Source organism: Mytilus trossulus, chromosome 8, assembly GCF_036588685.1.
Source record: "Mytilus trossulus isolate FHL-02 chromosome 8, PNRI_Mtr1.1.1.hap1, whole genome shotgun sequence".
Lineage (NCBI taxonomy): Eukaryota > Metazoa > Mollusca > Bivalvia > Mytilida > Mytilidae > Mytilus > Mytilus trossulus.
The window spans coordinates 55,895,398-56,183,755 of NC_086380.1; the positions used below are offsets into that span (position 1 = coordinate 55,895,398).

General features: G+C 31.9%; 4 protein-coding genes and 3 long non-coding RNA genes across 23 annotated transcripts; 2 read left to right on the plus strand and 5 right to left on the minus strand.

Annotated features, from left to right (window-relative positions):
• Window positions 1-23,115: 23,115 nt before the first annotated feature.
• LOC134681989 (uncharacterized) lies at window positions 23,116-25,237 on the minus strand. The gene is made up of 3 exons (XR_010100745.1): window positions 25,099-25,237; window positions 23,505-23,585; window positions 23,116-23,253 (listed from the first exon to the last, which is right to left on the minus strand). It is a non-coding gene; the product is annotated as an uncharacterized LOC134681989 (long non-coding RNA).
• Window positions 25,238-26,183: 946 nt separating this feature from the next.
• On the plus strand, window positions 26,184-160,629 carry LOC134681164 (RIMS-binding protein 2-like). Of its 17 annotated transcripts, none has more exons than XM_063540631.1 (35): window positions 26,184-26,334; window positions 29,980-30,061; window positions 32,510-33,606; window positions 60,424-60,543; window positions 66,898-67,029; window positions 69,621-69,812; window positions 70,489-70,590; window positions 87,623-87,730; window positions 92,061-92,144; window positions 93,181-93,270; window positions 120,319-120,441; window positions 123,131-123,235; window positions 123,743-123,793; window positions 125,215-125,377; window positions 126,262-126,351; window positions 127,234-127,452; window positions 129,487-129,530; window positions 130,044-130,223; window positions 130,891-130,966; window positions 131,300-131,440; window positions 131,717-131,794; window positions 132,269-132,462; window positions 132,984-133,062; window positions 134,630-134,791; window positions 136,589-136,876; window positions 137,394-137,581; window positions 138,665-138,754; window positions 140,853-141,023; window positions 142,977-143,139; window positions 145,267-145,916; window positions 147,030-147,201; window positions 150,406-150,572; window positions 150,894-151,115; window positions 153,212-153,249; window positions 157,639-160,629. In XM_063540631.1, the coding sequence occupies exons 3-34, from the start codon at window positions 32,542-32,544 to the stop codon at window positions 153,230-153,232; spliced, it is 5,730 nt and encodes a 1,909-aa protein (XP_063396701.1). In that variant the 5' UTR covers window positions 26,184-26,334; window positions 29,980-30,061; window positions 32,510-32,541; the 3' UTR covers window positions 153,233-153,249; window positions 157,639-160,629. The 17 variants fall into 17 exon arrangements, with proteins under 17 accessions (XP_063396701.1, XP_063396702.1, XP_063396708.1 ...); XM_063540632.1 differs by having other exon boundaries at window positions 157,642-160,629; XM_063540638.1 differs by having other exon boundaries at window positions 150,894-151,072.
• Window positions 160,630-163,063: 2,434 nt separating this feature from the next.
• On the minus strand, window positions 163,064-166,339 carry LOC134681990 (uncharacterized). Its single transcript, XR_010100746.1, has 3 exons — window positions 165,977-166,339; window positions 163,492-163,572; window positions 163,064-163,218 (listed from the first exon to the last, which is right to left on the minus strand). It is a non-coding gene; the product is annotated as an uncharacterized LOC134681990 (long non-coding RNA).
• A 5,687-nt stretch (window positions 166,340-172,026) lies between these two features.
• LOC134681991 (uncharacterized) lies at window positions 172,027-173,863 on the minus strand. Its single transcript, XM_063541606.1, has 3 exons — window positions 173,491-173,863; window positions 172,605-172,661; window positions 172,027-172,141 (listed from the first exon to the last, which is right to left on the minus strand). The coding sequence occupies exons 1-2, from the start codon at window positions 173,783-173,785 to the stop codon at window positions 172,618-172,620; spliced, it is 339 nt and encodes a 112-aa protein (XP_063397676.1). The 5' UTR covers window positions 173,786-173,863; the 3' UTR covers window positions 172,027-172,141; window positions 172,605-172,617.
• A 13,556-nt stretch (window positions 173,864-187,419) lies between these two features.
• On the plus strand, window positions 187,420-191,848 carry LOC134681992 (uncharacterized). The gene is made up of 4 exons (XR_010100747.1): window positions 187,420-187,530; window positions 188,116-188,301; window positions 190,047-190,492; window positions 191,581-191,848. It is a non-coding gene; the product is annotated as an uncharacterized LOC134681992 (long non-coding RNA).
• Window positions 191,849-194,992: 3,144 nt separating this feature from the next.
• Window positions 194,993-204,998, minus strand: LOC134681166 (oocyte zinc finger protein XlCOF6-like). Its single transcript, XM_063540645.1, has 2 exons — window positions 204,904-204,998; window positions 194,993-199,293 (listed from the first exon to the last, which is right to left on the minus strand). The coding sequence occupies exon 2, from the start codon at window positions 199,082-199,084 to the stop codon at window positions 196,442-196,444; it is 2,643 nt and encodes an 880-aa protein (XP_063396715.1). The 5' UTR covers window positions 199,085-199,293; window positions 204,904-204,998; the 3' UTR covers window positions 194,993-196,441.
• A 7,309-nt stretch (window positions 204,999-212,307) lies between these two features.
• LOC134681167 (complement component 1 Q subcomponent-binding protein, mitochondrial-like) lies at window positions 212,308-224,409 on the minus strand. Its single transcript, XM_063540646.1, has 6 exons — window positions 224,099-224,409; window positions 222,244-222,388; window positions 220,930-221,029; window positions 218,843-218,954; window positions 213,318-213,412; window positions 212,308-212,649 (listed from the first exon to the last, which is right to left on the minus strand). The coding sequence occupies exons 1-6, from the start codon at window positions 224,352-224,354 to the stop codon at window positions 212,500-212,502; spliced, it is 858 nt and encodes a 285-aa protein (XP_063396716.1). The 5' UTR covers window positions 224,355-224,409; the 3' UTR covers window positions 212,308-212,499.
• Between the last annotated feature and the right edge of the window lie 63,949 nt (window positions 224,410-288,358).

Sequence of the window (288,358 nt, forward strand, 5' to 3'; positions counted from 1 at the left end):
AACACAGTTATCAAATAAAAAACGTTACAATTATAGAATAATGAAAATATCCAGATACTTTCACACAATGTCTGATAAAACTTTAATTTTCTTGCTGCATTGAAGAACCATTGGTGACCTTTTGATGTTTTTTCTACCCTTGATCGGGTTGTTGTCTCTTTGACACATTCTCCATTTCCGTTCACAATATCAGGTTAGAAAAATTAACATATAAACTACATAAAAATTAGCAAATAAATGTATTCTCTATTGATAAGTCTAAATTATCATCAAACTAAGACGCAAAATCAATCAGATCAAATTAGATATGGTTATTCTTTTTTTTCAAAACTTGAGAAGGACAGGATTGCTGATGAGACAAATATCCACCAGAGTTCCAATGGCGTAGATATAAACAATAAAAGGTATCATACGGTATTGAACAAATAACAAATCATAACCGTATAGTTATATAGCTTTCAAACGGACCATTATGACAAAAGGTTACACTGCTGATTAACAGGTTCATGAATTGGATGAAAACGCTCATCTCCCTGCAAGTTTAAGACGTTCCTAGCACTGGTTCAAGCTGAATTCTATGCGAAAATAATTCAGATAAACTTTGTCAGATGTAACACTACCAAATATTGCTAAGATAGAAAGGGTATACACAAGACCATTATGGTGGAATTTATGATAGAAAGGGTAAACACAAGACCATTATGGTGGAATTTATGATTGAAAGGGTATACACAAAAGCATTATAGTGGAATTTATGAGAGAAAGGGTATACACAAGACCATTATGTGGGAATTTATGATAGAAAGGATATACACAAGACCAGTATGGTGGAATTTATGATAGAAAGGGTATACACCAGTATGGTGGAATTTATGATAGAAAGGGTATACACCATTATGGTGGAATTTATGATAGAAAGGGTATACACCATTATGGTGGAATTCATGATAGAAAGGGTATACACCATTATGGTGGAATTCATGATAGAAAGGGTATACACCATTATGGTGGAATTCATGATAGAAAGGGTATACACCATTATGGTGGAATGTATGAGAGAAAGGGTATACACCATTATGGTGGAATTCATGATAGAAAGGGTATACACCATTATGATGGAATGTATGAGAGAAAGGGTTTACACCATTATGGTGGAATTCATGATAGAAAGGGTATACACCATTATGGTGGCCTTTATGATAGAAAGGGTATACACCATTATGGTGGAATTCATGATAGAAAGGGTATACACCATTATGGTGGAATTCATGATAGAAAGGGTATACACCATTATGGTGGAATGTATGAGAGAAAGGGTATACACCATTATGGTGGAATTCATGATAGAAAGGGTATACACCATTATGGTGTAATTTATGAAAGAGAGGGTAAACACAAGACCATTATGGTGGAATTTATAATAGAAAGGGTATACACCATTATAGTGGAATTTATGATAGAAAGGCTATACGACATTATGGTGGAATTTATGATAGAAAGGGTGTACCCCATTGTGGTGGAATATAATATGCTTGGATTAAAATCATTGTTTTTATAAACAAAATTAAAAGAAAAATGTATTTATATCATTAATTTAGCAAAATTGTTTATACGATGTGAAACATTACAAATATTTTTGTATAAGGAAATTGATAAAACACAATATAATGTAACGAAAACTGAGCGTTCAGGCCTTAGTGTTACCCTTCAAATGTGTATCCCTTAGTGCGTTGTTATAAGAATGTGTTTTGTTAGAATGTATAAGTATATATGAAATAAAAGTTACAACAAGTTACCCTTCTTCGATATACTAATTACCATGAATGTTGGATAAAAAAAAACCGTAACGTGTCTTAAAGCAATGCGAATTCACAGTGACTGCCATAATTTGGAATAAGTTATGTTCGGTAATTAAACTTTAACATATTAATCTGTTGCAATAAAAAAAATCATAATATCTAATAAAATTTGTAGATTTAGCTAACTAAGTCCTTATATTTGAATAAAGTAATATTCGTTTTATTTATGGTGGAAAATTGTTGTAACGCTCAAAATGCTACAATTAAAAATTGCTCGCCGGTTCCTCTCTGCGATTACCATTAGATAACGCTGGTTCATTTCCCAATCAATCTATCACCAAGAGAAGATTAATTAATCGATTTTCTTTCACAGTCTTTTCAGAAATGATGAACGGTTCTTTATATAGGTATGTAATCATTTTAAACGTTTCAAATTTATGAAATTATATTCGTATATCAATGTTTTTAATATACCAATAACAAGTACTGAAATATATTGAATTGATACATTTTGTAATTATTCAAAATTATATCAGAAACGTAAACTTTATTATAAAATAATGAACCTGATAAGGGGAGAGAATACTCGCATAACTTTTTCGAATTGGCACATAATACAACGGAATGTCACTCTTGCATACAAATGGCACATCAATAGAATTAATTAACTATACAATCGTGCTCCACCTTCAATGATGATTCTAAATTATAATATATAACCAAAAGTTGTTAATCTATAAAGATTGAAGACTAATGAAAGCTTACCCACTGTAAAAATATTTCTTTGCAATTTTTTAAAACTTACTCAGAAAAATGCTCGAGCCACTTGACTTTCAAAGCTCAAAATTAACGTTTTTACACAATATTTGAATAAAGTAGTTAAAGATTATTCGCCTTTCAAAGTGTAAGACGCAATAAAAATCGTATGCTTGCACCATCCTACCGAAATACCGATTTAATTAAGTCCTGAACATTTCGACATTTCTTCGTATATTTACAAAACCGGTTTACAAAATCACAAGTACGTGTTAAGATCCGACTAAATACCTATTTCACGATATGGTCAGGTAAAGTTGATAATTAAAGGGAAATTCCGTGATTTTTTACTTATCATCTAACTATGTTCATCTTAACATAAAAAACACATTTGCAAAGTTCAAAATTTATATTCCTTCTAATAACGGAGAAAATCAAGTATTTGTAACTTTTTTGGTTGAATTCTCGAGTGGGTCGTGACGTTTTAGCCCGATTTATTGAATTCTGGGGAAAATATAAAATCTGTTTAACTCTGATAGCTTATCGACAATATATGTAATTAAAAGCGCACAGCTGACGAATGGTCGTAGTTATTAACCACAATATAAGAATGAACGAAAATGAATATGCATATACCGTTTTGTGTTGATTGAATTAAACTCCTATAAAATTATCTCTAGTAAATGTTTTCGAATAAATTTCATTAATTATTGTTGAGGTTTTTTTCATTAAATATTTATTGAACATTTTTACTGATATTGAACTGAAAATATTTCAGTTCTATTTACCGTTATTGTTTTAATAATCATTTCAATGCAACTAATGTGTGAACAGAGTGTGTATATTATTTTGTAAAGGTCACTGTATATTTCTCGGCTTGAGGTCAATTCGTTTACCTTGTAGCTATTTAGCCGCAGGTGTGAGTTCAAGCATACACAGGTATAAATGTTGTTATTTGGAAAGGATAAACAGAAAGGATCAGAAAGAGTATGCTGTCACGATGTTATTACACTAAGATTTAATACACGATGAGAATAAAGATACAATAATTAAATTGTGTAAATTTATTGAAAATAAAATTCAGATTCGTAATTTCGAAAGTGTATAAAAATAAAAGGAAACAATGTTTGCCATACGTTTATATTGGTTTGTAAGGTGAATACTCAAAATCGTTATTTGAAAATCCTGTTTGTGAGATGTAGATTCATTTCAATACAGAATTTATGTCTATATATTTCACAAGTGTATTATAACACGGAGAAGCTCTGAAGGTCCATTACTCCCATTTTGTTTGGGTGTGAACCATCGATGTTTACAGCAATATCAAAGAATAAGATGATGATGGTAGAAAGAACTATGGGCGCCATGTGGCAAATATATCATGCATATCGGACCATGAGTTGTCAATCTGTATGAAAAGATTTCCAATACAACCATATTATTGAGAAGGAATGTTTACATGCTATACTCTCGTACTGGTATTACAGGGTTTTTATGGCGTTCACCTTAGACACACATCTTTTTAACGATGTTTAAAAAAAAAGACAGAACCAATTTAATTTCATATTTCCCTATTTTTTAAATATAAGTAAAAGTCTTTTATCTGACAAGAATACCCCTATTTTGCGGACAAGTAATTTATTCTTATTTCTGTTTTTGAATACCAAGAAAGAAAATAATTCCGAAATTAATTTGAAACTATATATGCACATCCCTTGAGGATAATTAGTGTTCGTCCAGTGGCATATATAACAATTGTGATGACGAATTCCTTCCTTTGTTCGAGAACAATCTTATTGCATTATAAATCTGTGATTTTACTATGTCCACAACTTCAACTTCAATGAACCAAAGCAAAAGTTATACATCGACCTGTATTTAAATCAAATTGGTTCTCTTCTTCTGGTATACAATAGTCTATCGACATTCGATGATTACATACTGTTGGCATACGTGGACTAGTCTATTTACAAAAATCTTACCCCAATTTATTCAAAATATATGTTTTTTCATTATATTCAATGTATACATGTATATATTTTAAATTGCGCTATAGTTCCGTAACTTTCCCAGTCGTATTTATAAACGAATCGTCGGCAAGTGTGTACATTTTTTAAATCAATATTTCTGGTATGTTCCAATCTGTCCTTCACTGATAATTGACAATGAGTATACATTACATTTTCCCAAATTCACCCTTGACAAAAATATTTAAATAGATTTTAGTTTCATCAAATCTTCTTTTTTGGGTATTATTTATATTTATATGAATTATATTCTTAACACCAGAAATGTGATTTATAAACAAGCGTATGAGTTTAGTAATGACAAATAAGACAGAGTTGTATATTATACATCTGATAGTTCAAAATGGAAAGTTATAAGTTATCAGCCGTGTACACTGATCAATACCTGCAGAAGTGAAACGATGCATTAACTTGCAAGCCCGACAGGAAATCGCTTGAATACCTGGACGTGTCACCTCACACCCCTCACAATACCTTTGGAAGTAGTACCTTTAGCCATGCTGGTGATCAGATGAGGAAAGATCAAAATTTATTTGAAAAAAAGTTTATTACTTTAAAGAATTATGAAAAAAAATAGATTTTCGAAAACAATTTTCATGGAACACTTATTTATGATTTGAACTTTGACTTTTTACCTAATTCCAATATCAACAGTTTAAAAACAACAGACCATGGTAATTTAAATTTTTATACAGAATGAACATAATATCAATTTTTGATTTTTTTGCGAAGTTTCCCTTTAAAAGACCAGACGACGAAAATGGTAAATCACAATATAAGACGTGCTTAAGATGTCCTTAGTTAGTTAAGACATATATACTCATCGTGTATATGAAGCATGCAACCAATTCATCAGGATGTCAATGAAGTTTACTGAGTGTCATATTTAATCTTTCCTCCTCTTATCTTTGTTTTTATATATGAAGTCCGTATAGTGTGAACTTAAACGAGCACAACGTATCCACTGAGATATGTATACACTACACGATGGGCAGAGGGTATGTTACTGCTAAGAAATGGGAAATTTATAATTGGGAAGTTGAACTCGTCCCGTTTGTCATATATTTTAGTGTGGAATCCTCCATCTGTGTCAATATTAATATTAAGGAAGAGATCAAGGTTTTAACCGGTCTTTCTAGTATCAGTAGTATCCTTAATTTCAAGTTACCTAGGATATATGAGATGTTCATTTGTTGTTAGTACTGTCTGAAATGTAGGTTATTCAGTGATATTATAACATTAAATATCTGAAAGTAAAATTAAAGAATTTTACAGGGTGTTTTTTCTTTTTGTCTTTTAGAAGGGTTTGAATGAAAGCTGCTTCATACGAGTACAAAAACAAATCGAACAGTAGGTGTGCACAATAAGTATTTATTAGTATCCATTGGAATACCGACCTACTTTGTATCTACGATTCCCATGTTTATAGAAAAAGCTAATGCTCTGGTGAAGTCGAACATTCAATTGAGCACGAGTAATAGTAGTCTAAAGCGTAGAAAAATTAGAAGTCATAATGTTACTGCACAATTGGAGATGATTGAAGTTTTAGCAGTAGATCTTAAGAGTTTTGCAGAATCCACATCCGTAGAAATAATAGACGTCATTACTTTAGAAAGATGTTTAGTCGAACATCTTCACTATCATCCAGCTATGTAAAAAGTAACGTTCTTTTTACACTACGATTTTCATTTTGAAATTATCAATCCCCCCACCCCACCTTCATAGCAATGTACCACCAACTACACCTTATCTTATTTGTTATGCAAGAGCTTGCAGCTGCTACTCAGATTTTATAAAACGTCATAAGCGTCTGAGCAGAAAGTTGATGAACCATGGTTTTGTCAAAGAACATCTTATCCTGTTTCTTAAAAAATTAGTCATTGGGAGATACCAAGATCTTGTTGATAAATATTCTGTATGGACATCATGCACAAATAATACATGATGGTCTTGAATAAAATTGAGAATGGAAATGGGGAATGTGTCAAAGGGCAAAAACTAGTCGACGGCCACCAACGGGTCTTCAACACATTGAGAAAAATATATACTGATGTTGTTTATCATCTTAGACATGTTAGATACGTCTTAAATTTACCCATTTTTGTCCTTCTATGTATTTAACATTTACTGTTAATTATTTTTTTATATTATATACGTATGACTTAAATCGGTACATCCTGCTATTGTGCTATGGTAAATTTTAAGTTTCTGTCTTTCATTTTTGCAAATTATCTTTGTCTAAATACCATTTTGTGTTTATTTGTTGAAACAGTTATTTGTTTTATAGTTAATTAAATTATATAACAATGTTAATGTCATTACTGCTGTACCCCAATTTTAACGTTTTTACCTATTATATGTAAAATTGAGAATGGAAATGGGGAATGTGTCAAAGAGACAACAACCCGACCATAGAAAAAACAACAACAGAAGGTCACCAACAGGTCCTCAATGTAGCGAGAAAATCTCGCACCCGGAGGCGTCCTTCAGCTGGCCTTTAACAAATATATACTAGTTCAGTGATAATGAACGCCATACTAATTTCCAAATTGTACACAAGAAACTGAAATTTAAAATAATACAAGATTAACAAAGGCCAGAGGCTCCTGACTTGGGACAAGCGCAAAAATGCGTTTATTTTTCAATATAATGGATTTGTTTCGACTGTCATACTAGTGAGATGTTTAGCTAGCTGTAGAACCAGGTTTTATCCACCATTTTCTTAATAGGAAAATGCCTGTATTAAGTAAGGAATATGACGGTTGTTTTCCATTCGTTAAATGTGTTTGAGCTTTTGATTTATTCATTTTATAAATTGATGAATTTCCCTTGGAGTTCGTTAATTTTGTTATTTTACCTTTTGTTAACAGCCAAAATTAAACAAAAGAAATTGAACTCTTTGTTATGATTAGATAAGGTTAAAAAAAGGTGAAGTTTGTAAATTTGAATTGTTTAAATCAGTTATATATGGACATTAAACGTTTAATGAATGTGGCTTATTTTGGGATTTAATGCGTCTTATGTATGTGTTTTTACCTAAATAATTGAATTAAGCCTCGAGATATTTGTTTACTTTTGAAATATAGGCCAATTGTCGGGAAAACAGTCGACTGAGGTAACTGCAAATTCTCGTGGAACAATTTTTGTAAATAGACATCAAAGAAATATATTGTTACAACTTTTAAATAATACAGCCGTCTTAATTTAGTTCGAGTAAATTGTAAATATCTAAACATGTAAAATATTTAAACACACATTTCAAGGGAGACAACTCTGATGACTCTATGCAATAATTACAAGGAAATGCTATAATTATTTTAGATTCTGATCAATGTGTTACATGTATTTAGACACAGGGATATGTGGTACATGTATATATACACAGGGATATGTGGTACATGTATATTGACACAAGGATACGTGGTACACTTACCATTAAGAGTATATAGGAGTGGATGTTAGCAATAACATGCAACCGTAAGGCCTTCCGCAATGAGAAAACTCGATCGGATATGAAAGGCCGCGATATGAAAATCATTAAACAATTCAATTGAGAAAACTAACGTCCTAATTTAAAACAAAAAAAAGTTTCTGAAAAACAAACACTACATACACAAACCAACGACAACCATTTATTCATAGATAAGTTCATTAGTTTTCTCGTTTGAATTATTTAGGCAGTGTCTGCGCGTACCCGCATGCGCCGGGTACGTATAGTCAAATTGACGTTCTAGGCTGCGCGTATCCACATCCGGTTTCTAATAAAATGCCATCGGATCGGTTATAATAAAACGTGAAATATCTACGGAAAGTATCTATAATATGGGGATATCGTGTAGAGAATGAAAAATAATATTTTCAAATTGTATTTATTAAATAATGATACATAATAAGCATTGCAAAATTAAATGCACAATGATGGAAAATGAAAATGTACAGTCCCTGTAAAAGAAAAACATGATATATAGAAATTAATACTATAGTATTCAGTATAAAATTTTAATGCAAATTTAAAGAATAAAATTTTTATAAATCAAAAATATACCCATACGATATTTTAAAATAATCTTTTAGTAAAATGTAAAACAGAAACTAAAATTTAAAAATATATAAAACTACTAAAATTAAAGCTTGAGTTTATAAAAATTAAAATTTAAAGAAGCAAGTAATAATGAATAATGAAATGTGAACGTAGGCTGGCAACATTTGAGATGTGCAGCCGGGTTGAAATCTGTGCCAAAACAATCATATCTGATTCAATACAATACAACAATAATAATTTATTAACGTCTCACCATCAATAATACAGTATACACATTTCATATTATAAAAATAAACCTTTTTAAAATTATTAATGCCATTCATGTAAAATTTGTTCCAAATCTTAATAAGTAACATGAATCATTTTTTTATAATTGATTTAAATTGATATTGTTACTTGCTTCTTTAATTTTTGTAAACTTAAGCTTTAATTTTAGTAGTTTTATTTTACTTTTTTCTTTTCAAAGACTGTACAGTTTCATTTTTCATCATTGCATATTTAATTTTCACGGCAATGTTTATTATGTATCATTATTTAATAAATACAATTTGAAAATATTATTTTTTCATATTCTTCACTCTTTCTACACGAAATCCCCATATCATCGATAATTTTCGTATATATTTCACGTTTCATACCCGATTCGATGACATTTTATTACAAAACCGGATGTGGGTACGCGCAGCCTAGAACGACAATTTGACTATTCGTACCCGCGTGCGGGTACGCGCAGACACTGCCAATTTTTTAACATTCAAATTCAGAGTAATTTATAGCTGACTATGCGGTATTGGCTTTGCTCATTGATGGCCGAAGGCCGTATTGTGACCTATATTTGTTAATGTTTGTGCCGTTTGGTCTCTTGTTGGGGGCGGTCTCATTGGCAAGCATAACCAAATGTTCTTAATTTTATATTCACTATAGAAGAATATTAAAATAGTATCCTAGAAATGGGTTTAAGAATAACTTGAACATTTAGTCGAGCACGTAATATTTGTATATATATATTAATACATACCCCCCTCAGTACGCTGGAATAATGAAGTTATACTAATCTCGATTCCCAGATTTGCTGTGAATTCCAATTTTATAGTTTATTGTTTATTAGTCAATATTGTATGACATTTACAAATAATATTATTTTGGTGGTGTAGCTGTTGAAACAACCTCGCAAATACAAATACCAATGAAAGTTTTATTTTGATGCGGTTCACATATAACAATACAAACATATAACTACGCTCTTGAGAGCTTTTTACTGAATATAAAATAACATACACAATATTAAAACACACAACATGCATTGCAAACAATATATATATAATCATCAAATTTTTAAATGCATAGAAACAACAAAGGCATAGTGTAATACATGCAAAGCTTTACTAAAATACATATATATATCTAAACATGCCAAAACTAAAATCAATGCAAATTTAAGCACAACTAAAATTAAGAACAAGTAAAGATATAGCACATGTGCAAATTTTAAGACATAATCACATTTAGAGCAATAACCAAATATGAAAAACCTTATCGACATGCTGAACAACAGCATTTGGAACCAATCCATGACTGTTCAACAGAGTAGCAGCTGCAAATTTAAAACTTTTCCAAACAAACTGTGTAGTTTTTACATGTGGTATATCCTGTATATTACTATATCTGAAAGAATATTTACAATCCTTTACATTTAATAGATCATGTAAACAGACAGGCTCTAAATTATTAACAATAATAAAAGTTTCCATTGTCATTGATCTTTGCCTTTTAATATACTGTGAAGGCATCATAGCCTTTCCGAGCAACTGTTGATATGAGTCGCGTGAGACAACAACCAAACTAAAGAGCAGACAACAGCCGAAAGCCGCTTCGACTCGCCGAGAATGTCCCGCAGCAAGAGGCGGGTTGTAGCTAGCCGCGAAATAAAAATGTTTACTAGTTCAATGAAAATGGACGTCACACTAAACTCCAAAACATATAAATCAACTCAATTTAAAAAACATACAAAATTAGTTGTTAGTGGTTTTGAACTAGCTGTCAGATAACTGCGAGAACTCTCAAATCTGTTTATTGTGTTTTGTTGTGTCGGAATGTATAAATACCCGGCCACGTCCACTTATATTTTTGTTCATCTGATGAGTTAAGCCTTTTTCGACTGATTTTTATAGTTCGTTCTTATGTTGTACTGTTATACCACTGTCCTAGGTTAGGGGGAGGATTGCCATGGGATCCCGATAACATGTGTAACCCCGCCACATTATTTATGTATGTGCCTGTCCCAAGTCAGGAGCCTGTAATTCAGTGGTTGACGTTTGTTTATGTGTTACATATTTGTTTTTCGTTCATTTTTTTGCATAAATAAGGCCGTTAGTTTTCTCGTTTGAATTGTTTTACATTGTCTCATCGGGGCCTTTTATAGCTGACTATGCGGTATGGGCTTTGCTTATTGTTGAAGGCCGAACGGTGACTTATAGTTGTTAATGTTTGTGTCATTTTGGTCTTTTGTGGATAGTTGTCTCATTGGCAATCATACCACATCTTCTTTTTTATCAGATTTACAAAGGCCAGATGCTTCTGACTTCGGACAAGCGTAATAATGAGAATAATGCAGCGGGTTTGAACATGTTTTGTGAGATACCAACCTTCCATATATCTCAATAGTTAAGGTAGAATAAACAAACACACAGCAATACGCATAGTAAAACTCAGTTTACAAGAAGTCCGACTCCGATCTCAGAAAAGGTAACAAAAGAAAAAAAAGCAAAATGACGATAATACATAAAGAAACAACAGACTACGACTAGCAGTTACTGACATGCCATGCAGCTCTAGACATCGACTAAACTGATTGAAAGAGTGTCTTCATCGTATAAAAATCAAGCACAATCCCTCCAACTAGGGGTTATAAAGTACCTTATCATAATAAATATATATATATAAGAAGAACATAATCTGTACCAGGCCAACAACTGGTTTTAGAATAGGCGTCTATTTTCGATGCGAAGATCCTATGATTGAATCAATATGAGACCCATAATATGCCATCTTTAATGGCCTGACAACATTAACGTATCCCTTCTGAATAAGTCTAGATCTGTGTAAAGGATTGGTAACTTTTGAGGTGAATGTCAATATTTTGTGCTTTGTATAGAATATTAAAAGTACCATAAAATATTGGATGTGAAATACCTGAACGTATAAGATGTATGTATGTTGATTAAAATATTTACGAAAGAATTGCATGCTTCTTTTTGTAAATTCATTCGGGTGTAAAACCGTTGACCGAAGTACATTTTGTATGAAGCGCGGAAGCGCTTCATTCTAAAAATGTGCGCACGGTCAACGCTTTTACAACCCTATGAAGTTACAAAAAGAAGCATTCAATACTTATAATTACATTTTTTAGCGATGATCATGAAAACACGAATTTTACAAGTTTTTTTTTTTTTATTTAATTCACCCAGAGACATATAATACAATAATAATATAATGTATTATATGTCTCTGATTCTCCTGTGCACTTTTTAATACAATAATAATATAATGTATTATATGTCTCTGATTCTCCTGTGCACTTTATTGTGGGACCACGTGCACGTGTCATCATGAATAAAAAGTTTTATTGAGTGATGCAATTGCTGAAGGAATAACACGTGATGTGCAGTTAACCAATCAGAATAAAGTATTATAATGAAACATACATCTAAAGTAATTATTTATGTCCATGTACCGATGATAAAATTAAGTAAGTTTTTTTTTACTAATTTGTGATAACGAAAACTGGGTTATATTTTTTCAGTAATACAGAGATTTCTTTCGTTAAATCAATACGTTGTTGAGATATATAAACACTATAAGTAGTACGGTGACCAAGTAAGGAAAAGTCGCTTATTTAAGGAGTTTAATTGTCATTCGGACTATACGGCTATAAATCACAGTATTAGTAGTTCAAATGTCAAACTTAACATTTCGACTTGTCGTCAAAAAATCGGACGGTGCAATTTTCGTAAAATGGGCTTTGAAGTACGTTAGTTTACTTGAACGAAAAATCGACTATGAAAAATTTTGAGGTCAACATTGTAAAATAACATCCGTGATATGAATTCTGTTATCATATGCATTGTTGTTACACCTTAATATTCATGTTATTTTAACGAATTCAAATAAAGTTTAGCAAAAAAAATTCGTTGTTAAAGAGTTTTTGTAAAAGTTTAACACTACGAATACTTTGCATTTAATAGAGTACGTTCCAATTTAATTTCATAACTTGTTTTAACGAAAAATGTAAAATAATTAATATTTATATGATATTTCATACATTTGCACCTTTATTCATCAATAATATCAAATTCATTTGTCTCAGAAGCACTATTTCAGCCAGACAAAATTCATAACGGTCATATAACGGAGCTATTCGAAGCTCATATACAGCCTCTTATAGATACATATACGCAATTGGGATGTGATTACTTAAATTTACAAACTGGGATATGTTCCTTGAAGCAGTAGACATTTAGCTGTCAAATGTTAGAGCAGAACGAGAGGGTTATTGGCCTCTTCCTTGAGATTGTCATCTCAAATGTAGAATTATATTTTTGTAACCAACCGTACCGCACGAAGGTGGATACTCGATATGCTTCTATTTTCTGAGAAAATTCGATCACCTTTTATAGATGGCTACTTTGCTTTTTAGACAGATTCCTGGACATTTTAACTGTACTATGACATGGCAACAGAAAAGACCGTTATAAAAGCCTCAAGGGGATTAGGTGGCACTGTAGGCATAACAAATCAAAAGTTTGCGCTTGTTAGAAGGACCCTTACTATAGACATTTCATAGAATCCATAGTCGTGTAATGCAGAAAAGTGATGGAATTGCTGCAAATTATGCAAATTCACAAGAAAAAAACAAAACCAACAGCAATGAAAAGAGATGAAGAGCATGTTATTTCCATTGTGAACCATCTAAATGATCCATGACTGATCCCTTTGGTGTGGAATCCCACCCTCAATGTCTTATCAATATCTCTTCTTAAATGCATGCTTCAAGACATATTCGAGGTACGTCCTTTATTCACAGTTGTCGAGAAAGGCTTGAACATGTCTAGATATTTTATCAATAGTGCTCTTTCATAAAATCACAAGGAGCTTTTAGTAGTCCAATATCAAAGTTAAACACAAACCTTAAATGAAAATCGGGGGAAATACTTTCAGGTCGCATAAATCCATAACTTGTAATTAGACGTGCACTGATTGAACATGTGTTGTCGCACCCATTCCATTATCCTCTTTTCAAAATGAATTCCTATCTTAAGTCTCTTGTGCACTTATCCTACCTCCCTTTATACCATCACTCACAACTTACATAAGAGATGGTATGGCATTGGTTCAATTTATTAATGCTGCAAAAGGTAAAACATACGGCGACATTGCAGCTTTCTATCAAAAAAGTATGTCCCAATGAATTTCTTTGGCGCACATAGCACATGTTTTTGACAGCTACGACACAAACAACTCTATAAATTCTGCCGAAAGGGAACGCCGCACAGACTCAACATGCAGCTTCCATTAGTGTATTAGACTATAGAGCGGAGAAGTATTCCTGACTGGAAAACTTTGACAAATCCTAAAAGATTCCACCTGATGTGAGCTTTATATAGTCAGAACGTTTGTTAATTCCGAAATTGTCAAAGTTATGTATATCAACACTGGTCATGTCTGTCGTAGCTTGTTCAGCACTGAAGAGAAGGCCTATTCCAAATGCCTTAAACTTTGACACGGAGTTTAGGGAAATGTGAAAGAGTGGAAGAACAATCATACGGACCTCTTTTACAATTGTAATTGTTCTGTGTGTTTACTACTATAAAAAAAAATAGGGCACATACAAGCGAGTTGTAGTTGCAGATGTGTAACATTAGCAGTGTAAATGATGTGCGGAGATTTTCACCCATTCAAAGTTATGTGTCTGTCTTCCCCCAACAATTTGTATACTATGACCTGCTGCACATGTTCTTACCGGGTGCAACGCAATTTCATCTCTGTTTGGAGTAGGTATACACACGGTCTACAAGACTTCAAAGGACACGCACGACAATTTCAGTTGTTTTTAGAGTTTCGGTAATATTGACAATGATGAAGCCCTTGTTTTGGCATGCAAGATAATTTCAAAGGTTTATGATCAGACCTATATCTTTAAAACCACTCCATCATAATAATTATTCACGTTTGCCACTAAAAAAAGATGTAAATTTAGTCAGGTTAACTTATTGTGAGACGGCATTGAAACAGTATGCTTTACGTAATTCGTTTCAAACTAAAAATTTGGACCCAATTACACATTGCTAAATCCCTATCCGGTCACCTTTAGAATGCGGTTGCCGAGAGTAAAATGATGCATTACATCCCGTGTATTTTAACGGGCATATTTTAGCAGAGTTCTTGCAGGATCTTGAAAGGAAAATCTGCATGTGAATGAGTCATGTGGTTGTTCACTACAAAACCTTCATGTCCGGGCTTTGATCCTGTAAAGGGTCAGAATTATGTAGACAATTGCAAATCATGTTCTTTGACAATTAACCAGAAAATATAATTCTGTTGTGTGGATAACTTTGATTGAAATGTTGAATTGTAAATATTTTCGAAGTATTGAGTGCTTATTAGTTTTAATGAATTTCATGGATGATTTTATGCAAAATATGCCGTCATGACAGTAGGATGCAGGTTAAAATAATATTTATCATTTATTGATGAGGTTGAATGTCAGCCGGCAAGGTAACTATTGTAATTTTAACAGAATATGTGTTGATCTTATGCAATAGAACAAGTATTTGAAAAACGCCAATTTCTAGAAAAAATCGATTTCTTATTTATTTTTCAAAACATTTTCGAGATAATTCATTGATAATTGATATAAGAAAATGTCTGTATCTATAATTTAACCTAAATTGTTATATATTTCTTCAAATTTTATAAGTATGGAAGAAAAAAAAGAAAAACAGAATTTGATCTTTGACCTCATTTTATGCAAAACTGTCACCACATTTCTTTTTGACGACATCGATATTTCAATAGTACTCATTTTTCCGAATCCAATGGTATATAATATAGCCATATAGTATGTTTGACGATTAAATCTAAAAAATATTTGGTGTGGTCACCGTACTAAAGATGGTGACAATTGATGGAACTAACTATAAATAAATAAATAATTAACGATATGAAATGAAAAATTAATCATCTCTTTTATCATAAATTTGGTACTAAGCTTAATACTCCCGTTAAAAATATAGATATCAAGATCGAGGAAAGGGCAGTGTACATTTTTTGTATGAGCATTATATTTAATGTCAACTCATTACATCTTCTGACATCGGACTTTTCTTGATCTGAATTTTAATTTGCGTATTGTTATGCGTTAAAATTCCTGCATTGGCTAGAGGTATAGGGGGAGGGTTGAGATCTCACAAACATGTTTAACCCCGCCTCTTTTTTGCGCCTGTCCCAAGTCAGGAGCCTCTGGGGTTTGTTAGTCTTGTATTATTTTAACTTTTAGTTTCTTGTGTACAATTTGGAGTTTAGTATGGCGTTCATTGTCACTGAACTATTATATATTTGTTTGGGGGCCAGCTGAATGACGCCTCCGGGTGCGGGAATTTCTCGTTATATTGAAGATCTGTTGGTGAACTTCTGCTGTTTTCTGCTCTTTTGTCAGGTTGTTGCCTCTTTGGCACATTCCCCATTTCCATTCTCAATTTTATCATGTAATGAATGAATGACATAAGTCACATACTAGTAACAGAATGGGTCCATTCAGATAAAACTTCCATCAATATCTGTATAAGTTTCTTTTCAATGTAGATAATTTTAAGACCGTGAATTGAATATGAATGATGCACAAAAGCAACCGAGAGGGTGTGATTTTATATCCTTAAGTTACCGATACATGTTTCCAGTAAAGCGTACGTAAAATAACACAAACAACGTAAAGTGGCGGACCTAATCGAAAGCACGTCTGCCGTGTTTTTAATTAACGATCATATAGCATATAGTCTAAAGGTACATGCAGATTGTATTGTCTTTTGCTACTCATACTTTAGAAATTGTCACGCAGTGTCAGCAGAGAGTTAATGAACCAGGTTTATGTCAAACATCGTTTCGTTCGTTTTTATATATTCTTTTAGTGTGGTTAGGTATCTATAACCAGAAGAAAAGGGACGTCAGGAACTTTTAGTATAATTCGCAAAGTGGTTTAGCCTGAACTCTCATTTAAGATTGCCTGAACCTCATTTAAGATTGAATATTTCTCGTTTTAGTTTTAAATTGAATAATTCTTGTTTTAAATGTTTCTTTATTCTTAAATATAATGTTTCTTTATTTCAAATATCTAAACCTGATTTCAGTAATTAATACAACCTAATACGATGGCAGTTATTGTTTTCACTAAATGTCTTGAAATTTCTTTTATCTCCACTGTTATACAAGAAACGTTGTGCGTTAAATGTTTAGGTTAATTTGCGCTTTGTAATAACACTCTCCGTCTGACTAGAAGATCGTCGATCAGAAAAAAGGAAAACATTTGAAATGTGTTAATCTGACACTGTACGCACATGAATTGACGCAATAAATTACAAACTTTCATTTAAACACTTCAATGCAACTGCATGCATTTTCTATAAGAAATAAAAAAAAATAATCATAGGTGTACTGAAAATTCGACATTTTTTTCAAAAGACTTATTTATAGTACTGTCTGGTCAAAGTCTTGCATTCAGACAACTGGCAATATATATATGTTGTGTCATACGTCTTTGGTATACAGATTAACAGTCAGGATTTATATACTGATAATCGGTCTCTGGTAAAATCTAGTTGAAGATCCCAGATTTGAAAAAAAGGTGCTCCTCTGACAATCTGACGATTTGTTAGCAGTAATCTATGTAAGAAGTATATGCATTTGTCATATATGAAGCTCCCGATGATCAGTGACAGATCCAGATTTTTTATATAAAAGGGGATCGGGTATACAGTGACTGCTTTAGACTGGTCCTACTCCAGTCATGCCTCAATGATTCTCTATTCAATCAACCAACTTTTCCCACAAAACGGGGCGGGGGAGGGGGGTCAGTGCCTTGGTCCCCGTCTAAATCCACCTTTGTCTATAACCGGGACCGGATACCTATTCGTCTCCGGAAAGGTGATATTTATTCAACATGTTCCAAAAAAGCTGTTGTGAATAGAGATGTTCCAATACCTTGTTTCAACAGTTCGAGGTCCACTTTCACCGTGTAGAACGCCACAGGCGGGGTGTCGGCTATGTTTGACACGGGGTGGCAATTTCGAAGCGAAGAAAAACTATCAAAGTAAGTTCAAGTCTCAAAATTTCTTTGTTTAGAATTCTTAGTACCATATAATGTACTGCACGGAAGGAACTGAAACACAATACCGTATAGCGGGTTATTTTCGCGGGGTGCAAATTTTCGCTTATTTTCGCGGACAGAACTAAATCGCCAAAATAAATTCCGCCAAATTAAAGGTGTACACACAAAGGTTTTAATAAAAAAATTTAATCCGCCAAAATATTTCTTATACCTTGTTCAATGAAAATCGCGAAATTTTACACCCGCGAAAATAACCCGCTATACGGTATATTTTCTGTAAGCAAACTCAGTCGTTTCCAGTGCTCTGTCTCCTCAAACACCTCTCCCTAATTTCCCGTGGTGCAGATTTTGAGGCTTTTTATGCAAATTTCGGAATAAAAACTACTTTAGACGACTTCCCTCTGCAATATTTATATAGAATTGAATTCCTATTATGGAATTTAACCAAATACCAGCTTCATACTTAATATTGATTGGTTATAAAACAAGTTTTTCATCAAAATATAAAGTATCGCTCGGGGTGTCAGATTTTACATCTCAAGGGGTAGAGGCTTCCAATAAAAAAACGAATAGATTTGCATATGAATCATGTAAATCGGTCTTTATCTGATACTTTTTTTAATTCAAACACATCTACTATATAACGATAACAAATACAAAATTGAAAGTACTTCATTTTGCTAGTTTTTAAAGTCATATAAGACATGTGCTTTAGATTTCATCAATAATAAAAAATGACTCAAAATATTGTGTTTGAAGCTGGAAAATAATTTCTTTTCCTTTCCAGTCGCTATCATGGTCAGATTAAAAGATACTAATGTGGCTCAATGCACCGAAACATGGAGAACAATCATAGAGCATATCTCCATATAAGATTTTGCCGAAGCCATCAAAAGTCAAACTTTATCTTTTGCATTAAAGTTCTTCATCAGGTTCTTCACAAAAGCGCTTGTGAATGCTGCAAAAAAAAACACTCACTCCGAAACGAAATCGATAACTCTCTCAAATGAAACACTCACCATCATCTTTATCATCAAATGACAGCTTCAAGGAGACCTGAGGACGATGACACTATTATTCTCAACAATTTCAAAAAGCGATTCAAAATCATAAAAAACCTTTCTATGGCTGTTGATTTTCTATCTTTTATCCGAATAGTAAATGCAAATAAATATCCGTTCGACAATATTTCTCTTAGTCTTTTCTATGGGAGGGTCAGATTTATGACAAAAAGAATAACATCGGAAATATGGTATCGGTAAACAACTAAGAGGTTTTTGAAAACTTGCTACAAACTTTTTTACGTCCTACTAGAAGACCAAATAAATACAAAGCAAACAATTATTGGGTATAGACAAGTTTTTGAAACTTTTCTTTGTAAAAGAGCACATGAGGCGCTTAAACATTTAGGTCTTCGAATGAAATGCCGTAAAGAGCTTACCATTCGCCAAAATTTTGGTCTTTAAAAGTTTGAAGGAATGGCGGGTGACAATTGGCATCTATCGATATTTGTGTGTATGATCGGTAGATTACGGGCGTCATTGTTTCATATAACGGAACTTTGGGGAAATTGCCTTTCTTGTATCAACTCGGTTCTTTCTAGTGCCAGTTCCATATTTGGAACACAATCACATTATATTAATGAAAGCGCAGTAGACATCGTGTATTAAAGAAACCATGTCAGCCTCATGGAACATGATGAAATGTTTCAATGTTAGAACCAATATATCTTAAACAGAGGTCAGACTTTGGGATACTAAGTATCAAGGTCCTTGGCGATTAAGTGTAATAGTATCTTTTGACTAGGAACTGCAAAACTTATTTCTGCGTCTTGGGGGTCGGCCATTCTGCGCTCACATAAGCTTTCTGTAATATGCTCAATACTTTTTGGTCCACCTATTAAATTTATCATTGGGATAAAAGTTAGGAATTTAAAAACCAAATTATTTTTTTCAAGATTTTGAATCGCTGTTTTGAAATAGTTAAGAATATTATTGTATATGTATTGTCATTTGATGCGAAAGATTCCGATGAGTGATTCATTGACGAGAGTAACCGAATTTGTTTTGAGTGAGTACTGTTTGCGGTTTGCATGCACGAGCGATTTCGGGAGGAGCCTCATGATGAACTTTGATGGAGTGTGACTGTTAGTGGCTTCGGCAAATTCTTGTATAGAGGTCTGCTCTGTGATTTCCCTCCATGTTTCGGTGCATTGAACCACAGTCGTGAATTTTTTTCTGACCATGATAGTAACTTTAAAGGAAATGAAATCATTTTCCAGCGGTAAAAAATATATTTTGAGTTATTTTTTACTATTTATGAAATCAAAAGCACATGTCTTATATGACTAAAAAAAACTGACCAAATGAAGTACTTTCAATTTTGTATTTGTTATCGTTATATAGTAGATGTGTTTGAAAAGTATCAGATAAAGACCGATTTACATGATTCATATGCAAATCTATTCGTTTTTTTATTGGAAGCCTCTACCCCTTGAGATGTAAAATCTGACACCCAGAGCGATACTTTATATTTTGATGAAAAACTTGTTTTATAACCAATCAATATTAAGTATGAAGCTGGTATTTGGTTAAATTCCATAAAAGGAATTCAATTCTATATAAATATTGCAGAGGGAAGTCGTCTAAAGTAGTTTTTATTCCGAAATTTGCATATAAAGCCTCAAAATCTGCACCACGGGAAATTAGGGAGAGGTGTTTGAGGAGACAGAGCACTGGAAACGACTGAGTTTGCTTACAGAAAATATATTTTGTTTTAGTTCCTTCCGTGCAGTACATTATATGGTACTAAGAATTCTAAACAAAGAAATTTTGAGACTTGAACTTACTTTGATAGTTTTTCTTCGCTTCGAAATTGCCACCCCGTGTCAAACATAGCCGACACCCCGCCTGTGGCGTTCTACACGGTGACTTTCATATCAATGAAAACATTGCAGTATTTAAACCAACACACATTTATCCATTAGATATAACGAATACATGTTTTAACTGTTGTGCATATTTTTATGCCCCTGCAACTTAAAGTTTGAGGGCATATTGTTTTACTTCTGTCCGTCCGTCCAATTATGGGTATATATAAGTTTGTTTAGCTTTACTGCTTCTACAGTTTGAATTCTAGGGAATTTTCACTTTGCTGGCTGTTTGGATAAATATTGGAGGTATACACGTAGTCAGTGTTTTGGCAGATAGTTGAATTTTGTGATTTTTTTGGAGTATTAACTTGCATGAGATGCTCGTTTCCAGATAACTGCTCCTACCATAGGCAGATCCAGGGGTGCCTGGGGGACGCCCTCTCCTTTTGTCGAAAAATTTGATGATTACATGTATATAGGGAATCACTAAAAGCATGACTGGAACACCCCCCCCCCCTTTTAGGTCAGTCAGTGTCCCCTCCCCCTTAGGGAAAAGTTCTGGATCCGCCACTGCCTACAATTTGCCCGAATGCTAGCTGAAAGATTTCACTTTGCTGGCTGTTTTTACATATATTGAAGGTGTGCATTGTGTCAGGGTTTTGATTTTTCCATTAATGAGGGGGGTAAGAGGGTATCAGATTCCGAAATCCCGGTCTTAAAAACACGAAATCCCGAATTTAAATATATATAAATACCGACATCACTAAATTCGAAAAAAGAATTCCCGGGTCCCGAAAGGATCAATCCGTAAACCCCGAGCTTAAAAACACCCAATCCCGGATTCCCGATAAAGGTCCTATCCCCTCATTTATATTAATTTGCTTTTTTGGGAGACAGCTGAACTTTGTGACTTTTTGGAGTAAATACTTGCACAAGAGGAGCGTTTCCAGATAATTCCTCCCACAGTTTGAATGCTAGGAAGTTTTCAGTTTGCTGACTATTTGGAAATATATTGAAGGTGTGCATGAGGTCAGGATTTTATCTTTATTAATAATTGCTCTTTTGGGAGATGATTTAAAATAATATATATGGCATTTGTCTGTTTGTGGGTTATAAGCGGTTAAATTTAATTTTTAGTATAGTTATTATGAAATATCACTTTGCATCTGCAAGGAGTCTTTGATATATTATTGTCTAGCAAAAAAAGTCCTACATCAATTAAGTCCCCAGCTAACAATGTTACGTCATATTTACGTCGTGACAACGTCATGTTTTCGTCGCATTGACGTCAGGTTATTACGTTGTATTTACGTAAAAGTGTATGGTTTTCTTGACGTTGTCACAACGTCGTACATCAACGTTGTGGTGACGTAAAATTACGTTACTACAACGTTATTCCTGACATTACAACAACGTTTATATCACGTTATGTCGATGTTGTCACAACGTCATACATCAACGTTGTGGTGACGTAAAAGTACGTTTTTACAACGTTATTCCTGACATTACAACAACGTTAATATCTCATTATGTCGAAGTAATTTATATTCTATATAATTGGCCCAAAAATGATCATATACTAGTATATACATACATAGTATCAGCTGTGTTTGGGACCATGAAGTGACCTCTAGATGATACATGTGCAATTCTCTGAAGGAATTCGTATATTCTGCATCATCTTTTTTTTGTAGCTTAAATCGAGTTACTGTTTCAGTAATTGTGATATAACAGAAATAAATCCTGGGGCCATCCATAGCTGAGTCGCTGCCTATTCGTATGCAGTTCTTGATAGTTAGTGCTTGTAAAAATAATATGCATTTATCATATATGTTACTCTATAAGGGGGGTGTTCCCCCTGTCTCTTCTAGCCCATCTTTAATTGCTGCCTATACGATATGTAATTCGCCCATTGTTGAAGGCCGTATATTGACCTCTATAGTTAATTTCTGTGAATGGTCTCTTGTGGAGAGTCTCATTGACAATCATACCACATCTTCTTTTTTATACTAGTATTTAATTTATTTCATCGTAGTATACATTTCTCATTTAGTATGTTCACGAAAGTGTCATTAGCCTAATGTGTCATTAAGTCTTCATGAACGTAATGCATCATAAGGGTTTAACGAAGACTTAATGACACATTAGGCTAATGAAACATTTGTACAACTGGCTGCTGGATATAATATCTGGGTAACTACATACCAACCCAGGCCATGAAAGTTTTATAAAAAAAAGTTTATGAAAAGTAAATAATGCCTGTATATCAAAAAGTGAAGATTTGATTATCGTTAACTTTGTTTATTTTAAATGTTCTCCTGTGTCCCTGGTAGAGGTATTTCCGGATCTGCTGGAATTACCCTCTTAGCAATTGGTTCCTGCAATGACAATACAAAAACTTATTAGTACACATAATTATATATTCAGTTAAATTTAATGTTACACTTTAGTGTCGCAAATTAAGAGTATCTTGATCTTCACAATGCTAGTTTCAAATAAATAACTATAATAACAATTTCGTACTGAATTAAAAAAAAAAACCAACATAGACGAATACAAACAATAATATTTTTTGGAAATAATCCAAGATAGGTTGTATACTATACTGGGGAAATAAGGATATTCTTACCTTAATCATGCTTATAGCGTGTTCCGCCTGGTTTGGGGTGCATGTTTTAGGGTTTCCCCAACCAATTCTTCATGTAAGACTCTACAAAAATTGACATTAATAAAATTTGCATCGTGTCATATTTAATATAATTTAAAAATAAACCTTAGACTGTCAGGGAGCATCAATTTAACTTCAAGGAGGGTCATGGTGTTTGCTTGAATCAGATTTTTTTCGTGCAAACAATTTTTTTTCATTTTTCAACGATATCACTCAAATTATTTTGTTCAAATCTAACACTATGATTAAGGTATTGAAGGAATCGGGATTCAGAATATTTTTTGTCCTGTACTCGAACAGAATATTTTGTTTTGGAAATCATAAGTAAAAAAATAAAGAAAAATAGCAATCCCCCCCTTTTATTAAAGTTAAATGGTGGTTCCCTGTTTTCAAAGGCAAATTCGGAATTTTCATTAGATATTTATGATTTTGAAGCTAGTCATTGGACAAAAGTCAGTTCCCAGTATGAGTAAAAAAAGTCCTCATTTCAACTAAAACCGATATTTTTCAAAAAAATATTTCAAAGTAACTGTGTGAGCGATTTTCATAATATAGATACCAAAAGATGCGGAAATGTCTGAAGTTTAATTGTTTATTTGGTTATAATATTATTCATGCTCATTTTAATTTTCTGACGAGATGGAAAAAAATATCTTGAAAAGTTTGCTATTATTCTAACCAATTCAAAATCGTAAAAAATGGCATTTGTGTTTAACTCATCAAATGATGAAAACGAAACTCAAGAAAATTATGTCTAAATAAACAATAAAACTTCAGACATTTTTACATCTTTTGGTATCTATTTTTAAAAAATAGCTCATACGGTGACTTGGTAATATTTTTTTGAAAAATACCGATTTTAGTTGAAATGATAGGACATTTTTTGAGGGGGAACTCACTTTTGTCTCATATGATCACCATAAATGTAGTATAATTGATTTAGATGACATAACGATTTATTATTTATCAAATTTAAAAATACACAGCTCCTTATTTTTTATTATTAATTTCTACATTCTGACATAATCCAATCGGCCCAATCCAATGACTGATATATGTTTTTAAACTTCACAAAAGAAAACGGTAAAATAACAAATTTTCAGTATTGCCAGCGCCGAAATAATTATTTAAACGAAGCTGACTTTTAATCGAGATATATTTTGGACAAGGTCCGACCATACGCGTGCGGTTGGACCGTATGAGTAAACGCGTATGGTCCAGTACGACCTGACCATACATGTTATTGGATCATAGACCATCATATGGTTTACATTTCGACCACCATTATCACAATCTTTATTTTTAGTATTACAAAGTGTTATTATTACAAGTAGATGGACGTAATTTTCATGCTCTAAACACCAAATCCTGTATTTTGACATTTACCGGCCGCTTGCAACAACTTTTGACAATCACTTTTCCATTGTGGCGTCAGATATTTTGTGTTATGACGTCAAAATTTTACAGGAACATCAACTGTTCCTATTAATAGAAACTCTATAAAAAGTAAAAAGAAAAAACAACAGTTATAAAGAATACAGATAAATGTACTTACATTGAATCTAAGTGGTGGCTTGATGAATGGCGTTGACTTTGAATATGACGTCATCACTTTAAAAATAGCGTCACAACTAAAAGCCCTAACAACGAACCAAAATCGGAAACGTTACTGTATTTCCGTATCTTTTTTTTTGAATGTTTGAATCAAAAGACTTCGGTTCCCTTTCACAGGTAATGCCTGTCTCATATCAAATATCGTTCATTAGTTCTATCAATAGAATTAAGACAAATGAAAATTAAATTTAGTGCATAATACAAAAAAGAAATCTTGCTATTGTAAATTTTAGGGACGTCGATAAATTACGTTGCAACAACGTTTTAATTACGTGATTTATTTGATCGATGTACAGTACATATTGCAATTATTTATTTTTTTATTTTTTTATTATCACGATGTATTATTGATGACAAAAACATATAGTTCCTCTTTTTAATATCTTAAAAATCAACTTAATACTTTATTGACCAAAAATACGACGACGTTGCTGTAACGTCACAGATACGTGACAGATGCGTCGCATTATGACATTACAATAACGTAATATAAACGTTATTAAAAACAATAATAACGTTGTCCTGACGTCGGTTCTACGTCGTATCTGACGTGACGTAAAATAACTTTCTCACAACGTTGCAACAACGTCGTACTTACGTAACGTCAGTCACGACCTTCCAGCGACCAATACATAACGTCGCAAGGACGTCATGTGTTTCCTGGGTCCCTATCAAGGATTTGTATAGTTAGATACCGTTGAAATCCTTGCCTACATCGACTTCGTTGTAGAACAGTTACTTCAGATTCTCAGATTATAGGGGCATCACTTTGTCTAGTTTATCTTTATTTATAATTATATATATTAATAATTAAATATGACTTCCAATATTAATTTACTGATCCTCTCAAACTAATAACCCGTACATAACTCCACAATAACAAGGGCCCTCTATTTTGTATATATATTCAATACAAATCCTTTTAAACTTTATTGTATATTGTATATATACGTGTCAAGGCTTGTTCTTTCATTGATCAATTGAATTTTTACTTAAAGTTCAATACATAAACAAGATAGCCACGTGATATAATTGGCGGAGACATGAAAAGACTAACGTTTTCAGTGCTGGGGGAAAGTGTTATATTCGGTGATTAGTTAGATAATCTCCCTTATTATCCAAATGGCAATAATATTTTAAACATTGTGATTGGATTGTGACAAAAGAATATCTGAAGGTGTGTATATTTTTAGGTTATTTCTGTAAATATTGTATCGGATATTGATATTTGTTTGAGTAAGGTTTGACAGTGACTCATCGTGCTTCAACAGTTTAATTACTTTATTGTTTTTCATCAGCAGTTCAATGAAAGAAACAAATTCTTCATACAAAAAACATCTACGAGTTAAAAATGCAAAACGTAGAGGAATTTTCACGGGCTGCCATAACTCGACTCGCCGTTTGACAGTTCCGGTTGTTAGGTACGCCAGATTGGAGGTTGACGAAAAGACAGAAGAGTTCCTTTAATATCAGCACTTGGCACTTGGTGGGGATGAAAAGGGGCTGTGATAATACAACAATTATTCTTCTTGGAAACTGACAGCATGTAAAATTGTTTGAAATGTACTACTCAATTCTCTGTATGATGCCAGACGATCCTGTTATACCTGTTATTGTTAAAATCGCACAAAAAAGGGGGAGGGGTCTTTTGATCACAGGACCAAACTCCACATTCCGAATCTTCACGCTCAACCCAAGGGTGGATCGAGCCATTTCATAAAGGGGGTTCCCAACCCAGGATAAAGGGGGCGGGGGGTTCCAACCACATGTCCCCAATCAAATGAATTGATAGTCCAAAAAAAAGGGGGGGTTCCTACCTCCAGAACACCCCCTGTGGATCCGCCACTGCAACCACATGTCTGGCAGTTAAGGCTTTTAAAGTTCATCTCTTGAGGCCAACAGAATCTATCTTAAATTTTCCTAAAATTTACCTACATAGATTCAAAATTTCAAAAGTTTATCATTAACATTACATTCACTGTGCAGTGATCGGGAAGGACGTGCGCCCTGCACCTATAGCGCATATCAACCAAAAATGGTGCATAGAGTGACAAATGTAAGCACCCACGTGGGGCAAGATAATTTTCACTTTGTTTTGAAACGTTCAGATATTGTCAAATGAATTTCCGATATTGTTCCATGCCTCCATGTGTATGTACACAACTGTGTAATGTTCCTCCAATGCTAGGAGCACCTATATATTTTTGGACGTCTGGGGTGTTTTCCTATGGTAATAATAGAACCATGCCATAATCTGATCACCCAAAATGTGATCATCATTCATGATCAATCGTAACTACTCGGCTATTCTCGCTACGCAGTACAATACAAATGTAGTTATTTCTTCGTGCAACCAGAAAGGCTGAGTTGTTCTGATTGCATTCATGATATAATTTTTTTATTAACAACATTAAATTTGTGAAATTTGGCTAGTTCAGACAAGATTTATCTCTTATTGTGATCATTAAATTGGTTTAGCTTGCTATTATTTCGATTAAAATACCCCAAAGCCTTTTTATGAATATATTTTTTGTCACCATGAAAGGCGCTTAACTGTTCTTATCATTTTCTGGTCTTGGGCTCGTTTAGACATTTTGTAAACATGCCTTCATCTAAATGTTGTTCTGTTCTATCAATTAATGATACTCTCTACTGTTATTCTTGTCATCGTGATGAAGTAATAATAATACAAGAAGTGCAGAGAAAATGCCAGAAACGTCCTCTAATAGGAAACGTCTGGAATAAGTATGGTATCGACGAAGACCCAAATTTAATGTAAAAAAAACATGAACATGATGAATATGAACAAGGCAACAGTACCAGTTTAAACATTGTAAATAAAGGTTATCTAAACATTGTCCGGTTTGGAAGAGGTTATTGTATATTCATTGAAATTGAAATTACAGGAACAATATCCATGATATTATTTAAAATCATAAAGGTAAGTACCACCACCTCTTTGCCGAAATATATATATACTTTAAGTTTTTGATTTATTTTTTTACTATAATCAATTCAAATGGCCCACTCATTTGATAACATGGCCCATTATTTTTTAAAATGGCCCATTCAATTTATTTTTGGGGGGCCCTGGGCCCATAGAGAAATAATCCTTCCAGATCACTGACTGTGAGGTTAAAGTTTTAAATGTTAAGCATACCTGCCAAATGTTAATATTTGCGGAGGATTTCCCCCACGAAAGCTCCCAAATGGAAATTTTGAAGGAGCAAATTTGTCCAAAATTTTAAACAAAACAGTTAATATTACGGCTTTAAAAAGTATGAAGTACCCAAAAAACAGCATTAACATGATTATGATACATTTGCAGGCCCACTTGAAGGTTTTTTAGGACTGCAACATTAAACCCCCATGGGCATATTTATTAAAAAGTTGGCAGGTATAGTTAAGGGCCAGCTGAAGGCCCATTCCAAGTGTGGGATCTTTTCACTGCACATGGAAGACCAATGGGTGGCCTTTGCCTGTGTCTTTTGCTCTTTGAGTAAGGTTGTTGTCTTTTTGATGCATTCTTAGTTTCCATTCTCAATTTTAATATGGGCTATATACTGACCTTCTAGAGGCTATAAACTGCATGCAGATATTGAACAAGAGAAACTGTTGAAATTCTAATGGAAAGTACAGTTAAAAAACAGGTCTGAAGTAGTTTATTTAGCGTGACCTTAAAAGAAATCCAGATAAGCTACCTAACTGTTATATTATTGAATTAGCTGTATTCACAAAGAATTTTAATATTTCATACCTAAGTTGTTCAAATTGACTATAGTATGATAGTATTGCCAAGTAATTATTAGACTTAAAGTTTATTGACGTTAGCCAGAATTTTACAGATTAAAGTTAGAAAGTCATGCTCAACATTGTATTGTCTTTTTTAAAGGCTTTGAAAAATCAAAATCAGGTTGATTTTATGCTGAATGTATACTGAAGCTGAACAAATTATGAGTTCAATTGGAGTATTTCAAAGAGTGCTCTTCAAATATATATAATTTAATGTGATTTTGGATACATAGAATAAAAAGGGCATGATGATTATATCGGCAGAAAAAAGGCAAGGGGGTCAATAAAAAAGGGTGTAATGTTCAAACTTTGTAGCAAACACTGTAGATGTAAATTTGTAACCCCAACCCCCCTTACCCCATCCTAAAAAAGATAAACTATCTGTAGTAAAGCCAGAGTTAAACAGGTAATAAAATTGATTTAATGCTTGAAACAATCAAATCAGAGGCTGATTTAGGGGTCAGGGGATGGGAGAGGGGGATGACAGGGTGCCATGCCATACCTTATGGAGCTTTAGTTTGGGCAAATCCACTCTGCAGTTGTTCCATTATAAATATGCTTGGCATATTTGCCACTGGACATTTAAGCAGCCATCAACAATTGTACTGTTTAATTAGTTAAAAGCATGATTTTATGACTGAAAGTCATACATGTTTTTAATTCTTTCTGCAATAACGTCTTGTGCAAATGAATTGAGCGTCAACACATGGATGTGAGGTTGTTATTGAAACTGGTTTTCATAAATTATTTCAGTTATAACAAATTTTATCAGACATTTTTATCTGGTATTTATGGCTTCAATTCATGTACCTGATATAATAAATTTAGATGGCTATTTAATTTCTGAATACTTAAAAACAGAATTGATAAATTTTCAAATAAATACACAAAGTTATTATTAAGCATGCTTCAAAACACAAATCTTGTTGGCAACCCAAACTAATGGCCATGAAATAGATCTCCTTTATACTAAGTACTGAAAATATTTATGTTATTGACCGACTGCTAATATTTTGAATTGTAATTTTAGGTTTGTCATGGTTCATTGGACACAGGTATTTTAAGATGAACATCATCTAAAGATTTGGAATTGATAATCCTGTAGTCTGAATGTAAGTTTCATCGACCATAATTAGTCATAATATTGTTGTTTCTTCATAAATTTGTAAATTAAACAATGTCATTTTGTCTTATGATTGCATAGATTGTTTACCAGATAATGTCCTTTGATCATGTTGATTGTGTATGTACATTTAATTTAATGTATCTATCCTTAAAAGTTCAAACCATTCAAGTATTTTAAATTTTGTAATTCTATATACATTGTATAGGAAAATGTAGGATGTGTATTTAGGTTTTAGAAGTATAGAAAAATATTCTCAGAATACCTTTTCCCTGTTGGTCTTTGAAGAAAATCTTCTGGCTCACTATTATTTCTATAAGATTATTTCTTACAAACTTTAGGTGGTCAGGATCTTTCGACTACCACTAATTTCCAGGACCCTAATGTACATTAGGGACGACATTAAAAGTTCAATGTAGGATAGAAAACTTAATTCACATAGTTTTTTTCACTGAGCCCCCCCCCCCCTACTCTTATCTTAATTTTGGAAAAATTGATTTACCTAAATGGATATATGTAATTTGATTTTGGATTAACAAAACTTGCAGCAATGTTGACCCCCCCCCTCCCAAAAAAAAACACTATTTGATGTAAGTTTTTTTTTATCCTACATCAAACATCAATCTTTTGATGTCTCTTAGGCAAACAAAAATATATTTTTGTGTGTCCTGTTCTTACATCGACCTTCTAAGCCAAGAGTGCTTCTAATTAATTAACCTGCAATATATCAATCAATTAATAGTTTTGGTATCTGGCAAATAAGTAATGTCCTTTTTCTGATTGAATTGGATGATGGGCCTTTTGGAGTAAATGCTGTGTCAAAGGTCAATGTCACTTTCTCTTTATGTTTTTTTATTAAAAAAATTGTGTCAAATGAATAGTCGTTTCTGTTGCCGTTATTAAAATAAACTTGACTTTAATTGAAAAATCTTAAGCTATTATCAATTATGTCACAAATACATGGTCTTAAATAGTTTTAAAACAAATTCCCCAAAATGAATTTCTTAAGTAATCAGTTTTGGTTGTGAGCGGTTTACAGATATATATAAACCTGTTCAGTGTGTTATGTAAATTATGGTTGTTTACTTTTTACAGTTTAAAAATAAATAATATTCTCTTTCATTGGTTTCTATGTTTAATAACATTGTACAATATTTGATATATAAGAAAGATTAGAATTAATGTTATCATAGGTAAATATCACCTTCAATATAAGTTATAACTTTCTGTATGTAATTCTACTATGGTCTAAATCAAAATAGATTTCTTATGTACATGTATTAGTGACTGGATGTACACTATTAGAAAAGTCTTCATTTACTTTTTTCACCCCTCCCCTGGAGGAGGAGTAAACTCATGGTAAGTAATTAGAAGTTTGTACACCCTGCCCACCAAATGCTGTTTCTTTTTATTTATACAGGCACAATTCATTGAGGTCAACATTTGTCAAAAAATGTTTGTTTTCGATAGATTTTGTTTTTTCAAAATAAGAGATAAAAACTTGAATGAATGTATAAGACTTTTGAATAACACAGCATGCAAATAAGCTACAGTTTAGTGGAAGTCATATGCATGGACTCGTGTAAATATTGAAATGTGAAACTTTTCCTCTTTTAGTACAAAATTAAGAGATACATTTGGAATACATGTTTTATTTAATAAAAAAAGGAAGGGTGGTTACAAGTACTTATTCTACTTTTGTTGAATGCTTCAAATATTTGCCTTCTAAGGACTCCATGGTTTTTTCCTTCAATACAGCCAGGGTTAAATATTTTGCCCCATTTTACTTTTCACATGCAACTTCATTAGCAGGATTAGGTCATAAAAGGTCAGAATGTAGATTTCTTTTCTTTTAATTTGAGACATAAATAATTCAAAGACAAATCTAAGTAAAAAGTCTGCATACGCCTTTTCCCCTATTTTGAAAAAAATAGAATATCTCAAAAAGCAGCTTCATAACCTATCAATATTTTTAGCTTATTTGTTCCTTGATGAATGCTCTTCCGACATGTAGTATCAATTTTGAAGTCTTGATTTTTTTCAATTTTACCAAAATACATCCTTATGTCGGGTATTTATTGAGGGTAAATAAAGATATGATGGACAACATTTCATGTTTATAACTATAATAGTGACACCAATTTTTTAAATGGTTCACTGCTTTCAATCAAAATTGTTAAGCCACCTCATAATTACTTTTGAAACATACATTACTATGTACATTTTATATGAATGAAGAGTTATGTTTACTCATCTGTAAAGTTATGGGTAGGTGAGTTTTGTGTATTGTAATGTAACAGATTTGACCCTGCTGTTCACCCATTGTTGTGCTATGAAAGAAAAGTATACTTATTATGTTTGCGTGCTGTGAAAAAGAAAATTTCATTATGTGACGAGGGGTAATTACGATTTAGAAAGTTTTAATTATGTTTTGCAGAATTTTGGAATTTGACGAATTTTCACTAAAAAATGACGGAGATGGAGCTGGGCAGAAGGTACTCTAGTGGAAGGTTTACGTTGAAAGAGGATGATTTTGAGTTTGATTTCAATGACATCAGTAGAGCTTCTACGCCTATGAGTATAAAGAGTGCAAAATCTGAAGGTCGACGTCGAGAACGCTCTAGTCATTCGATAGAGGATTACAAAAGGAAAATAGCCCGACTCAAAAGTGAATTAGAAATGGAGAAGGCACGTAACAAACAGGTTCATAAAGAAAAAACCTCGGAAATTAAAACTATACAGAGCAAATTAGAAAAGGAAAAAGAAGATCAGATTCATCATTTAGAGGATAAGTTAATTCAAGAAAAAAGGAGAGAGGTGGAAATTTTACAAGATTCTATAATAAAATCAAAAGACCGTGAGTTAAAACAGGTGTTAAGGTATAAGGAAGATGAAGTGTCTTCGTTAAAAGCTAAAGTGGAGAAAGATATTCAAACTGCTGTCAAAATGTCAAAAGAAGAAGAAAAAAGCAGATACGAAGAAACTTTGAGGGAAATGGCAGACGAGAACCAGAGGTTGAAAGACGAAAGGAAAAAATTGGAAGAAAAACTTCGTAAAAAAGCAGCGGAAGAAAACAAAAAGGATAAAGAGTTTACTGAGATAAAAGATGGATATGATGCTGAATTAAGAAAAATTTTGGATGAATCTAGAAAATTAGCAATTGTGAATTTACAAAAATTGAAAAAGGCAGAAAAAGCGTTAAGTGAAGGTGGTTTTGCTGAAGACGATAGTCTCTGCTCGACGCCTTTTTCTGATATATTAAGTCATCATTCACGTAGGGCCCCCAGCAGAACTTTAGCACAGAAATTAGAGGAAATTAGAGTGGATGAATTAGAATTAGAAAAATATTTGGCATCAGCAGATCCATCTCCAGCATTTTCATTGTCTAATCCATCGCCAGCATTATCGTTACGTAATCCCTCCCCAGGATTTTCATTAAACAAGACATACTCCATGGACTCTGCATTTAGTCTTCCAAGTAAATCTCCCGCCATGTTTAGTTCTTCAGGAGGGGACGAAGAAAGTCAGAAAGAGGTAGGTTAAAAACAGATTAATAATAAAAGGGTTGTGGTTAGGTTCATGAATGATAACAACAATAACAGAATATACATGTATGATATATAAAATGAAGGTGTTATGGGGTGCATTGATTGAAAGTAAGTCACAATAAGTGCTAGGGCTTCTATACATGTACTTCTAAAGGAAGAGTCTGATTTCATTGAGCCACAACTCCTCTGAAAACTTACAAAGTCGAAAATATGTTTAGTGTGACATGTATGAAGTACAAATGTACATATGTACTAAGTGTTTTGTACTTACTAAATTTGTCTTTCATAAATGAAATTTGTCTATTCCAAATCAGGAATTTACCTGTTCTGTCTATATAAACTCAAAACAAAGTACAAAATGTTTTATAATTATTGGAATTTTACGCATCTATTCATGTATATTAATCTATAAGATGCTTTGTCATATACTTGGTATATTAATAGATTATCGTTGATTATCTCAACGAGATTGATTTTCTCGCTTGAGCTGGTACAGCGAAAGTGAGAAAAGCAATCGAGTTGAGATGACCAATGATAATCTGTTTATCGCTATAGCTATTTTACCTATGACGACGTTGTCAATTTCAATGTCAATTTCGTTAGCAACGCCACGTGGTCTCCTTAGTTTCTAGCGATAATTTTTCCATCTCAAGCGAGAAGCATGATATGAAAATTATCACAAAAAAAAGAACAAAGGAAAAATGCACAAAAAAGCGATAAATATATATATCATTATCATGTATACATTTGTATATGTTTTGTATGCACACGTATAAAATTGCTGTTTTTCTCTAAGGCAATCATAAGTTCCAACGCAATCATAGTTTTGAACATTGTTTTCAAATATGACTTGTTTTTAGCTCACCTGGCCCAAAGGGCCAAGTGAGCTTTTCTCATCACTTTGCGTCCGTCGTCCGTCGTCGTCGTCCGGCGTTAACTTTTACAAAAATCTTCTCCTCTGAAACTACTGGGCCAAATTAAACCAAACTTGGCCACAATCATCATTAATGTATCTAGTTTAAAATTTGTGTTTTTTTACCCGGCCAACCAACCAAGATGGCCGCCATGGCTATAAATAGAACATAGGGGTAAAATGCAGTTTTTGGCTTATAACTCAAAAACCAAAGCATTTAGAGCAAATCTGACATGGGGTAAAATTGTTTATCAAGTGAAGATCTATCTGCCATGAAATTTTCAGATGAATCAGACAACCCGTTGTTGGGTTGCTGCCCCTGAATTGGTAATTTTAAGGAAATTTTACTGTTTTTGGTCATTATCTTGAATATTATTATAGATGGAGATAAACTGTAAACAGCAATAATGTTCAGCAAAGTGAGATTTACAAATAAGTCAACATGACCAAATTGGTCAGTTGACCCCTTTAGGAGTTATTGCCCTTTATAGTCAATTTTTAACCTTTTTTCGTAAATTTCCATATCTTTTACAAAAATCTTCTCCTCTGAAACTACTGGGCCAAATTAAACCAAGATTAGCAACAATCAACATTGATGTATCTAGTTTAAAATTTGTGTTTTTTTACCCGGCCAACTAACCAAGATGGCCGCCATGGCTAAAAATAGAACATAGGGGTAAAATGCAGTTTTAGGCTTATATCTCAAAAACCAAAGCATTTAGAGCAAATCTGACAAGGGGCAAAATTGTTTATCTGGTCAAAATCTATCTGCCCTGAAATTTTAAGATGAATGGGTCAACTGGTTGTAAGGTTGCTGCCCCTAAATTGGTAATTTTAAGGAAATTTTGCTGTTTTGGGTTATTATCTTGAATATTATTATAGAATCTAACATAGGGAATGTGTAATGTAACTACAAGTATTGGGACAAAATGGCTTGATCCAAATATAAGAAGTGAATTTAGTTTAAAGACTAATTGTGCTATCTTTTCTTTTTCAAAGATATTAAAGTATACAAACTGTTTTATTGATTTACTTTTTCTACCAATAATGTTCTGACCCAAAGTCCATACAACACAGTACCACAGTAAACAAAACAAAGGCAAAAAGGTAATGACAAAAACCAACAAGAAAAAAATAAGCGACGCAACGCGACACAAAATATTGTAAAATTCATTTTGTCACGCGTTACCCTGGTGCTATCCAAAAATCCTGGGGAGAACACTGTAGATAGAGATAAACTGTAAACAGCAATAATATACAGCAATTTAAGACTAAAAAATAGGTCAAAATGACCAAAATGGTCAATTGACCCCCTATGAAATTATCGTTTTTATAATCAATTTTTGACAATTTTCATAAAATTTGTGAATTTTTACTAACATTTTCCACTGAAACTACACGGACAAGTTCATTATAGATAGAGATGATTGTAAGCAGCAAGAATGTTTAGTAAAGTAAGATGTACAAACACATCAAACTCACCTAAACACAATTTTGTCATGAACTGTCTGCTTCCTTTGTTTAATTCACATATACCAAGGTGAGCGACACAGGCTCTTTAGAGCCTCTAGTTATATATATATATATATATGACAATTAAAGCATGCTATAAATGTTTTATCTTGTTTAGAAAACTCATCAATGAACTGGTTATCCCAGTGTAAGAGTAACAGCTTGGAAATATCTGACTCATGTATAACTATTGTACTATTGTCATTGTTGACTTATTTATGTTTGTTGTAAACATACTACCATGGAATAACTCCACTAATTGAAGGACATTATCAGTGTAAATAAATAATACTCTATATGATATCCATAGTTCATGTGAGTAACATCATTATAAAAGGGGAAGGGGTCACCATAATTTCAAGTTCCTTATTCAAAAGTGTCTTCCTTATATATGACAATATAGTTCATACAGTGGAGGATTATTTAATGTACATAGACACAACTTCATGAATTAGGTTTCGGTGGATTCATATTAATCTGTACCAGTTTTCTCCGAAAAAAATTGTATTTTCTGAATACTTGATTTTGGGGTTTGTATACGAGAATTCGAACAAGCCTATAGACAATTTGTGCTTCGTTGAACAATCCAATTCTGTTTTTTTATTTTAGTTTATCAACACTGATCAATGTAAATAAACAAAAATTGGTACTTCATGAAAATAACATGTATAAGTACACACAATATACAACCAACCAAAAGAGGGGAAAGGGTGGGGGGGGGGGGGGGGGGGGGCTGGACAGATTCATCTATGGTGGATTTAGTCAACATTTCTACCTAGAATTTAAGCTGCATCACCTTGAGTTTTATTCATTGTTATTACTGTACATGTATATAGTTTTGGGGGCTTTTATTATTTTTTTTGTCAGATTTCAACCATAGAATAGAAATTTTGATCAGTGGCCAGTTGCTGACCTTTTAAGAATGTGAACTTAAATTTTACCATTTTATGATCAGTCTAAGACCAATGTAGATCTTTAATAGCAATAAACCCTGCATGTTTCAAAGTTTGTTTTATGATATACATATCATGTATATAGACATGATAGACATAATAATGAATATGTTGATATATTACCCCACCAAAGAGTTGACGAGGGTATAGAGATATAGTCTGATTCCCTGACTTCTCTTATCGGATTGTTAAATCTTGCTGAAGTAGGGCCATTGTTTGACTGTGCTGATTTTTTAAACACTGTCACAGCCAATCTAATAGATCTGTATAGTAATTTCTATGGGAAAATTGGGTATTTCTTTGAATTTTCTTTTTTCTTCAAGTAAAATCATGAAAATTGAGAATGGGAAAGGGGAATATGTCAAAGAGACAACAACCTGACCAACAAGCTGATAATAGTCAAAGGTCATCAATGGGTCTCCATGATCAATGCAGTGAGAAAATCATCCTGCACCCAGAGGTTGGTCTCAGCTGGCCCCTAAATAAAAATGTGTACAAGTTCAGTGACAATGGAGGCGCCTCAGTGGCTGAGTGGTTTAAGTAATTACTACTGAAATACACTCAGGTTGTGAGTTCGAACCCCGCTTGTGCGGATGCACTCGACTCCAATCTTAATTGACTAGGATTGTCAGTTTTCCTATCGAAGGTCAGTGTTTTTTTCTAGGCAAGCTGGTTTCCTTCACCAATAAAAACTGACCGCTACAAAATAGCCTAAATGCGGTGCTTAAATGTAATAAAAAATCAAATTAGTGAAAATGGACATCATATATATTAAACTCTAGTCCAAATGATAATGACGTCTTGGAAGGCTATTTTAAATTTTTGCTTTGACGCCTTCCTGTCTTTCAAGACGTCATAATTATTTGGACTAACTTAACTCCAAAGCATATCAATCATTATGAACTTGAATTAAAAAAAATTATACAAGACTAACAGGTCAGAAGGCCAGAGGCTCTTGAGTTGGGACAGACGCAAAAATGTTAAACATCAACCCTCCCCCTATACATTTTCTTTCCCATATATACATGTACTGATATAGAAATAGACATCAGAACATGTTAATATACTGCTTTAATTCTTATACAGGTTATGTTTATTGTCTCAGTCAATATTTACCATAGCATGTGGGACATATATACTTGATACTTAAATTAAGTGTTTGTATTTATCTAGACACACAACTTTTAATAGAAATCTTTCTTTGTACTTTATTAATTGATAAACATCATCGATTATTGGACTGAATGTTTTGTTTATTAGGTCATTTATTGTTTGGATATTTGTGTAGACTTTAACCTAATACAATTTAGTATGTAAAGGGTACACAAATATACCTTTTAAATTCCTCTTGAAAAGATTTTGGCATGTGCTCAAAACACCTATTATACACCTTTATAACATAAGGACATTATAAGACACAATGTTAGAGGGACAGTTTTAACTTGTTCAAGTACTTCAAGGCTTCAATTTATCAATTCAATGAGCATTCTTTAGTTGCCCTTTTAACACATTTAAGTTAAACTTGGTTTCATTTGATTTTGTACATGTATTATAATAGCCAAATCCTATTCATTGACGCTTTGAGGTTTATTAAAATGTGCATGTGTATATATATTTACATACATTTATGTATGTACTGCAAAACATTTCTTTGGCTAATTTTAAGTACAAATGTACAAAAAGAAATGTCTGTTGACAGATTTAAATTTTTTACCAATAAGAGAATTTAATGATTATATCATGCATTTCTTTTTAAGTCCCCTTTCAAATGCATTGATCATCAACAAAAAGAGGGGGTTCCTACCTCTGGAACGCCCTCCCCCTGTAGCTACAACTCTTAGTTATGTTTGTATCTTGGATACTATATTAAAACAATAGACCCACCATTGATGTACAAATGTATGGAAAGATTGAATGGTGTGCGTGTCCAACTGGCTTGTTTCATCTAACCTTGACCTCATTTTCATGGTTCATTTTATAATAATAAATGTTTATTGAAAAAAATGGCTGATTTCTCAGTTACTATTATAATTAGCAATAAGTCAACTTTACTTGGTGAAGGGCAGGATTTATCTGGCCTTCGGCTGACAGGGGGGATTGTCAGTATCAAAATATATTTGAGCTGCAATTGCATGCTGTATAAGATAAGAATTTTATATATATTACAACCTTTGTGAAATACCTATGTTTACTGTGGATTCATCATAATTCTTTGGATACCAATTTTCATGGTTTTCTTGGGTACAGGTGAACCACAAATTCAAATGTTCAAGGAATGACAAATTTCTTAAAAGCCTTGTATGCATAGATTGACAAAACCACAAAAGTTATATAAATATCCACGAAAATACAACTTTTCCTGAATCTACAAAATTTGATACCCACGAAAATAAATGAATTCCACAGTTTAATAGACTGTTTTACTGATTTTTCCTGGACTTATGAATTCAAATGGAATTGATTGGTGTTGCATGTATAATTGCTTTGGTTTTGGTTTAATCTGGTTCTTTTTCATAATAATCTTGTTATTTTTCATTCTAATGTTTGGGAAAAAATTAGGACTTTCAGAAAAGCTGCAGATTGTTGCTTGTCCAGCAAATAAATTATATACATGTATATATAATGTTGGCACATGAAATTCAGAAGTTAATTTATGAATAAAGCAGTTGAACCAGGTATTTTATTCTATGTATACAAGATGATACACAAAGATTTATAAAGGATGTTATTGCTTCGATAATCAGATGGTTAAATAACCACACACCCCAGGGTAAATATGGCAATTACCCTGACATCACGACCATAAAAATCTCATTACCACTAATGGTAATCTGTATGGAGCTTTTATATTCTCCAATAACATGGTTCATTCAAGATCAGTGGAGGTCACACCTTAAGCTGAGACATGAAAATGATTTTAATACATACATATAGTACTGTAAATTCAGAAATTATTGGGATGTTTTTATTTTTGCAAAAGAAATGTTATAATCTCATTAATTTAAAGTCGCATTTGATTTTTTTTTATGAAATCGAATAAAACAGGATTTTTCGCATAAACGCATCGCCAGTAGAACTGCATTTGCTACCATAAAATCGCAAATTGACAGTGGCAACTCTTCAACTACAGTACAATTATTCCTTGAATTTACAGTAGTAGCTATAGTCTAGAGTAATGTAATTTTTTGTAAATTAAGCTAGAATTTAATTTGAACAAATCTTCAAAAAAGAGCCAATGACATTTATTATAGATAAGGTTATACATAATTCAATAATGTCATTCATGTGGCATTATGTGGGCGTTGTAACAGAATAACATAAGTCATAATGATTGACTCTCTTTTCCAATAAAAACAAAATAAACCAAATATCCCCAAAACAAGGGGAAAAAATTGAATATTTCTTATATTTATCATTTGTCATGTAAACATTTGAGAAAGACACATTTTTGAGGTATTCAATTCCCATCCTCTAAACAAAAATCTTAAGTCTTCCCTAGCTTATAATGTTTCATGTGTTTGCAACTATAATAAAGAGATGAAATTTGAACAACTCAATAGTTTACAGAGTTTAACAAAACACTATAGCTATATCAGTTTTATCTTCTTGACCTCATATTGCATTACATGTACCTCGTTGAAGGATTGGGCCAAACAAAAAAGTATGTGATTGTGTGTTTACTGTCACATACTGAAAAAAATAGGGTGGGAAGGTTACAAGGGAGTTTTATTTTTTTTAAACATTGAATGAACTTGAATCTATGGGTGCAACATTGTCACTTTCACAGTGCTTAATGAAAAATGGCCAAAAAAACCTTTAGGGTAGGTACGGGTACAGTGATATAAACACACATACTTTTTTATTTGGCCTGGTAATTCAGATTTATGTTTTTTTTATTTAGGATGATATCCATTCACAATACAGAGGTGTTAGATTTCTTCTTTGCTTCAATGTTCAGACACTTTTAAGTTCAAAAGTCAACAAAAATGAACCATAAAAATAATACACTTGACATAAAAATATGAATGCATTCAAAATTATTATAAATTCCTTTTGAAGTTTATGGATGACTGAAGTTTTATATGCAAAGAAAATATTAAAATCATAACCATAATAAACATATTAAATTTGGAATTGTATGATACAAACATATAAACTTTTTAATCTTCAATCTAATAATCAGGGCATGTTATAATTTAAATCAAAAAAATTAAGTTAATTTAATTTTGAAAAAAAAATATTTGTTCACTTGTCGCAAACAACTGAATATATTTTAACTCTTAAATATATCAAGTAATTTTTTTTTTTTTTAGAAAACTTGTGAAGTCTCAATATGCCAAAATTGAAAAAAAAATGAACTTGGATTTTATCTGAAGCTTCTAGAGCTCACGTCTGTCTACTAATATTCATGGTAAATTCCTATTTTTAAGAAATTTTATCATAAAAATGAATTTTGAGCTCAAACATTTTTGTAATATTTCACTTAAATATCAAGAAATTTTAACACATAAGAGTACCCAGAAGGTCAAAGGTGCATATATGCAGATTCAAAAATTAAGTGTATTACCACCAATGCTTTTCAACTTCATGTAATTCAGTCTTTGTTAAATTTGCACTTTTCAAAGAATTGTGCAGAATTTATCTTTGTTTCTTATAAAAAAAAGTTCTGTTCTTGATTTAATGACAGCCAGATTGTAACCCTTAATTTTACATGTACTTTATTTAATGAGTATATGTACCGTCCCTGTACTGCAAATGTTCATTTTATAAATAGTTCAAAATGGGCTCTTTTACCTGACATATTTTAAAATACTAAACAAATTCATTGGGTTACTTGATCATTTTAAAAGCAAGAGTAAATTTTGTTCATTTGCAGTTTGAAATTTTTATTGACATTTTAAACAGCTCTAAATCAATATTTTTGTCAGTCAAATTGTTTATTTTGTTTAGAAATTTTCAGTCCTGAAAGATTAAAAAGGATTTTTGATGTGTAAAAATAAATAAAATTTATAATGAGATTGCGTTACATTGTGTAAACCTAAGTAGACATACCTAATACCTTTGTCAGTCTATTTATTACAGCGAGCTAGGTTAGAGTCGTATTGAATTAAATGTCATAAGGATTATACCACACAATAAAATATAATACTAAAAGTTTTTTTATATTTACAAAGTATACAAGGAGCACAGGCACTTGTCTTAGATTTTGTTTTAATCTTAAAAACACATTCTTTCATAAAAGTTACTTTATCTTAGTTATCTCCCCTTATAACTGAGTTATCTACCCTTATGTTACATAGTTGGAAAAAAAATTAATAATAAAACAAATAATGTTTTTGGAAAAATACAGACGTAAATATGATAAAACACATAATTTTCTATATTAACATGAAAACGTGAAGTCTTATGAATACATGTACTAATTTGGTGGAAATTTTTACCCTTCATTAAAGAACTAGACTGATTGCAATTGTTTCTGCTATATTTCAAAACAGAAGATGGAGGAAGACTATTCAGCTACATTATACCTTAAAGGTTGCACTTTGTAAATACAGCTGTTTCTCAAATTACGCCTCTTTTGGGGAGATCTTGAATATTCATAGAAAGTTAATGTTGTTTACATACTGGTTCCCAGTTATGCTCTCTGTGTACCATCTCACAGAGACTTGGGAATGTTACCAGTACATTTACATGTGCATATATATTGTTTACATTGATATCTGTGGTAACCTTTCATTCGAGGTAGGTGTAGTTAAGAAAATTAGTGTTAGTTAAAACTCTGAGAAGTTCAGGGCATATAAACGTTGAAAATATGCTGCACAGCCCTATATTTTGACCTTTGAAAAAAAATTGTGGTGCAAATGAACTTTCAATTCTAGGATAAGATTTTTTTCAAAACTTCACAGTAAATGTGGTACAGTTTGAGCCGTAAAAGGAGTTCCTATGGGAAATTGCATTGTCAATATTTAGAAATGCAACCTAAAGTATGTAAATGATTTTTTTGGGGGGTAACCAAGTAATATTAATGCATTCATGATTCAATATTATGGACGTCTTTGAAGTATTATATTCATGATGTTGATGATGATAACATTTGAATGTTTTCATATTACACTAAAAACCTATAATCAAAAAAGAGCAAGGAAATTATCAGATTGTTAAACTTATGCTACAAAATATCTGTGCTGAGAGCTGATATATATTAAATTTGTTGATGCTTTTTTGGACTCAACTGATTCCAGAGGATGCCAGGACAAAAAAAAATCCAAAAAATCTTTGACTTCTGGAGAAGTTAAATGTAATAATTTTGTTCGTCTGTTTATCCATGGTGTTGTCAGTTTGTTTTGGATTTATGAGTTTAACTGTCCCTTTGGTATCTTTCGTCCCTCTTTTAAGCTTGTGGTCTAGCTCTTATTGCTAATATTGACTCTTTTTTTTTAACTGGCCTATTTACATACATGACATATCTACATGAATGTTTTTGTTTTTTCTTTCATTTTTAAAAAGAAATGAAACAAGAAGGATAACTCTGTTTGAAATAAGTGGTTATATAGTAATTCATTTATCCCAATTGTAACCTAGTCTTTTGATGTATATCTTTTATTTATAGATCTATTTTATTATGTACGAAAATTTAGGTCCAGCTTTTTTATTGTACACCTTGACAGTTGAATTGTGGAGCATTTAAGTGTTAAAGTTTGTCCAAATAAAAGAATCTTGATTTAGTTGTTCGATAATTATGACCGTAATTGTCATAGATAGGGGTGCTGAAAAATAATGTGAGCGACAATGTACCCTATCAAATTTAACAGGCTAAGTAACAATAGACGATTTTTGCACACTGCCAATCATCCATGATAATTTAATAGATTTTATGATGTTTTAATGCCAACATTGAATGCTTACTCATTGAATAGACCTAACCTAATTGTGTTGTAAATAGGTTTTGATTTGTTATTAAAATGAGAAATAAATTTCGTAATTGATAAGTGTATATTTGTCATATTTCGGTTTTGGTTTGTTGTCGATAGTTCTGGTTTAAAAACTTTTCGAATATTTGGAATATATCTGGGTGAATATGTATGGCTCTCACAGGATGGTAAGCTTATAAGCTTAATAAAATTGTCTTATTTCTTTCTAGATTTAATGTTTAAATGTTTGCAATGAACAGGTGTTGTATGATATCTTCCAAGAGTAACTGCTCTTTATTGCTTAGTTATGAATTCCTCAACTCAATATAACATAAAAAGTCGCGTTAGAACGACTTTCAATATTTTTGTTTACTATTTTTTTTTACTTTATAAATTGTGTACTTTGGTTTTGTCACAAATATTTTTTATTGAATAATAAAGTTTTTGAAATTTGATGGAAAATGACATCAAATAAGACAGTTGATCGTTTTGATTTGTTCCTCTCCAAATCTACAACTTATTAACTATTTATCCTGTCACTAAGAACACTGGTCAACAATGTTTTGGTAGATTCTTTCTGTATGTAAAACAAACAGTTTGAAAACAGCTGTCCATCAAGTTTGACATTTTATTTAAGAATGCCATTGGTATTTTCTGTTTCCAGTCCACATCACAATATTGACCACTGCGTTGACCACTCATGTTTATGCAACCATTTAGTTCAAGTGTCTTGATACATGTCTAGAATTGTTTTAACCTCAAACACTGTTAGATTGGTGTCATCCATAATTCTATCAAAATTCACTAAAATCATACCTGAGGTTAACCATCTGAAGTGGGACTAACATAATTCTATCTAAATTCAATAGAATCATACCTGGGGCTATCTATCTGAAGTGGGACTAAATATACCATAAATAGAAAACAAATTTTATACCAACAAGCTATAATCAATAAACAATACAGAATACACAGCAACCAGACAATGTTTGTGAACTGTCAACAGAATGATGTATTTTGTTTTACTTTTAATACTCTTAAAAATGACAAATAAAACAAATATATATTAAAATATCAGGTCTCAAGGTACACTGTAATTTTGTTTGTATTGATGGTCGTTTGTTAAACCTACATTTTTTTTTTGATTTATGGTCTTTTTATATTGACATATATAGCTGTTTTTATTGAAATCTATGTATTGGAATCTGTTAACTAGATTGTTGAGCACCACAGTGTTGCATGAGCACCAGTCTGCAAGTCTTGTCTGAGACTGGTGACTCCAGGAAAGATTTAGTCTACTTTGATGGAACTTCATGTGATTTAAACCTGTGATCTATATAAAGTGTAGAAATAAAGCAAGTCACTTTGCTAACATTGTTTATATTGGAATTTCCTTATAATTTTTTTTTTCTGTTTTCAAGTTTTAGTTTCCTTATACATGATTATATTTCACATAGTGATTGGATTTAGATTAAAAATACACAAATTGACATTTTACTCAAACATGCATTTTTAATCACATAATTTGATTTAAATGGATGTGAAGAGGAGGAGTATGCAGGAATGTGCTGAAATCCAAATACAATGTTCATGTATATATCTAAATAACAATTCTATAGAATTCAAGATCTGGAGTGATTTACTCTAAATATCAGTGAAGTGACAGCTAGGTTTGGATTATACTTTGGAGATATATGCAGGATTATTAAATAATTTAATCATATTTGAGTAAAGTATCTTTAGAAGGAGAAAAAATATTTCTATTTTTATTTTGAAAACAACTTCTTTATTATTTTTAGTGCTTGAGCACTTACACATATACACGATCTTGACAAACTTAGACAGAGAAAAAAATTTGAAGTATTGTTTTGAAAACAACTTCATTTTTCAGTGCTTAAAGCGTAACAATTATTCATCTTTACAAACTTGGCGGTCTTTTTAAAAACATGCATTGAGAAGTTAAGATTGTACGCTATATATATATCAATAGGAAGTACTCAGACTTTTCCATATAGATCTATATCTCGGATTGATAAGTCAGAAAGTGTGTTAGGAATCTATTGTATCGGAAACAATAGATATTTACCGTGTGTAGAGAACGGAAAACAAAACCCGTTAATAGGACAAAAGTAATATGATCTCTGTGAAATATCTGCCAAGGTTGTATTAGAAAATGGTGAATGGAATGTCATCTAAAATGAACGTAGGAAAGGTATTGTCAGTTTTTTATTAATTATTTATGATTGCGGTAATTGTTGTCTACTTGTTATCATTATTTATAAAGTGTCTGAAAAGATATTTTTATTTGATAGTATAATTATTGACTATTATAAATGGGATTTTAATCCTTTTTAAGCATTTGAAAGAGGAAACAACATTGGCGTCCCCAAACTCAGAGCTGAATCGCTGTACTTCATATTAAGGAATAAGTAATACATAGTTAAAAAATAACAAGTAAAAGAGGGGGAGGGTTGAGATCTCAAAAACTAGATTAATATAAAAAAGAAATGAAATATAATGTACTCGTAATTATTCATTTTTAAAGTATCGTAGGACAAATATATGCAAATATTATCACCTGTAGGTTATTGTACTTTGACAATGATTAAAACCCTTACCTTATATTATATGCTTAAAATTCCACTACAGTAATTTTTCTAGAACCTTGTACTCTTTCCCTGGAATGTGACATAATACAACAGGACTAGTATTACCAACTTTCTTCATACAATGCACAATAAGATTTATGTGCCTCTTAAGTAAGTGGTAAGATTCTGTCTTTCTTTCTTTAGCCCAAGATTATCCTTTTTCATGTGAATGATGCTGCTGAAGGAAGTCCCATTGGTGGCCTTTGGCTGTTGTCTGCTCTATGGTCTGGTTGTTGTCGCTTTGACACATTCCCCATTTCCTTTTTCAATTTTATGTCAGGATTTTACAATGTCAAAATGATAAAAAGTCCACAAATAACCTCAAGCTTTGTGCTATAATTTTAGTAAAACTTGTATAGATAGATACAGTGGCAGATCCAGACCTTTTTATAAGGGGGGCGCCAAATGACTTAAGGGGGGCCCGCTCCAGTCACACTTCAGTGATTCCCCATATAATCAACCAAATTTTTGCTATGGAAGTTGGGCCTGGGCCCCAAGCCCCCCCTCTGGATCCACCTATGAGTCAGATTGATATATTTTATTTTAAAGTACAGCTTGGTACATATATACATGAAATACAATATATTACAATTTTGAACATAAGCAGTCAATTAATTATAACATGTATATTTATACCAACCATTCCTTTAGAGGCTTATGATGCACACTGTCATTAATGTACGAAAAATTATATTAATAAATTTCAAATCCATGAATCTTTATAACATGGAAACAGATGTAAACAATTCAAATATATATACCAACTTCTCTTTTCTATATCATGCTCATAAAAAGTTCCATTTTATTGTCAATTTTAACTAGATATCAGCCTAATATCATGAATATTAAGTCTGGTTGGTTATGTGTTATAGACGGCATATATTTTATGCTTTCTGTTTAATTTGTTATACATTTTGTTCAACACCAAACAAAAGTGAAAAGGCCATGCCCTATATATTTTTATGTTCAATCTTTGTTCTTTTCATTCGTCTGTACCGCTTCTGGTTAAGGTTTTTGGTCAAGGTAGTTTTTGATGAATCTGAAGTCCAATCAACTCATGTTCGTAAGTTACATAATGATATGATCTCTCTAATTTATTACCAAATTAGAGTTTTTACCCGAATTTCACAGTACACTGAAGGGACTGAACATAGAAAATGATAATGGGTTTGGGGCATCGTATACTATGGTCACATTCTTGTTGTTTGTTTATATAAGCGGTTTTACATTTTGTTGGATGTAAAAGAATCTGTTAATTTCACCATTTATGAACAGTTTTGAAAACAAATGATTGAATTCTTGTTAAGGAAATATTTTATCAAAATTCAATCAATTGGTTTATCTCAGGAAAAAAAAATCATACTGACAAATTGTAATCTTAAACATAAATTTGACCTTCACCTTGATATATGATTGAATACCACTGATATCAAAGTGAGTTCATAATCATGTGTTTTAGTTTTATTTCTTGACCTCTAATCTAATTAATTATTTCAAATCAAAACTGATTGGAATATTTGTGACTGTACAGCAATCAAATTATTAAATGAATTATTTCCCTTGATGTAGCTTAATATATTTTTTTTATGATTTTATATAATTTTAAAAAATGTAAAAGAAATCATTGTCCCCCAATATTTTGGTTTGTTTTACAATTTAAAACCTTGAGTTATCTCCCTTGGACTATGATTTTTGTGACTAAATAGAAGCAGATTGATTTTGAATTATTAATTTCCAATGTTAATATAATATTGTTATTACAATTATCTTGTATTTTAGGGTAAAATACTTATTTAAAAGTTAAAAACACTGTGAAATGGAATATATGTTTTTGTTAAAAAAAAAAGAAAATCAATAAAAAAAATTATTCTTATTTATAGAAAAAAAAATATAAATAACAAGAAATCTTAAAGGTAAGCTATGCAAAGTCTAGGATGATGGATGGGCTTGAAATTGGGACTGCCACTGAAAAATTAGGTTTTTGTCACGTAGGTTGATAGGGTAAGAAGTTGGGCCTTACAACAGGCCATATATAAAAAGCCGCCAAGCACTCTGTTGTTTCTATATTTCCTAGAAATTTTTTGTTATTTGAAAAATGAAAGTATTGTTCTCTAATTGTAAAACAGTTTTCCTTCTGTTTATTTTTTTTTAAACTGGTCTATTAGTAGAATTATATAAGTACTTAGATTATAGGGTTTGAAGGAAATCAATCAACTTTATTTTACAGTTTTATTTTAGTCTTTGATTTATTGCCTCACTGAATTTTAAGTTCTATGTTATAAAAGTTTGACAAATAAAACAAATAATACTCTGTCAATATTGGTTTGAATAAAATTATGTTAGATAATTATATGACACATAGACATGATAGATCAGAATGGAACTCCTTCCCCTTCCCCTTTTTTGAAACTTTAAAATGTAGCAAACCTGTGTTTTGGTTTTTTTTTTGCAGCCAATTTATTAGAGTTATCATGAGTTTTTTTGTCTTTAAAAACTGTGTTTGTTATTTTTAAAACTTGATGATGAATGAAAGAAAAAAAGGTCGGTCTAACAACAAATGTTTGTGTACATTACATCAATGTCAGTGTAATCTTTACCTGTCAGGTGTTTCAATCAAGTCACCAGGTGATAAAAACCAGATCAATGGTCCTGATTTATTTACTTTATGAAATGGACATCTAGACCTAAGTCAATATCATACATGTAATTATCTGCTCCTTAGGGGACATCACATACAAGGTCCTTAATGAGCCGTTGTACAAAGAATTTCTAAGTTTTGACAACCTTAATATAATACTTCCTGCACAAGCAGAAAAAATGTTTTTGATATCACAGTGAAATTTACATGGACAAAAATAGATTTGGACAAATTTAAACTCTCAGGTGACTTAGAGTGGTTCACCTGAGAAGTTTTAGTCCTCCTTTTTATTATGGTTTGCCGGTATGATTATAATGGATTTTAGCCGGATTTAGACAAAAATTTGCATTGAATATATATTCATTACGTACAGATTTAAAGCAAGGATTATGAATTTATTAACTTTGTAACAGATTAATATGCATATAACGGGTTTTATTTAGTGAATTTATGTCACCAAGTCTTAATGGAATAAAAAAGTTGTAAAACTTTTTATTGTGGGAATGTTATAAATTCTTGTTTGTTATTTGAGATTTTGTGAGTTTCTGTAAATTGTGTTTCAATCATGGAGGTTATGTTAGAAAGAAAATCGTCCCAACGACAATCAAATCGTGAGAAAAAACACCGAGATTTACAAAGGGAAGTTAGTGGAGGCTATCAGGAGTACGGTGATATTCAGAACGATTATTTGGATGAACGTGTACCTACTTATGTCTCATCTTCCTATCAGGTATATAGTATTTGTCAGACTTTTCAGAGTGTAAAATTGAGGGGCACTTTTATAATGTTATGGAACAGGTCTGATTTCAGCAATTTTTCATCAAAAAGTGTGTGTCAATGTACATGTGTCTACATTAAAAGGCTTTAGCTCTTTTTTGCTGACCAATTAATGGTCAGTAAAATTTTTCTTCAACAAGTCATTGTGTAACATTTATATAAACATGTTGAAAGCTCATGATTTTTGATTTGTTTGAAGAAGGATATTTTGCATTTTGGGCCCCCAGATCAGCCATAATATTGATGATATGAAAGCTAATTAAACATATATATATTAAAGCTCTATGGAAATATTCCAGCTGGACTTAAAATGCCTGACCCAAAGTTTGGCCTAAGTTTTCCCCTTTTGTTTCAAATTAGTTTGAAGAAGGATATTTTGCATTTTGGGGCCCTTTAAGATCAGCCACAATATTGACGATTGACGATATGAAAGATAACCATCATATATAATAAAGCTCTTTGGAAGTATCCCAGCAGGACTTAAGATGCCTGACCCAAAGTTTGGCCTAAGTTTTCCCCTTTTGTGTCCAGTTATCTCTAAAAATATGGACTGTAAGACAGAACACACCATCAAACATCTTACACACCATCAAACATCTTACACACCATCAAACATCTTACACACCATCAAACATCTTACACACAAATGGGTTAAAAAAATGGCAATCCAACACTATTAGCTACCATTGTAGAATAAAATGTAAAGAAAACAAATTGATAAGCAAGTACTGAAAAATTCCACGCTGAATGCTATTTTTGACTCTATTCTTTCATTGATACATTTAGGAGGGGGGATAGGACCTATATAGGGACTGCGTGTTTTTGAGCTCGGGATTTAGAGAGTGACCCTTTTTGGGGATCCGGTATTTCTTTTTTTCAAAATTTCGCAATGTCAGGATTTAAATTTAATTAAATTCGGGACCTCTGGATTTCATGTTTTTAAGCCCCAGATTTCAGGATCAGGACCCCTCCTACCCCCCTGATGTAGAATACAATATAAATGTTAATTATATTTATAAGATACTATATTTTTTTAAGTGAATGAATGTCTGTTTTAGTAAATGTAAATTTTTCTTACTCATGAATGTAACACATGTTAACTTTTGTAAATATTATTTTATGAGAAGTATACCAAACATCAATATATATACCAGATGTATAAGGCAAGTTTTATTTTTTTATAGATATATGATTTAGATGTTTTTTGTCTGAGTCACAGATATAGATGTCTAAGATCTAGAGTTGGACATTTAAGGACTATTGGAATTCTCTGTGTCTCGATCAGATATAGAGTTTTGGATCTAAAGTTGGACGTTTTTAAAAGGACTGTTTTCTGAGTCACATATAGAGGTCTAAGATCTAGAGTTGGACATGTATAGGACTATTTGCTGAGAAACAGACATACTCTGAGGTCCTAAGGATCATAACTTCATAAGAGATATTAAACACTTATAGGACTATTTTCTGAGTCAGAAACATAGAGGTCCTTATATGATCTATAGAGATGGTCATTTATAGGACTATTTTGTTAGTTGGAAGCTGTTAGGTACTCCTGAGTCAGGACTGACATGTGGAGGTGATGGGATTAAATCACAGTTTCTACATTTTCGAGGTATTGATATATCTTCATTGAAGTTTCTTCTTTTAATTTGTTCGTATTGGTTTAACTGTTAATACTTTTCCTACTTTTGTAGATTCAGATTAATTGATTGTGAAGGAATTCATTTTTGTGTCCCCATTTATGGTTTAACTTAAAGTTGTAAACAAATGTTTATGAATGACTGTATTTATTTTTTTTGTCATCAATGAGCCAAAATATTTTCTAAATCCACTTTCAGAAATTATTTATCTTGTACTACTGCTGCAAGGGTCAACAGAAGAACGAGTCTAAATTGTTCGGTCACTGCAGTGAGTTCAGATGCAGGTCTTTTGAAAATTCTCCACCTTTATACACAAATCAGTGGCATATCGAGATATTTTCATAAGTGGGACCCACTGACTGCCTTTAAGAAGGGGCCTGCTCCAACCATTAAAAGTTGCCTACTAAAAGGGGGCCCAGGCCCTGTTCTCGGCTCTATAAATCCACCTCTGCAAATATGGACTTTTCTAAGGGCTTAATTTGTCTTCTATTCTGATCAGTCATAGCCTACATGTATTATATGTATTGTAAGTTATCTAATAACACACCATTTAGCATCTTAAGATGTAGATATATAGATATACTAGGAATATGACAAATTTTCTTGGCCCACAAACATGATAAAATGCTGTAGTAAGCGTTGACATGATGTGTATATGACCCCAGGGCTTGTTGACATTTATTTGAAAGATTACTAACATTATATGGGACAAAAACGTGAAGAAATAAAAGTTTAATGGTTCATTAAAACTGTCAGTTCTAAGAAATTCCAAAAGACATGATTTGTTCACAATCTATCAACAATTTGTAATTTAGGAATAACAGTGCATAATTATATTGTTTGCAATGCTTATGTTGATTGTAGTAGGAGTGGGTCTAAGGTTATCAATTAAATAGCAATGCATATAAAATTGAATAGAGATATTTTGCACATTCAATTGAAATTTATGAATGAATGGGTGATTTCAGACTTCACATTTTTAATGATGATCTTATACAAATAGGTCTCATTTTATATCTTCTATACAGGTGTTTCAGGGACATTTGTCCTTCAACATAAATGTGGACTTTTATTTGAATTGCTATCAAATTATTTAATAGTTTTTATTGTCAACTTTCATGCATATAGCCAATTTAATATGTGCAATTAAATAGTCATTATGGAATTCAATCCATTTTGATATATTTAAATGTGCATGTGTGCAGTAGCCTGTTATACGACTTTCTTCTTTACAAAAGGAAGGATTTTGTCAGTGTAATATGAAAGAATTTCTGAGATCACTTCTTGTTTATTTAAAAATTACTTCTTTTAAACATATCCCTATCTTCATAATTTTGTCTTACTATTATTTTTCTTTTGTGGATCATAATTATTTGATCATTACAAGTGTTTCTGTTTTTTGTTTTTTTTTACATATAAATCTTAATTGATAAGCCGTTTTCTAAATTCCTCATATTAAAATATCTTTAAAGTTGGGAAAAAAGCCCATTCTTACTGCAGCAACAAACATTTCAATAAAACGAACTACTACGGTGACCTATACGAATGTCTGTGTCATTTAATTTTGGTCTTTTGTGGACAGTTGTCTCATTGGCAATCATACCACATCTTCTTTATATACTGTAAATGTGATTTTTTTGTGATTTTTTTTATGTTGTCATGCAGAATCTTCTCCATTTCTGTTCTTTATTTAATTTCTACAGAATGGCTTAACCTTATATCAACATAAGACCTTTAGCTTGTTGTAGATATTATAATGATAACTTTCTCACTAACAACTTGTCATTTATGATGTAAATATGATTTATGCACATTAACAATGTCATTACACTCTTTTCTTAAGTAACTATGTCATGCAGGATTACATATGCTGTTTGGCTCCAGTGGTGTTTTTAATTTATCCTGAACATGAATGAAATATCTTCCACTGGACATTAAACATACTATCCAGTACTTTTAAGTAGATTTAGTTTTTTCCCTTTTGCTTCCTGAATTCAGATGAGATTTCACATTTTTTGCTTGTCCATTTTTAGCAGGTTTTTTCCAATAATTGGCAGACACATTTTATTTTCATTTGGGTCAAATGTTTTTAAGCATTTTTTTAGATAATATTTGACTCCATTATTTTTAAGCATTTTTGAAAATTCAAATGCCTAAGCTTAGGAATGACACTCATATATATACATGTATATAGGATGACATGTAATAATTTACATATTTTTGAATCAATTATGTAAATTTATTTTGTTATATAAGAATACACATGTTTCATGTATCAACAATCTCTGTGTTTGTCAACATTGAGTGACAATTGGGGCTTTGACACAAATACAACATGATAAAATAAAATCCAGTTAGATGTCTGTTAAGTTAGTTACCCAAGAATGGCGGGACATGTAATGAGATAATCTGAGCATTATCTATACTAGCTAGGAAACATTTTATCACTGAAAATTGTTTAATTTTATGTGTATGCAGATTAGGAACTCTGAAAAGTGTTTCCAAAAATAAATAATTGAATTAGCTGCATCGGATAGAAATGGACCTTACTATTTTTAGACCGTTGGTTTTCCTGTTTGAATTGTTTTACACTAGTAATTTTGGGACCCTTTATAGCTTGTTGTTCGGTGTGAGCCAAGGCTCTGTTTTGAAGGCCTTACATTGACCTATAATGGTTTACTTTTTTTTTAAATTGTTATTTGGATGGAGAGTTAATGTCTCATTGGCACTCACACAACATCTTCCTATATCTTCTTATGCATATCAATTTAAATACATCACAATTTAAACAGAAAGTCTGGGAACTGTTGGCAAGTTCAATGGTATGTTTTGTTTGAAAAAGAGTATTTTCCATCCTTGGCCCCCAAATCAGCCACAATATGATGAAAGATAAACAATGGACATTTCCCATTTGAAATTAGGACTCCAAATCTTAATTTGGATACTGCATGTCCCTGATTATGTTTTTCCCTGTTGTTTCCATTTTATTTGTATATATATCATCTTATGGAATGATGTTAAAGATGAAAAATGCAATGAGAATCAGATTTGAAATGGCTGAATCGGATAAATTTGGACAAAATTGACAATTATATAATATAAAGTGGTTACGGTAATTACATTAGATTGTGAAGATACAGTGTTAATTTTTACTAAATCCATGGATTGAATTATAAAACCTGATTTCCCACTTGAATTTCTGTTATAAGCATTTTGTATCAAGATATATATACATATGTAAGAACAGTGGCGGATCCAGGGAGGTTTCCAGGTTTTTTTTGGGGACGATCAATGCATTTGAATGGGGACATATAGTTTGCTTTGTCCTGAGTTGGGAACCCCCCTTTTTTAAAATGGCTGGATCTGCCCCTGAAGAAAGTAAGATGTATTAATTGTTATACAATTTCATTGACACATATTTTTGCAAAATAAATTTAACTGAAGTGCATCTCTAAAAACACCTTGAAAAAGATATTAACTTCGGAACTGTTCATGTTTTTAAGTTTGGTATCATTTCCAATCAATATTGAATTTTTTGAATAAATGAGTGTATATATTATTAGCTCACCTGACCTGAAAGGTCAAGTGAGCTTTTCTCATCACTTGGCGTCCGTCGTCCGTCGTCCTGCGTCCGTCGTCCCGCGTCCGTCGTCCGTAAACTTTTACAAAAATCTTCTTCTCTGAAACTACTGGGCCAAATTTAACCAAACTTGGCCACAATCATCCTTGGGGTATCTAGTTTAAAAAATGTGTCCGGTGACCTGGTCATCTAACCAAGATGGCCGCCATGGCTAAAAATAGAACATAGGGGTAAAATACAGTTTTTGGCTTAGAACTCAAAAACCAAAGCATTTAGAGCAATTTGTCAAGTGTAAAATTGTTGTTCAGGTCAAGATCTATCTGCCCTGAAATTTTCAGATGAATATGACAACTTGTTGTTGGGTTGCTGCCCTGAATTGGTTATTTTAAGGAAATTTTGCAATTTTTGGTTATTATCTTGAATTCTATTATAGATAGAGATAAACTTTAATCAGCAATAATGTTCAGCAAAGAAAGACCTACATATAAGTCAACATGACCGAAATTGTCAGTCAACCCCTTAAGGAGTTATTGCCCTTTATAGTCAATTTTTAACCACTTTTCGTCATTTTTTGTAACTTGTACAAAAATCTTCTCCTCTGAAACTACTGGGCCAAAATAAACCAAACTTGGTTACAATCATCCTTGTGGTATCTAGTTTAAAAAATGTGTCCGATGACTCCGCCTACCAAACAAAATGGCCGACATGGCTAAAATTAGAACATGGTGGTAAAATGCAGTTTTTTATTTATATATTTGAAACTAAGACATTTAGGGTAAATCTTACAAGATGTTAATGTCCATCAGAAAAAGATCTATTCCCTCACAAATTTTCAGATGAATCTGACAACTCGTTGTTGGGTTGCTGCCCTAAAATTGGTACTTTTAAAGAAATTTTGCAGTTTTTTGTTATTATCTGAAAACAGCAATAATGTTCAGCAAAATAAGATCTACAAATAAGTCAGCATGATCAAAATTGTTAGAGGACCCCTTAAGGAGTTATTGCCCTTTATAGTCAATATTGAACAACTTTTAATCATTTTTGTAACTAGTACAAAAATTTCTTTTCTAAGACTATGGGCCATTTTTAACCAAACTTGGCCACAATCATAACTAGGGTATCTATTAAAAAAGTGTCTAATGACCCAACCTACCAACCAAGATGACCGACATCAGTAAATACAGTAACAGGTGAGCGACACAGGCTCTTGAGAGCCTCTAGTTTATAATAGTTTGAACAAAATGTTACAATAATGGTCATGTGAATATTTATAGAGACAAATCTTAAACAAATCTCTGAAATCAATCTTAAGGACTTTAACAAATACTACTTTTATTATCCATTTCCTTGGACTGAGTGTCCCCGTATTAGGAGTAAGGTTTATATTGCAGTTTAACAATTATGCAAATAATATTGTTAAAATTCATAACAAAGAGAAATTGCCTACATACCATAAAAGTTTATATTTGATAATAGCTAATATTGACTTAATGTAAAATATCCTTGAGAAAATTGTATTCATACTTTAAGTAAACCACTCAAATATACTGTAGCTTGATACATTTAAGTAACGTATTTGTTACATGGTTATAATTTCATGAATATGGGAATACGATTCCATTTAAATCATCAGCATTATATGAATGGCTTATATCAGTTTTCATTAATTTGTGATTCAAACCTTGTGCATGCGGGGGTAAAGGCCCTTGATTGAGATATATAAATGCTTAATATTTTACAATGAGCTATATATGTGTTTAGTGCTGAAAAGATCAATACAATTTTTGTTAACTTTTAGGTTTTTTTTACCATTAAATACAGTAATTATATCAGATGATATTCTGGGCCTCAGGGTGGCAGTTATCATGTTCCAGAATATTACACAACCCAATGAACCTCATTATTCCTTAAGACTTTAACATGCCAAATGTACATTTGTTATTCAACCCTGCATATACCATCTCAACTGGCCAGTTTCAAATTTCACAGAATCTGTTTGACATTTGGTGTAAGTCCTTTAAGTATTGTGTTTGCAGTTTGACAGTCACCAGGTCTTAAGGAATAATGTATACGCTTAAGGTGGAGCTGAAACTTTTTAATTGAATGTTGGTTGCTAAATATTCAGTGACAAATATTTCATGCACATAGGACAAAACAAATACAAATAATTGATAGTTGCTTGCTTATTGTAAAAATGCACAATAAATGACAAAGAAATAATGGACAGCAGTTCCATTGGTCCTGTGTCTGAGCTGACCCTCGATTCTTGTTGTCCATGACGCTTAACTTTACAGACAATTTGATATAATACGTATAAAAAGATAAGGTTTATGATTTCCAATGAGACATTTTAATCTCCATTAGAGACAAAATGACAGAAGCTATTGAAGCAGCTATAGGTGTCAAGAGGGCCTTGAACAATGAGCAAAACCCAAACTGCATAACATAGTAATGAAATGATGCTCACTCTTTATTGTTTAATTACAGCAAAAGGCAGTTAAGTTATAAGTATCTTGATGTAGTTTTGAACATCATTCTGCAGCAATCTTACATATACTGTGGATTCATAATATTATTCTCTTTGAAATGAATTTTCATGAATTTCTTGGCTAAATTAAGGTAAACAATGACATCAAATTTTCCAAATCCTCAAAAATTTGTATCCTGATTGAATTTAATGAATTGTCAGTTGTTAATAATGATAATAATTAAATAAACAACTTGAGAGTCGGGTACTGTCTGATAGAATAAGCAAATCCTGCATTATGCCTGTATACTGCCATACCTGTATCTTGACTTGGGAGTTTATTGATGTGTTATTTATAATAACCGTTCAATAAATAACTGAAATATCTACACACCATAATATCTCTGATCTGAAATAGATTTAATTATTTCATAACTTTGTCAACATACAATATATATATATATATATATCCAATATGTTGATCTACTTTTTGAATGTTATCAGCTTAAAATAAAGGGGGAGGAAATATGATTTTATTTTAAAAGATTAGTGAATTGTTGGGGAAACATATTATAATAAATTAAGACCTGTTGGTCATAAAATGTGAACACTGTATTAGGATCTTTGTTGACCATAACATTTATGTAAAAATTTGAAATTGATTTGCGCATTAAACCTGGCACAGTATATTAAATGGAAAGATTATTTCTTTGTGAATATATTCTATTATTGTTCATTTACTATAAGTTGACCTTTTGAGCCCTCAGAAATATTAAAGGGACAAGAAATCACCGGCAGATATTTCTTTGCATGGTTCTTTACTTGGTTCATCTGACCCTTGAAAATTGTTCAGGGAGACTATCATTAAAGAATCTAAGAGAGGAACGACTTTTGTCAACATAGATTTTTATAATAATTTGTTAACTAATTACTTATATGTATATATCACCTGCCGGTTCATAACTGGCATTTATTTTCGGTGGTCAGAGAGCACTCTCCCTGTGGCTTAATTTTTCGTGGACAAACGTATATTTGTTTATTACAGCTGTCAAAATATTATATGTATATGCAGTTTGAAGGGATTATAAAGAAACTTTTAAGTATATTGTTTTACCCTATAGCCTGTTTTGAAGATTTATGTATCTGTTTTATTTACTCGTCAGTAAAAAGATCAAAAGCGTTACATCGTGCATTTTGTAGATTCAAGTGACGACAATTTGAAAATTTTGGATAACATATTCAGCTATTATACAGTTTGCATTGGATTAAAGGATTAAATTTTAACCGATTCTAACTAATGAATTGCTAACTGATAAATTTATTGAAATTGTATTATTAAGAAGAAGATTATAGTTTGTGTGTGTAATTCCTTATTAAATGGAACCTAATCTAACTTTGAATAAATTGAATGGCTTGAAGTTGTTTTAGAATGAAAAGACGGATTTTAATTATGTACGATTTTCATCAAAAGAACTGATTTAATATTTTGAATATTTATCGAATTGGATCTTTCAAAAACATTGCAAAAAATGAGCGAACTAACAATTTAAATAATAGAGATGAAGTTTTGATGGAATGAAGCATTATGAAAATCTAATTTCCAAGTGTTACAACATTTGGAACATTTAATGGCTATTTACATATGGAAAACTCCCTAATATATAAGGGACTGTAACAGGAAATAAACCATGACCGGTATCAAACGACCTATTCCTATAAGTGGGATGGATTTACTCCCCAATATGTATACGCCAGGGATGTTTACTAATAAAAAGGAAAACATTCCATTCTCAGTGGTTTTACAGCAGGTAAGAACCTGGGTTTGGTCTATACTAAATAAATATATAATGCAAAGATGAAATAATTGTCATCTTCCAGTCGGTGCTTTTTCTTGGAAAATTTGATTTTTCAAAGCAATTATCTTTATAATGTTACAATGTCTTAAAATATATGCACACATTTCCCCCACCACCCCAGTTAAACAGGGGCAGTTCATTCCTAAAATGGAATTTTGAATCTAATGTATCATATGGCTTAACATAATCATTACCAATTAGCAGGACATTTAGCAACCAACAATCATCATGCAATCATTGCCAATTCACCTCATATTGAAGTTGCATATAAAGCCATCTGAGCCTGTAATTGGTTCGAATTCAGAGCTTTTAAACTGAAGCAAATAATCTACAAAATTTGATAGTCACCTGGATCTCATGTTGAATATTTTGTCTGTGCACTGAGTCTGTACAAACATAGCATAAAAGTATATCTTGTTCTAAGTACCCTTATAGATGCCATATTATAATATTTTTTTTTACTATATCGGGTGAAACAATTATAACTTATAAATTCCTCTATTTAAGGAATGACTGTAATATTTTTTCTGTCTTTGAAGAAATAACATCAAAAAGGTGATGCACACTGAACATGCTGAATAACGTGTGTACCAGGTTATTTCAAGTGTGCACCACATTTTTATATGTTATTTCAAATAGGCAGAATTCTTATAATTTATAATTCTTTCATTTTATAAACTGAAGAAAACCATGAAAAAAACGTTGATGACATCACGATCACATGACAAAATTATGTCTATGAGCTGATAAACAAAACGATGTCAGCCAAACAGAAAACACGTTACATGGAAAATTAAATAATTTAAAAGAAGAGGTCAATTAAATGGTATTGACAGATCAATATAAGTTAAAGCATGAATGTTTACCTATAATGCTTTATAATAAATGAATAATTCTTTTCTTTTTAGAATCGTAAACTTTCGGAGGATAAAGACAGACATCTTCAAAAGAGGGTATCAGAACTACAGACACAAGTACAACGGCTAGAGAGGAAGATATCATTACTCAACAATGAAAACGAATCAATAGTAAGTTACAGGGATGAACAAAAAAGGAAATTTGGAATGTTTAAGGGCATACGATACAGTTAAAGGGGAGGTAATGACGTTGCTAATGTAAAATGTTATTTTCGCGACGTCAAACTGTGACATATCGGGAAAACATGCATTTTTAGCTCACCTGGCCCGAAGGGCCAAGTGAGCTTTTCTCATCACTTGGCGTCCGTCGTCCGTCGTCCGTCGTCGTCCGTCGTCGTCCGTCGTCCGTCGTCGTCGTCGTCCGTCGTCGTTAACTTTTACAAAAATCTTCTCCTCTGAAACTACTGGGCCAAATCAAACCAAACTTGGCCACAATCATCATTGGGGTATCTAGTTTAAAAAATGTGTGGCGTGACCCGCTCAACCAACCAAGATGGCCGCCACAGCTAAAAATAGAACATAGGGGTAAAATGCAGTTTTTGGCTTATAACTCAAAAACCAAAGCATTTAGAGCAAATCTGACATGGGGTAAAAATGTTTATCAGGTCAAGATCTATCTGCCCTGAAATTTTCAGATGAATCGGTCAATCGGTTGTTGGGTTGCTGCCCCTGAATTGGTAATTTTGAAGAAATTTTGCTGTTTTTGGTTATTATCTTGAATAATATTATAGTTAGAGATAAACTGTAAACAGCAATAATGTTCAGCAAAGTAAGATCAACAAATAAGTCAACATGACCAAAATGGTCAGTTGACCCGTTTAGGAGTTATTGCCCTTTATAGTCAATTTTTAACCATTTTTCGTTAATTAAAGTAATCTTTTATAAAAATCTTCTCCTCTGAAACTACTAGGCCAAATTAATCCAAACTTGGCCACAATCATCTTTGGGGTATCTAGTTTAAAAAATGTGTGGCGTGACCTGGTCAACCAACCAAGATGGCCGCCACGGCTAAAAATAGAACAAAGGGGTAAAATGCAGTTTTTGGCTTATAACTCAAAAATCAAAGCATTTTGAGGAAATCTGACATGGGATAAAAATGTTTGTCAGGTCAAGATCTATCTGCCCTAAAATTTTCAGATGAATCGGTCAATCGGTTGTTGGGTTGCTGCCCCTGAATTGGTAATTTTGAGGAAATTTTGCTGTTTTTGGTTATTATCTTGAATATTATTATAGATAGAGATAAACTGTAAACAGCAATAATGTTCAGCAAAGTAAGATCTACAAATAAGTTTACATGACCAAAATGGTCAGTTGACCCGTTTAGGAGTTATTGCCCTTTATAGTCAATTTTTAACCATTTTTCGTAAATTAAAGTAATCTTTTACAAAAATCTTCTCCTCTGAAACTACTTGGCCAAATTAATCCAAACTTGGCCACAATCATCTTTGGGGTATCTAGTTTAAAAAATGTGTGGCGTGACCTGGTCAACCAACCAAGATGGCCGCCACCGCTAAAAATAGAACATAGGGGTAAAATGCAGTTTTTGGCTTATAACTCAAAAACCAAAGCATTTTGAGGAAATCTGACATGGGATAAAAATGTTTATCAGGTCAAGAACTATCTGCCCTGAAATTTTCAGATGAATCGGTCAATCGGTTGTTGGGTTGCTGCCCCTGAATTGGTAATTTTGAGGAAATTTTGCTGTTTTTGGTTATTATCTTGAATATTATTATAGATAGAGATAAATTGTAAACAGCAATAATGTTCAGCAAAGTAAGATCTACAAATAAGTCAACATGACCAAAATGGTCAGTTGACCCCTTTAGGAGTTATTGCCCTTTATAGTCAATCTTTAACCATTTTTCATAAATCTAAGTAATCTTTTACAAAATCTCCACTGAAACTACTAGGCCACAATCATCTTTGGGGTATCTAGTTTGAAAAATGTGTCCGATGACCTGGCCATTCAACCAAGATGGCCGCCACGGCTAAAAATAGAACATAGGGGTAAAATGCAGTTTTTTGCTTATAACTATGAAACCAAAGCATCTAGAGCAAATCTGACAAGAAGTTAAATTGTTAATCAAGTCAATATCTATCTGCCCTGAATTTTTCAGATGAATTGGACAACTGGTTGTTGGGTTGCTGCCCTCCAATTGGTAATTTTTAAAGAAATTTTGCCGTTTTTGGTTATCTTGAATACTATTATAGATAGCGATAAACTGTAAACAGCAATAATGTTCAGCAAAGTAAGATCTAAAAATAAGTCAACATGACCTAAATGGTCAATTGACCCCTTAAGGAGTTATTGCCCTTTATAGTCAATTTTTAACAATTTTCATTAATTTGGTAAATTTATGTAAATTTTTACCAAATATAGTTCTCTGTTACTAATGGGCAAAGTTCATGATAGATATAATTGTAAGAAGCAAAATCGTTCAGTAAAGTAAGAACTTCAAACACATCACCATCACCAAAATACAATTTTGTCATGAATCCATTTGTGTCCTTTGTTTAATATGCACATAGACCAAGGTGAGCGACACAGGCTCTTTAGAGCCTCTAGTTCAACTGATTTTATCATTCAAATTGATTTAACTTGAAATCGAGTGCATAAAACAGCAATTTGCTTCATTTTGCAGGGAGATTATGTGACCCAAATTTTATAAAACTGTAAATAGAGGATTTTTTTTTATTTTGATAAACATGCAATTCATGAACATTTGATAAATATGAGTTATTTCTGAATAAAAAATGCATACTTTTGTAGGATACTTATAAAATACAGAAATTACCTATTATTTAACAAAAAACAATTTGTGTTTATCTTTTATAACAAAAAAGTTATGTCTTTCTTTCGAAAAAGAAATTACAGCCACAAATCTGAATTTTGAGCAAATATACAAAATTACGACCTCAGTTTACTCTAAAAGTAGCAATTGAAAGGTATAATTTTTATTACGTATTTGATTTAATCAGGAAAAAAATAGCTTATATGCAAATTTTCAGGAACTTGTAAATACAGGATCAAAACTGTATTGTATGCCCTTAATTTTGAAGTTACTGATTGTGTAGATCGTCCTGAACATATATATCAAAAGATGTGGTCTGAGTGCCAATGAGACAACTCTCAATCCAAGTCACAATTTGTAAAAGCAAACCATTATATGTCAATGTACTGTCTTCAACATGGAGCCTTGACAGTGACACCAAACAGCAAGCTATAGAGGGCCCCTAAAAGACTAGTGTGAAACAATTCAAACAGGAAACCAATGGTCTAATCTATATAAAAAAATGAGAAATGAAAAACACCAATGAACCACTTCAACAAATGACAACCATCAAATTTTCTTTTCTAAAAGGAATCTGTACATTCAGAGAAATAAAAATGACTATCATAAAAATAAAAATATCTGTGTGTACTAAGATTTATATTGTAAGACTAAGATTTATATTGTAATATATCTGCAGTATTTGTTCACAGTTTTGAAGTTTTATTTATTGACATAGTAGGAGATTTGAATATTTGTCAATTGATAGTGTTGAAGGTCCTGGTCCTCCCTTCACATAAATCAGGATAACGTAAATACCAAACTTTCAATCTGATTGAGATATATTTTTCTGATCAAAACAAAAATTTAAATTACGATCAATATAAAAATTTAAATTACGATCAATATAAAAATTTAAATTACGATCAATACAAAAATTTAAATTACGGTATAAATATATCGAATTTCCTCTTTTGTCAATTCAGACGAATGTTTTGGACACTGAGTAATGTTGTGGTATTTTGTCAGGTACACAGTTATATGTTGATACAGATTTACATAATTACAATTGACGAAATTCCGATATATCTCAAGGTCATTGCTAAGATTGTAACGCTATGTTGTTTAAGAATATATACTTAGGTGAATTTAAAACGACCTAGAAATTTAAAATTTAATTTTAAATTGATACTAAAAGACAGAAGAGCATTAGTTAAAGACAAAATAAGCTAAAACTATTGATAGATTAGATAGACTATTGGAACTCCTTTCAAGACATTTATCATGTTTATTGCAATTTTAATATTTTCAAAAAGTGCTGGAAAAGGCTGACTAGACAACTTTACCTTATGTTTGCATTGATATTTTTGGGATCTCAAATCAAAAGAAATGAAACTTGATTTTTTTTTAATTTTGACTTTTGAAATAATGGGTGTTATGATATATATTTTACCCTGTATGGTAAAAGTGGTGGGGGTATAGGTGTCCTAACACAAAACACAAAAAACCTGACCTTAATACACCCTTCTGAATTAATTGGTTTTAAGAAGGACTATGCTTTCGTTACCAATTTTCTTTTCATTACCTTATACTTTTTAAATGAAGAATAAACTCCAAACAAAGTTGTAATCAAATGTCTGTTGCACCACTGTCACATGTTTTTGGGAGGGTTGAGGCACCTGCTAGCATGCAACATTGTTTAAACCATGTTTTTTGGGAGGGTTAGGCACCTGCTAGCATGCAACATTGTTTAAACCATGTTTTTGGGAGGGTTAGGCACCTGCTAGCATGCAACATTGTTTAAACCATGTTTTTGGGAGGGTTAGGCACCTGCTAGCATGCAACATTGTTTAAACCATGTTTTTGGGAGGGTTAGGCACCTGCTAGCATGCTACATTGTTTAAACCATGTTTTTTGGAGGGTTAGGCACCAGTGCTAGCATGCAACATTGTTTGAACCATGTTTTTTGGAGGGTAAGGGACCAGTGCAAGCATGCAACATTGTTTAAACCATGTTTTTGAGAGGGTTAGGCACCTGTTAGCATGCAACATTGTTTAAACCAAGCATTCTGTATGCTGCTGACCCTAGTCTTCATTTGTTGTTGTATATTATATTTGTTTTTCTTTTATTGTCTTGTACAGGAATTAGACATTTTTCTAGTTAGGATTGTTTTACATTTGTCTTTCCAGGCCTTTTATGGCTTGTGTGCATTTTTGAAGGCAATGATATATATGGAGACTGGAGACCTGAATTGCTTAAATATTTTGTCATTTGGTCTCTGGTGGAGATTTGTCCAATCAACAATCATACCACATCTTTTTGATATTTTCTTATACCAAAATATTTACCAGACCTTTAGAACTGACATAAGTACTAGACCTCACATGACATACAAATACTTGAGATACTTGGTAACATAATTGTGCCCGAGTTTCTATCTTTGCCCAAATTGGTTGCTTGTAACTCTTTCAAAAGGTCAAATTCTATTTATAAATCTTAAACCTTATTTATATCGGTCATATAATAAATGACTATTTTTTCAATCTGACGATCACAGAAAATCTATGAGGATAAGATTCAAATATTTGACTTGACCGAAAAAACATATACATGCAAAAATATTAAATACCTGTTTAAACCATTATAGAGATAATCATCATCAAATATTAAATTATGAATTGTCACAAATTGATAAGTCATTGTGTATATGTCATGTTTTGTCAAATTAGTTATCACCTATATTTCTTCAAATGATATGTGTTTCGATACTTTATTTACCAAAGTCACCCAAAGTCACACGTAGTAACAAGGATTAAATTAAGAGAGGGGGGGGGGGGGCACTTAAAAAAACTAGCATACCTGCTTAAGAGCATGTCCTAACCTTAGCAACATCTTTTGTTGTTTATTTATCTTAATATATCTTAGTAATAAAAATATCAAAGGAATTATTTGAGTTTTTGAAATATTGAGAGTTTGTTAGATTCTGGTTATTTTCTCCTGTGTATCAAGTCTTAAGTCTAATTCAGACCTGAATTGACCCATTACATTTTTTAAAAGTTAAAAAATTTCCAGACAGATAAATGCCTAAAACATTTACCAGGCCTTTTGAACTGGCTAACCTCATAGACTGTCAAAAAGTTTGAGACCACAGACCAGTTCTCATTATTTCATGGTATGACTTAATTTTTTTTTACAAAGAAATCAGAAAATATCCCCCCAACCACAATATTGTACTTTATTTATTCAGTAAGATTGATAATCCTGTACATCTGACATAAAATACCTTTTGTTTTTAAGGCAGACAAACTATATAACATTCATAACATTAGTCAGAGTTTTTATACTTGTGTATCTCTGACCTTTCACTCCCACACAGGTAAACATACCTGTACTTACCTGGATATTTTTTCTAAAAAAGTTATGAATTATCTGTACTGTTATTTTAGTAGATGAGGTCCTCCACTACTATACCAAACATCAGCAAACTATATCATGGGAGACAAATCATCTTAAATTTATAAAAATATGAACACATCAAAAGGTTTCCCTCCCCCCCCCCCCCCCCCCTCCAAAAAAAAAGATAAAGAAAGAGGAAAAGGCACGTTTCTTTTAATGAATCAAAATGCTGTGCAATATTTAATAAAAGTGGATTTAATTATAATAATGAATTGATATATTTTAATTTTTATTTCAGAAAAAGCGTCAGGATGAGAAAAAGCCATTAGAAGAAAAAATAAAAACTTTAAAGAAAAGAAATGCAGAACTTGCAGCAATTGCCCGTCGCTTGGAAGAAAAGGCCAAACATTTACAGCAGGAAAATATTAAGGTATAAAATCAAATGTTGATAAAGATTTGTCTAACATAAGATATCCTTATTTACTTATACAGAAAACAGTATGCTAGATCTCATTCATATGTTTTGACTGTTCCCAAACTTTTCCAAATAGATCTGAAGTTGACCATGATGTGGGAGTATACATATCTAAGTCTTGTAGATATCTAGGTGAACCATGAATTAGGTGTGCAGCAGCAAATTTTCCATAGACTTTTAAGCGAAAAGCACAAAATCTAGGACTGCCTTTAAAGAAAATTGATACAAAGATAATGAATTCTCAGAACTTTCCCACTAAGACGTTTTTATGCCCCACCTACGATAGTAGAGGGGCATTATGTTTTCTGGTCTGTGCGTCTGTTCGTCCGTTCGTCCGTCTGTCCCGCTTCAGGTTAAGGTCAAGGTAGTTTTTAATGAAGTTGAAGTCCAATCAACTTGAAACTTAGTATCCATGTGCCCTATGATATGATCTTTCTAATTTTAATGCCAAATTAGAGTTTTGACCCCAATTTTACGGTTCACTGAACATAGAAAATGATAGTGCAAATTTCAGGTTAAAGTTTTTGGTCAAGGTAGTTTTTGATACAGTAGAAGTCCAATCAACTTGAAACTTAGTATACATGTTCCCTTTGATAAGATCATTCTAATTTTAATGCCAAATAAGAGAATTTATTCCAATTTCACGGTCCACTAAACATAGAAAATGATAGTGCGAGTGGGGCATCCGTGTACTGTGGACACATTCTTGTTTGAAATAGATACTTGGATAAGAAGTAATAATTACTGGAAATGTCCATAATAAAACCATTCATTCTGGGTTTACTGTTTTTATTGACCAACTTCATTTGTAAGGAATGCTTTGAAGTTAAAAATTTCTATCACAAAGTACTATGTATGGAAATAGAATAAAGTGTAGAAAAGTACGATTCATGCTCAACAATCTTCATTTAGAAAATGCTTAATTGCTATAGATTCCACCTAAAAAGGCTGTTATTGAATTGTTATAGCTTTCTGAATTTCCTCTACTTTTGCAAGGGTCATACAAAGAGTGTTTTGGAAATGGACGAACAGCAAATATTATAGCCATTTCAGATAAGATCTAAGTGTACACGTTTATTTAATAAAAAAAAATGCACAGTATAATGAGTAATCGGCTTGAAGCAAAAAACGTGAAATAAAAGTTGCAAACTTGTTGCACGAAAACCATCCTTTACCACCATCTTTTACCTGAAGGATATTGTTTCATCCACATATTAAGGTTTACTTGAGATTAATGCCAAAACAAAGTGATATAGTATTTAGTCCAGTCCAGTAAATACTTTCTATTAAGGTAACATCATCATTGTCTAATTGGTTTACCTCTGTCCATTCATAGATAAATATAAAATTTAATGAAAATTTAATGCATGGTGACCAGATCAAAACTTTTCTACCTTGTCATTGCCCAACAGCAGACGACAGTTGGACAAATAAACATAGCTGGGAGTCTGATCAGATAAAATATTTGTACAGTGAACTATGTGTCATTATTGTGTCATATCTGTGTAGTACATGTGGATCAAACTTTAATATTTAAGGAATATATTCTCTAATGATTCGAAAAATTTTAAGAAGTAATTAATGAATTAGTGAGGAAATTTAATTATGCTAATATGGTGTTTATTAAACGGATTAGGGAAAGACTTTGAACTTTTAATCTGAATGATCTGCTATATGATTGTGTTTAAACTTTGTAATTTTCAGTTCAAGAGGACATGAATTCAATTTTCTTCTGGTTTTCCATTCGAGCATTTCATTTTCTATTCAGAATTTTATTGACTTCGCCAAAAGTTTGACTTTCAGATTATTTGTTGAGATGGATTTTAACAGGAATAAATTTTGTGTTTTATTGTGAAGATAATGGATTAGTTGTCTTTAAAATCAACTCTATAGCAATGTGTTCTTGGATTATGTTTAGAAAACAAATATAAAACTTCCATGCATTGGTTTAAAATGTCTTTTTGTTGGGAGGAACTTTTTGACAAAGATTTTGTAATGGTAGGTTCATTGAACACAAGATTTTTTACTTACAAAAGACCTTTTTTTATCCTCAAGCTAGAGTAGTATAGTTTTTATTCTCATCATTTAAAAAGAAATAAGTGTAGTAAAGTTTCAGGCCCGAAAATATAATTTGTTGAAAGATTTTAGATACTAATAATTTAAATATTTACAACCACACTTCTTCTGAACTATGAACTGTGAATTAATTTATTTTCATTGGTACCAATTTTCATAGAATGAGAAAATCTTGCATTTTCGTGGATATTTGCTTTTATGGTTTTGCCAATGACTCCATCCAACTTTATAGAACTTTGTAATTTGTTGAACTTTTAAATTAAGGTTTTACTGTATCCATGAAATCCACATAAAATTATAAATCTACAATAAAACCAAAACTTGTTGTTGAGTTATAACAATTATTTGTTGTGCATGTTGTGCCTTTGTCAGGTATTAAAAAATATTATTTCCTGGTTATCATGTGAGATTTTCTTGTCTATTATCTCAAAATGTCAATCTAATTTTTCTCTTCTTCATATTTTATTCAGAAAGTCAAAGAAGATGGTCATGGCCATCCTGAAACTGACCATTTAAAGAAAATGTTTGCCCGCCAACGTGCCAAAGACCTTTCGGAGCATGCTAAAGCTATGCTAGCCAAAGACAGGGAGATTGAGGAACTACGCAAAAAATGTCAGGAACTGGCCGATCAACTTAGCAATGCTGAATTTCTTGGTCCTGAGGTTTGTCTGAAGACATTTAAATGTTGTATTTTTAGTGTCAAAGTGATGTTTAACAAAAATGCATACAAATCGGTTTAGCTGGATTTAAATAAAAAATAAGATATGATTGCCAAAGAGACAACTATCCACTGTATAGCGAATGGCCAGATCTAAGCAATTAAAGGCCACCTAAGGCCAATTAAAATTATTTTTTTGATTTTCATCCCCGTCTGCCCTTCTGAAATCGTACAGCCCCCATTTTTTTTATTTTAGAAAATTTACGATTTTAGGATTTTGTTCATGTCTGTTACTGGTAATCATTTATAATTTCGTTCCATTGGGTTCAAACTTCCTGTTTAAAATTTTGGTTTTGTATTTCTTCAAGTTAATTGGGGAATGTTTAATAAGAGAAAACAACCCGACCAAAGAGTAAGAAAACAACCAAAGGCCAGTCTTCACTACAGCGAGAAAATCTTGCAACTTGAGAGGGACTTCAGAGGAATGTAAAGTAAAGAAAGACAACTTGTCAAAGGGAGGATTGATTGAAAACTTATTTAATAAAAGTTTTCAACATATTGAAATGGTGAAGGGAATTGATATTAATAAAGAAACTAAAAAAAACCCAACAATTATTTCACTGACCTTTCAGGAGTTATTTAAAATCAATGGTTGATTTTAAAACTTGTTGTCTTTTTAGAATGTACAGATGTATGAAGAGAAAGAAGAACTAATTAGTATTATCAAACAGGCAGCAAAAGAGAGACTAACCATGGAGAAACAGATTGCTAAAATCAAACCAGTAAGTTGAATTATATGACAAATGAGAGGTTGTGCTAGCTTTAAACCAGGTTTAATCCAACATTTTCTTTTTTTTTAATCCAACCTTATACATTAGGATATGACAGTTGTTTTCTATTTGTTTGATATGTTTGAGCTTTTGCTTTATGACATTTAATAAGGGACTTTCCGATTTGAATTTTCTTGGAGTTTTGTATTTTTGTTATTTTACTTTTTCTTATAATCATGAAATTCTCTGATCTGACATAAAATGACAAGGTTATGAAAAGACTGTTATAAATTGATGGTATATTAACAAAAATCAAAAAGATAGAAGAAAATGAAAGGTCTGTGTCTTGATTTTTAAGATATAAGCCATTGAAAATAAGAATTGAAATTTTTTTCTTGAATTTTTCCTCCTTTAACTTTTGATCTGTTTTTTTCCCAACAACTATGAAAAGATAACAATAACTTTTTTTTAATCTAAAATGAATATTAGCAAAACAGTTCTGAATAAAAGGTTATAGAAACTTAATATCAATTAAGTGTTGGATGATTTCATTACTGGAGTAATATGTAAGGGGAGATAAATCTGTCAGCCTTGATAACTTTTCTAATCAAAACCATATATTGACTTTAGTAAGGGGAGATAACTCTGATGATCTTAGAATTAGTGAAGAAATTATAAAAATCAATTTCAGTGAAATGATATTGCAGTTGATTGATTTGACAACATCTTGGTTGAAATGATGAATTTACAAATAGAATGAGGCTTATTAACTAGTAATAAAATGAAATGATTTGTACTAGATAACAGAAACACTCATGTTGACAGAATTATTAAATGCTTCTGGCACTTGTAACTGTTTACAAGTTCAGACAATTGTGTAAACTTGTTTTCAATTCATAACACATATCATTTTTATAGAAGAATATAAAATGTTTTCCCTTTACACTTAGTTAAACCTTAATTATTACAAAAATATTTAAAATGTCACAATAAAAACAGATTCTTTGTAGCACACACAAGATTTAACAAAATGCCACTATAATAACATATTATCCTGTCAAACATGAAATTTAACAAAATATCAATATTGGAGAATTATCAAAGGTCATTCTATCTTTCAAAAATCCCATGACGCCTGAAGGCTATGCCTTGATATGATCTGATTTATCAATTTGTAAGTTTTATTACAGCTACCACCTACTACCAATTACTGATTATTTTATCTTAGACAAATTAACAATTAAAAAATTGCGATGAGAAGAAGGGGGTGGAGGGGGAAGACAGTTTCATTTATTATTAACATGAAATCGACAGAAATGAGGGACAGAATTGTCATGTTTGTTGTACATTTGAGCATCGTTTAATAAATATAAATTGATCTGATTGAAAAAGGTAGGGTTTGGAGAGCTAATTTTTTTTAATCATGAAATAAACAGGAGTTATTGATTTGTTTGGGTTGGGTATGAAGTATGGATATATATGGTATACATTTCATCAAAAATCAAATTGATTGACGGATCAATTGATATAAGTTGTTCATTGCTATTTTATTTTATTGGTCAATATGTAACGAAGCAAATGTAGTCGAGTCAGGTTACAAGAACCAAATACAAAAATAAATGATAGTCACTGGATGTTAAGCTATCCATTATCTTCATACCTTGCCCACTTGGGGCCTCAGTGGCAGAGTGGTCTAAGTTGTTACTACTGTAATCCCTAGCCAGTCAGCACTCATGTAAGGGGCACTCAAATCAAATCTTAATTGACTAGGATTGTCAGTTTACCAATCAAAAGGTCAGTGATTTTTTTCTAGGGAATCCAGTTTCCTCCACCAATAAAAAGTGACTACCATAAATAAAAAAAAAATAAAAAAGTGGTGCTTAAATTGGCTTTTAAAACAGAAAATCAAAAATCAAAAAGACCTATAATGGTTTAATTTTTAAATTGTTATTTGGATGGAGAGTTGTCTCATTGGCACTCACACCACATCTTCCTATATCTATTGCCCACTAAAATTTTTATGAAAATTTAATTTATTAAAATTATCTCTTTGAGTCACAATTTTACTCTTGGCTTTTAGTTTAAATAACAAATGTTAAAACAACCAAATTGAAATTTATCATTACTTCAGAAAGTGGTAGCATGCATGCACTGTTTGTTTAGAACACTTCTGTTGCAAAAAAAAGCAATATTGCTCTATTTCTCTAATTGTATTAGTTTGAATGTTGTAAAACGCTATAAAATGTTGGAGGATACAGGAACAAAATTTAATCAGGCTAATAGGCTACAAGGGATTTAACAAATTGTATCATCGTCGCATTGTTTTTTTTCTTTAAGTCACGCAATTGATTGCTTTCTAACTTTAGGAGACAAATAATCAAATTGTTTTTTGTAGCCACGCTAAAGTACAATTTGTCAGACATCTGCTAAAAATTTAATTGGATGTTGTTAACTATGTCTTTTTTGATTGGATGATATAAAGATAAAAGGGGTTGTTGGGTAAAATCCAATGAGACAGTGAGCCACCAGATGACACAATAACCAAAAATATACCTCAAGGTCAATGTTTTCCCAGTTTATGTTTTGTACACACACAGCTACAAAAATATTTTTGAATGTTTGAAAAGAGATTATATACACTTTCTTGCTTGCATTTAAATTTTTCAAAAAAAATTAGGTCAGAAATTTTATAGTGATATGTAAACTCCTGTTTGCTGTTAAATCACTTATTAAAATTGGGAAGTGCATCTTCTGATTTTGTGTCATGGATAGATATCCCATAATCCTTTGTTTTCTACTCTATTGTTTATTTTGTGTCATGGATAGATATCCCATAATCCTTTGTGTTCTACTCTATTGTTTATTTTGTGTTGCATGCTGCTATCCCATTAATGTTTATCCTACATCTTCTTTTATTTATATACGGTCAAATAAAAAAAAGTTGTGTGTTTCCTATTACCCTATTCTCCCTATTTTTTAAGCTATAAAAAGCCTACCCTATTGTTTTTGTGTCATTTTACAAAAACACTGATAATGTCAGAATGGTCCTCCCATAGACTCAATGAAAAAAAAGTAAAATCGAAAAACAATCCCTACCCTTATTTTTTCAAAGATGTAAAAGGAAACACAAATATTATTTGTTTCAGCCTAAGATATAAATTATATATCTTGGGAAAGACTTGACGTTTAACCATATTGCCTTGCTTTATAGCACTTTGAGGATTATTAATTGTAAAACAACAAGATCATTGTAAATAATTCCTTCTGACCATAACCAGTTTCCGCCAGTATTTGTAAATCGGTCAAATGAGTTTGTAATTGAACGTCCAGTATTACCTATAATTGGCTTGAATATATCCCTGCCTAATTAGACACTGAAAACAGTAATTTTTAACCTAGGCAGATGGTTTATTGACTTTTTTTTCTGTTATTGATTAGTACTTGTTGTCAATACTGTGTGTTAATAAGGATTTTATAATGTAATTACGTTAATTATTGCGAGTCTATCATTTGTTTCACACTGGAAAAAGGTCAGTAAATATTATAAGAAATTTGTGAATTTTTTTTTTTTTTAATTCATTATCATTGAGGTTAGATCTACTGTCAAGGTTATGAATTTTGGTTCACCTGAGGATAGTTCTGTGTATAACATTGATCAATTGGATTTGTCAGATTGACTGATAGTCATTAGCTTTTTCTTTCAGATTAGATCAAAGACAATGATGTTTTATCCAGATTTTTATCGAAAAGAACAAAAATGTTCGACTTTAAAGAGAAGACATGTTTTTACTGTAAATTCAGAAGTAATTGAGAGGTTTTTACTGTAAATTCAGAAGTTATTGAGAGGTTTTTACTGTAAATTCAGAAGTTATTGAGAGGTTTTTATTGATGAGAATAATGCAAATGGTTGAATATCACAATAATAGGAAATCTTATCCTGATATCTAATACATATCTCTGTATGTAGTATTTTAGTATTTTCTGAAATCACAATAATTGATCTTGCATTTTTTGTCCATTCTCCAAAATTCACAATATAATACATGTGTACATGCTCAAAATATATTTCTTAATTTAGCTATTCATATTTTTGAAGTTTGATTTTAGCTTTAAGATTTTTCAAATTTGGAATGTTGTTGTAAGTCACATAGTGACTCGATTTAAAAAAAAATTTAAACAGTTTTATTAAACATTTTGTTATGATCAATAGCTGTCAAGCGGCCAATATTTCATCCTTAGGTTGGATCAAAGCCAAATCAAATACAGAGCCAATTCAGAACTTTTTATAAGAAGGGGGCTCCGGTCATGCTTCAGTCATTCCCTTTATAATCAACCAAATTTCCCCCACTAAAGGGGGAGGGGGAGCTTAGTAAGTCAGTCATGATTTTCTTTCTCAAAATGTTTGCAATCACATTAATTAGCTGTCACATTTTTTACGAGTAGTCAGTGATTTGCTTAAATAAATGGACACATTAATTTCTGTATTTGAAGTACTATAATTCTCATGCCAAAAATTGTCCCTTAGCATACTTCTCCCTTCGTAATATTGATTTACACAATCTATTGATTTCTGATTGGTCGATGATTAGTTAGTTAGAAGGAGATAATTGGATAAGTAGTTAATTGAATGACAATCACATTTATTTGAGAGGTAATGATACACATTTCTAGTTCTTTAATTATCCATTTCACTGATCAGAGGCAGATTCATGATTTTATGTAACCAAGATTTAGTTAGGGGTTTCTCAATAATTTAAAACTTAAAGTCCCCCCCAATCAAATGACAAAGTCCAGAGACCACCAATCCAAAACTCTATTTATTCAATTAATTTTTTTTTTTAAAAGCATACATGTGATGGACTGTGAAACTCAGATCAGGAGATTTGGAAATTACACCAGTACAGTAGTAAGAAATGATCAAATATGGCGTCTGAAAATTTTCATTCATGAATATTTCATACACGGGAGTTTTTTCTCCTAAACGGGAGGACGGTAGGAGACCCCTGAAAACGGGAGTTTTGTACTCCCATCGGGAGGTTCACATTTTTACCTTATAGTATCAAGACATATTTTGAAGTGAAGTATAATGGGGGTGAAAATGTTCATCAGATGGTCAAGATCTATCTGCCCTGAAATTTTAAGACACATCAGATAACCTTTTGTTGGGTTGTTGCCCCTGAATTGGTAATTTTAAAGAAATTTTGCAGTTTTTTGTTATTATCTTGAATATTATAATAGATGGAGATAAACTTTTCATATTGCAAAACTGTTCAGCAAAGAAACCAGTCTACAAATAAATCAACATGATTATAATTGTCAATTGACCCCTTCCTGAGTTATTGCCCTTAAAATAAATTTTTCACAATTTTTCTTAAATGCTTGTAAATATTTTCAAAAATCCTTTTCCTCTGAAACTAAAGGACAAAGTTCATTAAAGATAGAGATATTTGTAAACAGTAAGAATGTTCAGTAAATTAAGATCTACAAACACATCACCATCATCAAAACAGAGAATTTTGTCTTGAATTCTATTCTAGTCCATAATATGTGTCCTTTGTTTTATATGCACATAGACACAGGGAGCAACACAGGCTCTTTAGAACCTCTAGTTTGTTTGTGTAGGGCAACTTTTACATTTTATGTTCTAGACTGGAGTGGGTGAATTGGTGCTCTGACACCTATAACACTCAATGTGATTTACTGCACCTCTCTTGTTTGACCCATTGTTCTCCCATATATAACTTTATTACAAATAACTCAGCTTCAGCATCGAGGAATAAATACCGGTATATATTTGGTCATGAACTTTATTATGATGAGTTATAAAAAAGAAGATGTGGTATGATTGCCAATGAGACAACTATCCACAAAAGACCAAAATGACACAAACATTAACAACTATAGGTCACCGTACGACCTTCAACAATGAGCAAAGCCATGAGTTGCATGTACCTGTACCTTGTAAGCTTATATTAGATTTATAAGGCAGCAACCTCCTGTCTTTTATTATACCTCACTGGACGTTAAGCAACCAACAATCAATCAATTTATTATACCTAGAAGAACTCTTCATCAACAACTTACAACAATATCGTGTTAAACTTAATAATAATCTATAATCTATACAAATTTCACAGCAATTACCTAATAAGGTACTGTGTATTAAATATTTTTTATGGGAAACAAATTAAGGGTATGGGCAATTTTTTTTTTTTTTTTAAATGTTCAACAAAGTCTATAAATGTGTATGCAAACTTCAGTAAATGCACAAAAATTTAATATATGAAAGCCTTTAAGTTACATATTCAAGAAAATTAGTACCCAAAAATTAAAAAAATCACCAGTTTTCTTTGCCTCTTGATCAGCATTTACCATTCATTGTATGCCTGTTGTACACTGTTTTATTCTTATATAATTGCACCTACATGTAGGGTTTTTCGGGCTTTCAAAGTTTTCATGAGACCACCAGTTCAGAACTTTGTATTTACTATTCATTTTATACCTGTTGTACACTCTCTGCTCTTTGGTCGGGTTGTTGTCTCTTTGAAATTTTCCTCATTTCCATTCTCAATTTTACTGTACCTATGATTCCCCATAAAAACAGGTAAAGATATTCTGTAATACATGCAGTGCTTACTTTTCGCGAGTCTAACAATTCCATCAATACACAAGTCCTTGAACTATTAGCAAAATAAACTTGTTCTGAATTGAATTATTGGAGTAACTTGAGTACAGTGTTCATTTGAATATAACATTTCTGTATTAAGAAACGTTACAACTTGTGTGGAGATTCTCGTAATATAATCCCCTATTAAAAGTGCTGTTGTTATGATAACGTGTTTTATAAAATTGACAACTACATTATTGACGATGCTGTGAGGGTTTCGTCTCGACTAAAGGAGTAGAAATAATAAGGCATTATTTTCAAATAATTCCATAGAATTTATTGATTCGTCTTTACAGTATATGTGTGTATTACTGTCAAATGTGTTTTTGTGTCTCTTTCCAATGCTCGGTAGAATTTGTCGACAAGTTTTTATTCCAATAGAGTTTATGTACGTTTAGTGTTTTTTCAGTCGGGGAAACAAATCATCGTCAATTAATCTTTTTGTAGTGATATTTATCAAGGAAATATTTTCTAAAACATTTTGTGTATACGAAAAATTTAAACTTATGAAATTTGGATTAGGAAAAATCATGAGGTAAGAATTACAATTAATTGATTATTGTTGACATAAATAGATGTAATTCAATAAATGCTATTAAACCGTTGAAAACATTAATATAATTAAAAACTAGATACATTTATCTGATTTTGTTCAGTAACTTTCTATTAGCAATATTGACATAAAACAGTCCAATTGAATGTGTAAAAAATCAAATATTCTCATATAATATAAAGACATGTTTGAATGTGAAAAAAATCAAATATTCTCATATAATATAAAGACATGATCGAAAGTGCTTGTTGATAGTTAAAATCTAATAAAAAAAAAACTGTCAGTTGCAGCTGTTTTGATGTTTATTAAAAATTAAGGGGTATTTAAGGCAAATATCATTGGCTCAGAAGCCAAAAAATACAGTGTAGATGAACAAACATGCCCTTTAATGGCCTGGTCAAGAGAGATAGACGTCATTACATGCCCTCTAATGGTCAGGTCAAGAGAGATAGAGGTCATTACATGCCCTTTAATGGCCTGGTCAAGAGAGATAGAGGTCATTACATGCCCTTTAATGGTCAGGTCAAGAGAGATAGAGGTCATTACATGCCCTTTAATGGCCTGGTCAAGAGAGATAGAGGTCATTACATGCCCTTTAATGGCCTGGTCAAGAGAGATAAAGGTCATTACATGCCCCTTAATGGTCAGGTCAAGAGAGATAGAGGTCATTACATGCCCTTTAATGGCCTGGTCAAGAGAGATAGAGGTCATTACATGCCCTCTAATGGTCAGGTCAAGAGAGATAGAGGTCATTACATGCCCTCTAATGGTCAGGTCAAGAGAGATAGAGGTCACTACATGCCCTCTAATGGTCAGGTCAAGAGAGATAGAGGTCATTACATGCCCTCTAATGGTCAGGTCAAGAGAGATAGAGGTCATTACATGCCCTCTAATGGTCAGGTCAAGAGAGATAGAGGTCATTACATGCCCTCTAATGGTCAGGTCAAGAGAGATAGAGGTCATTACATGCCCTCTAATGGTCAGGTCAAGAGAGATAGAGGTCATTACATGCCCTCTAATGGTCAGGTCAAGAGAGATAAAGGTCATTACATGCCCTCTAATGATCAGGTCAAGAGAAAGTACATTCAGTCTAGACTATATTGTCTGATTAAATTCAATTGAGATGTGTTAATGAACCTTAAGCATTATGAATAAGTGATTGATTGTCCAGTGTCGAATATTTCACAGATAATCAGGACATAGTAATATTATCAGTTCTGTAATAACTGAAAACAAAAACAGTTCTGTAATAACTGAAAACAAAAACCATTGAGACTTTCGTTTTTCTCTCAAAGAAACTTTTTATTTTTGCTAAGAAACTCACATAATGCCAGACAAATAGATGATAATCTGGCAGCTGCAGTGTTAAATGTTTTTTCTAAGTTTTACATTTCAGAAGGTACATGTAGAAGACCTAGATTTTTCATACATGATATGCAGATACCTTATGATATGAAGCTTCTGTCTGTCAGATGTCTATTGTCCTTGACCTCATGTTCATGGTTCAGAGACGGCTTGAAAAAGCTTCTTGTTTAGTGAAATACTCACTTATGATGAGTACATAATCAGACAGCTCTATATGGGTTCCTTGCTTGGTCTACATGTCCATCAAGTAAGGTTCACCTGAACTTTGACCTATTTCAATGGATCAGTCATCAAGATTAAAGTTACATGGTCAAGTCCATATCTCAGATTCTAAAAGTAATAGGTTAACAATATTTGGTGTATGGAATGACTGTAAGGTGTACATGTTTTACCTGACCTAGGCCTCAATTTCATGGATCATGGCTCATGATTGGACAAGTTTAGTTTTTGTGGTTTAGTCTATTTCTCAGATTGCCTGCAGTTTCAAATTTATAGCCAACAAATAACTTGAATTTTTTATGTGCCAGTAATGTAGAAAATATAGCTATAGATTTCTTCCGTTTCTAAACAATTATCAAAGGTTCAGTTTGAACATGAGTTAATGAACCTTTTCTCTTAACCTTGAGAATAACAACTTAACTTTGATGAGAAATATGAATAAGCCTAACTAATTCAAAGCATTTTGAAAAACCTACTTTTGATACACTTTTTTCAAAGATAAACTGAAATCGTGGAAAATATTTCTTTGAAATTAAATAAACCTCTAATGCACATTAGAAAAATATAATCAACCTTTAATTTACTTTAAAAATGAAAGCTTTCAAAGAAAACATAGCAGTGTTGGCTTTTAGATGTACAATTCATTTTATTTGATCTTTCCACTTTGAAATGTAAATCCACGTTATTTACGCAGAGTTAAAACATAATAGCATTAGTAGAACCAAGGAACTGACATTTAATTTAATAATCAACATTTGACATTTTCAACCTTTTTATCAAATTTATTTAATTTTCTTAAAAATGGTAAAGGTTATAAGGAAGAAATAATATAACAGAAATGGTAAGGTAATCTTATTCTGTATTTCTTTGCATGTATTTATGATGTGATATTTGTAAAAGGACAATCATTTGAGATTAATGAAAAAATCTGCATATAGACTATATGGCTTCAACAATGAGCATAACATCACAGACAGCAACCAAAGACAATAATGAACAACAGGCTCCTTTGTGAACTCGAAATGTTTTTTTTTATATATAGATTATACCATTGGTTTTCCTGTTTAAATGGTTTGACACTAGGTAGTTATTTTTGGGACCCTTTATTGCTTGCTGTTTGGTGTGAGCCATTAGGTACCATGTTGAAGAATGTACTTTGACCTATAATTGTTTACTTATATAAATTGTGACTTGGATTGAGAGTTGTTTCATTGTCACGCATACAACATCTTCTTATATCTATGTTATTCAGTTCTTGGTTGTGAAGTTTTGCTGTTAGTTGAAGCCATTTAATGTCCTATATTTCCTTCTCACTTGGACTCTGTTGGATAGTTGTCTCATTGACTGACAATCATACAACCTCTCCTTATTTTATTTTAAAATCATACAAGCAGTTGACAATTAATGTAGCTTAAGCTGAGGTTCTTTTGCTGACTATGAATGATGGCTGATCATATTATCTTGAACTATATATTTAATGAATAAATATTTGAAAACCCCTTTAACTTTTATTTTATCCAAAAAAAAATATAAGTGAACCAACACCTTGTGTGGTGATTGTGCGGTAGAGTAAATTATTTTATCAAGTAAAAATGGCTATGCAGGTGTAAATATAGGTATGAAATCATTGTTCTTTTAACAATTAAAAAAGGAAAAAAGAAGATATGCAGTTTAAACACCCAAAAAAAAAAACATTGTGTACGTCAATAAAAAAGGTCGGTAAAAAATCTCCAGTTATCGAGGCCAAACTCCAGCTTAAAATTTCCAAATGTGGCCTGACAACTCTGTCACATGTCTGCAAGCTATCTTTCAGAAATAAATGACCTTTAATTTTAAATTTCAAAAGTAAAATTTCACAGAAAAAAAAGGTAGTGTGGGTTTGTAGATGCTAATTTAATTTAATTTGATCTTTTTTTTAAAAATATAAATCCAGGTCAGTATTAACATATACAATTAGCATAAAAATATCAAGAACTTATAATAGGCATCATAGTGATTTTCACACATATTCACATGTTCAACATGCTGATATTGTTCATACTTCCACAATCTTCATATGTATAAGAATAGAAGAAAGTCATGATGTATACAGTATGGTAAGATAATTTGTTCAAATGTTTTCACCAAAATTAGAAAACTTGCAGTTACTTTATCTAAATTAGGAGATGTGGTATGATTATAACTGCCAATGACACGACTATCTACCAAATTCAAATGTTTTATAACTAAAATTGATAATGGAAATGGAAATTTGTCAAAGGGACATCAACCTTACCAAAGAGCACATAACAGTCAAAGGTCACTAATGGGTCTTCATTGCAGCGAGAAAATCCAGAACCCAGAGGTGCATGGGCCTCAGCTGGCCCCGAAATAAAAAAGTAGTTCAGTGAAAATGGACGTCATACTGAATTTATGGTTTGAAGTATAAAATCAATTATTTGGATTTTGACATTGGTTGATGTTTGTTGAGATTTTATTGACCATTAGAATTGTATTTGATTACTGTCAATTCAGAAATAGACGTATTTACACTTGTATGCAAATTTGTCCGCCATTACATATAATCACACAGGTTCCCATAAACTTTGACATCATAATTCAAATCATTTGACGTCACAACTAATAAGTGTTTGTTGCTTGTCGTCAAAAGGTTATTCGGAGGTGATATAAGGTCATTAGGAGGCAAAATACAGCTAAATACCAAAAGTGTAAATACGTTTATTAAAGCTAGTTTTTCATTAATGTGAATAATGCGACTTCGTGACTCACTCACTGTATCGCAATATATAAGAACTCACATTCTAAAATCTTGTACATATATCTGTATGTATAGATTTTCCTTACATCTCAATAATAAATTTCACATTTTTGTCTATTTTTCAAAAATCAAAATAATAAATTTCACATTTTTGTCTATTTTTCAAAAATCACAATAATAAATTTCACATTTTTGTCTATTCTTCAAAAATCACAATAATAAATGCATGCAATAATTTCTGAATTTACAGTATATCTTTAGGGACCCTATAGATTTTACAGGAACACCACTCATGAATTCTAATGATTCTGTACAATACTCAGGAGGTGTTAGTTACCACAATACAATTCATGTTATTGGTGATCTGATATTGCTTTAGAGATAACTTTAGTATAAATGTACTGTAACCAGAAAATCAATTGAATCAATTCCATGTCCAATAAAGATCATACCATCTAATCAGGTTAACTTATTGGGAAATAAACATCTTTATCTGTGCTGCTGAATAAGGTCAAGGTTGATAGAAATGTAAGGGTTTAATTTCAAGGTCATTAATGATTAAAAGAGAGGTGCATTCCCTGTCACAGCTGCTCTGTAGAGTTCGACTACTTATTTTAAGGATCAAAATAATAAATAAAATTGCGAATGAAAATGGAGAGTTATAATGTTGAAGAGACAACAATCCTATCATAGAGCAGAAAACAGCCAAAGGCCTCCAATGGGTCTGCAACAAAACAAGAAAATCCCACACCCTGTACTGTGTGATGTTTCTATTGAACTAAGGCTAGATAGTATAGACGTATTTACACTTGTAATCAAATTTGTCCGCCATTACGTAAAATCACACAGGTTCCCGTAAACTTTGACATCATAATTTAAAATATTCGACGGTACAATTTAAAAGTGATTGTTGCTTGACGTCAAAAGGTGATTTGGAGTAGACCTAAGGTCATTCGGAGGCAAGATTCAGCTAAATACCAAAAGTGTAAATACGTTTATTAACATGTCAGACATAAAAGGGCAATACAAATTACACTGCACATAATATTTCAATAAGAAAGGCTATTAGTGAACATAGCAAGTTGATTGGTTAGGTGCAATGCATTACATTTGTTCTATAGAAGTTTCTAGACAATATAACTGTGGAGGACTGATAAAAAACTCAGAAGATGAAGTAATTTGATGGCTGCTTGGCCTTCTGGGAGTTGTGACACATAAAATGAATTACATCTTGATCACAAGTATTAAAGCATATGAATGAACTCAAATTTTCTCTTAGCAAGATTTATCTTTATATCATGGTTGAGGGAGATGAGATCAAAATGGGGGAAATTAATTTTCTAAGTGATTTGGTGTCTGGAATCAATGCAGTTTCTATATTTGCAAAAGTGATAAAGGTATAGTTAAGGTAACATCTTGGACAATTGCACATCACTGTTAATTAAGTATATTATTTTTTGGTGGAAATTGTTAGTAAATCTCTAAAAACTATTTTTAATTTATCTTTTTCATTTTAGAAGTTGAGTAACCAAAATGTCTATTGGGAATTTGTGTTGTTGTTTTTCTTACCCTTATTCCCCTTCTGATATGTTTTTTCAGTCAGTACATTTGTTTTGTCCGTCTGTCCAGCTTCAGGTTACAGTTTTTGGTCAAGGTTGTTTTTATTGAAGTTGAAGGTTACCATAAAACTTTTGCATGGAAAATGTAAACTATCAGTTTTTTTTTGTGTTATAAATAAATACTAAGATTTCATCAAAATAACTAGCATAAAATGAACTTTCTGATTGATTTTCTCAGCTTTTTATAACCTCAATTTACATGACTCTGAATGAAAAATAAAATCTAAGCAGTATTCATAACATCATTTATTTTGGAAATGATTTTATTTAATTTAGTATGTTACACTCAAACTATAAATGAGCATCACAAACGACAAAGAATACAGTCTTTTGATGAGGTCTCTATTGATTGTGCTTTGAGAGCAGAACAGCAGCGATGTTCTTATCAAAATTCTAGTGATGAGAGTTTGTTCATTGAAATCATATCAATTCACGGCTATAGATTATTACAGAAATGACAAGCCGAATCATTTATAGATGTTTATGTGAAAAGAATGCTGTGTTATATTTGTATTTTTTTTTTCATTAGAAACCAAGTTTGTCGATATTTGATGTGTGAATTTGCAAGTAACATAGAAGAATTCTATATTTCAATGAGCTGCTAGATAATTTTGCATAAATCTTTCTCGAGTTATATTTGACATTGGGAGAATTTGTTTGACACTGAGGTTATGAAAGCAAGATTAAAGACAAAAAATGATTAAACTATACAGACATAACAATAAAAGTCCATTTTCAAATCTGATTTTCAAATCTGATTTGATCTGCACTTGAAACCCAATTGTAATATAAACTTAAAAGACATTGACCAAAAGGATACAAAACATATAACATTACTACGATTTAAACTATTTTGTTACAATACATGTATTATAGTGTGCGTGTTGTTATGATGATCCAAGTTGCAGACAGAGTTCTTAGGGTATCCATGTCTGCACGGAAACAGTTAGTTGTATTCTGAAGATTGATTCTGTCTGCTTCCTATCTTTGATGTTGGAATCTGATTGCTTTGGTTTAAAACAGCTATATATGATGACCTAAAAATACATAAACATCAGTGGAATAGAATAAGAAAAAGACGTTATGTTAGAGGTTGCATAATTCCTAAGAAAAACAACTGTTTTGTTAGAAGTTGCCAACATCAAAACTATGGCATAGTTTTATAGTTAAAAAACTATGATTTTTTTTATCCACTATAAATACATAGAATGGACATTCACGATACTGACTTACTGTGGATTCATTTATTTAAGTGGATTGAGGAAAAATTCTATTTTCATGTATATTTTGCCAAAGTCAGCTTAAAAGGCTACAGAGAAAATTTCTTCTTTAATAAATTTTTAAATTAGTGATTTACAGTGATAACCAAGAAATCTTTAATAATCACTACCAAAGAATAATGATTAATCGACAGTGGATGCAGGTGAAAGGGACCATTCTTTCTGAAGGGATCATTCATTTTCTGAAGGGATCATTCATTTTCTATACAGATCGATCCACATCTGAACTTAAAAAACTCGTTTTATATAAAAACCTGATCATTGAACTAAATGAGAAACATAACAGACTGCTTAAAAGTAATGATTGTTCTTTGATTTATTTTTCTATCATGATACAGATGATCTCGCCTTTGCCGAATCACATTTAAAATGGTAAGATGTAATTTCTTAGACGATTTAAGTGATATTGCACAATGTTCTATCTCTCCTGTGATTAAATTGACACGGAAAATAACCATGGAAATATACATCATCATATCGTTGAATAAGCTTGACATAAAAATTGTATTTCTACGATTTATGAACATTTAAGGTGCCATATAAGTTATAGTATTACTGTCAGTTGGAGGGATTGTGTATTGGTTTACGGATGCACTTCAAGTTTTCCTGAGATTTTCATATTTTTATACAGAATTAGTTTCTTTTACATCAATTTTCATTTAATTTACAAGAAATTGGAAAATTTAAAATATTTGAAAAAGGATACAGATATAACATCTTGCTTATTGGTTATTCAAGAATAATTGAGTACATTCCCTGTAGACAAGTACAGAAAGGTCATAGCATTTAAATAAGTGTGAACATCATTTTGTGGCAGTTTCATAAGGTTTATTATTTCTATCTGGATATTAGTGATTGTCTTTTGATCATTGTAGATATAGACAGCCCTTTTAAGTAATTGATAATTATCACAAACTCTAGCTGAATCGGAAGAAATTAAAAAATTAAACTGTAATATTATGGTAATTGTAAACCAGGGATTGATAATAATTTATATAAAGCATACTGTGTATTCATTTTATTCGTTGGATACAAATTTTCGTTGATTCGTGCATTATAATAGGTGAACCACAAATTTCAATGTTTTGATGAAGTATAAAATATCTGTATGCCTGTATGCAGACTTTATAGGCAGAGCATCAAAATGAAATATCTACAAAAATAAATAAATGGATATTTCTATTATAAAGATGATATTACCGGTATCATGCATAAAGGATTGAACAAATGGATATGTCTATATAAAGATGATATTACCGATATCATGCATAAGGGATTGAACATTGCAGCCTCCATTAGAACTGACATCATCTATGTATTTGTGCCTACTCAACATTTATATAACAGTCTATGACATAATTCTGCAATTATAATTACCTGGATTTTATGAAAAAATCATATTTCTCTTTAACAGATAATGTGTTACATTTTATAGGACTACAGGCTTTTTACTTAGGATTTATTTTAAAAAATTTACATTTGGTTACGGGGAGAGAAATATTGTATTGGAGAATATTTTAACATTATTGGGCATCATCATACTAATACCTGGAATAAATCTGTGATATAGTTTTTAATCAAAGAACAAAAAGTTATGTTTTAGTCATAACAACTTGATCCTAGCCAGACTTAAATTTGTTACATGTAGTTCTGGATTAAGTCAGTGATATCGATATATATACATTTTTTAACCGAAAAACAAGTTACATTTTTACATAGCAACTTGATTCTGGACGTATTTACATTTCTTATTCTGCATTTTAATAAGAAATTTTGTGAAGTCTTGGGGAGAAAATAGTTAAATAACTTTCCAACTTGTTGGTCAGATTGTGTTGAGCCAGCATTTGTAGAAAATTGGTCATCTTCATTTTTTGACCGATATGATGGTCACTAACCAATAGTACGTCACTAACCCAATAGCTAGTCGTCACCAACGAAAAGCTACGTCAGATTTTAACAAGTTATAATCTAAAGCTAATGTGACTCAAAGGTGATAATATATTCCCATTGATATAAGTAGATTGCAGTGCAATCTCAGTTACAGTATTAGTATATTCACACATCAATTATATGACATCAAGCCATTGATTAACGTCAGAAAGTTTATAATACTTTTTTCCAAATTTAGTAAAACTTCACAAACTCTGATGAGATATGGTTCATGACGAATTTGAATGATTTCGTGAGGAGGTATAAGGAATATAAACGTGGGAATTATAAAATTGTGAATTATGTTGTACAGATACTTGCTATGTGACCTATTTGACTATAAATCAGATCGTAACAATCATGAAATGAATTAATGAATGTCTATAAAGATATGAAATGCTGCAGAGACATCAAATAAGAATACCGTGGAAGATCTTCGATAGGAAATTTCTATTTTACATTTTATTGACATTATAACACAGAATTTGGATATATTTCGTGCAATGTCTTAATCTTTCGTTAGACATAATGACATTTCTCAAAGTTGTGCTATTTTGTTGATTTCATTAAATGGAAATAAAGGAGAAATTGATTTGTATCATTGTCTGCTTGTTTGTGTTAATCAGGGGATAAGAAATGTTTAACTTCTTTCAGAATGTACAGGCAGACACTAAACGTTTAAAAGAGCTAGAATCAGTAAATGAAGCATTACAAAACGAGGTTGTCAAATTATCAAAAGCCAAAGAGGAAACAGAAAGACTTGTAAGTATATTTATATTAGATAAATTCTGAAATTATTATGATGTGTTAATCATGGCGAAAGTTGTGATAGGTTATGTATGTCAAAGATAGAATCAACAGATTTTGATTTGTATTCACTGTTTTTGTCCTTTTTGTATTCACTGTTTTTGTCCATTGGATATTAATCATGATAAATACGTTCAAAACACAAAAATCGGTGAATTTCAAGTTCTTTTCATGCTTTCTGTAAGTTTTTGTTTTGATTTTGATATGAACAGATTTTATGCAAATCTTTTTAATATTGATTGGTGAAAAAGAGGGTAGAAAGATACCTGAGAAGGACAGTCAAACTCATAGATCAACAATAAACTGACAACGCCATGGCTGAAGAATAAAAAGATAAACAGACAAATAATAGAACAAAAGAGTGACATGACACAACATAGAAAAATAAAGGCTAAGCATATTGAACACGAACCCCACCAAAAACTGCGGGTGATCAATGTATTACAAACCCGGTAAATAGTCTAATTCAGTAGGTCACATTCACGGTGAAAGGGGAAGTGAAAGGTACACTTATAGTTATCAGCTTGTCCGTCCGTCACAAATAATTTCTGCTCTCTTTGGCCTTGGATTTTAATGATGAGTATTGGCATGGTCATTCTCTATTAACAGTTGAATTCAAAGAGAAATACAGTAAAAACCTGGATGGTCAAAAACTAAGTTTACATTAGTCATCCCTAAGCTTAATATCCAAATTGGTTCTGCTCTTTTACTTTAAACGCCTAGTTGTTGGAAATAAGAAGACTAGAAGACACCATTTGACTGCTATCGTTTAATGTTAATTAATGTTGTTTTTATGCCCCTCTCTGATGTGAAGGGAACCTTTAGTTTTCCCCTTGTCTTATCTGTATGTCCATCCGTCTGTTTGTCCTCATCGAACTATAACCCAAAACTCAGAAAAATAAATGCATTTCTTAAATATTACTGTTTGAATTGTTTCAGATGAAGGTTTGTGATGAAAGCACATTAAATTAGTGAAAAAGATTTCTAACTTGTCTTAAAAGTACAAATGAAATGGATATAAGGCATAATTATTATTTAATGGTACACCCTTCAATAAGGAAAAAAAACATTATATAAAGCTGGGTGCAAAAGGCCCTGACAAAAAAATGTGAAACAATTCTATTGAGAAAACTGATGACCTAATTAATAACAACACAATTATTTATTATCCCTTGTTAGTATTGGAAAAACTCTAAAAATTTACATTTTACGTCTTACATCACGACAACCTTACATTTAATTCACTGTTTTATGGTATTTTTTCACCTAAGACACCTGACTTTCAATTATTGATGTATACCAGAAAATGAAGTCAGAGACTCTATACTATCTACTGTTTTTTTCACCGTCAGCTTTCAGATCGAAATGCATACCATTACCACTTCTGGTCTGTTGTTAGCTAGGCAAAAATAAAACTACCTTCTCTAATTTTTAGTGCCTAATCCCTAACAACTTTTATCCCATTTGGGAAAAAACACTGTTGAAGTCTGACTGATTCTCTAGTAGAAACCAGATAAAAAATAAAGGTCAAATAAAACAATATTGCCTACCTACCTTTGTCAGCATGTAAGCAGATTGTGGATTCATTTATTTTCGTGGGTACCAATATTTGTTGAATGACCAAATCTTGCATTTTCGTGGATATTTAAATTCGTGGTTTTTGCCAAATCTGCATACATTCCTTCAGAAAATTTGTAATTCGTTGAACATTTAAATTCGCTGTTCCCCTAGCTGTACCCAGGAAATCCATGAAAATTAGTATACAACGAATATTAATGAATCCACAGTAATATTTGTTTGGGCCTTACTTTCATGTATGGTCTTATTTGATTTATGAGATCTGAACATTTGTAAACTACTTTCACCTTAATTTATTTATGAAGTGCATGGACTTCACTACCATTCGGTAACCCATGGTGCTGTTAAATGAGAATCTTAAAAAAACTTATTTTGATTCCTGAATATTCTTGCATCAACAAATGACAATGTAAAGGCTTCTCAAAACTATGACAAACCTATGATATGTACTTTTCTACATTGGCTAGAGATATAGGGGGAGGGTTGAGGTCTCATAAACATGTTTAACCCGCCGCATTTTTGCGCCTGTCTGGTCTTTGTTAGTCTTGTATAGTTTTAATTTTAGTTTCTTGTGTACAATTTGGAAATAAGTATGGCTTTCATTTTCACTGAACTAGTATATATTTGTTTAGGGGCCTGCTGAAGGACGTCTTGGGGTGCGGGAATTTCTCATTACATTGAAGACCTGTTGGTGACCTTCTGCAGTTGTTTTTTCTATGGTCGGGTTGTTGTCTCTTTGATACATTCCCCATTTCCATTCTCAATAATATGCTTAAATGATGTAACATAAAAAATATTGTCTGCTCTCATTGAGATGTAATGATAGCTGTTACATACGGTACTATTAACATAGTAAAAACTTGCTCAATCAGGCTTCCAAATTAGACGTAATTGTGAGTCTCTTGACGACATGATTTTGTTGTATGTGATGTTGAGAGTAGAAACATATGGTACCAACTCTGTATAAGTATAGAGCAAAAGCAACATTAGACAGGTTTACAAATTAGACATAATTGGCAGTCTGTCCACATGATTTTGTCTTACAAGATGTTAAGAGTAGATACATATGGTACCAACTTTATAGAGTCACAACTTCAGTCAGGCTTCCAAATGAGACGTAATTGTCAGTCTCTTTGCATGATTTGTAGAACATGATGTTTTGTTAGTCAGCTAACATTATTGACAGCTTTTGGTCTGGACATATACAAATATTAAATATTCAGGAGATGAAAGGTCTACTTCACACGTTTGTCGCAGTGCTACTGCTACTTTGGGAATTATGGTTTTAGTATAACAGTCGTCATTATATCACAAATGTTTGTTTAGGAGATATCGGCATTTTTTTCATAGGATTTTTAAGTTTTGTTTACTGTGTGTTCATTAGTGTTTGTTGGATTCCAATTTACAGAAATTTCTTGGGTAAGATAAACCATTTTGTTTATGTTTGCTAGTTTTGATTGATTGATTGTTTCCTGCTTACCGTCCAGCGGCAAATATTTATTGCATGTTCAGGACGAGAACAAGTTAACAATAAATACAATAGGTTGTTCTTGTGATATCGGCCATCAGGGATGAAGGTCAGAAAAATTTGGACTGCCACTGAAAGTGAGGGTATATTGGATATGGACAGAAGTTTTGCCTTGCAACAGTCCACCTATTGACCACTCAAAAAGTTGATTCAAGGGTTCTTAACATGCAAAGAGTATGGGGAATCCTTTACACAAGATATCGGATTTACGTAACCTCCTCATTCTGATCAAATGTGGCTGCGAACATGTATCTGAATTTACAGTATCAAGGATTTATTTGTTTTATTAGATGTAACCACAGAGTTCTTTCTGTCAGTAACTAATAGTTCAGCCATTTATTATTTTCAACCTGTGAAATATTTCTACAAAAGTTTTTAATTAAAGGGAAAATATTGTTTAATCAGTATAACTCAAAATTGTACCTTGTGTGAACTGTCTGGTTTTTGAATTGATGTGTTTATATTTGTCTGATAGAGCTTTGAAGGTATAATTTAGCTGTTCAAAGATTTATCGAGTACACAATTTCTCTTGCACGAAAAATAAATATTGGAATATGAACAACACATTCAGGCAGAAAACGTTTAATTGCTTGTTTGCTCCTAATGATTTGTTCCAATAAAACACAAAATATCTACAGAATTATTGGAAAACTGTCAGCGTTTATGTCTTTTATACGGATTCAGCTTTTATCAAATACGCATCACGTCACCAGAAGCCTAAGTTTTGTAAAGAAAGGCCATGGGGAGCTACAAGAAACATGTTGTGGAAGCAAAACAATAAAATTGAGATATAATCAAAAAAGATTAGGGGATTGATGTAAATGAATTAATGATTTTCTTTTGCTGAATGTGAAATGTGGCTACTATTCATGCTAATATTTATTGCATTAGATTTATTAATGAGAAAAAAAATCTCTTAATATATAGTGTAAAAAGATTTTTTTTTAATTTTTTTTTCAGCCTACTTTACCATGTATATTCAAAAGGTTAAATGAAACCAGAAAGTAAAATAACATCATCACATGACCATTAAATTATAAATTTTCTCTTCTTATAATTCAATGTAAATGTTATTGTATGGGAGATAACTCTACTTAAAAATAATATATAATACTAAACCTTCACAAATCAGATTGAATTGTCTCCCTTTGTATTCAATTAATATTTTCCTTATTACAGGAAATAGAATTTACACAGAAAAAGATTGAATGTGAAAGATTGAATAAAGAAATAGAAAGAGAAAGAGGACGAAGCAGACATTTGGTAAGCAACTCTCATTATATTGTTTTTAGAATCAGTTCAAGCTAACTCTCAAGTTATAGCTTTGACACATTCCCTATTTCCATTCTCAATAATTTATGGACCATTTTGTGGTTAAATAGGTTCATGTAATCATGTTAACATATAAACATATTTCCATAGTTCTTTATCCTGATATATATATATAAGTAATAAGTTACACTTATAAATTAAAAAAAAACTTACATTCCAAATATGAGTTTAAAAATGAGATCAGTTTTTGGTTTGCCATCGACAAAAATGGCTTGTAAATAAATTTACTGTTTTCAATTTTTTTTGAATTTTTGAAATACTAAGGCTTTTCTACCTCAGTCATAGATTACCTTAGCTGTATTTGGCAAAACTTTTAGGAATTTTGGACCTCAATGCTCCTCAACTTTGTACTTTATTTGGCCTTTTAACTTTTTTGGATTAGAGCGTCACTGATGAGTCTTTTGTAGACAAAAGGCGCGTCTGGTGTTTATACTAAATTTGGTCCTGGTATCTATGATGAGATTATTTAAAGTAAATCTTCAGAACTAAGACAATCATGGTAATATAAAAAAAAAGAAGTGTTATAATTGCCAATGAGACAACTCTCCATTAGAGACCAAATGACAAGAAATTAACCATTATAGGCCACTACTTCTTTCAATAATGAGCAAAGCTCATGCAGTCAGCTTTAAAAATCCCTGAAATGACAAAGTTAAACAGTTTAAACAAGAAAACTAACAGCCTAACTTATGTACAAATTTTAAATGAATGTAACACAGTAAATGACAACCACTGAATTAAAGTCTTTGGACAGGCACATACAGAATGTTGCGGGTTAAATATGTTAGCAGGTGCCAAACTCTCACCCTAACCCTCCCAGGACAGGGATGTAACTGTACAACATAAGATAAGACTATAAAAATCAGTCACACCATGAACCATGATAAATTTGTTATTTGTAAAATACAAATTTAATAATAGTAAATCTAACTGAAGTTGATATTTTTTTTTATTTTTTTTTTTATAGGAAGCAGATTTGCAAGAGAGTGCTACACAAAATACAGAATTAACCATACAAGTCTCTGATCTCACTCATAGATTAGCTGATCTAGAGAAGGTATGTAAAATGTTATAGATCTCAAATGTGATGATTAAAAATAGTTCCTTTATACAGGTTGACTAAAGAAATGAGGTAAAATATGTAGTACCTTGTTAGACAATGCATTGAATGACCAGGATGAGGAGCTGCAAACTAAAAATGTTTCAGTAATTTTGCAATCAACATTTTATAAAGATGATGCTGTAGAATCCAGAATTGATCTGATGTTTATTTTCAAAATTCATTAATTCGATCAAAATGTGATTTTTGATAGAAACTGTGGCAAGTTATTGCCCAATTATGAACAACATATACTGATATTTTTGCTTTCAATAGTTCGATTCTTGAAATTTAAACCAATATTGCAAACGATAATATTATCAAAACTTGAAATGCCACTTTTAATTTTCTGAATATGATTTTGAGTTATTTCCCTTAGAATAAATCAATTGTGTAGATTATGGAAAGACCTGACAGCATAATACAATATGATGAGGTATAGGTATAGGGAAAAGTTGATTCCTTACAGAAATAAAGTTAAAACTGTTTGGTTGTAAATTAAACAAACATTTCCTAAAAAGTCATTCTTTTCTGTAAATGATGTACAGAGCAGTAATGTCACTAATGTGTTACTACACAAGATTTTTGGTTACCCTTTTATAAACTGATGAAACCAATAATCCGATAATATTTTGTGAACATAGTCCATATAAACCTTAATTTCATGAAATCTTCTTCAGATATAATATCACCCATAAGTATTTGTGGGAAAGTAAGTAACCCCTGTTTTGGCATTTCATTATTTGTCCAATCATTTCAAACACGTCTTCCAAAAATAGTTAATTTTTGGATAATTTTTGGATGAAGGAAAGATTTTCAACAACAATATATTGTTCAGTGTGAACCTTTCAGACTTCCATCGGTGCAAAGTAAAAGTTCGTTCTTTTTGGTATTTGATTATCATTGTTTTTCACATCTACAACAGTCTGCACCGTCAGCCACTAGTCAGATGCCCCAGTAAATATTGATTCTGACTAATGAAAATTTTCAAAACTTTATATAGTCTTATAGAGACAAGTTTTGATAGTAGATAAAAAAAAAAAGGTTTTTGGCCTAGACTGCTACAAGTTTATTGACAGAATGAACAACTTGAAGAGGGTAATGCACTACTTATACATACATTCCCAACTAGTAATAACTAACCAATCAAAAACAAATCAATTATGTACTTCCGATTGTGAACAGCTTATTAACAGTGCAGCTGCTAGCTTTATAGCACTTGTTTTAGTATTTTGTAAGATTTATTACGCTGAGTTAATGACAATCAGCCAACGTTAACCAGACAATGTTCGTTATTGAGTAATTTTGTCGTATTGACGAGGCAATTATCCAATAATGTGTACAGACGAGTGAGTGATAATTGTGTAGGTTTTTAATTACTTCTATGTGTAATTCTCTGAGAGTATAATTAACTTACAAGATAATTGGAGAGAACAATACCTTGAGGGGAAGTCACAGATTGATCGGGTCACATTGAGGACATGTAATTCTACCTGAAAACGTTCTGGTTTAGGATGATACACTGAAAAATACAACTTAGTTTGACCTTGGTCTTTTTATATTTGATCATTGTTTTTCTTGTTGTTTTCCACATGTATTTATAAGCTAGCAATGTATATGATCAGGTCACTTTGAGGACAGGTAGTTCTACCTGGAAACGTTCTGTTTGAGATGATACACTGAAAAATACAATTTCAATTGACTTTTCACTCTTTATATTTAAAACCCTTTCAAGGCGAACAATGCGTTGAGGCATCCCCGTGGCCAGGCCGAACAATGTGTTGAGGCATCCCCGTAGCCAGGCCGAACAATGCTTTCAGGCATAGACAATCACGTGATAATCATATTTTTTTTGTCTTTTAACTCATTTCCCCCCGTAAAGCTATGTTTAACCAATACATATATAGGTTTTCAGGAAGCTTGTATATCACAGTTAAAGAATACCAGTTCTGACTGAATTTGATACCTTATATACTCCAATACCATGAAAGATCGGTAGCGTCAACAAACAAAATAAGCCGCCGCCATTTTGTACAAAAACATGTGATGCGAACATGTGACTTTTTTCGTCGAGAATTTGGAAGGAAAGTTAAATTTAATTTCATGAATATTTTGATTAACATTATGATACAAATTACGAAAAACGATTTTAACAATTGCACGGAGAATAAAATCAATTAATAATCCGACTTCCGTCGGCGCGGTAATTGGATTTTTCCTGAGACTACTATAACAGTTGTTATAGTAGTCTCAGATTTTTCCCACGAGTGCAAAAGGTCGCACTCCTTTTATGGAAGTTCTAAATAAAACAATCCAATCACATTCCTCTCTCACTTGCCGATGTCAAGGACGCAAAATTATAGTAAATATTAGTAAAATGTCGTTTCATGGTCTGTATCGTGTCTGTAACATTCTGAGACACAAAAATGTCCGATAGTTTTGAGAACGAGTTTGAGGGATTTTTGGTGGGAGAAGTAGATCTTCTTGGTCAAGGGTATGAAATGCATTGACCTCAAAATAACATCGGTGGTGATTTCATGATCACTCCTGAAGTGATGTTGAAAGAGAAGGGGTCTGCGAACTTTCAGATGAAAATAATGACAGCTGACAGATGTAAATAATGCCCCTGCTGTCCCCCAACAATGACTGATGGCACCAGGAATTTTTTATATTGAAATTTGAAAGAGGTCTTCCCCATTTATCCCAGAAGTAACTGGTCCACAAACATATGAGACCCAAAGAAGGATATTTTTTCCAGATGATTCTATCTGACAACCAAATAATTGATAGTTATAATTAGATAAGATAAGACATTTTATTCCAAAGATAGGATATTTTGATTCCAGAGATAAGATATTTTTATTCTAATTATTAAAAGGGCCCATGAAGAGCAAAGTAATATTGCAATGATTTGATAATTAACATAAAACCGGTAATGTTTTTATAAATCATATATAAATATGAATATAGTCATCTCAATTTTAAGATGTTAAACCGCAGCCAGATCAGAGCCACACACATATATTAAAGTAAAAAAGTCATAACAATTATGTTTTTATTTTAACAGTCAATTATTCTCATATTCAATATATATGTACATTGACGGAAAATAAAATATAATTGTATGAGCTTTAGAATTTATAGGACAAAAATGTTTTATTTTCTGACAATGTACATATATTGTTTTTATCCTGAAATTTATTAATCCCAACACTTGAAGGCTTTATCATGTTTATAGTTATTAAAAATATAAGTCATGGTCTCTAATTTTTCAAAGAAATGGACGAAATTATGCAGATAATAAGGTATCTTCACTTCACTGATACGCACCAGCGAGGTGAGCAAAGATGGGAGACCAATAATGATGTATCTTACAAACTCAGAAATTAAAGACCCCCTCAACAGACAAAAATGAGAGACCAACATGTCCCCAAACGATAGGTGACGATTCATGATACCTTACAAAGGGAGGGATGCATTCAAGCAATTCATGCCTTCTAAAACAAAGAAATGGGCCATCAAACTTTGGGTTTTGGTAGCGTCAGACACGGTGTATGTCATATTGTGAAATCTACCATGTCAAGACAGATCAAAAACATGTAGGTTAACTCTGTTTGCCAGTAGACTTTGGGAAACAAGATAAGGTGTCATATATGCTGGGCTAGGGTAGCTATTAAAGGTACAGAGGAAAAAAGGTTTGAAAATATGGTTGTTTTGAATGTAGAAAGCCCCTTTGCCTCCCCCATTGCTTCACTGTCTCCCACTCAGTCAAAAATTAAACTTCTTAAATTAACAGTTACTTTGTTACAATTTTTAAGTTGAAAGGATATTATATATACACAATTTGTTGAAAAGGTTTTCACAGATAAGTTGTTGAAAGGATGTTCATAATTTATATTTGTTGTTACAGTTGACATTTTCATTATTTTTTTTAAGAAGGAACATTAAATTATCTTCATCATTGAACAATACAAAACCAAAGACAGTGGAAATTCTAGCATCTCATGGAGTCAGGACACTTATAATAAATAATTTTAAAAATGAATCATTGACTTATCAGCTAGTAGCAGTCTACTTGAGAGAGATCCTTTTATTCCTTTGTTGAGAATATAGAAGAATAAGAGGATTTAAGAACTGGTTAGGCTGACGGCTTTTAATAAATATTAGCAATTTTACAATGAAAATAAAACAAAACAAGAAGTAACCTTCATAACCAGTAAACCCTGTACTCCCTTAAAACTTACAAGGATAAACTCTGTTGGTATTTTTTTCCGCAATGGATAGCTGAATTTATCAAAAAGGGGTATTTGACCTCTAAGTTGGCTGAATTTAACTAAAAGGGGTATTTCACCTCTAAGTAAGCAGAATTAAACAAAAAAGGGGTATTTCACCTCAAAGTTAGCCGAATTTAACAGAAAAGGGTATTTCACCTCTAAGTTAGCAGAATTTAACAAAAAGGGGTATTTGACCTCTAAGTTAGCTAACTACTGTATCACTAGCCTGTCAACTCTTAGGTTGTGAGTTTAAAATCCTGCACAAGGCAGGTACACTTTACTCCAATCTATATTGACAAGGATTGACATTTTTCCTATGAAAGGTATTTCGTTCTCTCTGAGCACTCTAGCTTGCTTCACCAATAACATAAAATTGAGAATGGAAATGGGGAATGTGTCAAAGAGACAACAGCCAGACCATAGAAAAAACAACAGCAGAAGGTCACCAACAGGTCTTCAATGTAGCGAGAAATTCCAGCACCCGGTGGCGTCCTTCAGCTATTTCAGTGATACTGATTGCCATACTAATTTCCAAATTGAACACAAGAAACTAAAATTAAAATAATGTTTGCAATATTTGTTGTCCTTTAAAGGATTTATTGTCAACAACATTAAGAGTCACTTGACCAGCAGATATTTTGGTTTTTCTATGTTATTGGGTGGCTGCCTCATTGCATAATACATCACTTCTCCCTTTTATTCTATAGCAAAACAGTTAAACTTTCTCTGGGCAATTTATTTCTTCGACAAATCACAATCAAATTTAATAGTATGGTAGAGTGCATATATCTCTCTATGTAATATGCTGCAGGATCCATTCTAATTAAATTTCATTAAACTTTGATGAGATGAATTGGCGCTGATGATATATCATTACATGGAAACAAGCCGAGTTATTTATGGTCTGGCTGATAACCCATTTTTCAATGAAATCGTAAAAATTTGTCCATTAGTATTCTAAAACTGTTTGCCTCATCAGTATTACTGGAGATTTCATGTAGGTTTATATCCAAATCATCATTTTTTCCATGGCAACCATTTAGTTTAGTTCTTCGGCATATAGAAGATGCATTTCCAAATATATGTGTTTTTTATTTATTGTAGAATTTATTAGAAAGAAAAATAATTATGTAATTTTGACTTAATGACGTTGGGTCTAATGTACTCTGTTAGCAATGACTTTAGGAACATAATTTTGTATATTAATATGACATTGTATTAATTTTGACTTTGAGTGACAGTATGCCATATGAATGCTGCTTCCAAGTCTGATATGTGTAAGCATATCTAAAATAAATAAAATGAGACAGCAAACCAACAAAGTTATCAAGAGGTCAACGAACTCAACGCTTGTTTCTTCAAGAATTGGGCTGTGTTGGGATAGAAATCAATCTAATGCAAATGAATATCAACACATCTGTTAACATATTTCACACAAAAAATCTCTTTAAAAAGTCAGTAACTGTTTGAACATTGAATTGTTATTAAGAACCCTACAATACAGACTAAAACTGATCTTTTTTTTCGTATTTGAATATTAAAAAAATCAATCAAAGTCTTAAACAAGTACATGTATACATGTGCTTGCTAAAGGACGATTTCTAATTGACGCAGCTCAATTGACAGATGTCAATCAATTTAAAAGATGCCTCCGAAGACCAAAGATTGACCAACAATCTTGATACAAGGGTTTGAAGCAACCTAAACCTCAAATTCCTAAAATTACAACATTCACTTATATAAAGGTTAGATGCGGAACTTGCTGTTCAGTGTTGAAGGCCGTACTTTGACCAATCATGGTTTACTTTTACAAATTACGACTTTGATGGAGAGAGCACTCCTACCGCATCTTTTATATATTTTTTGTTTTGATAATAACATAATTAATCAATTTCTCCTGATATGAAAAGAACTAATAAATATTTCTTTATTTTTCAATATAAAAGGTTATAGATTCAAGTGTTTGCGGTTGCTGTTTGAAATTATTTACCTTAAGATATTGTTGGGTCATTGTGTAAAAAACTTATGTGTCAGCTTGAAGAAAAATCTTAAGTGCAATCAACCTAAAGATATTGAATATGTTTTGTGTTCTTTGGCATTGGAATTTTTATTCAATTTTCTTTTATAGTAATATTTATAGAGAATAATAAAATGTTGCTATCTGCCATACTTTTGAGTGTCTGACTATCATCAGCATGACTGTGTTTCAAAATAATGTGAATTTCAAGTTGTCACAATGCTTTAATCGATCAGGGCGAAATTAAAATATATTAAGTGTTTGTTTCTATTATATTATATTGATTTTCTCATGGTTTGAGGCAGAATATGAAGAATGTCTTTAAATGATCTCAATGTGAAGAATTTCTTTATATTGTCTCAATTTTTAAGGAAATTATGTAACTTTCAAAGTGCCGATATTCTTGGTGAAAAGAACATGTTTTCCGATAATTTTCATTTACATGTGTCAGTTTTGTTGACAAGAGATTGAAGAATAGTTGGTCTCGGAAAATTTCAAATTTCAGTTGCTATATAATTTAAATTGGTGATTAACATTGTCAAAATGTTTTCATAATTGTAAGCCAGATGTAAAATATTTACAATTAAATGCTTTGGTTTCTGATTATTTTCTTTAAGTGCATATAGAACAATATTTTCAGTTTTGAGTTCAATTGTTACTAGTTAATTTATAATAATACCAGATAGTTTTGAGCTTTCTTTTTTCTCAATAATTAGAAGAAATTAAAAGCAGTCTTGATGGGCTTGATCATTGGTTTTCCTGGGGTGGGGGGGGGGGGCACTTTATACAGCTTGTTGTTCAGTTTGAGCCAAGGTTCGGTGTTGAAGGACGTACTTTGACCGATAATGGTTTACTTTTACAAATTTTTACTTGGATAGAGAGTTGTCCCATTGGCTCTCATACCACATCTTCTTTTATCTAGTGTTTGGTTTTGACCTACTTTATACTTAACATTTATGAGTAAAAGTAGTCTTGAGGGGTTTGAGGTCAAACTAGTAGTTAACAATTGTTCTGAACTAATATGGTGACTAGCGCAAAATGGACCCATATTAAAAACGTGGACTCAATCATTGTAACAGTCTAAACCAAACCAATGTTCTTTAAAGTACATTCTTATTTTTGGTATTAAAAAAGTTAAAATAGAACAGGAGAAAAAAAACTTGGTAAATAGGTTTAACCCATGAATCACGAAAGCTATTTAGAATTCAGAATGTCACATCTCAATTACATTTAATGATGTTTGATTAAAATACTTTCAGTTTCATCTGATATTGTTTTAATGTTTGTAAAAATTCCTGTCTGGAACAATGTCCTTCTCAATACAATAGTCTAATCAGACTTAATCTCCTATCTAACTCTATAAAAGAGTTGTAGTGATTTCATTGTGATTAGATATTGATCTTGGTCTCTGAAATACTTTGACTGTTGCAATCTCAATTCTTATAAATGTTGCCATTCATATTCCCTCATTAAAAGAGAGTAATGGATAAGCTAAGGTATAAATTATTTAAAATTCACATTAAGATGAATAATTTAAACAATGCAAACCTGAAAACAACCAGATTAATATGACAACAAAAATAATTTTAAAGGAATGATAGTGCATGTAAATAAAGGTAAATGTTGCAAATAATGTAAGCAGTACACAGTGGCAGATCCAAAAATGATGGGGGGGAGGGTCTGAGGTTTGGAACCCCCCTTTTTGACAATTGTGCAATGCATTTGAATGGGGAAATATAGTTGGAACCCTCCCCCTTTTATCCTGGGTTGGAACCTCCCCTTTTAAAAATGGCTGGATCCGTCCCTGGTACATGGCATTTTCAAATTATATAATCATAGTCTCTATATCATCCTTTTTTTTCTTCTTTTTTTTCCAGCTGAAATGTGTTGAATGAATGTTGTATTTTTTTCATGATAAAACAATTTGAAGCATATTCTATAACTGTCTATATATTATACAGATGGCACTGAGATAAGTCCCAACAATAATTCTAACCATTTACAGTTTTATAGGTTAACAAGAAAACATTACTCGTAATTCCAAACAAGTGCTGCTTAAGTCTCCGTCGTAATGGAAACGATATATAAGGACAAACTAATACCTTATACTAATTCTACAATCAATAATTTCTTATCAAGATTACAAGTGCATTTATATTTTCATTGGCTAATCCTCTCCCATGATTGTTTTAGAAGGTTGTATTCATTATTTGGATGTGACAAACTTGAATGGCATGCTGTCAATCTATTTCGTGTTTTATCCCTGTTCCCAGCTTAAATCCTTCGTCATTTGAATTTAAGTGAATTTTTTTTTTAGATCATTTAGATATGACGCATACTGACAGCTTTTGTATGCCCCATTTATGGGCATTATGTATTTAGGTCTGTGCATCTGTTCGTCTGTCAATCTGTCCCTCTTTAGGTTAAAGTTTTTGGTCAAGGTAGTTTTTGATGAAGTTAAAGTCCAATGTACTATGGACACAAAAGGTGTTTTTTTTCTAAAATGGTGTAAATAAGATGAGATAATAAAAACAAAAACCCTGTTAAAAGCAGAATGGAAATAGTTAACCTTTATTAAACAAACTTAAAGATAAGTTTGGTTTTTCCCCCAAACACTTTTTAACACATCTTTCAAAAAAAAATTTTTTTTTATATCTATCTGAAACTGAATAAATATATACCATATTGTATACATAGCACTTCAATTTTTGTAAAAAAAAAGTGATTAATTTTATTTGGTTTTAAATATTTAGACCTTTTCATTCTATATAAGTAATGCATTAAGCCATTTTTGTCTGTTTTGTAATTTGATTTTGTTTCTTAAAAGTGTGTATTTATCTAGATTTCCTGAAATCAAACTTAATTTAAAAGGCCATCTTTACTCAAATGTAGAAATTCTTGACTTTGTAATTGTAGATCAAAATTATTATGAGACATAACATATATTTAACTTTCGGTGATTTGATATACGATTATTTGCGTTTTGAATTTATAAATGGTTGTATGCTAAATGATCAGCTTTTGTCTTAATTCGCTCCACTTTGAATGACAAATGTTAAAACCTATATTTTTGGCTTGCAGCAATATCGATAAAAACTGTCAAGTATTTTTCAATTATTGGATATTTTGTAGCAGTAAAGTTCCGCCATGCTTTGTAAGTTTGGTGTTTGGCTGTTGCATAACAGACTATTAGTATGGTTATTAGGAGTAAAATCTTAATCCTTTTGATGTTTTACTATGCCAGATTGTAAAATTGGTATTAAAGATGTTGATGGAAGTGCTACTAAGGTTTGAAGTTGCTGAACATTTGGCATAAAATGGCCTTGTGTCATAAAGGCATATAGTTAATGCAAAAGTCAAACATAAAATCTTTTTATTTTAAACCCTGATATGAGAAATTAACTGCCTGTCTTCATAGCTCAATGTAGAACAGAATGAAACCTGAATGGAACCCAAACCACTGTCTGAATGTTTAGAAAGGATAGGTCATCTTTTTTTTAATTATGCCTGACCTAGGAGCATAATGTTTTTCAGTTTGTTTGTCCATTTGTCTGTCTATCCGTTCGTTCATCTGTCCTGCTTCAGATTGAAGATTTTTGTCATGGTAGTTTTTGATGAAGTTGAAGTCCAGTTATCTTGGAACTTAGTACACATGTCCCCTATGATTATGATTTTTCTAATTTTAGTTTTGACCCAATTTTACTTTACACTGAATATAGAAAATGACTGTGAAATGACGCCATGTACTTTGGACATATTCTTGTTAGTACTTATAACTTGTGTTATGTTTATCTTTTTAATACTGGTTAATGAAATCATTATGTACAGTGTGTACTGGCTGGTCATTATCGCGTATGATACGATTTTGACATGCCTACCGGCATAGCTAATGAATATGCATGAATATAGATAAGATCAGCACGTGTAGCCTAAACTGAGAGTTGTAGATTTGTAGTATAAATGTATAGATGTAGTTTTGAGAATAGAAAATAGTTACAAAAATACAGTTATTATTTATTAGTATCCCAGAACGGAAAACACGGATCTATTACTTGTTAACATCTATGAATGATTCTTATTGTCTTTAGAGAGACTGAGCTGTGAGGACTAGTGGATTGGTGCTATAATTTCAAACTCTAAAAAATTCAAGACAGGCTTATATTTTAAATTTTGAATTTACATATTATAAACTTGATTTTAAAGCCAACAGACTTTAAGTATGTTTTTTAGTCCTCAAGTTGTTAACATTTATTTAAGACGAGACATTCATTCCATCTTATGACTGCGAATTGTCACGTTTTCAATCAATTCAGAAATCCAGTATTTAAAATCACTTTTAATCATGCATTTGACATTATGAAAAAAGTAAAATAAAAAAAATACCAACTCCGAGGAAAATTCAAAACTGAAAGTCCCTTATCAAATTGCAAAATCAAAAGCTCAAAATCAGCAAAGAATGGATATACAACTGTCATAATCCTGACTTGAAAAGCCACCGCTAAAATTTATTTATTGTCTAGTTCAAATTTTTAATTGAAAAACTGATGCCTTCAATATATCTTTTTGTTTGGTTTTTTATTCATTACATAAGAGTTAAGAAGATTTTATGTTTTGAAAGTCTGTCTGCTTGTATCTTTTAATTGATATTTAAATAGTTATCAATCAATAACGAATGGAATTAGACTTGACTAGAAGTGAAGTTCATTACGTTGCAATCGTTTTGATGTTTTTTAGATTTAGAGAGAAAGTGCAGAGAGAGCACATTCCTGGCGCATTTTAGAATATTAGCTGAACTGAATAATATTTGTATGTATTGATAGTTTGGTACTAAATGCTATCCAATACTTACTTCGTTCAATATGCGATCAAGCAGAAAATAAAAAACGATATATCTGGAATCCTTCAAGTTATTTTGTTTTAGTTTCCGATCAATACAAAGTCTTTGAAATATAAGTCTTGAACAATTTCCTGAAGTTTATAAGTACAATGTGGATCTTGAATCATTGTTTGTCGGGTGATTATAGTTAAACATTCTGAGAGGAAATAGTCTTGTAATAGTCAAAACCATTTAAAATTTCTTAAAATAAATTTCATAGATCTATTGCCTGATTGGATGTAATTTTCTGTGTTTCGTCACGGAACTCAGGAAGGACGTGAAACAATAAACCACTTCCATAAAAGCATTCCATTTTCTTTGAACTTACTTTTATTCTGAAAGGTTAGAAATTATCTTTTGAACATGGTTCGGTGAATTTGTTTGAAAAAAAATCACTTGTGAAAGACAATTTGAAAGAATTGTATATTGAGGTATTTAGTTTGTCGTAATATGCACAGTGTTGCTATTTTTAGTTTGTGCATCTGCGTATTACATCGTTACATTAGCTATTATGTTCTATGGGATTAACTAATACCTGTATTATCAGAGAAACTAAATACAAATATTTTATGGCATGTTGAATAAATGGAAAATTGTTTATAACGGAATGTGCATTAGCAAAAGTATTGAATCTAATGGTTAATAGTATATAACAGGCTATTACTACAGCATTGGTGGTTTGACAGTCTCGGGGGAAAAGTAGTACTCGAAAATATTTCGAATTTTAAAAAATAATTCAGTGAATGGAGTTTTAAAGCAAAAAGTCTCTTCTAGAAAAAAAAAAGTATGGATGATTTTTATGCGAATAATTGTTTCGTTAATTAAACTGAATAAACAGGTTTGAGGATTAAAACTGTGTCATAATGCAGTTGATGATCAGTATATTCATGTGATGGATTAGAACGAATTATAACTACTGTATATTACGTCAGTTCATTGGAAAAAGTATCAAACTTGAACATTAAAAAAGTGTTTTTTGAAGGATTATACAGCGAAAGCTTAATAACACGACTATGATTCTGTGGATTTTATTGTTATTATTTCAAAACCTTGTCCTAAGAAATGAGGAAAATAGTAATTAAAGTGATATTGAAAAGTTTATGGAAAGAAGAATTGTAAGACTGTTGCATTATCATCAAACCTAACTATTCGGAATTCCTTCATTTTATAATTCAGCACAAGATACTGATTAAAACAAGAATTTTATTAGTATAAATATTTATGGACAATAAACAAGATTCAATAACCTGCTGTTTTCAGACTCATTACGGAAGAAATAGAAGTCAATGAAATTCCATGCATAGATATTAGCACCGAGGAATCTTTTATGAAGCAAAGATTGTTTTGATTTTTTCACCTGGATGAGAAATTTGACTTTTAAATGAATCGATTATAACACCGATTGTTTCAATTTGTTGATTAGGGTGAGAGCGAAAGTGATAAAAGTGTAATTATTATAATGGCGTGGAAATTAGACACATATTTATTTTACCCATGAGACCTTAGTGTAATCGAGAGACGAGTACAAAGCATAGATATATTGAAATGCAATTGTATATTTATGTTGAAATACAGTAATAGATTCTAGGTTGTTAATAGTAAATGTGAAATGATATATGCAATGATTGTATGAAATTAGCTTTAGGATAGATAGCCTTGTATTTGTGAATTCGTCTGGCGTACAGTTTATTAATGGAATTGATAGGACTATAGTTTTCCGTTAATTGACTAGTTCCTTTTCAAATTGACAAAGTGAAGTGAAGGATTTTACTTTTTGTTGTTAAAAAAAGGCAAAAAAGCATAAGTGATTTATCATTTTATATCGTGATAAAAAAAGATGCAAATATCGTAAATTTATCTTATCTTGTTTAATGTATCAATTTACTACCCACATGAGACAAGTTAGTCGGTTGATTATTTGAAATTTATATGCATCTTACTAATTTGCGTAATTTTTTGGAATGATAGACATTTTGAGTAAAAGTTTAAATGAACATATTTGAGTTGGATTTAGCTGTGAATTTTGTCAGTGACTGATATTAAGAGGTTTTCAACAGTTTAAAGGTTTTGAATTGAAATTGAAATATAGTGTGACATCTTCTTGTGTGAAGGTATCCAGGTTGCAGGATTTATTGTCGAATACACTTTCGATGAAATTTATTGAGTTGAAAAGTTTTGCCTACTTGCATTGCTGTAGTAGGCGACAAAATTAATCATTAAGGATTAGGCCCAGAATGAAAAAACAGATTGATTTTTGTATAGTTAAGAAACCAAATAGGAGGATATGCATATTGTCCTATTGTGGAATATACACTGAGGTGAAAAGATGAGTTCTTCTACATTGTACACACTTTTTTCGATGGATGTTGGGCGCCATCTCTTCATTCTTAATCTACATGTGGAAATGTTAAAAATCATAAACATAGTGTGGTGCCGATTTCAAGAATTCAAAATTAAGGTAAAATTTAATCAATTAATTAATTATGTAATTATAATTGGAGGACATGCATTTATTGCTTGCTGTATTATTAAATGTAATGTGCTCTTTGATTGGATGATGGGGTTACCAAAGTCACATGAGGGTAATTGGAAATATGTAAATTAGTAACCAGAATGTCATATTGATGGTTATTTTGATGGATATACATGAAATTGGTTTTCAAAAATTATGATTGAAATTTAAAATTCATTATTCAATTCCAATGGGTTACTGCTTACAAATGTAAATGTTCAACAAATCATAAATTTTCTATCATTAGATTTTATGCAGACTTTTGCAACACCTCAGAATCAAACATCAAAGAAAATGCATGTTTTCCTCGGTCCACAAAAAATTGTTTACCGCAAACCTGAATAAACCCAACATGATTGAATCCAGTCTGAGTATTTTTAAATGTAGCTTTACATGAAGTAAATTATATGCCAAAATTCTCATCACATATAAAAAAGAAGATGTGGTATAAATGCCAATGAGACCACTATCCACAAAAGACCAAAATGACACAGACATTAACAACTACAGGTCACCGTACGGCCTTCAAAAATGCACAAAGCTATAGCCCATACCGCAAAGTCAGCTATAAAAGGCCTCGATAAGACAATGTAAAACAATAAAAACGAGAAAACTTACGGCCTTATTTATGTAAAGAAATGAACAAGAAAACAAATCAGTCTCAATGATTCACAAATTACAAAATATCCATGAAAAAAGCAAGGATTCCAAAAGGCCCAATTTGGATGTTAATGTAATGTGCGTAGATAATTTCACAAAGTCTAGCCTGAAAATGATTACAATGAATTAAAATGGAATAGGACATTCCTGTAGTGAAATACATAACTCCTGACAAAATTATGATAGAATTTCAACATTGGCAAAAAACCTGGTTACATTCTGTATGAATTATGATGAAATGTCATTAGTATTATATAACTCATGATCAATATAAACAAGGTTTGGGAACCAGTTTTACAACCAATATGTCTAAATCAAATTTGCATTCAATATGATAGAAAATAAGTTTTATTCAAGGTTTATTCTAATACCATAATGAAACTGTGTTAGTAAGAAGAAACTGTACTAGTTTACTGATATTCAAAACTCATTTATTTATTTGAAATATGTAACCAATCAAGAGAAAACCCTGAGGCAATCATAGGAAGTGCTAACAGAGTGAGACAGTTTATGTCAACAGCTTGAGTAAGCATGTCTTGCTATGCATTAAAAAAAAAACATACTACACTGATGAATGCTGGGTAAAAATATGTCATGATGTGGAAATAAAACACTTCTGCTGTTAATTTTGGGCAAGCTAGCTAGGTGACATTCTGGTGTCTTTATATCAAAGAGTTTTGATATTGAACAATTTAATTATGCATTTTAAAAACTAAAGTTAAATTTTGATGGACTGATTTCTCCAGACTGTTGTTAAAAATTAGTGGCTAAATCTTGGGAAAATACCTAATTTTTGGTTTCTTGACAACTGATGTCACTTGAGTAAGCATGTCTGGGTCAAAAGTTCAGTTGACTAAAACACTGATGCTAAACCTGTCTACAATGAATTTGTTGGTGGGGGAGGGGCAGCTGTCCCCAAAGCACAGTATTCTAGTGGTTTTTTTGGTTGCTTTTTGGACTCTCCCTACATCAGCTTTGAACTTTGTTAGCACTGCTCATTTTTTCAGCATTGCTTCATATAGTTATGACTTCTTGAAAGTCTATTTTAATTTTTGTAGTGTCTCCTAACTAGTCCAAATAATTTTGACGTCAAGAAGTCATAATCCTTTAGACTAGAACTTTATTAGTCTTATTCTTCATGTTAATGGCTAATAATAGCCTTGGAATTCATATACCCATTCTTTACTATAAAGCATCCAAGTAAATCCATCTAAGTATAGCATCTGTATATAAATGAACCTGTCTTCATATATCTTAATAACAGTATTAAATAAAACATTAATAAGGACAATATAATAGATACATTTATTCCTATCATTCTCATTAGCATTTTGGAAGAGAATTGATAGGGAAAAATACTGAATGGCAAAAAATTGATAGAGAAAAATACTGTATGGCGAAGATAGATGGATACAATTCTAAAGCTTATAAAACTCATAATTGACAGAAAAATAGAACTGCAGATGGTCATTTTATCTGGACTGATAACTGACCACTGATAATTGTAAATATCGATGGTCATCTCATCTGGACTGATAACTGACCACTGATAATTGTAAATATCAAGGACAGTTGTATAATCAGCAGGTGTTAAATAAACACCTTTAGGTGATAACACAAACAAGTAGAAAACAAATTGGTGGTAGAACTATCTGACAACAAGATTGAGTACTATAGTACTTGTATTCAAAGTATTTTTCTGGAATGTTAGAATTCCATTTCCAATTGTCAATCTTCAATGAAATATCCTGCAGTGGTGATATATCATCTCACAGCCTGCAAATTACATTGGTTGTTCAATATTTTATTTAATCAGAATACATCCTTCAAATTCAGTTTACTTTTTAAAATTGTGACTTGGTAACATGGAGCAAGGAGAGATGGCTCATTGACACTCATGCCACATCTTATTATATCTATTTGGTTGTTCCAATTTTATTTTAGAATTTGAAAAGGATTTATAGATGTTGGTTCAAACTGTGTAGTATCTGATTTTAAACTTTAATTAAGTAAGGTGTGAAATTTTTCTCAAGTTGAAGGCCATGCACTTAAAGAACTAGAGATGGAGTATAGCAATGGAAGAACTATTTCTTTACATTTTGTAATGACTTATAACTCTGCAAGGGCTCACCACTCCAGCTGAGGCCCACATACAGGTGCAGGATGTTCTCACTGTGTTGACGACCCAGCTTACAGCTGTTGTCTGCTCTTTGGTTGGGTTGTTGTCTCTTTGAAATTATATTCCCCATTTCCATTCTCATTTTTGTAATGACATATAACTCTGCAAAAGCTTACCAACCACGTGAGGCCCACATACAGGTGCAGGAATCATTCTCACTGCGTTGACGACCCAGCCTTCAGCAGTTGTCTGCTCTTTGGTCGGGTTGTTGTTTCTTTGAAATTATATTCCCCATTTCCATTCTCATTTTTATTAGTTCCGTGGATAGCTTTTCAATATATATTATTGATTATATGGAAACTTGTTATTAGAGTCTGTTCTCTGAACTTCAATCAGAAAGTCTGTTTGATTGTTGTGCAGCTTTTTTATTTCATTTCATCTGCTTGGAAAAAACAACTCCAAAGTCAAAGGAAATAGCAGATGTGTCAACCTTGAAGTTTGATCAAATGATAAAAGCTGAAAGTTAATTAACGAGTCCTCGCTGTTACCTGTATGTTAATTAGCTGAGATTAACATATAAATATTTATATTGAAGTGAAATATTTCTCCATGCGGTTATTTAACTCTTAACCTTTGTAAATATTTATAAATTTCTATATTTGATAGTATTTTATTGGTTATTGTCTGGGATTGAATAATTATTGGAAAGATTTTATTGAAATTTGATAATAAGATGTAAATGAAAGTATTGTGAAAGTAATAAAGAAAATAAATTTGCAAGACATTTACATTCTAAAATATTATGGACAATCTAATATTTATAAGTATAGAATAATTCTCAGAAAATAAGGAGAAGTTAAAGTTAACGATTTCATATTTTATCAAAATAGAATCTGTGTATATATCATAGAGGGGGGATAGGAGGGGTCCTGATCCCGAAATCCCGAGCTTAAAAACACGAAATCCCGTGGTCCCGAATTTAAATAAAGTGAATCCTGACGTCCCGAAATCAGAAAAGAAGAATTCCCAGATCCTGAAAGGGTCAATCCCGAAATCCCGGGCTTTAAAAACACCCGATCCCGGAGTCCTGATAAAGGTCCTATCCCCCCTTATCATAGGCAAACATTCAGACATGCTCAGAGGGAATTCATATAATTGTTCTCTGGGTACTGATTTTACTAGATTTGATGGGTAGGGTGAAACACAAATTTAAAATAATTCATAAAATTTCTAGAGGCTTTCTTTTTTGGCAGAATGTACGTGTCATTAGCACAAAATGTCCTTGAAAATAAATTGTAAAACAGGATCGAGTGCTGCTGAATGAGGTTTGATTTAAATCAGACTGTATGATGATTAATATTTTGAAAAACATATCTTGCATGTACGTGTTGCCTTTTGAAGGACTAAACTGACTAGTTGTCTCATTGGCAATCATACCACATTTTTTTTTTATAACAGAATCAGATGTTAACCTTAAGGCTATATACATGATCGATATAATATATAAATATAAGTATTTTGCTTTATGTTTTAAACAGTAAAATCTGATTGATGTTTCAGCTAGCCAATTTGCCAGAGAAACGCTTCCTCAATGTTATGTATTTTCATCACGACCGCCAACTAAAAAATCACATTTTTAGAAAAAAAAATATGTCAATTTGAACTTTTATAGCAATACAGCAGGGACATATTCTTATGAAATTATGGCTTTACAGTAATAAAATGTATTGCTGTTTTTAGATTAATTGAATATTTTTACATGAAAAAAGATTGTCTGTCTCTGTTTCAAGGAAGGAACTTTACATTACAGAGAAATAATGTATATAGTTTGTTGATTTGACTTAAAGAAATTGGTGGATATAAAGTATTCTAAATAGGCTTCTGATACACTAGAAAAGTATTATTTTCCATGTGTGGTTATTTATATATTAGGCCCTTTTATTTATACTTATAACTGGTAAAAAGTTAAATGATGCAACTGCATTTAATATTGGACAGTACAGCAATGGCTGTATTTGCTGTCAAGGTTGTAAAAAACTTCCATCGATCGACAGAACACAAACTAAAAATTTGAAGAAACAATTTAAAACATGAAGGTTAAAAGACCACTGCAGGACCAATTTAAATAAAGAATTCAAGAAAACTAATCATTATCCCCTTTATAAAATTGGTTGATTTCTTAGTACTCAGCCTTTTGTTTTTTATGTTGTGTTTTCTGTTCTGTTGTTTGCCTCTTGGTTGATTTTCTTATATTTCTATAGCATATAATTTCACTTTGTTATCTGCCTAAAGGCTAAAACAGATTGAATGACCCTTTGGTCACAGTCTTGCTTTTCTAAAACATTTAGTCCTTTTTTGTAATAAATATATAAGCATTGGAATTGTGAAAAAATTACCTTCTAGATTGTCTTTTATGCAGAATTTGTTGTACCAGCAATTACAAATTCAAGTATCCAAAAGAAAAATTGTTCTAGAAATTCAGAAACATTGGTAGTTCAGAAAACATATCAATTAACATTTTGAAAAGTAGTAATTATGAAGGCTAAATTATGACTGAGCAGTATGGGTTTTGCTCATTGTTGAAGGCTGTATCATGTGACTTACAGTTTCTTACTGTAACATCATTTGGCCTCTGGGCTTGCTGTCTTGGGAAGACTTGTCTCATTGTCAATCATACCACATCTTATTTTACCATTTCCAGGAAGCTGTTTATATATTTGTTCTTGCTGACATCTTCTGAGCAGTATTGAATAGTTATTTGTGTGTTTGTTTCATATCCCTCGTAGCTCCTGACTTTTGAGACAAAAGCAGATTTAATTGTTATAAAGTCAGAGTATTGATCGAACATGATATGGTTTCCATTAAAACTTTAATTACCTGTGATTGTACTTATTATTAGATGTACAAATTAAAGGTTAGCTTTGAAATCAGATTACAAAAGCCAGCTGATCCGCTGTAGATTTCAGTATTGTGGCTAAATTATAGGTTTATAGCTCAGAAATGGTCTTCCTCATAGATTACAATGGTATTGCTAGATGTTAAACATGTTAAATGAGTGCAAATCAGTTATTATTTATTATTTTAGGACATGAATATTGTGGTTTTGGTACAGTTTATAGTGTGTATAAGTTTACATATAGAATAATGTCTACTGTTGGCTAAACTTTTGTTTAGAATTTCCAATAGGCCGACTACGTTCAGATATTCAATTTGATAAAGAAAGGACTGCATGTGACTTTGTAAGGCTGCTATGCTTATAATTCAGCTCTATTTTTGGAAGATTACAGGCCATGCAATTGTGGATTAGAATTATCAATGAATGCAAATTCTGATGGTTGTAACTTCATTCAGAAACCAAACAGTAGTTTGGCATTTTATAAATAATTGTAAGGAAAAAGAAGTTCATTTAGTTGTGATTAAAAAAAAATGTGTAGAGAAGACATTGAAATATAATATACCGGTACGGTAAACTGAATTAAAAAGTGATTATGTTTTTTGGAGGGCATTCTTTCCACTGGAGACAATAATATAGAATTTGAAGAATTCAAAATTAAGATAATACAGGAAGTGGATCCCTTAAAGAAAAAAAATATTTAAATTTAAAAAAAATTTCTTACTTTTTAAAAAGAAGACTGAAATTATGAAATGGAAAAACAGCTTGACTATTATGAGATTCCTGGAATAAATTTTGATTCAGACAATTCCAAGTGACTTCTAAGGAACATGTGATTTCAAAGCCTGATTTGATCAGTGCACAATTTGATCAGGAACAAAATCTATTAGTATGAGCAACATATTTTACTTGAAGATGTTTTTCACATGTCAAAGTTGATTATTTTCAACACAACTGATTCAAGTGCAATGAAGAACTGTGATTATTCAATTAGCAAAGACAGATGTGTTAAAAGTGATGGTTATATAATGTTTTAAGTAAACAATAGATCTCCATGATTTATTGGTCAGCGATTTAATAAACTCAAGGTCGTTATAGGAAGGTGTGATTTGTTTCTTCCTGGAGAGGACCTTCATGGATCAAATATACACAACAAATTTGTTTTCAATTCTGTATTAAGTACGTTTGACATTTGAAACACAACAAATTTGTTTACAAATCTGTCTAGTTTGACATTTTCAAAATCTTGCACATATTTGATATGATCAGATGCAGAACCATTATATAACTTTGGTGTTAAGTTGGGTTTTTTTCAAGGTTTAATTCATATGAATAGATTTTTTTTTAATATAATTTTTAATAAAACGAAGAAAAGTAGTAAAATTGGAAAAAAAGATTTGTGACAAAAAAAATTGTTCAAAAGCATTATAATGTTTTTAAAATAATTGCAAGTTCTCTATTTTTGTGAAAACTCATTTTCAAAACATATTATTATTTTAAATGCTGCCATCTAAATTGTACCACAATATAAAAGGAATATTTTATCAATCTATAAACGAAAGACAGCTGTTATCTGTAGATTATTGCCTGTTGCTGTCTGAGATACCCCACATTCTCAAAATTCAAATGAAAAAAAAAATATCAACTAAATTTAAAAAAAATATGAAATTTGTCAGTTAATTTTAAAATAAAAAGTTTGCGTGATGTAAAGTTGAATTATTGTTAAATAATAGTTTGAAAACAATAAAATGTTATTAATAATTACAGAAGTTATATAATACTTAATGCAGTCACTGCTCAGTCTTTTCTTAATATTAAATATTGATTAATGTGACAGGTAATGACTAGAAACTATTAATCTCAATGTTATAATTAGATAAACCACAATTACTGCTCAGTTTGCTACGACTTGCTAATTGTAGTTAGTTAAATTGCATGTTTGTCTCCATATATATTAACTGAAAAAATTGACATGGAAATTTAATGTGATGACACATGTTAAAAACTGTGGACTAACAACAATAGTGCTTTATTGCTTCTTAAATGTTTGTCACAGGTTAGATTAATGTCGGACAACTATATTGCTGGCAATGGAGATCAACTTCTAAAGAGTTGTTAATTTCATATGACAAATATATGTTGAATAAAGAGCACTGATGAAGGTGACAAAATCTGTATCCAATTAAATTCTTGATATTCAACAGTTAAATGAACAACATTTTATTTGTCTGAGATTGATGAAATCCCATAAGGCATCTGTGGAACAGGGGAAAAAAACATGATTTGACCGTCCGCATTCTATCAGCGCCAATTATTATCTCATGACTCAATAACAATTTTTGCTGACATTTACTGGAATAATTACAAATTATTTTAAGTTTTTAGTTTGAGATCGCTTAGATTACAGGAAGTTAGAGAGGAAAAAAAATCACAAAATGTCAACAACAAAATAATTCTTGTGTGTAATGAACGAAGAATAATAGTCAACCTGGAGTACCTTGACTAATGTTTTATTAAACAGTCATGCCGTTGTAATACTGTTCTTATGGTATTACGGGTACATGCTGAGCAGTGATTATTGATTTAATGAAGAAAATATTTCATGTGTAAAATGCTGCAATGCTTTAAAGGGCATGGAAATTTTGCATAATCTGGGGAAACTTGTGACTTGATATAAGGTGCATGTAGCTTCAGAAGCATGTGGAAAGTCGAAAGTGACCGGTAAAATTTCAATCTAGGAGACTTAATATATATGTGACATGGAAACTTCATTGGTGACTAAAACAACAGTGCAATTGGTCTTTTTCTGAAGTAAAAGACTTTTTTTAATCAGAAAATTTTAACTCCATGGATTGCTTTAAAATATTGATTTTAAGAAAATTGAAAATTAATTCAACAACTAGACAATCAATGAATAGCTAATGGATTATTAATAATAGTTGATATTGAGAATCACATAAAATTTATAAAATTGTGATTAGATTTTCTAAAAATTTCTCCACTAGATTCTCAAGAGTGTAAGAACTTCAAATGAAAACTTTTAATATCATTTTGTCTAGACTTTATACATACATGTAAAGAAATTGAAGCAGATAAAGCGCAGGAAGTGTCTTAGACATTAAGATTGCAACAATGCCAAACATCAAACGAACATTAATGTTCATGTGACAAAACAAAGAAGCTACTTTAAGCAAAATAAAACTTTTTGAATCTAATGGAGAATTTTCCTTGGATCAAAGCACTGAAAGCACTGTAAAGGCAATGGGGCATAACCTTTGTTCGTGTGCTGTACCTTCACAAACTTTGCAAAGTGATAAAATTCCATACATTCCATATGCTATAAAACAAGTGAGTATATACTCTTTATCTGCCCTAAAAGGAATGTAAAAAGTCAATTACTGATGCTGTATATTTTGCATTTTAATCAAAAGTTAAAAGGCAAGGTGAAATTTAAACTTTGTTGTCAAGTTGGACATAAATTTTTTTTACTAACATTACTTATTAAACATTACTTTTTATTCAATAATCATTGGGAAATTATGTCTAAATGTTAATTACATAGCATGCAATGATTAAGAAAATTAGACTGCTAAAATTACAGACTTCTGTACAGTATGGAGGTTTTCATTGTTAAGGGCCATATGGTTGCATTTTATTGCTTAAATCCACTCAATTTGAACTTTGTGGATGAAGAACTTTCTGTCGTTGGCAATCATTCCACATCGTCTTATTTTTACAAATACACTAAGACATAGATATCATGGATATGTTCTTAATGTCAATAAAAGAAAAACTATTGGTAAATTTGTTCATGTAGTAAGTAAAAAAGAGTGATTTTCTGGTTGAGTTTGTTTTTCAGACAGGCCAGACAGAGAAACTACTACAGCAGAAAATCTAATTTACACTTTTCTCAATGGTATACCATCATAATTACTTATATCATTAAATGAATTACTGCAAATTTTCCACATAATGCGATTGTCTTAGATTCATTTGTATTCTTACACAAAAAAAATGTTCTGTTTAGTTAATTGATAACATATATAATAACATTAACGGTACCAATTTTCCTGCACCAGAATGCGCATTTCGACAATATCATGCACAACTGTGATTTTTTTCTGTTTTTCAAAATAATGCATGCATATTTTTGTAAAAAGTGCATGTATTTATAAATCAATATGGCTCCTCCATTTGGAGCTACTGTCTTTAGAGACCTCTTAGCTCAGAAAACTATCACACTATCATGTCTTAACTCATCTATATATACACAGATGCATTTGAAAAGATTTGGAATCATGCAATTTTCTTTGTCTTTGTTTTATATCTTGACTTGTTTTTTCTAATGAACATACAGGATGTAAACATGGGTAAACTTCTATTTTCTCTAATTAGCTTTGGATGTGTGATACTTTTAATGTTGGAAATAGCAATATAATTGCTGTTTTTAAGGTTTCTTCAACTATATAGGCTTTCTCTTTGCTCATAGTTCAGATATTCTCCATGTCAAAAGTTAGTTAGGCACTGAAGGGGTTGAGTGTAATAATTAAATAAAGAAATTTGGAAAAACAGACAGCCACAATGTTTTAGAATATTCCATTTCATGTTATGCTGCAGTCAATTTGATCATGTTGTATCGCCAGTAAAAAATATATTTTAAGTAACTTACATTTTTTTTAATTAGCGTTTGATAAAAGTCAAATTTAATGGACCATTTGTAAATAAAAAAATTGTAGGCAGATTTACTTGCTAATGGTTCTGCTGCAGTTAAATTTTCCCAAAGCAATATTAATCAAACAATCATATAAAAATCAACAAGATAATAATACATTAGAAATATTGACATGAATATCTAATATCTCATTAAATTTTCATTATGTTAGATCTAAATTACACATTAACAAAGGAAAAAATCCATTATTAAAAAATTGATAACTTTTGAATTAACCGACTTTTTTCTAACTTGATGGCATGATTTATGATTTGATTGACTGAAATTAAATGTTTTTCTTTTACCAAGATCCTTTTTTCTAGTCTATCCTCCATTTATAATCACTATTTATAAGCCTAGCCTGGTAATAATCCTGGTCCAATCTCTACTTCACATCTACTAGCTCTATCATTATCCAAGGGTACCAGATAGTAAAATACTGAAGATGTTCACTTGTTAAATATAATTTGTTATTATTGGAAAGCACTCGAGTGTGAAATGTAGGTCAAGTACTACTTCTGTCCTATCTGATGTGGTTGTACTCCTCTTGAATTGTTATCTACGCATCTGTCACAATAATTCTTGGATTAAGTAGAACATAGACAGCCATAATCAACTCTAATTATTTCATTGACAGACGTTTAGATAAAAATAAAGTGCTTTGACATGGGTTTACAGGTCAGTGTTCTCTATCTCAATGATGACATCAAAAATAATAAATCTTATTCAAGATTTACATGTTTTTAAAAGTTGCGAAAAAAGCTGCATCTTGCCAGCATTGAGTGATGAATGAGTAAGTGCAACTGGTTTTTTTTTGTTTTTTTTCTTTCTTTTTTTTCTTTTTCAGAAAAAAAATTAGTTTCAAACAAAACAGTTTTCAAGTCTTTGTTGCAGCATTTAAACAGTAAAAACATTAAATAACAATTCTTATGTTGGGTTATAGCAATATTAGATGTAATACATAAAATGGGTATTACATCTATGGTTATAGCTACATCTTAATATTTTGTGTTAAAATGTCTACCACAAACATAGAGAACACTCCCTTAGCCGTTCATACAAACCCTCAATAAGCACTGTTAAAGTTGATGTTCTGTTTGAATTGTTTGCGTGTCCATGTAACACTCCGTTGGAAATTCTTGGCCTGGAGAAACCATTTCACTATTTGACACAGAAAAAAAAGAAAATTTGTCTAAAAGTAAAGTCTTAATTTTGGCGATTCAGGGATCTTTAAAGAAACATCAATACAGTGCAGTTAGTAAATTTCTATTTTGAGGTCAGTGCAAACTGCATGTATATTTGGGGGAAAAATTAATTTGAATGAACATAGTGCAAATATATTATTGCCATGTCCAAAGTACAAATACAGTGATTATAATAGCTAATTTCAGCTTGCAAAGGAAGTTACCATTCCATAAATGATTTGTTTCCTGTTTTGTAACATTTCTAGAAACAGGAAGATATGAAATTACCCGGTCATAGTTTGTTCAGAATAATAATATATTGGTATGGATTTACAATGTATAGAAGTTGTCAATGCTGCATTTTTAAATGCAAATTGGAATATGGATTGGGTAAATATATAAGGACTTACTAAGAAAGTTAAAAAAAAATTTAAGTGATAATTGTATTGTATTTTAAGCTTGGCCTTCGTTATAGTAGATTTTACTGTGGCAAAGTGAGTTTACCTAGCGACTACAAAACTGTTTTATCGTTTTAAACATCTAAACCATATGTAACGCCATATTATATCTTTTGTACGTTCAGAATGGTTTCAATGTTCACAAAGAGAAGAATTTTTAGGCTCAGAATGTGTTTTTCTTATTCATATTGTGAGAAATAACATACTTAAAAAAAAGGGAATTAAAAATAGTGGCTTTTTTATTGACTGGTAGAACATGGAATCTTACCCATAAAAATATTTGTCAATATTGAAACCTATCATTACAAACAAATTGCATTAGAATTGTAATCAACATGTTCAACATGAAGTGGATATTTAATAAGAGGCCTAAGCAGGCTAAAACAGTAAGGATAACATTTTTAAATTCAGTTTCTTGATCGTTTTATTAAATGTTTGAGTCCTTTGTCTTTTGCATGAATGTATGTTTAACTTTTTGTATTAAAGATCAAGTTTTGCATCTTCGCTAGCCAAGGATTACAATCACTCCTGTAGAGAAATGGTAACCCTTGGGCTGGCGAAATTGCAAGTTTTGTAGGAAGTTATTTGGTACATGCTGTCTATCATCCAGTAGTGTGAATGTCCCTCTACAGAGTTAATATTACCTTCTGAACGTTAGGTTTAACCTTGTAAAACACCATTAATACAAGACTTAATACAAGACTCTATTAGAGATCAATTCCCCAAGCATAATTCCTGTCGGAAATGAAGAAATAGTTGCATCTCTTTAACCGTGATGTATTTCTATCCCATCTTATTGAGTGTCTGTCTGGTTGACCATTGGTCAAAAGAATAAACGAAAAAAGATATTTGACCTTTAGAAAAACAAAATTCTTATTTAGAAACAGAAAAAGAGTCCCAGGCATTATTATTAGGGTTTTACCCCTATTTTAACACAAAACTAGATATGGCATACTATAACACATGTTTGAAACACAGAGAGAAATGTTAGTTTTAATATATGTATTATCTCACTAGGTCAGTGTTGATTTTAACTCCCCCTAAGTGGTATAGATTATAAAAATGTAATATTAAATGTATTTAGTTTGTAAATTGAATGGTTTGTACAGTAACCTGTCATCAACTCTCATTGGGAGTAAATATAATCTCTCACTAATTAAGATAATTGGCTTGACTGTCATAATTAGCAAACTTATCTATCATAATAAACTCAATGAAGATATTGTATGAATAAAGTAATTGATATATTATTTTCCTTTGATTGAATATTACTGCAATGTATGTATCTCTTTTTCTTTATAGGTCAGTGAAGAATGTAACCTCTTACGACTCAATCTTACTGAAGCTCAAAGGGAATGTGAACAAGCCAAAAATGAACGAAATCGTCTTCAGAAACAAGTTACAGAGTTAAAAGACACAGTCAAGGTAAATACATTAACCTATGTATGATAGTATGAGTTATATGGTTCACTACTGACCCCCAACAGATCTATAGAGGGTTAGTAAATTCCTTATTAGTTCATAGTGAACCATATAATGAATTTATTATACTAAGGACTTTGTAAAAAGGAAACACAAAAACTGCAATAGATGATGTCCTGACCAATAACTGTAGATGTGAAGTCATAAACCTCATATGCATTGTAATTTCTAACCCCAAACCGATCCATAGGGGGTTACCACATGATGGTTTTAAACCAATTACAACTCTATTATTTACCTGTGGTGTAATAAACTAGTATACTGATTTAAGCTGACACAGACAATTCAATCTGAACACAACCTGAATGTTAAAAACAAGATATGATAACGAAAGACACATTTTGCGGTCAATTCAATACTTTTAATAATTTTTGCTTGTAGTCAACACAGTGCTGTTCAGTCATACTTAAGAGATTCAGTATTTATTGTTGAAGGCTGTACAATGGCCTATAGTTGTTAATTTCTGTGTCATTTGGTCTTTAGTGGAGGTTAATACTCATTAGCAATCATACCACATCTTCTTTATATATTAAGAAATGAAAGTTGAATGCCTTTTCAGTGCTAAAATGTAAAGTCTACCAAAATACCACCAATATATACTGAACGACTTTAAAAACACAACACTCATTTTGTTGATTTTTTTTTTACCAAATCTTGTTTGATTCGCTTACAACTACTTTTCATGCTTATCATGCTTCTATCTCTTTACAAAAAATCAAAATCTGACTAACCTGAGGTTATTGAACATACCGAATTTTGAAGTCGCACAAATTTCTTCAAGCGAAATTTTGGACCCATGAAAGATTTTTTCAGGTTTTATTTGCTTTGTGAAACAGTTCTTTCAATCCTTTGCCTCACTTTAATCAGTTAAAAAATGTTGCATTTCCAAATTGCCAAGACTGAGAAATAAAAAACTAAATTAGCCCTTAAGAATACTGCAAACATGAAAACATAAATGTGCTGCAACCATAATGTATGCATTCAGAAACTCGTCTTACTGTCCTTCCGACAACGATACAAGTAGACATGATTTGTTGCTGGCCATCAATGAACAGATCAACGTGTAGTGACAATGAAACGGCAACAAAATTTGATTATGCAACATCATTTGCCAGACATGTTTACGGCCGCAACGTCAACTACTCATCGAATTGCAGAGTGCCAGTGCGTACAGATTCATGCCATAAATGTTTCCCATCAACAGAATTGCCAAAGAATAGACTGAAGGAAAACCTTTAAAGAACTCAAGTTCCAACCGCATAATTGCCAAAACCAATTAATGGGTTGAACAAATGCAAAATCAGAAGGTGTAAAACAGAACCCAAAACATGTCAGACAGAATTTGTTGACCTTTCTAACAATCATTTTGCCGTTTGTAACAGGCAGTCATTGCTTTTCACAGTGACACATTCATTCAAAAATGTGTTGCGTTTCTAAAGTCAGTCAGTATAGATCTATTTGACAATTGATAAAATAAAAAATTGAAATAACAAGATTTTTCAATAATTCTAATTGAGTCTTGTATAAATTTTACTGCTAGGTATTTTAGATTGTATAATTGCTGATACCTAAGTGCATTTTCAATGATTGTACATTTTTATCTGATAGATCAAGATTTGACTTCAGGCTAATAAACACACACAGATAAAAGATTTGAATCCCATGCTTTGGCAACTGTAAGGGGATTACCGAGAAAACAATATTCTGATTGATCATTGCCATCTAGGTGTTTATAATCTGATGTAACTCAAGTCAAAAATATTGAAATTTGGAGTAGAAAAGTTTTCATATACATGTATATGTAGACTGAATGGCAAATAAAGATTAAGATTTTTAAAAAATAAAATTGATCCCTTTTCATATCATTTTAACCTTTTTACCGTCTTATTTCTCAAATCATGCAGACATTCAAATATTTTTATTCAATATACCTAAGTACATTCATTAATTTAAAACAAATGTTTTTGTGAATCATAATTGTAGAAGGAACCTTCATTTAATGAATATCAAGAAGATATACAGTTTTTCACAATTAACTGCTGTGCCCCCCCCCCCCCAAAAAAAAATTAGTTAACTCCTAAGTCTCACTATTAATATCTAATGATCAGTTATCAACTTAGTTAAGTAATGATTATTTATTGAAATAACCTATATATTGGGATATATAAGCTATGTATATGATACAAATGAATCAATTATTTAAATATGTCATAACTCTACCAGATGGCTCAGCTACTTTTTGTTCAGTAATCAGGAGACCACAAGTGATTGATGTATATAATGTTAAAAGTGAGGAATTAGTTCAAAATGGAATATGTCATTTTAACTGCAAATAGAAGGTGTTCACAATTGGGAGTTTTGACATCAAAATGAAAGATAATTTTCAGTGCAAAAGACAGGTTTCTAAATAAAGATTTCTGAAAATTAAATATTTGTAGAAGTCATTATGAATAAAACTAGATGGAGGGTATGGCTTAATGAGACAGCAATACAATAAACAATGCAAAATAATCAAAAACATTAAACTTCAACTAAGGTGTCAGAGATAATCTTATATATGTTACTTCATGTATTTATGGAAATAATATTGAAGTAAAGAAAATTCTGTTCAAAACATATTTTTTTTCTTCAGAATCTCAAGGACACAGCAGAACAGTTCACACAGTTAGAACATGATCATCAAAAAACAGTGCAGAAATTACAGGAAAAACAGACACATTATGACCAATTACAACAGGTAGACCTTGTACATTAGTATTCGTTCGATACCAGTTTTCGTGGAATTCATTGGTATAGGAAAACCACAAAATTAAATGCTCAACGAAGAACAAATTTTCTATTTGTACAGACATTGGCAAAACCATGAAATCAATTATCCTCGAAAATGTAACTTTACCCTTATCCATGAAAATTGTTATCCACGAGTACTATGATGGCTAATTTTGAACATAATCGGCCTCTCTACCATGACAATAAATGAAGCCACAGTATTTTAAAACATTGTGGAGAAATAATGAATTCAGACTCCTGCTTAGTTCCAGATATACATATATTGAAAAAGAGATTTATTAACTTCCAGCATACTGAAAATATATGAATCAAATGCCTTTAATATTGTAGTCACAAAATGATGATTCAGCAATTATTTGTATTGTAGCAGTTTAATAAGGTTTAAAGAACATGTTATTTATAAAATTACTGTAATATTGAATTATATGCTATATTATGTTTTGTGTTCTTTCAGGCACATGATCAAACTAAAAAAGATTATGAAGATGCTCTGAGTAAATTACAGGTACTTAGATTTTTTTTTTAAATACAACTTCACTATTAAAATTATGAAATGTGTTTCCTTAAGGGGGTGTTTGTCTCATTGTACTTTTAGCAAAATATTTGGTGCTCCCTAAAAGGCAGGAAACAACCAGATAAGAATACAATCTCATTAACAGTGTTAGCAATTAAAATACCATTGATATCTATAATACTAAAATTACGAGGTCCAAATTGTCAGCCGTCATCACGTAAAAACGACGAATCAAAGAATTCAACTGTATATACAACTAATATAGAACAAAGGTGCAGATTAAAAATTACACCACTCCAGGCCCTTTTGTTTTCCACGTAATTAATATTGCCAATAATTAAGAAGTTCCGGGTCAAGTCCGATACCGATACCAATAGTATAATCACCTGTTACCTATCACCTTATCTGTACGTTCCGCATCTGACAAGGCGCACCACCAAACGGTGTATTCAGGATTAATATGCTATATACACGGGTCATAATCACAGGATTGACACTGCTAAATTGTCAAATTGTTACCTATTGTAGTATTTTAATCAGTAAGACTTTCTAAGATAACAATATGAATACTAAAAATCTGGACTAAAAATAAGACGTATAAGTACAGTTTTCAATTTGTTAGCGGGCATGACGTAATACAGCGAATCAAAGAATTCAACTTTATTTATAACTAATATTGGACAATGCTGTTGATTAAAAAATACTCCATTCCAGGACCTTTTGTTTTCCAAATAATTAAAATTTCCAATAATTAATAAGTTCCAGTTCGACGGGTTCAAACAGAAAGATTTGAAAGCAGAGAAAACTGTGTATCTTATAATCGGCATGACTTTATCAGATGTCAATACTAACACTAAAATAAGGCTTCCGCATAGTTATATACTTTAATTCAGTCACTAACCCGCGATATCACGGGTGTGTTCTAGTATATAATAACTTTGTAAAGCAACCAACAATCAATCAATCAATCAATTATAATAAGGTTGCACTTTTCATTTACCATCAATTATAATTGTTGTTATTAAATATTTTATATGCAAATATTATGCCAAGTATAATGCAATGATAAGATATATGACATCATTAGTTTCAAAATATAGAATTGAATAAAATTATTCCTAAAATTCAATTATATAACTGTTGCTTTAATGAAAGGTCAATGTTTAACAGGATTTCCTTTGGATTATTTCTAGGGTTATAAACATCTCTTTTTGGTATTATACAAGACCTGCTCATTAAAATACTGTGAAGAAAAAATTATATCAAGATTTCCTGACAAAATTTTATCTAGAAACATATTTCAATTCGTTATAACAATGCCAATTTCAAGAAAGAAGTAATTTTTTTACCTGAATTATTTAATGTGTTTTGTATAAACATTACTGTAACGTTAGTTTCTGTTCTATTTATAGGGTCGGGTCAGTAATTTACAAAATCAGTGCCAAAAACAGGAAGAAAGGCATCGAGTTCTCACAGAAGAATTAGAACAATTAAGAGCTGCAACAAAGTCAGTTAAAAATAGTCCTCGAAATAAATCTCATAATACGTCATCATCAACAACTCATAATAAATCAGGTAAAAGTACGCAGTACATCTGAAATAACGCAATTCATCTGAAATATCGTAAAAGTACGCAATACATCAGAAATAGCGTAAAATATACAAAAAAATAGCACCAATATTTGACATGAAAAGGATTAAAATTTTCTTACCCAGGAAATGTCAGTATTTTAATTGAATTATGTAAAAATAAAAGTCTTTTGTTTATTTGATTATCATGTTTACATAATGAACATTTATTTTTAATAGTTCAGCCTACAATCTCGTATATTGTCTCATAAGCTTGTTTCCTGTATATATTCTTATGTTATCTTTTATTCATGATTTGTCTATAAGCTCTAAAGCTCTAATATTGTCTTCTAAACAAACCTTACATACAGGTATTATATAATCTCTTGCCATGTACTGTTTGGTGAATAAAAGGAGTTATGGGGTAAACACTGATGAGACAGCAACCCATAAACCAGGAAGAGACTAATTGTTATCTTATAATAGAGTTATCTCTTAAGGATTACAGTCCACAATAGGTTGTATTAAATTACATGTCTGATTCTTATTAACATGTAAAACATAAGACTTGAACAAAACATACTTAAAAATTGTTAAAAAAAAGTTAAAGGTAGGGCTCAACATTAATTAGGCTTAGTAAGGAGATCAGAACCACACAAATTATGTTTTTGGCCTTAATGAGGAAATATATGCGGAAATTTGCATTGTATGTAATTCTGATAAAATAAAGTTAACTGTAGTCACCTGAACATTAGGCATGATGAAGAAACCTTAAACATACAAATTAACAAGATTGGTCATATTGATGAAATATAAGAGGGAATTTGCATTGTATGTAATCCTAATAAAAGCTGTTGCGTCCATTAATTGATTTATTTCTTTTTTTTCAGATTCATTTAGTTCATCAGCATACGATTCACAGAAACATACAGAAAACAATGATACAAATATTATAGAATCATCTAAATCGTTAGACACAGGTAAAGTCCAGTTTAGACAGGTTTTTTCATCTTATTTTTACATTCCTGTTACCTGCTTACCTGTAGTCACCTGACAGCAAAGAGGTTCTTCAAGGGATATTTTATATTTCCCCTTAGTTGGACCTCTGCTTAGCCTGCATTGATTTACATTTCAACTTTATATATTTCTTTTAATTTATCAAATCTTTTCAATATTTTTTGCCTGTTAATTGAAAATAAACAGATTTAATTTTATTGTAATGCATTAATTATTTGTATTGGTATATATAAAGTAATGGCTTATGGGATATACTCAGATAATTAACACATAGAATTTAAAACTGTTTTTAGGCTTTTCCCAAAATTATACAAGAAAGCTACTGAAAATGGAAATCTTCTAAAAAGTCTAATAATTTAAGATTTTGAAAAAAGGGGTATTGTGTTTTCTTTTCTTTGTTTATAAATATGGAACTAAAAGTGGGGGTTTGTCTCAAAATTTTGATGAATCCTTTAAAACCAAGAATTGATTTGAAATAGGCATTTGAAAGAAGCCTTGCATAGAATATTAACTCTCCAAATTTAGATTCTCTCTATATAGTGATAACAATCAGTACCTGGTTTAAATGTCCAGTTTAAAATAACCAAACTATTCTATATGATATATAAGCAGTTGTACTACATTAGTTTACTGGCTAACATTTCTGTAAACACTATATATTAAGTGTGAAATACTCTTCTCTTAACCCACATTTTTATTTAATTTTAATTTGCTTTCAATTTTTCCAAACCTTTTTTTTTAATTTTGTAATATGACCTTTTATTTTAACCTTGAGCTTTGACCTCACCTGTTAATTTTGTTGTAACATGGTGATGGTCCTTTTATGTTCTGTATTTTGACCTTAGGTTTTGCAGACGACGATGAAGTAGAATTGTCCAATGGTCTTTCTCCAGACCAGGGCAAGGTCAACCAATCAGATTTAGCCAACCAATCAGATCTGAATGAAGATCCAGAATTAAACGAAATAGCAAAGAAATTAAAAGAGTTAGAGGCTTCCTCCGATTCCGAAGACGAAGTGATTTCACAGGAAGTGATTTCAGAGGAAGTAATCATCCCTATCGAAGGTTGTACTCCTGAATATTTGTTTATTTACAGAACTGTGACCCCCCCCACCCCCACTTTTGTAACAATTTTTGTGCAAATAGAAAATCACTGAATATTTTTTTTCATTTTGTTTTGTGGATTTTTGATTTTGTGGATTTTGGAGAAGTCTGCATACAAGTCAATAGAAACATTGAAATTTGTTGAGCATTTCAATTCATAGTTAAAATGAACTCACTAAATTCATGAAAATTGGTATCAATCTATTAATAATGAATACACAATATTTGACATATTTTAAAATAATAGTTTGATAATTTGCTCCAATTTATATCATTTACACTTTAGATAATATACAAATGATCCTGTTGAGCGTGTAAAGCTGTAATGGATTGTTCTGTTGACACAGAAATTGTTACCATACTATAAATAAGTTCACAGTATAAAGATGTAGTTAGGCACTGTATCAGAAAGAAACAAGTCACTGATATATATTGTAGTCCTCAACACGACATACATCCCTAAAGTAAAAGTTTGATGCACATTTATTATAAATATTTACACATGTGCACACCTATATATCAAGTTCCGGTATGCCAATTTAAGTTTTATAAAAAAAAAAAAGGTTGCAGAAAGAAAAATATGACTCCATTCATTATAGAAATCTCATTGTAACTTGGATACCAATTTTTGGAACTTTTCAAAAAAAGAAAAATCTGTAGCTCTATGGTCTGCAAAAAGTTTTAAAAAAAAAAGTCAAAAGGACCTAAGAGCTGATAATGGTTCTGCAGCTATCAAAATATATGACCAAAATATAATGTCTGATATTATGAAGATTTTTTGTCTTTGAATTTCTTTTTTTAGCACCTGGTCTTTTATAACTATGCAATTGTCGTGTTTTCCATTCATTTGATATATTTGCACTTTCGATTTTGCCATATATGATAAGGGCTTTCCAACTTGAATTTTCGTTGAAGTTTTTTTTGTTTTGTTATTTAACCCTTGTTTTTGCATGGTTATGAACTGTTTTCTATAGCACCACAACACCTAGTTATTTTACATATATAATTTGAAATAACTTTTTTTTCTGCTATATTTATTCTACTTTTTCTTGTCCTGAACATGCATGAAATATTTGCCACTTGATGTTAGGCAACTATCAATCAATCGAATATTGTGCATATATTTATCAGGGCATGCATTTAAAACGGTATGACAATGTAGGATATGCACAGTTATATAGCATTTATTCAAAATAAATGGATAATATTTATAGACAAGATCAGTGGAAGTTATTTTATAACTAAAGCCAAATGTGTATAACCAATTTTCTTTCAACTGTAAAATCAAGGAATTTTTTTCTTATTTTGTCAGTTGAACCTGAGTAAATTGATTTCGAAAGGTTGGAAACAAAATTTTTAAGATGAAAATGCTTGCTTGCTGTACCTTTGCCTTTATTTACTTGAGTGGTTTTGGTTTTCATTACCTGATATTTTTAAAACTTTTGTAGATTAAATAAAATTGACAATTTCAAAGGATTTATATAAGGGAATGTCTGCTTCAAAAATAGTTATAGTTATAAGCCAATTTTGTGAGCCTAGCTTTATTAAAGGTTGCTGTCAGAGATTCTTTTCAATTTATTAATATCTACTTCAAAGTGAAACAATATTATCAATCTTATTATTTCAATACTCCATAATCTCTGTTGGAATTCTTTTAACGAATCACAATGTTTCATTTCTGATTGATAAGGAAGCACATCTCGTCAAAAAAAAAAAGAAGATTGAAAATAGTTTTCACTATTACATGTATTATTAAAAAAAATAAAAAAAATATATTAATTGACTTTAAAGTGTATGTTTCAGACATTGTTTTTCATTTCTGATATTGTTAAATGGACAAGGAAATGTGTCTTGTTAATGAAAATGTCATATTTAAAAAAAAGATGATTGAAAATGACTTTCACTATTATTTATTAAAAAAATTAAAAAAAAAGATTATTTGTTTATAAAGTTATTGTTTCAGACATTGTTGTAATATATTTGTGTATTTTTCAGATAAAGGTGAGGACTCAGGGATGGAGAGTAACTTTGATAGAAAGGTAGGATCATAATCAAATGCATACAGAGGAACAGTGGTTCTCTCTGCATGCTCTCCGATTTCCTCTACCTATAGATACAGATCAACACGAAATAGCACAATAAAAGATGCATTAAACACCAATTAATTAAACAAATCCATGTTGAAATTCAACTGTGTAAATTCTTAGAACATACAAAAACAAATTAAAAAAACACAAGAAAACCTTATATTGGGAAGTAGGTTACTTTAATAGTGTAAATGTGTTAAAAGTCATTTCATTGACAGCAAAATTGTAGGCAAATCTTGCATCAAACCATAAAACATTGTACAACTCAAGAAAAAAGAAAAACCATGATAATAAAAACAGCAAAATGATTCGTGTAAATATTTTATGTGTACATAATTATGCCAAGTTAAAGAAACACATTTTATTTTTAAAAACCTAATTATCAGTCGTGACTCTCTCTGACCCTGACAAGGAAATGGTACAATGTAGTATATAATTACCTGAATGTCAATATTTCTGTTGTAGTCAAAAGATGATTTTATGGCGGAGGACAGAACAGCCATGTTAGAAAAGAAAGGTCCAATTACAGTTTATATTGCTAAATATACCTACGATCCATATCAACATTCGCCAAATGATAATCCCGACGCAGAACTAGCACTTAGCTCAGGGGACTATGTTTTAGTGTATGGAGACATGGACGAGGTCAGTTAATAATATACAGTGTATGAAATTGTCCCTGTGAAACTTTTTTCTTCATAGTATCAATTCACTTTTTTAATATTACTGCTCTGGAGTATATAATTTTTTGACAGGTAAGCTGTTCTATGGTAGGACATTCTGGTACCCAGTAAATTAGGAGCAAGTAAAAATAGTAAAATCAAAACAACAACTATTGCAATTTGAGGGAAAACAAAACAACTTTAGTTTTTTCTATCCATGACCAAACATCGGAAAACAGATCTTTTTTACACAAATCAATGATATGATCAAAAGGTCTATTTATAGTATGTTTTCTGAGTTAGTCAAAAATTTCAAAACTTTACTTTCAATTTAAAGGGGAAAATAGGTCCTGGCTTATTAAAATATAAAGTGATTGTTAAGAAGTTACTACTGACACTGACCCTCAAATTTGCTATATTTATATAAAACCTCTTTTTTACTTATTCTAGCAATTATTGTTTATGGGTTAAGCTCTATAATTAAAAGGACTTTAAATAACCAACAATCAATCAATTTATAATCTCAAAAGATTTCTTACAATGGCAAAAGATCAGCTTTGTCAGGAAATAACTTTTTGCAGTAATTGACGTCTTCTAATTTGCATATTAATTTGCATAAATGAATAATATGAACATGTTTATTTTTTTAGGATGGATTTTTTGAAGCAGAGTTGATGGATGGAAGACGAGGTTTGGTGCCGTCCAACTTTATAGAAAAGTTGTCAGGTTAGTTGTTTAGATAAACTTATTTGAAAATATTTAAATGTTTAAATTGGTTAAAATGTTACCATGCTTCCTTAATATAGCCCAATCATGATTTGTCAATGGTCTCAAATAGTTATCGTTACCATGTTATGTGTTTGGAGAGAAAAAAAAATAACATGATTTGTCAGTAATTTTTTATTGTCTTACAGAAGGTGTACAACTTTTGCTTGTCCTACATCAAAAATTACTGTTGAAGTCATTTGGCAAGAATTTTTACTGTTTTTCACATTGAAGGGACCCCATTGCAACCCTCATAAAACAATAAACATATAAAAATTTATATTCTACTTTTAGATGATGATCTATCAGAATTTCATGCAATAATGTCAGGAAATAATCCACAAGAGCATGACGATGATAGCACTGCAGCAAATAGTCTCCAGCAAGAACTAGACTTCGATAGTAGTGAAGAAACTGATACTAAGTCAGCTAAAAGTAAGTCATCAATAGATTGTAATATTTATACTTGTATGCAACTTTGTCCTCCATTATGTAAAATCAAACTTGTCCTTTAAACTTTGACATCACAATTAAAATGTGATTTTTGCTTGACGTCAGAAGGTTATGCTGTGGAGATCTAAGGTCATTTGGAGACAAAATTCAACTAAATACCAAAAGCGGAAATATGTTTATATTCAAAAATAGGTGTGGGGATGAGGTGTCAGTCTTGTCAGTATTTCCATGGTTTAATTCAATCTTAATAATTTTTAGATTCCAATAGTAAGAGTCCTGCATTAGAAGATTTAAGTGTACAGAAATCAGAAATATCTAGTCATATAGATAGTACAGGTAAGGTCAGACAAAATAAATTATTGGTTTCATTGTGTTGTATTGTTGCTGTCTTATTGACATATGTACTGTGGATTCATTAATATTCGTTGGATACCAATTTTCGTGGTTTTCGTGGGTACAGGGAAAAAACGAATTAAAATGTTCCCCGAAATGCTAATTTTCTAAAAAAATGCATGTGAACTTTGTCAAAACCACGAATTTGAATAACCACGAATATGCAAGTTTTCCTCTATCCACGAAAATTGGTACCCACGAAAATAAATGAATCCACAGTATATTATTTTGTGTACAAATTGTAATGTTTTTTTTAACCACTGAAAACAAACGATAAAATTATAAAGCTTCAAAGTTAGTCTTAGCTGTAACTTATTATTTGTGAAGGAATTGATTTAATTTAACAATCTTTTAACAGATACATTTGTAACATCTATGTCACTTGAAATATCAAACAATGTATCATTTATTTTGTAGTAATTCCTTTTCCTAAAAATTTGGTGCTTGAGCGTCAGTTGGGGAGTAGTGTTGTGATAACTTGGCAGCCACCAGATGGCGTTGCTCCACAGGATGTGAGAGTATATCATGTCTGCCTAGATGGGAAGGTCATCATCACAGTCAAAGGAAACGAAAGAACGAAATCTCTTATAGAGAATGTGGATTGTAATCAGGTATGATGTACAAGTTATTTGTTTTAATTGCATCAAAGAATTTCAATGCTAATAGATATAAGAAGATGTGGTATGAGTGCCAATAAGACAACTCTCCTTCCAAGTCTCAATTTATAAAAGTAAACCATTGTAAATCAAAGTACAGTCTTCAACACGGAGCCTTGGCTCACACCTAACAACAAGCTATAAAGGGCCTCAAATATGACAAGTGTAAACCCTTTGAACAGGAAATCTGAAAGTCTAATATAAATAAAAAACGAGAAACACTTATAAACTACATCAACAAACTGCAACTACTAAACATCATAGGTATGTTCCACTGAGGGTTAAGCTATTTATAAGCACCAATCCCTTTCCCTACCCTGGGACAGTGGTGTAGCAGTTTAATGTTAGAACAAACTATAAATATAATTTGAAAAGAGCTTAACCAATCAGAACAATACAAAGCACAGTCAATAAGTGATCACAATACACCAAATGAAGCATTGATATTTGCAGCAATCTTTGTATTTCCTCTTTAGGTACATAGAATCAGTGTCCGGTGCCTTTCCAGCAAAGGATTATCACAAGATAATCAGGCTACCATTTTAATAGGAAAAGGTGAGAGCTTATTTTATAATCCAATTTAATTAATTCCTTACATTTATATTCATCTGATATATCTTTCAAGTTTGACTTTGGCTTTTCAGCATGTTCAGAATTACTTATTTTGATGCATTTTACTTCTGACTGCAATATAATCTTTGTTTTCATTATCAACACATTGTTCACTTACAATTGGCCGTTTCAGAATCTACTGCATCCTGGGTAATATTTTCAAAAGCGTAAAGTGTTTTGATTGGTTAAAAACGTTATAAACAATGGAAATTCAACCAATGACGTAACGTTATTTTCACTTTGGGGTACGAACAATGAAACTACCCATGATGCTTTAGATTCTGAAACGGCCAATTGGTAAGCTGTTCATTGATCAGAATCAAAATATGACATGGAGAATCCTCGCTTATCATTGGTTTTGCCATTGTTATGAAAACTAAAAATTTGATGCTTCAGAATGCAGTCTTGACCAATGTCTTAATACTGGATTGTTAGATGACGCTGCTAAAAATCTATGTATAGAGAATGGGGGTAAATTACACTGATTTTGAGTTTTGAAAAACAGCACACAAAATAATTAACTATGAATTTTAATTCCTCAATACTATTTATATGCAGAAAATGGGAGAGTTTATATTTCTTATAGAAACTATATTTATAACATTTTTCATTTTCAAATTGCTTTGAAATTTTTTGTTCAAATTCTTTCTGATAAAATGAAGATTTTATATTTGTGTAGATGAGTTTTTGTCTTATTGTTGAAAACCCCACATCTCTTAGGCCTTTAACTAATAGTATTTCAACACTTCTGTATATGAAAAGTAGTTTTAGTGTTTATATTAATTGATGGCTTTTCTTTGTGTATGCTGTACTCTAATATAATATTTTTATAATACTAAAGCTTACATATATATATTTACACACATGAATAGTGTATTTAATCATAGTAAATAATAAAGATTTTCACTATAGCACTCTTACAGTTGTGTGTCCGCCATTCATAACTGTTTTTCCTGCTGTTATATATTGATATGTAGTCTTTATCATAAATAGTTCACAATTTCTATGCATTTGATCACATTAAACAATTTTTCAATTTGTGTCACAACATTTAAATTTTTAGTTTTGAGTTTCGATTTTCAAAAAGATTTGTGAATATATGGAATTTTGATTTTTTTTAAATAGATTTAAAATCAGAATACTAAATATGTTTATTTAATTCAAACTTTTATTTCCAGGCAGTTAATAATTTCAAAACTGAATAAAATTCATTTTATCCAGCCTGAGTTTACTATTACAATGAACTAGCAATTTGTCTTTAATTCTTTTTCAAATATAAAAAAATTGAATGGTAAAAATTTGTGGTTGCATGTTGAAGTAAAACTGTTTTTCATTAGCAATTTAAACTTTAATATTTATATTATGACTCTTTCTAAAATATGAGCCAAGATGTTTTCATCAGTTCAGTTGCACAGAAAAAGTTTTCTGAAATTGTGAATTATACATATGCATATTCATTAGCCTCAGTTTCAAATAACCAATCATATATAAACTGTTTCCATGATAACAGATGCTGTTCCTGCACCTAGTCAGCTGATCGCTAGCAACATCACTCCTAACTCTGCTACTTTGACCTGGTTGCCTGGCAACAGTAACTTTCAGCACTGCATATCATTGAATGGAAATGAAGTGAGGGTGGTAAAAGGGTCAATCTGCAGTTACAATTTAACAGGTAGGGGTCATGGAAGCGCAATCTGTGATTACAATTTAACAGGTACAGACTAAACGATTCTACAATTAGAAACACAGTCTGATTTTACTTTAAAAATGCAGACTTAAATCGCTATGGATTTTGCACCTTGAATGTAGTTAATCTTACAACATAGACAAAAAAAATGAAATATTCACAGCAAAACAAATCAGACATTTAAAATTTTATTTCTTTAATCAATCAGACATTCGAAATTTTCTTTTTATGTTTTTTTTACTCCAAATTCACTTTAGATTCATGTTTTTCTTTGCTTCTACGTTTTTTTAACATTCTAGTGTGAAGAAATTCTTAACAAAATATGTATACACACTGACTTATAGCATAATGCTAATTACCTGTAGAAATTATATAAGTAGTTTGTAAATTACCTTATAACAAATACCGTATTTATTCTATTTAAAGCCCCCCTACCGAAAATAGTGTGTTCAGAACTTTTGACTTCTAATAAACGCCCCCATTTTGTAGTTAAAAAAATAAATTTCCAATGACAAAGACGAGTTTGACGGCAAAGTTATCATTTGGATTACCTTCCTCTTGTTTACATCTTAGTTTGTAGCTGATTGCATAACTCCAGATACTTTTGTATACATGATAACCCCTAATTGAGCTGTTGAAGTTATGTTCCATCGATGTTGACGCTTGTTCTTTTGAAAATTTTAACAAATTATTAGATGAGGTCATTACCGATAAACGCTATTTATAGATTATGGAGACAATAAAAAACACGTGTGTGTAACTATAGTCTATTTCAACAAAATTCAGGTAAAGGTCAATGAAGTAAGGTACGAAATTTGTTTCTCTAATTGACGCCCCCTTTTCAGAAATTGTCTACGCCCCGGGGCGTTTATAAGAATAAATACGGTAATTGGAAAGTCAGCTGATATACAATTTTTTTACTAGATAAATTAAATGCATAGCAGTTAATTTTAAAGATTTTTTTGGTTTCAGATAGTATACACAAAAGACAATTTTTAAACTCATGCATAAATTTGACACATGCTTTATTCAAATTTGTGATGGCTTGGTTTTATATGCTTTGCTGTGTCAAGAAAATAATCATATGCATTGCTTAGTGACTATTAAAGCTCAAATATAGAATTATGAAATTAGTTATCATGATAAACTATTTCAGAATTCTTTCATAAAATTAAAAGAAACGGATGCAGGCAACAGCTTGTCTTGTTGAGAAAATAAATATATCGAGAAATAAATATAGATTCCTACACTGCAACAAGTATATCACGATATCTCTCCACTCGAGACAGTTAAATTTTATTATTTAAAGCGCGAGGCTATATATATTTATTTCTTGATATGTTTAACGTCATTAGGCATAGTCTCCTTTTTTCATGATGTCACAATAGGAAAATTCAAAAGAATAAAAAACATTTAGACGTCAAAATCAAGTTTCGACTAATCATTTGCCAAGAACAGATTTTTCACTAGTGAGGTGAAATATTTTTCTCACACTGGTCAGGAAATGTGAAAATAGCACAAAATTTAGAAAATCAATTATCTCCCCATATAAATCTAATGATAATGCATTTTTTTTTTTGTATCTAATAAATGCTTTTATTACTAGAGGAATGGTTTATAACCATTTAATTAGCTAAGACCTGCTGTAGAAGTCATAGTATTTCTACATCTTTTTCTTCAACTAAAAAATTCATATTTATTCATTCCATTTATCCCTATCCATTTTCAATGATATTTCTCAGAAATATTGATGACATCTTACACATATATCTTCTAATTTAGGTTTGGAAGCTGGTACTGAACACACAGTTACTATAACAGCTAGAAACCCATTGGGAGAAAAGACAAAAGGTCACCAGTCTGCATTTGTAGAATTTAGAACTCTTAAAGGAGGAATGCCTGAACCTCCTATTAATGTTCAAGTTGAGGCTGGTCCTCGGGAAGGGTCATTGCTCTTGACCTGGCTCCCAGTTACGTTAGAACCCTCAGGATTTTCAAATGGTGCTCTGGTCAAAGGTTATGTCGTGTATGCTGATGGTCAACGTACCAAAGAAGCCAAAGGAGCAACAAGTAAGTTTTACTGTAAATTCAGAAATTATTGCATGCATTTATTGCGTTTACAACTCAGTTGCATTTTTCACAACAATAAAAACCTCGCATAAATTTTTGAATTTACAGTAGTTAGAGATAGAAATAAGAAGTCACAGTAGGTTGTGTTCCTTTACTTACTATGAATTTAAAAGCAAAACCTACAAAAATTAACAGTCCAGTATCTAAATTCAGTGTTGGTATCAGAAGAACAAGGATAAAAACCTGTTATAAAAAGATAAGGAGATTTTAAAGAATGATTGACAATGAGACAACTTTCAACCAGAGTTAAAATGACATTACATGAAGAAGGATAAGTCAAATTTGACAGGTCTTATAAAGTTAAATGTAAAGTGTCTTCAACAATAAAATATTATGTCGGACTTATATATAGCAGGTATTTGACATCTGCAAGAACATATTTTCATGTATTTTAGCATAGCAATATAAGAAATAAAGCATTGTATAAATTGTTAAATGATTTATCCTCTTTTTTCAGATGATCATATGATACTGAATGCTAGTGATTTTCGAGGATTTATTCCACGTAATTTAGTGGTGCGAACTGTTAACACAGATAATCAGGAATCCACTGACTCGGAGGTCGTCAAACTTCCACATTCCCTGATCAGTGAAATAACAGATAGTGCTGCTAAAGAACTCGTGTCAAAAGACAAGTCGAAAAAAGTAAGTAATGAGTCAACTGGGTCTGTGATAGGATGTAATTACATGTATAAATATAGATTCCACCACTGCATCGAGTGTAATATGATATTTAACTGTCGAGAGTGGATAAAAATCAATTTACACGAGATTTGGTGGTGGAATCTGTTTCTCTAATGATTTTCAAACAATGTGCAGGCAAATTTATCTCTTCTTTGAGACTGATCTGCAAAAAGATATGTTCTTTATATGTGACATCATCAGGCAATGGTCACCTTTTTTCATGTCGTCACAATAGGAAATTCAGAGGAACACAAGAAAATTCGACGTCATTATTGGAATTTAACTAATGAAGTACTGAGATCAAACGAACCACACATTGATTACATTTTTTTATACAATGGGTGCAGAAAGGGATAAATTGACGAAGAATTAGAGAAGCTTGTTTATCTTATTATCAATTTTGACCTCTTTTTAGCTAGATAATGTAAGATTTCAGACTTGCTTGATGAAAACAATATCTGTACAATATTTAAATTGTATTATGTACAATGTCATAGATTAAATTGTATTTTATACTTGCCACTCAGTAGACAGAAAACATAGCAAGCCTCATATTATAAATAAATAACACTTTCAATTTTTCACTGCTTTCTGGATTTATCTTCACAAAGAAAATTCAAATCACTTCAATTAAGAGGTGTTTTAACAGCCTATATTAGTGGCGGATCCAGAAATTGACTGGCTGCCCAAGAGGGGGCCCGTTTTGTCACACTTCGGTGATTCCCTATATCAGCAACCAATTTTTTTTCTCAAAAGGGCCCCCACCCCCTAAATCTGCCTCTGTTGATTACACATTAGGGTCTTGTACAGTCTGTTTTATTTATTTCTTATTTGAGTTTATAAAGACCTTGACTATCTATAAAGCCCTCACACGGTCGGCTGGCGGTTTAATGTCATCATTTGAAAGACCAAGGATGTATAAGTACTTGAATTTGTGAGGATCTTTAGACCAAAAGGGACCTAAAAAATAGCTACAGTCAAAATATTTTTTACAGTTCAAAATTCTGTGAAGATATTATATATGAATATTATATATACTTTCAGACGCCTTCTGCCTCCAAGGAAAGACAACCCAGTATAGACCAGGAAATTCAAAAAGCAGTAGAGGTAGTTACAGAAAGTGAAGTTGCTATGGTAACAAAACATTAATAATAACTAGTACAAGCTTCAGTAGTACAAGTATTGTAGCACCATAGCAGCTTATTTATATTATATATTATAACACAGGGAAAGTTGGAAAGTGCACATCTGGGTTATGGAATTGTTGGGGGGAAAGTTTAAATTATTGAAATTTTAAATTATTGAACAAGTCATGATGAAAACAAATCTTGACCCATAAAAGTTTTCCAATTTTCCATTGAAAATTTAAATGTATCTTCGTATCTTTAAGAATGAAATTTATTCTGTCAACTCTGCAAAATGGTTTAAAATGAAAAATTTGTTAGAACTAGAATTTTGTGTAAGTAAGCAAAGTTGACTGAATTTATTATTTTTCAAGATGAGGAATGTGCATGCTATATATGTATCTATGGTAACCGTTCATGCTTATATATTTAATGGTGTAAAATTAAGCAGCTGAATAAAAGAAAGGAATAATGAAAAAATGATATGGATATTTTTAAGGAGTATTATAAGAATTTAAACCCAAAAATTGGGGGGAAAATGTAATTCTAGCTGCTTAATAACTGGGCAATTTGCTTGTTACTATTTTATACCTATGCCTTGCTTTTACAATTGTTAGTCATCTAAGCACTTGGTTACTATGGTTATCTGATCTTTGTCACAGAGGAGCTTGTATTCTTCTAAGGTCTTGTCTTTTTCAATGTGGCATGTTGGTTCCTTGTATAAAATAAAACACATGTTTTGTTTATTTAACAAATTCACCAGTGTAAATTGGAATTTTAAACATAGCACATTTATTTTACAAACTCAATCATAATATGTACATTTTTAACAGAAATTTGAAAGCAGTTATGAAAATAAAATACTAATTTGTTTACACACTTAATAATTTTAATTGAGCATGTGTGCATGATATCTATATGAATATCTCTGCATTTTCCTGTAGAAAAAGTATATACTGGATTAAAAGGGTAACAGCGTATAGAAAGTTAGTAGATATAAGCTTGTTACCAGGAAATTCCATACCTATTTACTTGACAGCAAATGGAAGTTTTTAACGACCATGACTGGCTATACAGCCCTTGCACGGTTGGCCAAAACATGACATTGGTAACTACTAGATAATTTTGGGTTGCTCATTGTTTTAGGTCATACAGTTGCCTATAATATCTTTCTCCATTTGGAGAGTTGTCTCGTTGTCAATCATACCACATCTCCTTATTTTTACAGTATGACTGAAACCTAATTATTATATTTCTTTCTTAAAAAAAAACAACTTCCATATGAGGTCTAAATCAAGCTTTTAGAGAATTCTATATCAAAAAACAACTTCATGAAGGCTGTAGAAAATTGTTTGCTTTATCAGTAAAGAGTGGAAGAACACACACTTATAAAAGTTCTTTAAATAGTTTGAAAGTCAGAATATTTATGAAAAAAAAACCTTTTAATTAGATATAGTATGAAATTTAATCACCCCAGAGTTTCCCCAGGGTATAGAAGTTGGACTTAGTAAGCTTCAAGGGACAAGATGAAAGGGTATATAAAATTCTGAAAATAAAATGGTATTTAGATACAAGGTTGTAAATAACTTATATTTTGATGAAACAGTTTCCTTGTAATTGTCTAACAGTTGACACATTTAACATACCTAGGATGGTCCAAGGGATCAATAACAAAAATAAATTAGTCATTGAAATTTGATGTGGATTATTTTCTGGTAACAGCATTATATCTCTGACTGCATGCCATACATAAACTTTTTACAGGGTAGCTTGTGTATAATGCCTTTAACAAAATTTTAAAGTTCATTATCGATATAAAAATTTCTAGATGTAATGTAAAACATTGATATAAATGATGTACAGTATATATTCTATAAGTGAAAAAATATCCTTTAGATAAAAACTAAAATTGTTTTCATTCTTTTTTTGTAATTTTCAATTACATTTTTATTCTGATAAAACTGTAACGATGAAAACATGTGCTTTTATATAAATCATAATGGAAATAAATTATCAGGTAACCATAGCAACTGCTTCAGTTTTCCCATCATGCATTGTTGTCATTGTTTCATTGTTGTCATCCTGTCACATGACCATCTATTTGACAGAGTCCTTCCAATGTTTATGAAGCTGACTTTATAGAATCATCCAGCAACTCAGAGCTTTCTGACATTCCTGAAGTGGAGGAGGATTCAAACGAGGAATTAGCCAATGGGAGCTCAATACAGGATGAACAGAGCTCCTCATTGGTCTTTCCAAATCATGACACACCAGTGCAGGTCAGGCAACTAACTTCATTTCAATTTCATCACCATTATAATGCTGTTCTTGGTACTGGTTAAGGGTTGTTATGGTTCTCAATTAATATTTCTCTTCTCTGGATTTTTTAACTCAGTCTTTACAATTTTATACAAAGTTTGTAAAATGTAAAACTGTATAATTAGTTATGATTAAACTGTATAGTTAGTTATGATTAAACTGTATAGTTAGTTATGATTAAACTGTATAGTTAGTTATGATTAAACTGTATAGTTAGTTGTGATTAAACTGTATAGTTAGTTATGATTAAACTGTATAGTTATTTATAATTAAACTATAGTTAGTTGTGATTAAACTGTATAGTTAGTTAAGATTTAACTGTATAGTTAGTTGTAATTAAACTATAGTTAGTTGTGATTAAACTGTATAGTTAGTTAAGATTTAACTGTATAGTTAGTTGTGATTAAACTGTATATTTGTATGGTATCAATGATATTAATACTTTCTCACCACACGTTTGTTTGTGAATTCACTTTAAATTTCAAAAAAGGCTATCTCCACCGTTTTAGGTAGATGTTAAGTGCACAGCACAATTTTTTGCAATAAAAAAAAATGATTGCTATATTCACATTAAACATGTTAAATACACTATTAAATCAAAACTCATACAAAATCAGAGATTATAAAAACACATGCACACACAAAGAGGCTGAATGTAACTCCCAAATGATTATTTGAAGTATGATTTGCCTACCTGTGATTAGGTGGCATATTTTCTAAAACGTATGAACATTTTTCATATCACCTGGGAAAAAGACAAAATAACATTTGAAAAAAAAACCTTTATCATTAAATCTGCACATTCATATGACATAGAAGTGAAAAGAGAGACAATATAGACTTATATACATGTCTTGATATAGATATATTTGGATTTTATCAGTAGACCATGGAAAACTGCATACTTTGTTTTTGCCATATAAAAGAATACCTTATACCGGTATATATATCTGGACTTTGTTATTAGGAAACTATGTATACTATTGAATAAACAGCTATAATAAATATACCCAGTAATTTATGTTGTGAATGTATACATTGTATATGTATTTAAAGTGTAGTATAAATATCAACTTGTAAAAAATTTGGGTTGTAGATGGTTTCTAGAGGCTTAGTCCATAAAAGTATAATTTAATATATATGTTTTATAGTTAATTGGAGTTTTTTTTTTATTATTATCCCTTTCTTTTTCTGTAAGAAAACAGAGATTTTAAGCAGACATTAGTACCATTTACAGTGAAACAAAAATACATTCAATATTCAAAAATTAAAAGAAATGAATTTAACAATATTTGGAAGGTTGTGATATTTGATTTGACACCTATTGAATGTTTAGATTTTATAGGAATATTTGTTTTAGCAAACTCAATGTAAAAAGGTGATATCAAAAATAATACAAGACATGTACAGTAATTTCGGGAGAAGTATACATATTGAGATATATTTTATCTATTGTGCCATTTCCTGCTTTGCTGTCCAGCTTTAGCAAGCTTTGTAAAAGGGAAGTTTAAAGAAACCTTTACACTTTCATTTAACATACAGTAACCTAAAGGTTTTTTTCAATGCAGTTGGTTAAGAATGCTTTAAATTCAGAAATTATTGAGGGTATTTATTATTGGGATATGCAAACGTACCAAATTGCAAGATTAATTATTGCATTTTCAGGTAATGCTGCATTGTAATAATGCTTTCCAAATTTTAAATGGAAGTCAAAATTTTGTCAAAATTTTTCCTTGTGGAAATTTTTGCAATAATAATATCACCTCAACAATTTCAGTAGTATAGCTTTATTATTTAAAAGGTTTCACTTGTGAAAGTGGAACAAGAGAAAACAATCTGCTCATGTTAGGTATTTAGTTTATTGAATTAGTAAAATATAATTATTCATGAAATGATGGTTTCTTTGTTCACAGGATCTTAATGAGGATGATAGCTCCACACCAAGATCCACATCCACACCGAGGGCTATCCATAAGCCTCAACAGCCTTCATCAACAACTCCACCTACAATTAAAGTAGATCTAGCCACCAAAGATAGGTCTCGGGCCTCACCAAAAATGAAAATCCCAGCTATAGGTAATAACAAATAAGATTTGAATGGGGTTTATGCTTTTATCATTGTACAATAAAAAAAACAATTATCAATTAAATAGTTTTCTTATAAAAACAAGTGGATGTGGTCATCAACTAGGCAACTTAAAACCAGAGACCAAATATCATAGAAGCTTGTCCAATTCCGTCAGCTGTTTAATTCAAAATTGTTCATGTGTGACATCAAGATACATTGAACTTAATTTACCTTAAATTTGCCTCAGTTCTGCACTGACAACAGTGCTATTTCAATAATTCAGTTCTGTAAAATAAAGGCTCATTTTACAATGATATATTATTGATCAATTGTATAAAAATCTTTCAATAGATAAAATTGAGAAAGGAAATGGTGAATATGTCAAAGCAACAACCACCCGACCATAGAGCAGACAACAGCCGAAGGCAACCAATGGGTCTTCAATGAAGCGAGAATTCCCGCACCCGTAGGTGTCCTTCAGCTGGCCCCTAAAAATATGCATAATAGTACAGTGATAATGGACGTCATACTAAACTCTGAAATATACACAAGAAACTAAAATTTAAAATCATACAAGACTAACAAAGGCCAAAGGCTCCTGACTTGGGACAGGGCGCAAAATTGCAAAAAAGATGAATGGCTTCTGGCAGATTTTACAGTATTGTGTTCTGTCTCCTACTTTCATGTTGCTAATGTGACGGAGACAAAAATGAGTAACATTAGCGACATTTGGACATGTCACATGAGCAACAACTTCTTTAAAAGTTAAAATGTATGCACACAGTGATGTTTAATATATGCCTGGAGTAATAAAATTGTACAATCTGGTTTAGAATTTCTAAATATACAGAATGTCATTTGCAGGTGTACTTTATATCAAATGAATACACAAGAAACCAAAAAATTAGTAACGTTAGCGACATTTGGACATGTCACATGAGCAACAACATCTCTAAAAGTTAAAATGTATGCACACAGTGATGTTTAATATATGCCTGGAGTAATAAAATTGTACAGTCTGGTTTAGAATTTCTAAATATACAGAATGTCATTTGCAGGTGTACTTTATATCAAAGGAATACACAAGAAACCAATTTGTAATAGTAACATTAGCAACATCTACTATCATGACATTACGTTTTGTTGCTAACGTCTTTTTGATGGACGGAATACATTTAAGGTCCTCTTGTAACAATATTACATACAACTTACCTTCTTTGCTTCCCCATCATGTGAAGGAACTGACTCCGAATCTATTTCTGCAAAGGGCGATATCGTAACTCCTATACAGGAGAGTTACAGATCTAAATATATGTTGCTCATGTGACACTGATTTGGACGGAAACCTCGAGCAGTAACGTTCGCAAAAATTAAAACAGCCAATGATATTGATTCCTCAAGTCCTTTGACCCCCTTACGTCATCCAAATTTAATATGATTGCTATTTTCAATTATTTAAAAAACCCGGGGTAAAAATAACTACAATGGGCTGTCTGAGAACCAAAAAGAAAATTGCGATCGTGACATATCACAATGGACGGAAAAGACGTGACGTTAGCAACAATATTATTAAATTACCTTTTTTAGCCTTTACCAATAAAAATCTGCCTTAAAGTAATGATTAAAACACAAAAGAAGACTTTTTCTTAAAATATAAGTCCATGTTATTAGGCTCCACTTATAAATAATGCTTCAAAATTCCACTCCAAATAAGCTGGATGTCAGTAAAGTAGGTCATGATGTCTATTCCATGTCCAATATTTTGAAATTGAAAACCCTCTAATTCTAACATAAAACACAAACACAGAGTAATTTTTATGTTTATTTACTCAGAAAGACACATTTTATTCATTAACATAATGCATTACTCCATTACACAGTCTGTTTCACAGTTTCAGCAATTGCTTTTTTGATGGATACAAAAAAACAATAATTCCTTCTTATTGTAAAATCTGCCTTCTGCATTTTTAACTGTATAGTTGTATTTTTCAGTCATTACTTTCACAACAACAAAAAAACTTTTTTTAATCACATTGATTGTTGATGCTCTGAAAAAGATACATTTAAGAAAAATTTATAAACTTTTGATTTCAGTAGCAAATTTCATTTATGAATAAAGTATTTTCCATTTTCAGAAATAACAAGAGACAGTAGTTCCGAAAGAGGAAATTCATTAGATGTGTCAGAGGATGAAACAGACCTTGATAATAGTTCAAAGGGTAAAAGTCCTACTAAAAAACAACATGAATCTCCCAAAGCTACAAAACAATCTCCAAGAGATAATAGTGATATTGATCATGTGGATAGTGAAAGTTCTTCAAATATAGATACTAAAATTAGTGACGAAAATATCAGAAAAAGTGTGGATAAAAATATACCCCCAAGTGATCATTCACAAACAAACGGTTATCAAAGTTTAGACAGTAGTTTTGATAGCAGTCGGACGATAACGAGTAAAAATAATTCACCACGTTCAATTTCAAATACGCCTAGAAAACAACCTACCAATGGGACACAAAGTGGTCATGACGCAAACGCTAATAAAGTGATACGTGAAAATAGTCCCGTACGGACAGTTAAACGTGACGATATTCCTCCACTGGATTTAAACGGCTGTGATGATAGGAGTGATGTGGATTCTATCAGTGGAGAAATAAATCCACCGATAGATGATAATAGGATTCGATTATTTGTGGCGTTATTTGATTACGATCCAGAATCAATGTCACCCAATACAGATGCATTAGACGAGGAACTTCCATTTAAGGAAGGGCAGATAATTAAGGTAAAATACTGAAAATTTTTATTCAAAACATTTATTTTCAAGAAATTTAAGACCCTCAGATGTTTGTTAATTGAGTAAATTAGGTAAATGAATTCAGTGACAGTAAATTCAGAATTTGTTTTGAGCATTTATTATTGTGTTTGTCGGAAAATACATGGGTAAAATTTGGAAAAATGAGATGAAGGATATAAACTTCATTGAGACAGCAACCCAAAGGTACAAAAAGAGCACAGAATACTTTAAGAAGTAGAAACATGATATTTCAAAGTTCAGATCAGATGTGACGACATATAATTTGTATTTCAATGGACTTTAAACTGCTTTGAAACTAATTAAGATGTTGGTCAACAAATACATATTATTACATCAGTTATTGCTCATTATAGTTGCTACATATATGTATACTAACTTATGAAAATTAATCACAATAATTACAATGTTACATATATTTTTAGATCGTAATTAATTGTATTTTTTATTTTCAGGTAAAACAATTTTTTTTTCTAATTTTCAGAATATGATATAAGAAATATTTAATATTTAATGTGGACATTATTTCACATTTATAATGCTTTATAGTCTAGATTAAAAAAAATACACTTTATACACTTGACATATATATTTACACAACTTTTTTAAGATTAGTTTGAATATTAGCTTATTTGCTCAAATTCCATAGGTTTTATACTTTAAGCCAGTTAGATTTATCACTGAATGCAACATAGTTTATTTTAGTGTTTAGTTTTGATTTATTCAGATAAATATTTAAAAATGTCACAACTAATTCAATATACCACTAATTATTTAAGTTCATACAGTCAACATTACCTCCCTTAAAAGATTAAAAATGTGATGTCTAATCCACATGATCGGAGCAAGAGTTCTGCTCTCCTATTCTTTTGAATTTGAATTTTGAAATTATAGATTTTAATTGAAATTGTGGCTCATAACAGCTATTATTTGATAATATATATAATGAAGAACTTTATTAAGTTATCATGGTTATGGCCCTTGATTTTAGATGGTTCATTGTTTGGGACAGGGTAAAAAAAGGGTTGTGTGTTCCAACCTCTTAGAGTTCTGTTTGATGTAACTGTTTTATTTGTGTTTCAGATATTTGGTGATAAAGATGCTGACGGGTTTTATCGTGGGGAATCTAATGGTCGAGCGGGTTATGTCCCCTGTAACATGGTTTCTGAAGTTCAGGTTGATGATGACGAGCTAGCCGACCAGCTACTCAAAGAGAGTCAAGGAACTACATTTAACATTAATGCTCAATTAATAGGTAAGGCATGAATAGTAAGGCTTAAAAATTCAAAATAAAAACTTTTTCACCAATGATATCTGTTCAATAAATAATGTATAATACATAAAAATTGTCAAAATAAAGAAGCAGTTCTGTTTTTCTGTTTAAGAGTATACAGTACGCCCAAGGAGTTTGTAATCCCAAACTCCATACTCCGATATTTTTCCTGGTGTAACACCAGGAAACTCCGACATCCCTCCCAAAATTGTCGGAGAAATTTAGGAGTATTCCCTCCGACTTCCGCGTAAATCCGCTACCTTTTGTTTATTGTATTAGCGACATCTCTCCCAGTCTGGTGTGACGCGGTGTGACACCAGGTAATTAATTGCCTTAATCCGTCTGATCTATGCCGGCACGCGACAGTCAAGGTATGTGAGATTTCTAATGTAATTAAACAATTGTATTTCCTGTCTATTGATTATCAGGTTATATCTGATTGCTTGAAACAAATGAAAGATTAAAATAAAAAGCAAAACGTTGTTGTTAATTCTTTCAATTACACTGTACATTTTAATCAAGTTTTTAAACAACTATATTTAATTTTGACTTCCGTTTTTTTATCAGTAAATAAATATTTAATTTACTAAAAGAGATATAATTGTGCAACAATAAACAGAGACTAACGCTGAATAAATGAGGGCAGTTTAAAGAAAAATTACACGTCTCAAAGTTTTTTATACTACAAGTAAAAAAGAAAATATTATTTACTATATGTTATGCTAATAATTCTACGCCATTTCCATTTTACGATTACAAAATAAAAGTTTTAAAATCCAAAACGTTGTTGTTAATGTTTTTAATTGTATTAAAGTTTTATAAAAAAAATCTATACTTGATTATGACCTCGTTTTTTATTTATCGGTAATTGATATAACTTACGAAAAGAGACATACTGGCGTGCAAATAAACGGAAACTAACACTGAAGGTATAAAATGTGAGCAGTGAGAAAATTACGTGTCTTAAAACTTGTATATACAAGTAAAAAAGAAAATACTATTCACCATGCGTTATGCTTAATAATTCTACGGCATTTTCTCTTCACGATTAGCATTACTTTAGGATATATATAATACATTTCGGCTACAACAGGAATACTTCTATAGCTGCATCAACTCGTCGTTGCATAATATTCATTTACGCACAATGAATGTAAACTTTTGTGTTGTATTTAGAACAGTGATCTTAAAATATTTTTAAAACAATTAATTGCCGTGAGAAGACGACACGCATCTCAGTGATCAACAGTGCGTGGTTGAACTTGAACTTGACTTCGCTCACAATATTGAATGCTAAAAATAGTGACATCAATTTTGTCCACGAGATTTTTATTTGGCGGGAAATAGTATCATGTAACAGTAAACTCAGGTGACCTTTCTGGATAACCGTGGGAAAATTCATTGAAGGTTTAAACTTGCTTTGTAATGATTGACATTTGTGTGCGTTAAGATTGAGGCTCTAGAAGGTCCCTTTACAATTGATTAACCGGATTCTAAATTTTATTCCTTTTCTGAATAAACGAACATCAGCCTTTTATTTATACGTTTCTCAGTCAACAGAGGACATAAACCTGGACATTATTTATACTTCCATAGTCAACACTATACATTAATGGTAGATGGAAACAGGATGCATGTCGTTCAGTTCCTGATGGGCGTTGGTAGAGATCCTCTGTGAAAATGTGTCGATCGTAAAAATCCGATCCACATTTTTTTTACATAGTTCTTTCTTGTACGATATAATTTCATTTTAATATTCTATAGTATAAATTGTTGAAATACTTCTTTTTATATTTCGCCGAGGACTTTTAACAAGCAGTAAAATACGGATTGCGCCAATCCAATGTTATTTTAAATAATAAAAGATCAATAACAGATCATAACAGATAAAAAAACACATGATTTTATTTCTTCATATAATTAAATAAGGTTGTGATTATTGTGTTGTGTCTGGGCGGGGAATTATCTCAGTATTTATGAATATAGGGCTGCCACATTGCATACAAAACTATTTGTCACTTTACAGTTTCTTTTTTAAATTCAAATATTTCAAGTCGGTAATCTACCGAGGTAGTGAAACATAATATTTTACATTTCAAAATAAATTGAAAGTAACAGAGTTCACTTGTTTGTTCTATAAATTAACTCTAGGGTTTGATTTAGAGTGGACAAATAACCGTAAAAACATCATTTTGTTTTAAGCCAGTTGATATTAATTATATAATATTGAACTATTAATGAACCGGATATTGCTCACTGAGTAGGTCATTAAAGGTTCTAATTGTGGTAAAATCATCTTTGTTGAAACTTTGTTGAAAAAACAAAAATTATAAACTGATCGGACTATAATGAAAATACTAAATACTAAGTATTAAAGTGTTTTATTCGTATTTTTATACGTTTTTACGTTTTATTTCATATGACAATGACATGGGCATATACATACAAGAATAATTATCTTATTTTAAATAAAAATGTCACACTTTTATCTGACAATGAATGGACATTTAAATAACGTATTTTAAAGCACACAGGTGCAATCAAGATCGATTAAATGTACAAAGGTAATAAATCTTGCTAATCCGATTATGTTGTCACGCGTCATTAGTTTTCAGTTCATCTGATGGGCAATAAACCAATTAACAGCCACGCGGTGTTGGGAGAGAATCTTGGGAGGAAATTGGGAGTAGAATCCGTGATTCGCGGTGTCACACCGCTACACTCGGAAATCGGTGATAAAAGTTCGCGATTACAAACTCTCTGGGCGTACTGTAAGTATTAAAAACATGAGTTTAATGAGAAATACATGTATATTTTCCTTGATTGTTTATGGCATTGACAGTTAAAACTATGAAAAAGTAGTAAAATTTTAAATCGATGCATTTTCCAGTACTATGTCACAATGCTGATATTCTATTTCGTCACAGTAAGAACTGATTGTTCAAAAATGTCATCTTCATCAATTTGTTCATAAAAAACGACTTGGAATTGATCTATTGAATTTAAAATATTTTTTAAAAAAAAATTAAAAAAAAGGACATACTAATTTCCCCTTTGAAACATCTCTCATTGTAAAATTGTTCAGTACAGTGACATTATCAAACAATACCAAGTTCTGAATAAGCATGAAATATTTGCCACTGAAAATCAATAAAATACTAACTGACTTGTATGTTTATTTTCCAGGTAATCATGGTAATGATCATTTTATAAAGCCAGTAAAAAGTTCTGATGAACTGTCCTCCACTAGTCCCAGTAGTATGTTACCAGTCTACGATTCGGAGAACTTGAGACGTATGGTAGCTTTATATGATTACGATCCACAAGAACTCTCACCTAATGTAGATGCAGAGGTAAACTCATTTCCATTACAGGAATAAGAAATACTGTAAAGTCAGAAATTATTGTGATGTTTTTATAATTTCAATCATTACTACAGGGTTTTAATTGCAATAATTAAATTTTGTATTTGGAAATTTTTTTTATATGAATAAAGGAGGCTTGCGAGTATAAGATTTTCAGAAAAAAATTAAACATTAGTTTTTCATTACAAATTTTATATATTACCTTAAGTAGTTGTTACTTTATCATATGACACAAAAATCATTCCAAAAAATCAATTTTTGTTGGCCTATCTTTTAAAATGTACATTTTTTTAAATATTTCTATTTCAGGTGGAACTTTCATTTAAAGTAGGAGACATAATCATGGTTTATGGTGAAATGGATGACGACGGCTTCTTCATGGGAGAACACAATGGAAAACGAGGTCTCGTTCCTTCTAACTTCCTCCAGGAGGCGTTGCTGACAGATGATGAAGCCATGGAGAGTGCTAGCGTTGTATCACCCGCCAGGTCAGGAGAAAGTCTCGCCACTCTGTCTCGCCAGTCAGATACAGTAAGAGATCCTACATTCCCCATGCATGTTTAGTGTTGTCAAATTATTGTTGATTTGTTTTGATTTCACTGTTTTTGGTTGCAATACTGCACTTTAGCACCTTCTGTTTGCCAACAAAATTTGTTATTAATCTAAATCTCCTTGCAAACCCTTTCTTTCTACTCTTTGATCCTGGTGAAAATATTTTATTCATTTTTTTGATTGTTTGATTGTGAATTATTTAGTAACCTTATGAATATTTCATCCATATTAAGGACAATTTATTCTTTAATTTTTTGTAATTTGAATTTTTTAAATGAATAATTTACTTGAATATCAATTGATGTTTTCGATTAATGTTTTGATGTTGCTTTTAATTATCATTTCAAAAGGTAAAGTTATTTTTTTAACGTTTAATTGTATAACAATAATTATAAACTTGTGAATATTTAATTTTGCATTCAATTGTTTAACTTTCATAAATGTTCATATTAAGAAAAGCAAACATTTATCAGACAGTTTAAATGATACATAATTTTTTTAGCAAAGTAATTGTTTTTTAGTCTAAATTGTAATAATTATGACTTTGATGTTCTTTTTTAATTTAAAAAAAAAAAGGGTTTGCAAATTTTATTTAAAGTGGCCTACAGTAAAATGTGGTTTTCTCTGAACATGGCATGCTGTAATGTGTGGTCCTTACTCCAATGATTGGTTTTCTTCTTATATCTTTAAGTTATACTTGTATATATGTGTAAAATTAATCTCACACTTTTGTTTGAACACTTTCAGCATGAGACAAACTTGATAGTGTATACTGAGGCTACTATTACAGAAAGAATTCTGGGATGGATCTAGACATTTTTAAAAGAGGGGTTTCCAACCCAGGATAAAGGGGGTGTTCCAACTTTATATCCCAATTCAAATGCAGTGATGGTAAAAAAACGGGTGGGTTCCAACCCCTGGAGCCGCCACTATAATTTTCATTCATCCAACCATTTCAAGATGATATATCACTAGATCTCATAGTTTTTAGTTAATCTGTCGTCTGCAAACCTTTTGACTCCTTTGTTAATGAAAAAATCTTTGCTAATTTGTTGAGTAAAAGGTGTTTGGAGATAAGACTCAGTATACATTGTCAGAGGGTTAAACAATTACCAATGAACCTGGATTGATATTTCTATCAGTTATGTTGTTTTTCTGTTTAATAATTAAAAAAATATACCATGTGAGAGTTAAAGATTACCAAAAGTAAATAAAATGCTATTGAATTAAATTAAATTTAATCTCATCACTGATAACTTTCAGTATATTTTGTTTTACAAATGAAATTTCATTTTTCTTTCAAACAAATATATATTCAAAAATGCCTGGTTTTCTGAATCTGTTTAGTTTTTGGTTTCATTCACTCTAAGCAATTATTTTTCTTTAAATTCAATAATTAGATTACTTTTGAGTTTTCATAGTTTCATTGTTTTTTTTTTTGTCAATTTAATTCATTAAAGCTTGCTGAATAAATTTATAATTTGTCATTTCAATGTTTTCAAATATAAGAATTTGGGTTTTATTTGTTTTATATATAACACAAACACGGAGCACATATCTATATTCAATTATCAGCACATAAAGGTGTGTCTAAATTTTATATAGAAATGCACTAGCTCACTCACTTTTTTTGTATTTTTTTAATATTTCATATTTCTGAACAGATACAATAAAACAGTGAATATTTTTAAAAGATACATTTATGGCCAAAATAAGAACAACCACATACATGTCAAAGTTGGACTTTTGGGTTTTTTTCTTTCTTTTTTTTCTGATAAATGCATTGTAGCAAGGCAGATACTTTATAAGAAGGCAATAAAATAATTCTTTTTGTCATAAATCAACTGATATTTGAATATTGATCATGATAAGGAAAATATATTTTATATATTTCAAATTTTCATAAGAATTATAGAATAAATGAAGTTGGCCAATATAATTTTCATTTATTTGCTATGCATTGAAAATTTTCATTAAATTCAATTGTGATAGTGATGAGAAATGGAAAATATATTTTAGTAATTTGATTCAGATTGTAAGAAACAACATGGTATATTTATTGTTTGTTTTTCCAGACCCCTGTGATATCACCATGACAACAGCCGTCCCCTAGGTAACGGTTGCTCAGTAAAAATAATTGCACACTTTTAACCATTTCCAAAATTGAATATGTTTGTGTGCTTTAGTTATGCCAATGCTGCCTATAAATAAATGTTAGATAGCTTTGGAAATGGTTTACAGTTTAGAATTGCTGAAATGTTTGTTGATGGGTAAAATTGTATGTTCATCTGATAAAAATTCTGAAAAGAAATATGACTTTTTAAATATGAAACTTACTTGATTCATAGACAACAATTTTATATAATTATTATCTTCTTTTTTTTCCCAATCCATTTTAAGTCGTGTTGATTTTTTTTCAAACTTAATTTCAACTATTTGCATTTCAAATTGCAGCAACAAACTATTTGTAAATTGTTGAAAAATATCACACTATGAAACAACAAGAAAATATAGGGGAGCTATTTTAAATCGAATCATAAAAGTCTTGGTCTCTATTTGGAATTTTACATTTTCAAAGCAATAAACATTTCAGCATAATGCATTAAAAAGTATTGCATGAGCATTATAAGAGATTGCATGAACTTTGCACACTTTTGCACTAAAAGATTGGCGTTTGCAAGCTGTGCTTCAAAATGGCAGAAGGGAAATTGTATACATGTTAGCTATATACTACCAGTGATAATTAAACAAGGGCTGAAACCAATTATGTAGAAAATGAATACATTCTACTGTCATAAGCTGAATGCACCAATTTTATAAATACCATTGTTTTTTCATTATCTGATGACAGACAAGGAGGACATGAGCTACTACTTCTATTCATGTCCACAATATGATTGAAAACTTTGTGAATTAAGATAAATTAGAAGAACAGATGTCTCAACAACTAAAAACATTACGGTGGATTCATTTATTACTGTGGATATCAATTACTGTGGATTGTGGAGACCTTGCATTTGTCGTGGATATATAATTTCATGGTTCTGCCAAAGTTTGGATACAAGTTTATAGAAATTTGTATTTTGTTGAACATTTAAATTTGTGGGTCACATGTACCTACATAACCCATGAAAATTGTTATCCAACAAATAATAATGAATCCAGTGTATGTTCAATCATACTTTAAGGGCATACGATACAGTTTTGATCCTGTATTTACAAGTTCATGAGAATTTGCATATAGGCTATTTTTTACCTGATTAAATCAAATATGTAATAAAAAATATACCTTCATGTGCTACTTTTTTAGTAAATTGAGGTAGAAATTTTTAATATTTGCTCAAAAATCAGATTTGTGGCCGTAATTTCTTTTTCGAAAGAAAGACATAACTTTTTTGTTATAAAAGATAAACACAAATTATTTTTAATTAAATAATCGTTAATTTCTATATTTTATAAGTATCCTAAAAAAAATATGCATTTTTTATTCAGAAATAACTCATATTTATCAAATGTTCATGAATTAAGGAAAAAACGTCATTTTTTGCTGCATGTTTATCAAAATTAAAACAAAATCCTCTATTTACAGTTTTATAAAATTTGGATCAAATAATCTCCCTGCAAAATGAAACAAATTGCCGTTTTGAAAAACAGGGGTCCATGAACTCATTTTCAAATTAAATCAGTTTGAATGATAAAAATCAGCCGAAAAATGCATCTTTTCCCGATATGTCATAGTTTGACGTCGCGAAAATAACATTTTGCGTTAGCAACGTCATTACCTCCCCTTTTACTGTATCGTATGCCCTTAAGAATAATTGACCAAGAGAAAAATGTATAAATGTGAATGTTTAATCAGATAGTGAACTTTCAATGCTATTTTATAACCAATTTTAATGTAAAAGTTTGGTGAGAAGTGTTACAGTAAGCTCTACAGAAGATTCAATTAGAGTTCTTGTGGCACATGACACTCTTCCTATTATTGGCTATACACTTTTTACACAAGTGTGACTTGACACTCTTCCTATTTTACACTTATGACACAAGACACACTTTCTATCCTTCCCGATTTACTGCTATTTAGACAGTAAAAGATGATTTTTTTATGTTATTTTTTTTTTTTAGGGTGGGTGGGGGTTAAAAGGAAAATATGCCCTGTACCCCACCAAAACTCATCTCTGTTGGATAGGGATATCAGTGGCATACAAACTGAATAATTTTTTGTCAACTCTGTTATCTGTTATTAACTTTAAAAAGATGTCCAAAGTAGGTAAGTACTATCCCCAGTTAAAAGCAGGGAAAGGGAGATAATCACCTATTTATTCTGTTATTTTTTTGGAATTTAGGGCACAAAAATTAAATTGAGCTTCCACTTCTTCAATTTTAGTTGGACGACTGTAGATAATTCTGACGACAACAGTAGCATGAATACAGATGAAATTAAACAAATTTTCCACCCTAATTTTAGATCTAAAACACTGATACAAATGCTCAGAAACTCATTTCAATCACTTTTAAAAGGACATCGCTCACTAAGTGATGACGAAATGAAGTAATATGGAAAGAGGAGGTATTTTTAGACATTTCGGTATAAAGATGGTTTTGGTTAGAAATTTTATTCTGTAGGTTGACCGGTTGAAATTAACCATATTTTTTGTTGTAAAAAAGAAGATGTGGTATGATTGCCCATGAGACAATACTTCACAAGATACCAACTGACACAGAAATTAACAACTATAGTTCACTGTATGGCCTTCAACAATGAACAAAGAGGGTACTGCAATCAGCTATAAAAAGCCCTGAAAAATCATGAATGTTAAAAAATTCAAATGAGAAAACTAACAGCCTTATTAATGTACAACAAATGAACGAAACAAATATGTAATACAGCAACAAACGACAATCACTGATTAAGTCATTTACAGGCTTCTGACCTGGGACAGGCACATACATATTAATGACATACTCATTATTTGACAGTGTTTAAGGTGGTACCTAACAGTACAGGGAGATAACACTTGAAAATCAGCTAAACGTTTTAATTATGTTGTGTTGTTAAAACATTATATAAAGCTTCTCAATGAACAAAAATTAGTGTTTGTCAAAAAACTGCTATATAACCAGTGTAATTTTTCTGATAAAATGCTTGGTTCAAATTTTTTGAATTTTTTATACTTTTGTAAAAGGGTCAAAGTAAATACTTTGTCAAAATTTAATGAAAATTAAACGAGGCAAATTAATTTTAGTGAAAGTGTTTGGTACCACCTTAAAGATCATAATGTTTATATCCACTGACAATTAAAATAATTTGCCTGTTAGCATAATTTTGATTCAACTAGTGAGCTGATACAGTTATGACCCTTTAATTCATCCAATCATCTTCTGAGATCACCGCCAACCACATTTTGATTAAATTTTGTTATATAATAGGTTGGACAAGGGTTAAATTGCCACAGAATTAGAGAATACAGCATAAAAAATGACATAAAACAAACATCTGACCCCTTTTGACTGTTGTAGAATTTTTCCTTTATACTAATTGTGATTTATAATATCAATAAGATATTGTATAAATTATGGAAAAAATAGAGATTCAATTTTTATTAAGTATTTTCTTCTTTAGTGAAAAAGGTGAGATATTTGTGGAAAATGTGTGAATTTTGTTAGAATGGCTAGTTGGTTGGTGTGTTATTCACAATCTTTGAATTGACATTTTTTCTAACTTTAGAGGCATAACACATTTTTAATGAAAATTGTTACAATGCTTTCTATGATGGGAGTGTGTGTGTGATTAAGTGTGCCATTCTAATAACTTAGAAAGAGGAAAATTTATTTTATTTCAAATTAAAAAACTTTTTTGTCACTTAATTTTGTAATTATTTTAATTGTGTACCTCACTGCAGTGCAGAACTTTTTTAATTGAATTGGGCCTTGGAATTCCTTTTAAATTCTCAAAAATATCAAGAATATAATAAATAAAAAAACATTTGGAACTTTGTTACAGGAACAAAAAAGCAGAAAAAAAACTGAAATTTCTTTAAGTTTTGGTATTATCTTTTATAACTAGAGTTAATTCCCTTTTGAAACTTCAAACTCAACTGCAGCCTTGATCAGTAACAATCCACACATTTTATCAAAAAGAGAGGCGAAAGATATACAAAAGGATCTATCTAACTCATTTTAGTGGAAAACAAATTGTAAACGCCATAGCAAAAAATGAAATACAACCAGTTTACAAAATAAAAGATAACAAGATTGTCCTTGTAAATTCTGGACATCTGAATTGTTATAAGAGTGCAAGAACTGTTGATATGCAATTTTATTTTTTTCAAGATTTTTATTTTATCTGATAAAATCAAATTTGTTATAGTCATCTTTTAACTGTAATTCATCATTTTTCAAATGGAACAGTATATTAAGTCTGTCATAATCTTACAAAATATTTGTTTTAAAAATGCTCAAAAATATCTTTTATTTTATTTTTATTGTTATTTTATTTCAGCAGACACAGAGGGTGGGATCACATGCCCCAGTGGAGTCTCTACCACAGGATAGGGTAGATAACTCTAATCAGAAAACTGATTCCCGGTCTACTACACCAGATGAAGTCAAGCAAAAACGCAAAGGAAGCAGTTTCTTATCAAAAGGAAAAAATATTTTTAAAAAGTTGACCAGATAACATACACAAAAATTTATAGATCAATTTCAATTTTATCTTCAGCCCAGTGTAATTGTATTTGGAAAACAAAAGCCAATTCTAAAGTTAATATTTCAGTATTAAGTGGTTTTCATTTTTTAATTATTTTGAAGGATGCTGTACTGAATCAAAGTTTTAACAGGCTTATTTTTACAGTTAAAAGAATACCATGAATGATTTAATTTACCCCTGGCTAAAAATGGAAAAAGGATATTTTGGTGTCAGCATCACTGAAGAGACTTTTCTTGTCAAAATGAGCCTCTGATGCCATAAATATTCAAGAGACAAAAAATATACAGTTACCAAACATTTTTTTATATTACACTGGGTTGATTCTATGATAATACTACAGAGCTTTCATTGGACAATATTTCCTGTAAATTTAACATATGTAAAAGATTAGGTTATTTATAAAGGCTATAAGTTTATCTATGGACTTGCTGACAGCTATTATTTTTAAATTGCTAAAACTTAAAAATCACTGTCTTTGAAATGCATATATAGTATTTAGTTAACTCTAAAATTTATTAGATATTTTTAAAAGCTGATGGAAGAAAACTCATGTTATTTTTATATGTTATAAATTATTAAGTTTGACAACAAATGATTTTTTTTCAGTATTTTGTTGCCAAAAATAGAAAATCAAAATTATGTTTACATGACTGTGTTGTGAACTGTCCGGTTGTGATTTAATGTATTTATTTATTAAATTACCAGTTACATTCCTGATTCCAATTGTAAAGATTTTTACACCAACTTATTTAAAATAAAATGGAAAAAGATTTCTGGTCTTGCCTTTGATGAACAAATAAGCCTATAGTTAATTGGTATCCTAGATCCTTTTCTGATGGAAAAGAAATAACCAGTGGGACCATTAGTGTTAAATATAAAATATTTAGGCCTGTTTCACTGTTTCTAGCCCATTTTAAGAAAAGTAGCAAAATCTGAAATAATTCAAATAAATGTCTTTTTTATATAATAAGAATTGGAGATAAATTGTTTAACCAAGAAACATTTAAATTAGCTCTGAAAATAAGATGCTGTGACGTCAATATATATCAATATAAAATAATATTGGCCATCCTGCTGCATCCGAAAAAAAGTAAAGGTCAACAAAGATTTGATAATGCCTTGATGTATTTTGTTATGGTGCTAAGTTAGTTGTACATTTGTGTATATGTTTATTTATTCGTTTGATAAGTCTGATATTAGTCTTAGTATCTTAGTTTTTTCAAAATATTTATTTTACACTCTCCAGCATTCCAAGGCTTCTGTTTTTCAAGAAAAAATTACCGGTATTTATTTGTTTAGGTTTTATAAATTATGATTATACATATTTCTTTCATGTTACTGTCTGATTTGGGAAATGAGCGAGAAAACTAGAAAATCAAAATAAATTGAATGGTATATAAAAAAAAAAGGTTGAAAGTTATTTTGATTTTCTATTTTTTTTTTCGGTTTTCTTATCTGAGAATTCCCACTTTAGTGAACAAACTGTATAAAGTTGTCTTTGACAAAAATAATGGCATTTTATAGATTGATTTTGCATTTTTTTTAGGAAAGGACTGATAAATAAACAATATTTTGTTAGTACAGTAAATATGATTTAAGAGCTACCTCCCTTGCTTGAAGATGCATATTTTTTTAGCTCCCTTTTTTCAAGATAAATGCATTAGATCTATTTAAAAAAAACATCAGGAGTTACTGCCCTTAATGAGTTCACACCAAACTGCATTTGAAGAAATATTTTGTAATAATCTTTTAAAATCCTCACAGTTTTTGTCACATCTCATGATTATGAAAAGCTAGGTTCTTTTTATTTTAACCTTTGAAAATGCTGTGTGTCTTTTAAAAAATCAGTTTGATTAAAAGTAATGAATTTAACGTGATTCTGCCAACGTTGATATCAATTTGATTTACTGGGAACATGATAGTAAAATTAAAATTATATCTTTTAATATTGGGACTAACACAGCTTGATATTACAATAGTGTATATTCCTGAATAATTTTTCGAAAAGACTTGTCAATGTGACGGAGATTTCGAGACATTTTTCGGTAATATTTGTTCAGTTGATATGTATATGATATATCAGTAGGACAGGTCCATATCATATGATTAGATTTTTATATCCCGTTGACAACACTATATTAGTTTGACAACTAGATTAACATTTTGTATGGTATATCCTTCGGCAATTTTATCTCCTGGTACAGTATTGAATATAAATGTATATGACAAAATTGTACATTATTTTAAGGTAGTGCGAAGTAAGGTTATTTCAAGTTGTAACTTTTTATGCCCCCGTCATAATGAAGGGGGTATCAAGTTTTTCTTTTGTAGTGATTTACGTCTAGAAAATATAAACTCAGTTGAAAAAACCTCCAATTTTTTTCAAATAACACGAATATGAAGCTAACTCATTAGTTTTGAGTTTAAGGAGATATAACTTTTTTTTCTATCCAATTTAAAAATCTTTTTTTGTTTTATACTGACTAAAAAAATACATATCATGTTTCTTCTTAATTGTTAAACATTTTTGTAACTCCTTCCGCACAATTTTTTATTTTCCGCCAGTAGATGTAATTTGCCGAGGGGTACCACAAAGACTGTGATTTAAAGGCATTTATTATAGGTTGTAAATGACTTGCCATAAAAGTGTATGAAAGTTGTGTGTGTACATGTGTGAGCGCCTTATGTGTTGTGTATAACTTGTGTATAAGCCTCTATAACAGTATTCTGTTATATATTGTGATATTTAACATCCATTCAAATATCATAAATTATTTTGATATGTTTATTTGTTGTGTTTTCTTTTTTGGCCCATATTTTACCAGATCACTGTATAAAAAGTGCTAAAGTGTGGTTATTAAGATTGACATCTATCAATAGATAGGCAGGGCTTCAGCTTGTATATATTATACTTATTATTGTTATTTAAGAAATAATTCATGGGGGCTTGAATATATCGTGATTTTACCACGGGTTGGCCCTTTATGACAAATATTTTACCCTGAGCTATAGTGAGGGGTAAAATATCAGCATTTTTCACAGAAAGCTCGACATAGGGATAGTGGTCTGGCAGCTGCACCAGTGGCTACGACAGCAGCGACAGCGTTAGCTAACTTCTCAAAAGCTTTTTATTTTAGAAGGTAGAAGACCTGGATGCTTCATACTTTGTATATATATGCCTTATGTTACAATTTTTCTGTCTGTCACATGGTCAATGACCTTTGACCCCATTTTTATGGTTTAGTGACTACTTGAAAAAATGTTAAGATTTTTTGTAATGTTAATTTGTCTCTTATTATGAGTAATATATGATAACTATATTTGTCCTCATGCCCGTCAGACAGTCTTCACTTGATCTAGACCTCATTTCATGGATCAGTGAACACGGTGAAGTTTTTTGTGGTCAAGTCCATATCTCAAATACTATAAGCAATAGGTCTAGTATAATTGGTGTATGGAAAGATTGTAAGGTGGTCATGTCCAACGGGCAGGTGTCATCTGACCTTGACCTCATTTTCATGGTTCAGTGGTTAAAGTTAAGTTTTTTGTGTTTTGGTCTGTTTTTCTTATAATGTATGCAATAGGTCTACTATATTTTGTATATGAATATATCTTATGATTTACATGTCAGTCTCGTAGGTTTTATTTGACCTTGACCTCATTTTCAAGGTTCATTGCTTCGTGTTAAGTTTTGGTGTCTATTTTTCTTAAATTATCAATTATATGTCAACTGTATTTGTTGTTTAGAAGGATTGTAAGCTGTACATGTCTGCCTGGCATGGTTCATCTGACCTTGACCTCATGTTTATGGTTCATTGGTCAATATTTAGTTTTCTTGGTTAAGTCTGTTTCTTCGAAACTATAATGAATAGGTCAACTATATTCAGTGTATCGAATGTACAAAATCAATGTCAAAACATCTATGAGTCCGGTCACCTGACAAAATTAGCATGTAATATTTTCCACTGGACATAAATATCTATATATTAATTAATACTTTAAAAGTATTGTAGAATTACATAACAACTGAGAAAAGTAAACAGCTGATTTCAGTATCATATGTACATGGACATACAAATGATCCGAAATAACACTCAAGTTTTCTGCCTTGGAACAGGCACATTTGAATAGAAATGTTATCCCACAGTTACTAATGTATGAACCCTGCTTTGTATGTGGAAGTTTCTGATGCTTGTTCACACAATGTAAAACTACACTGCAAATCATTTGACCTAGACACATTATGGCACATTTATAATACCTTCAAACTCCTAAATGTGGCATGTTAAATATACAAGTAGCAAATACCAATTTTTAAGTCTGCTTTGACCAGTTGACCCAGTAGTCGGTAGTATAGTATTGAATCCATGACTTCCGGTACTTATCCATCCAAGTCACAATTTATTAAAGTAAACCATTTATATAGGTCAAAGTAAGGTCTTCAAGACGGAACCTTGGTTCACGCAGAACAGCAAGCTATAAGGAGGGCCCAAAATGACTAGTGTACAACCATTCAAACAGGGGGGGGGGGGGGGGTGAGAAACACTTATGAACCTCGTTAACAAACGACAAACACATATGTTGGTTTCGAAGTTGAAAAAGGCATGAAAGGTACACAATTCATACTGTTAATAACTCCTATAACACATGGTATCCAGTTATAATGAAATTTACTCATTTGAATTTATCTTCATCTGAAGCTTTGAAAGTGGAATTTTATCAAAATCCACATTTTTCAGAAGAAACGCAAATATTTCACCTTAGATTATTTACTCGACAAATGAATTCAGTACCTAATATTTTGTATAAACAGTTCTTGAAATACTCGGAGTAACTTGATCTGGTACATTATATTTTGTATAAATAGTTCTTGATATACTCGGAGTGACTGTTTTCATTACCTGAAATTCTTAAGTTTCAGTACCAGTGGTATTTTTTGTATATAATATAGCTTTTGAAATACTCGACTAACTAGATCTTGTAGCTAGCTCTTTGAATACTTGGAATTACTGGATTAGGTACCGGATATTTTGTATAAATAGCTCTTGCAATAATGTCAGCATTGCCTCTTACAAAAACTTGCTGACATACATATGATTTCAGTTTTACGTGTTTTTTCTGCTTTCCGATATATATATAATATATATTGCTTGGTTCATAATATCAAAATAAGAACATACACGACTATATGTAGTAACCTTAGATATAAACAAGTTCAGTGGATTTATTTCTTTTATTACTCATTTTTGGGACCATTGTTACTAACTGCATGATAAAAACCAGAACACAAGGTTTTATACAGGTGTTGTTTTTATTTCTATGATGTATCATAGCTGTTTGGTGCTGTAAAAACTGTGACCTGGACAACCTCTTCTATAAAACAAAAAAAACAATATTTTAATATTGGTTCAAGCAAATTTTTTATACTTATAACTATACAGTTAGAAAAAGTTTTCAATATGTGTAATGCTATAAATCTCGATAAGCTCCTCTTATTACTAAAACTACATTTTAAGCTTTTTTGTACCAACTGTAAAATTAGTTCAACTATTTACTAGTGCAGAGAATGTTTTGCAGCCCCTAATCGTAGATACTAAGCAGTTGTTTTTTTAATTAAATATATATATTATATGTATCACGAGATACCTGTTGTTAATTATCTGTTCCTTCAGCCTGTTGTGGACCTTCGTCTCTGGAGTGCTCCACCAATTAGCAATCCAAGCCCGCCTGTAAATGTAAATACATATTAGAGTCAGTATGAAAAGAAGCCAGTATTTTACCCCTAAAATTCAAAAATTCAATGAGATCATATGCTATACATATAACAGGTTTGCGTTAGCGAGTTTCCGATTTTTTTTTAGTCGCACTCGCTTTTGCGAGTGTGACGTCATACTGATACTTACCTGTAAGTGAATTTATTCACCTGTTCCGCTAATAAACAAACTGTCATACCTGAGAACAATATTTTTGAACTCTAGACGTATTTTCCCACAATTCTACCAATCGAAATTATAATCTACCGTGCAATTATTGAGAAAATCAAAGTCAAAGTTGAACAATTTTTAACAGAATTTCCAACAGATCTCAACAAAACCTAGAGAAGAATATTACCGGAAAATGAATCACAAGGCCCATAAACCATTTAAGTTTCAAATTGCATTTACGGAATAAAAAATATTCAATTAGAAAGCTCGTACATTGTAAAACAGACATTGGTCTATTTTCACCTGCTTATCAGCTAATTATGACGAAATTTGGTAATTTTTTTATAAGAATATCATAGCATTTTCTATATAAAAAAAAATACCCTTTTACACACAATTTTATAATAAAGAAAATATATCAAAGTTTACTTTTGTTAATTATATCAATATCTAAACTACATGTATCAGGGTATTTAGGTATATCAGCAAGCAACATGTCCTAAGCAGCTAACTGGCTATAATTGCCAGATTTATCTGTATCTTTTAACACCTGCGAAGTCATATTATTATTTAACACTTTCCAGTTTGTAAGCCTGTCTCAGTATGTTCTTTCTGGCTTAAGCTGTTGTTAGGGTTCATTGTCGTCCCCTTCAGTTATTTATTGAACTGTTGAATATGCATGGTATTTAGTTCAAGACTTCAAAAAATCATGTTAAAAACAAAGATTGAATCATTGCATTTAAGTAGTCATGTATTTAATTTTTATTCATGAATAGCCCGTACTCTGTATAATGAGATATGGTATGTCGAGAGTGCCAATGAGACAACTCTCCATTCACAATTTGTAAAAGTAAGTCATTATAGGTCAAAGTACGGTCTTTAACACGAGCGTAGGCTCAAACCGAACAGTACATACAGACAGTATGAAATGAAGCCAGTATTTTACCCCTGAAATTCGAAAATTTGATTGTATGCTAGTCTATCAAATAACCCAACATACGTTAAATGGTCAAAAGTCTCAACATCGTTGCACCAAATTCAGAGGTAAAGTATAGCACTGGTTCGTTGCCGCTGCTGACTAACTGTTAGTTCCCAAGGCCAGGGTATCATATTAAGATTGGTAGTCAGTGCATCGGTACAAACACAATCGATAGCATTCTTGGTCAATTCAAAGATTACCAAGAAACAAGGATTTGATTTTTGTTTGTCCCAATCGATCATATAATGTGTTATCTTTCCAGCCATCGGAGACAACTTCAGACAACAACCTGGACAATACAGCTAATATCACTGACCAAAAGACAACAACCGGGGCTATGACACATATAACAATACTTGTATATGCCTGTATTATTGCTGTTGTTACTAATTAATATGTAAATCAATTGTATCTGATTTTATGCCCTTAATGGGCCCTGTAATTTGGGAAATAAAAATATTCTATTCTATTCTATTCTTACGAGACAAAAACCGGGGCTATGACACATACACCACTACATATGAGACAACAACACTGACAAAGAGACAACAACCGGGCACATAACACAACTCACGATATCTAAATTATCAAAAATACAAAATTAGGACTATCTTTTACATGTAAAATGGAAAGCGACCAGAGCTAATGGAAACATTATAAAAATAAAGAGATTGTGTATGATTGCCAATGAGACAACTATCCACTGCATTCGGCAATCCTCGGTAGAATCCGCTACTCTCCGTCTATCCGTTAGATGAGGGTACGGAATCACCCGAGTTGAGACGAATGCTATCCACTGAAGTTGAAATGAAGTGGATTAAAACAATTACTAGTATATAGGCAACTGTACAGCCTTCAACAATGAAAAAATCCCATACCGATTAGTTGGCTATAAAAGGTCTCGACATGAAAAAATATAAAACAATTCGATTGAGAAAACTAACGGCCTTATTTGTAACAAAACAAATTACCAAACAAAATGTAGTGGGATTAAACATGTTCATGAGCGCTCAACCATCCTCCAACTCGAGAGAGGTGTGTATTCTTTCTTAATTTGTATTGCCTTATTAACACGTATTTCCTTCTTTATATGAAATCTGGGAAATCTTATGTTCTATTAAAGAATCCAGTGGAACCAATTGAAACATGTTACTAGATCGTGTTTTTTTATGACATTTAGGATGTCTCAAAAATCTGCTAATCTTTTTAGAAAAAAGTGAAAACTAACCTGATACTAGGTCTCGTTGATTGATACCACCAAGGAAGTTGTTTCCAAATCCTCCAGAATTCTCGTGATAATGTACATGTACATGATCTGCATCATCGTAATATCCGTCGTGGAATGGAGAAATTCCACCACCGAATTGACCGCCAAATCCGCCACCACCAAATTGTCCAAATCCACCGCCAAATTGTCCAAATCCACCGCCAAATTGATTAAATCCGCCACCGCCAAATCCACCGTGTTGTGGATAATAGCAACTTGAAAGTGAAATAAAGACGGAGATATATATGAAAACTATGAGACTTTTCATGCTTGAAATAACTGTGTATGGGTGAAAGTATCTAGTGTTTGTGTCCTTTCAGAATGTTGAGGATCAGAATGGTGTTATGTGTATTGCCTTAATCCTTATAAATGTCAGAAGTTTGAGTAATTACTGACATCACACTTCCGATGTTTTTTTTGACAAAACCAGTGATTTCATGTTTATTACGACCACATGACTGTTGTACTATTTTAGGAAGAGACATAGCAAGTGCTAATACCAAAGAGTGCGTAGGTTTTGGATGGGTACTTTACCTAGAAAATAAATTATTCATAAATGACGCATGCTTAGTGGAGAATCAGCAAAGACTAATTTTAAAGTCATGTTTGACTAGGCCGGAGATTGACCTCATGATCTAATCCACTCCGATCGAGTCGAGATCCGGCTGGAACCGAAAGGTAACACGAGATCATCATAAAGGATCATAGAGGGTGTTTACATTGAAGAATAAACGATGGTATTGGGTAAACCAAATTGAGACAACATTACATAGTAACCAGGAAATAATACTAACATGGTCCAACTGGATGCCCAACCTGTCACAATATAAAAATAAAGATAAGCACTATGGTTCTTTTCATAAAAGTTTTAGGGGTCCAGCCTATATTTCAGTACCATTGGCTACTGGGCCCCTGTTATTCTTTTCTCCTGGTAACCAATCATTCAAACATTTAGAAGTCGATTGCATACGCTTCAGCAATATAGTCACCAATCTTTGAATTGTTTAGTGCAAGGACATCATCTAGAAAGTAGAACGTGAAGTTTAAGGATAATGCTAGCATCTTTTCATTCTTCCCATGAAAATGTCGAATGTTTGTTTAGAGACACGTCATCCAAACTTAATACAGAAGCATGTAAAGCAGTGGATGTCGTTTGTTTATGTGTAACATATTTGTTTTTCGTTAATTTTTTAACATAAATTAGGCTATTAGGCTGTTGGTTTTCTTGTTTGAATTGTTTTACATTGTGATTTCGGGGCCTTGTATAGCTGACTATGCGGTATGGGCTTTGCTCATTGTTGAAGACCGTACGGTGGTCTATAGCTGTTAATTCATGTGTCATTTGGTCTCTTGTGGAGAGTTGTCAAATTAATCAATGAAGAAATAAAGCATCTTGATAATGCCATTGACAGAGAATTCTTTGTCTTAATAAGAGTTTCTTTTACAAACTACTATTACTCCCTTCCTATATACCTGGGTCTGTGTTAGCCATTGGTTTTCTTCTGAAACATATGAACCAAAACCTTTATATTAGTGTTAGCTTCTCCAAACATTTCACCAATATGCCAATGATATTGCACTCTGTTATTTATACACATCAGTGATGGAGTTTTTTGCTTGTGACAATGATACATTTGTTTGCATTTGTTTTCAAGTCTGTCTCATATCTTGACTTACATGTAGAAATTGACTATGAGGGTCGGTTGAAAATAAAAATTTACGACAATGAAGAAGATTTTAACTTTCAAATTGTGAATTTTCCATTTATATGTAGCAGAAACATTCACGCAGCAACTGATATTACAAACAAATGAAAAAAACACAGAGAGAATTGAAAATTACACAGTGGAATTAAAAAATACACACAGATGAAATTAAACTGAAAAAAAAACACACTCTGAGAATTTGAAATTACACGCTCTGAATCTGCTGAAATTACGCACTATGAATTTAACATTACACACTGTGACTTTTAAAATTACACACTGAGATTTTATTAGTGCGCACATATATAGTTAACATTCCTGTCGGAGTCCGTACTGCTGCATTTAATTGCTAAAGCATCCACTTCTATTGAACATTGGCGGATAGTTGTCTCATTGCCAATCATACAACATCTCCTTTTTTTTATATTAATAGAAATCTATTACAAGCTGGAAAAAAATAGGGGACATAACTTGTTTGGTGTCAAATGTGTTATAAAAACGATTAGAAATTGGCATAGGTTGGCTGTCACTGTGCAACACAGTTTAACATAGAATCCTATGTGTGTGTGGGGGGGGGGGGGGGGGGGACAGAAAAATCTTTTTGTCAGAAGAAACTGTCACACATCCAAACATACTATCCACACTGATCTGTGTCCACACTTGTTTAGATTTTCTTTCTATAAAAAAGCAAAGCAATACGTGACAAGTGTTGCTAACTTTTTGTTTTCTTTTGAATTTAAAAATTATTGTTGTGAATATAATAAGATTACGATGATGTTGAAACACCTTTATCAAAAATATGTTAGTGTGTAGATTCTTTCACGAGTCAATTGAAAGCAATAGTGGGTAGCTGAAAATAGAAAGGTGTTATATATGCCGCTACTATTTGAACATATATTTTAAGGCTCGAATTTTTTGTTAACTACTTATAATTTTTCATAATTTTTTCATCATCCTATTGCAAACTCCAGTTTCTGCAAACCGGATGTCTAATGCAAATTGCACAATCCACTCGCAATATAAATTTAAGAAGTTGGTCTGCTTTATAATCTGGATGCATTAATACTACCTGTCATATCTTCATATTTTGTTTACTTGATGCCTTCAACTATTCTGAACTTTTAACGGTATCTATACTCATGGCATATAACGATTGTTAGTGAAAAAACAACCATTCGCATTGTTAGAAACACACATATAAAAAAGAAGATGTGGTATGATTGCTAACTTTCCACAAGAGACCAAATGACTCAGAAATTAACTTCTATAGGTCACCGTACGGCCTTTAACCGTGAGCAAAGCACATACCGCATAGTCAGATATAAAAGTCCCTGAAATAACAAATGTTTTTCAAAGCGTATACAGGTTCTAACAAATGACCCACAATTTAGTGAAGTTTTTAAGCAAGTGCCTATTATACATATAATAGTAGGAAAATATAAAAGATTATCTTGCGAAATCAGGATAACATTTGAAAGACTTTTTTAAACAGTTTCAAGTCTTGATATTTATCACAAATTTTGTTTGAAGGAACCGCTTTGAAAAAAAGGATGTAAACATAGTTTTAACAGCTAGCTATACGCCTGCATATGGAGGATTGCTGCTTTCAATGAAGATTCGAAACCAAGAACTCTAAATTAATCTATTCCCTCCGAAAAAATAAACCACGAGTAAACGTCCTATTTTCTTCGAATATGACCTACTCACACGAGCATCAGATAAATGCCACATAGTGAGAAGGGTCTGTTTACCTTCCGAACATCTGAGATCACCCCCAAGTTTTGTTGGGGTTGGTATTGCTAAGTCTTTAGTTTTTTATGTTGTGTTTTGTGCATTTTGTTTTTCTTTTGATCGTTTTTTGCCTTATTTTGAACATAACATAGGATGAAAGATTATCATTAAGGATGTACTTAGATGAGGTTTTGAAATTTGTGTCATATTTTCGGACTCCTTGGTGTTTTCCCTATGAAACCAGGTAACATAGTTTGCCCCATAACAACCATTTTATCTTTTCATTTAAGACTTTAAAATTGCTCATAAAATGTCATTTCTAAAATTTAAGCAGATTCTTGATTTTCTTTCTTTTGAGTTGAAACCTAACTTAAGTAATTGATACCAATCCAAATATAAGGTAAAAGTCCGATTCAGCCTTTTCCCGCCATATTTTAAAAATCAAATAATTATGCTTTATGACCTATCAAGATTGATTAATGTTTAGCTTATTTTGATCCTTAACTAATGCTTTTCCGTTAAATAGCAACAAATTTAATTTCTCGATTTATTTGATTCATCTCAGTACATCCTTAAACGACAGCTAGTAAGTTTCTTCATGACAAATTATTACAGCACCTTTTGCATGCGTAACGTCCAGTGACTAATATTTCAATCATTTTCATAACAATATAGCAATATAAGACTGACACCTTTAAAAGATGCAAGACCTGTTGGTGTCCTTCTGCTGTTGTCTTCTCTATGGTCGGGTTTTTGTCTCTTTGACACATTCCCCTTTTCCATTCTCAATGTTATGGATAGTAATTTAAAAGAACCATTTTATCAGAGTAACTTTCCCCACAATAATCCTATAGCATCACACCATTATTTTTTATTCGAACGACTCATTGTTATCTTAGAGAGAGAAATTTGGCATGTTGCAAACTTGTCCTAGCATCACACCATTATTTGTCGAACGACTGATGTATTATTTAAGAGATATATTTGACATGTTGCACATTTATCTTAGAATCTCATCATTGTTTGTCGAACGACTCGGTGTGAACAAGTGATTCGTCTACTCTTTCAAGGGATTATTGTTTGTCGAACGACTCGGTGTGAACACGTGATTCGTCTACTCTTTCAAGGGATCTTTGGGGCACTTTACCGAGTGTAATAATTTGAGCGCGCTTGTATGTTTTTTTCTTCCCTTTGATACATTGCTTTGTCTATTCTTCTTTGTAGTCTCATTATTGTACGATAATATCTGGTGATTTTAATTTAACACGAACAATACATTTAGATACGGGTTTGAATAATGATTATCAATATTGTAATGGGTACACCTAAGCCAAGTTAAACATGTGCAGGGGTGCTCGTTCCGTCACAAAACCGATGGTGTAAGTTGTTTATTGTCTTATTAAAGTCACATCTAACATGTTTTCCTTTTGTAAATAAAAAAACCAATAGAAATTTAGGCAGATCGTAGATCGTCACAATTATCAAGACCTAGAGCTTGACATGTACAGACAAGTTGTAGACACCTGTTTGACTATTGAGAAGCCGTAACTAGCCACTATATATGTCTCTTAACTATCTGTATGCTGCTTGTATACCATCTCTTTGATAAACACTGTGTCCTATATCTCCTTTTTATATCACCTACCATGGCAAATAAACTCATCATAGATATCAGGACTAAATTTTGTATTTACGCCAGACGCGCGTTTTTGTCTACAAAAGACTCATCAGTGACGCTCGAATCCCAAAAAGTGAAAAAGGCCAAATAAAGTACGAAGTTGAAGAGTATTAAGGACCAAAATTCCAAGCGACAATAGCAAAACAATAATAGACATTTTAAAACGACTTTCTATTTGCAACACGATGTGAATCAACGAACATGTACACATACCGTTGAGACTTATGTTCATAAAGCTAAATTTTAGTTGTTTGAGACTTTTAACATTTTTATTTTTAAGAAGATTTGAATGCATAAAATTATTAACAAACAATATATATGTATATATACTGGTAAGCATTTAATATTATAAGAAACGTTCTTTGTGTCTTCTCTTTCTTAGTTGCAGAAAGCCAGACATAGTTTTCGCTCTTCCGGCGTCGTTAGCTCGTCTCCCTATTTATTGTAAAGTTTTCTGGATAAGTCATTTTAATCATATATAAACTACTTTACTTGTGATAGATCAATGATATTTTCTATAAAGTTGCATTACTATCGGAACATATAAGTTTGGTATATATTTCGAGTCACTGTTTCTTAGATAATTGTCATGTGACTTTGAATGAATTACCCATGTAACTGTTCAATGATAAGTTTTCTACTTAAGTTAGATTGATAACTAGGAACCACTTGCTATTATATACTATAAAAACATCTCAATTTGACGACTATTTCGCGGTCCAGCCACCTAGGTCATGGTCAAGCGAAATTTAATAAAACTGGAATGTTGATGTTCATCAGATTGTCTTTTTTATAATGTTTTGCCGACAGACGAGACATTTCTCTGTGTCAACTGTTTATTTCACATTGGAGAACAAATCAAAACGAAATGAACAACATGAATAAAACTGCATTGTATTTATTACTGCTTCAATAATGCTTTCAAACACTAGTCTGTTAAAGATTTTAGGTCTGTTTAAGTTTCTAAGTCTGTTCACGATTATGGCACTTTATGAGAATTGTCACCTTCACCTAAAAGGAAAAGAAAAGTATAAATATGAATAGAAAAATATGACTACTTTCAAAGCTTAAAATACAACGTAAAAATAAGTTGTGTAGACATTTAGCATATAATTACAACTTCTCGTCCAATCATATTGCTTGATTTTGCCTCTCGCTCTAAATTTCATAGTAGTTATACCTTTTCGTAGAATAACCGACACTTTACTTAGTTCAATGATACCTAGTTTGTGTAACTAAAAGTGGATCATTTCTCGGATATCATAAGTTAATGAAAATGATGCCGTGATAACAACATAGCTAAAAATTTACCTATAAGTTGTCAAACTATAAGTGTCAGCTCTAAAATCTGAAATCAAGCTGAATCTGATTTTCCAGAAAATATGCTGAATGTTTGTGTTAAATAAACTAGAAATTGTCAACTAAAATAATGTTGATAGTTATTTTAAGAAGATTTTAGAAAATCCACACTTACGGTTGTCCTTTTATCAATTTCTGTTCAGTAATGTCCCAAGGATGAACCCAACAGCACCTGAAAATAAATTATATACAACTACATATTGTCTACGTCTTAGATGATGGTCACTAAACAAATCTATTCTTGTGGGAGTTTTTTTTTACATTTAAGCGTTCAAACTCAGAGGTGGATCAAGATTTGTTCATAAATCGGGGTCCACTGACTGCCTAAGAGGGGGTGGCTCCGGTCATGCTTCATTGATTCCATATATATAATAAACCCCCTGTCCCCTCTAAATCCGCCTCTGAAACTTAACTGATAAAGGAATAGTGTGTATTGAATTACCTACTTTGTCTTTTTCACGTTTTTCATTTGAGCGTTACTGACGAGTCTTTTTGTAAGCTTAACTCTTGTCTGGCGTTTACAATTTTAATCCTGATATATAAATCATAGGTTTGCTTCTTGTCACGTCTGTTTCATCAAAAATATGTATTTTCTCTAAATTGTTGAAGAAAAACGGATGCAGTATTAATTTGAAAATATAAAAACAAAAGAAATAAGAGGGTGAAAAAGGAAAAAATACACAAGGAAGGTAAAAGCTGGAACGATTAATTCAAGTTAAGCAGAATCCTTAGGAATCAAACGTTTAACTACGGTAAAGAGGGGTTATGTTTTTTTTTGTCTGAGCCAGAATTAATTTTTGTTTTTAAACGCTATTTAATAAATTACTTTATTAAAAAATTAACACTATAAGATATGGGTGAAATCTGGATTCAGAATGCATAGTCATCTGCTTGACTACAATATTTTTCCATATCAGACTGGGGATCAGAAAATTTATTAAGGAACAAATATATCCTCTTTTCGAGTTGTATGGTAGTTCCCACACTAGAAACAATCTTACCTGCACCAACGTCTCTTGATCTTATGGTTATTCCTCCTCCTCCTCCAAACCCTCCATCGAACCCTCCACCAAATCCTCCTCCTCCATGATGGTGCACATGTGTATGGGAATGTCCCCCATGGTATCCACCGCCGTGACCCCCTCCTCCGCCTACAAACGGATGGCCACCGAAACCAAATGGACTGAATCCAGATGATTGGAACCCTTCCTGATAAAAACCGCGCCTGCTAAACATCTGGCAGCTGACCGGCGAGACCAGCTGAATTAAAATCAAAACACAACAGGATAACTTCATTTTCCGTCACAAAATGTCTATAGAGTGTTTTAGTCGTTTTGCAAGTCTTTTTTTAAGAAGAAATTAACGTCATCTTATGATGAGTGTTAATGATTGATTTCAGTTCCAATGATTCTACCTTTGGGCGGTACAAGAATATTTTAGGAAAAATCCCAAAGTCGCATGGTTCTATTCGTCATCCAATAACATTTAATAAAATTGAGAATGGAAATGGGGAATGTGTCAAAGAGACAACAACCTGACCAAAGAAAAAAAACCAGCAGAAGGTCACCAATAGGTCTTCAATGTAGCGAGAAATTCACGCATGCTGAGGCGTCCTTCAGCTGGCCCCTAAACAAATATATACTAGTTCAGTGATAATGAACGCCATACTAATTTCCAAATTGTACACAAGAAACCAAAATTAAAATAGTACAAGACTAACAAAGGCCAGAGGCTTCTGACTTGGGAGAGGCGCAAAAATGCGGCGGGGTTAAACATGTTTGTGAGATCTCAACCCTCCCCCTATACCTCTAGCCAATGTAGAAAAGTAAACGCATAACAATACGCACTGTATTTTTTTACCAAACATATTGTATTTTACGTTATAATAGGAAGACTTTACATCAAAATTGAAATTGACATTAAAATGACATGCACGAACCACTGCATGACTTCCTCTTGACCAATGACTGCGGCTCGACTAAAACATCATTATAACTTGACGTATAGAAACAAGACCAAATTCTTATTAAAGTATAACGCAGATACATTATTTATTTTATCCATACATAAACATACTACAAATAACTAGTATTCTCCATTTACTATCAATTTCAATTTTACTTTAAACAGCGCAAACAGATATATTATAATTAAGACAGATTTGTAAAAGAAAATTGCTTTTTTTCTGAATCCTAAATATTATTTCATTTGTATAATATTGTTTATAATGTTGATTTATCTCAATAAATATTGTTTAAACTAATATTATAATTTATTAATTTTGTAAAAAAAAACAGGGCTATGAATCGTTTGCGCGGGTTATATAGTTTCCTATTACCAGGCGCAATCCTTAGTGTAGTCATAACCACTCAGTAAACTGTGATTAGGTTTTCTATTACCAGGCGCAATCCTTAGTGTAGTCATAACCACTCAGTCAACTGTGACTAGGTTTACTTTTACCAGGCGCAATCCTTAGTGTAGTCATAACCACTCAGTCAACTGTGACTAGGTTTTCTATTACCAGGCGCAATCCTTAGTGTAGTCATAACCACTCAGTCAACTGTGACTAGGTTTTCTATTACCAGGCGCAATCCTTAGTGTAGTCATAACCACTCAGTCAACTGTAACTAGGTCTTCTATTACCAGGCGCAATCCTTAGTGTAGTCATAACCACTCAGTCAACTGTGACTAGGTTTTCTATTACCAGGCGCAATCCTTAGTATAGTCATAACCACTCAGTCAACTGTGACTAGGTTTACGTTTACCAGGCGCAATCCTTAGTGTAGTCATAACCACTCAGTCAACTGTGACTAGGTTTTCTATTACCAGGCGCAATCCTTAGTCTAGTCATAACCACTCAGTCAACTGTGACTAGGTTTTCTATTACCAGGCGCAATCCTTAGTCTAGTCATAACCACTCAGTCAACTGTGACTAGGTTTTCTATTACCAGGCGCAATCCTTAGTGTAGTCATAACCACTTGGTCAACTATGACTAGGTTTTCTATTACCAGGCGCAATCCTTAGTGTAGTCATAACCACTCAATCAACTGTGACTAGGTTTACTTTTATCAGGCGCAATCCTTAGTGTAGTCATAACCACTTAGTCAACTGTGACTAGGTTTTCTATTACCAGGCGCAATCATTAGTGTAGTCATAACCACTCAGTCAACTGTGACTAGGTTTCCTATTACCAGGCGCAATCCTTAGTGTAGTCATAACCACTCAGTCATCTGTGACTAGGTTTTCTTTTACCAGGCGCAATCCTTAGTGTAGTCATAACTACTCAGTAAACTGTTACTATTTTGATGAAAATGACATCTCAAAAATTTCAAAGAAGAACACACGCACTCTATACAGGAGGTTTATTTTGCGACACATTGATGATGTTTTGACGAAGGAGAAAATCAGTATATATATACACTTATTGACTGATTACATACTGCAATAACCTTGTCAATCAGTGTTTTAAACAGAAACAAAACACTTTGAAAAATATCGACCTGAGTACACCATCTGACAAACTGCAAAAAGAAAAAAACCAACAAAAACCAAACCCGGTATAGTACATGCACATGATGTACTAGAAGGCACATATTTTTCCTTTTCTTTATATCCCTCTGGTAAACTTTTTATTCATTGTAAGCAAAACAAGAGATCCTTGTATTTAACTGTCCATGTACAATTCAAAGTCACTAACATTCACATATCGAGGACGACATATAGAGTTATCGAGGACGACATATAGAGTTATCGAGGACGACATATAGAGTTATCAAGGACGACATATAGAGTTATCGAGGACGACATATAGAGTTATCGAGGACGACATATAGAGTTATCGAGGACGACATATAGAGTTATCAAGGACGACATATAGAGTTATCGAGGACGACATATAGAGTTATCAAGGACGACATATAGAGTTATCAAGGACGACATATAGAGTTATCAAGGACGACATATAGAGTTATCGAGGACGACATATAGAGTTGTCGAGGACGACGAGCGAGTGAAGTGATTTGTTGTGTCAATGGTAGCACTACGCTGCAACAAGTGCGATCTGGGGTCCATGTTAGCAGCTAGCTATATTCCACTGAAAACAAATGAAAGCAAGTGACCATCATTACACAATTTTAGCGAGAAGCGCTTCCGCACTTTTGCGCTTCGTGGAAAATAGAACCATCATTTGTTTTTATTTCGAAAAAAATAGTAAAAAGAAGCATTTCATTCCATAATATTCACAAAAACTATTGATTGAACAGAGAACGTATATTATATGTATATTATATATATGGTTTATGTGATGAAAGTAATTTGCACAGACCAAAACCTCCATTGTCTTTATTGTTCGAGGCCGTGTCGGTGGTGGTCCGGCTCTGCCTAACTTGTTGGTTTTTTTTTTTAAATATATTCTCTATTTCTAAAACTCTATATTTTATGTTTGAAAGTTATGTTGTAATAATTTGCTCATTTTGGGCGCCGTGATTGGCGAATAAGATATTTGTTTGTTTGTTTGCTTCTTTGTTGTTGGTGTTTGACAAACTATATTTAGCGAATGACCATTTAACATCAATTGACTTTTGCAGATGAAGTAATTGCTCTTCAACTGTTTCGGTTATAATTCAACTTTGGTCTGTCTATATTTGGGTAAAATTATTTTGAGTGTTTCTGATAAAGGTATATTCAGAATTGCGCCTCGGACGCATGCATTTTATATTGTGTTGTTCTCATTTTTTCAATGATAAATTTACAGCTCAGATAAAATTAGAACATAAGTATGTACAGATTTAATCAATATGGGTCTGTATAAACCGAGTGATACGGTGCTTTTTGTCCGCAATTTGCTTTTTGTCCGCTTTTGCTTTTTGTCCGATTATTTTGCTTTTTGTCCGTTTTGCTTTTTGTCCGATAATTTTGCTTTTTGTCCGATACTTTTGCTTTTTGTCCGTTGCTTTTTGTCCGTTTTGCTTTTTGTTCGATAATTTGGCTTTTTGTCCGACTCTTTTGCTTTTTGTCCGTTGCTTTTTGGCCGTTTTGCTTTTTAGCTCACCTGGACCATAGGACTAAGTGAGCTTTTCTCATTTTCTCATTATTCGTCGTCGTCATTATTTTTTACAAAAATCTTCTCTTCTGAAACTACTGGCAAAATTAAAGCAAACATGGCCAAAATCATCCTTAGGGTATTTAGTTTCAAAAAAGTATCCGATGACCCCGCCCAATAATTAAGATGGCCGCAATGTCTAAAAATAGAACATCACATAAAATGTAGATTTTGGCTTATATATCTGAAACAAAACCATAGAGACAATCTAACAAGGGATAAGAACATTTCTCCTCATAAAATAATGTGGACCAGTCAGAACTTTTCATGTGGGACAATATGAGCTCTTAATTTCAAAAAAAGTGGGACAATGGCGGGAATAAGCCCTACAGACTTGAGCAATTCTAAAATAAACACTGTTGATGTATCTCTTTTAAATTTTCTATTATAAAGTGTTTTACATTTACAAATGCACTATATTGTATCTGTATCTAAAATATTAAACGCATTTATTTCGTGATAGAAATTAAGTAAATGCTTAAGTAACCATGTTATTACTTTTCCCCCTCTTTTCGAGTTTGTCAAACAAAAATAAACTACTTTGTTGAAAATGCTGTTGTGTTAACCAAAGTTTCCTTAATCTTATTACTTGAATAACCTCGAACTTCCTCTTCATTTGGATATAGTTGCTAAATAATTCCGAAATGTATGGATTAATACAGTTTATCTAAATAAATAGCTACACATGTATTACGTAAACTTTGTGATAGTTTTCCAAAAATGAAGTTTGTTTGTTTGTTATATTTGTAATATTTGTAATGTTTAAGAAAAATAAAGTTGTTGGAAATATGACGAAAATATTACCAGTCTTAAAAAAGACTTTTTTTAACTGAAATGTTGCAAAATATTTTTGGAGCGACTGTCAATCGACCATTCGCATATAAGTGCAAATGGTGACTATATATTATTAGCGGGAAGAAGAAACTGTGCGTTTAAGCAATAACATGTCGTAAATGTGTGCACTTCCACATGTTGCAAAAGCCGACACCATTTAACATAATGATAAAACTATTCAAACGAGAAAACCATTGATTTACAAAACACTATACGACAAACAAATACAGAAACAAACAACAACTATTGAATTACAGATTGAAACTTCGTTCCTGACTTATTCGTATGATTATCATATATAATATTTAGCGCGGTTAAACATCAATTTAGAATTTCAATAACGAAACCATCACTCAAGGATTATTTGATTTGATAAATTTCTAAACTATTCTAAAGTTTCGAGCATATAAAAAAGAAGATGTGGTATGATTGCCAATGAGACAACTATCCACAAAAGACCAAAATGACACAAACATTAACAACTATAGGTCACCGTACGACCTTCAACAATGAGCAAAGCCCATACCGCATAGTCAGCTATAAAAGGCCCCGATAAGACAATGTAAAACAATTCAAACGAGAAAAACTAACGGCCTTATTTAAGTAAAAAAAATGAACGAAAAACAAATATGTAACACATAAACAAACGACAACCACTGAAGTACAGGCTCCTGACTTGGGACAGGCACAGATTTAAATAATGTGCCGGAGTTAAACATATTAGCGGGATCCCAACCCTCCCCTAACCTGGGACAGTGGTATAATAGTACAACATAAGAACGAACTATAAAAATCAGTTGAAAAAGGCTGAACTCATCAGATAGACACAAATACAAGTGGACGTGGCCGGGTACTTATACATCCCGACACAAAAAGACACAATGAACAGATCTGAGAGTATTCGCAGTTATCTGACAGCTATTTCAAAGCCACTAACAACTAATAAAAAGCCATGCCTCTGAGACTTAACGTTCGTTTAAGTCTTTGAATATCCCATGTATTCTACAAATTGGTGTACGTACACCATTGCTCACATGTTTGAGGATGACAGACTAACTTACGACCAGAATGAATAAGAATTAGTCTATATAACAAGACTAAAATATTTCTAGTGTAAAAGACTTTAACCTCGCCACATTATTTATGTATATGCCTGTACCAAGTCAGGAGCCTGTATATTCAGTGGTTGTCGTTTGTTTATGTGTTACATATTTGTTTTTTCATTTATTTTTTTGACATAAATAAGGCCGTTAGTTTTTCTCGTTTGAATTGTTTTACATTGTCTTATCGGGGCCTCTTATAGCTGACTATGCTGTATGGGCTTTCCTCATTGTTGAAGGCCGTACGGTGATCTAATGCTGTTAATGTCTGTGTCATTTTGGTCTTTTGTGGATAGTTGTCTCATTTGCAATAATACCACATCTTCTTTTTTATAAGAATGCCAACTCCTCACACGTACAATTATTACTTCATTTTCTTTTTTTTCACTCATCTAATTATTATGTCTATTTTAATTCAATATTGTATCCATATAAATGTATATGAACGCTTACATATACAAAAAATGTATATAATTATTGCGATATCATATATAAAAGAGAGGCAAAGTGCACCAAAGGATAATCACACTAAAAAGGGTTGAAACAAACCAACAAAGCCGCAGCTCAGAATGAAAAACAACAAGATACACAACAGTCCACAAAACAAATGGTCCGAGAACACAATTAATTCGTAGTGCATTTCTTTTAAAACATAAATGAAAATTAAAAAATCCCACCTGCGCTTTCTCAATGAAACTTTTACAGTGTGTTGTACTAATTTTGGGACAAATTATATCAAAATTATAGAAAACTTCATCGCGTCTAACTCAAAATATGTTTAGGGTGTCTTGAAATCTTTTGACAGCTTCCGAAGTGCTAATTTTTAACCTTTTTCAGCTGGACCAAATCACTACTTTCCTGTAAAATTCTGAACCCAAATTTTTTTACAGTGTAATTTCACCCCCCCCCCCCCCCTACTTACAATTTGAGGCATTTAACAAGGAGAAATAAATTTGGAAGGGGTATACAAATTATTGGCAAGTAACCCACTGTTATCACTAGGGACTAATAACGAAAATTAAGGGACGACAATTGTGGTCTCGGACGAAATCATTGAAATTTAAAATCTGAGCAACAAGAACCAATGCAACTGTGATGATGTATGGTTAACTGGAAGAGTAAGATAATCCTGCTCCGTCCATTAAGTTTTAAAAAGTCATGTATTAAACTCAAACTCTCGAACACGTTGTCTTGGAAGATCTTTATTCCAAGGGGTTCTTAATAGTTGCTTTTTGATAATCCTATAAGGAGTTTATAATTGAACTCCTTGCGAACAATTTCATAAGGAACGAAAATTCCCATCTGCATCTTTTTGAAAAGATTGCAAAGATTGTTTAAATTAAATAGGGTATCCCATTTCAAACCCAGCGTCTCGGAAAATCTCATTTTAGGGCACTAGACAATGATTAAATTTTTAGTAATTCGATAATAATACATGGATTTCGCGAAAACATCGTTAAGGCGAAATTTAAAGTTTGTCTTGGCTGATTGAAGAAATTTCACAATAAAAACTGAAACGCAAAAACGCAAAAACGCATAAAGATGTTTTTTCAGGACAATAACTTATATAAAACAACAGCAGAAATACATATACCGGTATTGTATCACCAATGGAGGTTGTAAAATACTGTAGGTGATACTTAAACGTAATGTTCTATTTATTTTTTTTTGTCGTTAAGGGGACTGGAGGGTATTCATCCATTATTTTTTAAATATACATGTAGGATTTTGCTTGTTTTTCTATAGATGAACTTTTATCATATACTAAATAGAAAAAAAAAATAAAAACATGGGGTTATCGTTCACTTAAGCTCACAATCTGCCCTCGAAAGAAGCAACCATTTTTGTTAAGGTACTTTTTTTAAGTTGAACTAATAGGAGAAATAGAGAGATATATATATCGAAATGAAAAAAGAACTAAATTACAGAAATCGATTTAATTTTACAACTGTTTAATTAACGTAAAGCATATTTGAAAAATATCTATAGGTCACCGATGAGTTGAAAAAGACATTTTCATTCTAATGCCAAAACAAAATGGCATTATTGCACTAAAGAGAGACAATTTGGAGCTTTTACAGTGATATAAACATTTGAAAGATAAATCTGAGGCCAAAATCATTCGTTTTTTTTGGGTTGATTTTTGAGCCAATTCATAAAGTTATAACTAATAGTGTAATAAATGAAATTTGTAATGAAAACAAAAATGATAAAATTTTTGCTGAAATTACCCTCGAGCCTCCGAAAGAGCAAGTATTGCACACAAAAAAAGGAATCATCCTTTAACAGAAACAACTCTTGAAATCATCGGCTATTCGTCGATGACTAAAGGCTTTTTATTTCTGAAATCTAAATTTTGTTTTGCTGTTCTGAGTGTTCAAGATGTTACATGCAGCTAAAAATATTGGTAAAACATTTGAAAAAATACTGCTCTGTATAAAATTTACACAAAAGTAAACGAATGAAAGCCACTGGAGTGCAGTCCTGGACTCGGATAAATAAGCACATTTAAACAAGAGTGCACACACTGAAATGTCTCGCCTACTTTACTCATCATTAATATTATGTTGATAGCCCTAAGTATAAAGATTTATTACAACTGCCACATAAACTTAACATTAACCAAGATAGCTAAACAAAGACCAAATGAATTATGAAAATGAGGTAAAGGTCAGACGAACCATACCAGGCAGACATGAACAGCTAACAATTCTTCGACACAACAAATATACTTGACCTATTACTTATAGTTTAAGAAAAACAGACCAAAACACAAAAAACTTAACACTGTGCACTGAACCGTGAAATTGAGGTCATGGTCAAATAAAACCTGCGGGACTGACATATAGATCATACGATATTTTCATGCACCAAATATAGTGACCTTTGGCATATAATATTAGATAAAAAGACCAAAACTAAAAAACTGAACTTTGACTACTGAACCATGAAGATGAGGTCAAGGTCAGATGATATCTTCCCGCTAGACATGTACACCTTACAATCATTCCATTCAACAAATATTGTAGACTCATTGCATAAAGTATGAGAAAAACAGACCAGGACAGAACCGTGAAAATGAGGTCAAGGTCAGATGACACCTGCCAGTTGGACATGTACACCTTACAGTCCTTCCATACACCGAATATACTAGCCCTGTTGCTTATAGTATCTGAGATGTGGACTTGACCACCAAAACTTATTCTAACCTTTGTTCGCTGATCCACGAAATGAAGTCGAGGTCAAGTGAAAACTGTCTGACGGGCATGAGTACCTTGCAAGGTACGCACATACCAAATATAGTTATCCTATTACTTATAATAAGAGAGAATTTAACATTACAAAAATTCTGAACTTTTTTGAAAATGAGGTCAAGGACATTGGACATGTGACTGACAGAAACTTCGTAACATGAGGCATCTATATACAGAGTATGAAGCATCCAATTCTTCAACCTTCTAAAATATTAAGCTTTTCAGAAGTTAACTTACGCCGCCGCCGCTGCCGCCGCCGGATCAATATTCATATGTCGAGCTTTCTGCAACAAAAGTTACAGACTCGACTAAAATGACAGGTTATATGAACTGAGTGGCAATAAAAGCACAAGTCTAACACTTGCTTTTTAAAAAATTAAAATCTTTATTTAAAATGGTAATCTTTAAACAAACAAAAATTGAATATGAAAATTTACAATTCCAACAATAGATCGATATTAAACAGAAATGTTTCATTATCATTTTTCGGCTACAATTGGTATATGAACCATCCAAATGTCAAAATATCAACATAGAGTATTAACAAAGAATGTTTCTGTTATGTTGTGCAACTAAATCTGTACAGCAAATGGTAGTGACAACACTAGATGTTAATTAGGATCCAGCGAAAAGCCAGGCTTTTGTCCACGAAGGTAGCAAATTGTCGGTGTGACTATCGCTGACGGCTTTTGGTAACACACGATATGGTTGTTGGTCATGTTGTTATCACCAAGGGAAGGTCATCGTGCTCTTAATTTCCACACAAACTGATATAGCTCCAAAGGTTTAATAATGAACACCAATGGAAACTCATGTCAATTGGAAGGCCGCGCGGAATCAATATCGGAGATGTTAAAGACAAATGCATCGGTTATGCTGGGCTTTTATTGCTTAATGTCTAAATGGACATGGCCTATTATTAAAAGATCCTTTTGCGGAATTTGTGAATTATTTGGTCAACTGTATACAGTCTAATAGCAATTGCATCCTGGGAAAAGCCTCATTAGATAAACCCCAATTTGTTTGTAATTGGTTGTCAGAAAGACCTGGCATATAGTCTTATATTTTTTACCTTACTTACTTACAATAAGGGATAAGCCAGCGAGTAAGTCAGCAAAGGGTTAGGGAAGTACCTTGGTATATAAAAAAAGTCGAAATAAACAATTGCCGGCTGGCAAAGAGATTCTCCACGTGGTGCATGATGCCAGAGGTAGAAGTAGGCATTGCCTTAAAAATGGCACAGATCACTTAGGCCCAAGACCCGTACGAGTTTGACAACAATGAATTAAAAGGGTAAGGTGGTACTTCTGTTTGCAACGAAGTCGAAATACACTTTAATAATTGCCGGCTAACCAAACTAAAAGATTCTCCACGTAGGCCATTTTACCAGAGATAGAGGAGGGCATTGCCATACAAATTTCTTATAGCACTTATGCCCTAGACCCGTACGAGTTTGACAATAATGAATCAAAAGGGGGAGATGGTACCTCTGTTTACAACAAAGTCGAAATAAAGTATTGCCGGCTGGCCAAACTAAGAGGTTCTCCACGTAGGCCATTTTACCAGAGATAGATATGGTAATTGCCTTTAAAATGGCATATAACACTAATTCCAAAGACCTGTACGATTTTGCCTGCAAGGGGTTAAAAATAAAAAGTGTTACCTTTGTTTACAACGAAGTCGAAATAAACCTCTACCTCTGGTATAATGATCCACGTAGAGAATCCCGGAGTATGGCCTACCGGCTATAGTTATTTTGACTTTAATGTGAACAGAGGTACCACCTCTTCATTTTACCTCTTTACTGACAAACTCGTACGGGTATATGCCATATAAGTGCTATAGGCTATTTTAAAGGCAATGACCACCTATACCTCTGATAGCATGGCCGATGTGGTGAATCTCGTAGTTTGAACAGCCGGCAATATTTCATAACGACTTTGCGATATACTAGAATACCTTCTTTCCTTTTGCTGGCATAAGTGCTATAAACCATTTTAAAGGCAAGGCCCACCTCTACCTCTGGTATCATGATAAACGTGGATCATCTTTTATTTTTGGCCATCCGGCAATAGTTTATTTCGACTTTGTTATATACCAGAGTACACTCCTTACCCTTTGCTGACAAACTCGTACAGATCAATGGAATAAGAAGTATGGGCCATTTTAGATGCAATGTCCACCACTACCTTTGTTATAATGGCCTTTGTGGAGAATTTCTTTGTTTGGCCAGCCGGCAATAATTCATTTCGACTTCGTTGTAAACATAGATACCACCTCCCCCTTTTAACACTTTGCTGAAGCACTGGTACGGGTCTACGGCATAAGTGGCCATTTTTGAGGCTATGGTCACTTCTACCTCTGGTATCATGGCCCATGTGGAGAATCTCTTCGTTTAGCCAGCCAGCAATAGTTTATTTCGACTTTGTGATATACTTAGGTACCCCCTTACCCTTTGCTGATTAACTTACACGGGTCTGGGACATACGTGTTATGGCTATGTTAGAGGTAATGCCTACCTCATCTTCTGATATAATACCCCGCGTATAGAATCTCTTAGTTAGGACAGTCGGCTTAATTTATATTTTCGTTGTAAAAAGAGGCATCGCATCCCCCCTTTAACCTTTTGCTGACAAACTCGTACAGGTCTAGGGCGTTAGTTTTATCAGCCATTTAAAAGGCAATGCACACATTTAACCTAGGATTAATGGCCAACTTGGAGAATCTCGTACTCAAGCAAGCCGGCAATAATTTATTTCGACTTCTTTGTAAACAGAGGTTCCAACTCCCTTTTAAACCCTTTGATGATACCGCGTACTTCTCTAGGGAATAAGTGATTTAAGCCATTTTAGAGGCAATGACAACCTCTACCTCTGGTATCATGGCCCACGCGGAGAATCTCTTAGCCATCCAGCAATAGTTTAGTTTTATTATATACTAGGGTACCAACCTTACACTTTGCTGACTAACTCGTACTGGTCTAGGTCATACGTGCTCATGGTCATTTTATAGAGGCAATCCCTTCCTCTACCTCTCATATTATGGCCCGCGTGGATAATTTCTTAGTTTAGCCAGCGGGCAACAGTTTATTTCAACTTCGTTATATACCGGGCTAATTCATCCCCCTTTTAACTCATTGTTGACAAACTCGTTCGGGTCTATAGCATAAGTGCTATAAGCCATTTTTAAGAGAATGACTGCTCCAACATCTAGTATAAGGGCGCACCTAAAAATGTCTTAGTTTGGGCAGCCGTCACTAATTTTGGTGGACTGTGTGATATACTAGAGTATTCCCCTTACCCTCTTCTGACCAACTAGTACGGGTCGAGGACATAAGTGCCATGGACCATGGACTATTTAAGAGGCACTGCCTACCTATACCTCTGATATAATGGCCAACTTGGAGAATCTCTTAGTTTGAAGAGCTGGCAATAATGAGGTTTATTTTTACTTCGTGATATACCGGTGAAACTCATGCCCCTTTTAATTCGTTGCTGATAAACTCGTGTAGATCCAGGACATAAGTGCTATAAGCCATTTATAAGGGTTTGACTACCTCTTCTTCTGGTATAATGGCCTACCTGGAGTATGTCTTAATTTAGCAAGCTTTCAATAGTTGTTATTTAGACTTATGGATATACAAGAGTATTCCCGGCCTTGCCCTCTGTTGACCAACACCTACGGGTCTAGTAAATTAGTGCTTCGAGCCATTTTAGAGGTAATGCGATATATTGTAAAAGACATGAAATTTCATGTACAAATCATTCATAATGTGAGTATGGTCTGTATTTAACTCCTAATTAAAGGACATGGTATTTTGAAGTTCAAAATGAAACCTGCCAAAAATATACACATTTTATATCGGACATAAAGCAAAATTATCGGACAAAAAGCAAAACGGACAAAAAGCAACGGACAAAAAGCAAAAGTTTCGGACAAAAAGCAAAATAATCAGACAAAAGGCAAAACGGACAAAAAGCAACGGACAAAAAGCAAAAGTTTCGGACAAAAAGCAAAATAATCGGACAAAAGGCAAAACGGACAAAAAGCAACGGACAAAAAGCAAAAGTTTCGGACAAAAAGCAAAATAATCGGACAAAAAGCAAAAGCGGACAAAAAGCGAATTGCGGACAAAAAGCACCGTATCAACCGAGGTATAAACATATAATTGAGATGTGATCGATATGGATCTGGCTATACATATAATTGAGATGTTACTAAATTTTCTGATATGGAACTTCCTTACAAGTAATCATCCTTTTCCTTTTAGAATTTTCTATTCAGCCCAAATACAATAACGAAAGGCGATGAATGGAAGTTTTCATTGTAGGCGAAAATGAGATGTTCGGTAGTATACGGAAAAGAGACAGCCATCAACCCAGCAGTGGCGGATCGGGGAGGGTTCCGCGGGGGTTGGAACCCCCCTTTTTTGGACGATCAATGCATTTGAATGGGGACATATAGTTGGAACACCCCCTTGTTTTGTCCTGGGTTGGGAACCTCCCTTTTTCAAATGGCTGGATCCGCCACTGCCCAGCCATAATAAAAGTCTTAATGTTATATTCTGTCAGTCTTAGACTCTTAAACAATTGTCACGTGATTTGATATGTAAGTAAATATATATAATAAAGATATTCGCCTCCTTGTCCCACCACATTCACATACAGGTTTCAGTTCGTCAACAATAGTCCTGAAATTTGACTGTGTTAATTGATATATGCTTTAATGGAATATACCATTTACATGTACAGGTACAGTGAATTTATCAGAATAAAGAAGATATGATAAGCTTTACCCTTTCAATTCATTTTTTTTTTATTAATCTCCAAAATAGAATTCTTCTGCTATTCATGGCACATTAGTCCGTCGTTCATCAGTAATTCATATTTTTGAATTTGGTTTAATACATATATATTGGTTATTACGGCTCTATAGACTTTGTATGTTAAAGTGCAATACAGCAAAAAGAACCAACTTCACGAGCATTTACACACCGAAGGGGTCCTGAGAAAAGTAGCGACGAAAACCTATAATACGCACGAGCATCAACACACAAATTAAGGATGCTGAGAAATATTACCGTGTGACAACTTTTAATTTAAACGAATTGACACACTGAAACTATTCTCGAATTAATATGTTTGCAATTTTGGAAAACGTATACAACTATTTCCCATTTGGCTAACTTGCATGGCGATGTCGCAATTTAAATATTGCATTTTGATCTATAAAACTATTCTAGAATTATTGCAAAATATCTAAATAAAATACATGTATTTCTTTAAACAAGAAATAACCGGATTATTTTCCGATATTTTAACATTATATTTTGACAGAATGATTTATCTGTGACGGGTAACTTCCAGGACGTATTGAGTACGAAGTTTTATGATTTAGGCTTCTCCCATTGGACGATTTAAAGTAGCCCTCGAGCTATTTAAAGTAGTCCTCGAGCTATAGTCGTAAACCTTAACTATAAATATTAACCACTTCCAGACTAGGAGCTTTTGGTAAACAACAAGGTAGGATGTCTTACTTCAATTCTTATATTTAGTATATACATGTATGTTTATACAGTTCTGTTTACCCCCTCCTATTTCCATGCATATACCATGTATATCCAGTATATTTAACAGTTGCCGATGTATGTTGTGGTCATGGTCTTTTGTGAACCTTAAAAAAACTTCGAAGGTTTTGAACCTTGATATTTCTATCTGATTTACAAAAGTGAAAATTTGGTAGTCAGTTTATCAATTCAGTTAGGGGGGGGGGGGGGTCCTTCGTTTCTGTATCCTTTGGGATTTTTTGTTGTTGTTATTTTTCTCTATTCATTTTACTTTCTCCCTTTTATTCTCAATATTGTATTATTTTATAACTATATCAGTTGCAGTAAAAGTCAAATTTACAGTCGGAGTAAGATTTTTCAGCTAAGATAACAGAAAACTGTGCATGAATTCCTTATGCAAGTGATTGATTAATCTAAATACATATCGGATTCTGATGTTCAGTCGTTGTCGTTTGTTGATGTGGTTTATAAGAGTTTCTCGTTTCTTGTGTTTTTTTATATAAATTAGACCGTTGGTTTGAATGGTTTTACACAAGTAATTTTTGGGGCCCTTTATAGCTTGTTGTTCGGTGTGAGCCAATGCTCCGTGTTGAAGGCCTTACATTGACCTATAATGGTTTACTTTCATAAATCGTGACTTGGATGGAGAGTTGTCTCATTACCACTCACACCACATCTTTTATATCTCTATAATACAAATTTCAAACAGAAAATTTGTTCAGAATTTTATTTTTCAAAAATTTACTCTCACCACTTTGCAAAATACTATACGGATATGTCGCATGATAGCCAATAATTGACAACCATATTCACCAGAGAGCAAATGAGGAGGATGTAAACCACTATAGGCAAGTGTTTACGTCCTTCAATAATGAACAAACACATAACAGCTATGAAATAACCTAGCATAACAAAATGCGAAAAAATTCTAACAAGAAAAACCAAAGGCCAGATTTGTGTTAAAAATTATTATGAAAGACAGCAACGAACGACAAGTTCAAATGCTGGATCGAATCTTAACTTGTAATTTTGTATAATTTCTAATTGGTCCATAAATTAGGGACAACTTTTTTTACAGCAATTTATCATTTTAATCCATTAAGATTTTATCTTCAAATCGCATAGTAAGATAATTTCTATACATAAAGTATGCTGATAATCATTTGAGCTACTTCTATCAACTTTGTGATTTATCTTAGTACTTAATATTTGATGTTGTCTCATATTCCAAGTTACGTCTATATATGTCCATCTTCGCTAGCCAAGGGTTACGATCCACTCCCGTTCTGGAGAGAACGGGAGTGGATCGTAAGCCTTGGCGAGCGAAGATGATATATATGTCTTCATTTTTGTTTTATTGGTCTAACTTATATTTGTTTTTGTGCTTCTTATTATATATCAGTACTTATTCACGAATATGTGCAGAAAGCAATAGGATCAAAATGTCGAGTTGTAACGAGTCTGATTTTTCTAAATGTCTTACTTTTGTCGCTTGTTGTTTAACTTTTTTGAATAGAAACAGTGCCTTTATTCAATTTGTGTATACAAGATTAGGTTGGAGTCTAAAACTCTAAATATTCCTGAAATATTATAAGAATGTCCAGAAGCCCCCATTTCTAAATATGAGACTCGTCGTTTGTCCTTCTTTTAATATTTATATAAGCTTTATTTTGTTTAAAATACATTGATAATACATTTCAGAATGAACGCCTTTTTCTTTATATCGACCGTATGTCTGGTCGGAGTGGCTCATACTATGACAATTGGCGGGAGCTCAGGCATGGGAATTGACGACCAATATACATCATCATCAGGATTTGGTTCCTCATTTGGCGGAAATCCAAGCTTCAGCGGAATAAGTGGATTATCATCATCTGGTTTCGGCGGACAAGGAGACTACTTCGGGGGTGGAGGAAGTTATCTTGGAGGTGGAGGAAGTTTCATGGGTGGTGGAAGCCCCTTTGGAGGTGGAAGTTTCATGGGAGGCGGAGACCCCTTTGGAGGTGGAAGTTTCATGGGAGGCGGAAGCCCCTTTGGAGGTGGAAGTTTCATGGGAGGCGGAGGAAGTTACCTCGGAGGTGGAGGAGGCCTCATGGGAGGTGGATGGAGATAAATTATTATCTAATTAACCAATTGACAAAAATGATGTAAGTATTAAAGTAGAACCCTGTATGTATAAGTTATATTAGATATCTTATATATTATATTAGATATCTTATATAGTTTATGATATCTTATATAAGTTTATAAGATATCTTATATAAGTTTATAAGATATCTTATATAAGTTTATAAGATATCTTATATAAGTTTATAAGATATCTTATATAAGTTTATAAGATATCTTATATAAGTTTATAAGATATCTTATATAATTTATAAGATATCTCTTATACTTTTTTTTGTAAGATATCTTATAATTTTTTTTTAATGATATCTCATAAATTATATGAAAATCTCATAAATTATATGAGATATCTTAAATATTATATTAGATATCTTATTTATTATATAAGATATATTATATAGTATATAAGATATCTTATATAGTATATAAGATATCTTACATAGTTATGAGACACCTTACATATTAAGTTTGATATCCTTAAAATTATGTAAGATATATAATAAAGTTTATAAGATATATCATATACTTTATAAGATATCTTTATATAAAAAAAATATGGGATATCTCATAAATTATATAAGATATATTATAATGTATATGAGATATCTTATTAATTATATAAGATATCTTATAAACTTTAGAAGATATCGTTCATAATTTTAAGGATATCTAACATAATTTAAAGCATATCTTATAAACTTTAGTATATAAGAAATCTTATATCCTTTATATATATATATATCATATATAAAATATCTCAATTAATATATAATGATATCTTATATAATATATAAGATATATATCTTATATCTTGAACTTCGAATCTTGACATCGAAACTTGATATATAACATAAAATAATCAACTGTACCCTACTGAGGTACCCTATTATTAATGACTTCGTTTCTATAAAACAAAAAGTTTCAATAGTATTATAAGTCCATTACTAGAGTTAACCTTTTGTCGCCTTTCTTCTTGTCGTTAATAAGTTAAACGCTTAAAGGCAATAGTGTGTAAAAGTTTACATTTGAATTATCACTCGCATCTAGGCTAGCGTAAAGTCCCATTGCTATTGTTTTTATAATATTGTTAAACTTTCTTTTATTTTAGGAACTTGGCGAAGACACGACTGAGATGAATTTAAAGAAAAAATTATGATCCACATTAGCAGATAAAAACTTTAATAAAACAGAAAAAATGGAACTTCTCTTTGGCTAGCTTGGAGTACTATTCGACTTTTAACCATTGAATATCACTATGACAGTTTATACCATAATGCAAATAAATATTTCTAAAAAGACAATTTAAAAGACAAATTAAAAGCAAAAACATTGAGTTGATCATAACTAAACCAAGGAGCATGTCGGGCACCATCCTGCTTTGATTGGAAAAATAAATAGAAATGGGCATACAATTCAGTCTAATTAAAATATAGATATCCCAGAGACATATAATACGTTATATGTCTCTGGATATACTAAGTATATATGAAGATGTGATATGAGTGCCAAAGAGACAACTCCATCCAGGATCGCTGAATTCGTTTAGCTGATATGTATATGTGCTTTCGATGTAGTTCGATTGATCGATATTTTTTATTAGATTGGCATACAATATCGACTTGTTATGTATATATATGGAAGTGTTTAACGACATTGACCGACTTTTCGGCCCTCGCACGGTCGGTTCGGTGCCGGAAGGCGCTTGCTGAGCTTTAACATATTTAATCATGGCCGTGGGTCAGAAACAGGTAGTTGAGGACGCACACGCTAAAATGTCTGGCCTTCTTTTCTAACCATTGCTTTTCTGTTGATAGTCCTAACATGATGCAAGAAAATGAGGTCAAGGTCATATAAACCAAACAAGAAATATATGTTCACCGAACAATCATTCATTACACTTAATAGTTAACTTATTACTTTTAGTGTCTAACAAGAATGTGTCCATAGACGTACCGGGATGCCCCTATTGCAATATAATTCTCTATGTTTAGTGAACTGTGAAATTGGAGAAAAAACTCGAATTTTCATTAAAAATTAGAACGATCGTACAAGTTGATAGGACTTTAACTTCATAAAAAAACCTACCTTGGCCAATTTTTTTTTTACCAGAAACGGGAACGCACAGACCAGAAAACATAATGACATAAATGGGACATAAAAAAACCCAGATTTAACCAAGAAGACTAAACATTGACCAACGAATCATGAAATGAGGTGAAGGTCAGATGAACCATGCCAGGCAGACATGTACAGCTTACTATCCTTCCATACTACAACAAATAAAGTTGACCTATTCCTTATAGTTTAACAGACCAAAACACGAAAACTTAACACTGAGCAATCATGAACCGTGAAAATGAGGTCAAGTTCAAATAAAACCAGCAAGTTGGACATTCCCATACAACAATACAGATGACCAATTGCATACAGTATTAGAAAACAGACCAAAACTCAAAACTTAACATTGACTAATGAACCATGAAAATGAGATCAAGGTCAGATGACACCTGCCAGTTGGACATGGATATCTTACAATTATTTCATACACCAAATATAGTAGACCTATTGCATACAGTTCAAGAAATACTGACCAAAACACAAAAACATGTAATTTCGAATAGACAGAAAAAATATTACAGTCATTTCTTATAATTTCATTTTAAAGCGTAGAAAACCATGAAAAAACATTGATGGCGTCACGGTCACATGACTAAATTATGTCTATATGGGCTCATAACAAAATAAAGTCAGACAATCAGAAGATGTGTTACATCCAAAATAAAATTATGTATTTATATTTTTTTATTGTTCGACTAATTTGGTCTTGATGACAAATATGTTGTAGTCTTTGTTACATATGTTCTCATCTTTTATGGACAAGGAATGATATATAAACAGCTGTCACAGCTATGGGTTGTCCGGTAGCTAAAAGTAACCTAGCCACAGCTTCTGAATATCTCGGTTTCTTTTATCTGTGGGTTCATTGATCTCTGCCACAATTTCAAGATAACACTTGGCAACTTTTATCTTTGGGTAGCTAATTGAATGAAGTATACCGATACATCTCCTTTAAATCATTTTAACATGTTTGAACCCGCCACATTTTTGCCCCTTTTCAAAGTCAGGAGCCTCTGGCCTTTGTTAATCTTGTGTTATTTTTAATTTTAGTTTCTTGTGTACAATTCGGAGTTTAGGATGGCGTCCATTATCACTGAACTAGTATATATTTGTTTAGGGGCCAGCTGAAGGACCCCTCCGGGTGCGGGAATTTCTCACAGCATTGAGTCTTGTTGGTGACCTTCTGCTGATGTCTGTTCTATGGTAGGGTTGTTGTCTCTTTGACACATTCCCCATTTCCATTCTCAATTTTATTTGCTTTGAACATATACTTCTAATATGTTTTATAATTTAACAGCTCACAGAAAAATATAGTACCTAGCATAGAAACATTCTTTTGATTCTTGATAATTATTTTGAAAGATGATTTTTGTCAAATTGACACTAAACATAACATCAACACATTTTATTTAAATTCAACAACATTTATATATTATAATACATATACATGTACAAAGTACAATTTCATACATTAACATGCTTTTTGTTTCCTTAGCTTTAGCGCATAATATATAAACAGAATACTGTAAATTCACAAACTATTGCCATGTTTTATTATTGATAAAAATATTAAAGGGGAAAAGTTTTTCAGATATATTAAAATTTGTATTTTTCTATTTGCACCAGTTTCTTAAATTAAAATAATGAAGGGGTCAATAATGTCATCTGCTTGACCACAATATTTTTGCCATATTTATTTTGAAAAAACAAAAACACAGCCCCCTTTTTGAAGTTAAATAGTTGTTCCTTATCTGATTATCTTTTTAGAAAATTATATTAAATGTACCTAGTTAAATGAGCTGTTGGTTTTACAACTGATAAAAAAAAATAATCTTCCCCTAATTGATAATGGTTCAAAAGAATTTACGAACAAGAATGTGTCCCAAGTACACGGATGCCCCACGCGCACTATCATTTTCTATGTTCAGAGGACCGTGAAATTGGGATCAAAACTTTAATTTGGAATTAAAATTAGAAAGATCATATCAAAGGGAACAAGTGTACTAAGTCCCAAGTTGATTAGACTTCAACTTCTTCAAAAACTACCTTGACCAAAAAATTTAACCTGAAGCAAACGGACGCACAGACGGACGGACGAACGGAGGCACAGACCAGAAAACATAATGCCCCTCTACTATCGTAGGTGGGGCATAAAAACAATATGACATACTTCAGGAAAAGATAACCTTAGCTGTATTTGGGAAAACATTTAGGAATTTTGGTCCTCAATGCTCTTCAACTTCATACTTTATTTAGCCTTTTAAACATTTTTTGATTTAAGCGTCTCTAATAAGTCTTTTGTAGACGAAATGTGCGTCTAGTGTAAACATAAATTTTTAATCCTGGTATCTATGATGAGTTTATATAAATGAACTAATGACAACCACTAAACTAAAGCATGGATGGATGTTCAATATGGCCAAAATTATATAAAGTTAAAATCACATCATGCCAACTATTTTCCAAGGTGATATGGAAAATAAATAGTATTTTTATGCCAAAGCAGATAATTATGAGGGCTATGTGAGGATATATATAATTGATAGCCTGCCTGGACTCCCTGTTTATGAGGCAGAATGAAAGATTTATAGTGTCACACTTTTCATACAGAGCGTTAAAGGGATTAAAAAACATATTTATTAAAAAGAAGCAAAAAATGCTAATCAGAGCTCTTACAAATATTTTTATTGCTGTTTGACCATAGTGACTGGACCAAACACCAATGTTTCACATCGCCTTATTTTTATTTATATCTGTGTATTCATGCTCAATAAAAAAAAAAAATTGTGAAAAATAAACATTGATTTATCATGCATGATATATATATATTACTTTCTTTAGATTTAAAAATTTCAAACACATAAAACATGTTAAATGTTGATCTAATTCAGAAAATATTTTTTGGTTTGCTATGAGACTGAAAATGAAAAAAAAATATATATCTAAAAATTTGTGATGTTTACAAAAACTTCAGTTAAAAATTTGATCTATCATGCCTAACACACAATTTTTAAAACTATACACTTAATAACATGTTATTTTTTCCTTTGCAACCATGGCAACTGGCCATACCAATATTTTATTTTACAAGGAAGCTATAATTCAACATGTCAACCAGTTTTTGTTTTAAGTGTTTAAAGAAGACCAAATGATAGATTTCCGAAAAGTTTAACATTAATTAATAAATTATTGATTTCAATTTCTTGATGTATCTTTTCTTTGTCTATAACTTTTGTAGATTATATCTTTCTTCTTTTACTTTTTTACCATGTTTATTATATAAATTTTCAAATCATTCTAAAAATAAGATAATTGAACAATTGAAAGATAAAACAGTTCAACAATTGTTTTGATCAACATGATCATGATGATTGAGCAATTTTTTTAAACTTATTTCTCAAAAACCATGAAAGGTCCAGGAAATCTACATTGATCTAAGAATACTAAGGTAGCTAGGGGTTAAACATCTAGGATTGGAGGACCACCACTCTTAAATAGCCACTATAGTGATCCCTTAAGGCAGCAACCATTTGATTTTCCGGGGGGGGGGGGGGGCTATGTTTTTTTTTCTGGACAAACTTTGTTTTTCGCCTGTGACAAAAAACGATTATTTTTTTTCGCGACAAGTCAAAAAAATTTTTTTTCTTTCAATTTTAGCATAACATTTAGTGGCAGCTGAGGGTGAAACAAACAGTTTTTTTTCTCAGAATCAAAAACAAATTATTTTTTTCTCCAAAAACTGATAAGTCAAACAAACTTTTTTTTCCAAAAAAAAAACATAGCCCCAAAAAAATTAAATGGTTGCTGCCTAACTTTAAATTTTAAAGATATATATCTGCATGGATAAGAGATTAAGCACTCTCATTATTATAAAATGGATTAATTTCAACAGAAAAGCTCTCATTTTGTAGACAATCAACAATTTCAATAGGTTCAGTTTTAACACAAGGCAAACTAACATCTTTTCCACTATAGCTAATATCCATGAGATCTTCTGAACTATCACTGTATGATTTTAATGTTTTTTCGCAACCACTGTTTTCACTGGAGTAATTAAGCAAAGACTTATCATTTGGATTATCAGTTCCATTGACAAAATCATCATTTACTTCAATTTTAAAATCGTGTAGACTGATTTGGCGGTCGTCACTTGCTGGTACAATTTGATATGGTCCTGGATCCTGTGATTTAGTTAATTGTGTGGGAATAGCTGTTGATTCAGTTGTTTCTTGTTCTTTCATGACTGCTTGTTGTACATCATCTGCTATTTCTGGTTCCTTTTCTAAGTTCTCCTTTTCTTGACTAAGTGGAAAAATTTCATTTCTTGATGTACATGAATCAGGTTTATCCTTTCTTTGTCTTACTCTTGTAGATTTTTCTTTCCTCTTTAACTTAAACTTTATTTTTAAACTTCCTTTTTTCGTAATTCCTAACATTTTGCCCCCCTTTTTCAAGTCAGAAGTATGAACAGAATTGTTTATAACGGAATTTATAGCCTCTCGAATGTGATTTGTGATTATAGAAGGATCCGCAACTTCTTTTTCCGCAATGGAGGAATTTTGGAGACCATTTTTATTAGAACGAGCAGGTGTTTTTAATTTATTTTTCTTAATTTTTCCATCCTTTGACTTGCCCATTTTTGTAACTTCAGCAGTATTTTTAGATGGAGATGTACTATTAACCTCATTTTGACCTTCCATCCCATCATGTGTTTTCATGTGTGTTACTAAGTACTCCTTTCTTGTGTACCCAGCACTGCACTTGTCACAATTATACGGCTTAATCCCCAGATGCATTTCCATGTGTTTTTGCAGACGATTCTTAAAATTAAACTTTTTACCGCACATTTCACAATAGAATGGCTGATCTTCTTCATGTAGTTTCATATGTAGTTTGAGATACCCTTTCTGACTAAACTCCTTCCCACAAACTGTGCATTTCACTTCCTTTTCCCCTTTGTGGGATCGTGTGTGTTGCTTCAGAGAATTATTTGATCGGAATGATTTCTTACAAATTTCACATGTGTAAGGTTTCTCATCCGTGTGTGTTCGTAAGTGTTGAATTAATTCACATTTTGCAACAAATGTTTTGTCACAAATTTTACAAAAGAACTGTTTGACCCCTTGGTGTCTTTTTATATGCGTCTGTAAACTTTCATTTGTTCGATAACATTGATGACAGATATCACATTTATATGGCTTTAAATTTGCATGAGTTTTTAAATGACTTTGTAAGTGACCTTTCTGAATGAATGTCCTATCACACAAGTCACACTTATATGGACGTATATTTGTGTGAATTCTAGAATGAATATCGAGGTCAACTTCACGTTTAAATTTCTTCTGACAAATTTTACATTCAAACTCCTTCACGTCTGTCTCTGTGTGAAGTTTTTCATGTTTTTGAAGCGTCTGCTTCGTCAATAATTCTTTTCCACAATACTGACATTCATATGGCTTTCTGCCAGTAATTGTATGAGTCAAAAAATGTTCTTGTAGTTTACAATTTTCTGCAAAACTTTTGCCACATATTTCACATGCATGAGGTCGGATATTCAAATGTATTCTTTCATGACGTCTTAGATGTGTGTTGGTGGAAAATTCTTTTGCACACTTTTCACACTTATAAGGCTTCTCACCTGTATGTATTCGACTGTGTCGATCTAAATACGACTTTCGAGCGAACTCCTGTCTACAGATATCACACTTGAACGCTTTCTCAGTGCTATGAGTAACCATGTGATTACGAAGTTGATTTTTGGTTTTAAACGATTTCTTACATGTTTCACATGTAAAAGCTTTCTCCTCATTGTGAATAAGAATGTGTGTTTTAAGACTAGAATTAAAAATAAACCCTTTACCACACGTTGGACATTTATATTTTTTATCACCGATGTGTATTTTCATGTGTAAGCGAAGTCTTCGGTGGTCATTAAATTCTTTACTACACACACTACAGGTACTGAGTTTTTCTCCCGTATGAATTCTAACGTGTTCTTTGAGTGTTTCTCGGAGGGTGAATCTTTTCGGACATATTTCGCACTGATAAGGACGTTCACCATTATGAATCCTAAGATGTGCTTTCAAATAACTTTTACTACTGTAACCTTGGTTACAGACTTCACAAAAGAATGGTTTTCCATCTTTATGTACGTTTTGATGACTCAAGAGTTGTACTTTTCGAAGAAACTTTTTACTACAAATTTCACATGTGAATTTTTTAATACCAGTGTGAGTTAAAAGATGAGATTTTAAATATTTCTTTACGTTAAAGGTTTTATGACAGATACCACATTGAAATATTTCAATAGTTTTACCGTTCACAGATTTCTTCTGTTTTATCATGTTTGTTTTCTTTGATTTAAATATATCAACAATGTCTTTTTTCATCTCTGATACTGTGTCACCGTCGGATCCAAGACTTGGTTTTTCAAGGACTAAACTATTTTGCGTTACTGGTACATTTACTTGACCTGCAGACAAATTTTCTTCCATGCTGGCCAATGAAACTCTCCAACTTCTGTTTATCAGTTGAAATACATGGATGTCTTTTGTCCTGATTTGAAGCTCTCTAATAAATTTCCACAAAAATCAACTCTGGCATTGTCTGGTATACATTGTAAATAGCCCTCTAGAACAGTTTCAACATTATCTTAAATTGGTAGTATTTCTCCGGTTTTCTCTGTCATTGTCTGTTGTACAGTCTGAAAATAGGAACAGATTATCAATTAGTTTGCTGTTCTTTAAATGATCAATGGCAGTATATAATTTATCAATATAAAAATGTAGATTTAAAAAAGTCTGATTTGAAAATTATCCCCCAGGCTATTATAATTTGTACAGATTTTTTATACAACCGCAAAAACCGCTAATATTGAGCATTGATCATATACAAAAAACTTTATAAATAACACAAAAAGTTTACCTCTTAGTTTCAAGCTATAGTTTTCAATCTCAATTGAGTATAACACAAAATGAAAATGTATCACAAATAAATGAAGAATGTGTCAGTGTGACACAGACAAACGGTATCTGGATTGTTCGCCCAGAATACATGTTTGCCCTAGGTTCGTTTGCACTGAGTTTGTTCGACCTGATAGTCTGTTCGCCCTGGGTTTGTCTGCCCTACACACTGTATATTCATTTATGATATGTATATATGTTACATCAATAAACGAAATAAATATATATTAAAATTTATGTATATCTATTAAAAGTTAAATTTATACAGAATATTTGCCAAATTTATATGAAAATTCTTGGCTGCATTGTTACACTTTATTTTATAATTACTTTTAATTACTGTTGATTGAAATTTTATTGCTGATTAGGTATAATTTGAAATCTTTTGATATCACTGATTGTTATATAAATTGTTTTTGATGGATTAATAATGAGAATAACATTTTTCTCAAATAAAATAGTCAGCTTGGATGGGTAAAATTCAGTTTGAAATATAAAAAATAAAAAAAAGGAAGGGTAAAAACACTGATGACAAGTGAGCAATGTATAACAGTGTGACTTTGTTTTTCGGCCTAGCCAAGATCAGATGTGCATTTTGTGTTTCACATGAAGTCAAAAATGAGTATCACCTCAGGGAAAAACTCTTTTGATATTTTGGTTCAAAAATGGTTTAAATTATGAAAAATTGCCATCGTTAGGCTAACACTGGAAGCATTTATATAATTTCATGCAGTTTTTGGAAGAAATATTTAATATTTTTATCAAATAAATGGTTTTTAAAAACTGTATAATTTTCTTTAATGGTTGCCTTTAAGACATGGTCACCAGTGTCAGATTTTTGGTCAATGACAAAGACAACAAAATATGTTAAGAATTATTGAATATCAAACATTTTAATTGAAAAAAAAATTGACAAGAACATGTTTAACTCACAGTTATTTCAAACAACAGTAGCTTTCTTTGATTATTAATCTTATCTGATAAAACTGTATCTGAACTTATCTTTAAATAACAAAACTTCCAAAAAAAACCTTTCTTTTGGTGTATAGAACATTAAAATAACTAGTACTTGATTCATATTCTTACAATAAACAATTAAACTTGGCAATACAATTTATATGTTTTGTCTACGGACAAGTCATTGTATTCCTATTTAATGAAATGCATTATTAAAACCTAATTTTGATATAGCTGAAAGTGTTCTCTTGAAGAAAAAAACAAACATTTTATCAGGTTTATCTATCAAATGATGCTTAACTTTCAGAAAAATGAAAACAAACACATTTTGATAATGTCTACGGACAAGACATTTTATTGATATTCAATTAAATGCTTTCAAAGATGATTGGCAAAGTTAAGATTAAAAGTTACAAATTAAATTTTAATCTGTGTTTTTAAATTTTGGAAAATATAAAATTGTACCCATAATTCTTTATATATATCTCAATAATTTATTGATTAAGCCAAAATGAAGACACATTCTTTTTACTGAAATCCATATATCTGAATGTTTAAAACAATCAAACTATTACTAAAACTAAATTTTGATATAGTTAAATGTGTTCTCTTGAAAAAATAACATGCATGTTACCTTTCAAATTAGGCTGAACTCAAGGAAATTGGATACAAATATATTGTGGTAATGTCTACGGACAAGACAATTTCAGTTGAAAAAAAAATCTGTTAGAACTAAATGTGACTATATTTACATTTGTATGTTGAAAATACTGAGTTTTAATTTGAATAGATAACTTTCATCACCTATAAATAAGATTTAAGTTCCATAGCAGACAAATAATTGAATTTAATACTTGTTATGTACAAGTGTCTTGTCCATAGACAATTCCCTCGTCTGCTGTTAATACTGAAACGCAAAAGATAAAGTTAGAGAGAGAGAATTACTTTTTCTTCATTTGATTTAGTTAATCTTTTAAGGTATGCAGCAACTGGAATAAACAATATTGAAGTAAAATAAAGTATGCTTTTTATGACTGATACTTTGTAACCACTGGAGATTTTTTGTTGCAACAACCAGTAAAAGAAAGAATCCAAGATGAATAAATTGTCTATTACAGTGAACTAATAATGTAGTTCAAATTAAGTTCACTTAAAAACTAACAATTGATAAAAACAGCGAAATTTTAAATGAAACAATATAACGTGAAATTTTGCCCATTTTCAGCGTGTATTTTCAAACAACAGTAGCTTTCTTTGATTATTAATCTTATCTGATAAAACTGTATCTGAACTTATCTTTAAATAACAAAACTTCCAAAAAAAACCTTTCTTTTGGTGTATAGAACATTAAAATAACTAGTACTTGATTCATATTCTTACAATAAACAATTAAACTTGGCAATACAATTTATATGTTTTGTCTACGGACAAGTCATTGTATTCCTATTTAATGAAATGCATTATTAAAACCTAATTTTGATATAGCTGAAAGTGTTCTCTTGAAGAAAAAAACAAACATTTTATCAGGTTTATCTATCAAATGATGCTTAACTTTCAGAAAAATGAAAACAAACACATTTTGATAATGTCTACGGACAAGACATTTTATTGATATTCAATTAAATGCTTTCAAAGATGATTGGCAAAGTTAAGATTAAAAGTTACAAATTAAATTTTAATCTGTGTTTTTAAATTTTGGAAAATATAAAATTGTACCCATAATTCTTTATATATATCTCAATAATTTATTGATTAAGCCAAAATGAAGACACATTCTTTTTACTGAAATCCATATATCTGAATGTTTAAAACAATCAAACTATTACTAAAACTAAATTTTGATATAGTTAAATGTGTTCTCTTGAAAAAATAACATGCATGTTACCTTTCAAATTAGGCTGAACTCAAGGAAATTGGATACAAATATATTGTGGTAATGTCTACGGACAAGACAATTTCAGTTGAAAAAAAAATCTGTTAGAACTAAATGTGACTATATTTACATTTGTATGTTGAAAATACTGAGTTTTAATTTGAATAGATAACTTTCATCACCTATAAATAAGATTTAAGTTCCATAGCAGACAAATAATTGAATTTAATACTTGTTATGTACAAGTGTCTTGTCCATAGACAATTCCCTCGTCTGCTGTTAATACTGAAACGCAAAAGATAAAGTTAGAGAGAGAGAATTACTTTTTCTTCATTTGATTTAGTTAATCTTTTAAGGTATGCAGCAACTGGAATAAACAATATTGAAGTAAAATAAAGTATGCTTTTTATGACTGATAATCTGCCACTTTTTAAAATCCACTCCTGTAAAGTAATTTTACAAAAATTGAGTACACTTAAATTACCATTTATTTCTATGTTTAAACAACACCTATGACTAATTTAGACCCATACAGCCAAGCAATATTGATAAAAAGACATGTCTACGGACAAGACATGTGTCTACGGACAAGACATTCTGACATATTTTTGAAATTTTTTCTCTATTAAAGTCATAAGAAACGAGTGACCGGTGAAAAATTATGTTCTTCCAAATCTTGAACCAATGCATACAAACATCATAAACTTAGTCTTCTGTGCACGAATTTATCATTTTTTTCATGTAAATTTCTTATAATCGTCTTTTTTTTTTTCAATCAGTCAGTGTTGTTGTGAAAATATGGCAGGTACATGTAATTAAAGTTCGTGTTTTGAAGCCGAAGTTTAACGATGGTCACCTGTTTGTCAACAATCGACAAAAAATAAACAAAAAAGCATGGAAAGAGAGCACGTGTTTAACATGTATATTCAGATAATAGTTTATTTTAAGGACATCCATGCGTATTGTGATCACTGGATTTTTACGAGATGGGTCACACTGAGGTCACTTTGCATACGGAAAATATTTCGGGGGAATTGTTTGCTGGAAGCAAGCTATTAAAATAAAGTAAACTTCTTCTAAATATGAATAAATTAAAGAATTTTCCTCAGAAAAAAGTATATGTACATAAGTTTTATAATGAAAACTATCCATTGAGTTACAATGTATAAAAAACATATGCATTATTTTTTTTGATTTGAGGTTTCTTATGACTTTAATAGATGGTAGAAAAAAATGTTAGTAGTGTTTTCATATCTACAAAAGAACAGGAACTTAGCAATGCAATATTAATGTTATTATACTTCCAGTTTACTAGGGAATGCATGTCTACGGACAAGACATTTTTTTCACTTTATTTGTGTATCCAACTTTGATGGCATATATCTCCAGCTAGGGTACTGCAATATTGATATATGAGGTAGTTTTTGATAATGTATATACTAGAAGAGAAAACTAAATACATAATAGCATAAATTTGATTTATTTTTCTCTTTTATCACTACACTGAGTAAGCTAAAAACAAAAGTACAAAATTTCATAACAAGCACATAGTGTCCAACTTTTTATCATAACTTTGTAACCACTGGAGATTTTTTGTTGCAACAACCAGTAAAAGAAAGAATCCAAGATGAATAAATTGTCTATTACAGTGAACTAATAATGTAGTTCAAATTAAGTTCACTTAAAAACTAACAATTGATAAAAACAGCGAAATTTTAAATGAAACAATATAACGTGAAATTTTGCCCATTTTCAGCGTGTATTTTAGTGTTTTATTTTAAAACGGTAACACCTATACATGATATTTGATATTCATTGTGAAACTCTACATTCTCTTTATCAGTTCAAAGATTTGTTACAATATTCAAATGTTATCTTCTTGTCTTTACAAGCCTATAACATAGACCCACTATGAAATGCACATCTGATCTTGGCTAGGCCATTTTGGTATTTGTTTCACTAATAGTAATTCTATTTAGTGTTTTAAAATATTCGTTTAGTAAATAAATGTGTGCGAAGTACAGTTCGGAATTGATCTTGTTATATATATAACTGTTACTGAATACTTTTAAATTGTTAAAATGTATCATTCAATAAAGTTAAATATATAAATAACTTAGTCATGTTAGTCTTTAGTTGTGTTATGTCAACATTATTCTAAAAAATAAATCAGGGCAAACAGAAACTAAGGCGAACCAGAATCAGGGCTGACAGACCCGGAACGACAGATGACCTAGCTTATAAATTAATGTAAATTTTTAAATTTTTCAATTTATCATCAGATCCAAAGTGTTCACTTATATATAGCTATAGGCATAAGGCACTACACCAATACTAGCCGGCAATAGTCACCATGTAAACAGTGACAATGCCAATGGTGAGACTGAAAATTGTACAGTTGTATTTTAATACCACACTTTTTAAAATGACTTAAGCTTGAGGCTTTTAATGATGAAGGCTATTTTGAGTACATGGAATACATATATATCAATAAAGAAGGGCATCATCAAATTACCAATACCGTGAAAATATAGCTGAACTGTCAATTTACAAAGAAATATTGTTTGCAAAATTAGCAAACGGAAGTCAATAAGGAATGGGAATAATCGAAACCTATTACGGACAGGCACCACCGGAATATTGAGGACCTGTTATTTTGGAAAAAAACTAAAAACAAAACAGCCTTTTTAGATAGTACTTTATTTGTTATATGATTTCAAGGATTTTGTCAATATGCAAATTCTTAACAAATTGATGAATATTTAATTTTTGACAGATGTACTTTTGTTCATTTCAAAAGGGGGAGGGGGATTTCAATTTGAAGTATTTCGTGCAACTAGCCTAAAACAACACTGTTTTCTAACTAATCTCCCTCTCTGTCTCTCAAATTTTTGAACAGAGAAAACTTCAAAAGGGTACAAACTGCCGATTTGGGAACAGATATTCGATTTTTTGGCAATGAGAAAAAACAAAAAAAAATATTTTTAGACCCGGTATTTTAATAGCACGAATCAAAGAACACACATTGTAGATCTAGGAACTGTTGTCTGTAATTCAAACAATTGTTTAATAAGAAAACAATGGCTATTTTAAAAATGGTAAAAAAAAATCAAGTTCTTTCCTGTTACCAAAGTGAACCAATTTTAAAAAGTTTCTAATGGGAATAAGAAATAAGTTTAAGACATTATTTGTGGTTTACTAGTATATCCTGCAATAGTTTATCAAATGCCAATTATTGATTTTAGCATTTGCAATACAAAAGGTTTAGAAATATACTTAAATATAGTCAAATATGTCGGTAACATGAAAGAGTCTTGCGTAACAGGACAACGGTAACAGGATAGAGTTGGTAACAGAAAGGATTTTTCTGCTTTATTTTAAAGTTTAAGAAAAATACATCATTATAGATTGGTCACAATTGGAAGATAACAGCAAACAATGTCATTTATCCTTTGAAACTGTATTTGCAAGATGAAAAATCTGCCTAGGTAATGAAAAATTCTAAAATAAATTCCTTGCTGTTACTTTCTACTATACTAGAATTGCACAATGTTCTCTGCTGTTATCAAAGGGAAAAACCCTATTTATTTATTCAATATACTGTGTATTATTTTGAAATTTATTTGATAAGGTGGTGATATCATAAATTAAATGAAATGGTTGGCATATAGTAGATAAACTTTTTGATTCTTTATTGAAATTGTCATTAGCATCCTTCCTGTTACTGATGATGGTTATGCTGTTACTTTTTATCTGGTAACATGACAGAACGTAACAGAAAGGAATTACGCGATAGTTTTTGTCCTTTTTATCACATTAAATGTAAGTGTATTTCCTGTAACATATAACATTTAAAAAGATGACATAAAAACACACCTAATGTTGTGGTGCACACTTAAAATTATTCTCAGAAAGTGTAAAAAAAAGGCTATATCAGGATAGAACACCATAAAGTATTTTTCTATAAATTCGTACCTTGGATGGGCTTGAATTTTCAAACCTGGCCGCCTTTCCATCTATTTCTTTGTACTAATGCATTCAGAAAATGATGCTCTTCAAAATACATAATGGGAAAATAACTCTTGGTCTTGTAAACGTTTCCACGGGTAAAAAAGACCTAGTGGTAACAGGAGGGAAATCACCCCTGGGGACAAATTTTTTTCTCTTAAAATTTGCAAAATTTTATTACATGCTCTAGTTATAATATAAAAAGACAAATTAGGGGCAAGTTTATTATATAATTTATCATATATGTGAGAATCGGACGCCTGTTTAATAAATTTGGATATTATTTGAATGATTTAGTTTTCCAAAAAACACAGGGGACAACATGATTTTAGGGGGGTTGAACATTTAAATTACAATATTTTATTGGAAGAAATATAAGAATGAGTGTTTAATTGTCAGGGGTTGGTGCATTATATAATTTAGCTTATACTGAAACTTGAAATTTTCAAAAAAGATGGTTGAATAAAAAAATAATTGCTGGTGAAGTTGGGGACATGGAAAATCGACTTTTTCAGATATTGTCTCATATACCTAATTATATCATAACTTGTATATATAGGAAATTTTGTTCTGAGACAAGTGCCTGTGCTGCAGTGGTAGATCCAGAAATTTTAATTCCTGACTGCCATAATAGTGCCTCCACGGCCGGCACAAGCTTGTGACAGTCATGCTTCAGTGATTCCCTAAGTAGTCAACACAAAATCCCCCCAAAAGGGGGTGGATAACTGTCTCTCCCTTTATCGACCTCACGTGGCAGGTGCGTTCGACCTGTAAATTGTGTCATAATCATACAATTGATGCGTGATTAACATTTATATACAACTTTATTGCAAAAAACAGAGTTTTTTTAAAACAGCAATTTGATTTTATAGCACTTCACTTAGGTTTTCAAAGGTATTGACGTGGGCAGGTACAAAGATATACAACGGGTTAGCATCCTTTTTATAAGCGGTTTATGTATTTGCGTCATGAGTGGGGCCGTATTACAGCGGGATTTTAACCCTTTTCATATGTTATCATACCTATTTCCAATGGGAGATTACCCTTTTCATAAGTGGGACGAGTTGGTAAACAAGATTGGGACGTTTTTTTAAAAAGTGGGGCGAGTTTGTGAAAAAGTGGGGCGATTAGTCATGGATTCCACCCGGACATAGCGATCTTACTTTCCATCGGCGTCGTCCACAAATATTTACTCTGGTTAATTTTCATTTGAAATTTAATAACTTTCTTAAAATATCCGGCCGGATTTATACCAAACTTGGATAGAAGCTAGTTTATTAACATAAGAAATTATACAGAAGTTAGTTTAGTGTGGGGGGGGGGGGGGGGTCCTGTTTTACTTATAAATGGACTTAGTTTTTCTGCCACACATTACATTCACTCTTTTATAAAAAAATTAAAAAAAATAACTTTCTTAAAATATCCTGGATTTCTACCAAATCTGGATAGAAGTTTGTTTATAATGAAAAGATTGTATCCAGAACAAATTGTATGTAAAAAAAAACTGTTTATCCGCATTTTACTTAAAAATGGACTTAGTTTTTCTGCCTGTTACACTCTGTGGTTAAACTTTATTTTTTTCTTCTTAAAACTGAACATGTAGAGAGGACAGGATATTTACCATAGGACATTGGGTTGTCAACTGAATCCAAAATTTTGACCTTGAACTTTGACCTAGCAGTCTGAGGGTTGAACATAAATTTTGACTAACCTCTGGTGTTAATTAATATACATGTCAAGTATAAACAAAAGACGGATCTTGTTCAAACAAGTTACATTATGGCACACCCTCTGGTGATGGTTAATATACATGTCAAGTATATATTATATACTTTGAAATCATAACGGTTCTCAATATATACAGCGGACACAATCTTTAACATAGGACATGTGGATGTCAACTGTAACCAAAGTTTTGGACCTTGACCTTTGACCTAGGAAGTTGTACAAACATTATGGCAAATCCTATAGTTTTGATTAATTTATAAACTAACCCTTTATGCTCTGTGATTCATAAAACCAGAAGGAATCAAATTTTCATACTCACCGTCAGTTTCTCCATGTATCATCAGTACACCGGATATAGGTACTAACCAAGCGGCCATGATTACACTGCGACGAAAATCTTTGTTTTGCTTTATCAATATTCAATGTACATTTCTCAACATTTGAAATTCCTGCTCCCGATCGCATAGATTTTTTTCCTATTCATAAAAAAACTTTGATATTCTATTAATTAAGAACAATTAACTTGTACCAAGGATTTGTATAGTTAGACTATACAAATCCTTGCTTGTACGGTGCGCAAATAGTTGTGAATGTCAACACCAACTTTCAATTTCGATACAGTTGTTGAGACATTTACATGTTTTATCTGAAAGAAATCTAATACAGGGCAAAAGTAATAGTTACCAATCATACTCATTTCTAGAAACTTTTTTGGTAATAAACGAGTATGAAAATAAAGTTTTTGTGTACGGGGTACAACAACTTTAACTATGCACCGTACATTAAAATTAATGTGGTCAGCTAAACACCGTACACAACGCTTCTTTAGGGATAAAATATCGAAAAATAACACATGTATTAAAAATAATTTCAATGCAAAACAAAGATTTTCGTTACCGTCGCTCACGCCGGCTTGGTTAGTACCTATATCCGCTGTACGATGATGATCCTTAAAAGTCCTGTAACATTTTAAGTACTGTGTGTATTTGTCTGCCCCACACATGCACTTTATGTAATTAATTATCATCTCTTGCTGTTGGAACATACCATATTGCTGTATATTATTTTGACCTGCACTTGAGTGTTTATGTATTCCTGAAATATGGCCAAGTTTTTTTTTACCATACACCAGCAACTAATACATCGCCTTTACAGCATGTCCCTTGATAAAAGATTTCAATTTTATATGAAGGGGTCTAGTAAAGGTCACATTGCTGTAGAATAATGAATGTACTAAAAAAAATGGAGGGAGATGAAACTTGCAATGAATGGTCAATAAACTCTTTCCAGATGTATTGTTTCAAAAATTTTATGAATGCATATAGGTCATTCAGGAACACAGAGCTAAAAAATTCTGGTCTGTTAAAACTAGGTCACTGTTGCCTTGAGAGGTAACCATTAACCAAACTGTTTCTTATTCATTTAATCAATACCTTGTAGTTACAGCAATCAATCTGCTACCAAAACACAATACTTGGTGTAAAAGAACAGAATCAGTTACAGAATCAAGATTCAACTATTATATGCATATTTTTTGAAAATGCCAAACTTCTCTTGGGGTTGCATCAGCAAGACAAGTCACCATCCTCACCTAATTGACCAATTTCTAAACTGAAAGTAGATGTTGAATTTTCATTTTTCCATGTCACCAAATGGCCATTATCAGTTAAATTCAATGCCTCCGGGTGAGGGAATTTCTCGCTACATTGAAGACCTATTGGTGACCTTCTGCTGTTGTTTTCTATGGTCGGGTTGTTGTCTCTTTGATACATTCCCCATTTCCATTCTCAATTTTATTCTTCCTATTTGTACAAGTAGTTAAATCTAATCTCAGCATGGATGCTAATCGTTACTTGAAACAAACATCTGCAGATAGCCTTTATAACATGTTCAGACTTCTGTCTAGCATCTTGAAACAAGAGGCTCTCAAGAGCCTGAATCGCTCACCTTAATTCTTTTGGTTAAATCTCTCATCAATGATTATTTTGGCTTTTCAATTTATTTAAATGTTCTTTGGATTGTCCTATTTTCTTCAAAAGCCAAAAAAAATAATCATTTTCTCCTATGTTCTATTTTAGCCATAGGAGCTATGTTTCTTGACCTGTAAAAAATAAAAACTTACTTTTAAAGTAAGTCAACATGATGAACAAATTGTGAAAAAAGTCTTTAAAGGGCAGTCTCCTTAAGCGGTCAATTGACAATTTTGGTCAAATTGACTCATTTGTAGATCTTACTTTGCTGAACATTATTGCTGTTTACAGTTAATCTCTATCTATAATAATATTCAAAATAATAAACAAAAAAAGCAAAATTTCCTTAAAATTACCAATTCAGGGGCAGCAACCCAACAACGGGTTGTCTGATTCATCTGAAAATTTCAGGGCAGATAGATCTTGACCTGATAAACAATATTACACTATGTCAGATTTGCTCTTGATGCTTTGGTTTTTGAGTTATAAGCCAAAAACTGCTTTTGACCCCTATGTTCTATTTTTAGCAATGGCGACCATGTTTGTTGATAGATCAAAACTTCTGATACAATTTACAAACAAGATACCCTAAGGAACATTCAGTTGCAGTTTGGAAGTATTTTGTCCAGTAGTTTCAGAGGAGAAGATTTTTGTAAAAGATTACTAAGATTTACGAAAAATGGTTAAAAATTGACTATAATGGGCAATAACTCCTAAAGGGGTCAACTGACCATTTCCGTCATGTTGACTTATTTGTAAATCTTACTTTGCTGAACATTATTGCTGTTTACAGTTTATCTCTATCTATAATAATATTCAAGATATAACCAAAAACAGCAAAATTTCCTTAAAATTACCAATTCAGGGGCAGCAACCCAACAATGGGTTGTCTGATTCATCTAAAAATTTCAGGGCAGATATATCTTGACCTGATAAACAATATTACCCCATGTAAGATTTGCTCTAAATGCTTTGGCTTTTGAGTTATAAGCCAAAAACTGCATTTGACCCCTATGTTCTATTTTTAGCAATGGCAACCATGTTTGTTGATAGATCAAAACTTCGGATACAAATTACAAACTAGATACCCTAAGGAACATTCAGTTACAGTTTGGAAGTATTTGGCCCAGTAGTTTCAGAGGAGAAGATTCTTGAAATAGTTTACGAGGACAGACGACGACGGACGCCAAGTGATGGCATAAGCTCACTTGGCCCTTTGGGCCAGGTGAGCTAAAAAGAGCTCTGAAGACCATGAGTTGCTCACCTTTCAATGATTATTTTAGCTTTTCAATATATAATAATTGATCACATTTGTTCATCTATCTTGCTGTGTTGAAGACCCATTGTGGCAATCGGCTGTACTTTGTTTTCTTTATTAGTTTATGTTTCTTTGACATATTCTTCATTTCCAGTCTCAATTTATAATGAGTAGCTTAAAAATGCCCTGAGTAGCCTCTTAACCATAGTAGTTGTTTGACATATAAAACTCAAAATTTATACTAGTTACTCTAATACTCATTCAGCCCAAGTTCGGCGGAAATTGATTTAGCAGTTTCAAACAAGAAGATTTTTTTTAAGTAAGCAAACTAGATAAACAAATTGTGAAAAATTTACATTAAAGGGCAATAACTCCTTTAGGAGTAAATTGACAATTTTGGTCATTCTAACTTATTTTTACATCCTACTTTGCCAAACATTTTTGCGGTTTACAGCTAATATATTTATTAATATTCAAGGTAATCACATAATGATAACTGAATACTGCAAAATTTCCTTAAATCATCATTTCAGGGGCAGCAACCCAACAATGTGTTGCTATTTCAGAAGGCTGATAGAACTTGACATTTCACTCCATGTCAGATCTGCTCTTAATGCACTAAATTTAGAGATAATGTAAGTGAAAAACTGTATTGTATCCCATATGTCCTATTTTTAGCACTGGTGGCCATGTTTTTTGACGAAACAGAAAAAAAACCACAAGCTTTATTTTAGATACCAAAAGGATCATTCAGCTGAAGTTTAGTTGGAATTGGTTCTGTAGTTTCAGAAGAGAAGATGTTTGAAATAGTTTGATAAGTAAGGTCAAAGGAAATTTGATCTTTAAATTAAGGTAAAGACTGAAAATGATATACAATACCTAATAGAGTCAGATTATTCAACATAGAAAGAGCGACTGCAACATAGCTTATTTAGGTTTGCAAGGAGTAAAAAAATTGTCAAACTATTTAAAACTTTATATTTGCTGTGAATTCAATGCAACTAAGTCAAAAATACAATAATAGATGACAACATAATATAAACATATTAGATCTAAAATCATCCTCATATTTTGTCATTTTGACCATCATTTGGCTAATGTTCAGAGATCTTGATATCTATTCTCTTTTTACAATAAAAGCAATGTTCCTAGTTCACTTTTCATCCAGAAAGGATTTAAGGTCTACAAGAAGTTCAATGTATTTTGATTGTTCATAGCCTGTACTGTAATCTGCTAAATCTCCAATGAATTTGTCGTCTATTCCTCTGTCGTGTAGCATATCCATCAACATCTCGTACATTGTCTGAAACACAAAGAAATGGTCATTTTAAAGAATATTTACAACTCTTTATCCCACATCTACACTGTTTTCTTTGACTCTCCTATATGATTATTTTTCTTTTTTTGTTATATTTCCAATCTGTGTATACAAATTGTTTTTAGTTCACAAATGTGGATTCATTATTTTTTGTTTGATACCAATATTTGTGGGTTTTGGTGGGTACAGGCAAACCATGAATTTAAATGTACAACAAAATACAAATTTTCTATAGTATCTCATGCAGAGATTGGCAAAACCATGAAATAAAATATCCACGAAAAATGTGAGTTTTCTTCAATCCACGAAAAATTGATACACATAAAAAATAAATGAATGCACAGTATTTTGTATAAATATCAAGACAGTTGGCCTCAGTTGGATAAAGTTGAGAATGGAAATGGGGAATGTGTCAAAGAGACAACAACCCGACCAAATAAAAAACAGCAGAAGGTCACAAACAGGTCTTCAATGTAGCAAGAAATTCACGCACCCGGAGGAATCTTTTTATTTTCATGAAAACTGAATAGTTGTCAATGGCAAACATACCTTATGTCTTTTTTTGTAAATTCTGCTTGTGTTATTAAACAATTTATATGTTAACAAATAAATCCGGAGGCTACATTCATTATTTTTATGAGAACAGCACTTACTTCATCCATAGTTTCTGCTACCACGCTGTAAGAGTTGTCTTCTCCTTCTCCTTGTGGACCAGTCATAGACACACTTGTTATACAAAAAGCATCATCTGTAACACAAAAATAGACAATAGACAAAAATATAAACAAGCTACAGACATAAGTGTGTTAAAAGGACCAAAGAAATCTTACTTCATAAGAGAGATTTATCCCTTTGAGTTGAGGTTCAAAACTAAAGGGTGTTGATCAATGCCACTTTAATCACTATTGATTTATTGTGGTGGTAATTTTTGTTTGTCTGAGGAAGAAATAAACTCATCATAGATACCAGGACTAAATTTAGTAAACGCCAGACGCGGGATTCGTCTTCAAAAGACTCATCAGTGACGCTCAAATCCAAAAAAGGCCAAACAAAGTACGAAGTTGAAGAGCATTGAGGACCAAAATTCCAAAAAGTATTGCCAAACACAGCTAAGGTATTCTATGCCTGAGGTAGAAAAGCCTTAGTATTTCAAAAAATTCAAAAATTTGTAAACAGTGAATTCATAAATATAACAATATCAATGACAATTCATGTCAGCACAAAAAGTGCTGACTACTGGGCTTTGGATACCCTTGGGGAAATAAATCTCCACCAGCAGTGGCATCGACCCAGTGGTTGTAAAAAAACTCATCATAGATACCAGGACTAAATTTAGTATACGCCAGACGCCGTTTTGTCTTCAAAAGACTCATCAGTAAAGAACAAAGAACCATGTTTTTTCAGCAGGAAAACTGACAATCCTAATACATTTTTACATATAAAGATTGGTGTAGGCCTCTTAGGCGTTAAGTTTAAAAGAGGTGACCTTTAAAGCAGATTGACTTTTCTTGTGTTTATTTTAAATTGTTTTGTCATAAATCAGACATTTCTCTTTAAAAAAAATAAAATAATCAAAGAGCAGAATGCTCTGAGGGATACGATTGCCATAGTTTTCATTGACACATGTATAGCAGTTCTGCCAAATTTTCATTAAACAAATGCATGAGATTTGGCCAAAATTGAGAGATCAAAGAGGAAAAAAATAGATCCAAGAATACTGTTGCAAAAAAAGCATGAACATGCGTGAGTCACAAGCATTTTTGGACGGTAACCCTGGTACAGCTGGATAGTATTATTCTCTAAACTAATTCAACTGCACATGCAAAATGTAACAATCTGAATAGTCACTCGACTTAAAGAATAGCCAATCCCCGTTACAAGTGTATGAGCCATGCACTTATTGTGTTTTATCGAATTAAAGTTATCCTGTACCATTGTAAACTTGTACCACTAAAAAAAAACTTGTACCAATGCAAACTCGTACCATTGCTAACTCGTACCAACTTATTTAAATGCATTCAAATGGTATTAAATGATGAATATACACAATATACGTTACTTTTACCCAATACCTCTTAAGTCTGTAAAATGTATATAATTTGAAAGTACAATGACCAATTTGTAGCTTATGTTCCTTGAATATTGGATAGAAAATACTGTGGCAGATGTAGATAATTAAGGTATATACAGTTTCACCTGAAGAAAACTTTTCATGAATAATTAAATCTTAGCAGTTAGTCAAAATGATTGCCAAAATTATTTTTACTGTCTATAAATAAATCATGTAACAATGAACTTAAACTGATTCCTGTTAAGGGGGTCCGCATTTTCCCCGCAAAAAAAGCACATGCCTTTCAACAATTGTAAACATAGCATTCAATTTGTAATCATGGATTACAGCTTTAATTAACTTAAATTGGATATATACATATTCAACATGTTCAATTTTAATAAGGTACAGTTAAAGCAATGTTTTAACTTTCCTCTGGATTAAGTTCTACAGTGGCGGATCCAGAACTTTTCCTAAGGGGGAGCCCGCTGACTGACCTAAGAGGGGGCCCGCTCCAGTCATGCTTCAATGATTCTTTAGTCTTTAGTCATTAATGCTTTAAAAAATTCTTTATTTTTGTCTAAGTTTTCATTTAACTCCTGTGTAAAATTCAAGTAATTCAACTTTATTTCTATTATAAGTTTACAAACAGAAACCCATAAAACATCATATTTTTTATATATTTTTCTGAATGTTACGACTTCCCAGTAGTACAAGTTAACTTTTTTGGTTCCAATGCCGTGGTACGAGTTAACTTGCTTCCGTATCTTATCACCGTAATTCTAGGAAGAACCCTAAACTGGACCCCTGTTGTGTTCACTTATCGCTACACTGACCTTCGGTGCGAAGCTATATATAGAACGGCGGACCAGTTTAGGAGGAACCACATTTCTTACTCTTTAATTATTGAAGTTCCTTTGGGTCAGAGGGCATGACTCCTTTCCGGACACACTCCTCGGTTTACATTGAGATCGTTCTTAATATAATACGACGTTTACCGGCATTAACGAGTTAATTCTTCTTGACGAATACTTCGAAAAGGGAGATAACTCGAAACGATAACATGGAAGATTCCATTTCTGCTGAAGGGGTGTTATAGGTAATTACGATGAAACATTTATTTTAATTTAAATTATGCATGTGATTTAAAATTATGCAACAACAATAGCTCTCCATATGCAGACAGACATAGAAAGAATCCCATGAGTTTCAAATTAATCAATGAAGCAGGGAATCACTCAATCGGATACCCCTTGAAATCAGGAAAACTACACGCATGTGGGGTCTCACTAATTAGCGACAAAAAGCGTCAAGAAGCGACAAGAAGAAAAATAATAAGTGACAAAAAGCAACAAGAAGCTATTTAGCAACAAGAATACATTTTGATATCACATACATTAAAATAATTTTTTAGGATTATATTGAAAGATGAAGAAATAAAAAAAATTCGATGAAGAGATTGTGTACTTTTGATTATCATATTGATAGATGTAGAAATTAAACATGTGTAAGAGCAAAGGAAATGTAAACGCTATAAAATGAAAATAAAAACAAAGATTTGTCACCTTCCTTTTGAAGGATTTAATAAAACAAAAACATGAAATATTATTTCCTTCCTAACTGTTCAATTAATTTTTCCTGATAGGACCAACATTAGCTGTGGCTTCACTCTAAGGTAATACACAATTAAGAGCAACAAATGAGATTAACTAGGTGCGTGTCCTTTGTTTTATTGCAACAATAACATTCATTAACACCTTCATCAATATACACGCACAGTGATATTGTTTGCCTTAAATTAGTGGAGAATAAAGGCTTTTTCCCCTGGAGAAGAATCCCAATTTGGAAAAAAAATGGCTTAAAATTATTCCCAATAAGACAATTTTTTTCCCAAACAGTGCAGTCTCAGTAGTAATTGTGCATGTATATACACTGAAAAACACTCATTTGAACAATTTTCTTGCCTAAAATGACTATATGTGCACATTTGAGGGTCTATTTATGTATCATCACTTACAAAATGGGGTCTAAAGACTTATTTTAAAGCAGGGTTTGGCTCTTGAAAATGGGTCAGTAAAATTGAAGTTTCAGTCAAATTCATGGTTTATTTTAAAATTTCCCAATTTGATGAAAATGACGCATATTTTCCCAATAAAAGAGGGTAGAGGTAGTTTTAAAAAAAGCCAACAATATCACTGACGCACCAGAATATACAACTATTGTACTGAATAGTGAACACCTGTTGAAAACTCAAGATTGCCATCAGTTTCCTTTAATCTTCAATCTATATGCATAAACATGATAAATATCGTTAAATGAGACAATACACTAAATAAAATGATGAAAAATATTCACATTTTAATTATGTTTTCCTCTAGTTTGATTTCATTTCTTAATTTGTATTTCACAATTTGTGTATGTATTATCTGGACAATTATTTTGCAAGTTAATTATATATTGTACAAAAATGGTTTTAAAAACATATAAAAAGACAAAATATATTATTGTTCTAAAACACAAGTAAAAGTAATACCATAAAACGACAGGGTAAAGGTAATACTTCCTGTGATACCTTATAAAATATCATGTAAATAAATGTAGCAACTGAATTAGATTTACAAGTTTCATTTTTTCCCCTATCAAAATTAACTTTCCTGTCGTTGAAATTGTTTTCTTTTGCATATTTTTTTAATATTTATTTCGAATAAGTAATATAAATAAAAAAATGTTTTCTTGTCGCTAAATAGTTTCTTGTTGCTAATATTATTCTTCTTGTCGCTTCTTGACGCTTTTTGTCTCTACAATTCTTTTTGTCTCTAATTAGTGAGACCACGCATGGACATTAATACATATACACCGCGACTTGCGATTTTGAACAAAAACGTTTATTAAATGATATGATGAATGGTTCTCCATTTCTTTATGAGAGTACAGTATCAAATATCAGTTTCATGACGGTAAAATATAGAAATACTCCACTTCAGTTCTTGTGACAGAAATAGAATTATCGATCGGCTTTCAGAGAACTCTCGCAAGTTATCAAAATTTGGGAATTCCCTCTGACGTATTTCTAAATTTATAAAAACACTAAATATAAATACTGTTTAATTCTGATTTTCCGTATTGTTAAAATCACGCATATAAGTCAAGGAAAATATCACACATGAAGATTATGAGTAAAACATTACAGGAAAGTTGTTTATTTTCAATTGTTTTGCTTGTTTTTACCTTTTAAAGCAAGACAATCATAAGAATCCGAGATGTTGCTGAATGTTTAGAAGAAAACGAATGACGTGAGGGAGTGTATCATAGGGTCAATGGTAAAAGTCTACAGATTGCTTGACAGCAATCGTATCCCAAAAAAATCCTAATTATAATGAAAATTTACACCAGATAGTCTTTTATCAAATGCCAAAATCAAAAACCCAAACACATCAATTAATGGAAAATAACTGTCATAATCCTGACTTGGCACAGGCATTCACTTATGTAAAAAAAAAAATGATGGATTAAAACTGGCCAAACATCTCTCTTGCTCTTGAATTGTTGCACATTTGGTCCGAGAACACAATTAATTTGTGGTGCATTTCTTTTAGAACATAAATGAAAATTAAAAAAATCCTACCAGTGCTTTCTCAATGAAATTTTTAGTGTGTTGTGCTACTTTTTGGACAAATTATATTTAAATTATAGAAAACTTCATCGTCTCTAACTCAAAATATGGACAATATTATCTTTAGGCGTCTTGAAATCTTTTGACAGCTTCTGAAGTGCTAATTTTTAATTTTTTCAGCTGGACCAAATCACTAATTTCCTTTAAAATTCTGGACCCAAATTTTTTGCAGTGTAATTTCACTTGTAGTTTGAGGCATAAAACATGGAGAAATAAATTTGGAAGGTGTATAAAAAAAATTTTGACAAGTAACCCACTGTCAACACTATGGACTATATTTGTGGACAACGAAAATCAAGGGACGACAATTGTGATTTCGGACCATTTAGTCAATTCAATCTTTTACAGCTGACATTGGTTTAGCTCATTGCTAGTGATCTTTTTAAAAGCAGTTATCATTTAATGATAATTAATCTTGCTAAGATAGATTCACAACCCTTTTAATTATATCTTACCATTATCTTCTTGTTCATATTCTACTTCATACTCTGGGTAGGAACAGTCCATGGACAGGGTTTTCCCACTGGATTTCACGATTTCAACAGTAAATAATGGTTTTGCCATAACCTAAAAAAAAATATAAAAGTGTTCCAAACAGACAAAGGTAAAAAATAATGAAGAAACCTCATTATGCAAGCAATCAAACAAGTGAAACTGCGAGCTACTGCTCACTGATGATACCCCCGCCGCAAGTGGATAATATTAATAGTGTAAAAATATTCAAGTGTTCGGTAAACAGGAAGTTGTTGAGTGATGAATCTGAAAACACATCACACGGTATAGCTGACTTATATAAATACTGAAACCAAATTTCAGAAATCCTTGTATTGTAGTTCCTGACTGACAGACAGAGGTAAAACAGTATACCCCCCCTTTTTTAAAGCGGGGGTATAATAATTAGTTCTTAAAACAAAATTTAAGACATTTGAAATACACTCAAAATATTGTCACTGCTTGCAAAAATAACACTTATTTTTTACTCTTCGGTTTTGCCCCTTTTTTTTATTAGTTTAGGCCACACCAATTTAATATCTTGTTCTACGGATTTTTGGACTCCAAAAATTGGGGCGAGCGAGCGATTTGAAAATTTTAATAAAAAAATATTTAATTTGCAAATTTTTGAGGCGAAGCTTAAAAAGTAAAAGCGAGCGGTTATAATTTTTTTTTGTAAACATAAAATAGTAGGTTTTGACTATATTAAAACTTGATTTATCACTTGTACCTTGACATTTCTTTAATTTTATATGAAGTATTTTTTCCCTGTTCAACAAGAAATAATTGAATAATTAAATCTGGTCTATGTTTTTGTGACTGACAATAAGACAATTCTCCATCCAAGTCATAATCAGGTTCAGAACAACCCCTTAATGTTATGAATATCCCTTTTAAGAGGGGTCAAAATATTAAAGTTATAATATATTTTTTTTGTAAAAACACTTAGTACAAAAGGGCTTATATTTTCCAAAAGAACTATAATATTTGGTATTAAATGGTCAAAACATATCCAAGAATTTTGTAATATTCCTGGACTTTAACCATGTAAACACATTTACTTTAACAGTTTAATATTATTCAAAATAAGGGGACCCATCCCTCTTTTAGAAAAGTTGTTTAAAATATAATGTTTTTCTCCTCTTTTTGAGTAAAAAATTCTAAGTTGTCAAAGGTTTTGTAGAGTAGCACTGTACAAATCCTTAGTATTTCTATTTTCTTTTCTACAACAGACTGAACAGTAAACATGGTAAAATGACCCCTTCAAGGCCCTTGTCTGGGGAAGGGTTGGTCCCAACCTGATAATAACAAATATAGGTCAAAGTACGGCCTTTTACACAGTGCTTTGATCAAGACCCACCAGCAAGCTCTAAGGGACCACAACTTATTATTGTACACAATTCGAACAGGAAAACCAACGATCTAAATCATATTTCCAAACGGGAAAATACCAATGTACCACATCAACAAATGATAACTGCTGAACGACAGGTCTCTGAATCGACCAGGACAGGTGCACAAACCTGCAGCGGGTATGGCCGTCACCATACATTACAATTGCAGTTGAAGGCAAATCCTTCAGAAGTTCTTAAGTTTGTACTTTATTTTAACAACGAACATTTTTTTTATTTTTTTTATAGGGAATATAAGTTAGGGGGAAAGAAACCAACGTTTTGTTATGTCCGCTTGGAATTAATTGTTTCATGCTGCAACAAATATTCTCGCAGATATTTACAGTGTTGTGGGGTGCTGATAGATTTAAAATCGTTATATAAATTCTAGACTGTGATTTAAACGAAACAAATGTTGAGATCTTTATATAATATTTACAAAAAAACGGTGCGGGAAATGGACATGATTTCATTTCCGGATGCGGGAAGCGGGAATATAATAAAAATAAAAAAAATCTGTTTTGAAAAAAATAGGTGCGGGCGGGTCCGTCGAACAAGGAATCAAATTGGTGTGGCCTTACATAAATTGTCATTCCAGCTCTTTATTAAAAATTAAATGATAGTAGCTCCTTATTTTAAAACTTGTTATAAACTCTTACCATGTCTGCATTATTGTTTTGATTTCCCTCTTCATATTCTCCTTTAGATTCTGGTGGTGACACATCCACCATGTTGTTTATGTTAAAGTGGAGTCGTATTCTAAAAAAAGAAGGAAAATTCAGAAATAATTCCTGGCAGCCGTAGATTTGTTTTCATTTATATTTGATTATTTTACCCTGAAAACATCATTTTACAGCTGCTATGAATTATCTCGATTCTAATATGACAAATTCTGTAATTTTTTTAACTGCGAAAGCCCTATACATACGATAGTGTTTTGGCTGTTCCATTTAACCCAATTTTGATAATATTAGCAATACTATATATATATATAATTCAAGGATTTTTTTTTCAATCACATTTATCACTTATATATTTTCTTCCATTATAGTTTTATTTGTTCTGAGGCCTACAAGAAGCTTTAAAAGGCCCAGTATTTCAATTTGATTTTTTGTTTACGGAAACGTCACCTTGTCATGTTGCCATGCCAAGACAATAACATCATTTCACAGAATTTTCATTTTATGAATTTTTAACCATGAAAAGTAAATAAAAATGGACTGATTTGTTTATTTTGCTGTAGAATAGACAAAATGATAGAGATAAATATATCTTATCTGAATCTTGGCCTTCCGTTCCTGGGAATTTTTATGTCGAAAATTGAGTATAACTTGCAGTATAAATAAGTTTGCTGTAACGTGGAAGAATCGTATTTGTGTATTACTGCGTTTGCGCTAAATGTAGATTATATATTGTGATTATACTGGTTGACAATAATTATTGCTCTAGCTAGTTCGGAAATTTATGTTTGGAGTATTCAGAATTTTCCGAGCTCCAAATAAATATTTTCATGCAAAATGAGGTTTTTAAAAAAAAATCCAAGCTGGTCTCCGCATATATATATACAAGGCATACATTTGGAATTCCAACCTTTGTTTGGAGATTTATTTAAAATTCCGCATTCTATTCGTGAATTATTCAGACTTTTTTGGAAATCAAACTGACCTCAGACAGAGGTCAGAGTTGTTCGAATACTCCAAATTGACCTTGGCAAAGCTGTCTATTATGTGTATTATGTGTTTGCGCTAAAGGTAGATCTATATATTGTGTTTAAACTGGTTGACGATAATTATAAGGACGTCATATTAGAATATATAATAATCATCTTAATTACACTGCAGAGCCTGAGGGTCGGATTTTGTTGAAGTTTTATCCCTAGTCATTGTGACTTCACTGAAGATCTCTGCTAAAAATAAGAATATGAGAACTTCAAGCAATAGAAAATGTTAAGGACAATAACATGAAACACTTACTGTTCATTTCCTATAGATTTCGACAATGTTACTTCAGCATCATCCTTCTGTACATCCCAATCTTTTACTGTATTTACTAAAGGAACTGTTCTTTCTTTTTCTTGTCTTATTTCCTCATCCAAAAACTTTGAAAATTCAAGGTCTCCTTCAATTAAAAAATATGCGGTCTTAAACGATTTATAAAGTGATTATCACTGGGGTAAATGTGATGATCTCCGTAACTGCAGTTACCTATCTCCACAGATTGCGGACGATGTTTGTTGTCAGTTTATATTTTGTCAATTTTGTAATAATAATGCATTATTCTTCGGTTTTCAGGTCTTTATTGAAGTACATGTATTAATAAATTTGTAATACTAAGTTTTTAAGCATACATGTAATTCAACATCTGAATGGAGAAAACAGCAATCTAAAATATCGTGATGATATGGGTAACTGAAATAAATAATTTGTCATTGATATACGTAACTGGAAATATTGATATCCGTAACTGATTTTTTTTTCTAAACAATTCAATCATGTTTGAAATTAAATGAATGTCTCCAGTTATTGAAAGTGTAATAAATATGAGGGGCCTGATTGGGGGAGTCTCATACAATTCACGAGTTGATTTTTGTCAATCAGGATTCACAGAAAAGAAATTTCTATGATTACAGATCATGAAATTATAAATAAAAATCTGTAGAAAAACGGATCACAATAGCGAAAATGCACTGATCTTTGAAGAACGAAAATAACCCATCAGGCCCCTCAAATATGAATCAGAATTGTTCTTTAAAGTCTTACAATTATTATGTGAAAATATTGACCAGGCTTCCAGTTTTGTATTTTAAGGTAGGTAAAAATATCAAAATTTGGGGTACAATTTATCACAGTCAATACATTGTATAAAAAAGAAAGATGTGGTATGATTGCCAATGAGACAACTCTCCACAAGAGACCAAAATGACTCAGACATTGACAACTATAGGTCATTGTACGGCCTTCAACAATGAGCAAAGCCCATACCGCATAGTCAGCTATAAAAGGCCCTACATGACAATGTAAAACAATTCAAACGAGAAAACTTTATATTTGTTTAAAAAATTAACCAAAAAAAATATGTAACTCAAAAACAAACGACAACCACTCAATAACAGGCTCCAAGACATTTGTTTGCACCTGTCCTTAGTCAGGATACATTTCTGCTAAAAAAATATTTTAGTGAACATCATACACGTGTTTAGGGCAATGTTACCACTGTTGAGCATGAGGTTGGAAAACTATCAGACACAAATTCTTCTTTTGGCAAATTGAATTCTCATAATTGACAATCAGCTCTTCTGTTATTAGGGAATTGTGATTAAGTACCTGCAGTCAGAACAAAAATTATTTCTAGTTTATCCTGCAAACTGATGGATCACTAAGACGCTTCATGAACATGATGAACGTTAACAGTGCAGGTATACAGGTGATCCACTTTGTCTGGTAAATGACCTCACAATGGCCTCATAATTGGTGAGTTTTTTCCATTGACAGACAAACTTGAAAGTGGTTTATTGTCTTTGGTGGACAAGTTTCTGTACTTAAAAGATACCAATTCAGGTTTTTATTCACTGAGAGAGAGAGAGAGACACTTATATATTTTGATGGTAGTTTTTGTTTTCGTTTTATTTGGAATTACTGCAATTTAACATGTGTTGTTCCTGTCGTAATTTGAAAATATTTGTTGCTTTCCAGTTTTTAGTTTATTGAGAAGAAGCAACAAAAATGCATCAGGAATCAGCTGGTTGTCTCATTGGCAATTTTACCACATCACATTATTTTTATAGAGACAAAATATATTCAAAATACACAAACAAAATAAATCATCAACCTTGTTCAACCTCTGCTTTACTATGAACTCCACATGAACAGTTGGAACAATGTTTTGTAGCTTTTCTCTGCAACAAATGTGATGAAATCTGCACATGTTGTCTATAATGACAAAGTTCTCTCGTCTTAGCAACTAATGAACTGATTGATCTTATATTGGCATCTGTCTGTGTAACGCCTAATATTTGACGTGATTTGCAGTTTTTCACAACCTGGGAGGAAATCAAAGATGACCTTCTGAAAATTAAAGATGCCATTGCTTTTTCTGTGAATTTTTACCGGAAAGCATGAATTCTAGTGATCAATGCGCATGACCTTGAACCGGCCAAGAGACAAATCGTCCCTTCACAATCTCGTACCCTTGTACTTCTTCTTGCTGCGAACAGTTAGCTACCCAATATTCTTCACCCATAGATATCTTTGCATTTAGAAACCCTTTTCCGTGTTAATGTACATATCATAAACTGTCAGAATACCTTTGGGATATTAAATATTTATTTTTTAATATTAACAAGTGTGGACACAGATGATGGATAGTATGTATGGATGTTTGACAGTGTCTTATGACAAAATGAGTTCTATGTTTTTTCTATATGGTGTTATTAACTATGTTGCACGATGACAACCAATCTGAGTATTATGAGTGTTATTTATTAAATTTTGTATGCCCCCACCTACAATAGTAGATGGGCATTATGTTTTCTGGTCTGTGGGTACGTTCGTTCGTTTGTCCCGCTTTAGATTAAAGTTTTTGGTCAAGGTAGTTTTTGATGAAGCTGAAGTCCAATCAACTCGAAACTTGTTACACATGTTCATTATGATATGATCTTTCTAATTTTAAAGCCAAATTAGACTTTTGACCCCAATTTCATGGTCCATTGAACATAGAAAATGAAAGTGGGAGTTTCAGGTTAAAGTTTTTGGTCAAAGTATTTTTTAATGAAGCTGAAGTCCAATAAACTTGAAACTTAGTACACTTGTTGCATATGATATGATCTTTCTAATTTCAAAACTCATAACTGCTCCAAAAGTAATCTGAGAGAATTTCAAGCATTTTAAGCCAATATTATCAACATCTACTAATGAGTCTTAATATGTCTACATATCTAAAAAGTCATAGTATTCAAAAGGTAATGCACAATTATTCCTTTTCGTTATATGGATACACATTTGAGTGATACATGTACCAATACAATATTTGTTGTGGTATGAAAGTGCAGTAATTAGCATTTACTGTAACTATGTTAATTCACACAAATTGAAAAATAAACAAATGAATGGACCAGATACTCCGCAGAGCCCAGCTTTATATGACTGCAGATGTCGAAGCCTGAACAGTTGGGGCTAGTATTGACACAACATTCAAGCTGGAAACAGCTCTGAATTTGGATTATGATTAAATAGATGACACAGCTTAGGTTTCTGACACAGAATGAATGTGGTCTAATGAACTTAAAATATTTGTTTTGCTTTTGGGTTAGGAGCAATTCACTATGCTGTTGAATATTAATCCTTTCAAACAAAAATATCTGAAGAAATTTTCTTTTTAATTTCTGAAATGAGAAACATTTAGAGGAGACAAACTTCAGTTAAGAGATCAGAAACTAAAAAAATGTATAATTTTTCCATTTGTAATAGGGCATACCCAAGAAAGTGCGTTCAATCACTGAATGGTTATTAATTATTAATGACTGCTTTAATTTATCAGTTGGTAATAAAGTGAATATTGCATTGTATATTGTATAATTGATTTAAGTTGTCTGAACAAAGAAAGATAACTCCAATTTTTTTTAATATTAACAAGTGTGGACACAGATGAGTGTGGATAGTATGTTTGGATGTTTGACAGTGTCTTATAACAAAAAGAGCTCTATGTTTTTCCTATATGGTGTTAATAACCGTGTTGCACGGTGACAACGATCTGAGCATTAGGAGTGTTATTTATTTGATATTTTTTTATGTTCAATACAGACATGGTGAGACAGTAATTACATTAGTCACCAAATGATTATGATAGAACATGTTCTACATCTTTGGTTTTGGATACATTTTGTAGCTGGGAGAACAACACATAATAAGTTCAATTTTTACAATTTTTTTTTCTAAATGGGAGATGATATCTAGATTTGAGCCTGTGACTCAGTGGTTGTCGTTTATTTATGTGTTACATATTAGTTTTTTGTTTATTTTTATAACATAAATAAGGCCATTAGTTTTCTCGCTTGAATTGTTTTATATTGTCATTTCGGGGCCTTTTATAGCTGATTAGGCGGTATTGGCTTTGCTCATTGTTTATGGCCGTACAGTGACATGTAGTTGTTAATTTCTGTGTCGATTTGGTCTCTTGTGGAGAATTGTCTCATTGGCAATCATACCACAACTTTTTTTATATGTATTTGCTTACTATTGGTATGGTTCTATTTATATTACTTTGTGGTGGATCGTCAGTATCATTAGTATTTTTTTTTTGTTAAAATGTCGAATTTGTTCCTCAGATTAGAATACATTTATTGGTTTTAAGTAATGACAATGGCTTATGTCTGACATGATTATTGGGGCTAAATGAGATAGGAAGTAAACCTCTGTGCTGATTTATATCAATTCTGTATATCTCCTCCAAAGCTGGTCGAAGCAAAGACAAATTTTGACCAATATGAAAATGATTTCACCAAAAGAACCTTTGTGAGCATGCTTCAAAGACTCATAACTGCTCCAAAAGTAATCTGATAGAATTTTAATCATGTCAAGCAGATATCATCAACATCTACTTAATAAGTCTTAATATGTCTAAATACCTACATTGTAAAAAGCTATTTAGTATTCAAAAGGTATTGCAAAATTATTCCTTTTCATTTTTTGTTTTTTTATATGGATACAAATTGAAATATAAGTGATACATGTACCAATACAATATTTGTTGGGTATGAAAGTGTAGTAATTAACATTTACTGTAACAATGTTAATTCACACAAATTAAGAAATAACAAATGAATGGAACAGATACTCAGGGTGCTGCTTTATCCGACTGCAGAGGTCAAAACCTGAACGGTTGGGGCTAGTATGGACACAACATTCAAACTGGATACAGCTCTGAATTTTGATTGTGGTTAAATAGTTGACACAACATAGGTTTCTGACACAGAATTAATTTGGTCTAAGAACTTCAACTTAAAAAATTTAAATTGGACATTTACCTATTTTGGTCCAATATCCAAAATCTAAATACATGGTTAAATTCAGCATATCATAGAAACCTAAGAATTCAATTTTTAATGAAATAAAATAATGTTTAATTTTAGACCCTTTAGACCTCCATATGGACCAATTTGATAACCGGGCCTAAATATTAAAAATGTAAATACACGGTTAGATTCAGCCATACATATAAGAACCCCATATATTCTTTTTTGTTGAAATGAAACAAAGTTCAATTTTTGACCCTTTGGATTTTAATGTAGACCAATTTGAAAATGGGACAATACTGTGCAATTGAATATTTCTGGCTATTGGCAATACTGTGCAAATGAAAATTTCTTGCTATTGCCCAATATTGTGCAATTAGATATTTCTTGCTATTGCGCAATACTGTGCAATTAAAAATTTCTTGCTATTGCACAATACTGTGCAATTGGAGATTTCTTGCTATTGTGCAATACTGTGCAATTGAACATTTCTTGCTATTGAGCAATACTGTGCAATTGAAGATTTCTTGCTATTGCAGAATACTGTGCAATTGAAAATTTCTTGCTATTGCACAATACTTAGTATAATAATTTTTGACCCCGATTTAGACCAACTTGAAAACTGGGCCCATAATCAAAAATCTAAGTACATGTTAAGACTCACCATATCAAAGAACCCCAAGAATTCAATTTTTGTTAAAATCAAGCAAATTTTAATTTTGGACCTTAATGTAGACCAATTTGAAAACAGGACCAAAAATTAAGAATCTGAACACGGTTAGATTTGGCATATCAAAGAAGCACAATAATTCATTTTTTTGATGAAATCAAACAAAGTTTAATTTTTGCCCCTTATTCCTTGGGATCAAAACTCCCAAAATCAATCCAAACCTTCCTTTCGTGGTCATAAACCTTTATAAATTTCTATTAACTTATACTAAAGTTATTGTTCCAAAACCAAGAAAAATGCTTATTTGGGATTTGTTTTTGGCCCCTAAATCCTACACTGTTGGGACTAAAATTACCAAAATCTATCCCAACCCTCCGTATGTGGCCATAGACCTTATGTTAAAATATCATAGATTTCTGTTTACTAATACTTAAGTTATAGAGCAAAAACCAAGAACAATGCTAATTTGGGCCCTTATTCCTAAACTGTTGAGACCAAAATACCCGAATTCAATCCCAGCCTTCCTTTCATGGTCATAAACCTTGTGTCTAAATTTCACATATTTCTATTTACTTTTCCCTAAGTTAGAGTGCGAAAATGAATGAGATATAACGAGTCCAGAACCAATCCTATATATACCAATACATATTCTTAGTATTTGACTTTATTTCATAATCTATTTTGTTCAATTCAATATTTTATCATAAATATTTGTTGTTTTTTAAGGTGTTTCGGTTAAGGTTTAACTACCAAGGCTTTTCCTCATCAGGTATCCCAAGCCTCTAACTAATAAAATAATCAGTTTCAAAGTAAAGTTCAAAGCATCCATACGCATAAAATTTAAAAATTCTGCATACCGGGATACGACACCTGGTAACTTTGTATTGATGTATTGTATTCTAAATTAAATCAGTTTATGATTTGATATAACTATTGTCTTTTATGTTGTGATTTATCCTATAACTTGGTTTATCCTATAACTTGGAGGATGTAAGTAGATCCTTCAAGTTTTTGTGTCTTTTATATGCTATGATCGGAGGTTTTGGAAACATGTTTTTTGTGCTATCATTTTGTTCAATTAGGTGCCAATGTTTTTTAATTGCTTTATTTAGTCCATTGAAGGAAGGATTAAATTTGGTGGCTAAAACTAATGGAGGCATTGCTCTTTTGTTTTTAAGCTTGTACCTTAGACAATCTTTTCTTTCCTTATGAAGTGCATTTGTTATAATGGGGTTGATATCTTTTTCCGAGTATCCCCTTTGGAGAAGTTTTGTTTTAAAAGTTTCAATTTCTTTTAGTGTATCTTTTTTGTTATTTGATGATCTCATAAAACGCAATATTTCCGCAGTAATAAATCCATTGAACACCGATGATGGGTGAGCTGACGTTCGTTCAAGATACTGAAAGTTATCAGTAGGTTAACGGTATAGTTTTACGTCTAATATATTATGATTAAGGAATCTGTTTCCTTTAAAAATTGTGACGTCAAGGAATTGAATGCTAGATTGTGATATTTCATGCGTAAATTTTATCAACGGGTGTATATTATTAGCAATGTTAAATAATTCAGTAAGATTATCTTGACTAGAATTAAAAAGAATGAATCCATCATCTCTGTATATAGATAACAGTGCTAAGTTATCTTTAAAAGGAAATATATCAAGAATATTCGTTATAATCTCGAACATTCTTAAATCAGCCAGGGATGGGCTCATTGGGGCTCCCATTGGGATTCCACATGTCTGTCTGAATATCAAGTTATTAAATTCAAATTCATTATTGCATAGAATGAATTGAAGTATTTGAATGAGATATAACGAGTCCAGAACCAATCCTATATATACCAATACATATTCTTAGTATTTGACTTTATTTCATAATCTATTTTGTTCAATTCAATATTTTATCATAAATATTTGTTGTTTTTTAAGGTGTTTCGGTTAAGGTTTAACTACCAAGGCTTTTCCTCATCAGGTATCCCAAGCCTCTAACTAATAAAATAATCAGTTTCAAAGTAAAGTTCAAAGCATCCATACGCATAAAATTTAAAAATTCTGCATACCGGGATACTTCCTTCCTTTCATGGTCATAAACCTTGTGTCTAAATTTCACATATTTCTATTTACTTTTCCCTAAGTTAGAGTGCGAAAACCAAATGTCTTTGGATGAAGACGATGACGTCAACGTCATACCAATTTACAACCAAAAAGTTTTCAATTTTTGCGGTCGTATATAAATGATCTCAAATCAAATTTCTAATGGAGTTTGCAACAATAATTATTCAACTACTCATTTTGATACATCATAAAGTATTAAAATATAAATGTCATACAGTCATGGTGATGATGCCCCCACTAGCATAAAAGGTACATAAAATCAAGAACTGTAAAAGTGAAGCTGCCAAAAATTGAACTTAAACTGAGTTTAGAGGTAATAAGCATTATATACACATTTCACTAAATTTAGTTGAGACAAACTTGAGAAATTTTTCCATTTGTGAAAGGGCATAACCCTAGAATGATAATCAAAGTGCTTGTAATCAGTGAATGGCTATTAAAGACTGCTTAAATCTATCAGTTGGTAGTAAAGTGAATTTTGCATTGTATATTGTATATATAGCATTATTTTAAGTTGATTCAACTTCTATTCTGGACAGAGAAAGATAACTCCAATTTTCAAAGAAGATTTCACAAAGCATTGGTTTTAGATAATTTAACAACCATTCTGGACAAAGAAAGATAACTCCAATTTATTGTCTTGAATCTACAAAAATGTTTGATTTTGGCCCTTAATTCCTAGATGTTTGCCCCGTAACCAACAAAATAGACCCCAACCTTCTACTTATGGTATTAAATATTATGGTACAATTTCAGAACAATTGAAATACTTATACGCGACTTTTTGTACTGACACTAGATTAATGCTTGTTTTGGGCACCTTTGGAACCCTTATTCCTAAACCTTAGGGACTATATATATAACCCCCCAAAACAATCCCGAGCTTCCTTTTATGATTATAAATATTATGTTATAATTTTATGGCTTCCTTTTTACTTATACTGAAGTTATTATCTGGAAACCATCCGTCTTGTGAAGACAACAACAGGATACCTACATGTATTTCAACTGCAAAAATTTCTGTGGTTGTATAAAAATTTCAAACATGTACAATGAAATATAGTTTTAGAAATTGATAAGCCTAGATAGGTCTTATAATTTTTCCCCACATAGTTGAAGGACCATTTACACTCAGGACCGAGTCATCAGTAGGCAGTACAGATGTATTAAAACAACCTAGCATCATATTGCTAGTAGCATTCTCGGGTATTTTTTTTTTCTTATAATATGTTTGGTCCAAATCAAAATAGAATACTTTTATCTCCCTAATACTTACATTGTAAATAGAGGTGATACTACTTTGACAAATCCTTGTACATGAGAGTTTTCTTTCAAATCTTTATTTCACAAAGAATGAATTGCATAACAATGAACTGAGCTCAAATCAAAGTACTTTAATAATACACTTAGACAAAGAGCTAAATCCAGTGATATACTTTGTACTACAGGTCCTTCATTAACATCCATCGACCAAAACCATATCTCAAAAACATTCCATACTACATGGTTGGATTCAGAAGTCCTGAAGTCATATTTTAAGTATATATACACAGGTTAAAACTTTCTTGTGGTATAATCATTCCGTATCTAGCAACTATCAATTTGCTAGATGCACATATTGATATATGTTGAGTTTACCTCTGTTGGAAATAAGAACATACAAACCTCCACCTAGTTTTAAACGGACAAAACATTCAAAACTATAAAATATTATCTAAGACTTGTCAGTGTCTATTTACCATTGCCACTGAATCAGTGATATATGTACACATAATTATATACATGCAAGACTAAAATTATAAAGAACATATATAAGACTAAAACTGACTTTCAGTCTTTACGACATCTTCATTCCCAAAGTCATTTTCAAATCTGACTTCATGGTAAAATAAGATTCCATTTCTACAACCAATGAAAAGGAAATATCCCTCTAATAGATTAGCATTTAAATCACAGTTTTCTAAAATGGAAGCTAGGTCACCGTGGAACCTAGAACTAAAAAAATCGAAACAATATATCTTATTTATTTCAAATGCATGTACATGAAATAATATAAATCCCTAAAATTAACCATATTGTTTCCTTTTTTATCTTCTGTTCAAAACTGTATATCCAGTGGCGGATCCAGAATTTTCTTAAGTGTGGGCCCACTGACTGACCTAAGATGAGGGTCACTCCAGTCACGACTCAGTGATTTCCTATATAAGCAACCAAATTTTTTCTCAAAAAGCGGGGTCCCGCCCTCCCTAAATCCACCTCTGATATCAACCTCTAGATGTCTTTCAATTACATTCATTTTAGTGAGGATTGATGTTTGATTGTTGTACATGTTACAACCAGATTCCCGACAGGGCGCACCTTTGTAAGACCGCAGAGGTTGAACCCTGAATAGTTAGGGAAAGTATGGGCACTACATTCTAGCTTAGGTTTTGAAATAAGGGGGAAAATGTAACCTTTTCAATTTATAAAACAGGCTGAACATTATTAGTTCTGATCGTTTACCTTCATAACTGACAGGGACTATTCTTCTTTCCATCAATATATAATTTAGGTGTGTACAGGAACTATTCTTCTTTCCATCAATATATAATTTAGGTGTGTGTTCTTCCGGACCATTAAAGTTTTAAAATCTGAACTCTGGTTGCAGTACTAAAAATGTATAAGTAGACAAAAGAGAAAGGTAGGAAGGGTTAAGCATCAGATATAGGGCCTGCTTTTATAGGTCTTTGTGTCCATTTAAGTGGAGACCGTTAACTTTAAATTTTATATTTAAAGTTTATACTTTATATAAGTAAAGTATGTTCCCTGTGTAACTTTCAGACGACGCCTTTATATATAGAATATTTCTTCTTACTACAAAAGGGTGTGGTTGATGTCCAAGGATTGCAAAATTTCTGAGAATATATCGCGCATTCATTATTTGGATGCATCATTCGGTAGCCAAGTAGACATATCGTTGAGGAGCACAGCTGTGCTAGAATGACTGTGTTTGTTAAGATTCTATGTTCAAAATTTTAATAGAGTTACGTCCCTGCTAAACTGAAGTCTGTAGGTTTCAGCTCTGGAGTTCCCAGTGAAGACATATTTTTGTATGTTTGCAAACACAGGCGCATTTAAGATTTACAGCTACTAATAAAAATAAAACAAAAGTTGAAATCTGTAGTACATCTTGACACAAACTCGTGTGCTTACTTGTTAAGAATTTTGCTTATAATAATGCCCTGAAATAAAGTCATTAGACACATGGGAAAAGTCGCACTACTTTTAAATCTACGATTTTTACGCTGTTTAAGTAGACAGAGTTGCCTTTCATACATCTCTGACACTTAATTCAACAATGCTTACTTAAAAAGTTAAGATTTAAAGAAATAATGATACACATCACTATCAAACAAATAACATAACTAATAAATTTAAGCCATACCTTTTCCCCTAAAAGACACAGTTCTGATCGTTTACCTTCATAAAACTGACAGGGACTATTCTTCTTTCCATCAATATATAATTTAGGTGTGTGTTATTCCGGACCATTAAAGTTTTAAAATCTGAACTCTGGTTGCAGTACTAAAAAAGTATAAGTAGACAAAAGAGAAAGGTAGGAAGGGTTAAGCATCAGATATAGGGCCTGCTTTTATAGGTCTTTGTGTCCATTTAAGTGGAGACCGTTAACTTTAAATTTTATATTTAAAGTTTATACTTTATATAAGTAAAGTATGTTCCTTGTGTAACTTTCAGACGACGCCTTTATATATAGAATATTTCTTCTTACTACAAAAGGGTGTGGTTGATGTCCAAGGATTGCAAAATTTCTGAGAATATATCGCGCATTCATTATTTGGATGCATCATTCGGTAGCCAAGTAGACATATCGTTGAGGAGCACAGCTGTGCTAGAATGACTGTGTTTGTTAAGATTCTATGTTCAAAATTTTAATAGAGTTACGTCCCTGCTAAACTGAAGTCTGTAGGTTTCAGCTCTGGAGTTCCCAGTGAAGACATATTTTTGTATGTTTGCAAACACAGGCGCATTTAAGATTTACAGCTACTAATAAAAATAAAACAAAAGTTGAAATCTGTAGTACATCTTGACACAAACTCGTGTGCTTACTTGTTAAGAATTTTGCTTATAATAATGCCCTGAAATAAAGTCATTAGACACATGGGAAAAGTCGCACTACTTTTAAATCTACGATTTTTACGCTGTTTAAGTAGACAGAGTTGCCTTTCATACATCTCTGACACTTAATTCAACAATGCTTACTGAAAAAGTTAAGATTTAAAGAAATAATGATACACATCACTATCAAACAAATAACATAACTAATAAATCTAAGCCATACATTTTCCCCTAAAAGACACAGTTCTGATCGTTTACCTTCATAACTGACAGGGACTTATCTTCTTTCCATCAATATATAATTTAGGTGTGTGTTCTTCCGGACCATTAAAGTTTTAAAATCTGAACTCTGGTTGCAGTACTAAAAAGGTATAAGTTGACTAAAGAGAAAGGTATTTAGGGTTAAGCATCAGATATAGGGCCTGCTGTTATAGGTCTTTGTGTCCATTTAAGTGGAGACCGTTAACTTTAAATTTTATATTTAAAGTTTATACTTTATATAAGTAAAGTATGTTCCTTGTGTAACTTTCAGACGACGCCTTTATATATAGAATATTTCTTCTTACTACAAAAGGGTGTGGTTGATGTCCAAGGATTGCAAAATTTCTGAGAATATATCGCGCATTCATTATTTGGATGCATCATTCGGTAGCCAAGTAGACATATCGTTGAGGAGCACAGCTGTGCTAGAATGACTGTGTTTGTTAAGATTCTATGTTCAAAATTTTAATAGAGTTACGTCCCTGCTAAACTGAAGTCTGTAGGTTTCAGCTCTGGAGTTCCCAGTGAAGACATATTTTTGTATGTTTGCAAACACAGGCGCATTTAAGATTTACAGCTACTAATAAAAATAAAACAAAAGTTGAAATCTGTAGTACATCTTGACACAAACTCGTGTGCTTACTTGTTAAGAATTTTGCTTATAATAATGCCCTGAAATAAAGTCATTAGACACATGGGAAAAGTCGCACTACTTTTAAATCTAAGATTTTTACGCTGTTTAAGTAGACAGAGTTGCCTTTCATACATCTCTGACACTTAATTCATCAATGCCAACTGAAAAAGTTAAGATTTAAAGAAATAATGATACACATCACTATCAAACAAATAACATAACTAATAAATTTAAGCCATACATTTTCCCCTAAAAGACACAGTTCTGATCGTTTACCTTCATAACTGACAGGGACTTATCTTCTTTCCATCAATATATAATTTAGGTGTGTGTTCTTCCGGACCATTAAAGTTTTAAAATCTGAACTCTGGTTGCAGTACTAAAAAGGTATAAGTAGACAAAAGAGAAAGGTAGGAAGGGTTAAGCATCAGATATAGGGCCTGCTTTTATAGGTCTTTGTGTCCATTTAAGTGGAGACCGTTAACTTTAAATTTTATATTTAAAGTTTATACTTAATATAAGTAAAGTATGTTCCTTGTGTAACTTTCAGACGACACCTTTATATATAGAATATTTCTTCTTACTACAAAAGGGTGTGGTTGATGTCCAAGGATTGCAAAATTTCTGAGAATATATCGCGCATTCATTATTTGGATGCATCATTCGTTAGCCAAGTAGACATATCGTTGAGGAGCACAGCTGTGCTAGAATGACTGTGTTTGTTAAGATTCTATGTTCAAAATTTTAATAGAGTTACGTCCCTGCTAAACAGAAGTCTGTAGGTTTCAGCTCTGGAGTTCCCAGTGAAGACATATTTTTGTATGTTTGCAAACACAGGCGCATTTAAGATTTACAGCTACTAATAAAAAGAAAACAAAAGTTGAAATCTGTAGTACATCTTGACACAAACTCGTGTGCTTACTTGTTAAGAATTTTGCTTATAATAATGCCCTGAAATAAAGTCATAAGCCACATGGGAAAAGTCGCACTACTTTTAAATCTAAGATTTTTACGCTGTTTAAGTAGACAGAGTTGCCTTTCATACATCTCTGACACTTAATTCATCAATGCCAACTGAAAAAGTTAAGATTTAAAGAAATAATGATACACATCACTATCAAACAAATAACATAACTAATAAATTTAAGCCATACATTTTCCCCTAAAAGACACAGTTCTGATCGTTTACCTTCATAACTGACAGGGACTTATCTTCTTTCCATCAATATATAATTTAGGTGTGTGTTCTTCCGGACCATTAAAGTTTTTAAATCTGAACTCTGGTTGCAGTACTAAAAAGGTATAAGCAGACAAAAGAGAAAGGTAGGAAGGGTTAAGCATCAGATATAGGGCCTGCTTTTATAGGTCTTTGTGTCCATTTAAGTGGAGACCGTTAACTAACTTTAAATTTTATATTTAAAGTTTATACTTTATATAAGTAAAGTATGTTCCTTGTGTAACTTTCAGACGACGCCTTTATATATAGAATATTTCTTCTTACTACAAACGGGTGTGGTTGATGTCCAAGGATTGCAAAATTTCTGAGAATATATCGCGCATTCATTATTTGGATGCATCATTCGGTAGCCAAGTAGACATATCGTTGAGGAGCACAGCTGTGCTAGAATGACTGTGTTTGTTAAGATTCTATGTTCAAAATTTTAATAGAGTTACGTCCCTGCTAAACTGAAGTCTGTAGGTTTCAGCTCTGGAGTTCCCAGTGAAGACATATTTTTGTATGTTTGCAAACACAGGCGCATTTAAGATTTACAGCTACTAATAAAAATAAAACAAAAGTTGAAATCTGTAGTACATCTTGACACAAACTCGTGTGCTTACTTGTTAAGAATTATGCTTATAATAATGCCCTGAAATAAAGTCATTAGACACATGGGAAAAGTCGCACTACTTTTAAATCTACGATTTTTACGCTGTTTAAGTAGACATAGTTGCCTTTCATACATCTCTGACACTTAATTCAACAATGCCAACTGAAAAAGTTAAGATTTAAAGAAATAATGATACACATCACTATCAAACAAATAACATAACTAATAAATTTAAGCCATACATTTTCCCCTAAAAGACACAGTTCTGATCGTTTACCTTCATAACTGACAGGGACTTATCTTCTTTCCATCAATATATAATTTAGGTGTGTGTTCTTCCGGACCATTAAAGTTTTAAAATCTGAACTCTGGTTGCAGTACTAAAAAGGTATAAGTAGACAAAAGAGAAAGGTAGGAAGGGTTAAGCATCAGATATAGGGCCTGCTTTTATAGGTCTTTGTGTCCATTTAAGTGGAGACCGTTAACTTTAAATTTTATATTTAAAGTTTATACTTTATATAAGTAAAAGTATGTTCCTTGTGTAACTTTCAGACGACGCCTTTATATATAGAATATTTCTTCTTACTACAAAAGGGTATGGTTGATGTCCAAGGATTGCAAAATTTCTGAGAATATATCGCGCATTCATTATTTGGATGCATCATTCGGTAGCCAAGTAGACATATCGTTGAGGAGCACAGCTGTGCTAGAATGACTGTGTTTGTTAAGATTCTATGTTCAAAATTTTAATAGAGTTACGTCCCTGCTAAACTGAAGTCTGTATGTTTCAGCTCTGGAGTTCCCAGTGAAGACATATTTTTGTATGTTTGCAAACACAGGCGCATTTAAGATTTACAGCTACTAATAAAAATAAAACAAAAGTTGAAATCTGTAGTACATCTTGACACAAACTCGTGTGCTTACTTGTTAAGAATTTTGCTTATAATAATGCCCTGAAATAAAGTCATTAGACACATGGGAAAAGTCGCATTACTTTTAAATCTAAGATTTTTACGCTGTTTAAGTAGACAGAGTTGCCTTTCATACATCTCTGACACTTAATTCATCAATGCCAACTGAAAAAGTTAAGATTTAAAGAAATAATGATACACATCACTATCAAACAAATAACATAACTAATAAATTTAAGCCATACATTTTCCCCTAAAAGACACAGTTCTGATCGTTTACCTTCATAACTGACAGGGACTTATCTTCTTTCCATCAATATATAATTTAGGTGTGTGTTCTTCCGGACCATTAAAGTTTTAAAATCTGAACTCTGGTTGCAGTACTAAAAAGGTATAAGTAGACAAAAGAGAAAGGTAGGAAGGGTTAAGCATCAGATATAGGGCCTGCTTTTATAGGTCTTTGTGTCCATTTAAGTGGAGACCGTTAACTTTAAATTTTATATTTAAAGTTTATACTTTATATAAGTAAAGTATGTTCCTTGTGTACCTTTCAGACGACGCCTTTATATATAGAATATTTCTTCTTACTACAAAAGGGTGTGGTTGATGTCCAAGGATTGCAAAATTTCTGAGAATATATCGCGCATTCATTATTTGGATGCATCATTCGGTAGCCAAGTAGACATATCGTTGAGGAGCACAGCTGTGCTAGAATGACTGTGTTTGTTAAGATTCTATGTTCAAAATTTTAATAGAGTTACGTCCCTGCTAAACTGAAGTCTGTAGGTTTCAGCTCTGGAGTTCCCAGTGAAGACATATTTTTGTATGTTTGCAAACACAGGCGCATTTAAGATTTACAGCTACTAATAAAAATAAAACAAAAGTTGAAATCTGTAGTACATCTTGACACAAACTCGTGTGCTTACTTGTTAAGAATTTTGCTTATAATAATGCCCTGAAATAAAGTCATTAGACACATGGGAAAAGTCGCACTACTTTTAAATCTACGATTTTTACGCTGTTTAAGTAGACATAGTTGCCTTTCATACATCTCTGACACTTAATTCAACAATGCCAACTGAAAAGGTTAAGATTTAAAGAAATAATGATACACATCACTATCAAACAAATAACATAACTAATAAATTTAAGCCATTCATTTTCCCCTAAAAGGCACAGTTCTGATCGTTTACCTTCATAACTGACAGGGACTTATCTTCTTTCCATCAATATATAATTTAGGTGTGTGTTCTTCCGGACCATTAAAGTTTTAAAATCTGAACTCTGGTTGCAGTACTAAAAAGGTATAAGTTGACTAAAGAGAAAGGTATTTAGGGTTAAGCATCAGATATAGGGCCTGCTGTTATAGGTCTTTGTGTCCATTTAAGTGGAGACCGTTAACTTTAAATTTTATATTTAAAGTTTATACTTTATATAAGTAAAGTATGTTCCTTGTGTAACTTTCAGACGACGCCTTTATATATAGAATATTTCTTCTTACTACAAAAGGGTGTGGTTGATGTCCAAGGATTGCAAAATTTCTGAGAATATATCGCGCATTCATTATTTGGATGCATCATTCGGTAGCCAAGTAGACATATCGTTGAGGAGCACAGCTGTGCTAGAATGACTGTGTTTGTTAAGATTCTATGTTCAAAATTTTAATAGAGTTACGTCCCTGCTAAACTGAAGTCTGTAGGTTTCAGCTCTGGAGTTCCCAGTGAAGACATATTTTTGTATGTTTGCAAACACAGGCGCATTTAAGATTTACAGCTACTAATAAAAATAAAACAAAAGTTGAAATCTGTAGTACATCTTGACACAAACTCGTGTGCTTACTTGTTAAGAATTTTGCTTATAATAATGCCCTGAAATAAAGTCATTAGACACATGGGAAAAGTCGCACTACTTTTAAATCTAAGATTTTTACGCTGTTTAAGTAGACAGAGTTGCCTTTCATACATCTCTGACACTTAATTCATCAATGCCAACTGAAAAAGTTAAGATTTAAAGAAATAATGATACACATCACTATCAAACAAATAACATAACTAATAAATTTAAGCCATACATTTTCCCCTAAAAGACACAGTTCTGATCGTTTACCTTCATAACTGACAGGGACTTATCTTCTTTCCATCAATATATAATTTAGGTGTGTGTTCTTCCGGACCATTAAAGTTTTAAAATCTGAACTCTGGTTGCAGTACTAAAAAGGTATAAGTAGACAAAAGAGAAAGGTAGGAGGGGTTAAGCATCAGATATAGGGCCTGCTTTTATAGGTCTTTGTGTCCATTTAAGTGGAGACCGTTAACTTTAAATTTTATATTTAAAGTTTATACTTTATATAAGTAAAGTATGTTCCTTGTGTAACTTTCAGACGACGCCTTTATATATAGAATATTTCTTCTTACTACAAAAGGGTGTGGTTGATGTCCAAGGATTGCAAAATTTCTGAGAATATATCGCGCATTCATTATTTGGATGCATCATTCGTTAGCCAAGTAGACATATCGTTGAGGAGCACAGCTGTGCTAGAATGACTGTGTTTGTTAAGATTCTATGTTCAAAATTTTAATAGAGTTACGTCCCTGCTAAACTGAAGTCTGTAGGTTTCAGCTCTGGAGTTCCCAGTGAAGACATATTTTTGTATGTTTGCAAACACAGGCGCATTTAAGATTTACAGCTACTAATAAAAAGAAAACAAAAGTTGAAATCTGTAGTACATCTTGACACAAACTCGTGTGCTTACTTGTTAAGAATTTTGCTTATAATAATGCCCTGAAATAAAGTCATTAGACACATGGGAAAAGTCGCACTACTTTTAAATCTAAGATTTTTACGCTGTTTAAGTAGACAGAGTTGCCTTTCATACATCTCTGACACTTAATTCATCAATGCCAACTGAAAAAGTTAATATTAAAGAAATAATGATACACATCACTATCAAACAAATAACATAACTAATAAATTTAAGCCATACATTTTCCCCTAAAAGACACAGTTCTGATCGTTTACCTTCATAACTGACAGGGACTTATCTTCTTTCCATCAATATATAATTTAGGTGTGTGTTCTTCCGGACCATTAAAGTTTTTAAATCTGAACTCTGGTTGCAGTACTAAAAAGGTATAAGCAGACAAAAGAGAAAGGTAGGAAGGGTTAAGCATCAGATATAGGGCCTGCTTTTATAGGTCTTTGTGTCCATTTAAGTGGAGACCGTTAACTAACTTTAAATTTTATATTTAAAGTTTATACTTTATATAAGTAAAGTATGTTCCTTGTGTAACTTTCAGACGACGCCTTTATATATAGAATATTTCTTCTTACTACAAACGGGTGTGGTTGATGTCCAAGGATTGCAAAATTTCTGAGAATATATCGCGCATTCATTATTTGGATGCATCATTCGGTAGCCAAGTACACATATCGTTGAGGAGCACAGCTGTGCTAGAATGACTGTGTTTGTTAAGATTCTATGTTCAAAATTTTAATAGAGTTACGTCCCTGCTAAACTGAAGTCTGTAGGTTTCAGCTCTGGAGTTCCCAGTGAAGACATATTTTTGTATGTTTGCAAACACAGGCGCATTTAAGATTTACAGCTACTAATAAAAATAAAACAAAAGTTGAAATCTGTAGTACATCTTGACACAAACTCGTGTGCTTACTTGTTAAGAATTTTGCTTATAATAATGCCCTGAAATAAAGTCATTAGACACATGGGAAAAGTCGCACTACTTTTAAATCTACGATTTTTACGCTGTTTAAGTAGACAGAGTTGCCTTTCATACATCTCTGACACTTAATTCATCAATGCCAACTGAAAAAGTTAAGATTTAAAGAAATAATGATACACATCACTATCAAACAAATAACATAACTAATAAATTTAAGCCATACATTTTCCCCTAAAAGACACAGTTCTGATCGTTTACCTTCATAACTGACAGGGACTTATCTTCTTTCCATCAATATATAATTTAGGTGTGTGTTCTTCCGGACCATTAAAGTTTTAAAATCTGAACTCTGGTTGCAGTACTAAAAAGGTATAAGTAGACAAAAGAGAAAGGTAGGAGGGATTAAGCATCAGATATAGGGCCTGCTTTTATAGGTCTTTGTGTCCATTTAAGTGGAGACCGTTAACTTTAAATTTTATATTTAAAGTTTATACTTTATATAAGTAAAGTATGTTCCTTGTGTAACTTTCAGACGACGCCTTTATATATAGAATATTTCTTCTTACTACAAAAGGGTGTGGTTGATGTCCAAGGATTGCAAAATTTCTGAGAATATATCGCGCATTCATTATTTGGATGCATCATTCGTTAGCCAAGTAGACATATCGTTGAGGAGCACAGCTGTGCTAGAATGACTGTGTTTGTTAAGATTCTATGTTCAAAATTTTAATAGAGTTACGTCCCTGCTAAACTGAAGTCTGTAGGTTTCAGCTCTGGAGTTCCCAGTGAAGACATATTTTTGTATGTTTGCAAACACAGGCGCATTTAAGATTTACAGCTACTAATAAAAAGAAAACAAAAGTTGAAATCTGTAGTACATCTTGACACAAACTCGTGTGCTTACTTGTTAAGAATAATGCCCTGAAATAAAGTCATTAGACACATGGGAAAAGTCGCACTACTTTTAAATCTAAGATTTTTACGCTGTTTAAGTAGACAGAGTTGCCTTTCATACATCTCTGACACTTAATTCATCAATGCCAACTGAAAAAGTTAATATTAAAGAAATAATGATACACATCACTATCAAACAAATAACATAACTAATAAATTTAAGCCATACATTTTCCCCTAAAAGACACAGTTCTGATCGTTTACCTTCATAACTGACAGGGACTTATCTTCTTTCCATCAATATATAATTTAGGTGTGTGTTCTTCCGGACCATTAAAGTTTTTAAATCTGAACTCTGGTTGCAGTACTAAAAAGGTATAAGCAGACAAAAGAGAAAGGTAGGAAGGGTTAAGCATCAGATATAGGGCCTGCTTTTATAGGTCTTTGTGTCCATTTAAGTGGAGACCGTTAACTAACTTTAAATTTTATATTTAAAGTTTATACTTTATATAAGTAAAGTATGTTCCTTGTGTAACTTTCAGACGACGCCTTTATATATAGAATATTTCTTCTTACTACAAACGGGTGTGGTTGATGTCCAAGGATTGCAAAATTTCTGAGAATATATCGCGCATTCATTATTTGGATGCATCATTCGGTAGCCAAGTAGACATATCGTTGAGGAGCACAGCTGTGCTAGAATGACTGTGTTTGTTAAGATTCTATGTTCAAAATTTTAATAGAGTTACGTCCCTGCTAAACTGAAGTCTGTAGGTTTCAGCTCTGGAGTTCCCAGTGAAGACATATTTTTGTATGTTTGCAAACACAGGCGCATTTAAGATTTACAGCTACTAATAAAAATAAAACAAAAGTTGAAATCTGTAGTACATCTTGACACAAACTCGTGTGCTTACTTGTTAAGAATTTTGCTTATAATAATGCCCTGAAATAAAGTCATTAGACACATGGGAAAAGTCGCACTACTTTTAAATCTACGATTTTTACGCTGTTTAAGTAGACATAGTTGCCTTTCATACATCTCTGACACTTAATTCAACAATGCCAACTGAAAAAGTTAAGATTTAAAGAAATAATGATACACATCACTATCAAACAAATAACATAACTAATAAATTTAAGCCATACATTTTCCCCTAAAAGACACAGTTCTGATCGTTTACCTTCATAACTGACAGGGACTTATCTTCTTTCCATCAATATATAATTTAGGTGTGTGTTCTTCCGGACCATTAAAGTTTTAAAATCTGAACTCTGGTTGCAGTACTAAAAAGGTATAAGTAGACAAAAGAGAAAGGTAGGAAGGGTTAAGCATCAGATATAGGGCCTGCTTTTATAGGTCTTTGTGTCCATTTAAGTGGAGACCGTTAACTTTAAATTTTATATTTAAAGTTTATACTTTATATAAGTAAAGTATGTCCTTGTGTAATTTTCAGACGACGCCTTTATATATAGAATATTTCTTCTTACTACAAAAGGGTGTGGTTGATGTCCAAGGATTGCAAAATTTCTGAGAATATATCGCGCATTCATTATTTGGATGCATCATTCGGTAGCCAAGTAGACATATCGTTGAGGAGCACAGCTGTGCTAGAATGACTGTGTTTGTTAAGATTCTATGTTCAAAATTTTAATAGAGTTACGTCCCTGCTAAACTGAAGTCTGTAGGTTTCAGCTCTGGAGTTCCCAGTGAAGACATATTTTTGTATGTTTGCAAACACAGGCGCATTTAAGATTTACAGCTACTAATAAAAAGAAAACAAAAGTTGAAATCTGTAGTACATCTTGACTAAAACTCGTGTGCTTACTTGTTAAGAATTTTGCTTATAATAATGCCCTGAAATAAAGTCATTAGACACATGGGAAAAGTCGCACTACTTTTAAATCTAAGATTTTTACGCTGTTTAAGTAGACAGAGTTGCCTTTCATACATCTCTGACACTTAATTCATCAATGCCAACTGAAAAAGTTAAGATTTAAAGAAATAATGATACACATCACTATCAAACAAATAACATAACTAATAAATTTAAGCCATACATTTTCCCCTAAAAGACACAGTTCTGATCGTTTACCTTCATAACTGACAGGGACTTATCTTCTTTCCATCAATATATAATTTAGGTGTGTGTTCTTCCGGACCATTAAAGTTTTAAAATCTGATCTCTGGTTGCAGTACTAAAAAAGTATAAGTAGACAAAAGAGAAAGGTAGGAAGGGTTAAGCATCAGATATAGGGCCTGCTTTTATAGGTCTTTGTGTCCATTTAAGTGGAGACCGTTAACTTTAAATTTTATATTTAAAGTTTATACTTTATATAAGTAAAGTATGTTCCTTGTGTAACTTTCAGACGACGCCTTTATATATAGAATATTTCTTCTTACTACAAACGGGTGTGGTTGATGTCCAAGGATTGCAAAATTTCTGAGAATATATCGCGCATTCATTATTTGGATGCATCATTCGGTAGCCAAGTAGACATATCGTTGAGGAGCACAGCTGTGCTAGAATGACTGTGTTTGTTAAGATTCTATGTTCAAAATTTTAATAGAGTTACGTCCCTGCTAAACTGAAGTCTGTAGGTTTCAGCTCTGGAGTTCCCAGTGAAGACATATTTTTGTATGTTTGCAAACACAGGCGCATTTAAGATTTACAGCTACTAATAAAAATAAAACAAAAGTTGAAATCTGTAGTACATCTTGACACAAACTCGTGTGCTTACTTGTTAAGAATTTTGCTTATAATAATGCCCTGAAATAAAGTCATTAGACACATGGGAAAAGTCGCACTACTTTTAAATCTACGATTTTTACGCTGTTTAAGTAGACATAGTTGCCTTTCATACATCTCTGACACTTAATTCAACAATGCCAACTGAAAAAGTTAAGATTTAAAGAAATAATGATACACATCACTATCAAACAAATAACATAACTAATAAATTTAAGCCATACATTTTCCCCTAAAAGACACAGTTCTGATCGTTTACCTTCATAACTGACAGGGACTTATCTTCTTTCCATCAATATATAATTTAGGTGTGTGTTCTTCCGGACCATTAAAGTTTTAAAATCTGATCTCTGGTTGCAGTACTAAAAAGGTATAAGTAGACAAAAGAGAAAGGTAGGAAGGGTTAAGCATCAGATATAGGGCCTGCTTTTATAGGTCTTTGTGTCCATTTAAGTGGAGACCGTTAACTTTAAATTTTATATTTAAAGTTTATACTTTATATAAGTAAAGTATGTTCCTTGTGTAACTTTCAGACGACGCCTTTATATATAGAATATTTCTTCTTACTACAAAAGGGTGTGGTTGATGTCCAAGGATTGCAAAATTTCTGAGAATATATCGCGCATTCATTATTTGGATGCATCATTCGGTAGCCAAAAAGACATATCGTTGAGGAGCACAGCTGTGCTAGAATGACTGTGTATGTTAAGATTCTATGTTCAAAATTTTAATAGAGTTACGTCCCTGCTAAACTGAAGTCTGTAGGTTTCAGCTCTGGAGTTCCCAGTGAAGACATATTTTTGTATGTTTGCAAACACAGGCGCATTTAAGATTTACAGCTACTAATAAAAATAAAACAAAAGTTGAAATCTGTAGTACATCTTGACACAAACTCGTGTGCTTACTTGTTAAGAATTTTGCTTATAATAATGCCCTGAAATAAAGTCATTAGACACATGGGAAAAGTCGCACTACTTTTAAATCTACGATTTTTACGCTGTTTAAGTAGACATAGTTGCCTTTCATTCATCTCTGACACTTAATTCAACAATGCCAACTAAAAAAGTAAAGATTTAAAGAAATAATGATACACATCACTATCTATCAAACAAATAACATAACTAATAAGTTTAAGCCATACATTTTCCCCTAAAAGACACAGTTCTGATCGTTTACCTTCATAACTGACAGGGACTATTCTTCTTTCCATCAATATATAATCTAGGTGTGTGTTCTTCCGGACCATTAAAGTTTTAAAATCTGAACTCTGGTTGCAGTACTAAAAAGGTATAAGTAGACAAAAGAGAAAGGTAGGAAGGGTTAAGCATCAGATATAGGGCCTGCTTTTATAGGTCTTTGTGTCCATTTAAGTGGAGACCGTTAACTTTAAATTTTATATTTAAAGTTTATACTTTATACAAGTAAAGTATGTTCCTTGTGTAACTTTCAGACGACGCCTTTATATATAGAATATTTCTTCTTACTACAAAAGGGTGTGGTTGATGTCCAAGGATTGCAAAATTTCTGAGAATATATCGCGCATTCATTATTTGGATGCATCATTCGGTAGCCAAGTAGACATATCGTTGAGGAGCACAGCTGTGCTAGAATGACTGTGTATGTTAAGATTCTATGTTCAAAATTTTAATAGAGTTACGTCCCTGCTAAACTGAAGTCTGTAGGTTTCAGCTCTGGAGTTCCCAGTGAAGACATATTTTTGTATGTTTGCAAACACAGGCGCATTTAAGATTTACAGCTACTAATAAAAATAAAACAAAAGTTGAAATCTGTAGTACATCTTGACACAAACTCGTGTGCTTACTTGTTAAGAATTTTGCTTATAATAATGCCCTGAAATAAAGTCATTAGACACATGGGAAAAGTCGCACTACTTTTAAATCTACGATTTTTACGCTGTTTAAGTAGACAGAGTTGCCTTTCATACATCTCTGACACTTAAATCAACAATGCCAACTGAAAAAGTAAAGATTTAAAGAAATAATGATACACATCACTATCAAACAAATAACATAACTAATAAATTTAAGCCATACATTTCCCCCTAAAAGACACAGTTCTGATCGTTTACCTTCATAACTGACAGGGACTATTCTTCTTTCCATCAATATATAATCTAGGTGTGTGTTCTTCCGGACCATTAAAGTTTTAAAATCTGAACTCTGGTTGCAGTACTAAAAAGGTATAAGTAGACAAAAGAGAAAGGTAGGAAGGGTTAAGCATCAGATATAGGACCTGCTTTTATAGGTCTTTGTGTCCATTTAAGTGGAGACCGTAAACTTTAAATTTTATATTTAAAGTTTATACTTTATACAAGTAAAGTATGTTCGTTGTGTAACTTTCAGACGACGCCTTTATATATAGAATATTTCTTCTTACTACAAAAGGATGTGGTTGATGTCCAAGGATTGCAAAATTTCTGAGAATATATCGCGCATTCATTATTTGGATGCATCATTCGGTAGCCAAGTAGACATATCGTTGAGGAGCACAGCTGTGCTAGAATGACTGTGTATGTTAAGATTCTATGTTCAAAATTTTAATAGAGTTACGTCCCTGCTAAACTGAAGTCTGTAGGTTTCAGCTCTGGAGTTCCCAGTGAAGACATATTTTTGTATGTTTGCAAACACAGGCGCATTTAAGATTTACAGCTACTAATAAAAATAAAACAAAAGTTGAAATCTGTAGTACATCTTGACACAAACTCGTGTGCTTACTTGTTAAGAATTTTGCTTATAATAATGCCCTGAAATAAAGTCATTAGACACATGGGAAAAGTCGCACTACTTTTAAATCTACGATTTTAACGCTGTTTAAGTAGACAGAGTTGCCTTTCATACATCTCTGACACTTAATTCAACAATGCCAACTGAAAAAGTAAAGATTTAAAGAAATAATGATACACATCACTATCAAACAAATAACATAACTAATAAATTTAAGCCATACATTTCACCCTAAAAGACACAGTTCTGATCGTTTACCTTCATAACTGACAGGGACTATTCTTCTTTCCATCAATATATAATCTAGGTGTGTGTTCTTCCGGACCATTAAAGTTTTAAAATCTGAACTCTGGTTGCAGTACTAAAAATGTATAAGTAGACAAAAGAGAAAGGTAGGAAGGGTTAAGCATCAGATATAGGGCCTGCTTTTATAGGTCTTTGTGTCCATTTAAGTGGAGACCGTTAACTTTAAATTTTATATTTAAAGTTTATACTTTATACAAGTAAAGTATGTTCCTTGTGTAACTTTCAGACGACGCCTTTATATATAGAATATTTCTTCTTACTACAAAAGGGTGTGGTTGATGTCCAAGGATTGCAAAATTTCTGAGAATATATCGCGCATTCATTATTTGGATGCATCATTCGGTAGCCAAGTAGACATATCGTTGAGGAGCACAGCTGTGCTAGAATGACTGTGTATGTTAAGATTCTATGTTCAAAATTTTAATAGAGTTACGTCCCTGCTAAACTGAAGTCTGTAGGTTTCAGCTCTGGAGTTCCCAGTGAAGACATATTTTTGTATGTTTGCAAACACAGGCGCATTTAAGATTTACAGCTACTAATAAAAATAAAACAAAAGTTGAAATCTGTAGTACATCTTGACACAAACTCGTGTGCTTACTTGTTAAGAATTTTGCTTATAATAATGCCCTGAAATAAAGTCATTGGACACATGGGAAAAGTCGCACTACTTTTAAATCTACGATTTTACGCTGTTTAAGTAGACAGAGTTGCCTTTCATACATCTCTGACACTTAATTCAACAATGCCAACTGAAAAAGTAAAGATTTAAAGAAATAATGATACACATCACTATCAAACAAATAACATAACTAATAAATTTAAGCCATACATTTTCCCCTAAAAGACACAGTTCTGATCGTTTACCTTCATAACTGACAGGGACTATTCTTCTTTCCATCAATATATAATCTAGGTGTGTGTTCTTCCGGACCATTAAAGTTTTAAAATCTGAACTCTGGTTGCAGTACTAAAAAGGTATAAGTAGACAAAAGAGAAAGGTAGGAAGGGTTAAGCATCAGATATAGGGCCTGCTTTTATAGGTCTTTGTGTCCATTTAAGTGGAGACCGTTTACTTTAAATTTTATATTTAAAGTTTATACTTTATACAAGTAAAGTATGTTCCTTGTGTAACTTTCAGACGACGCCTTTATATATAGAATATTTCTTCTTACTACAAAAGGGTGTGGTTGATGTCCAAGGATTGCAAAATTTCTGAGAATATATCGCGCATTCATTATTTGGATGCATCATTCGGTAGCCAAGTAGACATATCGTTGAGGAGCACAGCTGTGCTAGAATGACTGTGTATGTTAAGATTCTATGTTCAAAATTTTAATAGAGTTACGTCCCTGCTAAACTGAAGTCTGTAGGTTTCAGCTCTGGAGTTCCCAGTGAAGACATATTTTTGTATGTTTGCAAACACAGGCGCATTTAAGATTTACAGCTACTAATAAAAATAAAACAAAAGTTGAAATCTGTAGTACATCTTGACACAAACTCGTGTGCTTACTTGTTAAGAATTTTGCTTATAATAATGCCCTGAAATAAAGTCATTGGACACATGGGAAAAGTCGCACTACTTTTAAATCTACGATTTTACGCTGTTTAAGTAGACAGAGTTGCCTTTCATACATCTCTGACACTTAATTCAACAATGCCAACTGAAAAAGTAAAGATTTAAAGAAATAATGATACACATCACTATCAAACAAATAACATAACTAATAAATTTAAGCCATACATTTTCCCCTAAAAGACACAGTTCTGATCGTTTACCTTCATAACTGACAGGGACTATTCTTCTTTCCATCAATATATAATCTAGGTGTGTGTTCTTCCGGACCATTAAAGTTTTAAAATCTGAACTCTGGTTGCAGTACTAAAAAGGTATAAGTAGACAAAAGAGAAAGGTAGGAAGGGTTAAGCATCAGATATAGGGCCTGCTTTTATAGGTCTTTGTGTCCATTTAAGTGGAGACCGTTTACTTTAAATTTTATATTTAAAGTTTATACTTTATACAAGTAAAGTATGTTCCTTGTGTAACTTTCAGACGACGCCTTTATATATAGAATATTTCTTCTTACTACAAAAGGGTGTGGTTGATGTCCAAGGATTGCAAAATTTCTGAGAATATATCGCGCATTCATTATTTGGATGCATCATTCGGTAGCCAAGTAGACATATCGTTGAGGAGCACAGCTGTGCTAGAATGACTGTGTATGTTAAGATTCTATGTTCAAAATTTTAATAGAGTTACGTCCCTGCTAAACTGAAGTCTGTAGGTTTCAGCTCTGGAGTTCCCAGTGAAGACATATTTTTGTATGTTTGCAAACACAGGCGCATTTAAGATTTACAGCTACTAATAAAAATAAAACAAAAGTTGAAATCTGTAGTACATCTTGACACAAACTCGTGTGCTTACTTGTTAAGAATTTTGCTTATAATAATGCCCTGAAATAAAGTCATTAGACACATGGGAAAAGTCGCACTACTTTTAAATCTACGATTTTTACGCTGTTTAAGTAGAAAGAGTTGCCTTTCATACATCTCTGACACTTAATTCAACAATGCCAACTGAAAAAGTAAAGATTTAAAGAAATAATGATACACATCACTATCAAACAAATAACATAACTAATAAATTTAAGCCATACATTTTCCCCTAAAAGACACAGTTCTGATCGTTTACCTTCATAACTGACAGGGACTATTCTTCTTTCCATCAATATATAATCTAGGTGTGTGTTCTTCCGGACCATTAAAGTTTTAAAATCTGAACTCTGGTTGCAGTACTAAAAAGGTATAAGTAGACAAAAGAGAAAGGTAGGAAGGGATAAGCATCAGATATATGGCCTGCTTTTATAGGTCTTTGTGTCCATTTAAGTGGAGACCGTTAACTTTAAATTTTATATTTAAAGTTTATACTTTATACAAGTAAAGTATGTTCCTTGTGTAACTTTCAGACGACGCCTTTATATATAGAATATTTCTTCTTACTACAAAAGGGTGTGGTTGATGTCCAAGGATTGCAAAATTTCTGAGAATATATCGCGCATTCATTATTTGGATGCATCATTCGGTAGCCAAGTAGACATATCGTTGAGGAGCACAGCTGTGCTAGAATGACTGTGTATGTTAAGATTCTATGTTCAAAATTTTAATAGAGTTACGTCCCTGCTAAACTGAAGTCTGTAGGTTTCAGCTCTGGAGTTCCCAGTGAAGACATATTTTTGTATGTTTGCAAACACAGGCGCATTTAAGATTTACAGCTACTAATAAAAATAAAACAAAAGTTGAAATCTGTAGTACATCTTGACACAAACTCGTGTGCTTACTTGTTAAGAATTTTGCTTATAATAATGCCCTGAAATAAAGTCATTAGACACATGGGAAAAGTCGCACTACTTTTAAATCTACGATTTTTACGCTGTTTAAGTAGACAGAGTTGCCTTTCATACATCTCTGACACTTAATTCAACAATGCCAACTGAAAAAGTAAAGATTTAAAGAAATAATGATACACATCACTATCAAACAAATAACATAACTAATAAATTTAAGCCATACATTTTCCCCTAAAAGACACAGTTCTGATCGTTTACCTTCATAACTGACAGGGACTATTCTTCTTTCCATCAATATATAATCTAGGTGTGTGTTCTTCCGGACCATTAAAGTTTTAAAATCTGAACTCTGGTTGCAGTACTAAAAAGGTATAAGTAGACAAAAGAGAAAGGTAGGAAAGGTTAAGCATCAGATATAGGGCCTGCTTTTATAGGTCTTTGTGTCCATTTAAGTGGAGACCGTTAACTTTAAATTTTATATTTAAAGTTTATACTTTATACAAGTAAAGTATGTTCCTTGTGTAACTTTCAGACGACGCCTTTATATATAGAATATTTCTTCTTACTACAAAAGGGTGTGGTTGATGTCCAAGGATTGCAAAATTTCTGAGAATATATCGCGCATTCATCATTTGAATGCATCATTCGATAGCCAAGTAGACATATCGTTGAGGAGCACAGCTGTGCTAGAATGACTGTGTATGTTGAGATTCTATGTTCAAAATTTTAATAGAGTTACGTCCCTGCTAAACTGAAGTCTGTAGGTTTCAGCTCTGGAGTTCCCAGTGAAGACATGTTTTTGTATGTTTGCAAACACAGGCGCATTTAAGATTTACAGCTACTAATAAAAATAAAACAAAAGTTGAAATCTGTAGTACATCTTGACACAAACTCGTGTGCTTACTTGTTAAGAATTTTGCTTATAATAATGCCCTGAAATAAAGTCATTAGACACATGGGAAAAGTCGCACTACTTTTGAATCTACGATTTTTACGCTGTTTAAGTAGACAGAGTTGCCTTTCATACATCTCTGACACTTAATTCAACAATGCCAACTGAAAAAGTTAAGATTTAAAGAAATAATGATACACATCACTATCAAACAAATAACATAACTAATAAATTTAAGCCATAAATTTTCCCCTAAAAGACACAGTTCTGATCGTTTACCTTCATAACTGACAGGGACTATTCTTCTTTCCATCAATATATAATTTAGGTGTGTGTTCTTCCGGACCATTAAAGTTTTAAAATCTGAACTCTGGTTGCAGTACTAAAAAGGTATAAGTAGACAAAAGAGAAAGGTAGGAAGGGTTAAGCATCAGATATAGGGCCTGCTTTTATAGGTCTTTGTGTCCATTTAAGTGGAGACCGTTAACTTTAAATTTTATATTTAAAGTTTATACTTTATATTAGTAAAGTATGTTCCTTGTGTAACTTTCAGACGACGCCTTTATATATAGAATATTTCTTCTTACTACAAAAGGGTGTGGTTGATGTCCAAGGATTGCAAAATTTCTGAGAATATATCGCGCATTCATTATTTGGATGCATCATTCGGTAGCCAAGTAGACATATCGTTGAGGAGCACAGCTGTGCTAGAATGACTGTGTATGTTAAGATTCTATGTTCAAAATTTTAATAGAGTTACGTCCCTGCTAAACTGAAGTCTGTAGGTTTCAGCTCTGGAGTTTCCAGTGAAGACATATTTTTGTATGTTTGCAAACACAGGCGCATTTAAGATTTACAGCTACTAATAAAAATAAAACAAAAGTTGAAATCTGTAGTACATCTTGACACAAACTCGTGTGCTGACTTGTTAAGAATTTTGCTTATAATAATGCCCTGAAATAAAGTCATTAGACACATGGGAAAAGTCGCACTACTTTTAAATCTACGATTTTTACGCTGTTTAAGTAGACAGAGTTGCCTTTCATACATCTCTGACACTTAATTCAACAATGCCACCTGAAAAAGTTAAGATTTAAAGAAATAATGATACACATCACTATCAAACAAATAACATAACTAATAAATTTAAGCCATACATTTTCCCCTAAAAGACACAGTTCTGATCGTTTACCTTCATAACTGACAGGGACTATTCTTCTTTCCATCAATATATAATTTAGGTGTGTGTTCTTCCGGACCATTAAAGTTTTAAAATCTGAACTCTGGTTGCAGTACTAAAAAGGTATAAGTAGACAAAAGAGAAAGGTAGGAAGGGTTAAGCATCAGATATAGGGCCTGTTTTTATATGTCTTTGTGTCCATTTAAGTGGAGACCGTTAACTTTAAATTTTATATTTAAAGTTTATACTTTATATAAGTAAAGTATGTTCCTTGTGTAACTTTCAGACGACGCCTTTATATATAGAATATTTCTTCTTACTACAAAAGGGTGTGGTTGATGTCCAAGGATTGCAAAATTTCTGAGAATATATCGCGCATTCATTATTTGGATGCATCATTCGGTAGCCAAGTAGACATATCGTTGAGGAGCACAGCTGTGCTAGAATGACTGTGTATGTTATGATTCTATGTTCAAAATTTTAATAGAGTTACGTCCCTGCTAAACTGAAGTCTGTAGGTTTCAGCTCTGGAGTTCCCAGTGAAGACATATTTTTGTATGTTTGCAAACACAGGCGCATTTAAGATTTACAGCTACTAATAAAAATAAAACAAAAGTTGAAATCTGTAGTACATCTTGACACAAACTCGTGTGCTTACTTGTTAAGAATTTTGCTTATAATAATGCCCTGAAATAAAGTCATTAGACACATGGGAAAAGTCGCACTACTTTTAAATCTACGATTTTTACGCTGTTTAAGTAGACAGAGTTGCCTTTCATACATCTCTGACACTTAATTCAACAATGCCAACTGAAAAAGTTAAGATTTAAAGAAATAATGATACACATCACTATCAAACAAATAACATAACTAATAAATTTAAGCCATACATTTTCCCCTAAAAGACACAGTTCTGATCGTTTACCTTCATAACTGACAGGGACTATTCTTCTTTCCATCAATATATAATTTAGGAGTGTGTTCTTCCGGACCATTAAAGTTTTAAAATCTGAACTCTGGTTGCAGTACTAAAAAGGTATAAGTAGACAAAAGAGAAAGGTAGGAAGGGTTAAGCATCAGATATAGGGCCTGCTTTTATAGGTCTTTGTGTCCATTTAAGTGGAGACCGTTAACTTTAAATTTTATATATTTAAAGTTTATACTTTTTATAAGTAAAGTATGTTCCTTCTGAAACTTTCAGACGACGCCTTTATATATAGAATATTTCTTCTTACTACAAAAGGGTGTGGTTGATGTCCAAGGATTGCAAAATTTCTGAGAATATATCGCGCATTCATTATTTGGATGCATCATTCGGTAGCCAAGTAGACATATCGTTGAGGAGCACAGCTGTGCTAGAATGACTGTGTTTGTTAAGATTATATGTTCAAAATTTTAATAGAGTTACGTCCCTGCTAAACTGAAGTCTGTAGGTTTCAGCTCTGGAGTTCCCAGTGAAGACATATTTTTGTATGTTTGCAAAAACAGGCGCATTTAAGATTTACAGCTACTAATAAAAATAAAACAAAAGTTGAAATCTGTAGTACATCTTGACACAAACTCGTGTGCTTACTTGTTAAGAATTTTGCTTATAATAATGCCCTGAAATAAAGTCATTAGACACATGGGAAAAGTCGCACTACTTTTAAATCTACGATTTTTACGCTGTTTAAGTAGACAGAGTTGCCTTTCATACATCTCTGACACTTAATTCAACAATGCCAACTGAAAAAGTTAAGATTTAAAGAAATAATGATACACATCACTATCAAACAAATAACATAACTAATAAATTTAAGCCATACATTTTCCCCTAAAAGACACAGTTCTGATCGTTTACCTTCATAACTGACAGGGACTATTCTTCTTTCCATCAATATATAATTTAGGTGTGTGTTCTTCCGGACCATTAAAGTTTTAAAATCTGAACTCTGGTTGCAGTACTAAAAAGGTATAAGTAGACAAAAGAGAAAGGTAGGAAGGGTTAAGCATCAGATATAGGGCCTGCTTTTATAGGTCTTTGTGTCCATTTAAGTGGAGACCGTTAACTTCAAATTTCATATTTAAAGTTTATACTTTATATAAGTAAAGTATGTTCCTTGTGTAACTTTCAGACGACGCCTTTATATATTGAATATTTCTTCTTACTACAAAAGTTTGTGGTTGATGTCCAAGGATTGCAAAATTTCTGAGAATATATCGCGCATTCATTATTTGGATGCATCATTCGGTAGCCAAGTAGACATATCGTTGAGGAGCACAGCTGTGCTAGAATGACTGTGTTTGTTAAGATTCTATGTTCAAAATTTTAATATAGTTACGTCCCTGCTAAACTGAAGTCTGTAGGTTTCAGCTCTGGAGTTCTCAGTGAAGACATATTTTTGTATGTTTGCAAACACAGGCGCATTTAAGATTTACAGCTACTAATAAAAATAAAACAAAAGTTGAAATCTGTAGTACATCTTGACACAAACTCGTGTGCTTACTTGTTAAGAATTTTGCTTATAATAATGCCCTGAAATAAAGTCATTAGACACATGGGAAAAGTCGCACTACTTTTAAATCTACGATTTTTACGCTGTTTAAGTAGACAGAGTTGCCTTTCATACATCTCTGACACTTAATTCAACAATGCCAACTGAAAAAGTTAAGATTTAAAGAAATAATGATACACATCACTATCAAACAAATAACATAACTAATAAATTTAATCCATACATTTTCCCCTAAAAGACACAGTTCTGATCGTTTACCTTCATAACTGACAGGGACTATTCTTCTTTCCATCAATATATAATTTAGGTGTGTGTTCTTCCGGACCATTAAAGTTTTAAAATCTGAACTCTGGTTGCAGTACTAAAAAGGTATAAGTAGACAAAAGAGAAAGGTAGGAAGGGTTAAGCATAAGATATAGGGCCTGCTTTTATAGGTCTTTGTGTCCATTTAAGTGGAGACCGTTAACTTTAAATTTTATATATTAGAGAAAACAACACAAGCGACATAAGTATCTACTTTATACGTTAAATGCTACTTAACTATGGTATTTGTACGTAGGAAGCGTCAACTTCATGTTATTTATACCTTCCAAGCGTCATTACAACATACATTATACATATAAAAGTGCAAATTATTAATTTGAATTGTCTTTCTTTTCCCAAAATCATTTTTAGACCGTTAAACAGGTGAAAACGTACATGTATTAATCACTGACTTTGCATACGTATGGTATTAAAGTCCGTGATTGTTTTTACAGATTCATATATTTTTTTTACAGTAAGCTAAAAAATACGATTTTTATAGATAAAAATAAAATATATCAGTATCTTTTAATTTAAGTTGTCATATTTGATACCTTTTTTCCAAATTGATTTGTTAAAGTTTTCGGTGAAGACGACATTTGTATCTTTACAGTTGTTATGTTAATGCGCAATGTTATTTATCAACCGATGGACACTTATTTAGATTACTAGAAGATCTTTGTAGAGTCCCCAGTCATCAATTCCAATGTTTATACCCAACCTACGATAGTAGAGGGGCATTATGTTTTCTGGTCTGTGGCTCCGTTCGTTCGTTCGTCCGTCCGTCCGTTCGTTCGTCCTCAGGTTAAAGTTTTTGGTCAAGGTAGTTTTTGATGAAGCTTAATTTTAAAACCAAATTAGATTTTTTAACCCAAATTCACGGTCCATGGAACATGGAAAATGATAGTGCCAGTGGGACATCCGTGTACTTTGGACACATTCTTGTTTTAAATGCGTTGCAGCGCATACTACAGGAAATATAACAAACTTTGAAGTTTATGCAAGGAAATAAATCAAGATTTAAAATTATAAGGAGTCAAAACAGATAAAAGGAAATGTAGCTGATGGCTGCAATTTGTTTTCCTCTTTGAAAGTTTATTCTCTTTCATGCAGAAAGAGCAAGAGCCATTACAACATATGTACAGGAAATATGAGGAAATTTCAGTCAAACACTGGTACATACGATTTCATATTACATTCATTTATTTTATAGTCTGAGTAAAGCCGTTTTCAATTAATATCTTATAGTGCGTCTTTTCTCTTTGTCATGTTAATATACTGCTGTATCCGGATTAGGGTGAAGGTTGGCCCCTGTTTAAACGTTCAAATCTGATGCATATATTCCTTTGTCGGGAATTTAATTCAGGAACAGTGCTTGTCGTTTGTTGGTATGTTTGATAACTGTTTCTCGTTTTGGTAAATAGATTAGACCGTCGGTTTTCCTGTTTGAATTGTGATACAATGGTCATTATTGGGCCCTTTATAGCTTGCTCTTATGCTCATTGTATTCTGCTGTTGCTTAGGGATAGTTATGATGTTGCTGTTAATTTGCTGCTTTTAAGAATCAAATAAAGGAAATCACTTTCAAACTCATTGCATGATTTTTTTTCTTTATTTATATGTTTATGAATTTAAAGGAAAATCCCCTCTGTTCGTTCTTTCCTCAAGTAACAGCAGCAGCATAACTACTTAGGAAGTGAAATGAGAACGACAAAAGTTGCAGGAGTATTTAAAACAGTTTATTAAAAAAATCTTAATATGAGTATTTTAAGCAGCAGCAACAACAACTCTCTATCCTCGACTAGCGGAAGCAGCAAAACACACACAAGAAGATAGTGAGCACAAGAGTTGTAGAGGAAGTAAAAGCATTACATGGAAACACCTTGTATATGACTCAACATGTAGCAACAGCAGCAGCGGCAATATTTTAAAGTGTGAAATGAGCACTACTACACTAGGCCGATATTCAATTACACAACTTGAAAACGTCACAGAAAGCACCCATATTAGAATTTTAACCTATCAATATAAATAAAAAGATGTGGTGTGAGTGCCAATGAGACAATTTTACATCCTAGTCAAGTCCATATATGAATTTGAGAACGCGGACCTTATAGAAAGCACCCCAACCCTAAAGCCCTGTCTCGTAGTTGCAACGTTATAACGTCCAACATTGATTGATTCTGTTCCGGAACTATTTTAATTTACTCCATCTTATAGTGAAGAGTTGGCCTGAGCTGGAACTGACAGTGATTTTGCATTGTAACCCAAGAAAAAAAAAAAAAAAAAAAACACCTAGAACTATTTCTATACAAATCTACCCATCCGAGAAGTTTAGAAACAAAAAGGCGGAGAGATGTTTGGACTCCCAATCGGCACTCTAGGGACGATAAAGAAACTAACATCGGCTGTTTAACGTAATCCAACATTGAAGTTTAAATATATCTTCTCACATATCAGATGAAGTCTTTTTTTCCTACAGATTCAATTTAGTTTCGCAAATGTTGCACAATTCTGAAGCGCAAATTCAATGCATGATTTCTCGAAAAACCTTTTGAAATTAAATGATGCGGTTAGTATTCATATCATGGTAGACCAGTTGTCGCATCACAATGTAAGGGGTATATTCACATCACTTAATGGCATACATCTGATATTTCAGGAAGCTACCATTTGATTTTAGGGGGGGGGGGGGGGGGGGTGGCTACCATAAAAAAATTGTGTCCTGCATTTTTTTAAAGTTGTAATTTCTGTCCTTCATTTTTATTTTATTTGGTCCTGTTTTTTTTTGCCCATCCTGCCTTTTTGATGAAACAAATGTTTTAATCTGATAGGTTAAATCCGTTTACATGGTGTCAACAAGGGGGTATAAAAGCATCAAAAGGGGGATATAAATAAAACAAAAAGTCATATATATCACAAAAAACTATTTCTTATAGGAAATTGTTGTTTAAAAACAAATTACATTCTTGCTTCGTATCACTAGTTTCCAATTTATTCTTATCTGTCAAGTTCGTAATCCAGTCGTAGCTATATAAGTTACGACAACAATTACATGAACCGTCAATGAATTGTAGTCTAGGCCTTTTATCTGCAATATAGTAATATGCATTTTCTACACAAAATTTTAAGCTCTGGATCGATTCAGTTTTGAAGAGATCAATAATTGTGATAGACTCATTTTTTAAAGATAAGCAATAAAATATTAAAATCCTAATTAATGTACAAAAAAATGAACGGGAAACAAATATGTAACGACAACCACTGAATTACAGGCTCTAGACTTGGGAACAGGCACATATGTACGTAAAACAGGGTTAAACATGTTAGCGGAGTCCCAATCCTTCCCCTAAACTGGAACAGTGGTGTTATAGTACAATATAAGAACGAAATGTAAAAATCATTTGAAATAGGCTTATCTGTAGATATTCGGTCTCCACAGTATTTCATGTACATTTTGGGAACCCGCAAATATATTTGCTTTTCTCTTTATTCCATAGCAACGTTATGCATGTTACATATTTATATAAGTATACAAGTTCCTGACCTGTAAAGTGGAGCTGTAGGAGACTTTATTATATTTGTTTGTCTGTCTATCGGGTGGTCTTGTCTGTCTGTCTGTCCGTCTGTCTGTCTGTCTGTCTGTCTGTCTGTCTGTCTGTCTGTCTGTCTGTCTGTCTGTCTGTCTGTCTGTCTGTCTGTCTGTCTGTCTGTCTGTCTGTCTGTCTGTCTGTCTGTCTGTTTAGTGGTCTTTTCTGTCTATCTGTTAGTCTGGTCTGGCTGGCTGTCTGAAGGGTTAACTTGTCTGGCTGACTGTATGTCTGTGTCTCTTTGATGGTCTTGTTTGTGTGTCTGTCTGGTAGTGTTTTTATGTCGGTCTGTCTCTCTGATGGTCTTGTCGGTCTGTTAGTCTTATCTGTCTGTATATCTGTCTTTCTGGTGGTATTGTCTGGCTGGCAAATGTCCACGATTAAATCCAGATCAAGTTCGAATTTGTTTGGGTCTTATGAGTTTGACCATGTAAAGAGATGTTTGGTACAATATAACCAGGAGATTGCCACTCAGATGTTCCGTTAATTTTCTTTCTAATGTTGACATCATAGAAGGAACACACAATCTTTTTATTTGTTTATAAAATTTGGTGCGGAGGAGCATTTTATTTCGTACAGACAATTTGATGAAGTATATATGAAGCATAAAGAATAAAACTTTTAAAAAATCCTTTGTTTAACCACAAAAGATGAACAGTCGATATCCAACTATATAAACAATCAGAACTACAAGGGGGAGTAATGTTGATTTTAAGCAACTATTGGTTACCGTATGACCTTCATTATTGAGCTTTAGTCCAGACCCAGGGCTCAATTTCAGATTGCCTTAATTATGTACAGACGACAATAAACAAACAAGAATTATCTTGATATAAGATATACGACACATGTATATGTTGGCGTGAAGTTTTGTATCAACCATAAATATTCATCTTTAGATTTTTTTATAATTTCACACATAGTGATTCTGACTTGACTATAAGGTCTATCTGACGGGGTTAAAAAAACACCTTCAAAATACTAGTTATGATAACTATACGCCAGACACAACTTTACGTCAAACACAACTTTAAATTAGTGATACAACCTATTTTGGTGTGAATAACGTGGATATTGCAACAAAGTGAGATGATATTTGTATTTTGAGATTTTTATTTCAATTATAATATTATTATAATAATATGCTTTGACTTAATTATTAACCCTTGACATTTAAAAGAAAGTATAACAGATGTATAGCAGTGTCTCCAGTTCTTGAATCCTAAACTGGATATCAGCTCTTTATATCTTCCTTGGCTTCCATTAATTACGATTATTTTTCTTGCGATTTAATGGTCAATAATTTTAAGTTACCAGAATCACTAAATGCTAAAAAAATCAAAACTGCTTTTTCAAGTTTAAGACGTGCATGTTAGCTTAAAGGTCGACTAATTGTGCACTGACGACATCTCTTTTTTGGAAAGAGAATTAAAACGAGAAAGCAAACATGTGCAAACCAAACACAAATAGTATAAGCAGCAACTTAGTCAAGCACTGAGTAGCATATGACCGAACATAAATTATGGCGGTGGACAAACATGTTTACCGACTCAAAATTCTCTCCTAAGTTTAGAAAGCGATGCAACAGCAGTCGGTAAAAATCAGTTTAAAAAGACAGTTGAAACAATTCACAATAAATAACTCGTAAGAAATAGTCTAGGCTAGTATGACATAGATTAACGATCTGAGATATAAAAGCCCGGGATAACGAAGTATAAAAAAAAGAAAGACGAAAACATTTCAAAAAGATAACACCAGACCATAAAGCATAATTCAGTCGAATAATGGCATAGGGCTGTATCTGTTTTTTAATTGGTTTGTTTCTATCAAACAAAAAAGACTTACACGTACAGTATCAACCAACAACAAAATGTTTAATTGTCCAATGTATTCATGATTCCCTAACTGAAAATAAACGTTTTCCACTAATGTGGTCTTAATTCAAATATCCTAATTAGATTAAGGAAAAATATGAAGATAAAGGCGAAATTATGGCTGAATGCATTTCGGAAAAAGGGAGACAATTCAATCTCAAATATAGTATTAATTGTGATTTCTTACGTATACTTTATGTATGACGTTAGTAAAGTCAAATATCGAGAATTCTCTATTTAAAGTTTATACTTTATATAAGTAAAGTATGTTCCTTGTGAAACTTTCAGACGACGCCTTTATATATAGAATATTTCTTCTTACTACAAAAGGGTGTGGTTGATGTCCAAGGATTGCAAAATTTCTGCGAATATATCGCGCATTCATTATTTGAATGCATCATTCGGTAGCCAAGTAGACATATCGTTGAGGAGCACAGCTGTGCTAGAATGACTGTGTTTGTTAAGATTATATGTTCAAAATTTTAATAGAGTTACGTCCCTGCTAAACTGAAGTCTGTAGGTTTCAGCTCTGGAGTTCCCAGTGAAGACATATTTTTGTATGTTTGCAAACACAGGCGCATTTAAGATTTACAGCTACTAATAAAAATAAAACAAAAGTTGAAATCTGTAGTACATCTTGACACAAACTCGTGTGCTTACTTGTTAAGAATTTTGCTTATAATAATGCCCTGAAATAAAGTCATTAGACACATGGGAAAAGTCGCACTACTTTTAAATCTACGATTTTTACGCTGTTTAAGTAGACAGAGTTGCCTTTCATACATCTCTGACACTTAATTCAACAATGCCAACTGAAAAAGTTAAGATTTAAAGAAATAATGATACACATCACTATCAAACAAATAACATAACTAATAAATTTAAGCCATACATTTTCCCCTAAAAGACACAGTTCTGATCGTTTACCTTCATAAATGACAGGGACTATTCTTCTTTCCATCAATATATAATTTAGGTGTGTGTTCTTCCGGACCATTAAAGTTTTAAAATCTGAACTCTGGTTGCAGTACTAAAAAGGTATAAGTAGACAAAAGAGAAAGGTAGGAAGGGTTAAGCATCAGATATAGGGCCTGCTTTTATAGGTCTTTGTGTCCATTTAAGTGGAGACCGTTAACTTCAAATTTCATATTTAAAGTTTATACTTTATATAAGTAAAGTATGTTCCTTGTGTAACTTTCAGACGACGCCTTTATATATAGAATATTTCTTCTTACTACAAAAGGGTGTGGTTGATGTCCAAGGATTGCAAAATTTCTGAGAATATATCGCGCATTCATTATTTGGATGCATCATTCGGTAGCCAAGTAGACATATCGTTGAGGAGCACAGCTGTGCTAGAATGACTGTGTTTGTTAAGATTATATGTTCAAAATTTTAATAGAGTTACGTCCCTGCTAAACTGAAGTCTGTAGGTTTCAGCTCTGGAGTTCCCAGTGAAGACATATTTTTGTATGTTTGCAAACACAGGCGCAATTAAGATTTACAGCTACTAATAAAAATAAAACAAAAGTTGAAATCTGTAGTACATCTTGACACAAACTCGTGTGCTTACTTGTTAAGAATTTTGCTTATAATAATGCCCTGAAATAAAGTCATTAGACACATGGGAAAAGTCGCACTACTTTTAAATCTACGATTTTTACGCTGTTTAAGTAGACAGAGTTGCCTTTCATACATCTCTGACACTTAATTCAACAATGCCAACTGAAAAAGTTAAGATTTAAAGAAATAATGATACACATCACTATCAAACAAATAACATAACTAATAAATTTAAGCCATACATTTTCCCCTAAAAGACACAGTTCTGATCGTTTACCTTCATAACTGACAGGGACTATTCTTCTTTCCATCAATATATAATTTAGGTGTGTGTTCTTCCGGACCATTAAAGTTTTAAAATCTGAACTCTGGTTGCAGTACTAAAAAGGTATAAGTAGACAAAAGAGAAAGGTAGGAAGGGTTAAGCATCAGATATAGGGCCTGCTTTTATAGGTCTTTGTGTCCATTTAAGTGGAGACCGTTAACTTCAAATTTCATATTTAAAGTTTATACTTTATATAAGTAAAGTATGTTCCTTGTGTAACTTTCAGACGACGCCTTTATATATTGAATATTTCTTCTTACTACAAAAGTTTGTGGTTGATGTCCAAGGATTGCAAAATTTCTGAGAATATATCGCGCATTCATTATTTGGATGCATCATTCGGTAGCCAAGTAGACATATCGTTGAGGAGCACAGCTGTGCTAGAATGACTGTGTTTGTTAAGATTCTATGTTCAAAATTTTAATAGAGTTACGTCCCTGCTAAACTGAAGTCTGTAGGTTTCAGCTCTGGAGTTCCCAGTGAAGACATATTTTTGTATGTTTGCAAACACAGGCGCATTTAAGATTTACAGCTACTAATAAAAATAAAACAAAAGTTGAAATCTGTAGTACATCTTGACACAAACTCGTGTGCTTACTTGTTAAGAATTTTGCTTATAATAATGCCCTGAAATAAAGTCATTAGACACATGGGAAAAGTCGCACTACTTTTAAATCTACGATTTTTACGCTGTTTAAGTAGACAGAGTTGCCTTTCATACATCTCTGACACTTAATTCAACAATGCCAACTGAAAAAGTTAAGATTTAAAGAAATAATGATACACATCACTATCAAACAAATAACATAACTAATAAATTTAAGCCATACATTTTCCCCTAAAAGACACAGTTCTGATCGTTTACCTTCATAACTGACAGGGACTATTCTTCTTTCCATCAATATATAATTTAGGTGTGTGTTCTTCCGGACCATTAAAGTTTTAAAATCTGAACTCTGGTTGCAGTACTAAAAAGGTATAAGTAGACAAAAGAGAAAGGTAGGAAGGGTTAAGCATCAGATATAGGGCCTGCTTTTATAGGTCTTTGTGTCCATTTAAGTGGAGACCGTTAACTTTAAATTTTATATTTAAAGTTTATACTTTATATAAGTAAAGTATGTTCCTTGTGTAACTTTCAGACGACGCCTTTATATATAGAATATTTCTTCTTACTACAAAAGGGTGTGGTTGATGTCCAAGGATTGCAAAATTTCTGAGAATATATCGCGCATTCATTATTTGGATGCATCATTCGGTAGCCAAGTAGACATATCGTTGAGGAGCACAGCTGTGCTAGAATGACTGTGTTTGTTAAGATTCTATGTTCAAAATTTTAATAGAGTTACGTCCCTGCTAAACTGAAGTCTGTAGGTTTCAGCTCTGGAGTTCCCAGTGAAGACATATTTTTGTATGTTTGCAAACACAGACGCATTTAAGATTTACAGCTACTAATAAAAATAAAACAAAAGTTGAAATCTGTAGTACATCTTGACACAAACTCGTGTGCTTATTTGTTAAGAATTTTGCTTCTAATAATGCCCTGAAATAAAGTCATTAGACACATGGGAAAAGTCGCACTACTTTTAAATCTACGATTTTTACGCTGTTTAAGTAGACAGAGTTGCCTTTCATACATCTGTGACACTTAATTCAACAATGCCAACTGAAAAAGTTAAGATTTAAAGAAATAATGATACATATCACTATCAAACAAATAACATAACTAATAAATTTAAGCCATACATTTTCCCCTAAAAGACACAGTTCTGATCGTTTACCTTCATAACTGACAGGGACTATTCTTCTTTCCATCAATATATAATTTAGGTGTGTGTTCTTCCGGACCATTAAAGTTTTAAAATCTGAACTCTGGTTGCAGTACTAAAAAGGTATAAGTAGACAAAAGAGAAAGGTAGGAAGGGTTAAGCATCAGATATAGGGCCTGCTTTTATAGGTCTTTGTGTCCATTTAAGTGGAGACCGTTAATTTTGAATTTTATATTTAAAGTTTACACTTTATATAAGTAAAGTATGTTCCTTGTGTAACTTTCAGACGACGCCTTTATATATAGAATATTTCTTCTTACTACAAAAGGGTGTGGTTGATGTCCAAGGATGCAAAATTTCTGAGAATATATTGCGCATTCATTATTTGGATGCATCATTCGGTAGCCAAGTAGACATATCGTTGAGGAGCACAGCTGTGTTAGAATGACTGTGTTTGTTAAGATTCTATGTTCAAAATTTTAATAGAGTTACGTCCCTGCTAAACTGAAGTCTGTAGGTTTCAGCTCTGGAGTTCTCAGTGAAGACATATTTTTGTATGTTTGCAAACACAGGCGCATTTAAGATTTACAGCTACTAATAAAAATAAAACAAAAGTTGAAATCTGTAGTACATCTTGACACAAACTCGTGTGCTTACTTGTTAAGAATTTTGCTTATAATAATGCCCTGAAATAAAGTCATTAGACACATGGGAAAAGTCGCACTACTTTTAAATCTACGATTTTTACGCTGTTTAAGTAGACAGAGTTGCCTTTCATACATCTCTGACACTTAATTCAACAATGCCAACTGAAAAAGTTAAGATTTAAAGAAATAATGATACACATCACTATCAAACAAATAACATAACTAATAAATTTAAGTCATACATTTTCCCCTAAAAGACACAGTTCTGATCGTTTACCTTCATAACTGACAGGGACTATTCTTCTTTCCATCAATATATAATTTAGGTGTGTGTTCTTCCGGACCATTAAAGTTTTAAAATCTGAACTCTGGTTGCAGTACTAAAAAGGTATAAGTAGACAAAAGAGAAAGGTAGGAAGGGTTAAGCATCAGATATAGGGCCTGCTTTTATAGGTCTTTGTGTCCATTTAAGTGGAGACCGTTAACTTCAAATTTCATATTTAAAGTTTATACTTTATATAAGTAAAGTATGTTCCTTGTGTAACTTTCAGACGACGCCTTTATATATTGAATATTTCTTCTTACTACAAAAGTTTGTGGTTGATGTCCAAGGATTGCAAAATTTCTGAGAATATATCGCGCATTCATTATTTGGATGCATCATTCGGTAGCCAAGTAGACATATCGTTGAGGAGCACAGCTGTGCTAGAATGACTGTGTTTGTTAAGATTCTATGTTCAAAATTTTAATAGAGTTACGTCCCTGCTAAACTGAAGTCTGTAGGTTTCAGCTCTGGAGTTCCCAGTGAAGACATATTTTTGTATGTTTGCAAACACAGGCGCATTTAAGATTTACAGCTACTAATAAAAATAAAACAAAAGTTGAAATCTGTAGTACATCTTGACACAAACTCGTGTGCTTATTTGTTAAGAATTTTGCTTCTAATAATGCCCTGAAATAAAGTCATTAGACACATGGGAAAAGTCGCACTACTTTTAAATCTACGATTTTTACGCTGTTTAAGTAGACAGAGTTGCCTTTCATACATCTGTGACACTTAATTCAACAATGCCAACTGAAAAAGTTAAGATTTAAAGAAATAATGATACACATCACTATCAAACAAATAACATAACTAATAAATTTAAGCCATACATTTTCCCCTAAAAGACACAGTTCTGATCGTTTACCTTCATAACTGACAGGGACTATTCTTCTTTCCATCAATATATAATTTAGGTGTGTGTTCTTCCGGACCATTAAAGTTTTAAAATCTGAACTCTTGTTGCAGTACTAAAAAGGTATAAGTAGACAAAAGAGAAAGGTAGGAAGGGTTAAGCATCAGATATAGGGCCTGCTTTTATAGGTCTTTGTGTCCATTAAAGTGGAGACCGTTAATTTTGAATTTTATATTTAAAGTTTACACTTTATATAAGTAAAGTATGTTCCTTGTGTAACTTTCAGACGACGCCTTTATATATAGAATATTTCTTCTTACTACAAAAGGGTGTGGTTGATGTCCAAGGATGCAAAATTTCTGAGAATATATCGCGCATTCATTATTTGGATGCATCATTCGGTAGCCAAGTAGACATATCGTTGAGGAGCACAGCTGTGCTAGAATGACTGTGTTTGTTAAGATTCTATGTTCAAAATTTTAATAGAGTTACGTCCCTGCTAAACTGAAGTCTGTAGGTGTCAGCTCTGGAGTTCCCAGTGAAGACATATTGTTGTATGTTTGCAAACACTGGCGCATTTAAGATTTACAGCTACTAATAAAAATAAAACAAAAGTTGAAATCTGTAGTACATCTTGACACAAAATCGTGTGCTTACTTGGTAAGAATTTTGCTTATAATAATGCCCTGAAATAAAGTCATTAGACACATGGGAAAAGTCGCACTACTTTTAAATCTACGATTTTTACGCTGTTTAAGTAGACAGAGTTGCCTTTCATACATCTCTGACACTTAATTCAACAATGCCAACTGAAAAAGTTAAGATTTAAAGAAATAATGATACACATCACTATCAAACAAATAACATAACTAATAAATTTAAGCCATACATTTTCCCCTAAAAGACACAGTTCTGATAGTTTACCTTCATAACTGACAGGGACTATTCTTCTTTCCATCAATATATAATTTAGGTGTGTGTTCTTCCGGACCATTAAAGTTTTAAAATCTGAACTGTGGTTGCAGTACTAAAAAGGTATAAGTACACAAAAGAGAAAGGTAGGAAGGGTTAAGCATCAGATATAGGGCCTGCTTTTATAGGTCTTTCTGTCCATTTAAGTGGAGAGCGTTAACTTTAAATTTTATATTTAAAGTTTATACTTTATATAAGTTAAGTATGTTCCTTGTATAACTTTCAGACGACGCCTTTATATATAGAATATTTCTTCTTACTACAAAAGGGTGTGGTTGATGTCCAAGGATTGCAAAATTTCTGAGAATATATCGCGCATTCATTATTTGGATGCATCATTCGGTAGCCAAGTAGACATATCGTTGAGGAGCACAGCTGTGCTAGAATGAGTGTGTATGTTAAGGTTCTATGTTCAAAATTTTAATAGAGTTACGTCCCTGCTAAACTGAAGTCTGTAGGTTTCAGCTCTGGAGTTCCCAGTGAAGACATATTTTTGTATGTTTGCAAACACAGCCGCATTTAAGATTTACAGCTACTAATAAAAATAAAACCAAAGTTGAAATCTGTAGTACATCTTGACACAAACTCGTGTGCTTACTTGTTAAGAATTTTGCTTATAATAATGCCCTGAAATAAAGTCATTAGACACATGGGAAAAGTCGCACTACTTTTAAATCTACGATTTTTACGCTGTTTAAGTAGACAGAGTTGCCTTTCATACATCTCTGACACTTAATTCAACAATGCCAACTGAAAAAGTTAAGATTTAAAGAAATAATGATACACATCACTATCAAACAAATAACATAACTAATAAATTTAAGTCATACATTTCCCCCTAAAAGACACAGTTCTGATCGTTTACCTTCATAACTGACAGGGACTATTCTTCTTTCCATCAATATATAATTTAGGTGTGTGTTCTTCCGGACCATTAAAGTTTTAAAATCTGAACTCTGGTTGCAGTACTAAAAAGGTATAAGTAGACAAAAAGGGAAGGTTAGAAAGGGATAAAGCATCAGATATAGGGCCTGCTTTTATAGGTCTTTGTGTCCATTTAAGTGGAGACCGTTAACTTTAAATTTTATATTTAAAGTTTATACTTTATATAAGTAAAGTATGTTCCTTGTGTAACTTTCAGACGACGCCTTTATATATAGAATATTTCTTCTTACTACAAAAGGGTGTGGTTGATGTCCAAGGATTGCAAAATTTCTGAGAATATATCGCGAATGCATTATTTGGATGCATCATTCGGGAGCAAAGTAGACATATCGTTGAGGAGCACAGCTGTGCTAGAATGAGTGTGTATGTTAAGATTCTATGTTCAAAATTTTAATAGAGTTACGTCCCTGCTAAACTGAAGTCTGTAGGTTTCAGCTCTGGAGTTCCCAGTGAAGACATATTTTTGTATGTTTGCAAACACAGGCGCATTTAAGATTTACAGCTACTAATAAAAATAAAACAAAAGTTGAAATTTGTAGTACATCTTGACACAAACTCGTGTGCTTACTTGTTAAGAATTTTGCTTATAATAATGCCCTGAAATAAAGTCATTAGACACATGGGAAAAGTCGCACTACTTTTAAATCTACAATTTTTACGCTGTTTAAGTAGACAGAGTTGCCTTTCAAACATCTCTGACACTTAATTCAACAAGCCAACTGAAAAAGTTAAGATTTAAAGAAATAATGATACACATCACTATCAAACAAATAACATAACTAATAAATTTAAGCCATACATTTTCCCCTAAAAGACACAGTTCTGATCGTTTACCTTCATAAAACTGACAGGGACTATATTTATAGACAACCAATATACGAGTGACCAAACAGGTTGTTTTTGTTTAATGCTAATAAATTGATTTCTTAATATTAACGAATAGGCTCAAGGGTTGATATTGACCGAAAGCTGATAACACATGCGATATGAAAAATGACATGTTATGATCTTTTTATTATATGCTGCAACAATGGAGGAAAATAACAGATTACTATATTGATCTTTTTACGTGGTTTTCAAATAGAACTTGAGTTGAAAGAGTTAAAAGTGCACTGATGTCGGAAACCAAATATAGTTCATTCCATCTGAAATCTTTCTATCCGATAAGCTTCAACAGAGAAGAAAAATAGCTTTATGATATATTTTAATATGGAAGAAAAACAAATCAGCAATAAACATTTGGAACACTGTTTCGAAAAGTCAATAGCTTAAAAGTAACTTTCTAAATAATGTTTGAAACTTTTTAAAATGCATTTATTTTATAATTTGTTTGTTGCTATTTTGTTTTTCATTTTACACAATATACTTTCCAGTATCCTACTTTGTAATGTTTTTCACTGAAAACGTACCATTGTGGTGTATTTTCCGGCATTTGCCGAGTATCTCCGGAATGCCATACTATAACGTTACGGAAAGGCATGTGATAACGTCGAAACATGTGAAAAACTTTTCAGAGGGTGGTAAAGGGGGGTGCTTGCACGAAAAAACGTGAAATAAGACACTATTTCACGTTGAACGTGAAATAATTTCTGTAATGAATGTTGCACGAAAATACTTTTATGTGAACCTTTTGTGACTGAGTCACTGTCTTCTTGTATATATGAATTCTTTGTTTTACTTGATATTCCCGATTTAGTATACACATTTATGATATAATTGGTTTACGGCTTTTAAAAAGTCTCCTAACTTTAAAGTAGTTGCATCAGAATATTTTAAAGTTTTAATCTCTAGAATTATACCCCGAATAAACACAGACAAAAGTCCCGTACAATCTTACTTGAGAAAGACTAAAAAATCACCATTTAAAATTCCAATGGAGATTTGCATTGAAAAGGGAGATAACTCTGCAAAAAAGGCAGAAATATAAATAAAAATTAATACAAAATTATAACTTCTCCGCTTCTATTCATCAAAATATATTGATTCTTGATTTTTAAGCCGTCTTTAGAGTATAACAGACAACTCTAAAGGTGTTTTTATATCTTTTATCATTCTATAATCTAGATTTCGTAATTCATTACTTGACCATTTATTGGATTTTTCAACATTTCAAGGTAAAGAATCTCAAATTGAATAAAAATAATTAAGCATATATTCTTCATTTTTTTGGTTTAAAGTCTCTTTAAACAAGTACGATGTTGAAAACATATAATATACAGATATAAACAATACCAATTTGCAAATTTTCACATATTTTTTTCAAAATGGTCACAAAGCCACAAATTTGCAAACTCTTTAATGAAAAATGCACAAAAAAAATAAATAAAACTACACATAACACTTCTATTTTGTACATTTCATTAGCAGCAGATTAAATAATTTAGTCAAATACGAACTTATAACCCAATCCTAGTTGAAGTATCATACTTTACATAAATTTAAAAAAAATCAAACAAGAACGACTTATTTTGTGGAGTTATCTCCCCTTCAAATGTGTATTTCCATATGAAATAAAAAATGCTGATTTTGAGTTTTCTTCAAGTTAGATGTAATGGGACTTTTTTTATGTGTATATTAACAGTCAGGGGCATTACTTAAACAAGTAACAATTAAAATTACCTATACAAGTAATGTTGAAAACGAGGCTAATTTAAATATAACTTATATAAGTTATTTTTCTGAATATTATTTTTATTGGTGTCCAAGAATACAGATTTTACTAGCTTTAAATAATTTTCACAGTTATCTGGTTATTTTTCCCTTGATATATAAAAACTAGTTCTTCAGAAACACTAATTAACTTTCCGACGCACTTATCTTTCATACCGACGCTTCTGGGTCAAAGATTGGTCTCTTGGGACTATTAAAATATCATTTTCCTCTAAAATCTTGAATGTAAACTGATATAAATAGATAGATACTTGTGAATTAATTAAGACCTGAAGTTATTTATAATTTGTAACCTAAATCAAGTACATATGTGCCTTGGATAAGTGTAATTGCTATTTTTTTCAAAAATGTTTAAAATAACTTATTCAAGTATTATTTTTGTCATTATTTTCAAAGTAACCCTTTATCGCTATACTCCTCTCAAATCTGATAAATTCTTTATTTTATGATATAAAATGTTGTTTAAAATCATGAAAACTACATTTAGTCTATGTTTCTATTGAAAATTAAAATAACTCTATTAAGTAATTTTATTATTTTTAGAATAAAAAATTACTTATATAAGTAATTAAAAAAAATAACTTGTTTAAGTAACGCCCCTGACTGATTAAGGGCTTAATGCTATAGATAAGAACTTAAACATTTTCTGTTGCAATTAGTTTGGGGTTAAATCGTAGTTTGACTGGACTATAAGCATCAATCTCGAATATACGTTAATTCAGTAATGCTATTATCATACAGTAAAAATCATATGCTATTTAGTCTAAGTATATGATAATAACACATTACATGGTGAAATATATTGGCCTTTTATGATTGTAGTATCCTAAAGTGTATGAAAAAACAATGCTGATATTATATACATGTATATAGAGCACTACACGATATTCATAACTGGTGGAGGTATCACTGTTCATAGAAAATGCAGACGATGATCAGAAGTTCTACATACAAATGACCACACATGTATGGTGGGTTTAAAGGTAAAATAACAAAAATACTGAACTCAGAGGAGAATTTAAAACGGAAAGTCCGTAATCAAATGGCAAAAATCAAAATTAATGATAAAACACATCAAACGAATGGACAGCAACTGTCATATTCCTGACTTGATTCCGGCATTTTTAAATAATAGATACACAGGTAAGGTAAGGTAAGGTACTGTACGATTTCCAATTACAAAATAAATATCTCCACAAACATCATTTTACATGGTTTCAGATGCTACATGTATCTCTCTTCTAGACGAGAGTCTTGATTAACATGATTAAACATATGAAGAGTATGGATGTGAATAATCTTGATAACGGTACAGTTCATCTTTCGTTTATTAGCAAAGGAACATTTCATAACACTGGTGTCATCAAGTACAGGTGCTGACCAAAGTGTGACCAAAGGAAAATTAAAAAAAAATGTACATATGATGTCCCAAAGATTTTCCTTGACTATACTATTGGTATCGGGATCGGATCTTGTTAATTATTGGCAATATTAATTACGTGGAAAAAAAGGGTCTGGAATGGTGTAATTTTTAATCTAAATCATTGTCGTATACATTTCTATATAAGCTAAATAAAAATTTGAATTCTTTGATTTATCGTTTTTTACCCATGACGGCTAACTAATTGAACCTCGTTATTTTAGTATTATAGATATGTGCACACTATGTCTCTGAAATATAGCTGTGAAACCGTAGCTCTTAGGTCCTTGTGTTCTTTTTGGACTATTTGCGGTCTATGGTCAGCAAAATACCCATAAGAATACGGTTCCGCAGCTACTGAATATACTGACTAAATGACTTTGTTGTCCTTTTGAGGTGATAACAAGATAATATTGTGGTTTTTCGGTTGTCACAGGGTAAAAGTAACATGATTTTTTTGTGTTGGAAGAAACTTAGTTCAATATAATATATCATAGTACATACTTTATTCAAATTTATGCAAATAGAACCGGATCCACAATTTTAAATGACTGCATTTCAAATGTTAGATGTTATTTCATGAACAAAACTTTCACCTATATATTCAAAAGATGTTTTTGTTGTTGAATATTTTTGACTGATGTTGCATTAATTAGTGTTCATCGTATATAGATGTAATTTGAATGTCTGTACAAACGACACACGAACATTGTAAATAGCATTTTAATCATTAAAAACATGACCTATCTTTCCTCTTTCTCTTTACAGAAAGTACATAGATCCAATTGATTCTGTTTGCTTAATTCTTTATACAAATGGTATTTTTAAACTCTGTGTACATATGTACAGTTATGTCTTATAATTTTGTCGCCATTTACAATTAATTAGAATTTTAATCGGTCTTTTTATTTTTTGTTTATTTGAGTTCGCATTGATTGATACAATATATATATGTATACAAATAAGAAATTGATGTCTTGAAAATGTAATCTATGCTTATATTAGCAAAAACTTGACTTATGGGACACTTTAAAAACACACAAAGATCACATATATTAAATTTTGGATCTATCACGTCTTTAGATTGACTGACAGTGTTTTGTCTATCAGCCCATTGGCATAATTTTGTCGTGTGACCGTGACGTCATCAATGTTTTTAATTATTTACGACGGCTTAAAAGGGATATTAAAATTTAGTTATATGAGGAATGACTGTTATATATTTTCAGTCTATTCGTAATGATATACAAAATGTGGTGCTGCGCGAGTTGTTCAGTGTGCACCACATTTTTTATGTTATTTCGTCATAGACAACTGAAAACATATTACAGACATTCCTTCAATAAACTACGTGTCAATTTACAAAATAATTATAGAGTTATCTATATTTAATGTATTCTAATAACCGCTTTCAAAAATACTTTTAAATATCAAATGTTTTGAAAAATGTTATACTACTCTATTCGAAATTTCCTATCAAAAGTTATCGTTTGGTTTGTAAAACAGAAATAACTAGATTTGTAATTGCTAGCAATAACGGATGGCCCCTTCCCCCGTTGCCAGGTGTCAAATAGTGCATCTACTGATGTCTAGTAACAATTTTGGAAAGTTTCTTTAATTTGAAGTTTTTGAAATTTAGGATATTTTTGCTGTTTCCATGGTTACGGCGGCTATTTTGAAAATTCCTACTTCAAAATGCAACTCTGCTTATGCTAGTGACTATTCCTGTAAAGTTTCATCCAGTTTGCAACATATTCATTTTTTTTTGGAAATTTTTGACCTTTTTGCATTGCTTCTATGGTAACATCAGCTATTTTGGAAATTACAACTCCAAATGCCATATCTTCTTATGTTGCTCATCGTTACTGTGGAGTTTAGTGAAATTTAGAGCACTTTGAGATTTTTCGGAATTTTTGGTGTAGTTTCCATGGTAACAGAGTTGTTCGAATGAAAGCCAAAATCATCCAAAACCTGTATATAGTGGGCAAGTACATTGTAAATAAAATATAATGATTCTGAATTAAAGCATATCAAAACAGTTCACCAAAACCAAAAACTGGATTTTTTTACATTTGTTCTGTTTCCATGGAAACGGTAGCCATCTTGAACCATTCCATACTCTGCACGTGGGAGTACTTACTATAGTAGAGTGCCATCAACATTGGTCCATTGTATTTTGAGAAATCACCTGGACAAAATTTGTTGCAAGAAAAAAAAATGATAGTAAGAAAAAAAAGAAACGTAGAATAACAATATGTCACCCCAACTCCATTGAGGGTGCCATGAATATGAAAAGTAAAAATTACAAAAATACTCCGGGAAAAAAATCAAAACAGAAAGTCCTTATAATCAAATGCAAAAACAAAAGCTCAAATTTTATTAAATATAAATTGAATAAATAATTATTGTTTAATATTTTAGAAATGATCGGCGTTTAAAAATTAACAAAGACTATAGGCTTTTAGAATAAAACATTAGTATTTTTTTTACATTTCTAGATTTTCTAGATTTTATCGTAGACTTATTGTCTGTAGACTTTAATTGTCTGTAGACTTATTGTCTGTCGACTTATTGTCTGTAGACTTTTATTGTCTGTCGACTTATTGTCTGGACTTATTGTCTGTCGACTTATTGTCTGTAGAATTTTTTACTTAATATATTTAAGGAACAATAATTGGATGCATATGATATGTTTATATAAATAAGATGCTGTATGAGTGCCAATGAAACAACGCAACCAAATCACATGTATTTATAGATTTTCGTTGATCATCTCAACGAGATTGATTTTCTCGCTCGAGTTGAGATAACCAATGAGAATCTGTTTATCGCTATTTTACATAGGACGACTTTGTTAATTTCATTGACAACGGACACGTGCGCCCTTAGCTTCTAACGATAATAGTTGATATCACTCTATTTTTTAGGAAAACAAAAAAAAAACGCAACTCAAAATCACCAATAGATCTTCAGAATACACATCTCCTGACTTGGGACAGGCGCATAAATGTGGCGGACTTAAACATGTTTTATTGTATATCAACCCTCCCATATATCAGTATTGCATGAAGAAAAACAAACTCACAGCTATACACACAGTAAAACTCATCTACATTCCGAATGCAATGTTATAAAGTACGCAAAATGACAATTAATGATACACGTGTACAGTAATTAACAAGTCACTGGCAAGCCAGCCCCTGAGACTTCAATATAAATGTTTGAAAGGCTATGTCCTCATCATATTCATATTAAGCACAATCCCTCCAGTTAGGTAGTTAGCATCATTATATCATCATTGAAGATTAAACATATACCATATCATGCCAACGAATTCCTAACTTTTTATTTTATCCTATGAGTGATTCAAAACTAATTCAAATACAATTGGTGGATCTTTATTTAGGAAATTGACACGTCTACAAAATAAACACAATTTGAAACTTGTGTCTGGATCATTTATAAAAAGAAGGTGAAAAACTGCCAAAATGAGTGTAATTTGGGTACTATCACGTTATATTTATATGAGTGAATGTCAATGTTAAACTAGGCAAGCCAAACACATCGCTGTTCCGTTCAAACATTTTGTATGGAATGACCAGTCCAGACGACTTAATTTGTTGATTAGTTGTCCTCCGGACACCAGCTCACATTCTCTTGTTTGTAGATTGAAGTTGACTCCAAGACAATCACTTATTGGAGAACATTTAGATATACAACTTAGTCTACTACTTTGTGTTGAGGCTGAAAGTATCTTCATTTCGCCGTATGTTGCAGGAATACCACAGTATCGTCCAATAAAGACAGCTTAAAATGAAAAAAGTAAAATACATCATTTAGGTTTATGTTCTCTATAGTATATTTTGCATAATTCATTTTATATTTCTATTTTACAAAACCTTTCAGTAATCTGCTAGTGAAATTGAGGCTGTATCGCTGATCAAAACACAATTTAATTACCTTAGTTTGTTTGAATGATTATTTGTATTTCCCTATTGCTGCCGGAGGGACACATATGTCCATTCTTTTAATTTATGCAAGCCTCTCCTCATTATAGTATCTTTTTCAAATAAAAGATAAAGTTAAGCAGTGTTATATAAATTTCGTCAATCTGAATGTACCAAATGTAACGGTCATCATTGTGTGACGTCATTTGTCGAATGACGTCATTGTTGGACATCTGACGTTACAGAAGTCGAGTTGTCGTATTTTCTGGCGCACGAAAATCAACCTTGAAAATTGGCAGCAAGAGGGATATACTTGACTATGCATCTACATTTATCTTTTTTGTATGTTTAGGATATATTCAAAGCTTATTTATTTAATATGTAGGAAACAAAGGATCAACTACCAAAGATATATTTGAATTCATTAGTCGTAGAAAAACTAACAACGGGAACCAGGTTTATTTTTATTTACTAACATTTATGTTCTATAATCCATATTCCGTCTGCGCCCCATCCAGTCATGATTCCAACTCCCTGAATAGGTAATGGGTTGGGATCTGTCCAGTTCAGTATTATGTTATGTCCAATATCAGATTCCATGTAAAGGACCATATTCCCGTGAAGTGTCAATCTCAACTCCATATTTCTATGCTCTGTGCAGCTTAATAAGCTAGGTGTAGATAAGCGGAGTGCATTATCTGTACTGTACTTCCGCCGCAAAAATACTTCAGTATTACCCGACCCGCCCATGCATATTTCATAGAACTCTTGGGACTGCAGATCTTTTGCAGCAGATAACAGTACAAATGCATCACGGCAAGCTTTTATTGAAAACCGAAAGTTCTGGTTATAGGAAGGAAATACATGATAGTTCGAAAGGCTTGTGTAATAATCAAAAACATTTTGAGTATCTAATGCATGTACATTCCCACTGCTTAACGTTTTTATCCATATTTCCTCCGCACAATTTCCTGAAGAAGAAACAAAAGAAACACATGTTTTTCACATATGTAGCACTACTTTGTATACAAGAAACAATAATTGAAATAAGGATATGAGGTATGATTTCTAATGAAACAACTAACCACCAAAGTTCAAATGAAGTGAATGTAGGCATTAATGGGCAATCGTAAAGATTTCCCCCAAATAAAACTCAATATGTCTTTTAAAGAAACTATTATCATACTTCATGTTAAAATGCTATATTTTGATTAGCTAATGCGAGGGTGTTAATTTACTCAATCACATACCCTCTCGTCCAAACCTATCAAAAATCGACTATTTAAAGGACAATGATTTGAATTTATATCAAGTTAAATACTACAATGTTCAAGTTTTACGTTTTGGCTCATACGTTTTTATTATTTAACTAAATTTATTTAAATAAAAAAAAATAGAACGTCTTGCTTAGTTTTTGAAGTTTTTTTCTAATACATATAATGTTATGTACGTGACGTCATAGAACATACTTTTAAAATACAATTAATCGATAAAGAAAAATAATGGTAGGATATTCAGTATAATAAATAAATAACACATACATAAACTCATCATAGATACCAAGATTAAAATTTTATAAATACGCCAGACAGACACGCGGCGAGGTTGACAATGTTCAATCGGGGTACCAATCTGTTCTCAGTCTGTCACCAATTCAGCCATGTGTTGTTTATTTAAGGAATGACTGTAATATTTTTTTCTGTCAATGAATTAATAACATAATACATGTGGTGCGCACTGATTAACCCACGTAGCGGGTGATTTTAAAGTGTGCACCACATTTTTAAAATGTTATTTCGAATAGGCAGAAAAAATATGACAGTCATTTCTTATAATTTAATGGTTAATTCAATTCTAAACCGGAATAAACCATGAAAAACGTCGATGACGTCAGGGTCACATGACCAAATTATGTCTATGGGTTGATAAACAAATAGACGTCAGCAAAACTGAAGACGCTTAACATCTAAAATTAAGTTATATAGTGTTCGACATACACACATGTAATTAAGAGTAAACTTGATATAGCATTTGTTCACATATTGTACATGTTGTACCTAATACAATGTTATATTATATTTATACAGTCACAACTGTTCACGATACCTATTACTTGTTTATGTATATGATCCAATAAAAACAAGTTGCAAACCGATATGCATGGCTGACTCTGAAGAACCACCCAGTCACATTCTACTGTCACCTTTATTTAGCATATGTTACGATTTGTATACTTCTGAATTGTTTGCCCAAAGACGGCGTTTTATGTTAGGTGTCTTGTGTGATTTGCCGATAAATCCTTCGGCACGACAGGGTCTACTCGAATGGTCAAGTTAATTGTTATATCCATGCTATTTGATGTTGTGTATCATGCATTAAGAGATTGATTGGCTTTAAAAATGTTTGCGTTTATTGAAATATATATATGATGACATAATAATGATGTTTCGTAATCTGTATATAATTCATGTTATCAAATAGTTGTTATTAAACCAACCCGCGGCTCATGCGTGTGGAATTGCAATATGCTTAATTTTATCATTTAATTATTGTGCGTTTTACTAGTATCTGTGGTTGATATTTATAGGTTTTTAGACGAAGAAGAACTAGAATAATCTCCAGAAGAAGACTAGGAAGTTTAGTTTTATTATCAATTTGTACATTTATTCTGTTTAACATAGTGTAAAATGACTCTGTTTAAACAAATTGTTTTCTGAAATTGACATTATCACTTTGCTTGATTAGCAACATACTTGTCACGTATGGAATTTGTAGTTTTAACAACAAACAAGTCAAAAGTAAAATCACGACAATGCTGAGATCAAAGGAAAATCAAATCGAAAAGTCCCTAATCACATGGCAAAATCAAATGACAAAACACATAAAAACGAATGGACAACAACTCTCATATTCCTGATTTGGTACAGGCATTTTTAAATGTAGAAAATGGTAGATTAAACCTGGTTTTATAGCGCTAAACCTCTAACTTTGAACGACAGTCTCATCAAAGTCCGTTATGTTTACACTGATGCGTATACTAAACAGACAAAATAAACAAAATGGTCAAAATATGGGTACAGCAGTCATCACCGTGTTACAATTTTAAAAGAAACAATTTAACAGAACGCAAAAGCATCTATCAAATTAAAAGCACATTCATTGTTTTGCGTGTCTGACGTCAGAAAATTCTCACGTCACATATTTTTGTCGTTCAATGTTAATGCGAACAATTTTAAAATTTCACATGGGCAATGTTAGCAAACAGTGTTAAAAAATTAAAAGTCTGTAAGAATTAATTTCAGAAATAGACCCAGATTTAAACAATCAAAAAGTTCTAAAGAATTTATAAGAATCCACAATTGGTTCATTCAACTACGCGATTAAATAATTTTGACGTTTGTGGTTCAACGTATTTTCTAATTTTTAATAGAAATATAACATGATGACATATTATAGACCAAACACACACTGACAGGATCATTTAAAGTAACCAAGTTTGAAACCTACTGCTTCTTTTCTTGCTGTTTTTTTTTATTCACATAAGGCTGAATTCATACAAGAGCGTTTTAGCAAGAATCCACAAGTCATAATTCAATTAGGCAAAATCAAATCCGTGATAACAAATTAAACCCTATGAAAACAAATCAACTATAAATAAAGGAAAATAACGAAACAAGAGAAACTGAAGTACAACAAAAGCAAACGTCAACATTGTGTTTCAGTTTGTAATGTATTGTATGTATTTTCTAACCATGTAGGTTGTATTGTCTAACGAAGTTTGTTTTACATTTTTAACAGGTTTAAGGTGAAAAAAAATTACTGATGTATCGTGAATTTTGTAATTCATGGGCAATAACCCCTGCTGAATTATTAATTTGATAACATCATATTTGCAGTAGTGATAGTAGGTTAATGATTGACAAACTTGCATTTTTCTTGCATTTTACCCTAAATTGTTCGATGTTTAGAGATGTTAGATACAGAGATAATAGGAAATATTTAACCTACACACATAAATACTTGTGATATATGATCAAGAAGTGATCGGGCGACAGATGACAGACGATAAGTGATGACAAAGATACAAACAGACCCTTTGAACAAAGTGAGCTGAACACATTTACCACTAGTTATGTTGTAAAATATCTCTTTATAGATATCATTTTGAACATGTACTCGTAAACAGTAATAATTACATTAGATGTGTGTTTCATTATAATACTTCATTTTGATTGGCTAACGGCACATCACTTGTTATTCCGTAAGCAATTGCATCACTCAATAAAACTGTTAATTCATGATAGCACGTGGTCCCACAATAAAGTGCACAGGTGAACAATATACCAAATTTATAAAATTCGGATTTTCATGATCATAGCTAAAAATGTAATTATAAGTATTGAATGCTTCTTTTTGTAACTGTATAGGGTTGTAAAAGCGTTGACCGTGCGCACTTTTTTAGTATGAAGCGCTTCCGCGCTTCATACAAAATGTACTTCGGTCAACGCTTTAACACCCCAATAAATTTACAAAAAGAAGCATTCAATTCTTAAATAAAACATAGAACTTACCAAATTTCACATAAACCATAAGTAATATTAGAACGAAACAATCTGTCCCTTTCATTACGATATTCTCGGGGCTTATAATTGCATTCTCCGAACTATACATAAGTAATCAGAATATATTAAAAAATAAAGATTGATGACAAAAAAAAAATGAAATAAAAAGTATCAAGCTTTGAATTGCATAACCAATCTTATTGAACAACGTATCAGATAAATTAAAGTACGAATTGATGCACAATTGATTAACATTTTTCAGGTTTTGACATTATATAAATTAAGCCGGCTGTTGTTCAAAACAAGCTATCTTTATTAGAATATACACGATATTTCAATCAAGTGTACGTATTTAACTAGGTAGACAATGGTAGAAGGCAATCAACTACAATAAGCACAGACAAATCCGAAGTGATTTCTGATTATCCTGTTTAATGTTTCGGTTGGCTGAACATTTGAATATAAAAAGGGTATTAGCTACGAGATAATTTTTTTTGTACAATTCTAATTGAATGAAAAACGATAAAATAATAATAAGCTTAAGAAGCCAGTTTGGTTCAGTTGTGTCAAAAAGACAAAGAAACAGCGCGCCTGTAAATAATTCGATTGTATTCAATCCGTATTCATGTAAAATTCAATTGAACTCCTTTGAGATAGGTTAAGTACGAAATTGGCGTGATGAGCTAATCAAAGGAAAGGATTGTCAACATTGGAAGTAAGTCTACTATTTTGTCATCTTTGTGGAATTGATTCGATCTACAAAAACTCATAACTCAAAAAATTATAAGGTAACATTGACTTTTTTTCATTTTACTTTAATTTATAAAATGAATTCAAGCAGACCTACCTAAAAAAATCCGATTTCATGAGTTCGCTCTCTATCTATATTTATGTTAAGTTTATATAACCATCAACATTCTACGGGAGGTCACTTTTATGGATCTACTTACCCTTCCGGAGCACCTGAGATCACCCCTAGTTTTTGCTGGGGTTCGTGTTGTTTATTCTTTAGTTTTCTATGTTGTGTCATGCGTACTATTGTTTTTCTGTTTTTGTCTTTTTTAATATTTAGCCATGGCGTTGTCAGTTTGTTTTAGATTTATGAGTTTGACTGTCCCTTTGGTATCTTTCGTCCCTCTTTTATGATTAACTTAACGGCGTCTAGATTAAAATAATATAACATCGTTAAATAAGAATTAATCTATTTGCCTGATTTCATTGAAGGATGAATCTGTAACCATTATGTATACCTTGATGTAACTTTATTTGAACTAAACCAAATCTCTTAAAAGTACATTCTGAAGTCGTTTTAGTCGTCTTTATTGAGATCCAAAATAACATCCAGATATCAAAAAATGTATTAGATATTTATTTAAGATGTTGTTTCAATGGATCTTTGCAGATTTTAGTCATGAAGTGTAACTCGTAACAACGAAAAACAGGTCAGCTATAACTTGCGCACAGTTATCCCCCATTGTTTGTCTATATCTATTTGAGTGAAGGTTATTATTCAAAAAGCATTTTGTATGAAATGACCAGACTGTCGAATTATATGATGATAAGTTGTCTTCCAGCCACGAGCAATAAAGAGAGCTAAAGAAGAAAAAATACAGTTTTGGAGTGTGCATGATTGCATTTTGCTGAATTATTTTTTAATGTTTTTTTTCAATTATATTGTTATATTGAAAAAAACCTGTAAACATTGCAATGAGGCTGAACTATTGTATAAAGAGTCTTGTTTTATTCAAATGAAAACAGTTTGTTCAGGAATCATGCATAGTAATCAGGGAATTCGATTAAATAGCGATCGCTTGGCTATGGAACATTACTCAGATGTCTGACACTTGTTAATCATAATATAAAACAATTTTATCATTAATTTGTGTTTTAATGATTATTTTTATTTAAGGGGGCTCCTGGGTATAAATGATTTTTTTTTCTAATATAGGATTTCGCTATATTTTTTCATAAATAAACTTTATCATATACTTAAAAGAAAAATTAAATAAACAAATGGGGTCACCGTTCTTTTAAGCTAAAATCTGCCTCTGGAAAAAGCATACATTTTTGTTAATGTCCCTTTTTTCTGTTGAACTAATAGGAGAAAAAGAGGATATATGGAAATAAAAAAATAACCTAATGTAAGAAATCGCTTAAATTTTACAGTTATTTAGTTTATGTACAGCTTATTTGAAAACAATAATAAAAAATATAGGTCACCGATGAGTTAAAAAAGATATTTCAAATTTAAGGCAAAAAAATGGCATTTTTGCGCCAAAGGGAGATAATTTGAAGCTTTTTCAATTTTTAAAGTCATCTGGGGCCAAACCAAATCATTTTTTTGGGTTGTTTCTTGTACCATATTATATCATAGTAACAACTAATAGTGTAATAAATAAAATTTGTAATGAAAAAATACATGTTTAATTTTTTGGTAAAATTTTTGTACCCACAAGCCACCTTAACCATGTATTTACAGTAATGTTTTTATGTGTAGAAAAAAGGAGAAAAAACATATTCTAGCTGATAAGTCAACGAAAATCGGAAAACACCATGGCAATAACGAAAACAACGTCAACCAAAAGACAAACAGGAGTCGACAAACACAATGAAGTCAACTAAATACTGAACAACAAGAACCTCACGAAATACCGATGGTGCTACATTAGGGTAAGCAGTAGTTAATCCTCAAATGGCACCTGTCGTGTTGGTCATGTAAATAAACTCATCATAGATACCAGGACTAAATTTTGTATATAGTCCAGACGCGCGTTTCGTCTACAAAAGACTCATCAGTGACGCTTGAATCCGAAAAAGTTAAAAAGGCCAAATAGAGTACGAAGTTTTGCCAAATCCAGATAAGGTAATCTATGCCTGAGGTAGAAAAGCCTCAGTATTTCAAAAATTCAAAATTTTGTAAAGAGTTAATTAATAAATATAACCATATCAATGAGTCTTTAAGGCAACACAAAAAGTGCTGACTACTGGGCTGGTGATACCCTCGGGGGAAATAAATCTCCACCAGCAGTGGCATCCACCCAGTGGTAGTAAAAAACTCATCATAGATACCAGGACTAAATTTTGTATATAGGCCAGACGCGCGTTTCGTCTACAAAAGACTCATCAGTTACGCTCGAATCCGAAAAAGTTAAAAGGCCAAATAAAGTACGAAGTTGAAGAGCATTGAGGACCAAAATTCCTAAAAGTTTTGCCAAATTCATCTAAGGTTATCTATGCCTGAGGTAGAAAAGCCTTAGTATTTCAAAACTTCAAAATTTTGTAAAGAGTTAATTAATAAATATAACCATATCAATGATAATTCATGGCAGCACAAAAAGTGCTGACTACTGGGCTGGTGATACCCTCGGGGAAATAAATCTCCACCAGCAGAGGCATCAACCCAGTGGAAGTAAAGAAACTCATCATAGACACAAGGGTTGAAATTTTATATTTACGCCAGACGCCCGTCTCGTCTTAAAAAAATACCGATGGTGCAACTCATCATAGATAACAGGACTAAATTTTGTATATACGCCAGACGCGCGTTTCGTCTACAACAGACTCATCATTTACGCTCGAATCCGAAAAAGTTAAAAAGGCCAAATAAAATACGAAGTTGAAGAGCATTGAGGACCAAAATTCCTAAAAGTTTTGCCAAGTCCAGCTTAGTAAGTTGTAATTCTGGTATATATTTATTTTGTAGATGTCAGATTCGAGGTCATTAGAACTTAATTGTGGTTACGAAGCTGCCATACCAGTTTTCTTTGAATCATGATAAATTTGAATTAAAAGGTAAAAAGTAAAATCACAAAAATATTGAACTCAGAGAAAAAATCAATTTGGAAAGTCCATAATCACATGGCAAAATCAAATAACAAAACGCATACAAAACGAATGGGCAAGAACTGTCATATTCCTGACTTGGTACAGGCATTTTCAAATGTAGAAAATGGTGGATTAAAACTGGTTCTATAGAGCTAACCCTCTCACTTTAATAACAGTCTCGTCAAATTCCGCTACATTTACATGATGCGTTAAATAAACAGTCACAATTAATAAAATAGTCAAAATATGGGTACATCAGTCATCATCGTATAACAATTTCAAAAGGAACAATTTAACAGGACACAAACACATCTACTATCTACGAACACATGGATTGATTTGAGTGTCTGACGTCAGAAAATTTTTATACGTCACCTACATTTATCGTTCAATGTGCATACAAACAATTTTAAAATTTACATAGGCAATGTAAGCATACGTGGTTAAAAATTCAAAAGTATGTAAGAATAAATTACAGAAATTGACCGAGATTCAGGCTAGTCCAAAAGTTATAGATAGAATTTATGAGAATCCAAAAATAGTTAATTCCACTTCGCGATTGAATGATTTTGACGTTTGTGGTTCAACGTATATAGTAATTCATAATAGAAATATATCATAATGACATATTATAGACCAATATCATACTGACGGGATCTTTTAAAGTACAGAGTCACGTTATAAGAACAAAAGAAATACAAAGAGTCACATATACAAAACAAATAACCAAAAAATGAAAGCTAATAAAAACACATTGACGAGATGTTAAGTACCGAGCCACGTCAAACGGATATCACATAAAATCATTCAACAGTAAAAGTAATCTTAATAATAGAACAAAAACAAAAGAAAGAACAATAAAACATGTTGTTAAGATGATTAATAACATCAGTACGCAGAATCTATATATCAAGACCATCGTGTATTATTTGAGAAGTTGATACGGAATATTTATCAACAAGGTCTTGGTACCTGCCGATTAACTTTTTTAGAAAAAGGACGAGACGTTCTTTGACATACCATTGGTTCATCAACTTTCTACTCAGACACTGATGACGTTTTACAAAGTCTGAGTAGGAGTTGTAAGCTCTTGAATATCGAATAAGTTTGGAAATATATATCCCATATGCAGGTAAGCTGCAGTTAACTGAAATTCTATGTAAGACTAAGTTTTATGTCTCATTTATGGGCATTATGTTTTTTGCTCTGTCTGTCTGTTCGTTCATCCGTCTATTCATTCGTCCGCCCCGCTTCGGTTTAAATTTTTTGGTCGCGGTTTTATTTTATATAAAAAAATATTAATATTAAACAATTTTTTTCTGTATTTAGAAAAGGGTCACGACTAAAAAAAATGTGTGATGACAGATTGAATAAAAAAGTTTTTTTATGGAGTTATTTCTATCGAAATGTTAGAATAAAAAAAATTAGAAATTAAAAGTGAATGACAAATTTTTAGTCTTGGTATGAATTATTCAATTTTTAATACTTATTATATTTTAAGCAAGAATTATATTAAAGATTTCGAAAACGTATTATTTGAAAACTACACGCAAATTTGGTTGTTAAATGTGTACCTTATGATACAAGTAAATGTATGTTTAATGGTACAAGTAAATAGGTGTCTAATTATACAAGTAAATAGGTGTATAATGATACAAGTAAATTGATGTCTAATGATACAAGTAAATTAGTGTATAATGATAAAAGTAAATTAGTGTATAATGATACAAGTAAATTAGTGTATAATGATACAAGTAAATTAGTATATAATGATACAAGTAAATTAGTGTTTAGTGATACAAGTTAATTAGTGTATAATGATACAAGTAAATTGGTGTCTAATGATACAAGTAAAATTGTGTCTAAAGATACAAGTACATTTGTGTCTAATGAAACAAATAAATAGTTGTCTAATGATACAAGTAAATTGGTGTCTAAAGATACAAGTACATTTGTGTCTAATGAAACAAGTAAATAGGTGTCTAATGATACAAGTAAATAGATGTCTTATGATGCAAGTAAATAGGTGTTTAATGATACAAGTAAATAGGTGTCTAATGATAGATTACCTTAGCTGTATTTTGCAAAACATTTAGGAATATTTGGTCCTCCTCATTGCTCTTCAACTTTGAACTTTATTTGTCATTTAAACATATTTTGATTCGAGCGTCAATGATGAGTATTTTGAAGACGAGACGCGCGACTGGCGTAAATATAAGATTTCAACCCTTGTATCTATGATGAGTTTATTTACAATCATTAGGTCGATGCTACTGCTGGTGGAGAGTTATTTCCCCGAAGGGATCACAAGCCCGGTAGTTTAAACGTCTGTGTTGACTTGAGTTATCATTGATATTTTCATAATTATAAATTATTTATAATTTTTTAAATTCAAAGGCTTTTCTACCTCAGGAAAAGATTACCTTTGCAAAACGTTTAGTAATATGTGGTCCTCAATGCTCTTCAACTTCGTACATTTTTGGGCATTTTAACATGTATGATTCGATCGTCACTGATGAGTCTTTTATAGACGAAACGCGCGTAAATATAAAATTTCAATCCAGGTATCTATGATGAGTTTATTTACAACGACTGGGTCGATGCCACTGCTGGTACATATTTATTTTTCCGAGGGTATCACCAACCCAGTAGTCAGCACTTCTTTGTTGACTTGA

What these genes read in the sequence shown, in the direction of transcription:
- LOC134681164 (XM_063540626.1), top strand. Translation starts at nt 32,542, where the DNA reads ATGACGGAGATGGAGCTGGGCAGAAGGTACTCTAGTGGAAGGTTTACG. An exon ending in AGAATGTGGATTGTAATCAG is followed by an intron (nt 132,463 to 132,983) that starts GTATGATGTACA and finishes TTTCCTCTTTAG; the next exon opens with GTACATAGAATCAGTGTCCG. An exon ending in TGTCTCGCCAGTCAGATACA is followed by an intron (nt 151,116 to 157,638) that starts GTAAGAGATCCT and finishes ATTTTATTTCAG; the next exon opens with CAGACACAGAGGGTGGGATC.
- LOC134681991 (XM_063541606.1), bottom strand. Translation starts at nt 173,785, where the DNA reads ATGAAGTTATCCTGTTGTGTTTTGATTTTAATTCAGCTGGTCTCGCCG. An exon ending in ATCAAGAGACGTTGGTGCAG is followed by an intron (nt 172,662 to 173,490) that starts GTAAGATTGTTT and finishes ATTTATTTTCAG; the next exon opens with GTGCTGTTGGGTTCATCCTT.
- LOC134681166 (XM_063540645.1), bottom strand. Translation starts at nt 199,084, where the DNA reads ATGGAAGAAAATTTGTCTGCAGGTCAAGTAAATGTACCAGTAACGCAA.
- LOC134681167 (XM_063540646.1), bottom strand. Translation starts at nt 224,354, where the DNA reads ATGGCATCTTTAATTTTCAGAAGGTCATCTTTGATTTCCTCCCAGGTT. An exon ending in AAAACAATAATGCAGACATG is followed by an intron (nt 218,955 to 220,929) that starts GTAAGAGTTTAT and finishes ATTTTTTTTTAG; the next exon opens with GTTATGGCAAAACCATTATT. An exon ending in TAGCAGAAACTATGGATGAA is followed by an intron (nt 212,650 to 213,317) that starts GTAAGTGCTGTT and finishes TTTGTGTTTCAG; the next exon opens with ACAATGTACGAGATGTTGAT.